Raw genomic sequence first — 249,064 nt, 5'->3', positions numbered from 1 at the left:
ACCCTTTGCCTTGATGACAGCTTTGCACACTCTTGGCATTCTCTCAACCAGCTTCACCTGGAATGCTTTTCCAACAGTCTTGAAGGCGTTCCCACATATGCTGAGCACTTGTTGGCTGCTTTTCCTTCACTCTGCAATCCAATTCATCCCAAACGATCTCAATCAGGTTGAGGTCAGGTGATTGTGGAGGCCAGGTCATCTGATGCAGCACTCTATCACTCTCGTTGTTGGTCAAATAGCTCTTATACAGCTAAGAGTTGTGTTGGGTCATTGTCCTGTTGAAAAACAAATCGTAATCCCACTAACCGCAAACTAGATGGGATCAAATTACATTTTATTGGTCACATACACATGGTTAGCAGTTGTTAATGTGAGTGTAGTGAAATGCTTGTGCTTCTAGTTCTGACCGTGCAGTAATATCTAACAAGTAATCTGACAATTTCACAGAGCGACAATTACAGCCCTACAGGATGCTCTCGATTATGCGTCTGTTAAAGTTTGTGAGTGTTTTCGGTGACAAGCCAAATTTCTTCAGCCTCCTGAGGTTGAAGAGGCGCTATTGCGCCTTCTTCACCACGCTGTCTGTGTGGGTGGACCATTTCAGTTTGTCCACTCCCTCTGCTGTTTCCTGAAGTCCACGATCATCTCCTTTGTTTTGTTGACGTTGAGTGTGAGGTTATTTTCCTGATACCACACTCCGAGGGCTCTCACCTCCTCCCTGTAGGCCGTCTCGTCATTGTTGGTAATCGAGTTGAGTTGGAGGCGTGCATAGCCACGCAGTCATGGGTGAACAGGGAGTACAGGGGAGGGCTGAGAATGCACCCTTTTGGGGCCTCAGTGTTGAGTATCAAACATTGCTCATGTTTCTTGGTTTCCTACCCTTACCACCTAGGGGCGGCCCGTCAGAAAGTCCAAGGCCCAGTTGCACAGGGTGGGGTCGAGACCCAGGGTCTCAAGCTTAATGATGAGTTTGGAGGGTACTACGGTGTTAAATGCTGAGCTGTAATCGATGAACAACATTCTTACATAGGTATTTCTCTTGTCCAGATGGGTTAGGACAGTGTAATGGCTATTGCGTCGTCTGTGAACCTATTGGGGCGGTAAGCAAATTCGAGTGGGTCTAGGGTGTCAGGTAGGGTGGAGGTGATATGATCCTTGACTAGTCTCTCAAAGCCCTTCATGATGACAGAAGTGAGTGCTACAGGGCGATAGTTGTTTAGCTCAGATATCTTAGCTTTCTTGGGAACAGGAACAATGGTGGCCCTCTTGAAGCATGTGGGAATAGCAGACTGGGATAGGGATTGATTGAATATGTTCCTTAAACACACCAGCCAGCTGGTCTGAGCATGCTCTGAGGACGCGGCTAGGGATGCTGTCTGGGCCGGCTGCCTTGCGAGGGTTAACACGTTTAAATGTTTTACTCACGTTGGCTGCGGTGATGGAGAGCCCGCAGGTTTTGGTAGCGGGCCGTGTCAGTGGCACTGTATTGTCCTCAAAGCGAGCAAAGAAGTTGTTAAGTTTGTCTGAGAGCAAGATATCGGTGTCCGCGAGTGGGCTGGTTTTCTTTTTGTAATCCGTGATTGACTGTAGACCCTGTGTAACGGATGTGAAACGGCTAGCTTAGTTAGTGTGGGCGCTAAATAGCGTTTCAATCAGTGACGTCACTTGCTCTGAGACCTTGAAGTAGTAGTTCCCCTTGCTCTGCAAGGGCCGCGGCTTTTGTGGAGCGATGGGTAACGATGCTTCGAGGGTGACTGTTGATGTGTGCAGAAGGTCCCTGGTTCGCGCCCGGGTATGGGCGAGGGGACGGTCTAAACTTATACTGTTACATTGATGCTGTTGACCCGGATTACTGGTTGCTGCGGAAAAAGGAGGAAGGTCAAAAGGGGGGGTGAGTGTAACAGATGTGAAACGGCTAGCTTAGTTAGCGTGGGCGCTAAATAGCGTTTCAATCAGTGACGTCACTTGCTCTGAGACCTTGAAGTAGTAGTTCCCCTTGCTCTGCAAGGGCCGCGGCTTTTGTGGAGCGATGGGTAACGATGCTTCGAGGGTGACTGTTGATGTGTGCAGAAGGTCCCTGGTTCGCGCCCGGGTATGGGCGAGGGGACGGTTTAAAATTATACTGTTACACCTGCCACATACGTCTTGTGTCTGAGCCGTTGAATTACGACTCTACTTTGTCTCTACACTGATGCTTAGCTTGTTTGATTGCCTTACGGAGGGAATAGCTACACTGTTTGTATTCGGTCATGTTTCCGGATGCCTTGCCATGATTAAAAGCAGTGGTTCGCGCTTTCAGATTTGTGCGAATGCTGCCATCAATCCACGGTTTCTGGTTGGGAAATGTTTTAATAGTCACCGTGGGTACAACATCACCAATACACTTGCTAATAAACTCGCTCACCGAATTAGCGTATACATCAATGTTGTTGTCTGAGGCTATCTGGAACATATCCCAGTCCACGTGATCGAAGCAATCTTGAAGCGTGGAATCAGATTGGTCGTACCAGCGTTGAACAGACCTGAGTACGGGCGTTTCCTGTTTTAGTTTCTGTCTATTGGTTGGGAGCAACAAAATGGAGTCGTGGTCAGATTTGCCGAAAGGAGGGCAAGGGAGGAGTAGCAATGATTCAGAATGCTGCCAGCCCGGGTCGCACATTCGATATGCTGATACAATTTAGGGAGCCTTTCAGATGAACTTTATTAAAATCCCCAGCTACAGTAAATGCAGCCTCAGGATATGTGGTTTCCAGTTTACATAGAGTCCAATTAAGTTCTTTCAGGGCCGTCGAGGTGTCTGCTTGGGGGGGTTAAACATGCCTGTGATTATAATCGAAGATAATTATCTCGGTAGGTAATGCGGTCTGCATTTGATTGTAAGGAATTCTAGGTCTGGTGAACAAAAGGACTTTAGTTCCTGTATGTTGCTATGATCACACCACGACTCGTTAGTCATAAGGCATACACCACCATCCTTCTTCTTACCAGAGAGATGTTTGTTTCTATTGAAGCGATGTGTTAAGAAACTGTACGTCTGTACGTCTGTGTGTCTCCCCAGCCTGGTGAGTCCTGTGCCTGTTCCCAGAACCAGGTCTGCTGTGTATCTCCCCAGCCTGGTGAGTCCTGTGCCTGTCACCTGTCCGGAGCTGCCAGTCTCCCTCCTGTCCGGAGCTGCCAGAGTCTCCCTCCTGTCCGGAGCTGCCAGAGTCTCCCTCCTGTCCGGAGCTGCCAGAGTCTCCCTCCTGTCCGGAGCTGCCAGAGTCGCCCTCCTGTCCGAGGCCCGCTGTGAGGGTCCCAGTCCGGGGTTGGCGACGAGGTGCCAACTAAGTGGGCCAAGCCTAAGGGGGAGCGGGGTCCACGTCCCACACCAGAGCCGCCTACCCGGACCCTCCCCTATAGGTTTAGGTTTTGCGGCCGGAGTCCGCACCTTTCGGGGGGGGGTACTATCACGCCCTGACCTTAGAGATCCTTTTTAGGTCTCTATTTTGGTTTGGTCAGGGCGTGAGTTGGGGTGGGCATTCTATGTTTTATGTTCTATGTTTTCTATTTCTGTGTGTTTGGCCGGGTGTGGTTCTCAATCAGAGGCAGCTGTCTATCGTTGTCTAGAATTGAGAACCATACTTAGGTAGCCTTTTCCCACCTGTGTTTTGTGGGTAGTTGTTTTCTGTTTTTGTGTCTGCACCAGACAGAACTGTTTCGGTTTCGTTCGTTCTCATTGTTGTTTTAGTTATTTCAGTGTTCAGTTCAAATAAAAGTATGAACACGTACCACGCTGCACCTTGGTCCTCTCCTTCCAACAGCCGTTACACTTATATCCAATAGTTCTTCCCGACTGTATGTAATAAGACTTAAGATGTCCTGGGGTAACAGTGTAAGAAATAATACGTTAAATACTGCACAGTTTCCTAAGAACGCAAAGCGAGATGACTATGTCTGTCGGCGCCATGTTGCTAACTGATGGTGTATCGCTGCAGAATGCTATGGTAGCCATGCTGGTTAAGTAAGTCTAATGTCCAGTGCTCATGTTTCTTGGCCCAAGCAAGTCTCTTCTTCTTATTGGTGTCCTTTAGTAGTGGTTTCTTTAGAGCAATTTGACCATAAAGGCCTGATTAGGGCTATCTTCTGTATACTGTACCACCCCTACCTTGTCCCAACACAACTGATTGGCTCAAATGCATTAAGAAGGAAAGAAATTCCACAAATTAACTTTTAACAAGGCACCTCATGAAGCTGGTTGAGAGAATGCCAAGAGTGTGCAAAGCTGTCATCAAGGCAAAGGGTAGCTGCATTGAAGAATATGAAATATATTTAGATTTAACATTTTTTTGGTTACTACATGATTCCATATGTGTTATTTCATAGTTTTGATGTCTTAACTGTTATTCTACAATGTAGAAATAGTAGAGTTAAGAAAAACTCTTGAATGAGTAGGTCTGTCCAAACTTTTGACTGGTACTGTATATATACATACGAATTTATTCTTCATTGGTTTATCTTCTCCTTTGTTTTCCCATGAGTTGTTATTGTTTGTTTAATAGTGTCCCATGATGGAATACACAACTCCAAAAGCTCTCATTGAATCATCCTGGAATGGTAAGTCTGTATTTTTCAAAATGTGCAAAGTTCAGCTTTGAAACCTAGAAAGAATGCAAACCCAGTTACAAATGGATGACTCCAACTCTTGGAAACCCCTGCAACTATCCTACGTTTGTTTCCAATTTTGCTCATAAGCGAACAATCACACAGCATGATTGAAGTGAATCTACTTGAAAGTGCTAGTGCTTGAAATACCTCAACTGTGCATACCACACTGTAGCTTCTGACCAAGGGACAAGTCATCCCTTCTGAAACCTCTGTTTTGTGAAGTCACAGTAAGCTCTGGTTTGGTCAATGTTGTCAATGTTGGAAAATGCAGCTTTCTACCTAGTCAGGTAGCAGTCAAAGGTTCAAGCGAGCCTCATGGTAGAAAATGTTATTTAAAGATTTCTGAATCAAGCTCATTACCTTTCTCCATTCCAGACTATCCCCTAGAGTTCCCGATACTGTTGACATTTCACACGTAACAACATTTACTTGAAGCAGACAACATGCAAAAAACATTTTTTCACATAATATCATTGCAGTGGGGGAAGAAATGCTGTGGAATGTTTGCATAGTTCTTTAGATCAAATATATACGTAGAATAATGCACTTTTGCACTTCTTATAATTCTCCGATTTTCAAAGGGAAATGTACAAAGTTCACAACAGTATTGTTGTATTAGAATTGCAAGAGAGGAAATTAGTATTCTTAATCACATGGTTGATTTTTCACCTCGTCTCTCCATTCCTACATTTCATGTCGCATCAAAAAAGTACTTCTGTGTGTGACATATTTTGTGACATATTTTCATTGATGAGAAAAAAAGCTATCTATTGTTGATTATCTACCAGACACGCGCAGTGTGTGACTGTTTGGGACTGTATCACGTTATTTATTACCTTGTAATGGTTACTCCAAAAGGTAACTGTTACAAGGTAATAATGTAAAACAGTCCCAGAGTGAAGAGATACGAGGGAAGAATAAATGCTTTTTGATCCCCGGCTGATAGCAAAGACATGACAAATGTGAAGTTGGAGAGACTTGAGTTGTTCTCTTGTGTCTGGATGGTACTGTAGGGAATATGAGTCATTGTTAAACTGGGGTTATTTTCCTCTCTCACAGCTCAGACATGCACTCCAGGGGCCTAATATGATTATGTGATGTAGGAGTTGAGGGGTCTGTAGGGTCCCTGGGTAATAATCAGATGGAGAATGGCAGTGACCAGGGTATGGATCAGTTCCCATAAGATGCTTGAGGAAGCCTGAAAAGACCTAGAGCTAGAGTTGTTGGGGTGAGAGATGCCTTGTGTTGATTTGAGGGGCACTTTTGGAAATTATTTTTCTGATTCTATGCACTGTAGTGGTTATGAACCAAGTCAGTGGGGTTGCTTTTTATTTAGTCGATCCAGTACTGGTTAAACAATCAATGCAACACTTATAGTAGCACTCTCTTAGCTAATTGATACAGCTCAAGTGTGAAATATCTAGTTTTGTGACTGAGAAAATTATGATGGTTTAGTTTTGCTAATAGGCTGCCCACACCTGGCTTCTATATATATATATTTATATATATATATATATATATATATATATATATATATATATATATATATATATATATATATATAGAGAGAGAGAGAGAGAGAGAGAGAGAGAGAGAGAGAGAGAGAGAGAGAGAGAGAGAGAGAGAGAGAGAGAGAGAGAGAGAGAGAGAGAGAGAGAGAGAGATTCGTTATATTGCAGTCAATACCTTTCAGCAGACTGGAGTCCCTTTGTGTCCTGTTTGTGTTGGAGGAACGGTCTTGTTGTGGCACTTTGTTGACGGCTTCAAAAACATGGGGTGACTGGAGGGTCACCGCGTCTCCAAGTCCACTCGTCTATCGCTCCGTAGAGACATGACCCAACCCCCTTAGTGGTTCGACAGTCACAGTGTGGGACACACACGCACATGTGCACACACACACACTCATGTACACACACACACATACTGTTATCTCTGTCATCCTAAAATATTATGTTTTGGTAGCCTTGTCCTGGGGGTCAGTTCAATTATAGATGTTTGGAAACAACACAAATCAGATGGACATTATGACTTGTTATGCAGCATATCATAGTTGGTTGCAGGATACAGAAAAGGGTTGGATTTTCTTTCAAGATCATATCATTTCATCTTTACCTCATTTGAATCAGTTATCTTTCTCTTTCATGGCTTAATTTTGTATCATGACTAGTTAGTGTAGATTAAGCAAGTGTGAATGTAGAAACATTCTGGCTTCTGTCTGCATAAATCTATCTGAGTGATGTGATGTCATATCGTTGGAGGGAGGGAACCAACCTAGCCAAAATTACAGTGCTGTAGCTGCAGTGCACCATTGTCTGTCGTGCAGGAAGCCAGGATCTGTGTTGGCAGGTTAGCGATGTTCCCCTGCTGTTCCTACAGTTGTACGCAGACAGACATGTAGCAGTGGCAGAGAAAGACTCACACGGACACATGCTGACCTAGGGGAGGCTGGGATCTCTGCTTTGAAGTCTAACCGATGTTGTTCCATTATGCTGCAAGGCTGTTCTGTAGTTATAGAATCTGACAGTGGTGGTGGGCTTTTCTCATATACTGTAGTATGTGATGACAGACAAAATGGGGCTTACGTAAGTGACATCCCTTAAAGGTCCTTGGAAAGATCAACCAGACAGCCTCAAAGGTCCTTGGAAGCAAAAGTGCTGATGATTGTACTCTACTGCCTCTACTGTTGAAGATGACAGGGTAAAGTACATGGTGATCACAGCACTGTATGGCTTATATAGATCTGGTTTGTCTCAATATCAGCCCTGGCATCCCTGGAGGATACACACTCTGACATGATCTCTGCTTCTTTTACAGTGTGTCACTGAAATGACCGAAGTATGTGTGTACTTATATGCAAATTCATCGGGGTTTGTGTGTGTGCGAGCAAGAGTGTGCGTTTGATTTTATGAGTGTGTGCCAAATATTATAACTTCCCTTCTCCTTCTCTCTTGTTTGCCTTCATGGGACAGCTGTCCTTTACTTTGGTGGTTCCTCCTCTACAGTACCATTTCCAGTTGGATTCCATCCAGACAACCCTCAATACTCATAGAAGCATTATGAATGGTGACATGGCCTAAGATATGACAAGTAGCCCAGGCAGAGAGCTAGCAACTCAGATTGAAAGCTCAGATTCAATCTAACCACAATGGCTTTAGCAGCATATTCATGCATAACTTCTTTTTTTTACAATTCGTTTTATGTCTGTTTGATGAGTGTTTGAAAGGTCGAGGAAATAAAAAGTGGAAGACAAAAATGTACAAGGCGGATCAGAGGAGTTATAGTGGATGTTCAGTATTGAAAAGCATGCTGCATATATTTTACTACCATTCCATTTATGAGAAGAATTTGTTCTGTGCTCTGCATTTGAATTACTCATTGTAGAGTTACATTTTATACATACCACTACCAGTGCCATTTATAGAATAACAAATTGTGCCATATTCTAATATCGTATTCTCAATCCTGCCACAGAAAACCATTGGTTCTCTACTGTTGGTTAACCTGAGGCCAGATATTTTTAGGGTAAGCTGCCTACATTTGTTGTACCTGTAAGTATAACAGTGCCAATTTAGTCCATTAGATGGCGCCCAAGTTATTTGTTCAGTTATTAATGTATAATTATTTTAACATGGGATTTATAATATTGTTTCCCCTTGATTTGTTACCCCATATCCTTTCCATGCCCACATATTATTTCCACTGTATGTCCAAATGGGTAACCCTTGCAGAACACACACAACCAGACAGTTCCAGTCATTCAGCTATAACCAGCCAAACAATGCGACCCTGTGTTTTTCCAGTCTTTAATCAAATCAAGTCAAATGTCTATGGGACATAGTGTCAGCTGGTGTGGTTGAGGGTGTAAAATGACTGCTCATTGGGTATGAATTCAGATGGAAACAAAGTCCCTGGTAAATGTGGCATGTAGTTTGTTTTACATTTGATTTTAGTTTCATTCTAATGAAGGCAGCAGAAAAATAACTGCCATATTATTTAAGCAAATGTAGAACACCCACCTACTGTACTTTACCTCTTTCCCCAACATGTTTCATCGGTGACTAGGACCGTTCCTCTTCATCGATGGCCACACGACTTGTTTGGCCTTGTTTTGTCTATCTGCTTAGGAACACTAGTATTTATGAGAGGTCTTTTTCTTGGCAACACAATGTTGGAGAAATGTGGAGAAAACACGACGATTACACACTGATACACCACTTCCTGGATCTCGGAGTGAAATGATAGACAAATTCAAAAGGTAGTTATTTAGCTAAAAACTATTTTCATCTCTTGTATATCATATCTATAGTGAGGATGAATATAATGCCAAATATTATTTATTTGTAAAGAAATATATATAATAAATATATTAATATATGATATATGCCTCATTGAAACCATTTTTGGGGGCTTTTACTTGTGTTTTGTTATCAATTTGTTACTTTGTTCGGGTTATTTTGATAAACTTATGATAGCATGCAAAATAGTGATACTGAATGTATGATTTGTTTATTCATTGTCTTTTTGTATTGACACTTACATTGATATTTGTATTTATTCACCTCTTTAGCAAAGATGCATTTATATATGTTGATATGTTGAAATGCTTACTGATTTTGTCATTGTTCTTTTTTTTAATCTCTGTTATTTTAAACACATCACAACTGAAATTATTTTTTTTACAAACATTTGACAAATTAACACTGAAGATTTTGCCTCTTAAAAGTAGTTTAATCATTGCTGAGATCATCAATTAATTTTTTGATGAAAAACAGGGACTGGGTGGTGTTCCATTATTTGCTTTTCTTCACTCCATTTAAACTAGTAAACAGGCTGTGACAGTGTAATTCACTCATTCACTAATTACTGACCTATATGACAACAATACCTCAAACGTTGTAGATGAGATGCCACCACATGACAGGGATTAATAACGTGATGTTCTCAGGGCCAATAGAAACATAGTAATACACTTGCCTGAGTAGTGTTGACCAATAGGAGAGCAGGGAAACTCATAGGGTGGGACTTCCTGTTTTCTTGCCAGGGCCAATAGAAACACAGTCATATGCTTGCCTGAGTAGTGTTGACCAATAGCAGAGCAGGGAAACTCATAGAGTGGGATTTTCTGTTTTCTTGCTAGCGACCAAATTGATCCCAGTGGCTGCACTACATGGGGGATATGCCATTGCAGATTAGGAGACAGCAGCTGGCAATTAATTATTGGGTCAACCTACAGGGACATGGGGTGTCTCATCCTGCGAAAGGGATTTTACATGCATGCTGGGAACATGAGCGAAGACAGAATACGAGTTTTGGGTGAGTGGGTAAAACCCAGGCGAAGGAGATGGGACTGTATGGAAGGGAGTTTAGTCCAACGGTAGCTATTCCTGTAAATCCACCATGACTACTCCCGCCTCCAGCAGTTGATCTAGAAGTATTGGAGTGACTATAGAAAGATAGGGAGGGTGTTGATCCATCTGAATTGTTTAAGAGATGTCTGGATACTGTGTTTCAGGATTTTGTGGCCATTTACACAGATGGTTCGAAAGATCCAAGGACAGGACGTACTGGGTCAGCATTTGTAGAGCAGGAATGTGGGGTGTCAGTCAGGAAACGTATTACAGATCATCTGGCTGTATATACGGCTGAGATGATGGCCATACTATTGGCCTTGCAGTGGGTGGAGGAAGTCAAGCCACACAGATAAGTTATTTGCTCTGATTCATGTGCAGTGTTAATGAGTCTCCAGTCCTTTAGGTCACGTAGCAGACAAGACCTGCTTTATGAGGTGCTACAAATCCATGGTAGGATTAGACAGATGGGTATACAGATAAGATTTACATGGGTACCAGCACATGTGAGGGTGGAGGGGAACGAGGCTGTTGATGTACTGACTCAACAAGCACTTAGTAGGTGGGTTGTTGATGTAGTTTCAATGAGCAAGGTAGAAGCGAAAAGCCTGATATGGACAGTAATGATGCAGAGATGGCAGGAGCAGTGGAATAGAGATACTAAGGCAGGCATTTATTTCAAGTACAGAGGGAAGTCGTGGAGGTGAGGACGGCAGGAAGGAACAGAGGGAAGCAATTTTTTCAAGATTAAGGGTGGGACACAGCCGGTTGAATAAAACCTTAAATGTGATAGGAAAGCATCCAACAGGAAAGTGTGATTATTACCAGGAAACAGAGACCATGGAGCATGTACTGCTACAGTGTGGGCAGTATCAGAGGGAGAAAAAAAGAGGCTGAGCTCTAGTATGAGGGAGAAGGGGATACATGAAATTAGTTTAAATAGTATATTGAGTAGAACATCATTAGATATAGTCTCAAATATTTTGTTAGATTTTTTAAGAGCAACGGGGCTGACAGGTAGAATTTAGTTTCATCCTGTCTTTGGCCAACACTCTAGTACAGTAGGTGGCGGTAATGCAGCATAACGTTGGATGACAACTGCCGATAAACCCCACCGAAGAAGAAGAAGACCAAATTGATAACAAACCCGTTGCTGATCAGATGGAATATCTTTGATTTCACAGTAGTACACACTGATGTTTGCCAATAATGAACAAATAAGGTAACACATTTTTATGCTTTGTAGGACAAAAAAAATACTGATTGCTACAATGGCGATGACAAGTCATATATGGCGATGACTAGACACAAACAGCCGTTTGTTTTGTGTCAGGACATTCTGTTCTGATACAGTTGAGAAACAGCCTGCAACAATGTTGCAGCAAAGGTATCACAATTGTGCCTGAGTGGAACAATGTTACAGTCAACAATTGTGTACTGTTTCAGATTTTAGTAAACTGGTCTCCTTTTTTCGCTACCATCTAACAACGTATCTAACTGATTTAGCCACGTTGTTGCATTTATCAGATTTCATTTAATTTGACTCACCATGGTCAGACGAGTTTCCTTGGGGGGGAAAAAGGTGCCCGATATCTGTTATCGTCTGTCAAACGAAATAAGATGTGAATTCACTCACTTCTCCCGTCTTGTGCCTCGGTGTTATTTCAAACAGACGGAAGTTAACACACCGACATCACTAATCCTGGGTCAACAATAAATGATCATGTTTTTGGCTACGTATAGAGAGTAATTTTCTAACGCCATCTAGCACATGTTGGCATGTCGTAACTATTTTATGAACATTGACTAATGTGTTTTGGCTTTAATTCCTGTTGCAGGGTGGTTGATGACTAACCCATGAGATCTTGCAGTGATCACAGGGTCACTCAACTGTGAGACCTTCAACAGACAATCCATCCACTCACACAAACCAACATGACCTCCGAGAAGGCCAGCGCCCTGCCGGCATTCAAGGGCCCCGGCGACCCCAGTCCGGGCTACTTCTCCTGGGGCCTTCGCTTCCAGGTCATCGGCCTGGGCTTTGCCTTCTACACCGCTGTGTTCGTCCTCTCCCACCTGGTGTCCATGGCTCTCTCCCAGACCTACCGCTCTCTGCTGGCTAAGGAGAAGGTGTTCTGGAACCTGGCGGCCACACGGGCCGCGTTCGGCCTCCAGAGCACGGTGGCGGGCCTACGGGCGCTGACCGAGGAGTCGGCCGTGTCCAGGGACAGGGTCAGAGGTCAGGAGGACTGGTCTTGGTTCACTGTGCTCACAGCCACAGGCTTCTTTCTGTTTGAGAATGTGGCGCTGCATGCCTCCAGTGTGGTGTTCAGGGCTTTCGACCTTCCCCTGGCCGCCCATCATTTCTTTGCCCTGTCAGGGTTTGCTGGGGCGGTGGTCTGGGACTCACTAGGACATTACCTGCCCATGGTCACTCTACTACTGGAGATGAGCACACCCTTCACCTGCATCTCCTGGATGTTACTAAAGGTAAAGGAGTGTTTGTGTCTGTCTGGTGCCTTTCATCATATTGTCTTTACAGTATGTTACTGTTTTGTTGATTGACTCCATTTGTGACACTGTACTGTAAGCTTATTCATTTTCTTATAGTTCAGTTGTTTTACTGGTGGGCTAGACATAAAAAGCACAGATGGATTTCAATTCCCCTTTTCTGTTTACGTACTCAACACTGAGACCAGCACCTTGACATGATTTGCAATGATGATGAATGTACAGATGGCCATTTGGAGAAAGGGGAATTTCTAGGCAGAAATAGACCCAAGTCGGCCTCCCGAGCGGCGCAGTGGTCTAAGGCTAGCTGTGCCATTAAAGATTCTGGGTTCGAGTCCAGGCTCTGTCGCAGCTGGCCGTGACCTGGAGACTCATGGGGTGGTGCACAATTGGCCCAGCGTCGTCCGGGTTAGGGGAGGGTTTGACCGGCATGGATGTCCTTGTCCCATCGCGCACTAGCGACTCCTGTGGTGGGCCGGGTGCAGTGCACGCTGACACGGTTGTCAGATGTAGCACATTGGTGTGGCTGCCTTCTGGGTTAAGTGAGCATTGTGTCAGGAAGCAGTACGGTTGGGTTGTGTTTCAGAAGCTCTCGACCTTCGCCTCTCCCGAAGTGACATGTGAAATCTCATGTGACTTGGGTCTACTTATTATTATTTTTGCTCCCTTTTCTCCCAAATTTTGTGGTATCCAATTAGTAGTTACAGTCTTGTCTCATCACTGCAACTCCCATAAGGAATTCTCAAAGAAAGTATTCTCAAAGTGGGATTAAAATGGATTTAATTGTAACTTTTGGTCATCGGTCTACACACAATACTCTCTCAGTGGAAGAAAAGTTCTAAGATTTATTAAAAATGTGATCTCAGCAAACAAAGAAACCAGGATCCTGTCATTCAAAGATAATTCGTAAAAATCCAAATAACTTCACAGATCTTCATTGTAAAGGGTTTAACCTCTCTAGGGTACGTGGGTTACGTCCCACCTGACCAACATCCAGTGAAAGTGCAGGGCGCCAAATTCAAACAACAGAAATCTCATAATTAAATGTCCTCAAACATACATGTATTATACACAATTTTAAAGATACATTTGTTGTTAATCCCACCACAGTGTCCGATTTCAAAAAGGCTTTACGACAAAAGCATACCATGCGATTGATTATGTTAGGTATGCACCTAGACACAAAAAAACAGCCATTTTTCCAGCCAAAGAGCGGAGTAACAAAAAGCAGAAATAGAGATACAATTAATCACTAACCTTTGACCTTCATCAGATGGCACTTATAGGACTTCATGCTACACAATACATGTATGTTTTGTTCAATAAAGTTCATATTTATTTCCAGAAATCTCTGTTTACATTGGCGCGTTATGTTTTGCCTCCAAAACATCCGGTGAAAGTGCAGAGAGCTACATCAATTCACAGAAATACTCATCATAAATGTTGATGAAAATACAACTGTTATGCATGGAATAAAATATATTTTCTCCTTAATGCAACCGCTGTGTCAGATTTCAAAAAAGCTTTATGGAAAAAGCACACCATGGAATAATCTGAGTCTCAGACACCAAAACAAGCAATACAGATACCCGCCATGTTATGGAGTCAACAAAAGTCAGATATAGCATTATAAATATTCACTTACCTTTGATAATCTTAATCAGAATGCACTCCCAGGAATCCCAGTTCCACAATAAATGTTAGTTTTGTTCGATAAAGTTCATCATTTATGTCCAAATACCTCCTTTTTGTTTGCGCATTTAGTACAGTAATCCAAATGCGCAGGCACTAGGTCCAGACAAAGTCAAAAAAGTTATATTACAGTTCGTAGAGATATGTCAAACGATGTATATAATCAATCTTTAGGATGTTTTTATCATAAATCTTCAATAATGTTTCAACCAGAGAATTCCTTTGTCGTTAGAAATGAAAGGGAACGGAGCTAACTCTCACAGGCGCCTGACTGAGCACATGGCCTTCTGGCAGACCCATGACTCAATCAGCTCTCATTCTCTCCCAGTTCACAGTAGAAGCCTGAAACAAGGTTCTAAAGACTGTTGACATCTAGTGGAAGCCTTAGTGCAATATGACCCCACAGACACTGTATATTAGATAGGCTAAGACTTGAAAACCTACAAACCTCAGATTTCCCACTTCCTGGTTTGATTTTTTTCAGGTTTTTGCCTGCCATATGAGTTCTGTTATACTCAAAGACATCATTCAAACAGTTTTAGAAACTTCAGTGTTTTCTATCCACATCTACTAATAATATGCATATCCTATCATCTGGGCCTGAGTAGCAGGCAGTTTACTCTGGGCACGCTTTTCTTCCCGACGTGAAAATACTGCCCCCTACCCCAAAGAAGTTAAACACTGTTTTCCATGCTTGTTCAATGAACCATAAACAATTAACTGTGGAACGGTCGTTAAGACACTAACAGCTTACAGACAGTAGGCAATTAAGGTCACAGTTATGAAGACTTAGGACACTAAAGAGGCCTTTCTACTGACTCTGAATAACACCAAAAGAAAGATGCCCAGGGTCCCTGCTCATCTGTGTGAACGTGCCTTAGGCATGCTGCAAGGAGGCATGAGGACAGCAAATGTGGTCAGGGCAATAAATTGCAATGTCCGTATTGTGAGACGCCTAAGGCGCTACAGGACGGACAGCTGCTCTTCCTCGCAGTGGCAGACCACGTGTGACAACACCTGCACAGGATCGGTACATCCGAACATCACACCTGCAGGACAGGTACAGGATGGCAACAACAACTGCCCTAGTTACACCAGGAACACACAATCCCTCTATCAGTGCTCAGACTGTCTGCAATAGGCTGAGAGAGGCTGGACTGAGGGCTTGTAGGCCTGTTGTAAGGCAGGTCCTCACCAGACATCACCGACAACTATGTCGCCTATGGGCACAAACCCGCCGTCGCTGGACCAGACAGGACTGGCAAAAAGTGCTCTTCACTGACGAGTTGCGGTTTTGTCTCAAATTTATCGTTTAAGGAATGAGCGTTACACCGAGGCCTGTACTCTGGAGCTAGATCGATTTGAAGGTGGAGAGTCCGTCATTGTCTGGGGCGGTGTGTCACAGCATCATCGGACTGAGCTTGTTGTCATTGCAGGCAATCTCAACGCTGTGCGTTACAGGGACGACATCCTCCTCCCTCATGTGGAACACTTCCTGCAGGCTCATCCTGACATGACCGTCCAGCATGACAATGCCACCAGCCATACTGCTCGGTCTGTGCATGATTTCCTGCAAGACAGGAATGTCAGTGTTCTGCCATGGCCAGCGAAGAGCCCAGATCTGGGACCTGTCGGATCGGAGGGTGAGGGCTATGGCCATTACCCCCCCAGAAATGTCCGGGAACTTGCAGGTACGTTGGTGGAAGAGTGGGGTAACATCTCACAGTAAGAACCGGCAAATCTGGTGCAGTCCATGAGGAGGAAATACACTGCAGTACTTAATGCAGCTGGTGGCCACACCAGATACTGACTGTTACTTTTGATTTGGCCCCCCCTTTGTTCAGGGACACGTTATTCAATTTCTGTTAGTCACATGTCTGTGGAACTTGTTCAGTTTATGTCTCAGTTGTTGAATCTTATGTTCATACAAATATTTACACGTTAAGTTTGCTGGAAAATAAACGCAGTTGACAGTGAGGACGAAATATTCAATATCATCTTGGTAAGCAACTCCAGTGTAGATTTGGCCTTGTGTTTTAGGTTATTGTCCTGCTGAAAGGTGGATTTGTCTCCCAGTGTCTGTTGGAAAGCAGATTGAACCAGGTTTTCCTCTTAAGATTTTGCCTGTGCTTAGCTGTATTGTTTATTTTTATCAACAAAAAAAACTCCCTAGTCCGTGCCGATGAGAAGCATACCCATAACATGATGCAGCCACCACCATGCTTGAAAATATGAAGAATGGTACTCTGTGATGTGTTGGATTTGCCCCAAACATAACACTTTGTTTTCAGGAGAAAAAGTTTGTTTCTTTGCCACATATTTTGCAGTTTTACTTAAGTGCCTTGTTGCAAACAGGATGCATGTTTTGGAATATTTTTATTCTGTACTGTCTTTCTCTGTCATTTAGATTAGTATTGTGGACTAACTACAATGTTGCTGAGCCATTCTCACTTTTCTCATATCACAACTATTAAACTATGTAACTGTTTTAAAATCCTCATTGGCCACATGGTGAAACTCCTTAGCAGTTTCCTACCTCTCTGGCGACTGAGTTAGGAAGGATGCCTGTATCTTTGTATTCTCTGGGTTTATTGATACACCATCCAAAGCCTGATTTAATAACTTCACCGTGCTCAAATCAATATTACAATTATCTGTGCTTCTTCTCCTTCATTGCTTTCCGTTTTTGGGTAGAAGGCTGGGTTTCTGTATAGCACTTTGATATATCAGCTGATGTAAGAAGGACTATATAAGTACATTTGATTTGATCTGTATGTGTGGGGTACAGAAATGTGGTAGTCATTCCAAAATCATGTTAACAACTATTATTGAACACAGAATGAGTAAATGCTACTTATTATGTTAATTTTTACTCCTGGACTTATTGAGGCTTCCCATAACAAAGGTGTTGAATACTTGTTGACTCAAGACATTTTATATTAATTACTTTCTGAAGGCACTGTACATCGTTATAGATGACGACGACCCCAAACACTGTGACAGTCTTTATCCCCTGCCCAATCAGTGCAAGTATCTGTCTTCTCTCCCCTCCAGGCTGGCTGGGCGAGGACGCTCTTCTGGAAGGCCAACCAGTGGGTGATGATCCACATGTTCCACTGCCGCATGGTGCTCACGTACTACATGTGGTGGGTTAGCTGGAGTCACTGGGGGGAGATGAACATGTACGTGGCTCTGCCCCAGCGCATCCTCTTCTACACCGGCCTGGCCCTGCTCACAGTGATCATCAACCCCATCTGGACGCACAAGAAGACCATGCAGCTCCTCAACCCTGTCGACTGGAACTTCAGCAACAAGCCGCCGCCCAATGGCCCCAGTGGGGAGCAGAAGGAGAAAACTCATGAGAGATAAACAAGCCAAGAACTGTGAACCTGTTTGGAGAGTTATGAGGCTCTTTTACTATGCTTGTAAAGGAGAGGAAGGGTGACTAATTTCTCACAAACTCTTTAGCTTTTAGTGCTTGAGATGTTTTGAAGATTTCAAGTTGAACTAAACGACTGTTTTTTTAAAGGTTCTCAGGTCTGCTGTGTCTCTACAAGATGTGGATGAAAGGACCTCTTGCTCTTAGACTTTAGAACCTAGTTGGGTTCTGAAAGGAGTTGTCACTGACGACAAGAAATCATCTCACAGTATTATTGTCTTTGGTTATAATTTGCTGTTTTGGTTAGTGTTTTATTGCGAAGGAGTGCAGATGAACAGGGAGAAAGGTATATTATTGTTCTGTTTACTTTGTTCAGCTTCCAGCATGAAGGTGTGAATGTGTTAGTTAACCTCTCTGGAATGGGGTGTTGGCTGGTTTGAAGTGGTATTTGCACTTATAGGCACAGTGTGTAGTCACTCAACCACTGAGTACAGACAGGTCCATGAGGCAGCAGATTTACTGGCTGAGAACAAACAGTGACAGACTGGAGACTGGGTCATTGGATCTGGCAGATCGCATGTCATTGGAAGGCAAGCAACTTTGTTCTGTATCGTACAAAACACTTCCTGACTTGCTTGAGATTAGACTGCAATGTATGCCGGTAGTGTTGCATGCTCTAATTGAATCTTTATCAATTCATCTCATCATGTAGAAATGGTTCCTGTGCTCTGTGGCTGTCAGTGTCAGTCTTTGAAAGTAGGGTTGACTTGACGCACGTAGACTGAAATACTAAGGCAGTGGATGGACGCTATGGGAGCTACCAGAAGCATTACTGTTTTCAAAGGAGCAACTGTAGGGAGTAGTCTAATAACAAGCACCACCGTGCCAAACAGACGGTCATGTTGCTTCCCTTTGTAACTAGTCTCTACCACTGATCTGCCTGAAAATGAAGTTAGGGTTTAGTACTTCATGGGTAATCTCTTTAGTCTCCTTATGTTACCTATCTCATTGGACCTTCTGTATGCCTGCAAATTAGTCTTTAGTGGACAATTAAATCAGGTTCATTCAAGAGTCATGTGAGTGTGAGTGAGATGGAGTGAGTAAGACGGAGTAAGTGTGAGACGGAGTGAGTGAGTTTGAACCCTTATCCTGGTCATTTGTGTACAAATATGTATTTCATGAATATTCTCATGGAAAACTCAGTCCTGCAGTCTAGCATTGAGTTCTTTGGAGTAAACTCACCCACATTGAGCTGCTTCCAGACCGCCCTACTTATCTCACAAAGGCTCTTTTGTGTAAAAGTATATCTTTTTTTACAAATCGGTATTACCTTAGTCACAGATCCTAGAACTAAGGCCCCCTATAGGTTATAAATGATAAGGTATGACAAGCAATTGACATGGGAAAACCTCAACAACATCCATGACATTATTTGAAGTCTTATTAGCTGACGTAAGAGACTGATGGCCAAGACGGTAAAGCCCACACTGAGAAAAAGGGGCCATAGGTATTTATTTTATATATTTTTACAAAATATTATTCAAATTGATGCAGGACTGAGGGCCTTTTATAAACATAATTAACCTTAACTTTACTAGTTTGACTAATATTTTGAATTCAGGATTTATTACCGTTATGAATTAAGTCAAATCTAATTTATTTATATAGCCCTTTGTACATCAGCTGATATCTCAAAGTGCTGTACAGAAACCCAGCCTAAAACCCCAAACAGCAAGCAATGTAGGTGTAGAAGCACAGTGGCTAGGAAAAACTCCCTAGAAAGGCCAAAACCTAGGAAGAAACCTAGAGAGGAACCAGGCTATGTGGGGTGGCCAGTCCTCTTCTGGCTGTGCCGGGTGGAGATAACAGAACATGGCCAAGATGTTCAAATGTTCATAAATGACCAGCATGGTCAAATAATAATAGTCACAGGCAGAACAGTTGAAACTGGAGCAGCAGCACGGCCAGGTGGACTGGGGACAGCAAGGAGTCATCATATCAGGTAGTCCTGAGGCATGGTCCTAGGGCTCAGGTCCTCAGAGAGACAGAAAGAAAGAGAGAATTAGAGAGAGCATACTTAAATTCACACAGGACACCGGATAGGACAGGAGAAGTACTCCAGATATAACAAACTACTGCAGCATAAATACTGGAGGCTGAGACGGGAGGGGTCAGGAGACACTATGGCCCCATCCGATGACACCCCCGGACAGGGCCAAACAGGAAGGATATAACCCCACCCACTTTACTAAAGCACAGCCCCCACACCACTAGAGGGATATCTTCAACCACCAACTTACCATCCAGGCCGAGTATAGCCCACAAAGATCTTTGCCACGGCACAACCCAAGGGGTCTTGTTGTTCGGCCAAAACGTTTGACAGTGGCACTCATGACACCATGGTGATGTGGCATTGGTCCTCCTTAATGGGAAGATTACTTGACTTACTTGACTTATCAAGGGTGACAAGTCATTGTGGCACAGTTCCATTTGTTTCACTAGTTCTTTCCTCTAAGTCCTAGCCTATGACCTAGACCTTCGGTGTTCTTTATGGTTTCTAGACCTGATGCAAATATGTATGTTATGTTTTTCCATCCAATTCCTTTTAACTTCAATTTAAGCCATTAAAACTTTTCTGAACTTAAATTGGCACAGTGTTGGATTTCCTTATTTAAGTAGCTGTTACATTTCTCCTAAAGAAAACATTATGTGATGCATACTGACACATTGGTACTGTCAAAGTATTCACTATAACATGAAATGCCAATTAAAACCTTTAACATCAACAGTATCTTGTAGTTTAGTAGAAAATATATATTTCTGCCTGAACTTCTCACCTACAAACACCTAATTATGTCATGCAACATGGCCCATAGTTGGTCCCTCTTATCAGACTAGCTTCCTGAAATAAGGATTTGTATGAAAACTATTGATACCACTGTTCAATTCTGTGCATAACACTTGTTGCAGTATGTTATTCCTCTGCTAGAAATGTCAATATTAAAACATCTAATACACAAGTCAGATGCATTTTACCATGACATTTAACCTTATGCTAATTATCAGTGCTGGTCCCTAGATGAGCATTACACTACACAATAATAAAGAGTTTACAACGTATCACGTTGATCATCTGTTAGTGAATTTTTGCATGTAATTCTCAAACTTTTCCATCAGTTCTGTTAAGTGTCAGATGTAATCTATCTTTATTATGTCATGTCCCAATGTATGGAGTGACATCAGAGTGACCTGCAGCACTCCACGGCTTCTCCTTGAATCCTCTTTGGCCTCTGAAGTCAGACACTCAGATGGAAGTCAGAGAGACCATTCTAGATTCAAGGGGCAAGGTTCCAGAACTATGTGATCCAAACCAGTGGTCAGATGCTGGTAGTTATGTGTGGGAGCTGTATCCAGAGCTTCCAAGAGACAGGGTATCAGATCTGCCATCTCCACTCACTGGGGAACAACAAGGAAACGAACAGTATGTGGTGGTTTGCCTTTTATCAAATCACTGAAACAACAGCTATACCTCAACACAACGATGGTGCCATCTGTGAAAGTTACAAGGGAATCAATGGTGGGTTTTTAGATACAATCTAGTCATATTCTTTTGGAATATAGAATCAAGATATGCTGCGCATTGTTGCATGTTCTTTTTTCTTCCATGCTGGGTTGATGGTGAGGTGGTGGAACATGTAAATCAAACATGGTGTAAGTCAGCGAGAGATGTGCTTTACCAAGGTAGACAGGAATGCTGGAAGGAGCTGTTTATTTGAAACTGTGTATGAGCTAAAGTCTACGATTCCTGTCAAAAGAGGAAAACAGCAAATTAAGGAGAAAAGAAAACAGTCTGTTGTCACCTTGTCTCCTTTTCATAAAAACAGGAAATACTTTAGATTAAAAAACAATATGGTGGAAGCTCATTAAGCTGGCTTTCACTGTCTGATCAGAGAAAGGAAGGAGAGGACACAAGAAGAGGAGATGACTGATTTGTTTAAAAAAATAAATCATGATGTAACACAATTGCTACATTGGTTAATGTTACAAGGTTAATCAGAATAATACTCACTTTCTGGAGGAAGCAACCGATTGCTCCCTGCTCTTCTTATTGGCATTGATCCACTCACTGTGGAACAACACAACAACACCTTCAGGGATACTTTTTTGTAATTAGATCTTTCTTTCACATAATGACCAGTAGAATTGTATGAAAACAATGTTTGGAGAAATCCTTAAGTACATACTGTATAGTTATGAACAAGTTTTAACATTGCATAACATGTCCTATATTCAAACTCTCAATTCGATCATACCTGCCTTCAAAACGAAATCCAATGCAATGGAGAGGAGTTGAGAAGTGGACAGTAGAGAAAGACATGATGTAACACACTTGCTGCAAACATTTCTGTTACAGGATTAACCAGAATAATACTCACTTTCTGGAGGAAACAACTGATTGCTCCCTGTTCTCCTTGTTGCTGCTGGTACTGCCCTCCACCTCTTCTTGAAATTTGAGTACCTGTCCTTTTCATTTGGCTGAAACACTTTTGTGTTTCCTGCCACCACTATCTTCTCCAGCAGTTCTTCCTTGTTCTCATTGTTAAGAACATGATATCTGTTTCCACATTTCTCAACAAGCCACTGGAGGGCTTTCCCTTCACTCTCTTCTTCTGTGTTTCTCAGCAAATGAATCATCGACTCCTATGACCAAGAGAGTGTGGGGTCCTGGAGGACACAAAAAAAAAATAAAAACCGTTATTTAACTAGGCAAGTCATTTAAGAACAAATAATTATTTACAATGACAGCCTACACCGGCCAAACCTGGACGACGCTGGGCCAATTGGGCGTCGCCCTATGGGACTCCCAATCACGTCCGTATGTGATACAGCCTGGATTCAAACCAGGGACTGTAGGGACACCTCTTGCACTGAGATGTAGTGCCTTAGACTGCTGCGCCACTCGGGACACACTGAGCACTATTTCCTGTTTAACCAGCTCAGGCATCTCCTCTACAAATCTGCCTCCCTGCTACTTCTCCCTGTCTCTTGGCGCACTGAGTAGTCGTCGTCAGGTCAAACTCCTCCATGCCCAGGATGGTGTTTCCTGCTGAACTCTTCCCACTATCTATTTCCTAGAACCACTATCCTCAGCTATGAGAGATGGCGAGAGTCACCTGTCAGAGAGAGAGAGAGAGATTTCACTCTAAAGGTGTTTATTATACATAGAATGTCAATGGTAGACATTATGTGTTTGTGTTGTTTGTGATTTTTTAAGTCTCCTGTGTCTTCAAGATCATCTCTACCTAAATGGCATTCTATCGTCTGTACATCTTCCCCTCCCTCTTTTCTTGTGCTGCTTAACATGTTTACCTTCACACAGTCTGCTCTACTGTGTCACACTCAACAAAAAGTTGATTATGCAGCAGTGGTCTACCCGTTATGTAGTGATATGAGGGAGTGTAATTCTGTTCATCTCTAGTTGTGTGTACACAAACAACCAAGTCTGATTTCCTCATTTACACTCAGATCTTGTTTGATAAGTGAGGGCCAATAACAACAAAGATCATCCTGTATTATGACACTCAAGTCTGCTCTCTAAAGAAACCTGCTTTTTGCAAGATTTTGCAGACTCTCAAAAAGCTACTGGTGAGCAGCTTTTAGTTTTACATGCAACTATGCAGGTTAGTGTGTTGCATCACTGTAGCTGATGTGTGCTGCACAGCAACACAGTTGAATAATCCAAATTCGCAAAACAGAGACTGACAGAAACACACCCATTCTGTTTCTGCACCTTCATCAGTTTCTGTTTTGCTCTCCCTTCTATCTTCTCTAGTCTCTTTCTCGTTATCTCATAATTTCCTCCTCTGTTTCCTGAAACCATCTCCTTTATATTCAGCAGTTCTTCCCTGTTCTCATTGTTGAGGACATGATACCTGTTCCCACATTTCTCAACAATCCACTGGAGGGCCTTCCCTTCATTCTCAATGTGCTGCTCAATGGTTGTGTCTCGTAGAGTACAGTATAATACGGTACATTAGTGTACTCCACTTTAGTGTGGTCTACTATGTACTGTACTCTACTCTTCTTTACTGTACTTATTTATTAGGATCCCCATTGGTCGACAGCTAGTTTTGCTGGGGTCCTACAATGAAAAAAGACATTACAGAAACATACTTGTGTGTGTGCATCTATCAGTTACACATACATGTCAGTACATACAACATGTAGGTCACATGAGGAAGAGGAGTTGTGCCGTGAGGTGTTGCTTTATTGGTATTTTGAAACCAGGTTTGCTGTTCACTTGTGCTATATAAGATGGAAGCGAGTTCCATGCACTCATGACTCCGTATAATACTGCACATTTCCATGAATTTGTTCTGGATCTGGGGACTGTGAAAAGACCCCTTGTGACATTTTCTTAATTTTTTATTTAACCAGGAAGGGCTCATTGAGATTTGAAATGTATTTTTCAAGAGCGTCCTGGCCAAGATAGACAGCACCAAGTCATTACACAATTATAGACAGACAACATGAAAAACTACAAGTATTCTAGTAAAAAACATAGAATTCACAAGAGTGTAACAAAATTATAAAACAGCCAATTAATAACATTGACAGGTCAGGGAATCAGCCTCAAAAGTCTTCATCAGTGATTTAAAAACACCAATCGGGACAAGTTCTTCCAGTTTAAAAGTATTTTGTAAGGCGTTCCAAGCCTATGGCGCAGAGTACATAAAAGCCCTTTTATCAAATTCAGTTTGGACATTTGGAACAGTTAGCAGGATAAAGTCCTGCGAACGAATTACCACATTTCTGAAAAATATAAATACCCAAATAAAATGGTAGTAAACCCAAAATGACTTTGTAAATAACAGTATACCAGTGACTGAGCCTACTAGTGACTAGAGAAGGCCAGCCAACCCTAGTATATAAAGTGTAGTGGTGCGTAAGGGTTTTGCAGTTTAAAGTAAATCACAATGTGCCATGGTAAAGGGTGTCAATTGATCTCAAACATTCATATATAAAATATCCCCATAGTCTAGTAAAGGCATAAATGTAGCTGATACTAGCGCCCTTCTGGCTTCAAAAGACAAACAGGCCTTATTCCTAAAATAAAATCCCAACTTCAGCTTCAATTTTTTTGTAAGTTGTTGTCACGACTTCTGCCGAAGTCTGTCCCTCTCCTGGTTCGGGCGGTGTTCGGCAGTTGACGTCGCCGGCCTTCTAGTCATCGCCGATCCACCTTTCATTTTCCATTGGTTTGGTCTTGTCTTCCCTCACACCTGGTTTCAATTCCATGTTGTTAATCCTCTTTTTCTCCCATGTCCTTGTCTGGAATTGTTTCTTGTAGTGCTTGTATATGTTATGCTGGTGGTTACTGGGTTTTGTTTGACCTGGTTTCCGGGTTTTGTTTGACCGATTGTTCTGTTTACGGTGGTTTATGTTTATTAAACAACACCGTTGTAAATCAGTTTTCGTTCTCCTGCGCCTTACTTCTCTGCCCCCAGTACGCACTCCGTTACAGTTGTTGAATATGCAATTTAAGTGAGGCCGTCATCAATTAAAATTCAAAGATATTTATGAGGTTACAGTCTCAATCTCATTGCCCTGACAGGTAGTATTAGGTGAAAGGTTCAGAGATCTATTTCTTGCTTTAGAAAACACCATTAGTTTAGTCAGTATTAAGAATAAGCTTCAATTGACACAAGGTATGTTGAACAGTATAAAAAGCAGTTTGAAAGTTCTGGAAAGCTTTTGTGAGAGACAAGGCACAACAATAAGTAACAGTATCATCAGCATAAAAGTGAAGTTGTGCATTTTGCATATTTTTTGTATAAATTATTTATATAAATAGTTAAGAGGGGACCAAGTACAGAGCCCTGGGGCACACCATTACAGACAGACAATTTAACAGACATGAGCCCATAAAATTGAGTGCACTGAGTTCTATCAGACAGTTAGCAAACCATGCAACTGCATGCTCCGAAAGACCTACACTCGACAATCTCTGCCTCAGTATAGCACGATCAGCTGTATCAAAAGCATTAGAAAGATCAATAAAAAGTGAGACCCAGTGCTGTTTTTTTGTCAAGGGCTTCAGTGATATCATTTAAAATCTTCATGGCTGCTGTAATTGTGCTATGCTTCTTCCTGAAGCACGATTGGTACATTGATAAAATTGTTTTTATATACTATTTTGCTGTTCACTCATAAGGGTTTCAAGTATTTTCACCAGGGGTGACAGCTTTGAGATTGGCCTATAATTATTTAAAAGAGTATGAACTCACCCTTTTAAAAGTGGTAGGACAATGCTGATTTCCAGATGTTTGGAATTTCATTACATTCCAGGGTTAGATTGAACAGATATGTAAGAGGTTCAGCTATGAAATCAGCTGCCAGATGTAAAAAGCAGGGATCAAGAAGATCAGAACCTGCTGGCTTTCTCTGATCTAAGGATTTCAGGGCTTTATGTACCTCCTGCACTGAGAATGGCAAAAAGCTAAAAGTTTGATCAGCTCTCGTTGGTTCATCCACACAGGGTTGTACAGAAACAGAGCACACTGAATCAAACAGCCTACCAGATGATACAAAGTGCTCATTGAAACAATTCAGTTTTGCCATATACAGCAACAAAGTCCTTCAATACACATGACGGTAAATCATTAACATTACCGTTTCCAGACTTAATAGCCTTCCAAAAGTTTAGGGTCATTCAGGTTATCAGTGGTAACAGACATAAAATATTCAGACTTGGCCTTCCTGAGAAGAAAATAACACTTGTTTCGTAACTGCCTAAAAAGAAGCCAATCAGCATCAAAACATGATTTCCTTGCTTTAGCCCAGGCTAGATTATCCCGCCCTTTAACACTGAACCTGTGGAATGGGGCATGTTTGTTTACTATTTGGAAAAAAACATGAAAGAATTTCCAGGCAGTTTCCACATCAGGAATAAGCTCAATCTTGCTCCAGTCAAAATAAAAACAAATCATGAAAGAAAGCCTGCTCATTAAAACTCTTCAAATTTGTCTTACGAATAAACCATGGGTTTGTTTTAGGAACCTTAGTATTTGTAACAGCAACATGGTCACTTAAATCATTACAAAAAACACCAACCTGTCACAGCTGTTGAAGGAAGAGGAACAAGGTGCAGCGTGGTGAGTGTACATATTATTTTATTTAGAAAAGACGCAGAACAAAACAATAAACACTGCAAAACAAACCGTGAAGCTATAGACTATGTGCCATGAACAAAGACAACTTCCCACAAAGAAAGGAGGGAAAAAGGGCTCCCTAAGTATGGTTCCCAATCAGAGACAACGATAGACAGCTGTACCTGATTGAGAACCATACCCGGCCAAAACATAGAAATACAAAATCATAGATAACAAAACATAAAATTCCCACCCCAAATCACACCCTGACCAAACCAAATAGAGACATTAAAAAGATCTCTAAAGATCTCTACAACCACAGAATATTTACGTGGAACATTTGTCAATATCAAATCAATCAGGGTAGATTTCTCTGGAGATTTGAGTGAGTGGGTGAGTTAATCAACTGGGTAAGATTCATAGAATTACAAAACATTTCTAAGTCATCAGACACCGGCTTTAACCAACACGAGTTGAGATCACCAATCAAGATAATTTCACTGTAAAGAAGTTTAGACATAAGGTGCATCAGAGAAGAAAATGCATCACTGAGAGCAGAGGGGGGTCTATAAAAGCCAATCACAGTTATAAAGGGACCCTTGGAAACCTCAAGATTCAAAGCAAGAAATTCCAACTGTTTACAAATAGTTTCAGACTTTGCCACACTTACAAGGAATTTATACTTTACATATATAGCCACACCCCCACCTTTCTTAACTCGATCAGGGCGATACACATTGTAACCAATTATACAAATATCCTTATCAAGAACAGACTTTCTGAGCCAGGTTTCAGAAAACACAATTACATCAGTTGATTTAGCCCAAATCCTAACCCCATCAATTTTTGACATCAGGCTGCGTACATTTAAATGAAAAATACCAAAACCAGATCTAGATTAAAATCAGAGGGGGTTTGGAGACATTGCATATCAGGGCCATGGTTAGGTTGCACGTTACCTGATATCAACAAAAGAAGAATAACTAGGCACCTCTGTTTAATAACCTTGCATGTCTTCTATTTTTTAAGAGACCTACTGCAAGTGAATTCTACAAGTGAGTTTCCAGACAATACATAGCAGTAATTTAAAACCATTAGACTTTGGTAGTGACACAAGTTCGTAATGTTCACATCATGCCGCAAATGCATCGGCACTTGGACGAGTGAACCGAGTGAAAAATAGCACATTGTCAGATGTACTCTCCCAGCGGCAATTGTTTGTTTTCTCCAGAGTTCAGTAAAGTCAGTGCACAAAGCAACACCACAAAAATTGTCATTTTCTCTGAAAGATGTAAGAAATAGAGGCCAAGGAAAGGTAAGGGGAGAGAGGGACAGTGTGTATGTATGAGTCTGTATGTGAGTCTGTATGGGTCGACTGAGAAAACGTGTTGGGGATTGTTGAGCTGCCTCTGAGAGCCAGGCAGAGAACACCAGCAAAACAAAATAGTTTGCACTACAAAACAAGGAAATTGTGGATTTACTCAACCATAAATGAATAGATTATTAGTAGGTTAAAATCTACTAGTCACAGACAAACGACTTGACATGCTGCCATCTTGGCATGTCTGGTGGGGTAAGTGTGTGTGTCAGCGATGTGTGTATTCGCTCTCTGATTACAATGCAGAGCAAGATGTGCGGCTCTGTTCTCTGCCAGCTGCAGCTTAACTAGATCTTTCTTTGCAGAACTTGAACATATGACTGGACAATAATCAAGATAAGATTGTAAGGTTTTTAATCTCAGCATGACCAGAAAGACTAGCCACTTGAAGCTTGATGCTGTGCATCATGAATGTAATTCAATATGTAATGTATCCATGAGATGGTGCTATAGGATTAGATTAATGCTCAAGGCCTCTGGAATGATCTCAGTGATGGGTGCTCACTCATTTTAGGCAACTCTAGGGATACAATATGGATCATGGATTAGTTTGTGGCATTTTTCAAATGTAAGGGGAACTGTCTATGACCTCATTTAATGTATTACAGATTTTGGCTTATGGAGAGGCATGGCACAATCACATTTTTGTCAAGACTAGATGGACATCAGCATGGAGTTCATAGATTGTTGGGCATTGTTTACTGTTTATTAATTCAAACAAGAATAAATACTTTTGACTTCAATGCAATGTTGACTGTGAACTCTCCATAGACCTACAGAATTCACGCATGCGACATGTGTGAAGAAATCAACAAATGAGTGAGTGTGTGTGTAGTACTTCAACAAGTTTGACATGGCATAGTCAGTTTATGATGAGACTGTAAAGTTGCAATACTTCACAACGATATGGACATTAAATAATATACACCAATGGTGGATCATAGTGGATCATTTGAAAGACAGTTTGTAAGTATGAGCTTTTTATGCTTCTCAACATCCACACGGATGAAGAATTGGTGCCCAGCTGTTCCAAGGGAGCTGCCTCACTGATCACGTATGGAGCGCATGTACTTCTGCTGCGTTCATAACCAAGTAGCAAGGTGGTAGAGGTCAGCATGTGGAACAAATCGGAGCTCAGGGATGATAGACGAGTTTCCCACTAGAAATTACGAATTGGAGGGGCATTTAAGTGGATTTTTCCTAGTCGTATATTGTAAATACCACCTTCCCACTTGGTTAACAACGCATTATAAATCCTAGGAGGAGGATCTCAGGAATGTAATTGAGGGCCTTTTGAGCCAATTAAGGCTTCGCACCCGAATCTCCACCAATGACTGAAAAGGAGGCGAGGTCTTGGATGGACTCGGATGGCGTTGGGAAGAACTTGGATAATTTCAGTCGAGGAAAATGGAAAAAGGGACAATTCATTTATAGGAGCAGAAGAAGTTCTTCCTCAGTGTTTGACAGGGATTTGTTTGCACATCTTTAATGTGGAACTAGGAAAAATAACGATATTCATCAGGATTCGAAATATGGTGAGTTCTATGTGTTATGGAAAATATTCCCGAACTTCAAGATTGTTTGAAAGTCATTTTATGATTTATAATACAGTAATATAACCAGTACATTATGTTCAGCTGTATTTGGACGCTATTCTACGAATGGAAGAGATCTAACTTACATGTTTTCTCTGCAAACAAAGTGAGTGATCGTTCGCCCGGGTGCGCTGTTTTAAAACGTGGCGAGTTGTCTTTGCCAACATGTATCGGTTTGTCAATTCAGAGACGGGTGTCTCATAATAATTTGTCCTGTGGGTTCTGTTAGTTCTGCTAATATTGTAAACCGTTATGCTTTGAAACATGCAAGGACAAAACAAATGAATGTATAATTGTATCTTTCTCATGCATACAGTCTTTAGTCTTTCAGAAATGTCAATGTACGAAATTGGCAGGAACGTGGTTGTCACACCAATGACAAAATTGTGATGAATTTCTAGATGTTCTGTACAAACTCAATGCCGAAAGTTATGGTTCCCCTCTGTTCTTTTTTCCCAGGGTACAGGTGCATGATATTAAAATAGATTGCATAGTATCAAGTGCAACCTAAATGTAATTATGATTTATATCCACTCCTTACCAAGACAATTAAGGCCTGACAATATAAACAATACTTTCCATCAGAGTTATTACAGGTTCACTATTTATTTCTGATTAATAAACTAGTCTATAAACTAATAAACCAGGCTACTAATTATAAACTGTTTGTGAATGATAAAGTATTGTCATAACTGAGCAAATTTACTGTAGCAGTACTGTATAATAAATTACCCTTTAGTTTCTGATTAAGTCTAGTTTATATATTTTAGCCTAATCCAAAATAGTATTGGAAACTTATATAGCCAAACGTTGTACTGTGTATCATGAAGTTTGATTCAAACACTTTAGAAGGTGTTCCAGAGCACCCTAACTCCATTTCAACAAATTCACGTAGTCATGTATAGCATTCCTCATTTAAGCAAGTGCATGACTCCACTGAACTGGAACTTTCTTTGGTAACACTTGTATTAATCAGAAAAGTCTAATTTGAATCAGAGTAGCCTATAACCACATCCGATCAAACAGTATTCTAGGAATCTATGCGCCTCGGGCTAGGCTGCTAAAAGATGGTTTAGATACGGTGAGCACTTTGATCTGCTATTGTATTGTCTGGCTCCATGCTTGTCCAGTTCACTTTGCATCAGCACTGGGGGAAGAGTTGAGAGCCTGTGAGATTTGCACACACTATCGGTAATTTGCTTAGCAAATAGCCAGGTCACTTGGCTGCTGTGAGTACAGATGCCTCTACCCCTGGTAAGGACTCCTAAAAAGGGATCTCTGGTATTTGGGGAGTATGAGGACTCTTTGCTGTACCCAGGTCTACTGCAGTCAGTGGTTCTCTAGCTGAGCAGTTAGGTGAAGTGAACCCTGGGCCTTTAGACGGCACGCTCTACAATGCATAAGACTTCCTCCTGTAGAACAAACACCACAGGTACATCACCATCATGCCCTAAACTTCCATCTTTATTTTGGCTCAGCAGCTCTGGTTCCTGGCTTAGCCTTACATGCTAAGAATCAAACCATAACTCCTTCAGCATCCCACCTAGTTTGTCCTTAGCTTCATACCAGAGGGTTGATTTCAGATTGGGGAGCCTCTGTTATTCTATTTCTGGTTGTTATTGTCGATCACAGATGCAGCTGGACAGAATCACTAATTTCCCAAAGTGTGTGTGTCGGGTCTGTAAGTTCATCCAGTGGGTAGAGGCTTATGGGAAAGCCTCAGAGTGTCTGGCAGAGGGTGAGAGTCGGGCCAGAGTGCATAGCAGTCTGCAGAGAGGAGCATACTTTCGATTTTTCAGAGGACTGTTGTGCGATCATGCAGTAAATCCTCCCATTCACCACTGAGGAGCACTGAGATGTAATGTGGATCAGCACATCGCACAGCCATAGCTGGGTGTGAAACTGACTGACTGGGCTTTACTTCCTTCGTTCTGGAGGTGGACATGGGAGATTTGTCACCAAAATGTGTATTTACCAGCTGTGAACATCTGTGTTCAGAATTGGACTCGAGCTGTGAAGCTTCTGGTTCCGTTGTCAATATTTTTGGACACTATGGATCTGTGACTTTCTCCTATAATGTCTTGTCATCTACACTATTCAATTGTCACTATTACATACAAACCACACTGGCCATGTTGCGCGCGCAAGTATCACAAAATAAATGTACATGTCTGCGTAGCCAAGCGCTAAAGTAGAACGTGGTTTTATTTGAGACACTCCACGTGCTGCAAGTCCCCTCCTTATTGGTTATCAGGAAGATAGAAACCCACGTGGATGCTTGAAAGACAAACAAGGATAAATGAATTAAAGATAACTAACTAAAAACTAGGTTTCCCTTTTTAATCTGTGGATTGTTCGTCGGAGCAGAGAAACTCACGATTTTATATGACTCCGGGTCAAAATTCTACAAAGAACCAGCTAAAAAGAGGACCATATGCATGTCAGATAAAATAACAACCCAATGTACATCTCCCTGGACAAACTAGCTAGCAATAACAACTAGCCAGATGTCCATGAATGTTTTATGTGTGTTTCACACATAATTAATGTATTTGAAATTAATATATTTGATTTAAAAGTAGATTTTGGTATTTTAACCTGCATGTCATAATCATGTCTGGTGTGGATGGACAAATCAACATGTGCACAATGGCGCACGGGGAGCGCATGTGTGGCCGATGTAGTCAGTATGTTAGGGTGACTAACGAAACTCCTAAACACTTAAACACTATCTCCAGTACCCACTCTGAAGTCAGCATAATGCATATTACTGTAAATATCAACGTTTTGAACTGGCCTGTTGTCATTTGTCGTAATTTGAGGTTGGGAGAGAATGTTGTTCTACTGACATTAAAATGCTTCCTGGGCAGCTAACAACGACCTATTTGGCTTCTCCCTCTCTACTATTGCCTCACACACTGACATAGTGACATTCTGACATTCTGTGAAAAAATTGTCAAATGAGTAAGATGGCTGGCCTTGCTTAGATCTTATTGGCAGACAACAAAATGAAGCAAAAAGGTATTCTGTATTTTCAGAAAAGGTCTAACTTGAATATTCTGCCAGAGGTACTCTTTCTAAAGGTAAATCACATCATTTTCAAGCACGCTCTGAGGGAGGACAAGATCTTACATGCACCGCAATTTGTCAAAAGCTTGCTGTGTTCTTCAGTGATGGGTGTGTGTTGCCTAGCACTGTTTATGACACCACAGGAATGGATCTCTGCTGTTGTTCTGGACTACACTTCAATTTGGGGATCTCTGATTCATTCTCATATTCTCAGTGTAGACACTCAATAGTGCCTGATCCCTCCACGTGTCCAAATGTCTATACACCAGGGACCCTAAGAAAGCCAGTGCAGCTTTAACCCTAACCCTAGGGCATGCTATTGAAGTGTATTTCCCACACCAGACACCCATATACTGTAATTACAGCTGCTGATGTGAAATGCCATGCTGCTCCTCTGGCTTATATTGATCCCTGTATCTAGGCCAGCTAACATTTCAGGCCTGTCAGAGGCTTTAGAAAGCAGCTATGAACATGATATTTAGCTATGGAATGGTATACATTGAGTTACTGCTAACTCGCTCTGTAGATCTATTTAATTTCTCCTTATGGACTCTAATTTCCCAGTGTATGCAAACTGCTCTGCTATATCAGCTGTTATTGCTAACAAATGAGCATTTCCTAATGTGCGTTGGAACTCTACATTTCTAATGAGAGAAATATCCAATATCCTTTAAGTTCCACTCCTTGAGGTCTGACAGACTGCAGGCTGCTCTCTCAATCTCTCTCTCACTGTGATGTTTCAACTGCTCTTCCTCAGCATGTCATAAAACTGCTCTGCCTGGCCCCTTGTCAACACACACACAGACAGAGAGACAAGGCAAGAAGGGCCTTCTATGCTATCAAAAGGAACCTAAAATTCGACATACCAATTAGGATTTGGCTAAAAATACTTGAATCAGTGATAGAACACATTGCCCTTTATGGTTGGAAGGTCTGGGGTCTGCTCACGACCCAAGAATTCACAAAATGGGACTAACACCAAATTGAGACTCTGCAACAAAAGAGCTGTAAAATATCCTCAGTGTACAACGTAAAATACCAAATAATGCATGCAGAGCAGAATTAGGCCAATACCCGCTAATTATCAAAATCCAGAAAAGAGACGTTATATTCCACAACCACCTAAATGGAAGCGATTCCCAAACCTTCCATAACAAAGCCATCACCTACAGAGAAATGAACCTGGGGAAGAGTCTCCTAAGCAAGTTGGTCCTGGGGCTCTGTTCACAAACAGAGCCCCAAGACAGAAACACAATTAGATCTAACCTAACCAAAAATAATTACTTGACACAATGGAAAGAATTTACAAAAAAACTAGAATGCTATTTGAACGTAAAGAGATTGGTCAGGTATTGTGTATGTACAATCTTTTACTATGTACAGACTGAGCATAGCCTTGCTATTGAGAAAGGCCGCCGAAGGCAGACCTGGTTCTCAAGAGAAGACAGGCTATGTGCACATTGCACACAAAATGAGGTGGAAACTGAGCTGCACTTCCTAACCTCCTGCCAAATGTATGACCATATTAGAGATGCATATTTCCCTCAGATTACACAGACCCACAAAGAATTCGAAAACAAACGCAATTTTGATAAACTCCCATATCTATTGGGTGAAATACCACAGTGTGCCATCACAGCAGCAAGATTTGTGACCTGTTGCCACAAGAAAAGGGCAACCAGAGAAGAACAAACACCGTTGTAAATACAACCTATATTTATGTATTTTCCCTTTTGTACTTTAAGTATTTGAACATCAGTACAACACTGTATATACAGATAATATGACATTTTTAAATGTCTTTATTCTTTTTGAACCTTTGAGTAATGTTTACTGTTAATGTTTTATTGTTTTTTTCTCTCTTGTTTATTATCTATTTCACTTGCTTTGGCATTGTAAACATATGTTTCCCATGCCAATAAAGCCCTATAATTGAAATGTAATTGAATTGAGAGATAACTACAGAGAGGGGAGAAGGACAGAGAGAGAGCCTGGCCATTTTAGTATGCTGCAGAGCACTGTCCTCCCCAGCACAAGTGTTTTTGTCATCCTTGCCCGTCCATTCAGAGAGACCTGTTGTGTATAATGGACCACTGATTACAGTAACGCTGGCAATGGGAGATCATGACACACTGCCAATAACACAGCCATGCAGAGAGCACAGAGAGTCCAAGAAGCAGAATGTGGGTCTGTATGTGGGTCTGTGTGTGAGTCGGTGGGTTTGTATTACTATCCTTGTGTGTACCAGAAGTCACCACAAGGATAGGAAAAATCTCTCAAGTCCCCACAAGGACAGAGGCTATTTTAGGGTTACGATGGGGGTTAGGGAAATAGGATTTTGAATGGAAGTCAATTTTAGGTAGGATAGTAATACTGTGTGCGTGTGTGTGCGGAGAAGGGGAAGGAGAGATGTGCCTAGAGGATTCTCTCTACTGGTGCCAATGTGCACTCCAGAGCAGGCTCTTGGTTTTGTTTGTGACTCTATCATACAATTTCTGGAATGCCATTCTTCAATAAGGGCGCTTGAGATGTTTTTGGCTTAAAACAAGTGTCTGCTTGGTCACCTGGCTGGCTGCAGTCTTGGTTTAAAGTGTCCTAGATTGTGATTTTCATTATGTAGTACTGTACTACTGTATCTATACATGATCATTCCTCACCCTTTGAGAACATGTTTATTATTACTATTGTGACTGGTGTTATTACCAAAGCTAATTGTTGTGACTGCACTGGGAACAAAACGGAGGCATTATCTGCAGGCCCTAGATGACATATTTCCTGTCTGTGCACAGCTAACTACAGTGTTGCTGACATGTAACGACATGCTTGGCCAAGTCTGTCATCAGATGGTTCTCTTTTTTCACCCTCTTGTCTACAGACCAGTGGGGGCCACTGATTGTCTGAATACCCGGGGCGCGAGGTGGTTGGAGTTGTCGACAAAGCATCACGACAGATATAGGATACCAAGTTTTCGAACTACTGGTAGTTTCTTTGAGAATATGTATAAAGCGATCTGTGCACTTGAGCAGCAGCATAAATACAACTATCACTTTTTCATGTCAAAAACTGAATGACCACTGTTGCACATGCTGCTACTGTTTTGAACAGATTAGATTATACTATTTAGAATAAGCAGCCAGCTCATGAATGAATGAGTACACCAGGGAGAACGCAACAAGCATGCAGATGCAATAAGTGAAAGCACATTATCTGGAGATACAGTAACTGGTGATAGCAAGCTAACATAATGTCGCAAAGCATGATGAGTTTGCCAGTTAATTTTCATTTTGAATTAACTTGGCATGGGAGCTAACTAGCTACCAGCTATCTGCTTATTATTTTATTTTTTTTATTTTTTTTATTTCACCTATTTAACCAGGTAGGCTAGTTGAGAACAAGTTCTCATTTACAACTGTGACCTGGCCAAGATAAAGCATAGCAGTGTGAACAGACAACACAGAGTTACACACGGAGTAAACAATAAACAAGTCAATAACACAGTAGAAAAAAAAGAAGGGAAAAAAAGAGTCTATATACATTGTGTGCAAAAGGCATGAGGAGGTAGGCAAATAATTACAATTTTGCAGATTAACACTGGAGTGATAAATGATCAGATGGTCATGTACAGGTAGAGATACTGGTGTGCAAAAGAGCAGAAAAGTAAATAAATATACAGTATGGGGATGAGGTAGGTAAATTGGGTGGGCTATTTACCGATAGACTAAGTACAGCTGCAGCGATCGGTTAGCTGCTCAGATAGCAGATGTTTGAAGTTGGTGAGGGAGATAAAAGTTTCCAACTTCAGCAATTTTTGCAATTCGTTCCAGTCACAGGCAGCAGAGAACTGGAACAAAAGGCGGCCAAATGAGGTGTTGGCTTTAGGGATGATCAGTGAGATACACCTGCTGGAGCGCGTGCTACGGGTGGGTGTTGCCATCGTGACCAGTGAACTGAGATAAGGCAGAGCTTTACCTAGCATGGACTTGTAGATGACCTGGAGCCAATGGGTCTGGCGACGAATATGTAGCGAGGGCCAGCCGACTAGAGCATACAGGTCGCAGTGGTGGGTGGTATAAGGTGCTTTAGTAACAAAACGGATGGCACTGTGATAAACTGCATCCAGTTTGCTGAGTAGAGTATTGGAAGCTATTTTGTAGATGACATCGCCGAAGTCGAGGATCGGTAGGATAGTCAGTTTTACTAGGGTAAGTTTGGCGGCGTGAGTGAAGGAGGCTTTGTTGCAGAATAGAAAGCCGACTCTAGATTTGATTTTAGATTGGAGATGTTTGATATGAGTCTGGAAGGAGAGTTTACAGTCTAGCCAGACACCTAGGTACTTATACATGTCCACATATTCTAGGTCGGAACCATCCAGGGTGGTGATGCTAGTCGGGCATGCGGGTGCAGGCAGCGAACGGTTGAAAAGCATGCATTTGGTTTTACTTGCGTTTTAAGAGCAGTTGGAGGCCACGGAAGGAGTGTTGTATGGCATTGAAGCTCGTTTGGAGGTTAGATAGCACAGTGTCCAAGGAAGGACCGGAAGTATACAGAATGGTGTCGTCTGCGTAGAGGTGGATCAGGAAAACACCCGCAGCAAGAGCAACATCATTGATATATACAGAGAAAAGAGTCGGCCCGAGAATTGAACCCTGTGGCACCCCCATAGGGACTGCCACAGGACTGGACAACATGCCCTCCGATTTGACACAGTGAATTCTGTCTGCAAAGTAGTTGGTGAACCAGGCAAGGCAGTCATTAGAAAAACCGAGGCTACTGAGTCTGCCGATAAGAATATGGGGATTGACAGAGTCGAAAGCCTTGGCCAGGTCGATGAAGACGGCTGCACAGTACTGTCTTTTATCGGTAGATAACTGGTTAATATAACCAAAACATCCAAACTATTTCTCAATGTTTCTCGAAATGATTGTTGTTGGCTAATTCATTTGATCATGCTAATTCATTTGATCACACCTGGTTTTATGCTGTTTTAGTCCACACAACATGTCACCCTGCCACCTACTTAAAAACCTGATGAACAACATAGGGGGGGGAAACAATAAGCCACCCTCCTACCAGGTCCACAATGAGAAGGTTCTAGCAAGTGTATTCCTCTATCCTTCGACTCTTCTTTGACGTAGATGTCCGATTTTAGTGGTGTCCCCGACAAAAAATCTTAAATGTGTATTTTTCTGTGTGTTTGAATAAAATCAACTATATTTAGGCTACTGAGCTTGTCTGATGCTTTAAGCACACTGTGGTTAAATAATTAAGACACACAAATGACTTGAGGGAACCAGAGATCAAGATGACCTAACCAGAAGAAAAAAAACCTGTTCCCAAACCACCTCCTTCCGCTGCTGCTGGCCTTCGCAGATTCTTTAATTATGGCTCCTGAAGTTGTTTCATTTATTTTATAATAAAGTCTTTGTATCTCAAAATCATTGTCATCTAAATTACAATTATACAAATCTAAAAGTACTTTGCCAACTATGTAAAAATCACCAACATGAAGCCAATAAATTACAACATTGCAGCCTGCAGGTAGAAAATATAAAAATGAATCACATTAGCTACGCATGGCCTGTCTGCAAGGAACTTTGAAACATTGTATCGACTATCAACTTGGTCCAGCCCAAAGCTTGTGCCAACAAACTTGCAACATTGTATAAAATATCCTGGACCCTCAGTTTCCCGTGCCCTGAGCTGAGCTCCAGAGAGACACAACTGTAGTCTATTTTCGCAAGGGACAGGAAGTAATCAGGTAGGCCTATGTTATGACATTTCCACCAGATCAGAACATTACAGAGAGCTGGAATGATTTTTCAAGTAGGCTGCATTAAGGAACTATTTTAATTCTCAATGGATGTAAATACAGACTTCTTTTACTTGCTGTTTGAGGTGAATAAAAAATTGCTTTGAGAAGCGCCACAGTTCATTAGTGGTGTTGAGTTAAGACGATTAGAAACACTATCAGATCCCCAAATGGGCACATTTATAAGCCTACATTTGCGCACAGGCCAGGTAGCCTAGGCCTACTTCTTAGCGGAATCAGGTGCGTGTACTTACTCAACATTGACAGGAGCCTAGGTTGTGTGCTCTGCAAACAATGTGTCCCCTCCTACAATGACAACGGTAAGACTGTAGTAATAATATATTGAATGGATTAACAGAAATGATGGTAACCAAACAAACATTGTAGTAGTACATTTATGGTAAATGGTAAAATGTATGGTAAATGTACTTACTACTGGTGCCATCCCAGCCTTCACAATGGATTAGTCCACTCAGACAGCCATCAATCAAGATGTGCCATAACATACTTTTTATTTTTTTGCAACTGCTTGACTAAAAAAAAATATATATATGTGTATACACTACCATTCAAAAGTTTGGGGTCACTTAGAAATGTCCTTGTATTTGAAAGAAAAGCATATTTTTCATCCATTAAAATAACATCAGATTGATCAGAAATACTGTGTAGATATTGTTAATGTTGTAAATGACTACTGTAGCTGGAAATGGCTGATTTTAATGGAATATCTACATAGGCGTACAGAGGCCCATTATCAGCAACCATCACTCCTGTGTTCCAATGACACGCTGTGTTAGGCTTTTAAAATGATAAACTTGGATTAGCTAATTGATCATTAGAAAACCCTTTTGCAATTATGTTAGCACAGCTGAAAACTGTTATTCTGATTTAAAGAAGCAATAAAACTGGCCTTGCCAACTATGTAAAAATCACCTACATGAAGCCAGAGTATCTGGAGCATCAGCATTTGCATTTGCATCAGCATTTGTGGGTTCGATTACTGGGGCGGCAGGGTAGCCTAGTGGTTAGAGTGTTGGACTAGTAACCGGGAGGTTGCAAGTTCAAACCCCCGAGTTCAAACCCCCGAGCTGTCGTTCTGCCCCTGAACAGGCAGTTAGTGTTCCTAGGCCGTCATTGAAAATAAGAATTTGTTCTTAATAACTGACTTGCCTAGTTAAATAAAGGTCAAATAAAAAAATAAAAAAATCTGGCTCAAAATGGCCTGAAACAAAGTACTTTCTTCTGAAACTCGTCAATCTATTCCTGTTGCGAGAAATTGCCAAGAAACTCAAGATCTCGTACAGAATTGCGCAAACTGGCTCTAACAAGAATAGAAAGAGGAGTGGGAGGCCCCGGTGCACAACTGAGCAAGAGGACAAGTATAATAGTGTCTAGTTTGAGAAACAGATGCCTCTCAAGTCCTCAACTGACAGCTTCATTAAATAGTACCCGCAAAGCACCAGTCTCAACGTCAACAGGGAAGAAGCGACTTCGGGATGCTGGCCTTCTAGGCAGAGTTCCTCTGTCCAATGTCTGTGTTCTTTTTATTAGTCAGTCTGAGATATGGATTTTTCTTTGCAACTCTGCCTAGAATGCCAGCATCCCGGAGTCGCCTCTTCAAGGCAAAGGGAGAATCTCAAATATAAAATATTTGATTCCATATGTGTTATTTCATAGTCTTCACTATTATTCTAGAATGTAGAAAATAGTATAAAGAAAGAAAAAACCCTTGAATTAGTAGGTGTCCAAACTTTTGATTGGTACTGTGTATATATATATATATATATATATATATATATGTATATGTGTTAAAATACATCAATATTTGTACTATTTTCTTTGACCAATCACAAGTGGGGTGCCGCCCCTAACGCCCTAATGGGTGGGCCGTCGCTAACTGTTGTCTCAGCTGCCTGCCTACCTGCCATCTAGACCTTCTTTAAAGGAATGTTTGAAGGCCTCCAATAGGCATGATGCTGTGTACTAAGCCTAAGGTGCTGACAGGCAGATAGACAGTGAGTGGTTGTATGTATATGAGAGGACCCCCCTCCCCCAGGGAACATGGACTAGATACCACTAGAGGAAGGGATGTCTTTCTCTTTCCTCTTGAGGAAGCCCAGAGGATGAGAGCACACCTGATTGCTGCGTTTCCTCTTCAACCCCCCGCCCCCCATCTCTCTCTCCCTTCCTTCCTCAGTCACAGCTCGTACAGTACTCCTGAGGATAGCAATGATGAATCATTTTATCAGCTAAGGGTGTAACCCATTCTTTTAGGATTTTTATACATGTCAAGATCTGTCCAGTTAGTCACATCTAGCTCTTAAGTTAGGCCAGTTATATTTTGTCTCCAGGACAAAGATATTCTACCTGACTGTACTCTCCAACATACAGTACAGAAGAAAATGCTGGTATTGTGTTCACATTCACTGTACTGCCCTGTCCCTGTGCTGCTCTGTACTCTGGGTGGAGACAAAAAAACAGAGGAGCTCACATTATTCATAGACAAAACAATCTTTGAGTCGCTTGTAAATGGTTTATCTTTGGAATGGTGCAGTGGAATGGAGCAGTCTTGTTCACAGATGATTGTACTGTATTGTAAGCTTGTCTTATTATGGTGTGAATTGAATTGGAGAGCAGCATGTCTGTTACAGTATGGAACTCACTGGAACTCTACAACAAGAGGCCTCTTATTTTATGGAATGACATCACTGATATATCATCCACCCTTGAGGGGAGTGTGACAGGCTAATTGTATTTGATGGAAGTGGGCTAATGCAGGACTTGTTGACCCACAGAACTTGAAGCTTCTTTTGTTTGGTCTTCCATGTGTCCTGTATCTGTTTGTTAGACAGTGGAAGAATACACTGTCTCATGTCTGTGCACGTCTGTGTGTATCCTGCCTTAGCATGCATGTGACATTTCTCCCCCCCAGATGTAAAATGAGCCCGCTGTTGTTAACCCCACCCTCACTTTGACCTCTGACCTCATATGCCTCTGCAAACCTGTCACTCTACCCAGTACCTCTCAGCCAATAATATGCCTTTTACAGGCTAAAAAGTATTGCTCTGTAATGTGTACGTGTGAACAGTACTGTACATGCAGAAGTTTATTAGAAAATGTTACGCTAGCCTAGAATACCAAACTATATTTCATTCAATTTTACTGAACATCAGATAACAGCTGTTTACAATAAAACATTTGAACTGTTATTGTCTTTGAGTAATTTCTAGCTCTCATCAACAAAAACAGAATCTAATTGACCCCAGGATTATTTGTAAACTAAATGGGCCTAGTGGCGCAGTGGTCTAAGGCACTGCATCTCATTGTTAGAGATGTCACTACAGACACCCTGGTTCAATTCCAGACTGTATCACAACTCAATGACTCAAGCCCAGTTCAGCTAATCCCTACCATTGTGTCACAGAGTTGTCATAATGCTTCAGCAATTGTACAATACACCAGGGCTGTCAGTAGACACAATATAAGTAACCTAATTGATGTCCCTTTAACTGCCCTGAATGCCTCTACTGATCCTACAGCTATTGTATGCAGTAATCATGTGCCTACTGTTCGCACTAAGCCGGTGTGCCCTAGGAGGAAGTCCACTGTGAGCAGCTCACCCTGCACTAACATAAAGAACATCTACTGCTGCTAAGCTTCACAGTAAAGCAATGAAAGCAAGTAAGCATCCCATAAGATAAATGCTCAAAAGAGCCCACGTTAATACAGTTGAAGTCATATGTCTACATACACTTAGGTTGGAGTCATTAAACTCGTTTTTCAACCACTCCACAAATATCTTGTTAACAAACTATAGTTTTGGCAAGTCGGTTGACAGACAAATTATTTAACTTATAATTGACTGTATCACACTTCCAGTGGGTCAGAAGTTTACATACACTACGTTGACTGTGCCTTTAAACAGCTTGGAAAATTCCAGAAAATCATGTCATGGCTTTAGAAGCTTCTGATAGGCTAATTGACATCATTTGAGTCAATTGGAGGTGTACCTGTGGATGTATTTCAAGGCCTACCTTCAAACTCAGTGCCTCTGCTTAACATCATGGGAAAATCTAAAGAAATCAGCCAACACCTCAGAAAAAATATTGTAGACCCTTATCAAGTCTGGTTCTTCCTTGGGAGCAATTTCCAAACGGCTGAAATTACCACGTTCATCTGTACAAATAATAGTACGCAAGTATTAACACCATGGGACCACACAGCCGTCATACTTCTCAGGAAGGAGATAGAGATAGCCTCCTAGAGATGAATGTACTTTGGTGCGAAAAGTGCAAATCAATCCCAGAACAACAGCAAAGGACCTTGTGAAGATGCTGGAGGAAACCGGTTCAAAATTATCTATATCCACAGTAAAATGAGTCTTATATCGACATAACCTGAAAGGCCGCTCAGCAAGGAAGATGCCACTGCTCCAAAACCGTCATAAAAAAGCCAAACTACGGTTTGCAACTGCACATGGGGACAAAGATTGTACTTTTTGGAGAAATGTCCTCTGGTAATAGAACTGTTTGGCCATAATGACCATTGTCATGTTTGGAGAAAAAAGGGTGACGCTTGCAAGCCGAAGAACACCATCCCAACCGTGAAGCATCATGTTGTGGGGATGCTTTGCTGCAGGAGGGATTGGTGCATTTCTCAAATTAGATGTCATCATGAGGGGAGGAAAATTGTGGATCTATTGAAGCAACATCTCAAGACATAAGTCAGGAAGTTAAAGCTTGGTCGCAAATGAGTCTTCCAAATGGACAATGACCCCAAGCATGCTTCCAAAGTTGTGGCAAAATGGCTTAAGGACAACAAAGTCAAGGTATTGGAGTGGCCATCACAAAGCCCTGACCTCAATCCTATATAAAATTTGTGGGCAGAACTGAAAAGGTGTGTACGAGCAAGGAGGCCTACAAACCTGACTCAGTTACACCAGCTCTGTCATGAGGAATGAAATTCACCCAACTTATTGTGGGAAGCTTGATGAAGGCTACCCGAAACGCTTGACCCAAGTTAAACAATTTCAAGGCAATGCTACCAAATACTAATTGAGTGTATGTAAACTTCTGACCCACTGGGAATGTGATGAAATAAATAAATGCTGAAATAAATATTTATCTCAACTATTATTCTGACATTTCACATTATTAAAATACAGTGGCAATCCTAACTGACCCAAGACAGGGGATTTTTACTAGGATTAAATGTCAGGAATTGTGAAAAACTGAGTTGAAATATATTTCCCTAATGTGTATGTAACCTTCCGACTTCAACTGTATATGTAGCTTAAGAAACAAGTTTCATTAATCAATAATTTGCTAGTAACAGATGACATTCATATTCTGAGTATCTCTAAAACTCACTTAGATAATACCTTCGATGATACAGTGGTAGCAACACAAGATTATAACATTTATTGAAAATATAGAAATGCCAATGGTGGAGGTGTAGATGTTTTATATTCAGAACCACATTCCTGCAAACAGACACTGCACTTGACACATTTATGAAGTTGCTAATAAGCATGCACCCATTAAGAAAATGAAAACTGTTAAATCCCTGTAAATTGATGAGGAATTGAAAAATGGTATGGTTGAGAGGGAAGAGGCAAAAGGAATGGCAAATAAGTCTGGCTGCACAACCGATTGGCAAACTTATTGAAAATTGAGAAATCATATGACTAAACTGAAAAAAAGAAGAAGAAACTACACTATTAAACCAAGATAAATTAAATAAAGAATGATAATAAAAAGCTTTGGAGCACCTTAAATGAAATTCTGTGAAAAAAGGAAAACTCAGCTCCATCCTTCATTGAATCAGATGGCTCATTCATCACAAAACCAACTGATATTGCCAACTACTTTAAGGCTCCATGGATTGATGAGGAATTGAAAAACTGTATGGTTGAAAGAGATGGGGCAAAAGGAGTGACTATTAAATATGTCAGCAACTCTGACTGGCTTAAATTATGTTAATAAACTACAAATAAAAAGAAGAAACTGTATTATGAAGTCAAGATCAAAAACCTTTGGAGTACTTTAAATTAATTATGGGCAGAAAGACAAATTCAACTTTCATCGAATCAGATGGCTTAGTTATCACAAAGCCATTTGATGTTGCCAATTATTTTAATGGTTACGCCATTGGCAAAGTAGGCAAATTTAGGTAGAAATGCCAACAATGAACAGTGAGCTATCGTACTCATGCATAAAAATAAAATAAAATAATGAAAGGAAAGGAAAGCATTGCAAGTTTTTAGAATTTTGTAAAGTTAGTGTTCGAGAGGTGGAAAAAATACTGTATGTAGCTCCCTCCAGTAACCACGAGCACAACTGTTCCTTGATTTTAACTGGTGGTTTTATTCTGTATTTATATATATATATATATATATATATATATATATATATATATATATATATATGTGTCAGATTTATCACCTTCCGTGAGAACTATAAAGTACTATAAAGTAAATGAAAATACAGTTAAGAACACTCTTACAACTTTCTTGTCTTATGAGTGACTTATTAGCTTGGTATAACTCTGAAGTGCTTACATACATAAACAGTTTAGCCGGAGCTTTAACAGTATCAGATTAAACACATGAATAAAGGAAAAATACCTAATTGGCTGCTTATTACAGAAGGGAGGAAATCAAAAACTTCACACTTCTTATTCTTGGCATGAATTCACGCTTCCTCCTTAATTATTATAACGTTACCATCCTAACATACATGCTTCAACCTTTACAAACTACACCCGTAGACACAAAAAACCTATCTGACACAGCGTGGGATTGCCTTCACTCCAAAACTGTGTTGCTACGATAATAATCCCTGTTCCAACAGTTCTTAGCCACGTAGTTCCGCTTGTCTTGCCATTTCCCCCGCATAGCGAACACGTAAAGAATTCAAACAAAAAACAACATAGACTGACAGGTTAATTGTCAGTTATCGATCAATAATGACAAACCTCCTGGCATTGACTCTATAGCTGACTCTTTACCCACTCCTATCTGTCATATCTTAAATCTGAGCCTAGAGGAAAGTCTTTGTCCTCATGCCTGGAGGGAAGCCAAACATTCAGCATGCTTATAGAGACAGTCACTCAACATGTACTGCACTGACACAAACGACTGATGATTGGTTGAAAGAAGAATATAAGAATATTGTGGGAGCTTCTCTTTGGTGTACCGCAGGGCAGCTCTCTAAGCCCTCCACTCTTTCCTATTTTTACCTATGACCTGCCACTGGCATTAAACAAAGCATATGTGTCCATGAATACTGATGATTCAACCATCTACGCATCAGCAACCACAGCTAATGAAGTCACTGAAACCCTTAGCAAACAGTTGTATTCTGTTTAGGAATGGGTGGCCAGTAATAAACTTTTCCTGAACATCTCTAAAACTAAGAGCATTGTATTTGGTATAAATCCTTCTGTAAGTTCTAGACCTCAGCTGAATCTGGTAATGAATGGTGTGGCTGTTGAACAAGTTGAGGAGACTAAGTTACTTGGTGTGACAATAGATTGTTAACTGTCATGGTCAAAACATAGATTCAATGGTTGAAATGATGGGGAGAGGTCGGTCCTTAATTAAAAGATGCTCTGCTTGTTTGACACCACACTCCAAAAAGCATGCCCTGCAGTGCTAGTTTAGTCTTATCTTGATTATTGTCCATTTGTGTGGTCGAGTGTTGCAAGGAAAGGCCTAGTTAAGCTGCAGCTGGTCCAGAACAGAGCTGCACGCCTTGCACTTCATTATAATCAGAGGGCTAATATAAATACTATGCATGCCAGTCTCTCTGGGCTAAGAGTTGAGGAGAGACTGTCTGCATCACTTCTTCTTTTTATAAGAAACATGAATGTGTTGAAAATTCCAAATAGTTTGCATAGTCAACTTACACACAGCTGACACACACACTTACCCTACTAGACATGCCACCAGGGGTCTTTTCACAGTCCCCAAATCTAGAACAAATTCAAGAAAACGTACAGTATTATATAGAGCTATTATTCAATGGAACTCCCTTCCATCTCATATTGCTCAAATGAACAGCAAACCTGGTTTCAAAAAACGAATAAAGCAACACCTCACGGTACAACGCCTCTCCTATATTTGACCTAAATTGTTTATTTGTATGTATTGATATATAGTCTACGTGTGCCATTTTTAAATTGATGTTGTTCTGTTCTTGTCAATTTAATGTTCTGTATTATGTAATGTTTCATGTTTTGTGTGGACCCCAGAAAGAGTAGCTGGTGCTTTCGCAACATCTAATGGGGATCCTAATAAAATACCATGGTGTGAACCTGTCAGCCCCACCATGTTTACACACATAGGGTCACTGACCCTAACTATATGTGTTCCCCTAGGGAGTCCCACGCTACCCTCAGTGGATCAAATAACCCTGCTCTGACAAACACACACACACAAATACACCACATTAACTGACTGTTTGTGGGGCGAGAGGAATTTTTTTTTGTTTCTTGATGTTGTTTTTATTTGTCTTTATTAGTTGTGGTTCAGATGTCTGGCGCTCAGACAAAAGAGCCAGGAACATAATGCTCCACTTCTCCACTCCCCTGCTGGTGTGACTTGACTGAGATTGAGTAACTTGGAATAAAGAGCATGTGGTTGGCATTGGTTGCTTGGTTTTCCATTGGTGGGGTGTAATGCATTGGGAAATACCACAGAAATTATGTATGGGAACATTCTTCATGCTATCTAATCTAAAAAGTATATTATATGCCATCTTTTGGCATTCTTCCATGTATTAGTACTTATGCTCATACTTACTTATACTAGTGATGGGGGCAAAAATCAATGCAGTTACTTATTATTATTATTATTATTATTATTATTATCATCATCTTTGGAACAATATTATATCGATATTTGATGGATTTGTAGCGTTAGCTAGCGCTAGTTAGCTCTACCTGCGCTAAAAGTCTGGTATTTTTCATCCTATAGCTTGTTCTCTTTAAATAATGAGCCAACATGTTTTCAGCACTTTTATTTCCATGACTGATCAAAAACACATTTTATATCTCTTGTTTCTCTGCTGCAGACATATAGTAAGCAATATGTTTGGAACATCAAATCGCAGTATCGAATCACAATACATATAGAATTATGAGAATCGTGAGAATCGCAATACATATCATATCATCACCTAAGTATCGTGATATTATCGGATCGTGAGGTCCATGGCAGTTTTAATCCCTAACTTATACCATGTGACCTTACCAGGCAAAACTCTAGTTAGGCTAAAACTTTTCCATGTAGCCCGGAAAAACTCGGGACCTGGTGATGTTTGGGAACATTCTTCTATGCTTGGCTAATTGAATAAGTGTACAGTGAATCACAGCGTGCCACCTCTGACATCCTCCATGTGTGTGTTTCCTCCAGGGTCATGTGTGATTGAAGAGGACCACCACCACCACCACCAGGCTGCTGAGGGAACCTGTATGCCCAGAAAAACAGCAACCAGTATGGACATTGTGGAAGACTTCCCTCCCCCGCCTCCTGAAAGTAAGTAATGCCAACATCCTCCTCTCCTCCCCTCTCTCTCTCTGACTCAATCTCTCCCAGCACTTGTAAATCCCCCCGTAGCCAATGAGAACACATGCTGCTGCTCAGGCCTGTGGACAGCTCTGTTTATGGTTTTCTATGCTGAGATGAGTGAGGCGCTACTTGGTAATGTCATTATGTCATGTCCGTTGGTAGATTTAGCTTGTCGTCCTGAGATGTTATCAGACTGTAGTGACCATCTCTACTTGTCCCTTTGTTACGCCTAGTGCAGTTTGTGTGTTCTTGTTAATGTTTTTGAGTAGTCAGTTAATGTTGCTCAAACTAACAGGTCCTAAAGGCTGTTTTGGCTGATGATGATGGGGATCTATATATCATATTTCTGTTAGCCCTGTTTATGGTAACAGGTTTGAAAGGTCTGTTTCGACTGACACACTGATGGTCAGTCTAGCTCCCTGAGGGCCTTTTCATGATGGGCAGACCGTGTAAACACATTCCTCTCTGGAGCTCGTGGGCTGTGGAACGAAGGAGTAAGGAGAAGGAGGAGGAGAAATGTGCCACAATTGCGAAGGGCAGACAATGTGCCTCAGTATCTGAGCCCTGGCTGAATACTGCAGCATCAGGCACACGCGCACACACACACGCACCACAGGGAATGGAACAGGCCAGAGAAATGCCTCATCTCCAGCTGGGCAGCCACTTGCCTTGTTGCCGTGGCGATGCTGGAGCACATTGTAAGCCAGTGACTCATTGAGCAGAGCAGTGTGGCAGAGAGGAGAGGAGGCACGGGAACAGAATCCATATTGTGGTTATTAATTGACAATGGATGTTGGGGACAGGCCTAGTTTTCTCTGTGTGTGTGTGTGTGTGCTGGCTAGAGAGAGAGTATTGAGCAGACTGCAGGCACACATTCTCACAGCGCCAAATATCCATGGCTTCATCATTTACACTTGATCGTGACCAAATTATTGAATGGGCAATTTAAACGAATAATCTGTTCAAGCTTTTATACAATCTCTGTTCCATCACACCCTGCTCTGCTTTACTTGGACTAGCCTGTGCGTCAGAGAGTAGACACGCACAAGAATGACTATGCATCCCATGTCTCAGCAGTGAAACATCCCTCCAGGCAGTGGCTAGCTGTGCCTGGTCCTTCTAGCTGGTCCGACACAGTTATTCATTATCACAGATGGGAACAGCAGATGTCACCTCTTTCCAGGTTTTCCCTCCTAATGTTCTGCTCTAGCGCCTTCAAAGTTTAGTTTCAGGGTGTACATAGAGGTCACAGTTAGACCCCATAGCAGAGTCACAGACCATTGTCATAACTTCAGACTGAGGGCTAGAACACTTCCTGTCAACCCCTTAGGTAGTCATGATGGGGATTTAGACTAAAGGGCTCATAGTGCTGTAGAGCTTCAAGGACTTTTGGGTCTCTGAGTGATTGATCTGTGTATTGGAACTGGGGATAAGGACTTATTTAAGCCTGAGGGGTTAGTAACTTTTGAGTAATGTATTTGATGGTTAGTGAGCCTAACCTGTAGCCTTACTTACCGTTGTGTATTTATGTTAGACAGTGTTGTTTCTAGTAACAGCTGTCTAAATGTCAGCTTAGAGTTTACTCAGTCAAGCAGGAAGTATTTAGCCAGCACAGGAAACGGAACTGATGTGAATAGGGGTCAAAAGGAAAAAGGTGTAGATCTATACTGAGAAATCTTAGTAGGAAATCTTCTCATATAGATGAGAGGGTTGAATTGTTACCTCTGGTTTGGTCATTCAGGAAATTGTGCCAGAACTTGGAGAAAAGGAGAGAAAAGGGAATTTTACTCAGTTTCTTAGCAGGAACAGTCAGGATATGAGAGTTTACCTTGGTTAACCTAGTCGTGGGGAAACCTGAATCCTGATAGGACAGTCGTGTTTGTACTGGAACTGAGTCGCGTGGGAAATCTGTGGTATGTTTAGGAGCAGAGGTATGCCCGTTTCTGTTAGATATGTCCGCCACGGCCAGGGAGATAAAGTAGCAGTCTCAGATGGGGTTGTGACCTCTTAAACTGAAGCTCCTGCCTCCCATAGGGAAACTGTGTAATAGGAATCTGGATCCAATAGCAAGTCCATGTACTTGGACTCCTGTAGAGAGAAGTGGATGTTTGAATGGGCTGAATACAGAGCATTCCTATTCATCTATACCACCGATGACTTCTGACTGTGTCACCTTCTGTGAACCCTTTGCCAGCATTCAGCAGGGATTCTAATGTCATGGATTTTTCTCTCTCTTTAGGCTACAGACTTTCCTCTCCTCTTTACACCCCTCTCCCTAATTCACCTCCTTTATTCAGTATGTCAGAAAGTACAAGAGAAGTGCTCGCACAACGGCTGTCCATTTGATTTGACAGGCTTTTTCCTACGCCTTACACAATGGTGTCAGTCGGTGTCCTCAACCTGAATAAACCCCCTGTTACTAAACCTACACACGGCCCTCCCAAAGGAACCTCATATAGCGGTGAAAAGAACAATAAACTGGAGAGCAAGACCAGGTTTCCTCTAACCCACCACCATGTCACTTTAAGTCCTCTGAATTAGGTCTGTGGTGACATTTACATTCCATATGCATCCTCAGCACAGTTTAGGTCAGAGAAAGAAAGTGGCTTTCATTCTTCATCTCTATTCCTTCATCTCTATTCCTTCATCAACATTGATCTGAAAGGAGATAAGGAAGGAAAGCCAGTTTGGACTATTGAGATGCAGTCCAGGATTCATAGGACAAACCGTGTTTTTTTCTGGTCATTGGGGGTGTGACGACACTGCTCACCGAACTGCATCGTGTGGAGGATGATGTTAAAAATATTTGTTGGTCTGATGTGATTAATGAGGAGCATCCAGACACTGCATTCCAATTATTGATAAACATGCACCTAATAAGAAACGGACTGTTAGAACTGTTAAGGCTCCATGGATTGATGAGGAATTGAAAATGGTACGGTTGAAAGAGATGGGGCAAAAGGAGTGGCTAATAAATCTGGCTGCACATCTGACTGGCTGACTTACTGCAAAATGAGAAATTATGTGACTAAACTCAACAAATATAAGAAGAAACTGTATTATGAAACCAGTACATTAAATTAAGTTATGGGCAGAAAGACAAATTCAACTCCATCTTTCATCAAATCAGATGGCTTGTTCATCACAAAACTATTTGATATTGCCAATTATTTTAATGATTACTTTCATTGGCAAGTGGGCAAATCTACAGTGGTTGCTCCATTAAAAGTTGTGTGATTATGCTGCGGGACTTAGAAGTAATTTGTGGTTTAGTACGGTACCCTGCGTCACTACTTCATTGCTCCAGACCAGCGCAAGGGGGAGTTAGAGCCCTGATTATGCTTTTGGGTCCTACTGTGTCTCTAACTGACAATGAAGGGCGACATAAACCTAAATAGAAACTGATAATTGTACACAACTTCAGTATTACTTACTAAAACTGTTGTTACACTAAGGTTTTTATTTTGTTAGGATTATTTTGCTCTTACTGTAGTACTGTAGGCCACTGGTCACGTTATACATCGCCTGAGTGGCGCAACGGTCTAAGATACTGCATAGCAGTGCGAGCTGTGTTGCTACATATGCTGGTTCAATGCCTTGACTGGGAGACCCATGATAACTGTCGTTTTTTTGGTTTCTCTCCCTCTAAAAACAGAAATAAATAATTCTAAATAACAAACTGGCTTTATTTACAAATTAGTAACAATGTCTCACCCCATGTTCAAGAATGGCCCTTTTCTCGCTCATTTTACGTTATTTGAAAACTAAATAATCTCCAAAATATTGTTATTTTTTAAACAAAGCGATTATTACTATTAGTATTATTAATTTAGAATGATATAAAAGCCCCTTGGATCACAGATATATTATTACCCTGTTAATAGCAGGACAATATATATTGGTCATATTGGTCATGGCTCCCGAGTGGCACACAATGGTATTGCCTTACAGTTCTCCAGCTGTATCCACTGAAAGCGTGCGAGGTTCAAGGCACGAGGGCAGGGGGCACGGATGGGCCGCAGAGCCGGCAACAGAAGACCGACCTAGCCCATGGGGAAGGGAAGAGGAGGAAAGGGGACGGGGTGGACACCCACCCCTCCACACAGGCAACACTTTAAGGGCCATTGCACTACTAACGGAGCTGACTAGGGAAACGTTTAGTGCCAGTCTGCACGTTCAAACTAAAACAATGTAAATAATAATGGCATCTTTATGTTTTTGTTAATAAAATAATGATAAAAATACTCTTTCAAAATGCCGATTTGTTTATTTAGTTGCGTCATATTTTTCGATATACTATAGGCCGACCGTAGGTGACTTGAGTCTCAATAGTGTTGAGTAATATGCTGTTAAAAGTGGTGTAGGTCTTATTTATTTAAAGAGCATATTGAATTTAGAAGCAATAGGAAATGAAGCGCTGCTCTGAGACAAGCATGGGGACCGGTCTTGATAAATCAATGAGATCTCCGTTTGGGTATTGGTTACACTACAATTATACAATCAGGGTTTAGAAATGTTATGCTCTTAGTCTAATCTTTATATAACTAGGCAAGTCAGTAAAGTACAAATTCTTATTTAAATTATTTGCTAAGAGAGACTGGCATGCATAGTATTTTAGTTTAGCCCTCTGATTACAGTGAAGAGCAGTATGTAAAGCTGCAGCTGGCCCAGAACAGAGCTGAACTAGGTCTTTCTTTGCAGCACAACCATATGACTGGACAATAATCAAGATAACTAGAGCAGGCAGGACTTGCTTTGTGGAGTCAAAAAAGCAGAGCATTTCTTTATTACGGCCAGACCTCTCCCTCTTTGTATAACCACTGAATTGATATGTTTTGACCATGACAATTTACAGTCTTAGGTAACACCAAGTAATTTAGTCTGCTCAACTTGTGTATCAGCCACACCATTCATTACCAGATTCAGTTGAGGTCTAGAACTTAGGGAAGGATTTATACCAAATACAATGCTCTTAGTTTTAGAGATGTTCAGGACCAGTTTATTCCTGGCCACCCATTCCAAACAGACTGCAACTTTTTGCTAAGGGTTTCAGTGACTTCATTAGCTGTGGTTGCTGGTGAGTATATGGTTGATGCCAGTGGCAGGTCATTGGTAAAAATAGAAAAGAGTAGAGGGCCTAGAGAGCTGCCCTGCAGTACACCACACTTTACATGTTTGACATTAGGAGATTAGGTCAGATTAGGAGATTCCATTAACGAAAACCCTCTGAGTTCAATTAGATAGCTCTGGATCCATGATATATCAAAGGTTGAAAAACCATAACACATACGTTTTCTCAACAATAGGTTATGGTCAATAATATCAAAGGCTGCAATGAAACCTAACAGAACAGCTCCCACAATCTTCTTATTATCAATTTCTTTCAACCAATGTCTATTCATAACCACACAGTGGGTGGTGGGTCAAGTTGGGACCCTCTACCAAGTTAAATATGAATGCAGACCCACCCTTTTGCTAATTACAAACCTGCATTCATATTTAACATATTTGGCTTTTCAACCAACCACCCACTGTGTGACTATGAATAGACATTAGTGGGGTCAGGCGTCGGTAACCTCACATTTTTGGAGAGAAGGGAAAATAACTACATTTGAGCTTTTGCCGATCTTTGAGCATAATGATTAAACTTCACTTATTCTACTTGCATATGTCTCATGTTCTCTCGCTCTATCCAATGCCACACAAAGGTAAGCTGTATTTCTCTGACTCCAACTCTCTCTCTCTCCTTTCTGTGATTAGTGTTGGTGGACGAGGTGCCCTATGCCGATGAAGAAGAGGGGGAGCAGTTTGAGTTTGATGACAGTGGGGATGAGTTCCCTGAGGCAGACCGGACACCCCATGCCCCTCCAGCCCCAGACTACGGGGGCAAGGCCCAGATCAATGGTGTGGCCCCTCACCCACAACAGGAAGGACCAGACCCCCGGCCCTCCAACCCGGAGCCCACAGCAGCAGCAGCAGCGGACACAGACACAGTGGCAGCTGAACCACCAGTTCCAGTAGCCATGGCTACAACAGACACAGTGGCATCAGCACCGGATCCTTCGGTAGCCAATGCTCCAACAGAAACAACAGCTCCAGTGGCAGCAGCAGAAGGGGACAAGACTTCATCTGTCCCAGCTGGCGCAGACCGTGACTTACCCCCTCCTCCACCCCCAGAGGACTCCACTCCTGTAGGAACAGACTCCGTGAACACAAGTTAGTGAAAACAAGTGTTCAGTTTTCCTCTTTATCACCTGGATGTCTGAGGATAGATCCTCTGTCTCGTTGTAGCCTAAACATACACAAATAATATACCACCACAACCATATCATTGTTCCACACTGAGTGGGTGCTGTACAGTAGTTGGTGTCATGCAGTCCATTCTTAGTGCATGTTTTGTGCCTACACATGTTGTATTACCTCATTCTGACACATGCGCCATGTCAGGCTGGAAAATACATTAGTGTAGTCCAGCCTGGTATCACTGGCTGCCTGGTTCAGGGTGGCTCTTGGCATTCATCACACACAGCTTGACACCACCAGAACACTACCCCTCTCTCTCTCTCTCTCTCTCTCTCTCTCTCTCTCTCTCTGTCTCTGTCTCTGTCTCTCTGTCTCTCTCTGTCTCTCTCTCTGTGTGTCAGAGGAGAGAGGTCAATCGCCCCAGTTAGACTCACCCCACATTTTTACTAGAGACTCCAACAACCTCTTGCTAACACACATTCCATGCACTTTCCTCTCTCTAGCACTCACCTCCCAAGTTCCTATGTCTCTCCCCCTCTGACGATTACATCCTAGTCCAATTGAGAGTCCAGGCCCCTCTCCTCTCCAGTGTCTGACCAGTACTGTTTGCTTCGCAGCATATGTGTCTGTAGTGTGTTCTAGTGGGTGTATTGTGATTTATCTCTTCTGACCACAGGGCCCGAGACGAGGTGTGTGGTGTAAAACAGTAAACACACTACGGTGTGATCGAAGGCTTAAGAGAAGGAAGGCCCACAGGCTGAGATTTGAAGTAGTGGAAGTTAAATGTTTAAGTCACAGTATTCTTCTTCAGTGTTCTGCAATGATCACAAGTTGGAGTGCTTAGTCACCTAACCAATGATAGACATGATGTGGTCTCATCAAATTGCTCTCATGGAATTTTATGGCAGTACTTTTTAGTATTTTGCAATTGTGCAAAGTAATCTGATAACAAATGAGTTCCAGCACATTTGGAGCCTTTGGAGTGTTACATTTGGAGTGTGTAACTGTAGCTATGTTGATGGGGATCCTTTGGAGCAGTGTGTAATTGTAGCTGTGTTGTATTAATGGGGATCATTTGGAGCAGTGTGTAACTGTAGCTGTGTTGATGGGGATCATTTGGAGCAGTGTGTAACTGTAGCTGTGTTGTATTGGTGGGGATCATTTGGAGCAGTGTGTAGCTGTGTTGTGTTGGTGGGGATCATTTGGAGCAGTGTGTAGCTGTGTTGTGTTGGTGGGGATCATTTGGAGCAGTGTGTAACTGTAGCTGTGTTGTATTGGTGGGGATCATTTGGAGCAGTGTGTAACTGTAGCTGTGTTGTGTTGGTGGGGATCATTTGGAGCCGTGTGTAACTGTAGCTGTGTTGTGTTGGTGGGGATCATTTGGAGCAGTGTGTAACTGTAGCTGTGTTGTATTGGTGGGGATCATTTGGAGCAGTGTGTAACTGTAGCTGTGTTGTGTTGGTGGGGATCATTTGGAGCAGTGTGTAACTGTAGCTGTGTTGTGTTGGTGGGGATCATTTGGAGCAGTGTGTAACTGTAGCTGTGTTGATGGGGATCATTTGGAGCAGTGTGTAGCTGTAGCTGTGTTTTATTGGTGGGGATCATTTGGAGCAGTGTGTAACTGTAGCTGTGTTTTATTGGTGGGGATCATTTGGAGCAGTGTGTAACTAGCTGTGTTGATGGATCATTTGGAGCAGTGTGTAACTGTAGCTGTGTTGATGGGGATCATTTGGAGCAGTGTGTAACTGTAGCTGTGTTGTGTTGATGGGGATCATTTGGAGCAGTGTGTACCTGTAGCTGCGTTGTGTTGGTGGGGATCATTTGGAGCAGTGTGTAACTGTAGCTGTGTTGTATTGGTGGGGATCATTTGGAGCATTGTGTAACTAGCTGTGTTGATGGATCATTTGGAGCAGTGTGTAACTGTAGCTGTGTTGATGGGGATCCTTTGGAGCAGTGTGTAACTGTAGCTGTGTTGTATTAATGGGGATTATTTGGAGCAGTGTGTAACTGTAGCTGTGTTGTGTTGATGGGGATCATTTGGAGCAGTTTGTAGCTGTGTTGTGTTGGTGGGGATCATTTGGAGCCGTGTGTAACTGTAGCTGTGTTGTATTAATGGGGATTATTTGGAGCAGTGTGTAACTGTAGCTGTGTTGTGTTGATGGGGATCATTTGGAGCAGTGTGTAGCTGTGTTGATGGGGATAATTTGGAGCAGTGTGTAGCTGTGTTGTATTAATGGGGATCATTTGGAGCAGTGTGTAACTGTAGCTGTGTTGATGGGGATCATTTGGAGCAGTGTAACTAGCTGTGTTGATGGATCATTTGGAGCAGTGTGTAACTGTAGCTGTGTTGATGGGGATCATTTGGAGCAGTGTGTAACTGTAGCTGTGTTGTGTTGATTTGGATCATTTGGAGCAGTGTGTACCTGTAGCTGCGTTGTGTTGATGGGGATCATTTGGAGCAGTGTGTAACTGTAGCTGTGCTGTATTGGTGGGGATCATTTGGAGCAGTGTGTACCTGTAGCTGCGTTGTGTTGATGGGGATCATTTGGAGCAGTTTGTAGCTGTGTTGTGTTGATGGGGATCATTTGGAGCAGTTTGTAGCTGTGTTGTGTTGATGGGGATCATTTGGAGCAGTGTGTAGCTGTGTTGTGTTGATGGGGATCATTTGGAGTAGTCTGTAACTGTAGCTGTGTTGATGGGGATCATTTGGAGCAGTGTGTAGCTGTGTTGTGTTGATGGGGATCATTTGGAACTAACTGTGTGTTACATTTCCATTGCAGATAAGGAAGTGTCCAGTGATGACCCTCCCCCGGCCGTCCCCAGGACCACCTCCCAGAGGAAAGTCAACCCCTACTCTGTGATTGAAATCACCCCCCTCCAACCTCAGCAACTGGAGCAGCAGCATGGGCCCGTCCCTACCTCTTCCTCACCGGTTGAGAGGGTAGGAGGAGAGGGGGAGAGGGAGGGGAAGGGCCAGGATGTTCCCCCCGCCAGCCCCCTCTGTGTCCCACCGGGCTACTCTGTGCCCGTGCCCTGTGGGTACGCCACCCCCTCTGGTGTGCCCCTCATTACGCCAGCCTACACCACGCCCGTCATCATCCGACACTTCTCCGTGGACGAGGAGGGTAAAGGAAGAACACATCCATGGTGGAAACATGTAGAATTAGAAGGATTTGAACAGCCATTCCTACTATTCCTTCTACTCTGTTCTGCATTCATATTGAAAACCTCATATTGAAATACTCCGATATAGTGTTCCTACAATGAACAGAGCACTGAAAAGTAGGAACAGAGCACTGAAAAGTAGGAACAGAGCACTGAAAAAATGTGGTGGGAACTGTTCAAACTTCTTCTCATTCATTCTCCTTAGTGGAATTCCCCCATCCTCTCCCCCTTCTTCACCACTGACTTTGGGATGAGAGGCCATGACACATGCATGCTCTGTACTCCCAGCAAATATTTCCTCTCCTTTCTTCTTCGCATTTATTTTTCCTAAAACCTTGCCTCAAGGAAGTGGGGACTAAATTTAGCCGCTTGCTAAACTCTGTGTTGGCTGTTAGGATTTTCCTGTTTTCTCTTTAATGTTACAGTAGTAGTTAAATGTGTGCCTTGGCCAGTCTGAGGGGAAATTGCAGTGTAATTAAGCTACCCAACACATCACAGAAGGTTACTCCTGTTTTAAAGTATTTTGAAAGGTATATTCTGTAGTTGTAATCTTAACACGTTGACTGATTGTTCCAATATACTGTCAGGTTTATCGGTTGGAAATGTTATGTGGCATGCAAGGCTATCATAGCAGAAAATATGTGAACATGTATTAGTTATCAGATTATCATTGCCGTTTTTTGAATGAGCAATCTAATTTGAGGTCCTTATCAATCAATTTCAGGTCGTATTTTTTTATCTCTTTGATGCTAATTTAGTTTCAGTGATGGCTGCCCCCTGGTGGCAGTAGCTAAGGTTTAGTGCAAACTGCATGCAACGTTAGGGAAGGAGTCATCGTTGTAGATTTTTGTTCTCTCTCTCTCCCTCCAGATACTGTGGTGGGGACAGGCAACGTTTCTGTTGATATGTGAGTGACTCGCTTGCCAGGCTCTTTCTTCACTGATCTGTTTTATTTCATCCAGACTGGACTTGATCTGCCAGAATTTGTGATGATGTGGATACTTGTTTATTTGTGTTGGAATAGCAGATGGTTATTATTTCTCTATTTTATTAAAATGTCTGCAGTGAAGAGTATCCTGCCATCAGAGAGGAGGATGCTTTGTCTAAATGGGTGTCGGACCCTGCAAACACAGCCTGGATGGAAAGTAAGTACTCCTCTTTTCATTTTCCAATGAGAAATATGTCATTTTCCACAATGATCTGTTTATTTTACTTTTCTATTTCCATTTGTATTTACCTAGTTTATACTTTTTGCTTGGAACACAACAGGACAGGGATTGTAAAGTTCTGAGTCCAGCCTGAATTTTTCCCGTGCACAATGCATAACTACGCTTTGGTGTTTTCTTTGGGAATTCACTTGAGTAAAAAATAGACACTTCCTTCCTCTTGGTCCTTTTGAGGAACCAGGCTCTTGTGGGTCTCTCCTCTTGCCTTCCCTGAGATTGTATCCTGTCCGTTGTGTGAAGCTTAATTTCACATTGAGACCTTGTTAATTCAAACACTGTTGCTTTGTCATTTAGATCCAGATGAAGTCATTTATGATGACGTGCCCAGAGAGAACTCCGACTCCACTACAGGTCAGTGCTGTATCCTTTTTTCTCTTTCTATTCTGTCGGTCTTTCTTTCTGTTTTTCATTGTACTGTCGTTCCTCTTTTCCACAGCATTTTGTGACTCTTTTGCATTTCTAAAACATCATGTGCTGGAATTATTCAGCAGAAACATTTGATGTGCCCTTAAGCAAACTGTGTTATGCTGTACAATGTTCAGTTGATGCACTAGAACTGACAGGCTAACTTATGGTCAGGCTAACTTGAATGATGAATACAAATTGCACCATTGCAGTTAAAACGGTATTTCACCCTGATTGTAATGCTGTTCCCATTGATTTGAACCCTTTCTCCTCGTCCCTCAGAGCCAGACGAGATGATCTATGATGATGTGGAGTTTGGGGAGGAGGGCTGTGGCAGCTCCCTGGACAACGGTTGGAGTTCCAGCGAGTTTGAGAGCTATGATGAGCAGAGTGACGGGGAGGGCCGCGGGGAGAATGGCCTGCCTGACGCCTTCATGAGAGGGAAGCCCCCACAAAGGAAGACCCATGTGTGTAAACTTAACACCTTACCCTCTGTCTCTCTGGGTAGGGAGAAGAAGGGTGAAGAGATTGGGGACTAGAGATTGAGGAGAAGAGGGGGAATTTGCTAGAGGAAGGGGATTATATATACTATGGGGAGTAGAAGTTTGAGAGAGGATATGAATGTGTCTCACCAGGAGATGCACAAAGCTGCAGATGGACGCCACAGATCAACAGACGCTAAAGAAGGATACACTCTTAGAACAACAACAAAAAAGGTTATATCTAGAACAGTGGAGGCTGGTGGGAGGAGCTATAGGAGGATGGGCTCATTGTAATGGCTGGAATGGAATACATTGAACGATATCAAACCGATTAAGCATATGGAAACCACATGTTTGGCTCTGTTCCATTTATTCCATTCCAGCCATTACAATGAGCCCATCCTCCTATAGCTCCTCCCACCAGCAACCATTGATCTAGAACCTAAAGTGGCTCTTCAGCTGTCCCCATAGGAGAACCCTTTTGGAACCCTTTTTTTCCCGAAGAGTGTCATTTATGTCAGCGTCTTGAACATATGAGGAAGCAGAAGCAGTGGCACACAGTGAATGTCTAATCAAATGCAATATCCAGTTAAACAGAAGATTCATGAATATTTGACATCCTCATATTTGAAATGAAAAATCATTCAGCAAATGTCAATACACATTTTTATACACTAGGCTTATTCTTGTCTTCCTGCTGCACATGTTAATACTATGCTCTCGATAATATACAGTTAATTTGTATATTTGGTTTTGAATTGAATGGCCTGCTTGTTCATTCAGCCCAGAGGTCTTGCCAGGGAGGTCTCAGTGTTATAACTCAGCTGGCTGCACAAAGTGACTGCTTGGCTTCTGTAGCAGAGATTGGCCCAGTTAAAGGTAGACTCAGTGAAATGCAGCACGGTAGATATTACGATGTGATGAGATCGATGAGATGCAGAACATTCTCAGAGTCACGCAGAGTATCTACGCATGTGAATGGTTCGCGTCACGCTGTTAGAGTGTAGTAGATACAGGACCAAAACACTGGAGAAGTTTAGTCTCGCTCTTCAACGCTCTTAGTTGTTTGCTGAAATTGACCCACTACGCTCTGCGCATCTACATCATATCACTGAGTCTACCTTTAAGATTTCTATGTGGGTCGGGAGACAAAATATGGGTGAGGAGGCAAGGCCTTAGCTGTGGTGAGGGTGGGTGGATTGGAGTGAGGGGCTGACCACCTTCTGAGGATCTGTCTGGTAATGCTTCAAATGCTCTGCTTTTGTTTAGCTTTCTCAAGATCTGACACGCTTGAAAGAACACTATGAGAAAAAGATGAAAGATCTTATGGCAAATACAGTGGGAACGGTAGAGCTGCAGCAGATTAAACAGAAACACGAGCAGAAGGTAAATGTCATCATCATGGTCGGTGTGTGTTGTCACCCTCCGCTAGACAAAGTAGATCCTCCTTAACCCCGACCTCCCTCACGGTGTCCCTCACTGACTGACTCAGACCTAGTCCCTTCATCCTGAGCTTATGTCTGGTGGTGAGTTTGTCTCTACTGCATTGACCTGTGCCACTAACAGTGTGGGTGTTGAGGCAACTGCATCTCCTAAGTGACATGCCTTTAGGTCTACGGCGTACTGAGACACCAGAGCAGCTGAGTTGTGTGTAGGCCTAGACAGGAGGTCCGTACAGGATCATCCCAGTCCACGCCTACAGAACATTTTCAAACAAATCTATAATAAAAGATAGTTATGAAGTTCTACTTTTCAGCAGAGGGTTGTAGCAGTCTAGGTAAATCTTCTGAGACTCTACCCTGGCTAATGAAAGAGCTTCTAAACTACTGATATTCCCTATTTACAGGTCTCACATAGAGAGATAGAAGTTAAGTACACATCACTTAAGCCCTTATGCATCTGTGAGAATATTTGAGTTTAGATTGACTCAGTTCAGCTGCTGTCACAGTTGCTGTCTTCCTCTGGTCCACCCTGCTCTCCCTGAGGTCCTGCTCCTGTATTTACATGATCTGCCATCTTCCCTTCTCTTCTAACACAGTTCCTATCTCCTCCCTAAGTGCTTCAGTAGCATGCTGTTCTCTCTGTCTGCTCTGAGTGCTATTTACTGTTGTTGACGTTACATGAAGATGCAAAAGCTGGTGAAGGCAGCGAGAGATGGGACCAAAGACGGCCTGGAGAAAACCAAAGCAGCAGTGAGAAGGGGAAGGTCGTATATCAAGACCCACTGTCACGGTAAGATTAAGAACAGAACATGGACTATGGTCCTTAGTTCACACTAGTCAGTTAATTACACTGATGTATCTGGGATAAAAATGCAAGCACTTTACATTGTAACAGGGGACTCATCCACTAACAATGTGTATTAACCTCCTGGGTGATGCTCATCTGATTTAAGCTGACCTCGTCTCTCCTGTTTATCTCAGAGAGGAAGTCAACCTGTTTTGAGGATGAGGAGTCAGAGCTATTCATCGAAGTGGAATGCTTCAACATGGAGCCAGTGCTCAGTCCCGTCCCTGAGGGTCTCTCACAACAACAGGTGGTGAGGAGGTGTATACTGGGCTCCATATTAGAGAGTGAGAAGAACTATCTGGATGCACTAAAGCGGATTTTAGAGGTATGTTATTTTACAGTTAATACATTTCGTATAACATTTCTCTAATTTCCTCAAGGAAAACATTTCCTACCACATCCTTATCTTCTTTATCCTCTCTTATCAGCAATATGAAAAGCCACTTTTGGAGATTGAGCCCAGGTTGCTAAGCGATAGGAAGCTGAAGGTGACATTCTATCGTATCCGGGAGATTCTCCAGTGCCACGCCCTGTTCCAGATCGCCCTGGCGTGCCGCGTGGCCGAGTGGGACAGTCTGGAGATGATCGGGGACGTCTTTGTAGCCTCGGTGGGTTGGTGGACAAGTGTAGGAAGGATTCCGTGCTGGGGAACCCACTGTAGGAAGGATTCAGTTCCACTTTTAAGATGGGTGGAAGAGTAAACCATTTGACAGTGGTCATGTGGTCAAAACTAGTGGACAGAAACATTCCTTTACTCACACCATGTCCTGTACTGTGCTTCACCATTGAACACAACACTGACTGAAGCGATAGTGCAAGTTTACCATGACTCGTTCTATAGGAATTAGTCCCTTGATTACACACACACACATGACACACACACATGACACACACACACACGACACACACAGCTGCACTGGGTTCTTGGAGGAAGTGCTCCACCCTGGTGTCTCTGCTGCCTAGCAACCCGGTCAGGGGTCTTCAAACAAAGTCTCACCCAGTAACCCCAGTTCTCCCTCTTCCTGAGGTTCGTTCTGTTTGAAGCATGACCACAACACAGGAGCAGGACATAGCATTTGTGACCCATGTGCTGTGTGCCTTCTTCCTTACTGTCCTCTCTCTCTTATCCCTGGCCAGAAACAACCATCATAATACACTGTCCAACTAACAGCTTATTTTGGCCCTAGGAAGCCCCATTCCTTTGTCTAGTACCAAGTTAATTCCATCCCTGACTGTAATTGTATCGGACTCGTATGAGGTGTTGATGGCTTGCTCTCTCCCCTTTCTGTCCCACCCTCTCTCTATATCTGGGTCCCAGTTCTCCAAGTCCATGGTGCTGGATGCCTACTGTGAGTATGTGAACAACTTCAGCACAGCCATGGCGGTGGTCAGGAAGACATGTGCCTCCAAACCCAGCTTCCTAGACTTCCTCAAGGTCAGTCAGAGCACCACTGTAAATATATATATTTTTTAAGTATGCTCCTGTGAAAATACAGAGATACAGCTATGCAGAATATGCATCGCTGGCTCTATCCTAAACCTAACTCCGCATAGGGACCTGGGGTTGATTTCAGACTGAACCAAAACACTTTGTGGTTCTGTATTGGATTGCCCTGCACTGCAGCAATCAGCAATCATTGATTGTCCTCTTCTCTCTCCTCAGCAACGTCAGGACACCAGCAGTGACCGGGTCACTCTCTACGGACTCATGATGAAGCCCATCCAGAGATTCCCTCAGTTCATTCTACTGCTGCAGGTATCTATTTCACTGTAACGTCCACACTTAGCGCCTAGAGTACATATTACACATCTACCAGCAGAGGGCGTCACATATTCACTACCAAAGAGCTCTGCTGTTAAGAATGCACTATGCAGAGAGAGTGCTGTGTAGTGTGCATACTCTTGGGAAATAATTTCTGCTTCAGGTGCTTCAAATTTGATCCTCACTCATAATTATTATGACTGAGGATAACATTTTAGACTGCCCATTGGGCTTCTGAAAGAATCTGAATAGTTTTAAACTGATGTTATGCCAGTGTAGAGATGTTCTGGATGTGATCGGTGCTCTGTTATATTCTGAATGTGTTATCTCTCCATGCTGTATGGCAGGACATGTTGAAGAACACACCAGTAGGCCACAGTGACAGGCTGCCCCTACAGATGTTATGTCATGTTACAGTATGTTATGCTATTCTGTGGTGTTCTGACTGTGATACAATGTGATACAGGACATGTTGAAGAACGCACCAGCAGGCCACAGTGACAGGCTGCCCCTACAGATGTTATGTCATGTTACAGTATGTTATGCTATTCTGTGGTGTTCTGACTGTGATACAATGTGATACAGGACATGTTGAAGAACGCACCAGCAGGCCACAGTGACAGACTGCCCCTACAGATGTTATGTCATGTTACAGTATGTTATGCTATTCTGTGGTGTTCTGACTGTGATATAATGTGATACAGGACATGTTGAAGAACACACCAGCAGGCCACAGTGACAGACTGCCCCTACAGATGGCCCTGACAGAACTGGAGACCCTGGCTGAAAAGCTCAATGAGAAGAAGCGGGAGGCTGACCAGCGCTGTGAGATCAGACACATAGCCAAGGCCATGAACGAACGCTACCTCAACAAGGTATTGCTCGAACACATACACACACACACACACACACACACACACACACACACACACACACACACACACACACACACACACACACACACACACAGTCTTGTATAACTAACCTTTTGGGGGGACACAATTCAGTCCCATTATTTAAAAAATCCTATACCCTAACCTTAACCCCAAAACCTAACCTTAACCCTAAACCTAACCCTAGCTCCCAACACTAAAACTAACAGTAGCTTCTGACCCTAAACTTAATTCTAACACTAATTCTAACCTTAACCCTAAACCCCCTAGAAATAGTATTTGACCTTGTGGGGATTCACAAAATGTCCCCAGTTGGTCAAATGTTTGTTTGTTTACTATTCTTGTGGGGACTTCTGGTCCCCATAAGTATAGTTTGACATGTCCACACACACCATTGATCTTCTTCAGACCATAGGGGCTCAGTGTTTGTCCTCTATAACTAGATGCTATTTGAATGTTTAAACAGATTGTTTCTTCCATTGTGTGGGCATTGAGGCCTTGACTGTAGATGTTTCACATTCTTCACTGAGAATCCATCTATACACAAATCTGGCAATATACAGGAGATGGCTCTGAGCGTGATACAGAGGCATCAATATTCCCTACTGTCTAATTATTTGTCTGTTTATCTGCCCACAAGAGCAAACAACCGCCCCATGGAATCTACAGTATATTTTATGGATGTGTGCATGCTGCAAAGTGCCTTAACTGTAACTAAAAGCACACTGATCTGTAAACTGCATGTCCTTATACTAGTATGTGTATATTCTACACTAACTAAATGGTATCTTCATATTCATTTCACCCTTGACACGGACCAGACTAAAAAGCTACAGTAAGATTGGACAAACTGCTTCCATGCAATATCTACAGAATGTATTTATATATTTTGGGGAGTACCTTAAATGTACATTCAAATCAAATGTATTTATAAAACTCCCTAGAAAGGCCAAAACCTAGAGAGGAACCAGGCTATGAGGGGTGGCCAGTCCTTTTCTGGCTGTGCCGGGTGGAGATTATAACAGAAACTGGCCAAGATGTTCAAATGTTCATAAATGACCAGCATGGTCAAATAATAGTAATCATAGTGGTTGTCGAGGGTGCAGCAAGTCAGCACCTCAGAAGTAACTGTCAGTTGGCTTTTCATAGCCGATCATTAAGAGTATCTCTACCACTCCTGCTGTCTCTAGAGAGTTGAAAACAGCAGGTCTGGGACAGGTAGCACGTCCGGTGAACAGGTCAGGGTTCCATAGCCGCAGGCAGAACAGTTGAAACTGGATCAGCAGCACAGCTAGGTGGACTGGGGACAGCAAGGAGTCATCATGCCAGGTAGTCTTGAGGCATGGTCCTAGGGCTCAGGTCCTCCGAGAGAGAGAAAGAAAGAGAGAATTAGAGAGAGCATACTTAAATTCACACAGGACACCGGATAAGACAGGAGAAGTACTCCAGATATAACAGACTGACCATAGCCCACCGACACAAACTACTGCAGCATAAATACTGGAGGCTGAGACAGGAGGGGTCAGGAGACACTGTGGCCCCATCCGATGATACCCCCGGACAGAGCCAAACAGGAAGGATATAACCCCACCCACTTTGCCAAAGCACATTGACATAAATCATAAATGAACCTAGGGGAAGACCGTTCGAGACCATATATTGTATCTGACCTCTTGGTCTCTCTCCTTTACCCATCAGCTTCTGAGTAATGGCAGCCGCTACCTGATTCGCTCTGATGACATAGTGGAGACGGTCTACAACGACCACGGAGAGGTGATCAAGACCAAGGAGCGACGCCTTTTCCTGCTCAACGACGTGCTCATGTGTGCCACGCCCAACGTCCGGTAAGACCCAAAGCACCAGCACCAGACACGGTACTCACCCTGGTCAGGGTTTCTACCCACAGTTGGAGGGAGCATCCTCTCTGGGTATGATTCTGATCAGCTCCCAGTGGAGGAGCCTGTGTCCTGTAATTATACTGTACCTCACCACACTAGCTACTGGCCACTGGCTCTGACATGAGGATCTATACGCTTTATAAAGTAGTAGTAATAGTTTATTACATTTTTACAAGTAGTCAATACTTGGAAGCTAAAAGCTGATTTGCAGTACACAGTACATACAGGTAAACAAATCTCAAGGTGCTTAAAAAGCAAAACAACATCAATAAAAAATGTCAATGACATGAGCAACAAATGGAGTGACAGTCAATAAATAGCTTGAGCAGGGCGAGGTGCAGGTACAGGTGGTGAACAGTGGTAGCTGAGCAGTTTCTTTTCTCCCCATGCACTCACTCAGCATACAGAACACTCATAACTTTGGAGGAATGTTCTGGAGTGATGAATTCCTCACTGAAAGCTCGCCACCGTCGGCCCCCCGTAGGAGACTGTAGAAACATCCCAATATAGGCCGACGTAGTCAAATTAAAACGGCTAGCTAGCTAGCATTGTTAGCTAGCCATCTTGAAATGCTGTTTTGCCATTAATTCTTAGGCATCAAACAAAATGTAATCCAGAGTAAATCTATACTTGTTTGGCTATTCATAAACAAAAAGTGAAATGATTCATACAAAAAACACAATGATTCAATATTTACAACATTTACAGGAGCTCTCTGCCCAGGCTGTTAAGTGCCAATAGGGCGACATGATAACTGTAGAACCAGTCATGCATGAAGTACAGTCTAAGTCTGACAATACAGTCATGCCATTTTCAAAAGCATTTGCCCCACTTTGATGTGACATACCATATACAGTACATACCATAGCACATACCTTACGATGGTGAATCAGTTAACTTCCTGAACTTTTGTTTACAATCCCCTCTGTATCAGTGAGGAATACACTCGATAAATGTAATATTGGTTGAAGAAACCTTTATTGGTCCCTGTGAGGAAATTCATTAGTCCTCTGCCTGTCCTTCTCCTCTGTATCCAGGTGCAGTGTTGATGGCAGTGGTAGTGGCAACGCCGCCCTGGGTCAGAAGTTCCTGCTGAAGTGGAGTGTCCCTCTGAGCTTTGTGGACGTAGTAGAGTTTGGCTCCAGTGAAGACATGGGTGACAACAGCCGCTTCACCCCACAACCCCACTCTGGAGAGAAGGTGATCATCAATGCCAAACCAAGTACGTCCCAATGATTCGCAACCACAGAGATCTGTCACCTGCTTAGTATTGGAAAAAGAGTAAGATGTGGATAAGATGTAGTTTAGAGCCCCCCCAAAGGCACAAACCCTGATTTGTGACATCGTTTCATCATGACCCCACAATTAATCATAAATAGAAGAATGTGAGGCCTGTGGTCTACGACACTGCATCCCAGTGCTAGGGGCGTCACTACAGACACTGGTTCGATTCCGGGCTGTATCACAACCCATAGGGCAGCGCACAATTGGCCCAGCGTTGTCCGGGTTAGGGTTTGGCCGGGATAGGCCGGAGTTTGGCCGGGGTAGTCCGTCATTGTAAATACGAATTTGTTCTTAACTGACCTGCCTAGTTAAATAAAGGTTCAATAAAAAAAGTAATAATGCAGGAGGAGACGAAGACGAGGGCCTGCAAACCGTGCCAATATATCCTCCAAACACCGGCTTCAAGGGCACTATCACTTTTATTCCATGGGTTATCAACATATTCAAATAATGATTGACATATTTTCATAAAAAATTTTATTTTGATGAATTTATTCATACTATTTCATCCTTCCACAAGATATAGTCCCGACACAAATCTAGGGTTGCTACCCAAGCCGGCTGGTCGTTCGTTCTATCGGTTTGGTTGCCAGAGACGCAACCCAGTCGTTCAGTCTTTTTGTTCTGTATCTATGGTCGTTCTTTATAAATGTTCCATTGCCATACTGGCTGACAACCTTCTTATCCCTTGCTAGCTAGCCAGCCAACTACGGCTAACTTACAGTCACATCAAACAGCGCTGCCAGAATAACAACAGTAGCTGCATTTGCATTTGTTTAAGCTGATTTCCAGAGACATTCATTTGGATACATCCATAACAATGATCTAATGAGGCGCGATTTCACCTGGCATAGAAAATGTGCTCACCATTCAGGACACTGTTTGTTCAGAGGACTTAGCCAACAACACAGCTACAGTAACACAATCACTTCAAACTGAAGCTGGAAAGACTGCAAACTAGCTGCACTTCGTTTTGTTTGACCTTTTTTCATTTGAAATTTCTTTGTATATATCCATAAAAATGATGCCAGCTGATTTATGATTTCGACTGGTTGAAAAACGCTGCCTGCCTGTCTCGTCCCGACTCTCGACACGTTCATTACTATGGGACAGCTGGAGATCGAATATGAATATTGAAATAATGTTGCAAATGTCGGAGAGACAGACAACTAGGTTTATATAAGTCTCCGCTGTTGAAAACTACACGTTAGTCTAAAAGAAATGTGAGATAATGTCTATATGCTTTTTATAGTGGAGATCAAGTTTATAAAGTGCCTGGCTGGGCTGAAGAGACAGTGGATTGCACAGTCAGATGGAACAGAGTAAATAGGCATTTTAACGTCATAGATTTAGCCAGTGGTAAATTGTGGAACAGACATTGGCTGGAATATGGTTTTAACCAATCAACATTCAGGATTAGACCCACCCGTTGTATACATTGAAATAATATGCATTACTCTGCACAGTGGCTGTACAATGCATATACAGTACAGTACAAGCAGCAATACCTTCTGCTGTGTGTAAAATCAAAACAATTTCCTCTTAGTGCTGATTAGGTTTCAACACCCCCCTCCCTGAAATATTAATGAGTTCTAGATGATTACTGTAATTATTTAGCAGACTGCCTGGCCAGTTCCCAGTGGGCTCAGATCAACACTACAGCACAAGCACTACATGACTAACTGATGTTACTGTTGGATGAAACATGGGGGGGCTCTCCTTCTCAGATTATAGTGTTGCAGGACCACACTCAATAACAAGGAGTAAAAGTTGCTCATTAATTCATTTGACACACCAACAACAAATGTTTAGCCATCATTTTCTGTGTGCCAGGCTTTCCATCTCGAACCACTGAGAGACGTTTGAAAATTGTTCCAGAGAGACTGTGGTGAGTCTTTAAGCAGCCAGCTCCACTCTCTGCTGCAGTGTCACTGACTTCACTCTTTCCCCTGGCCTGCTCTGGCAGCTGCTCGTCATGGGCGCTCCTTTAAACTCCTTATTGGAAACCATGCTACCATCATAATCAGACTGTATGGTTTGTGATCATAACCAGGCAGTTGCTTTTTTTTAGTAAAGAACATTCACCCTGACTACAAACCAGGCGTCGGTAATGGGGAATGCAACGGTACATTAGTGTGCTTTTCATTTAGCTGGTGTTCAGGTGGTGACAGCAGTACACCCACTGGGCAAGGCATGGTGGATGCTGTAATAGCTATGGAGTAACTATGTTGATATTTGATATTTTTTGCTAGAGGTTATGAACAGAGGTGACAGTCGTTTCCTGTGCATGGCAGGCTTTGACGTGGCAGGCTTTTTCCCTTACACCAAGCCCTCTGATGCAGGCTTCTGTTCGTCAGTCCCATCTGTGGTGCAAGTGTGATCTACTCCAGTCGTGTGTATATAAAGCCAGAGAAACTCATTCCATATATATATATATATATATATATATATATATATACATATACACTACCGTTCAAAAGTTTGGGGTCACTTAGACATTTCCTTGTTTTTGAAAGAAAAGCAAAAAAAAATTGTCCATTAAAATAACATCAAATTGATCAGAAATACAGTGTAGACATTGTTAATGTTGTAAATTACTATTGTAGATTTGTAGATTGTAGATTTTTTTTAATGGAATATCTACATAGGCGTAGATTATCGGCAACCATCACTCCTGTGTTCCAATGGCACGTTGTGGTAGCTAATCCAAGTTTATAATTGTAAAAGGTGTGTGTGTGTGTGTGTGTGTGTGTGTGTGTGTGTGTGTGTGTGTGTGTGTGTGTGTGTGTGTGTGTGTGTGTGTGTGTGTGTGTGTGTGTGTGTGTGTGTGTGTGTGTGTGTGTGTGTGTGTATTTATTACCGAGGGTATGGCCTACTGTACAGAGACGTTGAGCCTCTGATTACAAATGGCTTTATAGTGTAATAGCCATGCCTTTTGATCCACATGCTGAGAAGAGGATGACCGTCTAGCCTGTAAATGGATGTCGTTGTGCGTAAGCCTGTGTTATTTAAGAGTCCATTAGTGATCTACTGTACAGTACTACTCTCCATCCATATTGTTAAGGACCCGGAGTGAAGTTGAACATATGGGCCATTTCTTGTTTTCCTCTCATCCTCTTACTCATTGAAATGCCAGGGGATAAGCAACCTTTCCTCTCTTCCCTCTCCTCCACTGCCCAACTGCCAACCCCCGTCCCCTCTCCTTCCCAAAGCCTCTTACCCACTCACCCACCCGTCAGCTCTCCATCTGCCCTCTATTCCCATCCACAAATGGCCTGATGGGGGCTAAAGACAGTCAACTAAAGCATCTGGACCCTGGGCTGACAGTCAGGCAGGCATATTCCTAGCCAGCTGTCTAGTCCTGAGCTAGGTTAGACCCCTATATATACATCCAGTAACCTATTGCTCTTGGGAGATCCATATGAACTGGACTGCAGTCTGGTTCAGCTCAGTAATGTTAGCTAATTAAATTGGGACATGGAGCTAGAATGGAAAACATTACATTAGGGTATGGCCATTTTTACCTGACAGAAATGGATCAGGCCATGTCACTCCCCCATATTTTGTCTATGACCCATATCATTTCTTCAATACTGATGACATTTTCCTCCTAGTCAGTCCTCTCTGTGTGTCTGTTCTGGCCAGGCATTTTAAGTGGGAAAAACCCTCTCTCAGCTTCTCTCCCTCCCTCCGTAGTCCAGTATGTTCTGTCAAAGCAACTGGTGACCTGCCTACTGGAGGCAATGAAAAGACAGTCCAGCGTATGATGTCACAGTTTCCTGTGCTCTGCTCTGGATGTCTGTTTGCTTGCCTCATGTCAGTTGTACTTAGCATAGCTAATTGGGACCACCAGAAGAGATGACTGCTCAACAGGTCAGGTTCAGCTTGTCCATGGCGCTCAGTCTCATTGTGGAATATTGGCATTGTTTGTCAGAACATATATCTATAGTCATAGAGATGAATGATGGCCTGCAGAATTACCATGGATGACAAGCTAATGAGCGTGACTGAAGCTTATTCAGTGATTCTGCCTTGACCGGGTTCCAACCACACAAAGACAGCATAGGGCTCCTGAGTGGCACAGGGGTCTAAGGCACTGCATCTCAGTGCCAGAGGCATCACTACAGACCCTGGTTTGATCCCGGGCTGTATTACAACCGGTCGTGATCGGGAGTCCCATAGTGCGGCGTACAATTGGCCCAGCGTCGTCCGGGTTAGGGGAGGGTTTGGCCGGGGTAGGCCGTCATTGTAAAATAAGAATTCTTTCTTAACTGATTTGCCTAGTTAAATAAAATAAAAATTAAGACCAATGAGGCGGGAATATTTTAACTTCATTAGACAAGACAATTAGCTCAATAGAACATACATTTTTAACATGCTTCTGAAGCTAGGACAAATTGTTATTGTCAACCATAAACTTTTCAAATTGCTTTCAACCCAACACACTGGGTTAACACCCAACACACTGGGTTAACAGTAAAACTGTTCAATGATACTCTGTGACCTGGACATATTCAGAAGTGGAATGATATCTTGGTACATGATGAAGAGAACGTCTCTGAATTAGCTTCTGCATGTAAACTTACAATCTGAAGTATCCTTTTCTGAATGACTCTTTCTGTCTCCAGTGTGACCACCACCTACGTGAAGTACTTAGTGCATGTCAAACGGGGTGGAAGTTTCTCTGAGTGTCCTCTCTCGGCAGCCCTGGGGAAGAATGGAGCGGTTGCCATGGAGCTGGAACACTACGGCAGTGTGAAGGGCCATTATAGACCCCACAGAAAGTAGACAAAACCAGAGGGAGCTCCAGAAATCCTGGCGCCAGAGATTCCCGTTCACATTAACCCCCTCCCAGTTCCAATGTGCTGCCTAATGAGTGGTAGACCACGTTTAACTTGAAAAGTCATATGGTGAACTCATATTTAAGAGCTTGCCTTCTTACTTGTTAGCTGACAGTACCATATGCTGCAAATCCTACCGTACGATGACTTGTTGGCAGGCATGTCTGAAAGATGAGGAGGGTCCTCTCTGTGCTGCAGGTTTAATTCGAGTTACAGCCTTGAGAGAAGGCTATGTGCTGGCAGAACCTACAGCCTCTCCTCTTTCTCTCCCTTTCTCTCTCTGAGGAGTCTGGCTCTCTGTCTGTGTCTCTTCCTGATATACAGGCTGAGCGCTGACAACAAAGCAGCCCATTGTCCCGAGCTGGACACACAGAAACACAATAATCCCTTACTTCACTGGCCTGTTGGTTCGGTTAGGCAGGGCACATCTACAAAGAAACACACACACGCTAGCGCAATAGAGGGAAGTTTAACACCAGGAAACTGCCGTTGGGTAACGGTACTCATTTCCAACGCACACACACACACACACACGGTTCAGAGCCATGCCAAGTTGGGAAACAGACTGACTTTGTCTGGCAGTGTGTCTTATTTTACCTCCTGCTTTCAATGCACAATAATTGCCTTTGAGATTTGTATGGCTCATATTGTTGGGTCAGTGGGTTCAGATGGGATATGGGCTCAGCTTTGTGAATCAGAACTTACTACTACTACCAACTTTATTTGGTAATAATGTAGTTCTCAGTTGACAATGACATGATAGTTTATTGACTTGTCATTGTCTCTCCTCTCAGATAAGCTGTACATGGGTCCAGGCCAGCTGTACCAGGACCTGCAGAACCTCATCCACGACCTCAGCCTGGTCAACCAGATCTCCAGCATGATCGGAAGCCTCAAGGGAAACTACCAGGTGAGCCGCATATATAAATGTGTGGGTGGGGTGGGGGGCTGCTGAGTCGTGCTGGGCTGTGAGACTCAACTAGCCAGTGTTAGTGATGTTTCTGTCTGAGAGTGGTGGGGGAGCAGAGAACAGGCCAGAGGCACACAGAGAGACATGTTTCTGTCTGTCTGAAAGTGGTGGGGTGCAGAGAACAGGCCAGAGGCACACAGAGACATGTTTCTGTCTGAGAATGGTGGGGAGCAGAGAACAGGCCAGAGGCACACAGAGAGACATGTTTCTGTCTGAGAGTGGTGGGGAGCAGAGAACAGGCCAGAGGCACACAGAGAGACGTGTGTGTCTCACACACACACACAAGACAGAGGGGGGCTTTTGTGGTCAATTTGGAAGAGCTGGTGTGTGGAGTCAATCTCTTCTTGCCCAATGGCATGATTGAAGGCTGTTATAGATCTCGTTGACATTATGGGGCTGTGGTTTAAGCAGTGTCTTGTGTTAATACTTTATGTCTCTCTCTGGCTCTTTCCCATCCCTCCATCCCTCTCTCCTCTAGAACGTTAACCCTGCTGTGGCCCATGATTGGGTGTCAGGTCTGCAGCGTCTCATCCTGAAGAAGGAGGAAGAGATCCGGGCTGCAGACCGCTGTAGGATCCAGCTGCAGCTGCCTGGCAAACCGGACAAGTCAGTGTCTTACACACCACACTGCTGTCTCTCTCTCACACATAGACCTCACTCCCACCACACTGCTGTCTCTCTCACACATAGACCTCACTCCCACCACACTGCTGTCTCTCTCTCACACATAGACCTCACTCCCACCACACTGCTGTCTCTCTCACACATAGACCTCACTCCCACCACACCGCTGTCTCTCTCTCACACATAGACCTCACTCCCACCACACTGCTGTCTCTCTCACACATAGACCTCACTCCCACCACACTGCTGTCTCTCTCTCACACATAGACCTCACTCCCACCACACTGCTGTCTCTCTCACACATAGACCTCACTCCCACCACACTGCTGTCTCTCTCTCACACATAGACCTCACTCCCACCACACTGCTGTCTCTCTCTCACACATAGACATCACTCCCACCACACTGCTGTCTCTCTCTCACACATAGACATCACTCACACCACACTGCTGTCTCTCTCTCACACATAGACCTCACTCACACCACACTGCTGTCTCTCTCTCACACATAGACCTCACTCACACCACACTGCTGTCTCTCTCTCACACATAGACCTCACTCACACCACACTGCTGTCTCTCTCTCACACATAGACCTCACTCACACCACACTGCTGTCTCTCTCTCACACATAGACCTCACTCACACCACACTGCTGTCTCTCTCTCACACATAGACCTCACTCACACCACACTGCTGTCTCTCTCTCACACATAGACCTCACTCACACCACACTGCTGTCTCTCTCTCACACATAGACCTCACTCACACCACGCTGCTGTCTCTCTCTCACACATAGACCTCACTCACACCACACTGCTGTCTCTCTCTCACACATAGACCTCACTCACACCACACTGCTGTCTCTCTCACACACATAGACCTCACTCACACCACACTGCTGTCTCTCTCTCACACATAGACCTCACTCACACCACACTGCTGTCTCTCTCTCACACACTAGGTTAGGCCCCTATGTCTTCACTCCCTCACTGTCTCCTCTCACCATTCAGGAATGAGCACAGTGTGTTACTGTCACGGTGGTAACAACTTTAACTTTGTCCTAGTCTGATCTCAGGGGTATGATTTAGTCTGTTAGAGCTCTGTGCTTTCTGCTGTGGAGCAGTGTGTTTATCTCCTCAGAGAAGACAGTGCAGCTGTTTCATCAACATGGTCCCTTCTGGACCTAACCAGCACCTTGTTTACTCACACTGACCCCTGAGACCGCAGGGCATCACGTTTAGCGATACAACTCTGCTGCTCTCATTCCTCTCTGATCGCCCACATCTAAAAACAACACTCCAGAGAGAGAGAGAGAGACAGATGGAGAGAGGGAGTGAACAGGAAGTTGCATGCCAGAGAGATCCTTCTGTGATGTGGTATTTATGTTGGCTGTTCTTAGCTGTTGTAATCATTGTTGTCTTGAAATATTCACAGCCCTGTCTGCTGTCAGAGAGCAGGATCACATGTCCCTTCAGCTCTTAAGTTCCTCTGACAGCACTGTGTTGTTCCTCTGTGTCATCTGGGGATGTGGGAGATATGTGGGCTGTATTCAAAATCAGGATCACTGAGCAGTTGCATAAATCTTTGAAAATAGTGCAGAAAAGTAGTGCACTGACTTAAAATCAGCATTATTTACTCATGTTCATTCACTCCTACCATACCAACATGTTGGAATACACCCCAGTGTTACATTTCAATGCACTGATTGGGCTCTGAGCAACACACTGTATAATGGATCCTGTCACTGTATCAACACATTCTCTCTCTCTCGCTCTCTCTCTACGCCTCCCCTCTCTCTCGCTCTCGCTCTCTCTCTATGCCCCCCCCCTCTCTCTCTCTCTATGCCCCCCCCTCTCTCTCTCTATGCCCCCCCCCTCTCTCTCTATGCCCCCCCCTCTCTCTCTCTATGCCCCCCCCTCTCTCTCTATGCCCCCCCCTCTCTCTCTATGCCCCCTCTCTCTCTCTCTATATGCCCCCCCCTCTCTCTCTCTCTATGCCCCCCCCCCCTCTCTCTCTATGCCCCCCCCCCTCTCTCTCTCTCTATGCCCCCCCCCTCCCTCTCTCTCTCTCTCTGCCCCCCCCCCCTCCCTCTCTCTCTCTCTCTATGCCCCCCCCTCCCTCTCTCTCTCTCTCTGCCCCCCCCCCCCCCTCCCTCTCTCTCTCTCTCTCTCTGCCCCCCCCCCTCCCTCTCTCTCTCTCTATGCCCCCCCCCCCCCTCCCTCTCTCTCTCTCTCTCTGCCCCCCCCCCCTCTCTCTCTCTATGCCCCCCCCCTCTCTCTCTATGCCCCCCCTCTCTCTCTCTCTATGCCCCCCCCCTCCCTCTCTCTCTCTCTATGCCCCCCCCCCCCCCTCCCTCTCTCTCTCTCTCTCTGCCCCCCCCTCCCTCTCTCTCTCTCTCTGCCCCCCCCCCTCCCTCTCTCTCTCTCTCTGCCCCCCCCCTCCCTTCCTATCTCTCTCTCCTCTGGGCAGATCTGGCAGGCCCACATACTTCAGTGCAGTGTTCAATACGTTCTCTCCTGCCATCAAACAGTCATGGATCAGTAACCTGCAGATGGCCAAGCTTGCTCTGGGTATGTCTAACCTGGCCTCAGTCACAATCACAGACCCAATGCTCTGTCTGTGGACGTTGGATACCTTGTGTTCCCTATTGCTTGTCTCCACTGTCTCTGTCACTTTGTAGTTCCTACTGTCGTAGGTGTATGCAGAGGGACAGCCTCTCTGCCCTTTTTCCACTTGAAAATGTTCAAACTGCCCCTGGCTTCGTGGCTCACTTCCAAAATCCAGGTTCAGTTGCATAGCAATGGCTATTTAAAAATCCATGTTTAGTGAGTGAATATCATTAGTTCAAATTCACTTTTCCAGTTCTGTGGTCCCCTCTGTAAAATGGATCATTCAATTATAAAGCCTGGATCTGGTGTATAGATTATAGAATCAGGTGTTCTGTAACATATTTGGAAAAATTTACCGGTTAGAATTTAGGATCGCTCCACACTGGACATAGTGTTCTTCTTTAAAAATGAAATTATGGTATGGACTTGTCATTCAAACTGTGTGTGTGTGTGTGTGTGTGTTAACAGAGGAGGACAACCTGCAGGGCTGGTTCTTTGCAGAGGATGATGGTAACCAGATCAAGAAGCAGAAACATCCTCTCCTGCTCAGGCAGATGCCTGTGGTCATGTCCAAACTACAGGAGTTCAAGGTGGGCCTCCGCTCCCCCACACGGCCTCCTTCTCTCTGAGCCGTGGGCAAAGTTAATGGCTCCATGTACAGAGTCCACATCCCATGGCTGCATGAATCATTTGTTACAATGCCATGTAGGAAATTACTACAAACTCCATACACATGTGATGTGAAAACTGTGTCTGTTCCCTCTGTCTGTGTCAGGTGGAGTGTGCGGTCCATAACCCCGAGCCCCACATCAACATAGAGAGCACAGCAGACACCCCTGCTCTGGGACACGGCTGTGTGTGGGTAAGGACACCTGGAGGTTTAATTTTCTAAAACATATACCTTTGTGCAGTATGGACACCCATGTGCTTCATTGTATTTTACCTTTATTTAACTAGGCAAGTCAGTTAAGAAAAATTCTTATTTTCAATGACGGCCTACTGGGGAACAGTGGGTTAACTGCCTTGTTCAGGGGCAGAACAACATATTTTTACCTTGTCAGCTCGGGGATTTGATCTTGAAACCTTTCGGTTACTAGTCCAACGCTCTAACCACTAGGCTACCCTGCCATATAACAATCGATACATACTGTCGCTTATGCGTCTAGCCAGAGCCAAGTGTTGAGAGTAGACATCTTACTCATCATCAGCTATAAAAAAGCTTTCTTCCACTCACACTGAGATTTATATGAATAATTGAACAGAGGCCCTTTCATTCATGAGCTGTAATTCTGAACCAGTGATATGTTTACTGTATGAATCAGTTTAGTGCCTCTTAGCTGTGTGTATTTACTTCAGACAGTGATAAAACATTCACAATACTTTGACTCCCAATGTCCTCCAGTGATGGACTGTTCCCATTCTCAATGAAAGCTCACACTTTTCCATTGTAAATGACTCACTGTTGGCCTGGATTGAGAGGGCCATTCTGTCCCGCTTTAAGCTCCTACTGGTCAGTCAGCTGTGCGGCTTTCTGCTGGAGTGGTTAGAAGCATTGTAACAGTTTGTTGTTGTGATTGTTGCTCTGTAAAAGGCTTTTATTTCCTAGCTAGGGCATGGAATCTTTCCTGGTCAGGTCATGTGGTAAGGAAAAACTCCTAAATGTTACTACTCCTATCCCTGTTCAGGTGGCGAGCTGCACCAACCAGATGGGTCAGATAGCCATCGTAGCCATGCAAAACTCCAGCCCCAAAGTGACAGAGTGCTTCAATGTTGAGTCACGGATCCTTTGTATGGCGTACGTACCCATGGAGCAGAGGACCAAGGAGAACGGGGAGGGGAACCCCGAAAATAATCACTCCTCAGCAGGGAAGACCAGTGATGCCCCCACGGTCTGTCTGGGCATGGAGGAGGGCAGGTATGTGTGGGTTTACATCCACAAGCCTAATTAACAAACTTACTGTAAGCCTACAACTGGTCTTCACCTCAACTGCAATACACAGGTATCAAAATAAATCAACTGATTTGATTGTATTATAATTTCCTCATGCGGTGCAATCGGAAAGTATTCAGACCCCTTGAATTTTTCCAAATGTTGTTACGTTACAGCCTTATTCTAAAATGGATAAAGTGTTAAATAAAATGTTTTTCCTCAACAATCTACACAAAATAATACCCAATAATTTCAAAGCTAAAACAGGTTTTTTGATTTTTTTTAATGCAAATGTATAAAAATAAATAAAAAAACAGCTACCTTATTTACATAAGTATTCAGACCTTTTGCTATGAGACTCGTAATTGAGCTCAGGTGCATCCTGTTTCCATTGATCATCATTGAGATGTTTCTACAACTTAACTGGGGTCCACCTGTGGTAAATTCAATTGACTGGACATGATTTGGAAAGGCACACACCGGACTATATAAGGTCCCACAGTTGACAGTGCATGTCAGTGCAAAAACCAAGCCATGAGGTTGAAGGAATTGTCTGTAGTGCTCTGAGACAGGCTTGTATCGAGGCACAGATCTGGGAAGGGTACCAAAACATTTATGCTGCATTGAAGGTCCCCAAGAACACAGTGGCCTCCATCATTCTTAAATGGAAGAAGTTTGGAACCACCAAGACTTTTCCTAGAGCTGACCACCCGGCCAAACTGAGCAATCGGGGGACTTTCCACCGATTGGTCAGGGAGGTGGCCTTGGTCAGGGAGGTGACCAAGAACCCGATGGTCACTCTGACAGAGCTCCAGAGTTCCTCTTTGGAGATGGGAGAACCTTCCAGAAGGACAACCATCTCTGCAACACTCCACCAATCAGGCCTTTATGGTAGAGTGGCCAGACGGAAGCCACTCCTCAGTAAATGGCATGACAGCTCGCTTAGAGTTTGCCAAGAGGCACCTAAAGGTGGTCTGGTCTGATGAAACCAAGGTTGAACTCTTTGATCTGAATGCCAAGCGTCACACCTGGCAGCATCATGCTGTGTGAATGTTTTCAGCAGCAAGGACTGGGAGGCTAGTCAGGTTTGAGGGAAAGATGAACGGAGCAAAGTACAGAGAGATCGAAAATCTCTGGAGAGACCTGCTACCTGAGAGACCAGAAAACCAGAGACCAGAGAAACTCCCCAACCAACCTTACAACGCTTGAGAGGACCTACAGAGAAACTCCCCAAATACAGGTGTGCCAAGCTTGTAGCGTCATACCCAAGAAGACTCAAGGCTGTAATCGCTGCCAAAGGTACTTCAACAATGTACTGATTAAAGGGTCTGAATACTTTTCTAAACATTTCTAAAAACAATTTAATCCGTTTTAGAATAAGGCTGTAACGTAAAAAGAGAACATGATCATATTTAATTTTCCTGTCGCTTGTCTTCCTCTGTAGCATCATAGTCTATAAGAGCAGCCAGAGATCCAAGAAGGTCCGTCTACAACACTTCTTCACCCCAGACAAGTCTACCGTGACCAGCCTGGTACACAAGAAGCAGTGTTTATACACTGGCCTAGTGAACGGCTCAGTCACCATCTACTCCAGAGCACAAGGTGACTGTTCTGAAGACTGTCTGTCTGTCTCAACAGTTTATTTTTGTTACGTTAAATTTAAATAGGTATACTATACAATGGTACTAGCTAAATTGGCTTAACTGAACACAAAATATGAATTTATTTGAATTAATAGGTGCGTTTGTTTTATATCCAGGTAGGCGTTCTGTGTTTATTTGAAATGGTCAGAAAAAGAGAACTTTGCTTGCTACTGTGCATTCAGTCCAACCAATACACTTGAAAAGAGGAACAGATTCAGCCATTCAGCCTCTCCTGACCTTTTCTCAGTTGAGGGGAAATGGTGTGTTATTAGGTTGCTGGGCAGACAGAGAGGCTGTTAAGTGTGTGTGTTGACCCAGTCCCTGTGGCTTCCAGGTTGAATCACCAGTGTGTCCAGTGTATTAACTCTGCTCCAAGGCCTGGGCCTCCCTCTCTCTCTGAGGCTGGCTGGCTGTACGAGGTCTCACAACGGTCTGTTGCCATTGAGCCTGGCCTGGTTGCCTGGGAGATGTCGCTAATCTACTAGTTAGTGCTGACCTATTTAATATCCTAACAGAGCTAGCACACTGTCAGACACACAGTACTAGCTCTCTCCCCTGCTCTTTTGTTCCCTTTCTCTCTCTCTGCCAGTGCTTGTCTGAGTCTCTTTCTCTCTCATAGTATGAACACACTTGTTTTTGAAGGAGTAAAGTGCATTTAGTGACCGCAACATGACCACATTTAAGACATGATGGTGAGAGGCTACCATTGCCACGGGCTAGCTATGTTGTTAATTAATTACACCATCTGCATCGGTATGACACGCAGCTCTCCGAGTCTCATCATGACTCATCGCTCTAGGAAAGTTATTGATGTTTTAAAACCAGAATCAGAGAAAAAATGAGGATACACTGTAGTTATCCATTTTCTCAGTGCCTTGAAGATCTGTCTGTCTCCATGTTGGTGTTGGTGCCTGCTCGGCATCACACTGGTTCTCTGTGGTCCCAGTTGGTCATTTCCAGCTGTTCAGTTCAGAGATAATTAAATGCCTGGTGGTTTTATTCTTACATTTGCCAGCTAAGTCACCATCAGAGTATTAATTTACATATCTGGATGTTGTAAGATGGAAAAGTGTAGAAAATCCCTGTTCCAAATCCAGGTTGAGGTAATCTGCATTCCGTCCAACAACCGGGCAGGCAGTATCATATCATGCTCTGTGAGAGAGGGGTAGAGGATAGAGGGATAGAAGATATACCTGTATCTGCTAGATGGAAAAGTAAGAAGGGAAAGTATTCTCCTGATCCTCAACCAGCTCAGTAAAGCCTGGAAGGGGATGTTGCAATGCTGAAGGAATGTCCACTTTGGTTCTGTCTCTGTTTAACAGAATGGCACTGTTTTCATGTAACTTCTTTACGCTAAACATCAGATGCTGATTCCTTTGTTCTCCATGCAGCAGATTATTGTGCAATTCAATGGACTTGTCGGGATATATCAGGAATATTGCCTTTGGTTTGACTGAATGGATAGTCCGAGTTGGTGACAGCCCTGTCCTCAGCTATTTTTAGTCTCCCTTAATGCTGTCGCTGAGAGAAGAGATGGAGATACACTGTAGTTATGAATGCCCATTTAAAGTGTGTGTGTGACAGAAAAGTGTTTGTGTCCCAGCTCAAGCTTGAAATGATGAATCATCCTAGCTTCAGTGGTGAAACCTGTGCATCTACGTCCTAGCTATTGCTCTTCCAGTGCTTTTGTCAGATTGAGTGGGCTCACAGACGCTATAAGCATTTACACTGAGTGTAAAAAACATTAGGAACACTTTCCTAATATTTAGTTGCACCCCCTTTTGTCCTCAGAACAGCCTCAATTTGTCAGGGCATGGACTCTACAGGGTGTTGAAAGCGTTCCACAGGGATGCTGCCCCATGTTGATTCCAATGCTTCCCACAGTTGTGTCATGTTGGCTGGATGTCCTTTGGGTGGTGGACCATGGTGAACACTGCATTGCAGTTCTTGACACACTCAAACCTGGGCGCCAGGCACCTACTACCATACCCCGTTCAAAGGCTCTTAAATCTTTTGTCTTGCCTATTCACCCTCTGAATGGCACACATACACAACCAATGTCTCAAATGTCTCACTGGTTTAAAAATCCTTCTTTAACCTTTCTCCTCCCCTTCATCTACACTGATTTGAAGTTGATTTAACAGGTGACATCACCTGGATTTACCTGGTCAGTCTATGTCATGGAAATATTTGTTTCTAAGGTTTTGTACACTGTGTATATTAGGATCCCATTTCCATTTTAAAAGAACAGCAGCAGAGCAGAACCAGAAGAAGAAGAAGAAGAAGAAGAACCAGAAGTAACCCCCGAGTAAAAGCCTACATATAAAACTGTCATTTCAGTAATGAAATGTGTTTTGAAAAATAAATCCTTTCACATTGATAATGCCATCATCATTAGGTCAGTGGAAAGACATATTAATACAGCAAAATGACACCGCATGGTCGAGTTACAAAGCTGCAGACTCATATAGTACAGATGAAGTCGAAGTTTACATACACTTAGGTTGGAGTCATTAAAACTTGTTTTTCAACCACTCCACACATTTCTTGTTATTAACTATAGTTTTGGCAAGTTTGGCAAGGACCTCTACTTTGTGCATGACACAAGTCATTTTTCCAACAATTGTTTACAGACAGATTATTTCACTTATAATTCACTGTATCACAATTCCAGTGGGTCAGATGTTTACATACATTAAGTTGACTGTGCCTTTAAACAGCTTGGAAAATTCACAAAAATTATGTCATGACTTTAGAAGCTTCTGATAGGCTAACTAACATAATTTGAGTCAATTGGAGGTGTAACTGTGGATGTATTTCAAGGCCTACCTTCAAACTCAGTGCCTCTTCGCTTGACATCATGGGAAAATCTAAAGAAATCAGCCAGAACCAGAAATCAGTGAAATGTCCTCTGGTCTGATGAAACAAAAATAGAACTGTTTGGCCATAATGACCATCGTTTTGTTTGGAGGAAAAAGGGGGAGGCTTGCAAGCTGAAGAACACCATCCCAGCCGTGAAGGGCAGGGGTGGCAGCATCATGTTGTGGGGATGCTTTGCTGCAGGAGGGACTGGTGCACTTCACAAAATAGATGGCATCATGAGGTAGGAATATTATGTGGATGTATTGAAGCAACATCTCAAGACATCAGTCAGGAAGTTAAAGCTTGGTTCGCAAATGGGTCTTCCAAATGGACAATGACCCCAAGCATACTTCCAAAGTTGTGGAAAAATGGCTTAAGGACAACAAAGTCAAGGTATTGAAGTGGCCATCACAAAGCCCTGACCTCAATCCTATAGAAAATTTGCTGGCAGAACTGAAAAAGTGTGTGCGAGCAAGGAGGCCTACAAACCTGACTCAGTTACACCAGCTCTGTCAGGAGGAATGGGCCAAAATTCACCCAACTTATTGTGGGAAGCTTGTGGAAGGCTACCTGAAACATTTGACCCAAGTTAAACAATTTAAAGGCAATGCTACCAAATACTAATTGAGTGTATGTAAACTTCTGACCCACTGGGAATGTGATGAAAGAAATAAAAGCCTAAATAAATAATTATTCTGACATTTCACATTCTTAAAATAAAGTGGTGATCCTAACTGACCTAAGACAGGGAATTTGTACTAGGATTAAATGTCAGGAATTGTGAAAAACTGAGTTGAAATGTACTTGGCTAAGGTGTATGTAAACTTCTGACTTCAACTGTATATGGCACTATCTGTATTGCCACAGTTCCACAGCTTGAGTTCCACATGTTTAGCCCTGCTGGGACTGTACCCTGCCTGCCTGTGGCAGAGTGATTGTGGTAGGTGTTGTCACACTGCAGTAGGCACAGCCCTATCTGAACCCCCAGCCAGCCCTATTCTGCAGTAGGCACAGCCCTATCCGAACCCCCAGCCAGCCCTATTCTGCAGTAGGCACAGCCCTATCTGAACCCCCAGCCAGCCCTATTCTGCACACTTGTTCTTCTCATTGTATATGTGTGTGAATGGCTCAGTATAGACTGCACTGCATGCCACCACCATCCAGTCAGGGAATAAGGACATGGCATGAAACATCTTTGCCTACTGTATATTATGTTGACATTGTTGTTATCATAGTGCAAGGTTTCATGTTATCATAGTGCAAGGTTTCATGTTATCATAGTGCAAGGTTTCATGTTATCGTAGTGCGAGGTTTCATGTTATCGTAGTGCGAGGTTTCATGTTATCGTAGTGTGAGGTTTCGTGTTACCGTGGTGCGAGGTTTCGTGTTACCGTGGTGCGAGGTTTCGTGTTATCGTAGTGCAAGGTTTCGTGTTACCGTAGTGCAAGGTTTCGTGTTATCGTAGTGCGAGGTTTCGTGCCTTAAACTCTGTCTTTTTGTTATCTTTTTGGCAGCATGTCTTTCAGTATGAGATGTGTGTGTGTGTGTGTGTGTGTGTGTGTGTGTGTGCCAGAATATATATACACACACACACACACACACATACTGCAGTCTGATTGGATGTTCCTAAGAAGTCATATTGACATAATGGAATGTGAAAGAATTGGTTTTGTTGACACGCTGCAGCCGAGGAGAGGAAGATTACGTAAGGCTGGCTGGGAGGGAGAAGGATGTTTAAACACATGCAGTTTCAGTCCTGTACACTTTAGCATTTCTCTCTCAATTGCTCTGTCCTCGTGCGCGCACACACACACACACACACAGGGATTATTACACAAAGTAGTATCTTTAATCCACCCTAGCCCCTTACTTCCCTAGTAATTACTATACCCCAGAATGAGTCTCCCCACTCCTCCCTGTATGGCTCCGCACCTTTCAATAGCTGCCTTTGTCAGTTCCCTTAAACAAACACAATTGGTGAGTCCTCTGATGTTTCCTGTAGTAGATTGGATCTGGAGGAAATTAACTCCTTATTTAGAGTACTTCAGAGCTCCTTGAATATGGTTTAAGGATTTAATCCTACAATTTCTCCCTACACTTGTATGTGTTTCTAACAGTATAGCTTCTGTCCCTCTCCTCGCCTCGAACCAGGGACCCTCTGCACACATCTACAACTGCCTCCCACAAAGCATTGTTACCCATCGCTCCACAAAAGCCGCCTCCCTTGCAGAGCAAGGGGAACAACTACTTCAAGGTCCCAGAGCGAGTGACGTCACCGATTGAAACGCTATTAGCACACACCCCGCTAACTAGCTAGCCATTTCACATCGGTTACATGTTCTTGATCTGTTGCAATCGGGTTCTAAACTTAGGGAGAAAGATGAACGTTGCAGAGACATGTGTTGGCTGTATTTATAATGTACCCAGTGTGGGTTGTTCAGTTCCCAGTGTTGGGTTTTCAGAGGTGTCTCCTGGGCTCTGTAGCAGTAAGCAGGCAGCAGTATGTAGGAGGTGTGTGGGTTGGCTCTACAGACGACTAACGACTCTCAGTCCATCTATATTAATTGTGAAACCTGTGAAATCATCAATGGTCTCTCCAGCATTATTATGAGGATCAAAAATGCAGAGGACATTTTAGAGGGGTTTTCTGCAGCTAATGCATGCATAATCTGAATGACCATATCTAACAAATACATTAATATTCTTGCATAGTGATAGTTGATTCACTTTAGTTTTTGGTTCTTCCAGATTCGTAGTGATCTGCCACTGTATAGCGCTTGTAGTAGATGTGTATGAAATGTATGCGTATGCTTGTGTTTCAGATGGCTCGTGGAATCCAGACTCTCCTAAGGTGTTGAAGCTGGGGGTTCTGCCAGTGAAGGCCATGCTAGCTGTGGAGGAACATGTCTGGGCTTCCTCTGGAGGACAAGTCTTCATCATCAGCACTACCACACACACTGTGGAGGTATCTAACCCATCTCTAGCTCATCTCTTTATTCCACTTACTGTATGGATCCCTGCCCTCCTCTTTGTCTCATAACCTTTGATCTGGAAGATGGGTCCCATGAATATATATATATATACACACACACACACACGTCAGAGGTACTATATCTTTCCCATCTATAATATCTTATAAATGGCCAATTTCACAGTCAAACGGATTTAGCTAATTCGATCACTCATCTACAGAATTTGTTGGTTTTTTCCCCTGCACGCTTGCGTTCAGTTTGTTCAGTTTCCCAAATATGTCTGTTACATAGGCAAGGAGACACTTGTTTTTCATTACACAGAAAGTCAACCAAGTCAGTTTTTTTTTTACATCCATTGGGAATGACAACAATTCCTCTCTCAATTTGAATAATCTTTCCGACACTTCCCCTCTAACCACCAAGCCTCAGTGTGAAATAGAACATTGTCATGCTCTGATCCCATATCTCTACCTACATTGCATTCGGAAAGTATTCAGACCCCTTGACTTTTTCCACATTTTGTTACGTTACAGGCCTATTCTAAAATGGATTCAATTGTTTTCCCCCTCATCAATCTACACACAATATCCTATAATGACAAAGCTAAAACAGGTTTTTAGACATTTTTGAAAATGTGCTAAAAATGAAAAACAGATATCATATTTACATACTGTAAGTATTCATACCCTTTACTCAGTACTTTGTTGAAGCACCTTTGGCAGCGATTACAGCCGCAAGTCTTCTTGGGTATGATGCTACAAGCTTGGCACACCTGTATTTGGGGAGTTTCTCCCATTCTTCTCTGCAGATCCTCTCAAGCTCTGTCAGGTTGGATGGGGAGCGTCGCTGCACAGCTATTTTCAGGTCTCTCCAGAGATGTTAGATCGGGTTCAAGTCTGCTCCTGCTGGGCAATTCAAGAACATTCAGAGACTTGTCCCGAAGCCACTCCTGTGTTGTCTTGGCTGTGTGCTTAGGGTCGTTGTCCTGTTGGACAAGATCCTGAGATCCTGAGCAGGTTTTCATCAAGGATCTCTGTACTTTGCACTGTTATTATTTTCCTCGATCCTGATTAGTCTCCCATTCCCTGCCTCTAAACAACATCCCCACCACCATGCTTCACCGTAGGGATTCAGGCCAAAGAGTTCAATCTTGGTTTCATCAGAGAATCATGTTTATCTTGGTCTCCAAGCGGGCTGTCATGTGCCTTTAACTGAGGAGTGGCTTCTGTCTGGCCACTCTACCATAAAGGCCTGATGGTGGAGTGCTGCAGAGAGGGTTCTCCCACTTACTTTTTACATTTATTTAACCTTTTATTTGACTAGGCAAGTCAGGTAAGAACATGGGTGGGCGTATAACGCAAATGTTTAGCAACCCAAAGGCTGCGAGTTCAAACCTCATCACGGACAACTTCAGCATTTTAGCTAATTAGCAACTTCTCAACTACTTAGCATGTTAGCTAACCATTCCCTAACACTAACCTTAACCCTTTAACCTAACTCCTAAACCTACCCCTAAAATTAAACCCTAACCCCTAGCCTAGCTAACGTTAGCCAGCTAACTAACGTTAACCACTTGGCTAGAATTCATAACATATCATATGTTTTGCAAATTCGTAACATATAGAACGTTTTTCAAATTTGTATCATATTGTAATGCGTAAAATATCATACGAAATGGGTGATGGACATCCACAAATTAATACATACCATACGAAACATAACAAATCATACTACTGTTGAAGTCAAAAGTTAACATACACCTTAGCCAAATACAATTAAACTCAGTTTTTCACAATTCCTGACATTTAATCCTTGTAAAAATGTCCTGTCTTAGGAGAAATGAAAGCTGGATCGCCACTTTATTTTAAGAATGTGAAATGTCAGAATAATAGTAGAGAGAGTGATTTATTTCAGCTTTTCTTTCTTTCAACACATTCCCAGTGGGTCAGAAGTTTACAGACACTCAATTAGTATTTGGTAGCATTGCCTTTAAATTGTTTAACTTGGGTTAAACGTTTCGGGTAGCCTTCATCAAGCTTCCCACAATAAGTTGGGTGAATTTTGGCCCATTTCTTCTGACAGAGCTGGTGTAACTGAGTCAGGTTTATAGGCCTCCTTGCTCACACACGCTTTTTCAGTTCTGCCAACCAATAGGATTGAGGTCAGGGCTTTGTGATGGCCACTTCAATACCTTGACTTTGTTGTCCTTAAGCTATTTTGCCACAACTTTGGAAGTATGCTTGGGGTCATTGTCCATTTGGAAGACCCATTTGCGACCGAGCTTTAACTTCCTGACTGATGTCTTGATGTTGCTTCAATATATCCACATAATTTTCCTATCTCATGATGCCATCTATTTTGTGAAGTGTACCAGTCCCTCCTGCAGCAAAGCAACCCCACAACATGATGCTACCACCCCGTTATTCACAGTTGGAATGGTGTTCTTCGGCTTGCAAGCCTCCCCCTTTTTCCTCCAAACATAATGATGGTCATTATGGCCAAACAGTTCTATTTTTGTTTCATCAGACCAGAGGACATTTCTCCAAAAAGTACGATGTTTGTCCCCATGTGCAGTTGCAAACTGTAGTCTGGCTTTTTTTATGGTGGTTTTGGAGTAGTGTCTTCTTCCTTGCTGAGCGACCTTTATTATGTCGATATAGGACTCGTTTTACTGTGGATATAGAAACTTTTGTACCCGTTTCCTCCAGCATCTTCACAAGGTCCTTTGCTGTTGTTCTGGGATTGATTTGCACTTTTCACACCAAAGTACGTTCATCTCTAGGAGACAGAATGCATCTCCTTCCTGAGGGGTATGACAGCTGCGTGGTCCCATGGTGTTTATAGTTGCGTACTATTGTTTGTACAGATGAACGTGGTACCTTCAGGAATTTGGAAATTGCTCCCAAGGATGAACCAGACTTGTGAAGGTCTACCATTTTTTTTCTGAGGTCTTGGCTTACTTCTTGATTTTCCCATGATGTCAAGCAAATAGGCACTGATTTTGAAGGTTGGCCTTGAAATACATCCACAGGTACACCTCCAATTGACTCAAATTATGTCAATTAACCTATCAGAAGCTTCTAAAGTCCTGACACAATTTCTGTGGATTTTCCAAAGCTGTTTAAAGGCACAGTCAACTTAATCTATGTAAACTTCTGACCAACTGGAATTGTGATGCAGTGAATTAGATGTGAAATACTCTGTCTGTAAACAATCACCCACAAACACACAGTGAAACCCAGGCTACCTAAGTATGATTCTCAATCAGAGGCAGGTGTCATTAGTTGTCTCTGATTGAGAATCATACTTAGGTAGCCTGGGTTTCACTGTGTGTTTGTGGGTGATTGTTCCTGTCTTTGTGTAGTGTTCACCACATAGGCTGTATTAGGTTTCACGTTCCGTTTGTTGTTTTCGTATTCATTTAGTTATTTCATGTATCGTCATTTATTTCATTAAAGAACATGAGTAACCACCACGCTGCATTTTGGTCCTCTCTTTCAACAAACGAAGAACGCCGTTACAATTGGTCTCATTTTCTGCACAATTCTTTTTTTTTTACATCTCTGTTAGTAAATATTTCTTACGCCAAGATAATCCATCAACCTGACAGGTGTGGCATATCAAGAAGCTGATTAAACAGCATAATCATTACACAGGTGCACCTAAAAGGCCACTTCAAAATGTGCAGTTTTGTCACACAACACAATGTCACAGATGTCTCAAGTTTGGCGGAAGCATGCAATTGGCATGCTGACTGCAGGAATGTCCACCAGAGCAGTTGCAAGAGAATTGAATGTTCATTTCTCTACCATAAGCTGCCTCCAACGTTGTTTTAGACAATTTGACAGTACGACCAACCGGCCACACAGCTTCGGGCCACAGGTAACCACGCCAGCCCAGGATCTTCACATCCGGCTTCTTCACCTGCGGGATCGTCTGAGTGGGGGTGGGGGGCAGGGGGTGCTGAGAAGTATTCCTGTCTGTAATAAAGCCCTTTTGTGGGGGAAAACTCATTCTGATTGGCTGGGCCTGGCTCCCCAGTGGGTAGTCCTGGCTGCCAAGTGTGTTATGTCCTTATTTGAACTGTGACTCAGTAAAAACTTAGAAATTGTTGCATGTTGCGTTTATATTTTTGTTCAGTATAAATACAGAATAATACGAAATGCTCTGAGACGAGGTTGAGTTTTCTGTGTTTCTAGGTTACTAATTGTGTTTGGCCCAATATCTGTGATGTCACCTGCACTTGGCTTGGCTCTTGTTAATTATGTTAGAGAGGTATAGTGGAACCTGCGAGGGGTCTCTCTTGCTCCTTGTCCCCCTCGCTCCCTCTCCCCAGGACCGGAGTGTTTGTGGGGATCCCTGTCTGTCCCACCACAGTCCGGTTCACCAGCACCTGCTGTCCATCCTGTAATAGCAACGCTCCACTTTCCCTCCAGCATGCAGTGACTCATAATCCCGTTAGCATCATTAACCTCATTACGGGATTAACTGCCTGTCTTTCCCCAAGGCTTACACCCTGGAACCTACATGGGAAAAGAGTGGTGGATAGAGAGAGAGTGGTGGATAGAGAGAAAGAGTGGTGGATAGAGAGAAAGAGTGGTGGATAGAGAGGGAGTGATGGATAGAGAGAGAGTGGTGGATAGAGAGAGAGTGGTGGATAGAGAGAGAGTGGTGGATAGAGAGGGAGTGGTGGATAGAGAGAAAGAGTGGTGGATAGAGAGGGAGTGGTGGAGAGAGAGGGAGTGATGTAGAGAGAGAAAGAGTGGTGGATAGAGAGAAAGAGTGGTGGATAGAGAGGGAGTGGTGGAGAGAGAGAGCGTGGTGGATAGAGAGGGAGTGATGGAGAGTGGTGGATAGAGAGGTAGTGATGGAGAGAGAGAAAGAGAGGTGGATAGAGAGGGAGTGATGGAGAGAGAGAGAGAGTGGTGGATAGAGAGGGAGTGATGGAGAGAGAGAAAGAGTGGTGGATAGAGAGGGAGTGATGGAGAGAGAGAAAGAGTGGTGGATAGAGAGGGAGTGATGGAGAGAGAAAGAGTGGTGGATAGAGAGAGAGTGGTGGATAGAGAGGGAGTGATGGAGAGAGAGTGGTGGATAGAGAGGAAGTGAGAGAGAGAAAGTGGTGGATAGAGAGGGAGTGATGGAGAGAGAAAAAGAGTGGTGGATAGAGAGGGAGTGATGGAGAGAGAGAGAGTGGTGGATAGAGAGGGAGTGATGGAGAGAGAAAGAGTGGTGGATAGAGAGGGAGTGATGGAGAGAGAGAGAGTGGTGGATAGAGAGGGAGTGATGGAGAGAGAGTGGTGGATAGAGAGGAAGTGAGAGAGAGAAAGTGGTGGATAGAGAGGGAGTGATGGAGAGAGAAAAAGAGTGGTGGATAGAGAGGGAGTGATGGAGAGAGAGAGAGTGGTGGATAGAGAGGGAGTGATAGAGAGAGTAAGAGGGGCAGACAAAAAGGGAAAGAGTGGGAGAGACTAAGGTGAAGAGGAAGAAGACAGATGGGTAGAGAGGCAGGAGGGATGGAGAGACTAAGGTGAAGAGGAAGAAGACAGATGGGTAGAGAGGCAGGAGGGATGGAGAGACTAAGGTGAAGAGGAAGAAGACAGATGGGTAGAGAGGCAGGAGGGACGGAGAGACTAAGGTGAAGAGGAAGAAGACAGATGGGTAGAGAGGCAGGAGGGACGGAGAGACAAACAAAGAAAGGGGGCAGATGTCGGAGAAGGTTAAAGGTCACCTGGAAGGTTCAAGTTTACGTAGGTTCATTCACACCCTACCTGAACTTGTTGTTGTCACTACTGTAACCTTGCTGTGAGGCCATGAATGGACTGACTTCTTGGCCAAGTAGAGTTTCTCTTCATTAACAGGGTTGAGGAGGGAGATCCCATGCCACACAGCTGATGCCTGTAGTAAAAGTCCCTCTCAGGTACTGGGCTGAGAAAATCACAGTGAAATGACTTAAAACAACAATATCCACGATATATATTCTTTCTGACTGATACCATTAGAACAGAGACAGGGAATGTTGACCTAAAATGCCCTCAGTCATATTTGGCTTCGTAATAAGGAAAACAAAGGAGAGGCAAGTCAAACTGTGGATCTGTGAGAAGCAGACACCACTTTCCTCAGAGTTCATGTTTTGACTAAGGCTGATGTCGCTATTGTGCCCAACAATCCTGCAAATCAAAACATTATTTCCACCTCTCTGACATTTACGATTATGACACTTGGAGTAACATGGTAGATCATTCAAAACATTCCCTACATAAGAGTCAGTAATGAGGTGGATGTTAACGTACAGTACATGGCTCAGCCTCTTAGCAGGCGTACTGTCAGTGTGTCAGTGTGTTGTCACAGCTCAGACCGAACAGTGCAGATGATCTCCTGTCTGTTCCCCACCCTCTGTAACCACTGAGAACGTTGTATAGTACCTTATGGCCGCTCCTTAGTGATGTGTACATATACTGTCACGTAAAAAGGCATTTCCTGATCATAAGCTCACTGCGATAAACCCTTTGATTTGAGATTGTTACAGAACATGTTTCTGATTGGTGGCTCAGTAGGGTTTGTTTCCTACTACTCTAAAGACAAAGTGGTGTACATGCTAATGTTTACTCTCAAAGCAATTGAAGAACTGAGCGATTCAGTATATAATATCCCCTCTTCCTGTCTTCCTCTTTCCCCCTGTCAGAGGCAGCTGGAGGCCCACCAGGAGGAGGGCATGGTGGTATCCCACATGGTGGTGGCTGGGGTGGGTATCTGGATAGCCTTCAGCTCTGGGTCCACCCTCAGACTGTTCCACACGGAGACGCTGGAGGATCTACAGGACATCAACATCGCTACACCTGTACACAACATACTGGCTGGTAAGATACATGACAACATTACCATACCTGTACACAACATACTGGCTGTATAGATACATGACAACATTACCACACCTGTACACAACATACTGGCTGTATAGATGCATGACAACATTACCATACCTGTACACAACATACTGGCTGGTAAGATACATGACAACATTACCATACCTGTACACAACATACTGGCTGGTAAGATACATGATAACATTACCATACCTGTACACAACACACTGGCTGGTAAGATACATGATAACATTATCACACCTGTACACAACACACTGGCTGTATAGATGCATGACAACATTACCATACCTGTACACAACATACTGGCTGGTAAGATACATGATAACATTACCACACCTGTACACAACACACTGGCTGGTAAGATACATGACAACATTACCATACCTGTACACAACATACTGGCTGTATAGATGCATGATAACATTACCACACCTGTACACAACACACTGGCTGTATAGATACATGATAACATTATCACACCTGTACACAACATACTGGCTGGTAAGATACATGATAACATTATCACACCTGTACACAACATACTGGCTGGTAAGATACATGATAACATTACCATACCTGTACACAACACACTGGCTGGTAAGATACATGACAACATTACCATACCTGTACACAACATACTGGCTGTATAGATACATGATAACATTATCACACCTGTACACAACATACTGGCTGGTAAGATACATGATAACATTACCATACCTGTACACAACATACTGGCTGGTAAGACATCATTATCATGTCACACTTGTATGTATCTTACAGCACTGTCAACACGGTATGAACAAGGTATGAACAAGTTCACTGCTTTACACAATATAGTCTAGTATGAGAGACATTTTTGCCAGCTCTGAAAACACATTTTCTCTAACATAGTAGATCATAGCATCCTAAAAAATACCCACTCTACACCACCCACCACACACTCAAAGGTGAACCTCACCTTCAGGATATCAGTATACAGCAGCACTGTTTCCATCCTCCAGTACTGTGATTTATAATACAGACGCAGTCTTTTCAACTCTGTTTGCACAAACCACCAGTACCCATGTCATTTTGTTCTCTTTGTGTCCTCCAAAGTCATTGATTGGATCCTTATGGTGGACTGGCAATGAACAGGTAATTTTTTTGCAAGAACAGAGCAGTCCTCTGAAAGTAGAAATGGATCACATTTGACAGTCAGTCGTCAGGTCGTCATGTACTTGAGTGTGTTTTTCTCCAAATATCAAAGGGCTGCCTGGCTCAGTGACTATCTGTAATAAGATCACAGTCACGGTGTGTGCATAGATACAGTGCATTCAGAAAGTATTCAGACCCCTTGACTTTTTACACATTTTGTTATGTTACAGCCTTATTCTAAAATTGATTAAATAAATAAAAATTCTCATCAATCTACACACAATACCCCATAATGACAAAGTGAAAACAGGTTTTTCGAAAATGTTGCTAATTTATTGCAAATAAAATACAGAAATACCTTATTGACATAAGTATTCAGACCCTTTGCTATGTGTCTCAAAATTGAGCTCGGGTGCATCCTGTTTCCATTGATCATCCTTGAGATGTTTCAACAACTTGATTGGAGTCCACCTTTGGTCAATTCAATTAATTGGAGATCATTTGGAAAGGCACACACCTGTCTATATAAGGTCCCACAGTTGACAGTGCATGTCGGAGCAAAAACCAAGCCATGAGGTCAAAGGAATTGTCCAATTAGCTCTGAGACAGGATTGTGTCGAGGCACAGATCTGGGGCAGGGTATCAAAAAATGTCTGCAGCATTGAAGGTCCCCAAGAACACAGTGGCCTCCATCATTCTTAAAATGGAAGAAATCCTTCTTAGACCTGGCTGCCTGGCCAAACTGAGCAATCGGGGGAAAGGGCCTTGGTCAGGGAGGTGACCAAGTACCCGATGGTCACTCTGACAGAGCTCCAGAGTTCCTCTGTGGAGATGGGAGAACCGTCCAGAAGGACAACCATCTCTACAGCACTCCACCAATAAGGCATTTATGGTAGAGTGGCCAGACGGAAGCCACTCCTCAGTAAAAGGTACATGACAGCTCGCTTGGAGTTTTCCAAATGCACCTAAAGGACTCTGACCATGAAACAAGATTCTCTGGTCTGATGAACCCAAGATTGAACTCTTTGGCCTGAATGCCAAGCATCATGTCTGGAGGAAACCTGGCATCATCGCTACGGTGAAGCATTGTGGTGGCAGCATCATGCTGTGTGCATGTTTTTTATCGGCAGGGACTGGGAGACTAGTCAGGATCGAGGGAAAGATGAATGGAGCAAAGTACAGAGAGATCCTTGATGAAAACCTGCTCCAGAGCGCTCAGGACCTCAGACTGGGGTGACGATTCATCTTACAACAGGACAACGACCCTAAGCACACAGCCAAGACAATGCAGGAGTGGCTTTGGGACAAGTCTCTGGATGTCTTTGAGTGGCCCAACCAGAGCCCTGACTTGAATCCAATCGAACATCTCTGGAGAGAACTGAAAATAGCTGTGCAGCGATGCTCCACATACAACCTGACAGAGCTTGAGATGATATGCAGAGAAGAATGGGTGAATGCTATGCAGAGAAGAATTGGGGAAACTCCCCAAATACATGTGTGCCAAGCTTGTAGCATCCTTCCCAACAAGACTCGAGGCTGTAATCACTACCAAAACTTCAACAAAGTACCGAGTAAAGGGTCTGAATAATCCAGTTATTTTTATTTTTTATATATATACATTTGCAAAAATGTCTAAAAACCTGTTTTTGCTTTGTCATTATGGGGTATTGTGTGTAGATTGATGAGGGGAAAAAAACATTTAATGCATTTTAGAATAAGGCTGTAACGTAACAAAATGTGGAAAAAGTCTAGGGTTTTTCTCGTTCCGACTAGCAAATGAACGCAGCAAAATGTTAAGCAATCTGTGTGACAACTTCTGTTTGACGTCATTGGTAGTAAAGCTCGCCTCAATCACCACGACGGGTCAAATAGTTGGGAATGTAATAATCAAACCGACCAGAGTCTGAGGATCTTCATCATAGACAGCTGTGTTGTGAATAGTGAGTGTTCTATAGAGGACTAGTCATGATCTCTCTTCTATCTGTAGCTGGTCTTTAATATTACTACAACAGCTCGATTTTTTAAATGAGACTTTTGGGGGTTGATCCTGTATATTGTCAGTTGCAGCTGTTAGCCTCCTATAATCAGTTCTACTGTAGTAAATGGAATACTGTACAGCCAGCCTTGTTGTTTTAAGGTTTTGGGAGGTTTGTCCTGTGATGTTGTCATGAAGGGTTTATATCCAGCTAGTTACAGTTGTCCACTTTTCCTCTCTGACCCTGTACAGTATTTTGAAGATACCGTCCAGTCGACTGTTTAGATTTCAATTTGAATTATTTCAAGCTGGACTCTGCCATGGAGTAATTGTTTTTACATTGTGTGTGTGTGTGTGTGTGTTTTTTTGTGGTCACCAGTAATGACTAGCCTACAGGAACACATCACAGTCTCCTTTTAAAAGTGTAATAAACAGTGCTATCATTATCTGAGTTCTGCCCATTGTTTATAAGCCCTAGACTGTGTGTACATAGTTGAGTATTTTAGTGGCCTCATCCATTATTACCATAAGGTTTTGTACTTTGCTCTCTCCAGATGCACCCCTACATACTGTGGGAACAAACTACAGGAACACAGACAGACAGACTGACTACTATTTGTGTATTTAGAGGGTTTCAGAAGTCCGACAGAGAGCTGTGAGACTGTGTGTTTAAGTTAACTAGTTTTCTCAGCAGTCTTTAGTGTCTATTGCAGACCTCCTGCAATCTGGCTTGTTTCAGGAACCCTATAAAATACTTACTAGCCACAACAAAGTACAACACATGGGAGTTCCATAATATTTGATAACTAATTTAAGCAGTCTAATGTATTGCATTACAGCAAGGGACATCATCATTTGCCTGACAACTCAAACTGAATTCTTCCTCTGATCTATCGTTCGCTACATACTTCAGTCTGAGACTGCCATCATTTAAGTTGTTTGTGTTGATGTCAAAATGAAGGGGTGTTGTACAGAACAAAGTCATCAGCGATTGGATAATCTCTAACCAATCAGAGTATCACAGCAAATAAATAATTTTTGAAACGCTGCTTTACCCACATGTGTTCTGGCTCTGGCCCAACCCATTGGTTTATGGGACCAATCGGACAGTCTAGAATGGATTTTCATTCTAGAAATCGCCGGGGAGTTACTCGGATCCAGACTCATTGCGGAGAAGAAAATAACTTCCGTGGGCGTAGCGTTTGGCTAGAGCAATGAGTTTGGGTAGCCAGGCAACAACATTGTATCATGGCTTCGTTGCACAGTAAACCTTACTAAATCTTGGCATATGTCCCATCATGCATGCTTTAGTTGCATATTCAATAGTGCTTCAAAATTTGAATAAGGTTTATTCAAGACTTGACTAAATTGCCATGGGATCACTTTGCGGTTGTTTGTGGAAAAGCAAGAGTACACTTTCATTCAGCACAGCATGCTTTGAATGTCCAGTCAGTAACTTACCCTACACCTAGCCTTCTGAGAAACTAAGCCCAACCAGTTCTGAGGTTGAGCAGTAGAATGGCTTTTAACAGAGATGTGAATGATAAGCCTGTCTGGATGACTTATTTACTTAATAAGAGGCATCAACCACAGAGGAAGTTTCTCTGAACGAGAGACCTTGGACCAGCGACTTGAAATACTTCCTCCTCTAGGCCAAGGCTGTGTGCACATCACATTACGGTCTGACTTCCTCTGATAACAGCGATGGGTTAATGTCCTATCTACAGTATCTCTCTGTCATGGGACTCTGTTTTCCTTCTATCATCTCTTCCAGTGGACCATTCAACTGATCCAACCCCCGCTGTATCACCCTCACCTGGTTCTCTTCAACCACGGTCTAAACTGGCGGTCTAAACTGGCGGCCTGCACTGGCTAAACATGTGCATGTGATTTGTCAGGGCAAGTTCAGATTTCTCTCCGTGGAGGGAGTTGTATTGTTTGCCCCTGCAAGCCTGGGTTTGGCTTTCCACAATGTTCCACCTTGGCACTTATTTAGTTGTTGGCAGCTGCTGTCAGATTGATTGACTAGGCCAGAGAATGTGCTGTTTCTGCAGAGCCTGCTGACTGTAGTGCCATTCAAGCTGTTTGGCTGAAAGAAGATGGGACGATCAATACCTGTTTAGAGTGGAGGGTGATGGATGCAGTGACTTTATATTCTCTGCATTGCTACATTATTGAGATACTTGAGTAGTATTGTTCAGGCTAAAGAGGTGACTCCAGATGTACCCCGACATACTGTGGCAACAAACTACAGGAACACAGACAGACAGACTACATACTATTTGTGTATTTAGGGGGTTTCAGGGATCCAGCAGAGAGCTGTGAGAATGTGTTAATTAGTTTTGTCTGAGACCCTATTGCAGACCTCAGGAAACACAGGTTCAGACAGGGGGTTCACAGTTGCCGGAGGGGGTTCACAGTGGCCGGAGGGGGTTCACAGTTGATGGCATAGAATTGAGAGTGATTGAGTGTGAAATGTTCTCAGTGTTCAAGGTGGGGTTGTTCTTCTACTCATGCTAGCTCATGTTGGAACGATTCCTTGTAAATCCTTTGATTGCACTGAGGAATTTCTCACAGATATTTTGCAAAACTGTGGTCTCTTTGGCTGTAATTCGGTTTTAGTTATGTCCAATTGAATTTCACAGTGATTATTCAAACACATGCTTTGGTGATTACTTACAGTACCTCCTCTGCCCTTCCTTAACCCTTTACCGAGTTGGGTTTGGTTGATTTTAATTTGGAAAAACGTTCTGAAAACCTTCCAAAAACCACCCTCCAAATACAGTTTGTTCTCACACTGTGTCTGTGATGTTCTCTAGACCAGTGTTTCCCAACTCTGGTCCTCAAGAACCCCTGGCCCCAACAGCACACATTTTTGCTGTGGCCCCGGACAAAAATACCTGATTCAACTTGTCAAGGGCTTGACGATTAGTTGCCAAGTAGAATCGGGTGTGCTTGTCCGGGGCCACAACAACAAAATATGTACTGTTGGGGGTACTTTAGGACCGGAGTTTGCGAGCACTGCCCAACACTCTTCAAAAAAAAAAGTGTTCCAAAAGGGTTCTTCGGCTTCCCCCATAGGATAACCCTTTTTGGTTCCAGGCAGAGCCCTTTTGGGTTCCATATAGAACCCTCTGTAGAAAGGAACCCAAAAGCGTTCTACCTGGAACCAAAAAGGGTTCTTCAAATGGTTCTCCAATTGGGACAGCCGAAGAACCCTTATAGGTTCTACATAAGAGTGTAGAAGATGTGAGTGCAGGAGAGGAGTGTCCAAATCGGCGGCTTTGTCTGGCCTGACCTAAATACCCAGCCATGTGGACACTAATGGGGATAAACATGCAGAGCCAGGAAACAACACCTCCAGCCCCTTCATCACCACGTTGGCCCTGGGACTGCCTGGAGACAGAGGCCTGGAGACAGAGGCCTGGAGACAGAGGCCTGGAGACAGAGGCCTGGAGACAGAGGCCTGGAGACAGAGAGAGACTGTAGTGCTGTAGCCTCTCTGTCTCTGGTTCCAGACTTTGGCCTGATATGAACCATCTCTTAGTGAGATAGGATCAGCGTTTTATATCTAACCCACCCTACTGCTAGTGTAATATCAGTGTAGTGTACTGTAGGTTGTATGTTTTTTATCTGAACCCCCTGCTGTAATTCAACTTGCTAGTTGTGGGGGATAATTGCAGATCAAAGCAGACCTCTGGTGTGGGATCTGGAACAGGCCCGGGCCGTGTTGATGCTGGTTCAGGTTTATTTTGGTTTGGCCTATGGGTGGAAACTTCAAATATTATGAAAGGAGAATGTTGAGAAATGCACCCCAGTGTGTGTGTTTCTGGTAACCGGGGGGCCTCATTACAAGCACATGTGCGGCGATGGGTTATGCTGCTCTGTTCTCTGCTGGGTGAGTAGCACTGTAGACTCAGGACCGATGTTCCTCAGAGGGGTGATCTCTGGAGGAGCTAGGGGTCGGACAGAGAGATCAGCGGCTGATTTGGCCAAAGCCCTGGGGGATTATGGGAGGGAGAGGATTTAGCTGCGCAGCTCTTACTGCAGTGTATGATGGGTAATGCCACTCACAACTGGAGTCTTGACAGACTTTCTCAAGCAGTCATACCATACTCCGGCCGTTATCACGGTTTTGTCAAAATGCATTTGCATTAACAATTATTGGCATTTAACATGTTAAGGGTATTCTGGACATTTTCTGTTCACTCTTTGCAATGCTGCTTGTTGCCATAGTAATGCTTATTGAGGATGATGTTAACAAGTACCAAGTTCCACACAAGTCACTAAACGTTCACTAGACAACACAATTTATCACGTCCTCTAAAGGGTGCTGTTAGCGTAACAATTACTGCGTTTACAGTATCAAGTGATATTTCATACTGAATTTATTTGTGACGAGGAAGACCGGACACACACAGCCCTTTCTGTCCCAGCCTGCATCAGGCTTTCTGAATAGAACCACAGTTGCTTGCTTAATTACGACATTACGGTTCACTCATTCTCGATTTACATAACACTTTTGTGTTTGTTTGTTTGACCCAAAGCGGACTATAATGGTGGTCTTTTTGGTGAAAAGAGCTGTTATTATTTTTGCTCCTCTTTCGGTTGCCCTGGAGACCATTGGCTGTTAAGTGTTATTGCTGTAGTAACCTCCCCACACACTAAGCAGAAATACCTCCCTCCCTGTTACTGTCCCTCGGCTCGCTGGAAGGGGCACATTAACTGTGTTCATTCTCATTTATAGGAGACTTCTGAATGTAAATACCTACTTATCTCCTACTGTGAATGTAAATAACTACTTATCTCCTACTGTGTTTGTAACTACCTACTTATCTCCTACTGTGAATGTAAATGCCTACCCTACTCCTACTGTGTTAAGCTTGACCCCAGAAATCATTAAGGTCAACCATTAACTATCAACCTTTTTTTCATAACTTGAAAAAGCCCACTGTTCAAAACGTTTTGTGCAATACTGTAGCCCCCTGGATTACTGCTCCAAACTGCTCTCTACAACAGAATTTAACACAAACTCTGCAGAATCAGTATTGATGTGTTGGTTCTATTCTGTCCATAGGGAACCAGAGGGTCTCAGTCAGCAGTCTGCTGGTGTGCCATGGTCTGCTGCTGGTGGGGACCAACCTGGGGGTGACAGTGGCCCTCTCTGTCCCCAGACTACAGGGAATCCCCAAGGTCACAGGTGGGTGCATCTTCCCTGAAGATTATTCCAGATTATCTAAAAATCCCAATGAGGAATTGTATGGCAAACCATCCATTTGGTGTCATAGTTTTGGGGTAAAGGAAGGGATTTGGGTACCAAGTGCATTAAGGACTTTATCAATGTAACTGGAGCACAACATGGGTTAATGGGCCTCAGTGATTATCATTCAGGTCCCAGCTGCCTTGATATTTTAGTGGCGCCTTTCTCACAATGACACTGTCTTTTAATTGATATGACTCAAAGCTAGTTTCCATGTGCTTCTGGTCTACGGAATTCTTAGTCTCTGGAGGCTACTGCCAAAAGTGGGCAATTTGAAACACATATGTAGTTACTAACACTATTTTCCAATAAATTTATACTGTAAATGGAGTAATGTGTGTCTGGATATTTGGCTGTCGTAGGACGGGGCATGGTATCCTTCCATGCCCACCATGGCCCAGTGAAGTTCCTCACCATGGCAGCCGCGGTGTGCAACCGGCCCTCTGGCAACCCAGGCAGCCCAGGCAGCAGCCTACCTAGCCAGCCAGGAGGCACCAAGGACGGGGAGAAGGCCCAGGCCTCCCCACCTCCAACCCCAGGCTCCACACCCACTCTAGCTCCCACCCGGGGCCGGGGAGTGTGGCTGGGGGAGGCAGGCTGCACTTCCATGGCCCTCCAGGACTCCCTGTCCTCCTCCTGTGGCTCCCTGGCTCAGTCCCAGGGCTCTCTGGAGCACGGGCTCGAGGACGGGGCCATCTATGACCTGGTCAATGATCCGGCCCACCACCAGAGGGGCAGGAAGGTCCAGAAGGTGGACGTCAGCTCTCTGCTGGTGGTTTCAGGGGGGCTGGGTCACCACAGGGTCAACAGGAAGACCAAACAGTCCCGTCAGGAGGAGACGGTGTCCAACATCATGGTGTGGCAGATCCCTCTACTCAACATGTGAGAGAGACCAGAGAGTAGAGACTAACTAGTACAGTGTAATAAGGTGAGTGGGGCCATAGTCACTGTAGTATTCAATAGTGTTAATGGTTTAATAACCATAATCCTGTCATGTCTCCCCATAATCCTCCTCATTCTCTTATTCTCTCACCTTCTCCCCAAAGACTGAGGATGCTGCAGTTCCTACTTGATATCAGTGACACTTGACTCAGTGACACTCCAAAGGATATCTATTCATTCCTATGGTTGTCTGGACTTTGGGATCAATCAACTCAACTATGTGTCTTATAAAGAGAAATACTCCAGAGGGCATCACATGAATAATAGCAAGAGTTTCTGATATCTCCTACCCAGTGACCTTCTGTTCATGTGGGACATTCCTATTGGGTAATGGGTACAAATGGATCAATACACTTTAACCACTTAATAATGGCACCTGACTTGAATCCAATGAAGAGAACCTGAATATGTAGAAAAACCACTGAAATGTCCCTAATGTCATTCATATTATGTCATTTTGAGAGAGGACCGATGAAATGTTCTTAGTATAACATGGCTAATATTTTGTGTGACTGAGACGTGCCTGATCACCAGAGTGTTGATGGCACAATAATTGTATCCGAGCTAATCACATAGATAGACATCAGACATTCCCATTTTCCTACGTAGACATAATTTGAGGAAAGCCAGGCAACAATGTCTACTCCGACACTTCCACTGTTAGGAACAGGCATTATTTGGGGCCAAAGCCTTCTCATGATCATATCCATTGGCCGGGCTATGTTCTATGAATTGGGTCTGTTAATAGATATGTTTACTTGTTTGTTATTGGGTCAGGGAGAGATCATATGTCCGCAATGGTGCCCATATTTCATTGGTACACTGAAGCTTAAAGTGTGCTTATGTTGTCATCACGTGGCTATGGAGGGTGAGTGGTTGCTGATATGAGGTATGATGGGACTTCCTGGCTGGCCAGGTTTCCAGTAGATCCTAAATGGAGGGAGAGTCTCTAACTGTTACCAGATGAAAAGAAGGGGTTGTTACTTGCTCAAATACATTTATTGTCACTAAAGGATATTTAAAACATGTATCTAAAGCTTTATACTTTTGTGCCATTTTGTATGTACTTCTGTTGTGTATATTAACACTATACATGTTTTATTCAGCAGCTTTGTGTATGATTTATTTCATGTATGCATGCTCAGCCTGCTCACTTTATTTCAACCAAAACGTTGCACTAGTTCAAATATGCTACCAGTAATGTATAGCCTCTGGTATTTGGTCCAATACCAATCTCTAAGAACAACTCTCCACACTTACCAACAAGCACTACACAGCTGATTCAAATAACCAACTCATCAAGCTTTGATTATTTGAATCCGCTGTATGTCAAGCTAGGGCAAAGAATTGGAATGCCAACTGCGAGCTAGGTGCAATCGCTCAACATCAGTGCCCAACCTCACTAAGGCGTTAATGGTTGAAGGGAAGCAAGTCCCCGCAGCAATGTTCCAACATCTAGTGGAAAGCCTTCCCAGAAGAGTGGAGGCTGTTATAGCAGCAAAGGGGGACCAACTCTATATTAATGTCCATGATTTTAGAATGAGATGTTCGACAAGCAGGTGTCCACATACTTCTGGTCATGTAGTGTACGTACAGTGCCTTCATAAAGTATTCACACCCCTTGACTTTTTCCACATTTTGTTGTGTTACAGCCTGACTTTAAATTCGATTTAGTGTCATTGTCCTACACACAATAACCCATAATGTCAATGCGGAATATTGTTTTTAGTCATTTTTACAAATTCATAAAAAATGTAAAGCTGAAATGTCTTAAGTCAATAAGTATTCAACCTCTTTGTTATGGCAAGCCTAAATAAATTCAGGAGTAAAACTCTTGAATATCCTTTTGAGCATGGTGAAGTTATAAATTACACTTTGGATGATGTATCAATACACCCAGTCACTACAAAGATACGGGCGTCCTTCCTGACTCAGTTGCCGTAGAGGAAAGAAAAAACACTCAGGGATTTCACCAGGAGGCCAATGGTGACTTTAAAACAGTTACAGAGTTTAATGGCTGTGATAGGAGACAACTGAGGATGGATCAACAACATTGTAGTTACTCCACAATACTAAAGTTAAGAAATTCACTTTTTGTCCTGAATACAAAGTATTATGTTTTGGGCAAATCCAACACAACACATCCTTGGGTACCACTCTTTGTATTTTCAAGAATGGGGGTGGGTGCATCATGTCATGGGTATACTTGTCCATGCTTTCCAACAGACACTGGGAGACATTCACCATTCAGCAAGACAATACCTCATAGACCAGTTAATTCATTGTTCCCTGGGCGCCGAAGACGTGGATGTCGATTAAGGCAACCGCCTGCACCTCTGAGGGGTTGGGTTAAATGCGGAAGACACATTTAATTTGAATGCATTCAGTTGTACAACTGACTAGGTATCCCCCTTTCCTTTCCCAAATATACACTGAGTGCACTAAACATTAGGAACAGACTCCAAATATTGAGTTGCACCCCTTTTGCCCTCAGAACAGCCTCAATTCGTCAGGGCATGGACGACAAGGTGTTGAAAGCGTTCCACAGGGATGCTGGCCCATGGTGACTCCAATGCTTCCCACAGTTGTGTCAAGTTGGCTGGATGTACTTTGGGTGGTGGACCATACTTGATACACTTGGGAAACTGTTGAGCATGAAAAACCCAGCAGTGTTGCAGTTCTTGACACACTCAAACTGGTGCGCCTGGCAACTTCTACCATACCCTGTTCAAAGGCAATTCAATCTTTTGTCTTGCTCATTCACCCTCTGAATGTTACACGTTCACATTCTGTCTCAATTGTCTCAAGGCTTAAATTCCTTCCTTTAACATTTCCTCCCCTTCATCTACACTGATCAGTCACATCAATTAGGGATCATAGCTTTCACCTGGATTCACCTGGTCAGGCATGGAAAGAGCAGGTGTTCCAAATTTTTAGTACACTGGAGTTGCTTACCGAGACGAGTGGCCTAGCTATAGTTTTGACTTAAATTGGCTTGAAAATGAGCTTGAAGAATTTAAAAAATAATAATTTGCAAAATTCTAACATGTACTGACTAAGGGGTGTGAATACTTATGTAAATTAGATATTTCATTTTCAATACATTTGAAAAATCTTTTAAAAACACATTTTCATTTTGTCATTATGGGGTATTGTGTGTAGATGGGTGAGATATTTTTAAAATCCATTTTGAATTCAGGTTGTAAAACAACATGTGGAATAAGTAGGGGTATGAATTGGTTGTTTTGCTGGTTTTAACTATTTAAAAAGTCAGGTTTGCAATCATTTGAAAGACTGGCCTGAGGGGAGAGATGCTTAATAAGCAACAAGGTGTGGTATATGGCTACGGGATGTTCTTAAGCAAGACGCAATGTGGAGTGCCTGGATACAGCCCTATACCACATACCACAAACCTCTGAGGTGCCTTATATACTGGTTACCTACTTAATTAGAGCAGTAAAAATACATGTTTTGTCATACCTGTGGTATACAAGGTCTGATATACCACAACTGTCGTCAGCCAATCAACATTCAGGGCTCGAAAACAGTATTTTATTATGTATATAGCCCATGGTTTACAGGGGAAGTTGAAGCAATGCTCTTCCTTTCAGACTGAACTATTATGGGATGTTGTAGCATACCAAGCAGAAGGCAGTAGCCTAGTACATTTTAATCTGGACACATGGGTCTTTAGAATTACAGTACCCCACTAGGGGAAACACAAACGTGTCCGTTGTATAGTGAACAGCAGACTCGTTGCCCGTTGGGTTTGCTTTTGAAGTACTAGGATTTATACAGAGGCATGGAATTAAAATCGGGGCGTTTGTATAAGAGGCTGTAGTAGGGTCTTACCAATGACAGGCTTATAACGCACGCAGGGGCTCAGATCGCTGGGTTTCCCTCATGGTAAATCGCGCACAAGGCGTGTGAAGGAATGCCGCATTTTCACCTCCGGTTGCCTCCAGCTCGTGCAGGGTGCAAACCCGGCAGATGGGGATAGCCATGTCAATGTATGTGGGGTGAATACTGAGAGGGGGTGTGGTCTACTCTAGATCAATAACCATCGGTCGGTAGTCTACTGAAAAAGGCAAAACAGAGTAGTGGCAGCAGAGACGGAGATCCCTGGTCCATGCTGGATTGATTTTTGATGCTCTATCTATGCTTAGCTCAGACGCACTGTAGAGCTGCAGGAGGATATTGGCGACATATTTGTTGTGGATCGGTACTCAGAAAGACTAAGTCCTGTAATAACTGTTTGCGTTTGGTTTCAGACAAGACGTAGCTACAGTGGATTTTCTCTTATGAGTTGTGAAGGAATAACAATGATCCATTTACCCGGAGACTATTTGTCCTGGAGCTCAATTAACAAGTGATATGTTAAATATCTTATATATACGAGGGAAAAGACAGCCGTATTGCATTTGTGAGGTTCTCCTATTTTCAAGATTGGGGCTACCTCCCATAACTGGGCTTTGTGTGAGAGACTGACGAGAGCAGTCCATTGAATTGCGCTGCCTGCATCTAAACACGTAAGTCTGCTACCCTATAATAATATTCATGCTATTTTGGCCAATGTTTTATATTAGTCGAGATGCATTACCATTTCCATCTTTAATGATTTAGCCAAACTGTAAAATTAGCCTGCAATAATTGCATGCGTTGCAATTAGGCTATATTGCGCACAAGGTTCCCAATTTATATTTCTTAACATTTCATTGTGATGAATGAATGAATGTATTAATCAATTTCTATTAACCTATGACACAATTTGACTGCGTAATGTGCGCTTGGACGGATTTCCTTATCCTCCTCCCCTATCGTATTCAACATGAATCTATCTATCTATCTATCAGTCAGCAGTTGCCACTAAAACTGTTGTGAATCAGGCAAGAATAACTAAGTACTTCCGGGTCACGGATTTTTGGAATTCTTCAGAATAAGAGTTCCCTTCGGTATACTTTTTAAAATGTTAACCTATACTCTCCCCCCCTTTTAACCTATACCCCCCCCCCCCCCCCCTTTTTACTACAGGTTAGGGGCACCTTAATTGGAGAGGATGGGCTTGTGGTAATGGCTGGAGCGAATGAGTGGAATGGTATCAAACACATGGTTTGATGCCATTCCAGTTTGATACCATTCCATCCGCTCCGTTCCAGCCATTATTATGAGCCGCCCTCCCCTCAGCAGCCTCCATTGACTTCTACTGCTACTTACATCTATTTCGCTCACATCTACAGTACCTGTAGTTAAATAATTATACATATATTCCTAATTTTCTCTTTCTACAAGTGCTGGATTTTCACCCACAGAGGCCAATCCACTATTCATTCTGATGTGAACTCCAACCTTCTAATGTGCACAGATGAACCCACCAGTTTAACGCCATTTTGGAATACTTCCCTTCATTTTACTATTATGTCTAACGAGGGTCCTGAACCTCCCTATTTGTAAGATTTCTACCATATTGCCCTAAATATAAATACTTTACCCAAGAGTATAATGATATTTACCATTGACTGATAGTGTTTTTTCAGATTCCCTAACAATACAGTTTGCAGGTCAATCTGAACCCTGATATTATGACATAACAACCATTCCTGGTCCTGACTCCAAAAGCGAGAGCCACCAATAGCCAGTACCAGAAAATATATTCTATTGATTCTGTTTCCTCGTGGCAGAGTCTGCCGAAGTCAGACTGTTCAATGCCCCATATATTGAGCTCTCTTTTTGTAGAAAGTATTTTATATAATAGCTTAAACTGAAACAAACGGATTGATGTGTCAATTGTTGTTTCAAATGTCAATTCATAGACCCGATGCCAAGGTATTGGTACATCAACCTATTCACAACTGACTTTAATGTTATACATTATTGCTGTCAAACATTTTAAGTTTAAATAAACTTATATATTTTTTGATTTATACTAATCATTTATGATTTTTTATGGGTGGCAGAGAGACTAATTCTTTAATTTCTTCTTTAAGTAATTGTCTCTTCCAATTTTGTGGCAGAGTCACGATGAGTTGGTTATAATTTTGTGTTGGGCATAGACCTCCGTACACTGTTGATAATTTTATCGTTCTTGTTTACAATGTGCGTCATAAATATTATACACTTCTTGTAAAACAAATTTTTCTCTATCAGTACGTTGAAGTTTAGCCATATTATTTGTTGTAATATTAGATCTGCCTTTTCAGGAGGATGACATTTAAATTGTAGCCAACTAGGAGGATAGTTTAAATAGGGATCCATTGTCAGTCCACTGAAAATGTCAGTTTATAAATTGCAAAAAGGCAAAGAGCCCACTTTTAAAGATAGAAAATTGTGTACAATGCAATATGTATGTCCATTGTGCAAAAATGATTGGATTTAAGCCGGTTGGCCACTCTAAGGACCGTAAAATAAGCAACAACGCTCCTCTGGGTGTAAACAGGTTCGATGGACCCGCCTCTCAGAAAATTGTGTAAGGTGCAATATGTCTGTCCAATATTAAAAACTTACTGAACATCGTGGAATAGGAATGGGCTAATTAATAATGGGATTAGTTTTTCTAAAGTTGATTATTATAATAATTATTATACTATTAATATTAATAGTTGCATTATAAATCATGTTTTGTTATTTGTATTACTGTTGTACATGATAACTATCTAGTAATCATACATTTTAATGCTGTAAACAATAATGTCAGTGCTATAATATTATTTGTGATATATAAAAATTCTGCAAAAATGTCCTCATAAAATGTTACAAATTTCAACTCTTTTTGTATTTTTTCTTACCATCTTCATTGCAGAACTTATATTTTGAAGGGAAATCTCGGCGGTCACGGCCTTATTCATGCTAGGTCTTGCTTATGGTGGAATGGAGGTGCCACCGAGCATGCGCCCTATGTGCGATTCTCCAGCGAGGGTCGCGATTAATTTAAATACTTGATTAGTATGATCACCCAGTACGTCATGTGTGTTAGCTGTTAATATCTACAATAATTCACTTACTACTCAATTCACACTGTCTAATATCTTTATAATAGGCCTAGAATTAATATTTTCCTGCACAACAAGTGTCAAATGTGCAATTAGACCATATAATAATATCTGTATCATTTTAAAAGTATGTGTTCTCTTAGTGTCTTTTACAGTAGAGTTTAGTGCATTTGGAGAAAACATAAAAGCTACTCCATAAATCTCTGTAGATATGCCAAAGTATGCTCCATTTGTTTCTTGTGGAGTAAGGGCGCCCCTCCGAGTTTTCAAGTATCATTGTCATCATCATCAACAATTTACATGTTTTAGTTCTTTGAAACTTTCATATTTCAATATATATTTCTCTTCTCCCCTAAAGTGTCAAAGAGTTTCACGAGACAAGACCTGCCAAGATCTGTAGGAGTGATTCCAGAAGACTGTGTTGGATCCTCCTCATTATGAACACTGAGGAGCTGAACTGCCACTAGCTCTGATCAGACAGGATGAATGACAGACAGAGAAGAGGGGTGCACACGGTGGAGGCAGATGTCATCTTCCACCACCCCGTCTGCTCGGACCTCCTCTCCTCCCCCTCGGATGAGGATGGGGGTGTCTGTTCCCTCCCAAGGAAGCAGGAGGCGAGCACTAATGTTCCAGACCTGGGATTCGTACTGGGCGACCAGGGACTCTGTCGACAGAGCACACCAGTTACAAAGGAGTACTTGTTGGATGGTGGTACGGTGATTGGGCATCATCACTTTGACCGTCCACAGGGTGATGGATCACACATCTCAAATACAGATCAGTTTCACATTACGGATCCTTCTCATCAAGCACATACATCTCACATACCCAAGCTTGATGCTGGTAGAGACCAGAACTGTACTCATGGCAGAAACGGTATCAGTGAGGATATGAATGGAGCGAGTGCCAAAGTGCCCTGCAGTGTGGGTCCCTCTCTATGCTTCAAGGGAGAGGCCAGAGAGGAAGCGGAAGGGTCTCTGTCCCTCTGTAGAGAGAGCATAGTGAGGAGTCAGTGTCACATCACAAACGTCACTGACTCCCGGGAGCAGGGGACCGCTGCGCCTGACACTCATTGTATCACCATGGGCAACCAGCCAACCATACAAGAGCTGGGGTGCTTGTTCAGCCACAGCTCTCCCACAGAATATGACACATTGCATGGACAGTCAGGGCTTGAGTCGAACCAAGAACACAGGGGCAGTAGTGGCCATGGTAGGGTCAGTAACACAACGCCTAAAGAGGAGCCAGATTTAGTGATTGAAGTCGGTGGCCAGAAAATAAGTGTTCACAAGTCTGTTCTGGCAGGGAAGAGTGACTATTTCAAGGCTCGTCAGTCAAGAGACATCCTAAAAGTGAAAGGGCTGAACTACAAGACCCTGACCATCCTGATAGACTATATCTACACCTCTCAGATGAATGTGCACAAGGACAATGTGGTAGAGGTGATCACAGGAGCTAAGATCTTACAGATCCCATGTGCTGTCCAGGCTGCTATGGATACCATCTCAGAGCAGGTCACAGCAGAGAACTGTTATGAGATTCTAACTATCGCCAAGAAGCAACGACTCAACGAACTGAAAGAGACGGCCTATCGCTTCATGAGTGACAACTTCCTCCAGATCTTGCAGGACCCAGCGGTGTACGGGCGTCTGACGGGGTCGGAGAGGGATCTGGTCCTGAAGAAGAGAATGGAGGGGAAGAGGTCCCTGATGGTCGCTGAGATCAACGATGTGTTTGACCGTGTCGGGAGCCGACCTCCGAGTCGGTGTAACAGTCGACCACAGAGCCCACTGTCCGTGGCATCCTTCGAGGAGAACCACATGATTTACTACTTCAACGAGGCAGCCAATGACTGGAGACCTCTGACTCTGATGCCGGAGGACATTAACACTAAGGGCTGTGGGATCTGCACCATGTACAACTACCTGTTTGTGGCCGGTGGGATAAAGGGATATGGGGATAAGGGCAAGGTCTCAGACAAGGTGTTCTGTTACAACCCCATCACTAACCGCTGGAGCCAGGTTCGGCCGCTCAACCAGGCGCGGTCGCAGCTCAAGCTAGTGTCTATGGAGGGTAACTTGTATGCCATAGGAGGGGAGTGTTTGTTCACAGTAGAAAAATACGACCCTCGGACTGATAGATGGACCACAGTGGCTCCCTTACCCAAAGGGGCGTTCGCTGTGGCCCATGAAGCCACCACCTGTAATGGAGAGCTCTACGTCTCTGGAGGGTCTCTGTTCTACCGTCTTCTAAAATATGACCCCAAGAGGGACGAGTGGCAGGAGTGCCCCTACAACAACAGCAGGAAAAAGTCAACCGACATGGTGGCTCTGAAAAGCTTCATCTACAGGTTTGACGTCAACCGTGACCAGGGGGTCACTGTGTTCAAGTACGACACCATAGTGAAAATGTGGCATGACTGCGCATCGCAGCGGCAGGGCAGCCCTATGCCGTTCAGGTGTGCCGTCATCGGAAGCTGCATCTATTGTGTGAACAAGACTCAGACTCTGCAGTTTGTGGTGGAGGAGGACGGCTCTTACTTTGTAGATGAACCACTCAAGCCACCACTGGAAGCTAAGGGCATACTGTTCCCTTTCATCCTCAGTCTGCCTGAGAAGACTGACAGATTGATGTGATGTGACCATGGATCACTGATGCTACGTTACAGACGCCCATCAATGTAATATAGTGGGCCTTAAAATAAGATGAACATATTTCACCTTTATTTTCCCCTGTCCAGTGTTCCTGCTCGTAATGGAATGTGTTTCTTTGCATGGCGAGTTAACAGGACAAGCCTTAACAAGGACTACTTTTACATGTTGAATGAGAGCAACCAGAAATGCATCTGACTCTACATAATGAGATAATGACACACATAGTAGTTTTTGTTTGTTGTTGCATTTCCCTGTGTTCAGTTTTGTATTGTGTACTTTTGCAATTGCAGATAGTTAGAATAGATATTGTTTTGAATATTGTTTGCTGGCTGGTGGCTTTTAGCCAAAAATCGAACCGCAGAGATGGAATAGTCTGAATGAGGGGACAGTTGAGGGGACAAGTGACTGACACAGCTGGCACGCACAGGTCCTATATGCAAATTACACAAGCGAACCCATAAACAACACAAGGCCTGCTACGGCAGTGATGTCTGCTCTATGAAGGAACAGTGGGAGGGCTATAACATTCACACAGCCCCCAGGCCTGATACCAGAACTGCCCTTGACATTACTTCACAAGGCCATTGACCAGCAGGAGCACAATAAGCCACATGTATCTTCTACAATAATTATATTCTACTATTATAGATCATCAATGAATAATGTTGAAGAGCACAATGCAATTACATATTAATGCATTACTACTGGCCACACACTGGTTGAATCAACGTTGTTTCTACGTAATTTCAATTAAATTACATTGAACCAACGTGAAATAGACGTTGAATTGACGTCTGTGCCCAGTGGGTTAGGTTCAAAACCAGTACCCACCTATTTATTCAAAACTACTACCCAACTATTCATTCAGAACCATTAACCAGCCTTCCAGGTTGTGTCAAAGACAACACTCTACCCGCACATACAATTGAGTTGAGTTTCAACACACTAGATACAAGGTGAATTATTGCAGCATAAGAATGGTTCTGATTCTGTGGATCGGGTTAGGTTCCTGAGTTTGATTGAAACAGGCCCTAGGTGTGCACTGATGTTTACAGAATGCCGGATTGAGTCAGCATACTGTAGATATGAGGGATGGTGGTCACTGCTTACTGCTCATTCTTACGCTTCAATTACACCGACAGCGTCATTGCATTTTGGTACACCAGAATTACATTCATTTCCAATGGAACCCTGCGTTTGCCTTGCAACATTGCGTTGCAGAGGCAGTTGCAGTGCGTTCGGTGTGATGTATATGTTGGATTTATCGAACGTATGCGTCAAATCGTATGTGTAGGCGGTTTGACAGAAATGATAGCAGAAGGTGAATTGTTGGTCATATCCAGATGATGCTGCGTAGCATTTTGCACAACGACACTGTAGGTTTGATCGAGACAATAGGCCTCACATTTACCAAAGACAAAATAGTCTGGTTTGATACGACATATCAAAACCCTTTCCGATATTTCACTAAATAAATAAATAGTAAATATATTTGGGTGATAATATCCTAGTTCAAAAACACTCTTATGATCTCTCTAACATCCACACGCAACACTAGTATTAGCAACACTGTATCAATGTTGCTGTGAAAACAAGGGCACCACACTCACTGCTACTTTGGTATTTTATTAGGATCCCCATTAGCTGTTGCAAAAGCAGCAGCTACTCTTCCTGGGGTCCACACAGAACATGACACATAATACAGAATGACATAATACAGAACATCAATAGACAAGAACAGCTGAAGGACAGAACTACACATCATTTTCTTTTTAAAGGCACACGTAGCTACTCTGTTCTTTAACATTCTTCAGAGAAGTGAGGAGTCATTTCTCGTATGCAGGCCAGGGGAATTTGCCATAGTCCTACCGATAATGAAAATGCTATTATGTTGTCATCTCCCACAAGTATTTGATGAGCCAGCCAGAAAGACTGTGACCGTCATACACAGTATGTCATTTCAGATGCTGTTGAACTGTCTCTCAAGTATTTGACTATTTCAGTATAATTTCCGATGATGAAGACGTTTGCCCATATTAGATGATGTATATCTCCTTTGGTGTGTAGCCTGTCCCTTTATAATGCATTTAATCATCTCGTCCACACAGCAATTAGTCAGAAGAATATTTTGCATCAACTTCAGCTCAGTGTTCATCTGTTCTGTTAAAATATGCCTAATCCCTTTTACATTTACAATATTGGAAATGGGTCCAATAGCACTCCATCTCCTTGCGCTTTCTTAGGAATTTGACATATTTCTTTGCTTTTAGCAATAATACACCAATTGGGAGTTTTGTTAATACGTTGGATTGATTCAGTGGAATTTATTTGGTGAACAAAATGCTACTACTACTTTTGGTAACAGTATCCTTGAGAGGCTGTTGTAACTGTGATGACTGAGTAGATGTGGACTTATTCGTCTGGTATTTTGCTGGCTGCCGTCAGTGTGTAGTGAAGCTTTTACGGACTGTTGGTTTTGGATGATAAATGCTTGAAAGTACAGTGTTGGTTGAAGGCTTTCTTACTGCTAATTAGCATATTAAATAACAGCTAACAAACTAACTGTTGGATGATGTATTTCAGTCAAAACTAAGTGCTGCAAATAAAATATTTAGTGTTTGAAAAAAGTTTCAGTATCATTTTATATAGTGTGTTTTGCAGTATGGATGGAGAGGTCCTTATCACTGACAAATTATTATCCTTATAATAATGAGATTTTCTTGGTACAGAAGCGCCAACTACTGGACAGTGATTGTAAGTAACACTGTCACAATGCCCTGTGCTTGTCATTTCTCTCTTGAATGAAAACAGATGAATTGACGAATAATATCAGCCATAACTGAGTTCTGTATTAATACATTATTGTATTTGCTACATTTCTTCTCTCCCATACAGTGCTGAGGCAGAACGTTGGTGGTGTTGTAGCTACTAAAGCTGGGTGACTTCAGCAGGTCCTGCTGTCTCGGCATCATCTCCACTGTACACCTCAGGTCTACTGTCAAAACGTAGTCTTAGAGAAGTAATTCACGTATGTGGACACTGTTGGCTCCTCCTATTTGACAATTGATATTGAAATATTATGAGTAAATGTACATTTTATCATTAGGACTAGTAGTTTTTCCTGACCATAACCTTTTTCTTGGTTGAGTCACGTGGTCAGGAAAAACTTGCGCCATCTATAATGTATGATGAAACAAAATATGTTGTTAGATATATTCTTAACCCTCATATGGAAGAACTACAGGTACCAGTGTGCTCCCTCAGAGAAAGGAGTCAGGATATCGGCCCACTGCATGATTTCCTGCGTGGAGCGGTCGATGGTGACGTTCATGATGCTCGTACATGTCTGTCTAGTTGAGCGCTTGGCCAGGGGGATGAAGGTCAGAACAAAACAGGCTGCCACGTTCAATGCCCCCGCAACCACAAAGCCCAGGTTGTAGCTTCCTGTCATGTCATTCATCCTACCTGACCGGGACAACAACAAATGTATGACTGAGACTTCAAACAACAAGGGTATGACTGAGACTTCAAACAACAAGGGTATGACTGAGACTTCAAACAACAAGGGTATGACTGAGACTTCAAACAACAAGGGTATGACTGAGACTTCAAACAACAAGGGTATGACTGAGACTTCAAACAACAAGGGTATGACTGAGACTTCAAACAACAAGGGTATGACTGAGACTTCAAACAGCAAGGGTATGACTGAGACTTCAAACAGCAAGGGTATGACTGAGACTTCAAACAACAAGGGTATGACTGAGACTTCAAACAACAAGGGTATGACTGAGACTTCAAACAGCAAGGGTATGACTGAGACTTCAAACAACAAGGGTATGACTGAGACTTCAAACAACAAGGGTATGACTACTGTGACTTCAAACAACAAGGGTATGACTGAGTTTTCAAACAACAAGGGTATGACTGTGACGTTTATCATCACACTACTTTTATGATTTTCTTTCATGCAAAGACAGTGATGCAACCTCTCTGTCTGCCAAAAAGATGGCTTTGACATTTTGATCCAATTCAGTCATTCTTTGGTTGTACTGACATGGCTAATACTCCTCCAACTTAAGAATACCTGTTCGCCCAGGACTGCGTGGCCGCACATGACTCCAATACCATCATTACGTTTGCCAATGATACAACAGTGGTAGACCTGATCACCGGCGACGATGAGGCAGCCTATAGGGAGGAGGTCAGAGACCTGGTAGTATAGTGCCAGGACAACAACCTCTCCCTCAATGTCAGTAAGACAAAGGAGCTGATCGTGGACTACAGGAAATTAGGTCCGAGAACACCCTCATTCACATCGACAGTTAAGTTCCTCGGTGTTCACATCATTAAGTATCTATCATGGTTGAAACACACCAACACAGTCGTGAAGAGGGCACGACAACGTCTCTCTCCCCCCAGGAGGCTGAAAATGTTTCTCATGGGCCATCAGATCCTCCAGGTTCTACAGCTGCAACATTGAGAGCATTTTGACTGGCTTTTTCACTGCTTGGCATGGCAACTGCTTGGCATTCGACCGCAGAGTACAACAGAGAGTGGTGCGAACGGCCCAGTACATCACTGGGGCCAAGCTCCCTGCCATCCAGGACCTCTATACCAGGCGGTATCAGAAGGTGGCCCTAAAAATTGTCAAACACTCCATTCCTCCGAAACCATAATACTGCTAAATAGTTAACCAAATAGTTATCTGCATTGACCCTTTTTGCACAAACTTTTTTGACTCATTACATACGCTGCTGCTACTGTTAATTATCTGTCACTTTATTCCTAGTTATACAGTGCATTCAGAAAGTATTCAGACCCATTGACTTTTCCCACATGTTGTTACGTTACAGCCTTATTCTAAAATGGATTAAATAATAATAAAATAGTTTTTTTTCAGCAATCTACACACAATACCCCATAATGACAAGGCAAAAAACGTTTTTTAGAAATGTTTGCAAATGTATTAAACATAAAAACCAACTTAATTACATAAGTATTCAGACCCTTCGCTATGAGACTCGAAATTGAGCTCAGGTGCATCCTGTTTCCATTGATCATCCTTGAAATGTTTCAACAACTTGATTGGAGTCCACCAGTGGTAAATTCAATTGATTGGACATGATTTGGAAAGGCACACACCTGTCCATATTAAGTTCCTGTTGACGGAATTTATAGCTTTAAAGGAATGATTAGAATACTCCACTCAGAAACCATATAATTGTAGAAATTGACTAGAATCATAAAGTTATAATTAATGATGTGTGTAGTTTTAGTCAGTCAAACAATATGTCTATTATAGTGTCTTGAGCACAGACTGTCTAAGCAATATTCGATGCCGACCTGACTAGAGATTTGGGAGAGAACGGGACGTCTCAAGGACAAGGTCTCTCTAATCTCTGTCGGCTGGGTAGTGAGACAGTTTGCGCGTCGGATACCTTCTGTTTTGTGTGGAAGTATGTGTGGAAGTATGTTTGTGTGAAGGTGTGCGTGAGAAGCCAGTATAAAATGAATTGTTTTGTACAACAGGCTAGCGCGCTCTCGTAAATACATTTTCTGACTATTGTAACTGGGCCTCCGTCTGATTCATTAATTACGTAAGTAATTAATTCAATTGGGTTTATGAACATTGAGAACATAATTCTCGTGACAATTTGGTCCTTCGAGCAGGATTTCAATACCTGCCTCTGTCCTCCCAAGGAACTGCTGAAAACCGTGCACGGGCGGATCCAGGATCCGTAGGACAAAGACCTGACCTCTGAATTGAGGGTTTATTTCAGACCAGTGGTGAACTGGTACACGACAGAGTTGGTGACGAGATCCAACCTAAATTGCTTTTCCCAGTCTTCAAGACAAGGTCAGTAATCTTTATTCACGAATTTGGGGGAATGATTTAAGATATCACCAAGCGTCACCTTGTGTACATCGATAGTTAACTAATTGTGCAGGTCAGCAATGACCTGAGGTACATGTGCACTACCATGAAATAAAACTAGCTTAATAGATCTGGCCACCTTTGTGACGGCCTGCAAGGTTTGTTAAAGCCGGATTTAAATAGGTGTTGTGAGATAGGACAGGGATTTCTGTACAAATAGGATAACTTAAATGGTTAATTAACATGTAGTATTAGCCATAGATCAAATTCAAAAGAAATACCTAAATAAAGTCCTCATGAAAACTGGTTGATATACAGCGAGGATATAAACTGGGTTTTGTCTTTGTGAAATAGACGGTAATTCTATGCGAACAGGATAACCCAACCAATTCAATAACCAATACTGAAATAGATTCTAGAAATTGCAGGGAAGCCTAATATAACGGAGTAAGCTACGAGATATTAACTTTAAAAGTCCTTTGACACAACAGAAAATAGGTTGTGAACTGGGACTTTACGACCCCTGGGAAATAGCTTATAGTTGTACGGGTAAGATTTAATGTCCAATAACTTCACCTCTATAGATAAGGATTCCAGAAAGGAGAAACACACATCGAGATAGCAAAATACCCATAGATTGTGAGCATAAGAGATTAAAGAGACACACACAGTCAGGCAGTAGTATAGTAACTAGGTAACGGTAAACAGCACATACATATATCTTAGATATCCATACACCTAGATTGAGAGAATATACTGTAGAACAACTATAATGATTGGATAATGGTAAAAAGAGCATATACATAGATCATAGAAATACATACACATAGATTGTGAGAATATCATAGTAACTACAAGGTTTTATTAAACATGGGTAGTAAATCCTCAAAGGAGGTCCCCGGAATTAACGGGAGGTGAGAAATATATGCAGGGAAAAGATAAGAGGAACACCTATTTTCTTCTAAATAATAACGGAGAGATAATTACGATGGAGTTGTGCCCATCGAAATGTTTTTTTATTATGGATTGACTGACATACGTTATAAACTAAGCGAAGTACATGGTACTTTTACATTTTGGAGTAGAGAATGTTGGAAAGTTTGGTTTTACTCTTACAATATAATTAAAGCAGTACTCAGTTTGAGTAGGGGGTATATTTTTGCCTACAGGCAGGAGGCATTGAGAACCATACCAGCCCAAACGCAAAACACAACATAGAAAAAAGAACATAGACAACCCACCCAACTCACACCCTGACCATACTAAAACAAAGACAGAACAAAAATAACTAAGGTCAGAACGTGACAGTTGCCTACTAATTTTCAGGGTAAGTTGCTGGAGGCAGGTTGATTTGTTGCAAAATGACGTTGTGATATCATTGCGTGATAACGTAAAACTGCTTCATTACGTAGAATACACAATAACGTTACTCAAATTGATTTGACAGTTGTTCAGGTACAGACTCGCACTCTTTTCTGTACTTCTGGCAGTACAATTTTGAGTTTCCGGTTATTGATTCTTGGTTTGATTGTTTGGAATTTTAGAAGTTTTATTTTCTGAGTTTTAATTAAACATTATTTTGATAAAGAATGTACTGGGAACCTGGGATACAACATGTAGAAAATGTTTGAGGGTTTGTCTTTAATTTGTCTAATATTTTTATTTATTTATTTTACTAGGCAAGTCAGTTAAGAACAAATTCTTATTTTCAATGACCTAGGAACAGTGGGTTAACTGCCTGTTCAGGGGCAGAACGACAGATGTCAGCTCGGGGATTCGAACTTGCAACTTTTCGGTTACTAGTCCAACGCTGTAACCACTAGGCTACCCTGCCGCCCCATATAGTATGGAACCCGACTGTAAAAGGGTGGTATAACCTTTGACCTCTATCATGGCTTTCCGTTGTGGTCTGATCAGCCTCATGGGAGTGCCATTTGAATGATTAATTTGAGGTCATTTGTGATACTGATTTTAAGGTAATTGATAATTATGAACGAGTTTATAGTTCTTTGACAGAGTTGTAATTTGAACCACTGAGAAGAAAGAAATGGCATAGCCTTGGATTAATGCTAGATTTATGTTAATAAGTATTTAGAACCTAATCCAGGCCAACAGGACAGGGATATATGACGTCTGTGGTGATTCAGGATAGGACCTTAATCAACCTATGTAATTACTTTAGAGATTGCCACCATAGACATGTTTTTTCTAAAAACCATGAGTTCAGATAATGCCAAACAGCGAGACACTTAGTCAAGATTTGGAAACAACCCATATTTGATACTGATTGTTGTGAGAAAGAACAACAGACAGATAGGAGAAAGGGCAGACGGAGGAGCCCTCCCCGCATTGCGGAGACATTGAAGGTTTGGGACCAGAGAGGAGAAGGTGGGGAAGGGAGGCCAGGAAATCAGCAAGATAGGAGTGACACAGAATGGGTAGATAACAGTTACTGAGTGGAGACAAAAGGGGAATAAAAGCTTAGTTGGTTTCAGGAACTATGGTGTTAAACACGGAAACATTTCCCAGAAATTCTGCACAAACAGGCCGAAATAGTAGCATTGACTAGTGCCCTAGACAAGCACATAGACATCTAAGACCATACAGAGCAGCACGGATAACTCTTAAAGTAGATAAGACACTTGACAGAGAATGGTTACATGATGACCATGACGGAACGCCCCGGGGAGAATTGGACATGTAGAGAATGAAAGGAGCGCTCCTACAAGGATGTCTGACTCCTTGGCAGTCTAGGACTATGAGCCTTTATGGAAGATATCTGTGCAGGTCCCCGTGTAGTTCATGGAAGCAGGTCATAGCCCACACAGAGAGAGAGGGCTATATGAATCCGCTTAGTTCAGTTCCACAGTTGACAGTGCATATCAGAGCAAAAATCAAGCCAGGAGGAAATGTGTCTGTAGAGCTCCTAGACTGGATTGTGTTGAGGCACAGATCTGGGGCATTCTACCAAGAAATGTCTGCAGCATTAAAGGACTCCAAGAACACACTGGACTCCATCATTCTTAAATGGAAGAAGTTTGGAACCACCAATACTCTTCCTAGAGCTGGCCGCCCTGCCAAACTGAGCAATCAGGGGAGAAGGACCTTGGTCAGGGAGGTGACCAAGAATCTGATTGTCACTCTGACAGAGCTCTAGAGTTCCTCTGTGGAGATTTGTGAACCTTCCAGAAGGACAACCATCTCTGCAACACTTCACCAATTAGGCCTTCATGGTAGGGTGGCCAGACGGAAGCCACCCCTCAGTAAAAGGCACATGACAGCCCGCTTGGAATTTGCCAAAAGGCACCTAAAGACTCTCAGACCATGAGAAACAAGATTCTCTGGTCTGATGAAACCAGGATTGAACTCTTTGGCCTGATTGCCATGCGGCACGTCTGGAGGAAACCTGGCACCATCCCTACGGTGAAGCATGGTGGTGGCAGCATCATGCTGTGGGGATATTTTTTAGGGGCAGGTAGACTAGTCAGGATCGAGGCAAAGATGAACGGAGCAAAGTACAGAGAGATCCATGATGAGGGCCTGCTCCAGAGCGCTCAGGACCTCAGGACCTCAGACTGGGATGAAGGTTCACCTTCCAACAGGAAGGAGGATTGGCTTCGGCAGGATTGGCTTCGGGACAAGTCTCTGAATATCCTTGAGTGGCCCAGCCAGAGACCGGACTTGAACCAGATCGAACATCTCTGGAGAGACCTGGTAATAGCTGTTCAGCAACGCTTCCCATCCAACCTGACAGAGCTTGAGAGGATCTGCAGAGAGAAATGGGAGAAACTCCCCAAATACAGGTGTAACAAGCTTGTAGCGTCATACCCAAGAAAACTCAAGGCTGTAATCACTGCCAAAGGTGCTTCAACAAAGTACTGAGTAAAGGGTCTGAATACTTATGTAAATGTGATATTTCAGTTTTTAAATTTGTATAGATTAACTTATTTTTTTTTAAACGCTGTCATTATGAGATATTGTTTGTAGATTGATGAAGGAAAAAAAACAATTTAATATATTTTAGAATAAGGTTGTAATGTAACAAAATGTGGAAAAAGTTAAGGTGTCTGATTAATTCGTACCCCTGCACATCGACTAGGTACTAGTATATAGCCAAGTTATCGTTACTTATTGTGTAGATATTATTACTCTCTGCATTGTTGGGAAGGACAAGTAAGTAAGTATTTCACTGTTAGTCCCCACACCTGTTGTTTACTAAGCATGTGACGAATAACTTTTGATTTGGTTTGGTACAATAACATCAGCTGCAGTGAACCTACCAGGGAAGGGCGGCCCCAAGCAGCTGACAGCGTTCACCGTGAGCATGAACCCCCGGGCCATGGGCATTTTTTCGGCCCCATCAGATCAAAGGTCAGGACAGGGAGTAGGATGTAGTTGCCAGCATTAGCAATCCCCAGGAACAAGCCAAATCAACCAGAGAGCCGTAGGATTTGAGTAGTGGGATCAACATGTACAGCAGACCTGGCACAGCAGGAGGACACACAGGAGGAAATATTGAAATGTAACAATATTGAAATGTAGTATTGGTGTCAGGTGTCATGTTGTGTACGGTCTGTACATTTGACTGCAGCACAGTTGTGACAATAAACGCCATAACACACACTCTCTTGTGTCGTATTGCCTTACTAACGGTCACAGTGACTGAGGTATAGGAGTAAGGGCAACCCACCAACACCAAAGACAGAGGCCTGGTTGAAGTACAGCCTGTTGATTCTCTCTGAGTCACAGATCCTGCCAAAGATGATCCGGCTGACCATGCTAGTCAAGCCCAGGAACAGTATGATGTTAGTGGCACTATGGACTGGGATGCCCAGCTGAACAGCATGCTTCACCTAGAGCAGGACACACAAGCACACACACAAACATGTTTGTTTTACTATCCTTGTGGGCACCAAATAATTGATTTCCATTCAAAATCCTATATTGCGTAACCCTAACTTCTAACCCTAACGTTAAACCTACCCCTCTAAATGTCCCTGAATTCTCCTTGTTTTACTATCCTTGTGAGGACTTCTCGTCCCCAGTAAAACCAAAAACACACACATACAGGTATCTATCTATTTACTATATGTATCCTGTACAGGTAGTACTAAGGGTATTTGTTATCAGATTGTTACATTTCAATAGCATTTCAATATTGTTACATTTCAATATTTCTTCCCTAAAAGAATGAGTCAAATTACAGAATGTTTCCAAACTATAACGTCGTACCGTTGCAGCTGAGCCTTCCGTTGTTTACATCAGTATGTAACTTACCAAGTGGACATATTGAATGAAGAATCCAAATTTACACAGTCCATTGGCTGCAACCCAGATTAGAAAGACTGTCTTTCCACTGGCCAAGGACCACAATACACTTCTTCAAGGGAGAGTTCTTTAAATTATCCACCACACTTCTAGTAACACCTTTCAAAGACATTTGAAATTTAAATCCCTCATAGCCCATCAGAAACACATACTGTAGCTTTTGAATATATCACATTTCTGTTTGAAAGGGTACACAAGGTGTGCTCAGTCATGATGGGGTAAATGGTCCCATTACTGTATGCTCAATAAATTAAAACTGTTATGTGTTTGAATACCCTGCAATACCTTTGGGGTTGAGTGGCAGATAGCTGAAGCCGGTGCTGACACAGATAATCATGAGGCTTGAGAACACTCGGAGACTCTGCCTCCAGCCCAGGGTGTCATTAAGGTACAGATGGAGCCGGGTCTGGACCAGGGCCCCTGCTGCTCCCCCTGACATCACTATCCCTGTGGCCAGGGAACGCTTGGAGTTGAAGTACTGGCTCACCATGATCATACCTGCTCCACAGGAGGGGTGGGAGATGGAGGTGAGATAATGTGTTAGCTGTCGTGGCCTTGAGAATACAACAATGTAGCTTACCCTCTAACAAGATACAATATGAACTAGAAAAGTTATGGATGGAAGTGTCAGTGAATCCATAGTGTAACTAACTGCTAGCTAATTTCCTCCCTCCCCTGTACCAACCTGGGGTGAAGGCAAAGCTGGAGTCCACTCCACTGAGGAAGCCATGTGTGAAGAACAGCATTCCTAGATTGGGTGCATATGATGAGCACACTATGGAGATCATGATGATGAGGGATCCTAGAATGGAGAACTCTCTGGCCTCGTACCTGACTGTCAGCTTCCCAGACAGGGGCACACAGATCATGATGAAGCCGTAGCTGATGGAGCCAACCCATGCTACAGACCAGCAGAGAGTGGGTCTTAAGGTTAGGTAGCTAGCAGGTTTCCATGTATAACATGTAGGTACAGCAGCAGGTAATTTGTGCAGTTTGGTAACTACTTGTTAATTACAGGTGTATCACCATTTACACATATGATCACACAATCCCTTTTGTAATACAAAATAGTTGTTGTAATGTGTAGTTACAACAGTTGAGTTTACAGTGTAATGTGAAATTGTTTCAGTCTGTTGACAAACATTATGTTATTAACGGTATGTGAGCTTAGTGTAATTTGCCTGTTTTAGAACTTATCTCCCCAAACTCATTGAGGAGACTGATGAGGTACACTCCGAAGAGGTTGTGGTATCCCAGTACCAGGACATTATAGAGGAACAATAATATAGAAGACAATCACCCATCCTCCGTCAGGGGGGGGGGGGGGTCTGCGATGCTCCGGCGGAATAAATTCGGGTTGCTCGGAGTAAAACCTCCTGAAGGGAATGGCAGTCCGGAAGATGTGCACTAAATACACGGACCTAGGGTGCTGTCCAGCTTGCCCGGTTGGAAGAGCCCTCAGGGGGCTAAATAAAGGTGGATAGGCCTACATGCCTAGGAACATTTATGTTCTTAGCTACATGCAAGTTTCACCCAGTTCTGTCTGACATCACAATTGCCATAAAGGTGTTTCCCAGGTAACTGGCGAGCTAAAGGCCACTGGTCCATTCATTCTACATTTCTAATTCTATGCCATAGAATTCTATGCCATTTCTAATTATATGCAATTCTAATTCTATGCCATAGAGATAATTCTATGTTCTTTGCACTGGCCAGTACCCAGTCAACTTTTGTTTGAACTTCATATCCATTGACTAAAATACCAATAGGAAGCACTGTAATACATTTGGATATGGTTAGGAATTGATTTCATTTTTTAAAATCAATTGCAAATGGTTTTTTTTATAAATAGATTTTTCAGACATAGAAGCTGTTTAGTTTCGATTTTATTTTAGCAATTTGTATTTTATTGTAGCTTTTTTTTTACGCTTATTGCTGTACAGATGATGATGATCCAAACTGTATCACATACGGCGGTGATTGGGAGATCCATAGGGCGGCGCACAATTGGCCCAGCGTCGACAAGGTTTGGTCGGGTAGGCCGTCATAGTTAAGAACCTATTCTTATTTACAGACTTGCCTAGTTAAATAAAGGTTACATAAAAAAATGTGTGTTCAGGAATGTATTTGTTCTCCAGTCCCTTTAACCTGACGCTATTTTGAATACCGTAGCGGCAGATGTCGTCGCACATAGGCTGGATCACATGGTACGCATAGTGTGTGACGTAGTAGGTTATTGGATAGAAGAGGGAGAGAAGATGTCTACTGCCATCCTAATATAGCAGAAAATAAAAACATCGACCCAATTCATTCTAAACTCATCATTTAGCGGTCTAGGCTACAACCACTGCATGGTATTGTTGCATAACGGTCTCAATGGCTGTGGCACATGCGAAACAAACGGTCCTAAATCCGGTAAGAGGCTTTTTACTAGACTACCTCTAGTATACTCATATATTTACAGCGAGACTAACGTTATCTCCCTTTCTCTATTAACGTTGTAGGAATAAAAACATAGTATACCGCATGCATGTTGTTGTCTTCAATAGGTCTATGTGCAGCTATCGCCTTTAACGTCTGTTGTTTTGCAGTCATTTTATTGTATAATTGTTGGGCCGAAAAGCTGTTGGCATGTTTAACGATTTTATATGATTTGGTGTTTCAACAATGGGATGGAAGATATTGATAAATAATGCTATAGGCCACACACACACACAGCGAATATGATTTGATTATGTTTGCCTAGATGGTTTGTCTTTATTAAGCCCATCTGACCCCTCCATCTAGGTGATTCCATTCACTGGGGCCATACCTGGGGGACTACACCCCGGGGAGATAGTCCTTATCCAGGGTACTGTTCACAATGATGCTGACAGGTATGTAATAATGTTATTGTTGTTTTTAACCCTAACTTAATGTCCACATCCCAGTTTAATCCTAACCCTCAACCAAACCTAACCCTAGTTTAATGTCCACATCTCAGTTCAAACCTAACCCTAGCTTAATGTCCACATCCCGGTTCAACCCTAACCCTCAACCCTAGCTTCACATAAGAATATGCTTAACTAGAAATAAAACGTTTAGGTAACAAACTAAAAATACATCAGTTCAACCCACTCAAATCATTTTACCCAGCACACTGTTTAGCTAACAAAAAATATAAGTTCATCCATTTTTTTTTTTGTGAATCCCTGACTAAAGTCCCAGCCTTAGCTTTAAGACATTTAGAAACTCTTCTCTAATACGTACCAATGTGGTAACTGCAGGTTCCAGATGGACCTATCCTGTGGCACCAGCACTAAACCTCGTGCGGACATCGCCCTCCACTTCAACCCCCGTTTTAAGGGCTCCCCGTGCGTGGTGTGTAACTCCCTGGTGCAGGAGAGTTGGGGCTGGGAGGAGACCCTTCAGCAGCTGCCCTACAGACAGGGAGCAGCCTTCGAGACGATCATCCTGGTCCATGATGATGTCTTTAAGGCAAGTAGACCAATGTCTGGGACTTTACTTGCGGTTAACAAGGTGTCTTTAATTAGGCTACATACAGGAAAAACTCACTAACCTACATTTGCTTTCACATTCACTACTGTTAAGTCAAAAGAAGCTAGTATAGTCATGCAAATACAGTGTAATGGATTTTTGTGATCCCTGTGTGAATGCTGTTCACCTTTGTACCTGCAGGTGGCAGTAAATGGTTCTCATTTGTTAGAATACAAGCACAGAATCCCACTGGACAGGATTGACACATTTTCTATATCTGGGAAAGTCAAGGTGCGCTCCATTGGCTTTATACCAAACTCAGTAAGTACCCCCTCCAATACTATTTTTATAGGTCAATAGAATAGATGTTTTCAACTAGCTCTATAACGAACGTCTTCATTATTATTTTCTCCTGTAGGCAATATACTCAATCTCAGGTGACCTGGTGAGTTGTGTGTTATATTTTCCATAAAGGATAGATCTATATTAGGCAACATGACCAATTGCATCAATATGTTAAGTGTACAGACATGGCCTATATCTTCTGCATTTCCAGAGTCTCCCTTACAAAGGCAGTCTACTGAAAGGGGTGAGTCCAGGACAGCACATCACAATCAAGGGGCACGTCAGCATGTACCCACACAGGTAAGCAATAGGACACCACTGATTATTTAAACCATGTTCTAAGAAAATAGACAGTGTATCTTTTGAGGGAGTGTATAATGGCAAGATAGGGACTGCCCACTATCCATGACATCACAGGAGGCAGCTGAGGGGAGGACGGCTCATAAATGACTGGAAAGGAGCAAATGGAATAGCATCAAACACATGTTTGATGTATCTGATACCATTCCACAAATTTGCTCCAGTCATTACCACAAGCCTGTCCTTCCCAATTAAGGTGCCACCAACCTCCTGTGCGTGACAATGTAGTTTATTCTACATCATTGTTTTTCTGATGAACCTCGTGTCTGGCAGCTTCACTGTGAACCTCCGCAACAACGGCAGTGAGAACATCGCTCTGCACCTGAACCCCCGGATGAAGTCGGCCATGTTCATCAGGAACTCCTACCTGAGTGAGTCCTGGGGACCAGAGGAGAGGGAGCTTCCCGTCTTCCCCTTCTCGCCTGGGGAGTACTTTGAGGTATGCTACCTCTAACTATCAGTATTAAGTATTTTCTTTGTTCAGGTGGATGCTGTTTCTAAATGAGCAGTTCTCACATGTTACTTGTATTATTGGAATTCTTACTAGTCTCTTTCACTATAAGTACTCTCTGCCCCAGATGCTGATCCTCTGCCAGCCCCACCAGTTCAAGCTGGCGGTGAATGGCTCTCACCTGCTGGAATACAGGCACCGGGTGCAGGACCTGAGCACCATCAACCAGCTGGAGATCATGGGAGACCTGGAGCTGATGGACATCAAGCTGTGGTGACCCATGACAGAGGCAAGCTAGGCCACAATGGGCTAAGCCCTATTCTGGACGACAGGCCCGTTCACAACTCCCCCACCCTGGGCAGTGAGCAGTGCTTGAGCCAGCCTGATTATGGGTTTCAATGTCTGAGCCATGAGGTTTACAGCTGAGGTAGCCTTGGATCTGTTTGAGTGGGTCTACAGGATTTGACAGTGATACTTGTATGCACTATCTGGTGCAAGGGAGGCTGGAATAATGTGTAATGACAGGAGTATTATAGAAACAGCCCCATTTACACCTTGCGCTAACCTGTGGGTTTTGTGATCTGATCAAGGTTTGTTGCGTCTATACATAGTATTAAAATATCTTATCCATCCGCATTGACTGGATTTCCTAGTCCCTCCCTTACATTTGAAATAATTTATTTATTTAAAGACAATTATTAATGCCACCTGTCAATGATTTAGAGGCTGGTATGATGATTATTTAAATGGTTTGACCCTCCAGATCTGTTTACAATGGCTTGTATGACTATCTCTGGAGGTGGTCAGGAAGATATGACTACAATGTATTTTAATCCACTACACCGGTCTAAAAATATGGTCACAATCAAGACAGAGGACACTTGTTAGCACCAGGTATAAACTCACTGGAAGGCCATAATGTCCATTGACAGGGACCGTGATTTGGAAGTGCTCGACTAAAATATCTCTTGGAGCTGCACTGTTTCATCATTCTAAAATGAAATACTTAACCCTAATCACTAAAATATCTCTTGGAGCTGCACTGTTTCATCATTCTAAAATGAAATACTTAACCCTAATCACTAAAATATCTCTTGGAGCTGCACTATGTTTCATCATTCTAAAATGAAATACTTAACCCTAATCACTAAAATAGTCCATTCTCATTCATCCATCTCAGGTTCTTCAGTGCTGAAACAAATTATAGGATGGTTACAGGTGCTGCTTGACAACTCAGAATATGAAAATCCTGAATATATTTAATGTTCTGTACCTGAGGGAACATGTGGCTATTTATTTACCCTCTGTAGGATGTTCTTCAAATAGAATCCAATAGCTGTTTAAGTTCATACATTAAAGGCAATATGGCCTGAAAAGGTTGTGTCACAAGGTCAAACTCTTTCATGTGAAATGGCCAAATCTAGTTGACTAAGCTCACCGACCATATGACCTAGGGCTGGGTTCAATCCGTATCGCCTGAAAACCAGCATTATAGCTTGATTGAAATGTAAAGGCAACATGTGGAGACTGCATAGGAAATTACCTTCGCATTTTAACGCGGCTCTTCCGCGATAGGGGTTAAACCCAGCCCCTAATCTAGTGCACTTCAATTCAAGCACAACTACAATACAGGGTCAAACCAATTGCACTGGGTGGTGATGGTTAATGAAAACAAGGGCTGGATTCAATCCGTATTGCAGAAAGATCCGCGTTAAAATGTAAAGGTAAATTCTGATTGAGCTGACATATGCAGCGTTTACCGTGAATATTGCCTTTAAATGTCAAATCGAGCTATAACGTGGATCGAATGTATGACTGCATGGCCACTATTTTCATGCTTGGCCAAAAGTCCAGCGCTATAGCACGCTTAAAATGTAAAGGTAATTCCCAATTGAGCAGACTTGCGTTTACCGTGAATGTAGTCTCCGCAAACGTGGGAACATTGCAAGTTCTTTCAGTCACATTATTTAATCAATTCTGTTGATGTCATGTGATGCCTACTGTTTCCTTCTGCTGTAACCTACATAATATGAAGAATCTACTGTATGTAATGTCTTATCATTAGTCTGCTTTTAAATCAACTATGATTGGGGTCATTTTTACATTTTCTAATCCATCCAGCAGGTCCTCAATTACCTGTGATATCTATGCACATTTATCACCGCTACAGAGGTGCATTTCTCCTCTTCAACCAGCCAGATGGGGCTATAAGTTAAGCGGTACAAACAGCGGTCGACTGGCCCATTTTTCTAAATCAAAACATGCAGCGGAAAAGGCCCTACTATAAACAGAGGCCGAAGCAAGAAATATCGCTCCTTTCCCATCCAAAAGACGGCACCCTACACAGGAAAATGTAATCAAGGTTTGAAATGATTGTTTTTGTTAAATATCTGTTTAGGCTTCTTAAGGTCAATTTGCAGTCAAATTATATTTGTATTATCTTCCGACCATCCAATCAAGGGGAAATTGGTGTAAGATGATGGTTAAGAGAAAAATTGAGAATCCATGTGGCTTGAGGAAATTAAATTCCGTTTGAAGTAAGCCTAGCCCAAACAAGTCTCTTCTTGACTGTCTCCTGGTGACAGAGGGCCCTTGTTTTCCACTCTCTCTGATGCTGGAGGTCCCGAGGCCTTAGACCCCTGATGAATGGACCATTACAGGAGCCTAGAGCAGGACTTACCCTCAATACATCATGTAGAATGATTTTAAACTGTTGAATCGTTTGTGTTATTCTCATTTAGCTACAGTTATCAAAGGCACTCGTCACAAGGCTACCATTAAATACCTACTGAAGGATGTGTGACGTCAGAGGTGATAACACATGACTTTCAACAGGTCACCTTGAGGCTTGGCGTCAACAGAATCTAGTTCCTTAAAAATGTGATTTTATTAATATATCCACAGGAAAAAGAACTTGAGGAAAAGAAATGACCTTGGTATGGCACAATACAGAATCTTAACATGTAACTTAAAAACATGTATGAATTAAATGATATACATCATGATGACATCAACTCTTGTTTGGTGATTGACTGTAAACCAGAATCAGATAGAAAGGCAAAGACACTGTCCATCAGATCAACAAGTAGGCCATAGTCCGTTGTACAAAAAAATAAATGGCAGACCTGTGATTCACGACAGAAATAAAGCAGCTTTTCTTTAACATGTTTAGGAATAACTCACAACGCCACCTCTTTCTGCTTTAAATAGCTGACAGACAGCCCTCTTTTGTCTGTCCCCCTCCCAGGACAGTGGACTACGCTTCAGTAGAAGAGAGGAGCACAGGACAAGCACAAGTCCCCTGGGCCCTTCACCAGCAACAACCCCCTGTATGATGCAGTGGTTTGGCAAGTCGTTGGCTTAGGAGGGAAGGTCCTAGTTCAATTCTGCTCTCAGTTGCCAAATAGTATCACAGTCTTTTAGAGAAGTCCTGTGATTGTAGAGGACGGAGAGGATATTGGTTACAGGCATTCAGGGTTGGGAAGACCCACTGTTTGGCACAGGTGTGGAATGAGAGCCTGGGGGGAGTGTTTTAGGGGATGGACAGATATTTGAGTGAACCCCCTGTCAGACAGAGCTGAGTTTGACCAGGCCTCTGACAGAGTCCTCATGTAGAGAGTCCTGGCTGGCTGGGTTGTAGAAGCCCTGAAGGGTGTGGCTGTGTCCCAGGGGGCTGCCGCAGGGGAGCATGCCCGGTGGCGAGGGGGCTTCCTCAGGCGTGAGGAAGTGGTGGTGGACCCCGTCCGTGTGGTGGTGGTGGTGCGCTTCGCTGTGGTCATTCCGGGTGGGCAGCATGCCATTGTCACAGCTGAGGTTGGGGGTGGAGGTGGGGGGTGTAGGCTGGCCCCCTAGCGGCAGGGCTCCAGAGCAGGGACCGCCTAACGACGTCCTGCCCGGTAGAGAGGCCTCGTCTGTGAGGATGACCGGCTCACTCTGCATCAGGGGCGTGGCGGCAGCCTGCAAAACGAATTTGGTGCTCTGAATGCACTGGTCTTGAACACACTGAGACAGGAGAAATGGAGAAGGGTAGGAAAGGAGAGATAGGGAGAGTAATAAGACATGTTGAGACAGAGGGAAATGTGGGGATAGGAGGAGTGTAGTGAATTAATGAAGATAGATGAGGTTAACATGTGTAGTGAATGAACGAAGAGATGAGAAAAGAGAGAAAAGATATTGTTAGTAACCTTGTTAGAATGCACATTAAACCACCAGAGAAAAACACTAGGGCTGACCCCATTTAGTCCACTGTCGATAGGCTGTTGGTTGACAGATGTCTTTAGTCGAGCAGTAGTAACAGAACTTTTCAGTCAGAAATGACTGTAATTATGTTGCAGCTTCAGCAACACGGACAGCGTGATAAACACGGTTGATGTTCTAAGGTGGTCGCTGGAGCAGGGATGAGAGAGGCAAAGGTTGCTAGTCATACAGGCACTCGTTCTGAGCCCGGCCCGGCACAATCAAATCAACTGCGGTCGGACTCACTCTAGAGTCACTTGTGTCTTGATTATTTCATCAAACAGTGTGCTTAAAGCATCAGACAAGCTCAGTGCATATACTTTTTTTTATTAAAACACATAGGCCAGGGTTCCCCAACTATATTGTTGAATATAACACCAGTAAATTGTCTTCAAGTATTCCCACGCATAATAGAGAGATCATATACAAGGTCTGAAATTAGGTCTGAATAATATGTAAATATTATATCTGTTTGGGCTTGTGGTAAATTTGCAGTCTAACATGCCCGTCTGTATATGGAAAAATACACGTTAAAACATTTAGACCAATCGATTGGTCGAAAGAACAGATGACTCTCGGTCGACCAAGATTTTTGTTGTTGTCGGGGACAGCCCTAAAATACACAGTATTCAATGTGACTCAAATGCATAGTGAAGTCAATACATGGAGTTGAAACAGCATTAAGCCAGATAATGATTTAGCTCTGTATCTCTGTAACCTAAATAGTGTCCATGTAAATCAAACATCTAAATGGACTGGGAATGAGCCAGCAGTGCACTGTTTTAGCCTTTGAACTAAATGAGTCCTTGTCTAGCCTATTTAATAATAAGCTAAGGACTCCCTCTGCAACTGGATCCGGGACATCCTGACGGGCCGCCCCCCAGGTGGTAAGGGAAGGCAACAAAACACAATCTCATCAATCCTCGGGCCAACTCTCTTCTCTGTATACATCAATGATGTCGCTCTTGCTGCTGTTGATTCTCTGATACACCTCTACGCAGACGACACCATTCTGTATACTTCTGGCCCCTCTTTGGACACTGTGCTAACTAACCTCTAGACGAGCTTCAATGCCATACAACTCTCATTCCGTGGCCTCCAACTGCTCTTAAATGCAAGTAAAACAAAATGCATGCTATTCAACCGATCACTGCCCGCACCTTCTCGCCCGTCCAGCATCACTACTCTGGACGGTTCTGACTACAACTACAAATACCTAGGTGTCTGGTTAGACTGTAAACTCTCCTTCCAGACTCACATTAAGCATCTCCAATCCAAAATTAAATGTAGAATCGGCTTCCTATATCGCAACAAAGCATCCTTCACTCATGCTGCCAAACATACCCTGGTAAAACTGACGATCCTTGACTTCGGTGATGTCATCTATAAAATAGCCTCCAACACTCTACTCAACAAACTGGATGTAGTCTATCACAGTGCCATCCGTTATGTCACCAAAGCCCCATACACTACCCACCATGCGACCTGTACGCTCTCGTTGGTTGGCCCTCGCTTCATACTTGTCGCCAAACCCACTGGCTACAGGTTATCTACAAGTCTCTGCTAGGTAAAGCCCTGCCTTATCTCAGCTCACTGGTCACCATAGCAGCACCCACTCGTAGCACGCGCTCCAGCAGGTATATCTCACTGGTCACCACCAAAGCCAATTCCTCCTTTGGTCATCTTTCCTTCCAGTTCTCTGCTCCCAATGACTGGAACGAACTGCATAAATCTCTGAAGCTGGAGACTCATATCTCCCTCACTAGCTTTAAGCACCAGCTGTCAGAGCAGCTCACAGATCACTGCACCTGTACATAGTCCATCTGTAAACAGCCCATCCATCTACCTACCTCATCCCCATACTGTATTTATCTTGCTCCTTTGCACCCCAGTATCTCTACTTGCACATTCATCTTCTGCACATCTACCATTCCAGTGTTTAATTGCTATATTGTAATTACTTCGCCACCATGACCTATTTATTGCCTTAACTCCCTTATTTGACCTTATTTGCACTCACTGTATATAGACATTTTGTTTTCTTTTGTTCTACTGTATTATTGACTATGTTTTGTTTATTCCATGTGTAACTCTGTGTTGTTGTATGTGTCCAATTGCTATGCTTTATCTTGGCCAGGGCGCAGTTGCAAATGAGAACTTGTTCTCAACTAGCCTACATGGTTAAATAAAGGTTAAATAATTTATTTATGCATTTATATAAAAAAAATAATCTGCCACACCCCTCAACACAGGGGTGCGTGCTTAGTCCCCTCCTGTACTCCCTGTTCACCCACGACTGCGTGGCCAGGCAAGACTCCAACACCATCATTAAGTTTGCCAACACAACAGTGGCAGGCCTGATCACCGACAACAATGAGACAGCCTATAGATCTTTCATCATGATTAGTTTAGCCCCAATGTCAGCTAGTCAAGATCGAAAGCTTCTCTTTGACAGGTGCGCTCCACAATCCCATCACATCTCCAAATCTAATAATAAGGGCCAGCTTTGGCAAAGTTGCACTCCTTAGGTTACTTTATAAATGTTTTTCAAATTATTTTAGCTCCATACTGTCCTTTGGAAAAATAGGCATTATTTACTAATGAGCTTTGACTATCTCCTTGGCTGTAATTCCTTTAGAAGGCTGGGGAGGGTGAGTTGCTGGTTGGGTCTGGGACTGCTGCCCCCTGTTCTGCCCAGGGGGAGAAGAGACAGATATTTTCCAAAGCACTGGCTGTCATTACCCATGTTGGCGTGCTGCTCTGTGCTAGGAGCCTGTGAGGTAGTGAAGTTGACTTCTGATAAGTTTAGCCCTGGTCATAAACCGGTCATCAGCCCAGCAAACTACAGGAAGAGCAGCTGGAACAGAGCTAAGAGAAGGAGAGAAGGAATACAACTAACCAAACCTGGTCTAGCCTAGCCTGAACAAAACCATGTCTGCTCTTGATCTGCCTGCCTGGCTGACTGACTGCATGATGATCTGTATGCCTGCCTGGCTGACGATCTGTCTTCCTGCCTGGATGACTGCATGACAATCTGTCTTCCTGCCTGGATGACTGCATGACAATCTGTCTGCCTGCCTGGATGACTGCATGACAATCTGTCTGCCTGCCTGGATGACTGCATGACAATCTGTCTGCCTGCCTGGCTGACTGCATAATGATCTGCCTGCCTGGCTGACTGACTGCATAATGATCTGCCTGCCTGGCTGACTGACTGCATAACGATCTGCCTGCCTGGCTGACTGACTGCATAACGATCTGCCTGCCTGGCTGACTGACTGCATAACGATCTGTGACTGACTGCATAACGATCTGCCTGCCTGGTTGACTGCATGACGATCTGCCTGCCTGGCTGTCTGCATGACGATCTGCCTGCCTGGCTGACTGCATGACGATCTGCCTGCCTGGCTGACTGCATGACGATCTGCCTGCCTGGCTGACTGCATGACGATCTGCCTGCCTGGCTGACTGCATGACGATCTGCCTGCCTGGCTGACTGCATGACGATCTGCCTGCCTGGCTGACTGCATGACGATCTGCCTGCCTGGCTGACTGCATGACGATCTGCCTGCCTGGCTGACTGCATGACGATCTGCCTGCCTGGCTGACTGCATGACGATCTGCCTGCCTGGCTGACTGCATGACGATCTGCCTGCCTGGCTGACTGCATGACGATCTGCCTGCCTGCATGATGATCTGCCTGCCTGCCTGGCTGACTGCATGATGATCTGATGCACATTCAAATGATGTCAGCTGTCTAAACATTGGTTCATTCTAGGGTTGTTCAAGCTAGATTATTAGTTTGACATAGGTGAGAAGCATTCTATTAGTCATTTGTCTAATGAATGAACAAATCACACGTCAGGTAGACACCACAAAGATACTGAGAGTCTAAAATGAGTTGTGTGGATCATTATCCAGTACTCAAGTTGAAACAGGAGTCCATCAAATTCCGGAGTCTACATGTGTCCCGCTCGGCCATCTAAAAATAGCTGCCAGCTACAACAGAAAATGACAAAAAACAAAAGCTGATTGTGTTTTAACTAGAGGCCATGGCCACTGTTCTAGATGTCACGTCGCCCACACATACTGTCCTTCCACGGTTCTCTCTGTCACTTCCTGACTGGGGCCTAATGTAACGGATGGTGTAATGACATGACGGCATCCTTGTAATCTGTTGCCATGGTGACACAGCTTCTCTAGATCAGCCTACAATGGCTTTACAAAACAGATACATGGAAAAAACAGCAATAGTCTACTCCAAACTTGACGATTATTAGTTACCAATTTGTCTTTCGTACATTGACAGACTGCCTTTCACTATTACAAATCAAAGTGTATTGGTCACGTACACAGTTTAGCAGATGTTATAATAGCGGGAGCAGTGTAATGCTTGTGTTACTAGCTCAGTGCAGTAACGAATCCAATTAACAACCCAATTAACAGTAATCCAAATGAACTCTATGCATATATACACCAAAAAGTTCAAGTGAGAATGATATGTACAGCAGTATATATTACAGTGAGCTCTCAATAATCCAGTATATAAATACGCTGTGTGCAGTGTAACAGTAATGCAATGTAGAGTAGTAGATATATTAGAATGAGCGATGTTGAGAATACAGTATGTGGAAAAACTATGAAAGAAACATGAAGTGTCCATTGTTTATTGTCTCTATATACATGGGACAGCAGAGTTGGCTGTGTGTGAATGTATTTGTGAGTACAGGATTCTTGAGTGTGTATGAGGTGTGTGTTTTGTCTCGTACTGCAGGACACTGTGTGATGGCTGTTCAGCAGTCTGATGGCCCGGAGACAGACGCTGTTTTTCAGTATTTACATGACGACCAGCTATGATTCAACGGCGCTATATTTCAATGGAAATTCTTTCTCTTGTTAAGTCAAACACATGCCACATTCTCTTAAGTTGGTGACTAAATATAGATTTCGTTAGTGGCGACATTTCAAATGGTTCCCTGTGAAAAGTAATAAAATGTAGTATGTTACTCCTAACAATAACAACTGGTCCTAACAGACTCTACATGTGATTAAGCGATGGAATGCCAAACACGTCTCCCAGCCAGCACAACTGTTCCAGATGGCCATGACCCACTCAATAAGACCAGAGCTGCCATCCAGGACACTGGATTATTCTAACAGCCTATTGGATTCAAGTTCAGGAGTATAACAAGTAGTGACCGTTCATTAGAATGTAGGAGAAGGGAAACAACGGCTTGTTCACTAAGGGCCACCAGAAGCCGTCCTCTTTCTTTCATTCCCTGCAGGACTGGTGGGGGTGAGGTTGACATTTACAGTTCCTCTCCCTTTGTTCTAAAACACTCCAACACCAATTACACTGTCTGCTGACAGTGCCTTGTTAACTCAGACTCACTCCACCTGGGTACTGTAGGACCTTTCGCTCTAAAACACAATTTCTTCTCATTTCCTCTCCCTATGTATGTTATTGTCTGTCATCCCTTTCTTGCCATCTATCTGTTTTTGCCATGCCAAAACCTCCCAGCACAAGAGTTAGATTGTCCAGTCAGTCTGCATGATAAGCTTGTGGGAAGCAGAGGGGGAGAGTGTGTGCACTGCACATGAGCACAACACATGTCCCTACCTAGGGATTTCTGAGATGTCAGAGAGGGGGAGAGTGTGATGAGGGGGGGAGCCAAGAAGTCACACAGCACGAGCACTGTCCATAATGACATTGCCTGTCGCTCACACACACGCACTGACCTATTTCCCAGCCATAATGCCAGATCACTGAGCATCATGGGTAAAATCTGTGTGAATATTAACAGAAACAATCCACTATTTGGAATCCCAGCAGTTGACTTGTTCCAATCTGTTGACCAGATATGGAAATGAGATTGGCAAAATAGATTTGGCTTTCTAGATTTGGATTGAGAGGAGCTGGAGGGAAAGAGGGAGAGAGGTGAGATCAACAGCCTTGTCAGTTGGCTTGCTAGCGTGGTATGAGGAGAGCAGCGGTATTTATTCATCAACCCTGAGGGAGGGAGGGACGCTCTAACCCTACTCTGCCCTTGACCCCCATCGCGTGGAAACAGGGCCCTGGTCCAACTCTAAACCAATTACCAATGCTGATGATTGCAATAATACACCATGATGCCGCTGGTCATCATAATTCCCGGGAGATTGATTGGGATAGTTTATCTATCTAGATGGCAAGGTGGACAGTAGAGCCATTGTTTACAGATAAAAAAACAAGCAGGATATAAGACAACAGCTGGACAATCAGGCTACTATGAGAGCTGAAGAAGCTGGCACTGCTACGCAATCAGGGCCTGGCACAGCAACATCTGGACAATCAGGCTACTATGAGAGCTGAAGAAGCTGGCACTGCCACGCAATCAGGGCCTGGCACAGCAACAGCTGCCATTCGTTTTCCAGGTTGAGTCAGCCAATGATGGGTCACTGTGCGGCCACCCTCCATTCAAGGCCCGGAATGGTTGAATCAATGATATCACTGTTCACCATGCTTGACCTTTTATAAGGAACCTATAGCTAACTAATCTTCAAGAGGCCAGGTGATATATGGTAAGCCATATTAAGATGGCAAGGGTGTGGTTTGGTTTGCACTGATGGCCATAAGTAGGTTTGGAAAAGACACAGAGTGGAGAATGCCTCACCATGTGGCTCTGTGATTGGGTGGATCCATACATGGTGATGCCATTGGTTGGCGGGGTGGGCTGTGGCGTGTCTGATTGGACAAAGCCTCTTCTGTCGATGAGACTGAGGAGAGAAAGAGAAATATCTGAGAAAACCATTCAATGATATAATATTTTAGATCCCTTCCTTGACAAGTGAATAAGGCAAGTCCCAAGTCTATTTCAATACTGTACTTTGAGGCAAGGCTGACACTGTACATTTATTTTGCATTTGTGAATGAAATGCTTTACTTTCTTTGAATACTCTAATTTCAATCATTGGCAGATATCCTTACACAATGTAAATCGATGTTAAGAGGATACAGAATGCAGATGAAATGAGATGACAGAGTTAATACTGTGAAAGAATAAGAGGGCCAGAAGAAGCACACTACAGGAGCGTTGTATTTAATGTTTCATTCCGTATGCAGGCTCTCCTCTTAGTATTCAGTCAATGAGGTCATACAACGATCAGTGGAGTGAATCATTATCGCTGTTCTATCATTACCATTGCTGGGCTGACACATGGCTGAGTAGACAGGAACCTGCTGAGGTTAAGCAACATGATTGAATTATAGTGTGTGTCTTTTTTTTGTGTGTGTGAGAGCTTGTATGTGTGTCTAAGGATGCATGTGTGTCTGTATAAAGGGGGTGTGTGAGTATGTGTAAGTGCATAGAGAGACTAAGTCATGGGCTAACCAACATCCATTCACCACCATGGAGGGGCTGTGTGTTGATATGAAACAGTGACACAGGTCAGCTCTAACGGAATGTGTGAGTGCACAGGGTAATCAGTAACAGAGAGCCTGTTGACTCAGAGCTAGCTAGTCTCTTACAGGAATTCACCAGACAGGCAGGCGGAGGTGGACTTGTGAAAACTGAAGACATATAGAATGTACACACACACACACACACCCTTCTTGCCCACCACCTGCCCAGTGAGTACTGTCCCTTGCTACCCAGTAGAGTTATTACCAGTGAGTACAGTCCCTTGCTCCCCAGTAGAGTTATTACCAGTGAGTACTGTCCCTAGCTACCCAGTAGAGTTATTACCAGTGAGTACTGTCCCTTGCTACCCAGTAGAGTTATTACCAGTGAGTAATGATGTGGGCAGTGGAGGCTGGGTTGGGACCGTTACACAGAGTGCAGCCAAACACACTGAAAGGCCCAGAGCTAAAAGCATTTTTAATTTCTCTCCCCTGTTTATTCACCGGTACCCCCTGGCCCTGTACATGTGTTTTACCTCACTGTTAATAACATGCTACTGTTGCACTGTAGCATGCCTTTATACATGTCCCAAATGGCACCCTATTCACTATAGAGCCCTAGTCAAAAGTAGTGCACTACAGTACATAGGGAATAGGATACTATTTGGCACTGAGCTTAGAGTTAAACCACAGAAGAGGTGCTGCGTCTCCAGTTGTCAAGTCAGCGAGGGAAACCTGGGCTGTAAAGATAAGAGAAGATAGAGGCTATCTAGGCTGAGTGAGTGTGAAGAACCAGCGCTTTCACCACAGAGTGTGTGTGTAGAACGTGAGGGGAGGCACGTAGGGTGTTGGGAGAAAGACAGGAGGCCATAGGTCATAACAGTCCTGGAACCGTAAAAGCCCTGGTTTCATGCATGTTAACATCAGAAGCCTCCTCCCTAAATGTGTTTTATTCACTGCTTTAGTACACTCCGCCAACCCTGATGTCCTAGCCGTGTCTGAGTCCTGGCTTAGGAAGGCCACCAAAAATGTAGACATTTCCATCCCTAACTACAACATTTTCCGTCAAGATAGAACTGCCAAAGGGGGCGGGTTGAAATCTACTGCAGAGATAGCCTGCAGAGTTCTCTCATACTATCCAGGTCTGTTCCCAAACAGTTTGAGCTTCTACTTCTAAAAATCCACCTTTCCATAAATAAGACTCTCACTGTTGCCGCTTGTTATAGACCCCCCTCAGCTGTGCCCTGGACACCATATGTGAATTGATTGCCCCCCATCTATCTTCAGAGTTGGTACTGTTAGGTGACTTAAACTGGGATATGCTTAGCACCCCAGGCGTCCTACAATCTAAGCTAGATGCCCTCAATCTCACACAAATTATCAAGGAACCTACCAGGTACAACCCTAAATCCGTAAACATGGGCACCCTCATAGATATCATCCTGACCAACTTGCCCTCCAAATACACCTCTGCTATCTTCAACCAGGATCTCAGTGATCACTGCCTCATTGCCTTCATCCGGAATGGGCCCGCTATCAAACGACCACCCCTCATCACTGTCAAACGCTCCTTAAAATACTTCAGCAAGCAGGCCTTTCTAATCGACCTGGCCCGGGTATCCTGGAAGGATATTGATCTCATCCCGTCAGTAGAGGATGCCTGGTTGTTCTTTAAAAGTGCTTTCCTCACCATCTTAAATAAGCATGCCCCATTCAAAAAAATTAGAAGTAAGAACAGATATAGCCCTTGGTTACCTCCAGACTTGACTGCCCTTGACCAGCACAAAAACATCCTGTGGCATACTGCATTAGGATCAAAATGCCCCCGTGATATGCAACTTTTCAGGGAAGTCAGGAACCAATATACACAGTCAGTTAGGAAAGCTAAGGCTAGCTTTTTCAAACAGAAATTTGCATCCTGAAGAACTAATTCTAAAAAGTTTTGGGGCACCGTAAAGTCCATGGAGAATAAGAGCACCTCTTCCCAGCTGCCCACTGCTCTGAGGCTAGGAAACACTGTCACCACCGATAAATCTAAGATAATCGAGAATTTCAATAAGCATTTTTCTACGGCCGGCCATGCTTTCCACCTGGCTACCCCTACCCCCCAACAGCCCTGCACCCCCCGCAGCAACTTGCCCAAGCCCCCCCCCCCCCCCCGCTTCTCCTTCACCCAAATCCAGATAGCTGATGTTTTGTAAGAGGTGCAAAATCTGGATCCCTACAAATCAACTGGGCTAGACAATCTGGACCCTCTCTTTCTTATCCCCTATTACTAGCCTGTTCAACCTCTCTTTTGTATCCTCTGAGAACCCTGAAGATTGGAATGCTGCCGCGGTCATCCCCCTCTTCAAAAGGGGAGACACTCTAGACCCAAACTGTTACAGACCTATATCCATCCTGCCCTGCCTCTCTAAAGTCTTTGAAAGCCAAGTTAACAAACAGATCACAGACTATCTCGAATCCCACCGTACCTCCTCCACTATACAATCTGGTTTCTGAGCTGGTCATGGCTGCACCTCAGCCACGCTAAAAAACAGTACTGTGCAGCCGTTTTCATCGACCTGGACTAGGCTTTCGACTCTGTCTATCACCGCACTCTTATCGGCAGACTCAACAGCCTTGGTTTCTCAAATGACTGCCTCGCCTGGTTCTCCAACTACTTATCAGATAGAGTTCAGTGTGTCAAATCAGAGGGCCTGTTGACAGGACCTCTGGCAGTCTCTATGGGGGTGCCACAGGGTTCAATTTGCGGGCAGACTCTTCTCTGTATACATCAATGATGACGCTCTTGCTGCTGGTGATTCCCTGATCCACCTCTACGCAGACGACACCATTCTGTATACATCTGGCCACTGTTAACAAACCTCCAAACTAGTTTCAATGCCATACAACACTCCTTCCGTGGCCTCCAACTGCTCTGAAATGCTAGTAAAACTAAATGCATGCTCTTTAACCGATTGCTGCCCGCCCGCCTAGCATCAGTACTCTGGACGGTTCCGACTTAGAATATGTGGACAACTACAAATACCTAGGTGTCTGGTTAGACTGTAAACTCTCCTTCCAGAGTCACATTAAGTATCTCCAATCCAAAATGAAATATAGAATTGGCATACTATTTCACAAAGCCTCCTTCACTCATGCTGCCAAATATACCCTGGTAAAACTGACTATCCTACGATCCTTGACTTTGGCGATGTCATTTACAAAATAGCCTTCAACACTCCACTTAGCAAATTGGATGTAGTCTATCACAGTGCCATCCATTTTGTCACCAAAGCCCCATATATTACTCACCACTGCAACCTGTACGCTCTCGTTGGCTGGCCCTTGCTACATATTCATCGCCAAACCCACTATCTATAAGTCTTTGCTAGGTAAAGCCCTGCGTTATCTTAGCTCACTGGTCACCATAGCAACACCCACCCGTAGCTCCAGCAGGTATATTTCACTGTTCATCCCCATTTCATTTTTTGCACCCCAGTATCTCTACCTGCACATCATCATCTGCACATATGTCACTCCAGTGTTAATGCTAAATTGTAATTATTTTGCCTCTATGGCCTATTTAAATAAAGGTGAAATAAATAATGGGGTTTCAACTATGAGTTATACACAGTGAGGCAATCCAAATGAAAGGGTTATATTGATGATGTGTCTGAATGCAAATTCTGTAGAGAAGGAAGTGTTGGATAAGACAAGCTAATAAGCAATCAATGGCTATGAGTCTATAGATACAATGACTACTACATCTAGCACTTCTATGTGCATAGTTTGATCTCACTGGGAGGTGCTGGAATCCGTTGTACTATCAGAGGTCTGAATGAGGAATAGCTGCAGGCAGATGATTTCACAGCAGCAGCTCTCTAGCGAGATCAAGGTGAGACCTATTTTAGCTTTCTGACAATGTAGTAAATTACAGTGACAGGAAAAACTGATTTCTCCTAGAATGAGAAGAACTATTGGATTTGAGATTTCTCTAAGACAGAGGATGATAGTGTGCCATATGTTACATTCTGGGTAAATCCAAATATACAGAGCCAGATAGTGTCAGATCCGCACGCAAACACAGGACTGTCCTTACCTGGGTGGCAGGGGTCCACACAGCGCTGCACAGCAGTTGGTGAATATGTTTCCGTGGCTGTAAGGGTTATAATTGTCTTTCCCTCTTTTAGACGACCACGACCCTTTGATCTGAAACAGAAAAAGCCACAATCAGAGCAATAAACCAGGGGTTAAAAACGTAGTAATGTCCCAGGCAGCTCTACAGTCGTGAGCGATGAGGCAAACTCAGATCTGGTTCTTCCCCCAAACTCAACCATCCACTAGAGGAAAAAAAACTGCTGCCTGGGTTTAGTAGTGTCTGTGTAATCTGGTAGGAGACAGGAGAAGGAGGGGGTTTAGTAGTGTCTGTAACAGGTAGGAGACAGGAGAAGGAGGGGGTTAGTAGTGTCTGTGTAATCTGGTAGGAGACAGGAGAAGGAGGGGGTTAGTAGTGTCTGTAATCAGGTAGGAGACAGGAGAAGGAGGGGGTTAGTAGTGTCTGTGTAATCTGGTAGGAGACAGGAGAAGGAGGGGGTTTAGTAGTGTCTGTAATCAGGTAGGAGACATGAGGAGGGGGTTTAGTAGTGTCTGTGTAATCTGGTAGGAGACAGGAGAAGGAGGGGGTTTAGTAGTGTCTGTAACAGGTAGGAGACAGGAGAAGGATGTGGGTTTAGTAGTGTCTGTAATCAGGTAGGAGACAGTAGAAGGAGGGGGTTAGTAGTGTCTGTGTAATCTGGTAGGAGACAGGAGAAGGAAGGGGTTAGTAGTGTCTGTGTAATCAGGTAGGAGAAAGAGGGGTTTAGTAGTGTCTGTGTAATCTGGTAGGAGACAGGAGAAGGAGGGGGTTTAGTAGTGTCTGTAATCAGGTAGGAGACAGGAGGAGGGGGTTTAGTAGGGTCTGTGTAATCTGGTAGGAGACAGGAAAGGGCTGGGGGTTTAGTAGTGTCTGTGTAATCCGGTAGGAGACAGGAGAAGGAGGGGGGTTTGGTAGTGTCTGTGTAATCAGGTAGGACACAGGAGAAGGAGGGGGTTTAGTAGTGTCTGTGTAATCAGGTAGGAGACAGGAGAAGAAGGGGGTTTAGTAGTGTCTGTGTAATCAGGTAGGAGACAGGAGAAGGAGGGGGTTTAATAGTGTCTGTAATCAGATAGGAGACAGGATGAGGGGGTTTAGTAGTGTGTGTAATCAGGTAGGAGACAGGAGAAGGAGGGGGTTTAGTAGTGTCTGTGTAATCAGGTAGGTGACAGAATAAGGGGGTTTAGTAGTGTCTGTTTAATCAGGTAGGAGACAGGAGAAGGGGGTTTAGTAGTGTCTGTGTAATCTGGTAGGAGACAGGAGAATGAGGGGTTTTAGTAGTGTGTCTAATCAGGTAGGAGACATGAGGAGGGGGTTTAGTAGTGTCTGTGTAATCAGGTAGGAGACAGGAGAAGGCTGGGGGTTAAGTAGTGTCTGTTTAATCAGGTAGGAGACAGGAGATGGCTGGGGGTTTAGTAGTGTCTAATCTGGTAGGAGACAGGAGGAAGGGGTTTAGTAGTGTGTGTAATCAGGTAGGAGGCAGGAGAAGGAGGGGGTTTAGTAGTGTCTGTAATCAGGTAGAAGACAGGAGAAGGAGGGGTTGAGTAGTGTCTGTGTAATCTGGTAGGAGACAAGAGATGGCTGGGGGTTTAGTAGTGTCTGTGTAATCTGGTAGGAGACAGGAGATGGCTGGGGGTTTAGTAGTGTCTGTGTAATCAGGTAGGAGACAGGAGAAGGAGGGGGTTTAATAGTGTCTGTAATCAGATAGGAGACAGGATGAGGGGATTTAGTAGTGTGTGTAATCAGGTAGGAGACAGGAGAAAGAGGGGGTTTAGTAGTGTCTGTGTAATCAGGTAGGAGACAGAATAAGGGGGTTTAGTAGTGTCTGTTTAATCAGGTAGGAGACAGGAGAAGGGGGTTTAGTAGTGTCTGTGTAATCTGGTAGGAGACAGGAGAATGAGGGGTTTTAGTAGTGTGTCTAATCAGGTAGGAGACATGAGGAGGGGGTTTAGTAGTGTCTGTGTAATCAGGTAGGAGACAGGAGAAGGCTGGGGGTTAAGTAGTGTCTGTTTAATCAGGTAGGAGACAGGAGATGGCTGGGGGTTTAGTAGTGTCTAATCTGGTAGGAGACAGGAGGAAGGGGTTTAGTAGTGTGTGTAATCAGGTAGGAGGCAGGAGAAGGAGGGGGTTTAGCAGTGTCTGTAATCAGGTAGAAGACAGGAGAAGGAGGGGTTGAGTAGTGTCTGTGTAATCTGGTAGGAGACAAGAGATGGCTGGGGGTTTAGTAGTGTCTGTGTAATCTGGTAGGAGACAGGAGATGGCTGGGGGTTTAGTAGTGTCTGTGTAATCAGGTAGGAGACAGGAGAAGGAGGGGGTTTAATAGTGTATGTAATCAGATAGGAGACAGGATGAGGGGGTTTAGTAGTGTGTGTAATCAGGTAGGAGACAGGAGAAGGAGGGGGTTTAGTAGTGTCTGTGTAATCAGGTAGGAGACAGAATAAGGGGGTTTAGTAGTGTCTGTTTAATCAGGTAGGAGACAGGAGAAGGGGGTTTAGTAGTGTCTGTGTAATCTGGTAGGAGACAGGAGAATGAGGGGTTTTAGTAGTGTGTCTAATCAGGTAGGAGACATGAGGAGGGGGTTTAGTAGTGTCTGTGTAATCAGGTAGGAGACAGGAGAAGGCTGGGGGTTAAGTAGTGTCTGTTTAATCAGGTAGGAGACAGGAGATGGCTGGGGGTTTAGTAGTGTCTAATCTGGTAGGAGACAGGAGGAAGGGGTTTAGTAGTGTGTGTAATCAGGTAGGAGGCAGGAGAAGGAGGGGGTTTAGCAGTGTCTGTAATCAGGTAGAAGACAGGAGAAGGAGGGGTTGAGTAGTGTCTGTGTAATCTGGTAGGAGACAAGAGATGGCTGGGGGTTTAGTAGTGTCTGTGTAATCAGGTAGGAGACAGGAGAAGGAGGGGGTTTAATAGTGTCTGTAATCAGATAGGAGACAGGATGAGGGGGTTTAGTAGTGTGTGTAATCAGGTAGGAGACAGGAGAAGGAGGGGGTTTAGTAGTGTCTGTGTAATCAGGTAGGAGACAGAAGAAGGGGGTTTAGTAGTGTCTGTTTAATCAGGTAGGAGACAGGAGAAGAAGGGGGTTTAGTAGTGTCTGTGTAATCTGGTAGGAGACAGGAGATGGCTGGGGGTTTAGTAGTGCCTGTGTAATCTGGTAGGAGACAGGAGAAGAAGGGGTTTAGTAGTGTCTGTGTAATCAGGTAGGAGGCAGGAGAAGGAGGGGGTTTAGTAGTGTCTGTAATCAGGTAGAAGACAGGAGAAGGAGGGGTTGAGTAGTGTCTGTGTAATCTGGTAGGAGACAGGAGAAGAAGGGGGTTTAGTAGTGTCTGTTTAATCAGGTAGGAGACAGGAGAAGAAGGGGTTTTAGTAGTATCTGTGTAATCTGGTAGGAGACAGGAGGAGGGTGTTTAGTAGTGTGTGTCATCAGGTAGGAGACAGGAGGAGGGGGTTTAGTAGTGTCTGTGTAATCAGGTAGGAGACAGGAGAAGGAGGGGGTTTAGTAGTGTCTGTAATCTGGTAGGAGACAGGAGAAGGAGGGGGTTTAGTAGTGTAATCAGGTAGGAGACAGGAGGAGGGGGTTTAGTAGTGTCTGTGTAATCAGGTAGGAGACAGGAGAAGGCTGGGGGTTAAGTAGTGTCTGTTTAATCAGGTAGGAGACAGGAGAAGGCTGGGGGTTAAGTAGTGTCTGTATAATCAGGTAGGAGACAGGAGAAGAAGGGGGTTTAGTCGTGTCTGTTTAATCAGGTAGGAGACAGGAGAAGAAGGGGGTTTAGTCGTGTCTGTGTAATCTGGTAGGAGACAAGAGATGGCTGGGGGTTTAGTAGTGTCTGTGTAATCTGGTAGGAGACAAGAGATGGCTGGGGGTTTAGTAGTGTCTAATCTGGTAGGAGACAGGAGGAAGGGGTTTAGTAGTGTCTGTGTAATCTGGTAGGAGACAAGAGATGGCTGGGGGTTTAGTAGTGTCTGTGTAATCTGGTAGGAGACAGGAGATGGCTGGGGGTTTAGTAGTGTCTGTGTAATCCGGTAGGAGACAGGAGATGGCTGGGGGTTTAGTAGTGCCTGTGTAATCTGGTAGGAGACAGGAGATGGCTGGGGGTATGGATGAACCTTGCAGGTACTGATGTCTTACACATGAGAACTTCAGCAATTTAAGAGAAATCCAGTTAAACACTTACCAATCCTCTTAACTTGTGAAGCAGAGAGAGAGTGAGTGTGTGTGTCCATGTACTCACATCTTCATTTGTGGTCTGGTTGGAGCTGATCAGGTATGTGTGGAATCCAGACAGCCCCACTATGGACCAGACAGAGAAGAAACACACCACCACCTCCAGCACAGTGACCAAAGGGTTAAGGAAAACCTGACACATACACTGTCCTATGCTACAGCTCAGTAACAGGTGCATGCTCCTGAAACAGGTCTGCTTCAATCCCTCTCCTTGCCCCAACCTGGGCTCGAACTAGGGACCCTCTGAACACAACAACTGCCTCCCACGAAACATTGTTACCTATCACTAATGCAAGGGGGAAAATACTTCAAGGTCTCAGAGCGAGTGATATCACCGATTGAAAAGCTATTTCACACCAGGTACCCTCTCTTACTCACAGACAGAGACACACATCTGCTCTCTTTCCCTCACATACATACAAACACACAGAGTTGAGGAAAGGAAAGGGCAGTATTGACCTGCTGCCAATGCGTGTCCTTACTCAAGCTAGCCTGCCTGGGCCTCTGTTCACTTGACTGGAAACAGCATGGTAGTACAGTGGAACAGTGTTCTCAAAGATCAGGAGCAGCAGCATCAGGATTAGAATCAGGAGCAGCAGGATCAGGATCAGAACCAGGAGCAGAACCAGGAGCAGCAGCATCAGGATTAGAACTAGGAGCAGCAGAATCACGATCAGAACTAGGAGCAGCAGAACCAGGAGTAGCAGAATCAGGATCAGAACCAGCAGAATCAGGAGCAGCAGAACCAGGAGCAGCAGAATCAGAGTTAGAGCGGTATGATGGTATTTGATCATTTCCAGGGCTGCGCAATATGAGCAAAAAAATCTATGCCTTATTTTGATTTATTATTATTTTAATTGTTTTTATTTTTTACCCCCTTTTTCGATCTTGTCTTATCACTGCAACTCAGGAGTCGAAGGTCAAGCCACACGTCCTCCAAACCGCGCTTCTTAACACCCGCCCGCTTAACCCAGAAGCCAGCCGCACCAAAGTGTTGGAGGAAACACCGTTCAACTGACGACATGGGCAGCCTACAGGCGCCCGGCCCGCCACAAGGAGTCGCTAGAGCGCGATGAGCCATGTATATGCATCAATACCAGTATATTGTAAAATACAGTATACTGCCAAACCCTAATCCCAGTGAGAGGAGTTATGTAAAAGTGCTTCCCCTGGGCTGCTACTACTACTACTGTCATTATGTCCTGACTCCTGTGCCAGCCTTGCACACACAGCCACATTTATTTTACCTTTATTTAACTAGGCAAGTCAGTTAAGAACAAATTCCTATTTACAATGACGGCCTAGGACCAGTGGGTTAACTGCCTTGTTCAGGGGCAGAACAACAGATTTTTACCTTGCCAGCACAGGGATTTGGGTTAACTGCCTTGTTCAGGGGCAGAACAACACATTTTTACCTTGCCAGCACAGGGATTTGATCCAGCAACCTTTTGGTTACTAGTCCAACGCTCTAACCACTAGGCTACCTGCCACCCATACATACACTAAAAGAAAAGAGAACACACACGGGCAGGTTAGAGTTAATCCAACTACCATCTCCTCCATGATGACTTTCTGCCCGCTCCTCCCTCAAGGACAAGCAAAGGATGTCATCGTTCACATACAGGAGACTGGTGAGATAGATGTTGTCAGGCCTCATCCCCTGCATGCCTTTTTAAAGCACTGTGCTGCTGTACAACATTGGGCTGCTGTGTTATCAGCTGAGCCTGCCACACGGTTCCTCACCAGAGGGCCTGACATGCTTCTTATCTCCCTGAGAGAGGAGAGAGCAGCAGCATGCCTACAGACAAATGAAGCCCGACAGACAGACACACTCACACATCAAGCAGCCCGGCTGGCAGATTATAGATTACCTGGGGGCCGGGCCGCTGAAATGGAGAATACAGTCTACAGTTGTCTGGGAGGTGAGAGGCACAGAGAAGTGACACTAGTACACAGGGAAATCATAGAACAGTTCCATGCTGAGGATTTGCATTTTTGTTTGGCTTAAAACTGAAAAGCATTCCAATAAATAAAAAATATATATATTGTAATAACTATTTGATCTGGGCAGAAAAAATGCCTGGCCCTAACATCAAAGCAAAACTACTGTTCCTCTGCAGTTGTGCAGACTATGGGATGGCTAGCAGCTAGCTTCTAGTAGTATTTTGAACAGTAGTGGCCACAGGGTCAGCCACAGGGTCATCCTCTCCACCCCAGGCGGCTGTCAACCTCTCGGAAGACACAAGACAAATCCTGCTGTTAGGAACGCAACACAGAGATGGAGGGAGGGAGGATGGAGAGGGAGTGAGATCGAGACAATTTAGATGAGAGGGAGGGAACCACAGAGGCACCAGTTGGGACAGCAGTCATGCACAGCAAAGCTGAAGAACAGGACAGATCACAGCATGGAAGAGGCAGGGACTGGCAGGAGAAGGCAGAAGAGGAGAGAGAAAACATACACAACACCATTGTGAGAAAGGATATCTAGCAGGAGTGTCTTTGAGTGCGTTGAGGAACCCTTGTCGATGGGATCCTGCAGTGAGAGACGAGAGTTTAATAACGGGTAAACATTCTAAACAATCTAAAAAAAACTACTTTAGACTGAGTAAGGTGAAAGGTCAGCCGCAGAGCTCGGCTTTGAATGGAGCGAAGCCCGATGTACTGTAGGCTACTAGGGGATAGAGCACAATACCCTCTCAAAGCTGACAACATGTAACAACACCAGTTAGAAGGTCAAAATACCATGGCACCTACAATATATCTGACACTATGTTAGGGAGTGAGAGCCCCTCTCAAAAAGGGACAATATCATTAGTCTACAGTGAAGCGTTTTGACTAATAGGCTAGGATTATGAGATCAGCAGAAGACAACCCGTCTGTACTGGCACACAAGATACTGATAGTGATAAGCCTTCAGAGTATAAAGTGGCGTACAGCGCTCCCTGTGCTGTGTGTACACATAATGATGCAGGGCGGATTGGTTATAATACGCCATAAACACTTAGTTAAACATTTAAAAATTAAAAATTCAGTCAGCAAGTTTATGCTGAGGCTGAGCAAGACAGAGCACACCCACTTTAATTGCCATTACATTTGATCTGCTATCTGGGATACAGGATAGAGAGGGGAGGAGAAGGAGCACAATCAAATACGGCCATCTAGCCTAATTCGGTCACCAGAGACATATTGATCTCTGTGCTGCTGGTCTCATCCATAACAGTGGCAGGTGTTTCTAGCTAGGTGCCCTCCACAGCTACTCTGAGAGGACTACTATAATTATATGGGCTGTACAGGAGAGGGGCTTGGTAACCTTGTTATAGTGACGTGGGCAATATAACAATTTGTAAACAGAGCAGACTTCTCTTCAGAAGGAGACTAGCATTTCTATTTTGCCCACAGTCAAAATCAAGAGAAGGATACAAAAGAAAGATCAACTGAAGAGAGAATTCTCTGTTGGTTAATTTGTGACTTCCATTCTTTTCTCCAGTTGTTTTCTCAGCCGTCATCCTCACCCACTCTCCCTCACCCACTCTCCCTCACCCACTCGCCCTCACCCACTCGCCCTCACCCACTCGCCCTCACCCACTCTCCCTCACCCACTCGCCCTCACCCACTCGCCCTCACCCACTCGCCCTCACCCACTCACCCTCACCCACACACAGACTCTACTATCTGCTCACTCTGGGGGGGATGGTAAGGAGCCAGAATACTGCTGGGCTTCACAACGCCCGCCCACTTACAGCCTGCTGGTTCACTGCTCTGACACAACCAGAACCAGGAGGAAGACGTGTGTGTGTGTGTGTGTGTGTGTGTGTGTACAATCTTTGTCAATTACTTACGTAAAATGACATGTGTGATGACAAAGGCGAAGATGAAGATTGTGAGGAAGGAGAGGGAGAGGATGAACATGTAGAAGAAACGATAGTTCCTCTTCCCAACACAGTTCCCCACCCAGGGACAGTGGTGGTCAAAACGCTCTGCGGAGAAAGAGAAGAGAGAAACTCACATTAAAGACACATTAAGCAAGTGCAATGATGCTTGGGAGAGAGATACACAGCGAGAAAGGGGGAGGGTGCAGAGAGAGCGAATGACAGAGAAAGAGACACAGAGACAGAGAATAAGGTGTAGATGGAATATTTATATTAAGTGTACTAGAGCTTTGAGACACTGCCTACCTGCCAGCGAGAGGAAGCTGGCTACAGCCAGATACAAAAGGTAGGTAGAGGTATGCCTCTGAAAAACAGCAGTATATTCAAAGCACCAGACTCACAGTATGTAACCCACATACAGTTCACCATTTCCACCTTGATGGCAAATTAAATGTTGCTATTTACAGTTAAAGTGCCTGTCCCTGGGGTGCACACACACACCGCAGTGGGCCTTCTTGGCACCTTAACCACACTCCTACCTAAACCTCCCTGGCAGAATGTGAACTGTGATTATAATGGAAATTATCCACATCCCACATTACATCCAAATTACAGGAAGTGAGCCTTCCCTTTGAGCCCTGGCATGATTAGCTACTGTTTCAGACTGCTGCTGCCATTTCAAACAGGAGCTATTACACAGAGAGGAGGGAGGCTGTGTATCCACAGCCCAAATCTGCTGCAGAGTTAAGTGGGTCTGTGAATGAGTGGTACTGTGGGCACATGGATAATAACATCCTGAGAGACCTCCATTAGGGACTTGTCTGACTGTGTGAGGACTTGAAGCTGACAGGAGGCAAAGGACCATTATAGTAGAATCCAGTGTGCCAGTACTGTTACCATATAGATTGCTTCAGACACCACTCAGTACTGTTACCAGGCAGATTGCTTCAGACACCACTCAGTACTGTTACCAGGCAGATTGCTTCAGACACCACTCAGTACTGTTCTCAGGCAGATTGCTTCAAACACCACTCTTTCAATAGAAATAAAAGACAAAGTCTGGTGATGACGCGGTTTGTGTGTGTTTGTACGCACGTCCGTGTGTGTGTGTTATTAATCTCACAAAGCCAGAATCCAGTCTCAGAGAACCACTGTCAGGATTCAGTTCTGGCAACGTGCCTCCAAAATATGCCTGGGCATACATGAATACAATAGAATAAAAGGTGCATTTCTACGCTTAGCTTAGACATTTTGTGTAAACAATCTATATTTGGAACACTATCTAAATACACAGCTTTTGGATATTTGCCATTTAAATCTCAATGCTTCGAGCTATGTAAAGATAATCAGGAATGTGCATGCTGTGAGGGAGCTGGGAGAGGAGCTTAAGGAAGAGAAAAGTAAACAGAGAATGTGATGAGCAGGGCTCACCGTTCTGGAATTTTGGATGATGGTTATTTTTCACCATTGTAATCGTTTGAACAGCAAAAAAACTTGCAAATGTTCCTCTCCTCAGCTCTTCTCTGCTCCTAACTACATGTGCTGTTGCAGGGAGGTGTGTTACCTAGGCAACCGAAGGCACCTTGCTGAAACAAGGAGCAACAAAGGTGTATGTTACCCTCCTCCCACGTTTCATGATTAACAACTCATTGTGTGATTGTGGTAAGAACAAGAACTCAAATCCTTTTGCTCTCCCGATTTGGAATGCATTACCTCCCGAGAAAATACTCTTTGGGCATTGTCACGGTCGTGCATATTCCCCCTCAAGCAGACACCACGACGGCTCTAAAGAAACCACACTGGATTTTGTCCAAACTGGAAACTGCATATCCCGAGGCTGCATTTAATCTAGTTGGGGACTTTATTAACGCAAATCTGAGGGAAAAACGACCAAAGTTTTATCAACACATTGCCTACGCTACATGTTCATCGAGGACTCTTGACCATTGCTACTCCCCCTTCTGGGACTACAAGGCCCACCCCGTCCTCCCTTCGGCAAATCAGATCACGCCTCCATTCTGCTCATCCCTTCCTATAAGCAGAAACATAAACAGGACGTTCCCGTGGTAAGGAAATCCAATCAATCATTATTGTAATTAGCTCCGGTTCTCCATGACTGACGTCAGAAAGACATTTAAGTGTGTTAAACCTCGCAAGGTTGCTGGCCCAGACAGCATCCCTAGCCACGTCCTTAGAGCATGTGCAGACCAGCTGGCTGTAGTGTTTACAGTCATATTCAATCTCCCTATCCCAGTCTGTTGGACCTTACTTTCTTCAAAATGTCCACCAGGTGAAGCTGGTTGAGAGGATGCCAAGAGTGTGCAAAGCTGTCATCAAGGCAAAGGGTGGCTATTTGACAAATCTCTCAATATATTTTGATTTGTTTAACACTTTTTTGGTTACTATGTGATTTCATTGTTTTGATGTCTTCACTATTATTCTACAATGTAGAAAATAGTAAAAATAAAGAAAAACACTTGAATGAGTAGGTGTTCTAAACCTTTTGACCGGTAGTGTATGCAAGAATGCTATTCATTGACTACAGCTCAGCCTTCAACACCATAATGCCCTCTAAGCTCAACACTAGGCTCAGGGCCCTGGATCTGAACCCTGCCCTGTACAACTGGGTCCTGGACTTCCTGACGGGCCGTCCCCATGTAGTGAAGGTAGGCAACTCCACCTCCGCTACACTGATCTACACAGCCTAACAGTTTTAGGCTGTGCTAATATAATTGCAAAATGTTTTTTAGCCTTTGAAAATGATCAACTTGGATTAGCTAACGTAACGTGCCATTGGAACACAGTAGTGATAGTTGCTGATAAATGTAGATATTCCATTAAAAATCAGCCGTTTCCAGCTACAATAGTCATTTACAACATTAACAATGTCTACACTACATTTCTGATCAATTTGATGTTATTTTCATGGACAAATATTTTGAACGGTAGTGTATATTCCAGACTAGAACTAGGAACATAAGCATTTCGCAACACCCGCGATAACATCTGCTAAGTACATTTGCTAAGTATATGTACGTGACCAATACCATTTTATTTGATTCGTTTCGAAGAGGTTGAGAAAAGCCCTAGGTTAGTCACAGAATCTCAGACAAGCCAGTCAGTGAGAAGCCTAGAGACAGCATGCTCACTGCTTGTGTGGAAGAGAGAAGCAAATCCTCCTGCTTCTTCCTCTACTGCTTCAGGTAGTGGCCTGCTTTTCCACTACAAAAAGATATGGGTGGAGAAAGGGAGATGGAGGAGGATTGGAGAAAGTTGTTCAGTGAATACAATGTCCCTCAGAGTGTTGTAAAAGCCCCAATCTCCCCACAACAGAACAGGCCTGGGGGAGGTGGGGTGATTCAGAGTAAGTTATGAAACAAGGGGGGCTACAGATTTCATAATGACAGTTGTGTCATCCATCTTTCTCTGCTCAGTGTTAATGAGCCCATAAATCCCTAGCCAAATGGGGTATCTGGGAAAAGAACAGGAGAACACCACAAGAGGGAGGCTGTGGCTCTGTGGAGGCTGAGCAGTGATCACTGAGTCTCAGGTGGGCCTGGAGAGAAGGCTCGAAGACCAATGCTTCATCTGTCGAACACCATAGAAGTCGATAGTCTTAACATTCCTAAGGACGAATGTTACTCCCTGTGACGTGATATGACATAGCTTTTAGCTACATGTATATACAGAGCACAAACACAAACATGCAGAAAACAAACACAAATTGAGACATAGAAAAATATCTGCACACATAGGCAAACACATTTGCACACACACACACACATTTGCACACACACACATTTGCACACACACACACTTCACCTTCAGTCCACCCACCCACCCAGCATGTGTGGCCCACACAGTGACTCACCGACACAGTTGTCACAAAGGCTGCAGTGAGAGGCACGTGGTGGTCTGAAGATCTTACAGGTAAAGCAGTATTTGAGCTTGACCGTCTGCCCATTGATGACCACCTCTTTCGTCCTGGGGGGCGGCCGGTACCCCGAACTGGAGCCGTTGGCTACATCTGTCAGGGAGAATCAGACTTAAATCACTGGGAAATTAAATTGCAGTCTGCTACTTTTGGCAAACAATACACTTCAATCCTAGCCTCATTCATTGTCATGCTATTGAAGAGTTGGCTAGTTCCAACACGTTGTGTATGGGAGGAGGGTACTACAATCCTGCACAAAGCTGGCACTGTAGAGCAGAACAGGGTCTCTGTCCATACAAGCCTCTACAGGAACCAAAGTGAAGTAAAAATGGAACGGTCACAATAACTAGACCTATTTGTTAGTAGTGTATTGGTCATGTGAACAGTAGAGTGAAAAGCCTTTTAAAAATGTTGGTTCATTACTACATTTATATCTGGCTCTGAATGCAGAAAGAGAATCAGCCAGAGAACTGTTCAGCACCTGCTGTCCTGACGTCACACGGTGACTGATCTATTCTGACCTGCTCAGAACAACATGCCCTTCACTCTGCACTCAGCTCACAATAAATGTCTCAGCTGGAGGAAACACAACTTGGCAAGTCAAACAGGTTATTTTCTCAACAGAATGAAATGCTTTACTAAAATCCCTCACAGTGGTAAATGTAGTAAAACGGCTTGGCAGCAGGGAGGATGACCACAATAAGAGAAATGACTGTGTGGATGATTACCTAAAAAATATGATGTAGGGTTTTCACCCATAAAATGATGATTTCATTCAAATTTAGAGAAATATGTTCATTCAATAGAGTTGCGTCAGGAAAACAATAATCCAAACCCCATGCATCTACACTATATGGTTCACCGTGGCGCTGCTCCGTGGCAGAACGGCGCTTACTTCGAATGGCAACTGACAAGCTAACTTGTGGCTGCAGGTTTCTGAGTGAAAACATGGGCTTTTACTATTAGGAAATCTGCAGAATTATGTATATATATTTATTTACAAATGTCAATATCCACCCTCCGAGAAGACAATCTCTTTCTATTTTTCATTGTGTATTTTGAGTCTTTCCCTTTAAATCGCCATAGAAAACAGCCCCTCAACGTGGATTGATCGCCAATATAGCCAATGAAAGCCAAGGATCTGGAGATGAAAATGACAGATCAATCAAAAATCTATTTGATATCCACAACATGCGTAAAGCTTGTACTGTACCACATTCCAAAGCCAAATATGGAAGAAATACAACCAAGAGAGGCGTGGCCTAAACTAGCAATGGTCACAGCAAATTAACGTTGTCATTTCATCAACACAACCACTATATTAAGGTTATAATACTGTAGAGAACAATGTAATGATTCATTGTATGTGATATATAATGACATGCGGCAAAGAAAATGTTTTGACATTCATTTCGTAGCACCCTCTTGAATTGCCCCGTTTTCTCTACATTCTAGAGTCGTGAGTGAACGCCCTGTATGAACATAGGAAAAGCACACAAGGTATAACTGCCAAGCTCGTTTCTGAAGCCCACTCTCGTGTGGTAGAGTGTGTGGGAAAGAGTGTGTGTGGGTGGATCATTGCGTGCCTCTAAAACACAGTGGCCAAGCTGGAGTGGTGTGTGTGCACAACTCAACAGGAGCCCTCTTTTCAGCCCATGTTCAGAGTGATCATTGCACTCCCTCCATCCTCTCCTCCTGCATACATAATGAGGGAGAGTCAACCAGGAGGTAAGTGAATGAGTGGGAGGAGAATTAACAACTCTACATCCGTCAGAGCTTCCAACAGAGAGTAGAAAGGTCAGGTGATGTTGCTGAACTGAACTGCATGCTATTCAGACTGTATAATGTACTGGGCTCAATAGAGGGACCCCTCATCATCGTTTATTTTTATTGTGTTGACGTCTATGGAAACATGTCCATAAATGCCAATCAAGGACATCAAGCTGCCTCTAAAATGAGAAGCGTCACAGCATAATGACTGTATAAAAATCACATCTAGCCTCACATACATTTTACAGCTCCCTAGCTCTCGATGATGTGCACTTCAAGCCCCTGTCTGTGATGAACAGCGAATTAAATGTTCATGGACTGACGGGCATGGAGCCTAGACTACTGCTGCTGCTTCTTCTTCCAAACATAAGTCACTCATTTCACTCAGCTAGACCACCAGCAGTGATGGGGGAAAAATCTATACAGTTAAATATCGCAATATTATAGCGATATTTGACTCCAAGTACATATATATAATTTTGCTACTGTAGATAGCGTTAGCTAGCGCGAGTCAGCTGTACCTGCGCCAAAATTCCAGTATTTTCATCCTATAGCTTGTTCTCCATCTTCTTTTGAAATAGTGAACCAATATGTTTTCAGCGTTTTTATTTCCCTGATCAAAACTCATTTTCTCAATCCTTGGGCAGTCTGCCTAAGCACTTTTTCACGTTGAAACGGCAACATTTTCTCTCAGCTGCATGGCAAAATGTGTGCAATTGAAGGAAATTAGCTTTAAAACCGATGGCCGACCACAATTATTGCCACGCCCACCACCCAAGCCCCCTTTTGAGCCAGAAAATAACCCTGGTTTGGAACTTCAAATTGCAATAAAAATCGCAGTATCGAATCGAAATACATATAGAATTGTGAGAATCACAATACATATCGTTTCGGCACGTAAGTGTCGCGATAATATCATATCATGAGGTCCCTGGCAATTCCCAAGCCTAACCACCAGCATCAACTGTAAAACACTGTCTGGCTACAACTGTATCAAGGAGGAATAACATTGAGTGTAGCCTAATCCTTTTATATTGTACTATTGACTGTGAAATAAACATTCACCTGCTTCTCTCATCTAAAAGATCACATCTAAAAACACAAACACACCCAGGCAAATACTGAAGGCTCTAAATAGATGGATCTCAATAGCTAGTGAGGTTAAAGGTCATGACCAGGGCCCGTATCCACTAAGTGTCTCAGAGTAGGAGTGCTGATCTATGATCAGTTTTGTCTTTTACATAGGTCATAATAAATATGATTATGGACAGATCCTAGATCCGCACTCCTACTCTGAAATGCTTTGTGGATACAGGCCCAGGGCACCTGTATCCTCAGGCATCACATACAGACAGATCTGCTGACAGCAGGTAGGCTAAACAAGTTGAACCACCTTTATAAAGGAAAGAATCACAACTAATTTCTCTCAACTTCTGTGAAAACAAGCCTCTAAATCACCCAATGATATGCTCCTTCTCCACTCTCAGTCACAACTATGAGTTTATGTTCAACACTTCAGACACCTCTAAGAGGAAAGCTTTTTCTGCTGACTGGTGGGAGTTGGAACGAAGAGAGTAGTGATAAAGGGGTTGTTTAGGGAGGGCAGTGGTACAGATTAACCAGCACACAGAGGCAGAGCAGAGACTGAAGGCCAAAGCATCCAGCCAGCCCCATCTCGACAGGGTAGAAAGAAAATGTCCTTGCTATCCTGCAGGGATGGGGAGAGGATGGGGAGAGGATGAGAACAGGGCATTAGCAGATGGAACTTCACTCACAGACAACAAAAAAACACTGACCGCAGATTTAATAAGACATTGGCTGAGCCAACACTCGAGAGAGACGCTGGACTTAACTATGAACAAAGAGAAGGGTAGCCTGTACAGACGAGTGCTTACTTCTGATTTCTGAAAGTCAAGTCGACATCACAAGTAATGGGATAATAATAATAATATTTGTGACCTCGATTTTCCCGCATTACTTTCACACCCCTGGGGAGCAAAATATGAATAACCAGCAAAACATTCCAGGCCCTATCTTATCTTGACCAGCCATCCTCCATCTTTCAGACTGTGTGTGTCAGCCACACACAGGTCAGACTGTTCTCTCTTCAGGGGGCTCCAGGACACCACACCACTCAGGCTTCCCTGTCACCATGGCAACTGTCAGTCTTGATGAGTGTGTTAGTTTGGAGTTGTGTGCCCTTAGCAGTTGGCATCGACTTAAATCCTCACAATAGAGACTACTTTAAAGGAGACTCTGCATGAATGCACCATTTATATCACTGCAGATATGGGAAAGGGGACAAGGAGAAGAAGCCCTGTAATTTATGACTATTGAGGAGCATCCATTCTCTGTACAGGACTTCCCAAGCAGATGCTGTTGGTTCCTGTACGTCTGCATGATGAGAGGTAATGAGTCCCACAGGGAGACTAGAAGAGCACATCCAGACACACTATCCCTGAGTAAGTACTCACTCTGCCTCTCAGATACAGGCGTACTGTACAGTGGTCTGTGAGTGTGTGTCCCCAGTACGCAGAGGCATACAGTAGACAGGGGCCGTCGGTAACAGCAGAGGCCTACCCAGGCCACTAATTGCTCGACAACTTATGGCTTCCGTTCTCTCTTTGTCTGGTACCATTTGGTAAATTCAACTGGCTGCAATTACTATCCCAGCAGCAGCATCTCTATTCATGGGCCACGAGGCCCCATCCAAAAGGCCTCATCTGAGCTCTTTTATCGCCCAGTCAGGATTGATCATAATCCTCAAGACAGGCCAACAAAAAAATTAGAAAGACCAGAGAGACAGGAAACCATCTTCCAGAGGAAGCCTTTGCTGGCTGAACATTAAAATGCAGAAATAGGCAATCAAAAGAGAGAAAAATATTATGTAAGGTGGGTTTTATTAAAATGTGTGTGTGGTATGTTTTCTGGTTGCATAACATAACTCCTGTCCTGGATATCGAGGCTTTGGCAGTTATTTATTTAGTTGAAGGAAACTTTCCTCTTCAGTGGGTAACAAAGAGCAGGTTTCCTAATGATAACACTGAGCATGCACTATGACATCACAAACACACTTCCTATTGCCGCAGGCACACACCCTTGCTACTTCCTCTCGTACCTCTGGGCCACAGAATGCCGTGTGTGCGCGTGCGTGTCAACCACTGTAATAGCCAACCGCCATTGTAAAATTAAAAGGATAAGATGTGCTTTTTTCCCCCCACATGACGGGATTACAAGGTGAAAAGGAATTCAATTAAACAAGATGAACTTTACTGAAGTGGAAATACAGCTCTGTAAAGTAGGGCTGAGTTATTTTTGTGCCAAAGGCTTTGTTTCTGGACTGTTTTAAAATCATTATTCAGCCCTAAGATGACAGCGTGCCCTAAAGGGTTCAGAGAGCTTTCTGCTCCTGGCTGACTATGATGAAAACATCCTGAGATTCCATTCAACCCTGTTTTGCTTAGTTTTACCAATGAAAAGGGCTGTTTCAGTTCATTTCTGAAGAACTGGTTTCTATTTGTTCCCAGAGAAGAGCATCAGGTTTAAGGATGTGACGAGGGTTAAGGGAAAGGGAGTGTCTAGCCCACAGAGACCATCAATCTAGGCTTTAGCCAGAAGAATACCTCGCTTCTCTTCCAACAGAGGACATGACTTTTAGGCCTATATTCCTACTCCTTCCCTTTCTCAACATTATAGGCCTGCAGCCTAACTGATATCAAGTTACAGGATTGGAGAAAGTATATTGGTGGAGACCTATCCAAGTCTGTCAGATTAAATAAATCCTTAAACAGAGGTTAGGGAAATTATGTGAACCCTTTAGAATAACCTGGATTTCTGCATAAATTGGTCATAATTGTATCATCACCTAAGTCACAACAATAGACAAACAGTCTGCTTAAACTAATAACACACACACAATGATAATTGTTCATGTCTTTATTGAACACATCGTGTAACATTCACAGTGCAGGTTGGAATAAGTATGTAAACCCTTGGATTTAATAACAAGTTGACCCTCCTTTGGCAGCAATAACCTCAACCAAACGTTTTCTGTGGTTGCGGATCAAACCTGCACAATGGTCAGGAGGAATTTTGGTCCATTCCTCTTTAAAAGACTGTTTCAGTTCCACAATATTCTTGGGATGTCTGGTGTGAACCACTCTCGAGGTCATGCCACAGCATCTCAAATTGGGTTGAGGACAGGACTGACTGGGCCACTCCAGAAGGTGTATTTTCTTCTGCCATTCTGTTGTTGATTTACTTCTGTCTTTTGGGTTGTTGTCCTGTTGCATAACCTAACTTCTGTTGAGGTTCAATTGGACATATAGTCTTACATTTGCCTGCAAAATGTCTTGATAAACTTGGGAATTCCTTTTTCCGGTGATGACAGCAAGCTCTCCAGGTCCTGAGGCAGCAAAACAGCCCCAAACCATGATGCTCCCTCCACCATACATTACAGTTGGGATGAGGTTTTGATGTTGGTGTGCTGTGCCTTTTTTTCTCCATACATAGTGTTGTGTGTTCCTTCCAAACAACACAACTTTAGTTTCATCTGTCCACAGAATATTTTGCCAGTATCGCTGTGGAACATCCAGGTGCTCTTTTGCGAACTTCAGACGTGCAGCAATGTTTTTTTGGGGACAGCAGTGGCATCTTCCGTGGTGTCCTCCCATGAACACCATTCTTGTTTAGTGCTTTACGTATTGTAGACCCTTCAACAGAGATGTTAGCATGTTCCAGAGATTTCTGTAAGTCTTTAGCTGACACACTAGGATTCTTCTTAACATCATTGAGCATTCTGCACTGTGCTCTTGCAGTCATCTTTGCAGGACGGCCACTCCTAGGGAGAGTAGCAACAGTGCTGAAATTTCTCCATTTATAGACTATTTGTCTTACCGTGGACTGATGAACAGCAAGGCTTTTAGAGATACTTTTGTAACCCTTTCCAGCTTCATGCAAGGAAACAATTATTCATCTTAGGTCTTCTGAGATCTTTTGTTCGAGGCATGGTTCACATCAGGCAATGCTTCTTGTAAATAGCAAACTCAAATTTTGTGAGTTTATTTTAAATGGCTGTAGCTCTAACCAAAATCTCCAATCTCATCTTATTGATTCAACTCCAGGTTAGTCGACTCCTGACTCGCTTTTGGAGAAGTCATTAGCCTTGGGGTTCACATACTTTTCCCAACCTACTAATAAATTAAATGTAAAACTTTTTTTTTATTTATTTTTTTTTATTATTATTTTTTTTTTTTAAATTGTCCGATTAATCGGTATCGGCTTTTTTTGGTCCTCTAATAAATCGGTATTGGCGTTGAAAAATAATTTGTTCGACCTCTACTCCCAAGGATCCCAAATTGCAGAGACCAGTCTGTCTTGTAAGACGTGGAACTCATCTAAAAATTGTTTTATAATAATTGCGTATTCTCCTAACACTTCTGATAATTTCTCCACTCTCGGTAGCTATGACGCATTGGCTGCTATGGCAAACCATGCTGGATCACTTGAGCAAACTTGCTCCAACCAACACCCTATTGCAAGCTTGTGTGAATGGCCATATGGTAGCTAGTTTGCCAGGTTGTTGATGAAGTTGTACGGAACCAAGGTTATGAGACGGTTCTCAGATATCAGCATGTATCTGACTGACAGATTTCATTAAAACTAATTTGTGCATAAGCTAGAACTTCACTACAATAGCTAGCTAGCTAGAGGGAGAATTCTGTATGGCATGTGTGAACTGACAATGTTACCATTCCTGCCTTTCATTTCATATGGATGGATTTGAGACTGGTTCAGCCAGCATGCAGACATTTACGTGCACATTTTGAATTCAAAAAAAATACCGATTCTACCACCACAAAGCACCTTAGCTAGATGTAGAATTAGGCAGTGAAGACTTGCCCATGAAAAAAATATCAATATAAGCAAAAGGTTTATGGTTTTTGGTAAGATTAACTCTGACTGGAGGATGAAAGGGGGTTCTCAGTGGTCTGTCACCTTGGTAACAGTTTCGAATGTTAAGAAAGCATATTGTTGCCCAACTTCTTTTTAGCTATCTCATGACTGTTTGCGAGTTAGACAGATCAGTGCAGTTGGCCGTCGCTTTCTGATGTGAGACAAATGGTGGAATTGTGTTAAAGACCACATTAACACTGGAAGAATAGACCTGTAGGTCCATTGAAATTGTGCATGGGATTTCATTACATCCCAGAGATGCTTTGTGAAACCAGAACAGAACATTACTTCCTATCTAAAACAGTCAAACTTCTCCTTCCAAGGACATCATGAACATACTGTTTGATGTTAGCACATATAGAGATGTACAGACAATGTATGAAGACATCAAGTGTGAAGCCACACGATGCACAGAACACATGGTAACCCCTGGCAACGGAACCTTGGAGAATTCTGACAGTGAATTAAGAAGAAATCCTGGTTGAATTCTGAATCCACATTTCACCATGGGGGAAGTCAGTCGGTGGATATTCTGACACACTGCTATATCCTACCCCTGCACTGACGCTGAGAGAAAAGAGACTGCTGTGGATGACAGAGAGCTCCTACCACACACACACACACACACACTTATCAGCACATCTCACTCTCTCCATCTCTCTTCCCTGTTCTCCCAGAGCATCTCTCCCCTCACTCTCTCCCTGTCAGTTAATAACCACCTCCGAGTGCTTTAGAGAGGAGCTACAATGGATTAATGGAGGGTGGCTGTAAAGAACTCCACAAGCCCACTTACACAGATCAGATCAAGTGGAGGTCTTCAGAACCTCCTTTATTCTCCAACCGTCCATTGTTCAGGTTCAAACAATGGGGCCAATGTAGCAATTAGTGTTGGGGGGGGGAAAGAGTTACATACAGTGCTATTATTTTGGATGATATAATATCAATACTTTGACTCCAAGTATCGGTAGCGTAACTTGTTCTCCATCTTTTTAAATAGTGAGCCAACATGTTTTCAGCCATTTTATTTCCATGACTGATCAAAACTCATTGTCATGCTCTCTCTTATCCCTCTACAGCAGACAAATAGTGAGCAATGTTTAGAACATAAAATCGCAATAAAATCCCAGTATTGAATAGCAATATCTACCTATATCTATATATAAAATCGTGAGATACGCAATACATAATCGGCACATAAATTTCGTGGTGCCTGCCAACACAAAGATTCCTTGATGTCCTTCCAGATTCCCTCTGTCTACCCAAGGACGCCAGAGGACAAAAATCAGTTAACCACCTAACTGAGGAACTCAACTTACCCTAGATGCAGTTGCACCCCTAAAAACTAAAAACATTTCTCATAAGAAACTAGCTCCCTGGTACACAGAAAATACCCGAGCTCTGAAGCAAGCTTCCAGAAAATTGGAACGGAAATGGCGCCACACCAAACTGGAAGTCTTCCGACTAGCTTGGAAAGACAGTACTGTGCAGTACCGAAGAGCCCTTACTGCTGCTCGATCATCCTATTTTTCTAACTTAATTGAGGAAAATAAGAACAATCCGAAATTCCTTTTTGATACTGTCGCAAAGCTAACTAAAAAGCAGCATTCCCCAAGAAAGGATGACTTTCACTTTAGCAGTGATAAATTCATGAACTTCTTTGAGGAAAATATTATGATTATTAGAAAGCAAATTACGGACTCCTCCTTCAATCTGCGTATTCCTTCAAAGCTCAGTTGTCCTGAGTCTGCACAACTCTGCCAGGACCTAGGATCAAGAGAGACGCTCAAGTGTTTTAGTACTATATCTCTTGACACAATGATGAAAATAATCATGGCCTCTAAACCTTCAATCTGCATACTGGACCCTATTCCAACTAAACTACTGAAAGAGCTGCTTCCTGTGCTTGGCCCTCCTATGTTGAACATAATAAACGGCTCTCTATCCACCGGATGTGTACCAAACTCACTAAAAGTGGCAGTAACAAAGCCTCTCTTGAAAAAGCCAAACCTCGACCCAGAAAATATAAAAAACTAATCGGCCTATATCGAATCTTCCATTCCTCTCAAAAATTTTAGAAAAGGCTGTTGCGCAACAACTCACTGCCTTCCTGAAGACAAACAATGTATACGAAATGCTTCAGTCTGGTTTTAGACCCCATCATAGCACTGAGACGGCACTTGTGAAGGTGGTAAATTATATTTTAATGGCATCGGACCGAGGCTCTGCATCTGTCCTCGTGCTCCTAGACCTTAGTGCTGCTTTTGATACCATCGATCACCACATTCTTTTGGAGAGATTGGAAACCCAAATTGGTCTACACGGACAAGTTCTGGCCTGGTTTAGATCTTATCTGTCGGAAAGATATCAGTTTGTCTCTGTGAATGGTTTGTCCTCTGACAAATCAACTGTAAATTTCGGTGTTCCTCAAGGTTCCGTTTTAGGACCACTATTGTTTTCACTATATATTTTACCTCTTGGGGATGTTATTCGAAAACATAATGTTAACTTTCACTGCTATGCGGATGACACACAGCTGTACATTTCAATTAAACATGGTGAAGCCCCAAAATTGCCCTTGCTAGAAGAATGTGTTTCAGACATAAGGAAGTGGATGGCTGCAAACTTTCTACTTTTAAACTCGGACAAAACAGAGATGCTTGTTCTAGGTCCCAAGAAACAAAGAGATCTTCTGTTGAATCTGACAATTAATCTTAATGGTTGTACAGTCGTCTCAAATAAAACTGTGAAGGACCTCGGCGTTACTCTGGACCCTGATCTCTCTTTTGAAGAACATATCAAGACCATTTCAAGGACAGCTTTTTTCCATCTACGTAACATTGCAAAAATCAGAAACTTTCTGTCCAAAAATGATGCAGAAAAATTAATCCATGCTTTTGTCACTTCCAGGTTAGACTACTGCAATGCTCTACTTTCCGGCTACCCGGATAAAGCACTAAATAAACTTTGGTTAGTGCTAAATACGGCTGCTAGAATCCTGACTAGAACCAAAAAATTTGATCATATTACTCCAGTGCTAGCCTCTCTACACTGGCTTCCTGTCAAAGCAAGGGCTGATTTCAAGGTTTTACTGCTAACCTACAAAGCATTACATGGGCTTGCTCCTACCTATCTCTCTGATTTGGTCCTGCCGTACATACCTACACGTACGCTACGATCACAAGACGCAGGCCTCCTAATTGTCCCTACAATTTTTAAGCAAACAGCTGGAGGCAGGGCTTTCTCCTATAGAGCTCCATTTTTATGGAACGGTCTGCCTACCCATGTCAGAGACGCAAACTCGGTCTCAACCTTTAAGTCTCTACTGAAGACTCATCTCTTCAGTGGGTCATATGATTGAGTGTAGTCTGGCCCAGGAGTGGGAGGGTGAACGGAAAGGCTCTGGAGCAACGAACCGCCCTTGCGGTCTCTGCCTGGCCGGTTCCCCTCTTTCCACTGGGATTCTCTGCCTCTAACCCTATTACAGGGGCTGAGTCACTGGCTTTACTGGGGCTCTCTCATGCCGTCCCTGGAGGGGGTGCGTCACCTGAGTGGGTTGAGTCACTGATGTGGTCATCCTGTCTGGGTTGGCGCCCCCCCCCCCCCTTTGGGTTGTGCCGTGGCGGAGGTCTTTGTGGGCTATACTCAGCCTTGTCTCAGGATGGTACGTTGGTGGTTGAAGATATCCCTCTAGTGGTGTGGGGGCTGTGCTTTGGCAAAGTGGGTGGGGTTATATCCTTCCTGTTTGGCCCTGTCCGGGGGTGTCCTCGGAGTAGGCCACAGTGTCTCCTGACCCCTCCTGTCTCAACCTCCAGTATTTATGCTGCAGTAGTTTATGTGTCGGGGGGCTAGGGTCAGTTTGTTATATCTGGAGTACTTCTCCTGTCCTATTCGGTGTCCTGTGTGAATCTAAGTGTGCGTTCTCTAATTCTCTCCTTCTCTCTTTCTCTCGCTTGGAGGACCTGAGCCCTAGGACCATGCCCCAGGACTACCTGACATGATGACTCCTTGCTGTCCCCAGTCCACCTGGCTGTGCTGCTGCTCCAGTTTCAACTGTTCTGCCTTATTATTATTATTCGACCATGCTGGTCATTTATGAACATTTGAACATCTTGGCCATGTTCTGTTATAATCTCCACCCGGCACAGCCAGAAGAGGACTGGCCATCCCACATATGCTCTCTCTAATTCTCTCTTTCCTTCTCTCTCTCGGAGGACCTGAGCCCTAGGACCATGCCCCAGGAATACCTGACATGATGACTCCTTGCTGTCCCCAGTCCACCTGACTGTGCTGCTGCTCCAGTTTCAACTATTCTGCCTTATTATTATTCGACCATGCTGGTCATCTATGAACATTTGAACATCTTGACCATGTTTTGTTATAATCTCCACCCGGCACAGCCAGAAGAGGACTGGCCACCCCACATAGCCTGGTTCCTCTCTAGGTTTCTTCCTAGGTTTTGGCCTTTCTAGGGAGTTTTTCCTAGCCACCGTGCTTCTACACCTGCATTGCTTGCTGTTTGGGGTTTTAGGCTGGGTTTCTGTACAGCACTTTGAGATATCAGCTGATGTACGAAGGGCTATATAAATAAATTTGATTTGATTTGAATTCCCAGCATCAATGTGACAGTAGTGTAGCAGAACACAGTAACGTAGGCTGTGTTTTAAAGCCTTACTGATCAGATGTTTTAAGTGAGATTACCACTCATTTGGTAAGGACTTGAGGCCGTCTCTGTTGAGAAAGTTGTATCGAGTCCGTGTGTGGGGCAAGCAGTTCCTCACTCTGGTTCAGCGAGACCGGTTCCACGTCCTCACTCTGGTTCAGCGAGACCGGTTCCACGTCCTCACTCTGGTTCAGCGAGACCGGTTCCACGTCCTCACTCTGGTTCAGCGAGACCGGTTCCACGTCCTCACTCTGGTTCAGCGAGACCGGTTCCACGTCCTCACTCTGGTTCAGCGAGACCAGTTCCACGTCCTCACTGAGGCAGTCACTCAACCCTCTCCTCCTCTACCAGAGCAGCTATCAGTCAGTCAGACTCTAGAACCGTATCTAGCCACAAAATACTAACTCAAATGTTGCCAATATTATGCAGGAGCAAAGAGACAAGGTTCATCATTGTGAGTTTTATCTTGATAGAAAACTGTGTCAGTCAATCTACTTTGTGATGTTCTGTATAAGACAGTGATGCATGCCCAGTCACACCATGTGACTGAGGAGGAAACAGTTTGGAGCACATCCTCTGAGGGCTAAAGACATGTCTGACAGGCAGACAAGAGTACTGTGGTGAGTCTATAACCCCGGTTCCACTGCTGTGCCTCTCCTCTGCTCCGCCTGTAACAGGATGGTCTGTCTGCCAGTGTGGGCAGGAGGAGAATAGAGGGATAGAAGGGTGGGAGGATGGAGAACGATGGAGAGGAGAGCTGTTAACTATAAGTAAAGCCCTCCTGATTGAATGCATTTGTCGACAACACACAGCATGCACTCACACGTACAAACACACAAACATGGATTGTTTGATTTCTCAGCAGCATTGACTGAAACGCTCAAAATAATCATATAGGGTCCAGTTGCAGCCAATAAGAACCTTAAATGTCAGTGAATCCTCATTATATTCCTCTCCATCATACACACACTGGGATATGAGCAGGAGTTTAGCATGGCCACTGGCTTTAGAAACATCCTCTGACATTTACTGGCTAGCCTATCACTAGGTCTCTGGCACGCACAGCAGAAGAGACATATCCTGCCTGGTTCCGGTAATGAAAGCCTTTGAAGTTGGCATGCTTCCGCCTGGAGGATGCCAGTCTCTCAGTCTCTGCAGCAATGCCACGTCTGACCAGGGCCTGCACTGCTAAATATGGCAGACAGACAGACATGATGCATGGAAAGACGAGCTGCAGTAACAGTGGTGATCGATATACTAATCCTCAGTTCACAGTCACACTCAGAGCAGGGACAGGTGCTCATTGACTTACACAGCAGGCTTTATCCACTGAGCCCTTTCCTCAAAAGAAAGTTGAGGACAGGACCGAGCAGGACTGAAAACACAACACTCCCCATAATTGGACACAAACACTGCATCCCAGACATTGGGAAACATTGAAGAGGCACCTTGTCCTGTCCCATTCAGTATGTAGTTTCACAACAGATCAATACCAGAGGTGAACTTGAGCCCTGTACCACTTTGAATAGAAGACAACAGCATTACTTATTAATGAGGGTGCTGGGAATAAAGGAACCAGCAGTTCAGTTGCAGTCAAACATTACTTCACCATGTGAAGAGCTCACAGCACACGCTCTGACAACATAAGCTGAACAACGTAACACAAGCACTTGATCACTTCGCTACATAGCTGATGCCTGCTGGACTGTCCATTAATCACGGTACTCCATTCTGTTTATTTTTTTTTTTTTATCTGTCGGCCCCAGCCGCGAACTCAGGCTCTGTGTGTAGTTAATCCGACCCTCTCTGCCTAGTCATCGCCATTTTACCTGCTGTTGTTGTGCTAGCTGATTAGCTGTTGTTGTCTCACCTGTTGATTTGGAGAGCTTGCTAAAACAAGACCTGCGATTACTTTATGCCTCGCTGTATGTCTCTCTCAAATGTCAATATGCCTTGTATAATGTTGTTCAGGTTAGTTATCATTGTTTTAGTTTACAATGGAGCCCCTAGTTTCACTCTTCATACCTCTGATACCTCCTTTGTACCACCTCCCACACATGTGGTGACCTCACCCATTACAACTAGCATGTCCAGAGATACAACCTCTCTGATCATCACCCAGTGCCTGGGTTTACCTCCGCTGTACCCGCACCCCACCATACCCATCTGCACATTATGCCCTGAATATATTCTACCACACCCAGAAATCTGCTCCTTTTATTCTTTGTCCCCAACGCTCTAGGCGACCAGTTTTGATAGCCTTTAGCCGCACCCTCATACTACTCCTCCTTTGTTCCGCGGGTGATGTGGAGGTAAACCCAGGCCCTGCATGTCCCCAGGCACCCTCATTTGTTGACTTCTGTGATCGAAAAAGCCTTGGTTTCATGCATGTCAACATCAGAAGCCTCCTCCCTAAGTTTGTTTTACTCACTGCGTTAGCACACTCTGCCAACCCTGATGTCCTTGCCGTGTCTGAATCCTGGCTTAGGAAGGCCACCAAAAATTCTGAGATTTCCATACCCAAATATAACATTTTCCGTCAAGATAGAACTGCCAAAGGGGGCGGAGTTGCAGTCTACTGCAGAGATAGCCTGCAAAGTAATGTTATACTTTCCAGGTCCATACCCAAACAGTTCGAACTACTAATTTTAAAAATTACTCTCTCCAGAAATAAGTCTCTCACTGTTGCAGCCTGCTACCAACCCCCCTCAGCTCCCAGCTGTGCCCTGGACACCATTTGTGAATTGATCGCCCCCCCATCTATCTTCAGAGTTTGTTCTGTTACGTGACCTAAACTGGGATGTGCTTAACACCCCGGCAGTCCTACAATCTAAGCTGGATGCCCTCAATCTCTCACAAATCATCAAGGAACCCACCAGGTACAACCCTAAATCTGTAAACAAGGGCACCCTCATAGACGTTATCCTGACCAACTGGCCCTCCAAATACACCTCCGCTGTCTTCAATCAGGATCTCAGCGATCACTGCCTCATTGCCTGTATCCGCTACGGGTCCGCAGTCAAACGACCACCCCTCATCACTGTCAAACACTCGCTAAAACACTTCTGCGAGCAGGCCTTTCTAATTGACCTGGCCCGGGTATCCTGGAAAGATATTGACATCATCCCGTCAGTTGAGGATGCCTGGTCATTCTTTAAAAGTAACTTCCTCACCATCTTAGATAAGCATGCTCCGTTCAAAAAATGCAGAACTATAGCCCTTGGTTCACTCCAGACCTGACTGCCCTCGACCAGCACAAAAACATCCTGTGGCGGACTACAATAGCGTTGAATAGTCCCCGCGATATGCAACTGTTCAGGGAAGTCAGAAACCAATACACGCAGTCAGTCAGGAAAGCAAAGGCCAGCTTTTTCAAGGAGAAATTTGCATCCCGTAGCTCTAACTCCAAAAAGTTCTGGGACACTAAAGTCCATGGAGAACAAGAGTACCTCCTCCCAGCTGCCCACTGCACTGAGGCTAGGTAACACGGTCATCACTGATAAATCCATGATAATCGAAAACTTCAACAAGCATTTCTCAACGGCTGGCCATGCCTTCCACCTGGCTAATCCAAACTCGGCCAACAGCTCCACCCCCCCCCCCCCCCCAGCTACTCGCCCAAGCCTCCCCAGCTTCTCCTTTACCCAAATCCAGATAGCAGATGTTCTGAAAGAGCTGCAAAACCTGGACCCGTACAAATCAGCTGGTCTTGACTATCTGGACCCTCTATTCTGAAACTATCCGCCGCCACCCCTATTACCAGCCTATTCAACCTCTCATATCGTCTGAGATCCCCAAGGATTGGAAAGCTGCTGCAGTCATCCCCCTCTTCAAAGGGGGAGACACCCTGGACCCAAACTGTTACAGACCTATAACAATCCTGCCCTGCCTATCTAAGGTCTTCGAAAGCCTAGTCAACAAACAGATCACTGACCATCTCAAATCCCACCTTACCTTCTCCGCTGTGCAATCTGGTTTCCGAGCCGGTCACGGGTGCACCTAAGCCACGCTCAAGGTACTAAACGATATCATAACCGCCATCGATAAAAGACAGTACTGTGCAGCCATCTTCATCGACCTTGCCAAGGCTTTCGACTCTGTCAATCACCATATTCTTATCGACAGACTCAGTAGCCTCGGTTTTTCTAATGACTGCCTTGCCTGGTTCACCAACTACTTTGCAGACAGAGTTCAGTGTGTCAAATCGTAGGGCATGTTGTCCGGTCCTCTGGCAGTCTCTATGGGGGTGCCACAGGGTTAAATTCTCAGGCCGACTCTTTTCTCTGTATATATCAATGATGTTGCTCTTGCTGCGGGCGATTCCCTGATCCACCTCTACGCAGACGACACCATTCTGTATACTACTGGCCCTTCCTTGGACACTGTGCTATCTAACCTCTAAACAAGCTTCAATGCCATACAACACTCCTTCCGTGGCCTCCAACTGCTCTTAAACGCTAGTAAAACCAAATGCATGCTTTTCAACCGTTCACCCGCTCGCTGCACACGCACGCCCGAATAGCATCACCACCCTGGATGATTCCCACCTAGAATATGTGGACATCTATAAGTACCTAGGTGTCTGGCTAGACTGTAAACTCTCCTTCCAGACTCATATCAAACATCTCCAATCTAAAATTCAATCTAGAGTCGGCTTTCTATTCCGCAACAAAGCCTCCTTCACTCACGCCGACAAACTTACCATCCTACCAATCCTCGGCTTCGGCGATGTCATCTACAAAACAGCTTCCAATACTCTACTCAGCAAACTGGATGCAGTTATCACAGTGCCATCCGTTTTGTTACTAAAGCACCTTATACCACCCACCACTGCGACCTGTATGCTCTAGTCGCCTGGTCCTCGCTACATATTCGTCGCCAGACCCACTGGCTCCAGGTCATCTACAAGTCCATGCTAGGTAAAGCTCCGCCTTTTCTCAGTTCACTGGTCACAATGGCAACACCCACCCGTAGCACGCGCTCCAGCAGGTGTATCTCACTGATCATTCCTAAAGCCAACACCTAAGTTGGCCGCCTTTCCTTCCAGTTCTCTGCTGCCTGTGACTGTGACGAATTGCAAAACTTGCTGAACTCACCAACTTCAAACATCTGCTATCTGAGCAGCTAACCGATCGCTGCAGCTGTACATAGTCCATCGGTAAATAGCCTACCCAATTTACCTACCTCATCCCCATACTGTTTTTATTTATTTACTTTTCTGCTCTTTTGCACACCAGTATCTCTACCTGCACATGACCATCTGATCATTTATCACTCCAGTGTTAATCTGCTAAATTGTAATTATTCGCCTCATGCCTTTTGCACACAATGTATATAGACTCTTTTTTTTTTCTACTGTGTTATTGACTTGTTTATTGCTTACTCCATGTGTAACTGTGTTGTTGTCTGTTCACACTGCTATGCTTTATCTTGGCCAGGTCGCAGTTGTAAATGAGAACTTGTTCTCAACTAGCCTACCTGGTTAAATAAAGGTGAAAAATATATATATATAAAAAAACTTGGGCCGGAGACTAACTGGAGATTGTGCACACCATGACGCCAATCATCAGTAGCAGTCGGTATCCTTTTGAGGACCACACAGGTACACTAAGATAGTAGTACCCAAACTGGGGTATTGTACTCCAAGTGGTACTTGGGTTATCTCGACAGGGTACTCGGGAAGACTGGTAAAATGCACACGAGGAAGTACTTTGTGGCTGCTCCGGACAAAGCTAAATGTGATTCGGGGTACAGAAACCAAAAGATTAGGAATCGTAAGGTTCAATGTCCATTCTAAAACCTGATTCTATGGTTTTAAAGGTCCACACAGTCAATCCAGGTCACATAGGGTCACTACAGTATACCAATACTGCTGTAGTATCATTATACACTGAACAAAAATATAAACGCAACATGTAAAGTGTTGGTCCCATGTTTCATGAGCTGAAACAAAAGATCCCAGAAATGTTCCATAATCACAAAAAGCTTATTTCTCTCAAATGTTGTGCACAAATCTCTTCACATTCCTGTTAGTCAGCATTTCTCCTTTGCCAAGATAGTCCATCCACCTGACAGGTGTAGCATATCAAGAAGCTGATTAAACAGCATGGTCTTTACACAGGTGCACCTTGTGTTGGGGACAATAAAAGGCCACACAAAATGTACAGTTTTGTCACAACATGCCATTGATGTCTCAAGATGAGGGAGTGTGCAATTGGCATGCTGACTTAAGAAATGTCTGCAGTCAGCGCTATTGACAGAGAATTCAATGTTAATTTTTCAACCATAAGCTGCCTCCGTCGCTTTAGAGAATTTGGCAGCTTGTCCAACATGGCACACAACCGCAGACCATGTGTAACCACACCAGCCCAGGACCTCCACATCTGGCTTCTTCACCTGCGGGATCATGAAAGACCAGCCACCCAGACAGCTGATGAAACTGTGGGTTTGCACAACCAAAGATCATCTAGGAAGCTCATCTGTGTGTTCATCGTCCTCACCAGGGTCGTAACCAAATGCAGTGGGAAAATGTTCACCTTCGATGGCCACTGGCATGCGGGAGAAGTAAGCTCTTCACGGAATCCCAGTTTCAGCTGTACCGGGCATTAAGCAGACATTGTGTGGGCGAGTGGTTTGCTGATGGCAACAATGTGAACAGAGTGCCCCATGGTGGAGGTGGGGTTATGTATGGGCAGGCAATAGCTACGGACAATGAACACAATTGCATCTTATTGATGGCAATTTGAATGCACAGAGATACCCTGACGAGATCCTGAGGCCCATTGTCGTGCCATTCCTCCACCTCCATCACCTTATGTTTCAGTATGATAATGCACTGCCCCATGTCATAAGGATCTGTAAACAATTCCTGGAAGCTGAAAATGTCCCAGTTCTTCCATGGCCTGCATACTCACCAGACAGGTTACCCATTGAGCATGTGTGGGATGCTCTGGGTCGACATGTATGATAGCGTGTTCCAGTTCCCACCAATTTCCAGCAATTTCGCACAGCCGTTGAAGAGTGGAACAACATTCCACAGGCCACAATCAACAGCCTGATCAACTATATGCGAAGATGTGCCGTGCTGCATGAGGTGGTCACACCACTGGTTTTCTGATCCAAGCCCCTACTACCCCAATATATGTTTTAATTTTTTTAAGGTGACCAATAGATGCATATTTTTTTGTGACTAACAGATGCAATCCATAGATTAGAGGCTAATGAATTTATTTAAATCGACTGATTTCCGTATATGAACTGTAACTCAGTAAAATGTTTGAATGTTGCATTTATAGTTTTGTTTAGTGTATTTATCATGCTTGTTTATTTGTATTGCTATTGAGGTCTGATTCTTAAATTACTGGCATGGTTAAATAAATTAAATACATAGATGTTTATATTAGAGGTCGACCGATTATGATTTTTAACGCCGATACCAACTATTGGGGGACCAAAAAAAAAGCTGATACGAATTAAATCGGACGATTTTATATATATATTTGTAATAATGACAATTACAACAATACTGAATGAACAATGAACACTTTTATTTTAACTTAATATAATACATCAATAAAATCTATTTAGTCTCAAATAAATTAAGAAACATGTTCAATTTGGTTTAAATAATGCAACAACAGTGTTGGAGAAGAAAGTAAAAGTGCAATATGTGCCATGTAAAAAAGCTAACGTTTAAGTTCCTTGCTCAGAACATGAGAACATATGAGAGGTGGTGGTTCCTTTTAACATGAGTCTTCAATATTCCCAGGTAAGAAGTTTTAGGTTGTAGTTATTATTGGACTATTTCTCTCTATACAATTTGCATTTCATATACCTTTGACTATTGGATGTTCTAATAGGTACTTTATTATTGCCAGCCTAATCTCGGGAGTTGATAGGCTTGAAGTCATAAACAGCGCAATGCTTGAAGCACAGCGAAGAGCTGCTGGCAAAACGCACTAAAGTGCTGTTTGAATGAATGCTTACGAGCCTGCTGCTGCCTACCACCGCTCAGTCAGACTGCTCTATCAAATCATAGACTTCAATCTAATATAATAACACACAGAAATACGAGCGTTAGGTCATTAATATGGACAAATCCGGAAACTATCATTTCGAAAACAAAACGTTTATTCTTTCAGTGAAATTCGGAACCGTCCTATATTTTATCTAACAGGTGGCATCTATAAGCCTAAATATTGCTGTTACATTGCACAACCTTCAATGTAATGTCATAATGAACGCAAGAGAAGTGACACAATTTGCCTAGTTAATATTGCCTGCTAACATAGATTGCTTTTAACTAAATATGCAGGTTTAAAAATATATACTTCTGTGTATTGATTTTAAGAAAGGCATTGATGTTTATGGTTAGGTACATTCGTGCAACGATTGTGCTTTTTTCACAAATTAGCTTTTGTTAAATCATCCCCCGTTGGGTGAAGTTGGCTGTCTTTGTTAGGAAGAAATGGTCTTCACACAGTTCGCAACGAGCCAGGCAGCCCAAACTGCTGCATATACCCATATACTTCTGTGTATTGATTTTAAGAAAGTCATTGATGTTTATGGTTAGGTACACATTGGTGCAACGACAGCGCTTTTTTCACGAATGCGCTTGTTAAATCACCCGTTTGATGAAGTAGGCTGTGATTCAATGATAAATGAACAGGCACCTCATCGATTAAATGCAACACAAGACAAGCTAGATAATCCCTAGTTAACTACATTACTAATTTATGTTAAAATTGATTGTTTTTTACAAGATAAGTTTAATGCTAGCTAGCACCTTGCCTAGGCTCCTTGTTGCACTCGCATAACAGGTACTCAGCCTGCCACGCAGTCTCCTCGTGGAGTGCAATGTAATCGGCCATAATCGGTGTCCAAAAATGACGATTACCGATTGTTATGAAAACTTGAAATTGGCCCTAATTAAATCGGCCGTTCCGATTAGTCGGTCGCCCTCTAGTTTATATCACATTACCTTGAACAGGTTAAACTGATCACATTTAGTTTTCCTCTTTTATTCTATTTCACCTTTTTCATTTTGCTTTCACCCCTGGCTCATTCAATAGCCCGGTGGATACACACTTTGTGTGTGTGTGTGTGTGTGTGTGAGAGAGAGTGAGTGAGTGAGCGAGCGAGAGAATGAGTGAGAGACTGCAGACAGCCTGTCTCCCAGCATTGCTGTTCCCCCGTGGAGGGTGTGTATGGTTCTTGACAGAGCAGAGTGTAATGTGTGATAGATCGCACTTCAGGGACCTGATAATCACATCACCCTCTATCGCCTATCAGCTGGCCACCACAGGACACCTTTCACACGGACACAGGGAGCCCTCACACTCCCCTCCTGTCCCTCCACTCTCTCCCTCGTTCCAAGCCCCCACTATCTGTCTTTCTTTCTTTGTCGTGTTTTTGTCTGCAAATTGCGACTGACCACAGAGCTGTAGCATAAACAAAGTGGAACACAGCATGCAGAAACTATAAGCTAAATTCCTTCCTCCTCTCACACCATGAAGGGCGCTGAGGCAGGGAGAGCCACCGCTTTCAATTCAATTCAAAAAGGCTTTATTGGAATATGAAACATTGACATCCATTGTCAAAGCAAATGGAATAAACAAAGGGAAATAAACAACATTAAACTCAAGTTTTAAAATACTATAGACATTTCAAATATTATTATTGGCCATGTACAGTGTTGTAACAACGTGCAAATAGTTGAAGTATGTGAAAGGGTAAATAAATCAACAGATAAACCACATCTTGCTGCTGTGATTGCACGTTGCAGTATTTCACCTAACCGATATGGAAGTTTATCCATGTTTGATTTGTTTTCAAATTCTTTGTGGGTCTGTGTGAAATATGTTTCTCTGTGGTTATACATTTGCCAGGAGGTTAGGTGTAGCTCAGTGAGCACATAGCTCGTCCTCTCGTGAGAGCCAGGTCTGCTGTGGCAGAGTGTGTGCATAGTGGTCAGGTATTTTGCCACTGTGTACTCTCTGTTTAGGGCCAGATAACATTCCAATTTGCTTTGTTTTTTTGGTTGATTATTTTTAGTGTATCAAATAGTTATCTTTTCAGAATTTGGTTGTGTCTAAATATGTTTTGGTCCTGGGGCCCTGTTTGTGAACCAGCCCCAGAACCAGCTGGCTGAGTTCATCTCTCTGTAGAGTGGGCTTTGTGGTGGCATCACTTCCTTTAGGTGGTTGTACAATTTAACTGCTCTTTTCTGGATTGTTGATAACTAGTGGGCATGGTCCTAATTCTGCTCTGTATGCATTGTTTGAGGTTTTGCGTTGTACGCTAAGTATATTTCTGCATTAAGTCTCAATTGGATGTTTATTCCATTTTGTGAATTCTTGGTTAGTGAGTGGACCCCAGAACTCACAACCAGAGGGTTCTGACTGAATTATTTTTAGCCAGATCCTAATTGTGATGTTGAGTTTTATGTTCCCTTTTGATGGCATAGAAGGCCCTTCTTGCCTTGTCTCAGATCATTCACAGCCTTGTGGAGGTTACCTGTGTTTTCCCACCGTGCTTCTACATCTGCGTTGCTTGCTGTTTAGTGTTTTAGGCTGGGATTCTGTATATAACTTTGTAACATCTGCTGATGTAAAAAGGGCTTTATAAATACATTTGATTGATTGATGTTAGGCCAAGGTACGTATAGTTTTCGTGTGCTCTAGGACAACGGTGTCTAGAAGGAATTTGTAATTCTGGTCCTGGTGACTGGACCTTTTTTGGACCTTTATTTTTGTCTTACTGAGATTCACTGTCAAGGCCAGGTCTGACAGAATCTGTGCAGAAGATCTAGGTGCTAAGCACCAGACTTTGGTGAAAGTCATGTTCTTCACATTACCCTCTCTGGTAAAGACAGTGTATTTGTCACGTGCACAGGATACAAAAAGATGTTCTTCACATTACCCTCTCTGGTAAAGACAGTGTATTTGTCACGTGCACAGGATACAAAAATATGTTCTTCACATTACCCTCTCTGGTAAAGACAGTGTATTTGACACATGCACAGGATACAAAAAGATGTAAACAGTATAGTGAAATGGTTACTTGCATATTTGCATAATAGAATGATCAAAGACAGAAAATGACCAGATAAAAGTATTTTAAATAACACTTGCCCAGACACACTTTTCTAAATTCATGGGTCATGTGAAGGAAATACTATAACCACCTCCCAGCCACATCTGTCTAAGTGGATTGGTCACTGTTGTCTAGACATGTACCGTTCATGAAATACAAAAGACGACCATAATCACCCCCATACACACCTGTCTAACTTGATGGGTCATGTAATCATCTAGCGAAATGGTGTCTTTTGTTTAGACATGTAGCTAAACAATGAATCCCAACTCATTCTACCACCAATTAAAATCCTTCACATAGAGATGATCAAGCTGGTGATTGTGGCCTATGGAATGGTGTCCCACTCCTCTTCAATGGCTGTGCGTAGTTGTTGGATATTGGTGGAAACTGGAACATGCTATTGTCTACGTCGATCCAGAGCTTCTCAAAACATGCTCAATGAGTGATATGTCGGAGTATGCAGGCCATGGAAGAACATACATTTTTCAGCTTCCAGGAATTGTGTACAGATCCTTGTGACCGTGCATTATCATGCTGAAACATGAGGTGATGGCGGTGGAGGAATGGCACAACAATGGGCCTCGGGGTCTCGTCACGTTCTCTGTGCATTCAAACTGCCATCGATAAAATGCAATTGTGTTCGTTCTCCATAGCTATTGCCTGCCTATACCATAACTCCACCACCATGGGGCACTGTTCACAACATTGACATCAGCAATCCACTCGCCCACGTCTGCCATATGCCCGGTACAGTTGAAACCGGGATTCATCCGTGAAGAGCACACTTCTCCCGCATGCCAGTGGCCATCGAAGGTGAACATTTTCCCACTGAAGTTTGTCAGGACACAAAACTGCTGTCAGGTCAAGACCCTGGTGAGGATGATGAACACGCAGATGAGCTTCCCATGATCTTTGGTCGTGCAAACCCAGTTTCATCAGCTGTCCAGGTGGCTGGTCTTTCATGATCCAGCAGGTGAAGAAGCCGGATGTGGAGGTCCGCCCACACAAAGCCATACACATGGTCTGCGGTTGTGAGGCCGGTTGGACGTACTGAAAATGTTTCTAAAACGAAGTTGAAGGCGGCTTATGGTAGAGAAATAATCACTCAATTCTCAGTCAACAGCTCTGGTGGACATTGCTGAGGTCAGCATGCCAACTGCACGCTCCCTCAACTTGAGATAACAGTGAAGAGGCGACTCCGGGATGCTGGCCTTCTAGACAGAGAAAAAGCCATATTGACTGGCCAATAAAAACAAAATATTAAGATGGGCAAAAGAACACAGACACTGGACAGAGGAACTCTGCTTAGAAGGCCAGCATCCCGGAATCACCTCATCCCTGTTGATGTTGAGACTGGTGTTTTGCGTAACTATTTAATGAAGCTGCCAGTTGAGGACTTGTGAGGTGTCTGTTTCTCTAACTAGACACTCTAATGTACGTGTCCTCTTGCTCAGTTGTGCACCGGGGCCTTCCACTCCTCTTTCTATTCTGGTTAGAGCCAGGTTGCGCTTTTCTGTGAAGAGAGTAGTCCACAGTGTTGTATGAGATCTTCAGTTTCTTGGCAATTTCTCGCATGGAATAGCCTTCATTTCTCCGAACAAGAATAGACTGACGAGTTACAGAAGAAAGTACTTTGTTTCTGGCCATTTTGAGCCTGTAATCAAACCCACAAATGCTGATGCTCCAGATACTCAACTAGTCTAAAGGCGGCCAGTTTTACTGCTTCTTTAAATCAGAAAAACTGTTTTCAGCTGTGCTAGCATAACTGCAAAAGGGTTTTCTAATGATCAATTAGCCTTTTAACTTCTCTACGGTAGTGTAGATTTTGCTGTGATCTGATAGGGGTGTCAGTGGGCTGACTGAACGCTCTGAGAGACTGGGTTGAGGTCAGTAATAAAGTAGTCTACAGTAAGGCCTACTACTGCCAAGGGATGATCTATAGGTGTACCTAGAGTAGGAGTCCCCTCAAAGCCTACCATGGACTATGTACATACCCAGCGTGTTTTTTATTTTATTTAAACTTTATTTAACCAGGTAGGCAAGTGGAGAACAAGTTCTCATTTACAATTGCGACCTGGCCAAGATAAAGCAAAGCAGTTCGACACATACAACGACACAGACTTACACATGGAGTAAAACAAACATACAGTCAATAATACAGTATAAACAAGTCTATATACGACGTGAGCACATGGAGGTGAGATAAGAGAAGTAAAGGCAAAAAAAGGCCATGGTGGCAAAGTAAATACAATATAGCAAGTAAAACACTGGAATGGTAGATTTGCATTGGTAGAATGTGCAAAGTAGAAATACAAATAATGGGGTGCAAAGGAGCAAAATAAATAAATAAATAAAATAAATACAGTAGGGAAAGAGGTAGTTGTTTGGGCTAAATTATAGGTGGGCTATGTACAGGTGCAGTAATCTGTGACAGAGCTGCAGGAGATGTGACCCATTTCTGTTGGTTATGTTCCCGTAGTGGTGTCTAGAGGGCTATATCTCTCTCCCTCTGTGACCCAGTCCCTCCACTATTCCAGAAGAACCAGATCCATGACTCAATGTGCCTATATTTAGTCATTCACTCACCAAACATCAGACCTGGTCCTGTGAACCCACGGCTCGTTACCTTCAACACTGTCTTTCAAATGGAATCAAACTAATTAAAAACAACCAAGAAACAGAACCAAAATACAGTTAACAATAAATACTTTTGGATGAGATACAATGTTCTCTCATCTCTCATAGGCCCAGGAGTCTGTTTCAAACATAAACACTGCTAGACAATGTGGGCTTGTAAAAATAAAAACAGAAATTTGAGTTGAAGTGGTGGCTCTATCAGCCCATTTACAGACGGGCTGCCAGACTCTGGTATTTCCCCACAACATATTAACCCAGGCAGGCAGGGAGATGATGACACGAAGCCGAGTTGCCAGTGAGTTTCTAGTCTGTGTCGGCACAGTTACAACTCTGTTAACACTGACAGTTAAAACCCATCATCAGCTTCATGACACCATACGCTGTAAAGGAAGCAACTATTTCATACCAGCAGCAGAGTGGGCTGTGGAATGCTAATCCAGCGAAAAAGAGCAGACAACAAACCATGTTATGTCAACACTGCATACTCACACGTTCTCCTAATGCTGTGAAGCACACAGAGAGAGAGCACCACTAACAAGAGAAAACAAGGATTGCTCCTCTGCAGACAAGGCCAGTCTTCTCCTCAGAGACTTGCTGTTAGTGTGTGTGTGTGTTCGTGCGTGCGTGCTTGTGTGTATAGTTATATAAGGATGCTGCACTACTAGAGGAGAGGAAAGCATGGCTGTCTGGGCTGGTCTGAGGAGGAATGGGAACAGTACAACAGTCAGCCTGAGAAATACAGTCTGGAAATGTGAGGAATGAGCCCTGACGTACGTGTGTGTGTTTGATGGAAAGGGAGATGGAAAAGTTGGTGACAGAGAGCAGGCCAGAGAGATTAATGCAATATAGTGAAAGAAAGAGAAAGAGGGGAAAGATGGATCCAGGAATGTGAAGATGTAGTGAAGACAGAGATAAAAAAAGAAACAGAGTGAGTGAGCGTCCAGAGCAGAGGATGCCAACTCCTTGTAGGAGCTGGATCAGGGTAAGTGCTAACAGATTTGCTCTAATGCATCTGCATATCATCCAGCCACACCATGAATAGAGCATTACAGTGGGCAATGGTTGGGGGGAGGGGGGCAGAGAGTCGGCATTTAGAAGGGTCAATCAGCAGTTGCGACATCCATTTCTGGACTTGTAAATTCATTATATTTACTCAAGAATATAAACTTATAAATTCTTCATGATCTTAGTTGAACTGTTCTACCCCATCAAAACCCAAAACATAAGATTGTTTTACTCCAATATTTGTAAACAAAGTAAATGTTAAAAACTGAAAAGCCTCAAAACATGGTTAAAGCTATCATTTTGATATCATCGATGGTCAGTCCTTGCATCCATAGCAGCTTATGAATTTGAGAATGATTACATTTCTCCAGCCCCATTCTTCAGCTTTTTACCAAAACACTGGCAGTGAGTGTGCTTTGTTGTTGTTTAAATAGCTGATTGGACCTTTAACATGGCTTTTTCCTCTCTCCTCACTATCAGAACTACCAGGGATCTTTCTGTCAGTGGGTTGAACCTGGGATTCCTGAAAAAAGAGCTATAGCCTGAGGTGGTTGTATGGGTAGCATTAGTCAGGACTGCAGCTTTCACAAACTGGAGGAATGCTATGTACTTGGCCTGGATGGGTGCCCCAACATTCTCCTAAAATCATCAGTGTGTAATAGCTGGATTCAGAGGTTTCTATCAAGAAGAGGTAAATATACAGTTATGGCTGGATCTAGGTAGCAGCAAATCAATGCTTGGTACACCACTACAGATATACCCTTGGACCTGGGCAAGAGGCAATTTGTTTGGACGCTGACAATGACAAACATGGGCATGGTAGTGGTAGGTCCTCCTGGGATGGACTCCAGAGCTACTGCACTGTAAGAACATGGGAGACGTAGTTTTGAAGAGGTGTAATGGGCTCAAGTTCCCACAGCAGATGCAGGGCAGAGTTCATTCAGAGTGCATTCTCTGATGACACACACGTTGACATTAACTGAAGGGGGGGGGGGGGGGGGGGGGGGGGGGGGGGGGGGGGGGCAGAGCGAGTGCTACCATGCCTCCGCTCCCTCCCAAAGCTTCGAGTCCTTTCTGTGCTACCATGCCTCCGCTCCCTCCCAAAGCTTAAGTCTCCAAACAAGATGAATAAAAACACCACTCTGCTGTTTTTTTTAACGAGGGCCTGAAGAACAACTCCTGATTCAGACTCCTGACACAGATAAGAGCATAATACACTGTGTATACAAAACATTAACAACACCTTCCTAATCATGAGTGGCACACCCTTTCTCCCTCAGAACAGCCTCAATTCGTTGGGGCATGGACTCTACAAGGTGTTGAAAGCGTTGCACAGGGATGCTGGCATATGTTGACTCCAATGCTTCCTACAGTTGTGTCAAGTTGGATGGATGTCCTTTGGATGTCCATCCTTGATTGACACAGCAAACTGTTTTCAACTGTTCTAGAAAAACCCAGGGGCATTGCAGTTCTTGACACAAACTGGTGCGCCTGGCACCTACTACCATAACCAATTCGAAAGACACTTAAATATTTTGTCACCTTCTGAATGGCACACATACACAATCCATGTCACAATTGTTTCAAGGTTTCAAAATCCTACTTTAACCGGTGTCCTCCCCTTCATCTACACTGACTGAAGTGTAGATGAAGTGTATTTAACAAGTGACATCAATAAGGGATCATAGATTTCACCTTGTCAGTCTAATGGAAAGAGCAGCTGTTCTTAATGTTTTGTACACTCAGTATCTCAAAGGAGTTAATGTATATAGATTATCATATAAGAGATTCACAGTGGGAAAGTACAGTAGCTAGGTTTCACCAAAAGCTGCTTAACAGGAGTCTATCAAAAGTGAGAGAAACGATATAGGCCTATACTTCCAAATGTATTTATTGGTCTTAAAGTTGATCACGTCTCGTATCAAATGTGAGGTCTCAATGAAAGAGGAAAAAACAGATTGCCGCCAGACAGAGAGACACTTGAACAAACACCAACCAACAATACCATTTCTATATTTCATCATCAGCATCATCATCATTATCATCCAGGGAAGCTCCAGACTTGGCAGCTTCTATAGCTAAGCAAAGCTTCATTCCACAGAGCAGCTCAGAACGGCTCTTCTGGTTTAGGCTCTTCTCGAGAGGCTTACAGGAGACCGAAAAGAGCAAAGCTAGGTTTGACAGTGTTTGCTCTCAGTTCTCTCTCTCACACAGTTGTGACTCTGGAGATGTCAGAGGAGTAGGACAGTTCCTCCTGGCTCAGCCCACATCAGCAGAAAAGACTGTCAGAAGCTTGCTCCATAATGAGACTAGATGACCTTTGACCTGCCAGGGGACAACTGGCACACCACTGCCCGAGGGGGAGAGGCATCAGTCACAGCTAACAACATGACCACTGGTCTGGGCATAGCAGGTGGAGGTCAGGGAGAGAGACAGTGAAAGATAAGGTGAGGACATGAGAAGGAGACAGGGAAAGGAGGAGAGGAAAAGGAGGATGTGTGTGACGTGTGGGATTGAGTGACATGACGAATAGAAAATAAACTGGTTCTGTTAAAACATTAAGAAAAATTCAGAAAATTCCACATTTGCGTCTCAAGGCGAGTCCATTTCAGATGGTTAATAAGCATTGCACCTGTACTACCATTACTGTACCTTAATTACACCTCGCAATGTTTGCATTTCCTCGTTTAACTTCTAAAAGTATTGCCATATAGGACTTTGCTGCTGTCGCTTGCCTTTCTCTGCAATTTTTTCAACTGTTAATGACGATGACGTAGTGGTGTAGGGTTGACTCCAAAATAACAGATTCCTCAACTCCTTGCACATCGACTCACGATGTCGACTCCCATTTCTGAGTGTCAAAGTTGGATTCCCCTAAGAATCGACTCCTGAGATTCAGTATTTTTAGGACGGAGGAGACCGATTAGTTTGCCACGTTCCGGGAACACAAACATCTTTCAAAGCGAGGAACGAAGAGAGAGGAGAGGGGCACAGTATAGGCAGGTAGGTCACCTGGCATACAGAATCAGAACTGTGCACTAGGCCCATCTATCTTCAATCAACAGCAATGGATGCAAAATCACTCAACAAGGCCTATCATCAGTGATTAGGCTTTAAAGATGAGCGAGATGCAACAGTTTGCTCTCACAGTACCTGCGAACGTGCATGAGTTTGTTCACAGTGTGGTAGCCAGGGCACTAAAACAGAGGAGAAGTTAGTCTCACGCTTCAACGCTCTTAGTTGTTGCTGAAATTGACCCACTATGCCAGGGCTATTCAACTCTTGCCCTACGAGGTCCAGAGCCTGCTGGTTTTCTGTTCAACCTGATAGTAATTAATTGCAAGCACCTGGTGTCCCAGGTCTAAATCAGTCCCTGATTAGAGGGGGAAAATGATCAAATGCAGTGGAACTGGCTTCGAGGTCCAGAGTTGCATTTGAGGGCACTATGCTGTTTACTTTCTGCAACAACAAAAAAAGGTTAGGGATTTCTCTTAATGTTAAGGATCCCAATTTGGTTTAAATGTTTTAATGTTCGCATCCCTAGGAGGGAGTGTTTGTGGACAGGGATGATTGAGAAGGAGGGATAAATACAGTACATAAAACTAATAGAAGTCTTCTTACCGATCTGTCTCTCCAGGTCTGCAGCCTCGTCAGGTGTAGCTCGGGGCAGGACCCCCGGGTCACTGAAGCTCGTCCTGAAGAGAGTCCCCAGCACAAAGACAAATAGCACCCCCCCTATCACTGGGATGGCTGGGGTGAGCTGCACCGACAGGAAGGGACAGCTAAGGGAAAGAAAGATGAGAGAGAGAGGCAGAGTTAGACTCACAGATCCTCAGTGTGTGCAAGTCCTGAAGTATTCAGAGTAGGCTGCACTAAGTCAAACATACGACTATCATGAGAATCGTCGGCACGTGTTTGCTGGCCAAGGAAGTGTCGTTTCGGGAAGTGGATATAATTATTCTCCACGCCCAGCCCCATTTTAAAGCAGAGCGTAGATATTAGATATGGAGACTCATGACCTCCGTTTACAGACAATTATCCGGACGCCTGTCTCTATCCCACCCCCTCAGCACCCTCCTCCCCCTGGGCCAGGGCTTCCCCAGTGTCTGCCCTGTAATCTGCTCTAATGACAGATCATTGAGTTTTATCCCGTTAGTTAGGTCTGATCTTGCAGGTACTTATTACTGTAATCGCTTTATCATTAGAGCTGATATGGCCAGGCCATGCACTTTCACTTCCGATTTCATTACTGACGAGGAGCCGGGGGGGCCGATGTGAGGCATTCCTTAAGGGGGATATTAATGAATGTGTGATGTGGAGTCCTTATGGTTTATCAAACAAACAAAATGTAATTCTGTTACTTTAAGTCGGACACTTACTATGAAAAACTGTACTATAGAGTTGAGCCTTGCTCAAAAAGTCCTGTACCACATTAGCCCATCTGAATGATGACACCACTGTAGCCCAGGAATAGAAGGACGAGGAACACTGTCCCCAAATTCACAACATAGAAGGAGAGGTGATCCTAAACATGCTTTAGTCTCTCAGAGAGGATGGATTGTTATCAGGCAAGATGACATGGAACAGGGCACAGAGAGGTGAGAGGGGGGGGGATTATTATTATTATTCCATTAGTATGATGTTCAACAGCAGGAGGGAAGATGCCTGCAGCGGGAGGACAGCAGTTCTTCCGTTCACAGAGTACTTACGCTCTCATTCATTGACTGCGGTTTGAAAGTCAATGCCAAGCAAAATCACATTTGATCTAAAAGGAAGTGATAGGTTGCTGAGAGTGATAAGTGGGAGAAAGGTAGCATACATCCCTGTATGTGTAGACAGAGGCGAGAGGGGAAATTATCTATAGTCATGTTTACATCAGTGTTAGTTGGCACTATGTGAGAACCTGAAAACATGGCATGCTAGGAAATACTAGGTAATAGGGGTGTGCCGAGTAATCGGACAAAACGAGTATTGTAACAGATATGGGCAATTTTCTGGATACAATTATGATCAGAGTATTTTTTGTAATTAGCTGTGATCGAAGAAAAAGCATACACCTTTCTCATGTCAGTCATGTGCGAGGTTCTACGTGGTCTAAAGAACTCATCTGGTTACTTTGCCTGTCTGTAAAGAACAGGGCGGGCTCTACGTTCATCCTGCTTACCCATATCCGTTACGATACTCGGAAAGGCACTGGAGCAACGAACCGCCCTTGCTGTCTCTGCCTGGCAGGTTCCCCTCTCTCCACTGGGATTCTCTGCCTCTAACCCTATTACAGTCACTGGCTTACTGGTGCTCTTCCATGCCGTCCCTAGGAGGGGTGTGTCACTGACGTGATCTTCCTGTCCGGGTTGGCGCTCCCCCCTTGGGTTGTGGCGTGGCGGAAATCTTTGTGGGCTATACTCGGCCTTGTCTCAGGATGGTGATTGAAGATATCCCTCTAGTGGTGTGGGGGCTGTGCTTTGGAAAATTGGGTGGGGTTATATCCTGCCTGTTTGGCCCTGTCCGGGGGTATCATCGGACGGGGCCACAGAGTCTCCCGACCCTTCCCGTCTCAGCCTGCAGTATTTATGCGGCAGTAGTTTGTGTGTCAGGGGGCTAGGGTCAGTCTGTTATATCTGGAGTATCTCTCCTGTCTTATCTGGTGTCCTTTGTGAATTTAAGTATGCCCTCTCTCCCTTTCTTACTCTTGGAGGACCTGAGCCCTAGGACCATGCCTCAGGACTACCTGGCCTGATGACTCCTTGCTGTCCACAGTCCACCTGTTATAATCTCCACCCGGCACAGCCAGAGGAGGACTGGCCACCCCTCATAGCCTGGTTCCTCTCTTTCTTTCTGGGTTCATTGTTTGCTGTTTGGAGTTTTAGTCTGGGTTTCTGTACAGCATTTTGACATCAGCTGATGTAAGAAGGGCTTTATAAATAAATTTGCTTGATTGCCCTGATTGGAGAGTGAAGTTGAATTCCTCCATAATTTCACCCGATTACTTTTCCTCCATGTTTTTGGTCTGATAATATAGATTGCTGCTGCCTGCTACTATGATAAATCCCACAGAAAGGACGTTTGCTATCAAGCTATAAATGTGTCAAATATCTTACAAGCGGGGCAAAAAATAAAAAATAAAAAATGAAGTAAAAATAATGAAAACGCTGAGTGACAGAAAACTTGTCTGCCTGCTGCAAGTTGAGGGATACAGACACACACCTAATTTGCAGTGAGAACATGCAGGGAGGTATTTTGCCCACATCTACTTAGGCATATTAAAAAACGTTTCATTTTTTTCTTCTCCGATCACCATTATCATCTGATCCGACTATAAACTGTACATATACAGATACAATTACGAGTATGGCCAAACCCTACTGGGTATGCAAAGATATTGCAAATATATTGTGAATTAGGGAGCATTGGTGGTTGACTATCCAGCAGAGTTATGGCAGAGGCCTGTTCCATCACCATTCTCCAGGTGGCAACACCTTGGGAGCCTGGCCATATCCACGGTGCTACAGAACCAGGGTCGCAGCCAGGGTCAGAAGGTGGGAGCCAGCATTCCCACCAACCTGGCCACACTATTATAAGCCTACCATTCTTTGGTGCTTGAGTGGAGGATGGGAGTCCAAAGCTGAAGCTAAGGAACCAACAATGTTCAAACACTGGCTGGTAAAAAAGTAACCATCTCAGCTTTCAGATGATCTCACGTCGACTAGCATAAATTTATGCAGCCAAAACTTCAAGAATTTTGGCCAAGATGTGAGAGGTGGGTATTGATGGCCAGATTGGGGGTGTGACTGACAGAGTCTTCCAATCCACTGGCTGTCTTTTCTGGGTGACTGCATGTGCCTGGCTTGCTGGCCTCCCCCCAGGGCACACCCTGGTCAATGCCCATCCCAAGTTCCCATCCCTCAGTAAGGCTGCTGCCAGGCAAGCTGGAGGACACTACATCCTGTAAGCCTTATTAATACCACGACTGGGCAGCAGCTGCTGTCGCCAGCTGGCTAACACACCAAATCTGGACCTGCTATAAAAAGTGATCAAGTAACAGTGAAACAGCAAAAGTAGCTCCTGTTTCACCAAGTTCCCAGAGCAGCAGAGAAAAGTTCCCACAGAAAGAGTTCCCAAAGAAAGTGAGGGTAAAAGTAGAGCCGTGTGGATGAAACATGGTGGTAGTGTCCTCTGTCCTGTTGTCTGGGACATCAGCTAGGGTCTACTCTGCACAATGATGGGATAATAGCAGCGCTGGCTGGACTAATATCCACGTTTCCCATTCTGCCAGAGATGGACTAAATGTGATCTGCTGTGTGCCTGGAAATTGTCTGTGTCTGTGTGTGTGTCTGAGCACTGACTCTTCCACAGTCACATGCTGGTAGAGCAGAGGGTATAGCAGACTTACAGACCAGAGGCAGGTCATAGTGAGCCTCTTTCTACAGCTCAACCAAGGGTGAGCATACATACCAACTCACTGACATCATCACCCTCTCTGACATAGTCTGGGAGAGAGGGACAGGGAGACACACGATTAAGTGCACGGGAGATGGTGTAGCAACGGAGTTGCAAAGGCTGACTATGAATGCATACAACCCACTCCATGGTGAAGCTCTCATTCCCATGAGGTAGTACAGACCCAGTGGATCCCCTTCCACCTCTGTATGTTGAGAGATCATGTCGTTCTGAGCATAGCTGTCCCTGTGAGGAGAGATTACAGTGAGGAAGATGTACTCCAGAGGCCTGCTCCTGCCCTGCCTGACGATGTAATCCATTACCAGGCCAAATCCTCAGAGCCAAGTTGAGCCCTGCTAGAGCTGGAGCTTGATATATATAGCCCATCACCACCATGACCCTGCAGTATAGAAGGCCAGAGTGGAGCTAAGAGTCATTCATTCTGACCATAGCAGTCCAATAGTGTGTCCATCAATCCAGAGCCATTGTCTGCTATTAATGATGGAAACCGCTAAGCAAGATGGAATAAAACTACAGTTTGAATGTCTTTCTGCTGTCATCATATGGATGGTACACAGATACCACACAGATACCTGTGGACGCTAACCTGCCCCCTCTGTGGGAGGGTTAACCCAGGCGAGGATGAGCAGAGTGATTGTTCCTTTCTGCTCTTGTGATGCATCCTGGGCTTGTTAACCTCTCTTGGGTAGGGGGCAGTATTTTGATGTTTGGATGACAAACGTTCCCAAAGTAAACTGCCTGTTACTCAGGCCCAGAAGCTAGGATATACATATGCATGGTAGTATTGAATAGAAAACACTAAAGTTTCCAACACTGTTAAAATAATGTCTGTGAGTATAACAGAAGTGATAAAACCTGAGGAAAATCCATCCAGGAAGTGGGAGTTTTTGATGTGGGTAGTTTTCAATTGAATGCCTAGAGATGATCTAAATGGTTAGGACACAAATTGCAGTTCCTATGGCTTCCACTAGATGTCAACAGTATTTAGACATTGTTTCAGGCTTGTTTTCTGAAAAATTAAGAAGAATGAGACCATTTTGTAAGTGGACTGTAGAATCAAGCAGAGCACCCCCCCCCCCCCCCAAAAAAAAAACAGACAACCAGAGGCCACACTAAGCTTACACTGTTGTTGTTTTGGGATAGGCTATTATCACTACTGATGTAGGATTTTAATTTGATCACTCTTTTGCTGCTGATAAATTTTATGCACCTCAGGAAATGCAGATGAGCTTCATGATTTACACAATTCACCGAACACTCACTAACACAAGGTCTTTTTAAATTATTTTTTTACCTTTATTTAACTAGGCAAGTCAATTAAGAACAAATACTTATTTTCAATGATGGCCTAGGAACAGTGGGTTAACTGCCTTGTTCAGGGGCAGAACGACAGATTTTTACCTTGTCAGCTCGGGGATACGATCTTGCAACCTTTTGGTTACTAAGCCTAGTGGTTAGAGCGTTGGACATCTGCCGCCCTGGTTATTAATAACAGTACTGCACTTTTCATGTTGCCAAATTTTGGCCAGCTAATAGTCTAACCACCAATCCAGCAACTGTTGCTGCACGATTATTTTGCTGCGACAATATTGGTCATTTTGATTCTACATCTGTAGTAGTACACCACAGTGGGCAGATGAATAAATCTCACAGATGACCTGAATCTCTGGTCCCTACCGCTCGCATTTCTCCTTGCTCTGGAGAGCTCACACAGTAATGGAGGGTGATTCTGAGCATTCTGAGCCCTAAGCACTCATGTGTTTATCCCTTTGCTCCAGCTAAAGTGAAGGGAAACCCACAGGACCTACTGTGACATGAAATCCATTCAAGGTGAGCTGGTCTCATCTGTAGGGAATGGACAAGGTTTAACAGTTCAATGCCTTAGAAAGAGATAGGATCCTGAAAATGTAAGACATGAAGAGCAAAGCGTATCACGACGAGGAGTAAAAACAAGGTAGACCTAATTGTTTGAAAAGCACTAGGCTACACTACTGGCCGAAGCGGTTTGACACAAGAAAGAGATCTAAATGCAAGGTTTCAGGGGCAGTCTCTCAAGCCCTACACTGCAAGTCCATTTAGACAGAAAGCAAGCAGACAGAGACATGTCAAATCTCTAGGAAACAAAAATGAATGTCCAAAATTGTTACTGGAGCTCTTTTCATCTATCCATTCAATCTGGCTTCCATTCAGTCTGATTGGTCACACATATCGTATTGAGGAATCCAGCAATTACCAGAGCTAATGCGAAATCACTAGGGATGTGAAGCACTTTACAAGGCTCATGTGAGGCCATATCTCCACAGCCCATCACTGCGAAGCAAGGTCGGCGTAGCTTTCAAGACTTTCTTGGAAATTTGAAAGCATTTCTGCTCTGTGCTTTTCTTGTCAAACTGTTCATGATAATCTGACCCAAGGACAGCCAAAGGGGGTAATTAGTCAAGCTTTTACAGACTGTAGGCTATGTTGGCCAGGGAAACCACCGCATACAACCCTTGGACAGTTTGTTCACTTGACGACCTACATTAAATTCCAAACCTGTCACGTTACAGTGCCTTGCAAAAGTATTCGCCCCTTGGAATTTTCCTTATTTTGTTGCATTACAATCTTTAATTTAAAATTGATTTTTTATTTGTATTTTATGTAATGGTCATACAAGTAGTCCAAATTGGTGAAGTGAAATGAAAAAAATAACTTGTTTCAAAACATTATAAAAATATTTAAACGGAAAAGTGTTGCGTGCATATGTATTCACCCACTTTACTATGAAGCCCCTAAATAACATCTGGAGCAACCAATTACCTTCAGAAGTCACATAATTAGTTAAATAAAGGCCACATGTGCGCAATCTAAGTGTCACATGATCCGTCACATGATGTCAGTATATACACACACACACACACACACACACACACACACACACACACACACACACACACACACACACACACACACACACACACACACCTGTTCTGAAAGAGTCTGCAACACCACTAAGCAAGGGGTACCACCAAGCAAGCGGCACCATGAAGACCAAGGAGCTCTCAAAACAGGTCAGGGACAAAGTTGTGGAGAAGTACAGATCAGGGTTAGGTGATAAAATATCCAAAACTTTGAACATCCCACAGAGCACAATTAAATACATTATTAAGAAATGGAAAGAATATGGCACCACAACAAACCTGCCAAGAGAGGGCCGCCCACCAAAACTCACAGACCAGGCAAGGAGGGCATTAAATCAGAGGAAACAATCAGACCAAAGATAACCCTGAAGGAGCTGCAAAGCTCCACAGCGGAGATTGGAGTATCTGTCCATAGGACCACTTTAAGCCGTACACTCCACAGAGCTGGGCTTTACGAAAGAGTGGGCAGAAAAAAGCATGTTTGGTTTTCACCAAAAGGCATGTGGGAGACTCCCCAAACATCTGGAAGAAGGTACTCTGGTTAGATGAGACTAAAATTGAGATTTTTGGCCATCAAGGAAAACACTATGTCTGGTGCAAACCCAACACCTCATCACCCCGAGAACATCATCCCCACAGTGAAGCATGGTGGTGGCAGCATCATGCGGGTGGGGATGTTTTTCCATCGGCAAAGACTGGGAAACTGGTCAGAATTGAAGGAATGATGGCACTGAATACAGGAAAATTCTTGAGGGAAACCTGTATCAGTCTTCCAGAGATTTGAGACTGGGACAGAGGCTCACCTTCCAGCAGGACAATGACCCCAAGCATACTGCTAAAGCAACACACTCGAGTGGTTTAAGGGGAAACGTTTAAATGTTTTGGAATGGCCTAGTCAAAGCTCAGACCTCAATCCAATTGAGAATCTGTGGTATGACTTAGATTGCTGTACACCAGCGGAACCCATCCAACTTGAAGGAGCTGGAGAAGTGTTGCATTGAAGAAATGGGAAAAAATCCCAGTGGCTAGATGTGCCAAGCTTATAGAGACATACCCCAAGAGACTTGCAGCTGTAACTTCTCCAGAAGGTGACTCTACAAAGTATTGACTTTTTTTTGGGGGGGGGGATGAATAGTTATGCATGCTCAACTTTAGTTTATTTTGTCTTATTTCTTGTTTGTTTCACAATAAAACATATTTTGCATCTTCAAAGTGGTAGGCATGTTGTGTAAATCAAATGAAACAAACCCCCCTCCATGTTAATTCCAGGTTGTATGGCAACAAAATAGGAAAAATGCCAAGGAGGGCAAATACTTTCGCAAGCACCTGTATCCTAAAATATAACTCATTAAAATCACAGCAAGGTTGAGGGAGGGAGGCAAGCCTTCTTTGGCTTGACTGTCGTCGAGGTAACAATTAATTCCAAATACTTGAAAATAATTGTATCTTCTTTTCCTTAGCCTATAGGCTGGTTAGGTGTTGTAATTACTTGTGGATGGAGTGATCAAACATTGACTTTGTATTTTAAAGTTGTCAAGCTGTCATGAAAGTCCACTGAAGAAAATGTTTAAACTCAACATGAAATAATTTCAAAGATTTTATTTGAGTTAGTTCATAAGGAAATAATTCAGTTGAAATAAACAAAATAGGCCCTAATCTATGGATTTCACATGACTGGGAATACAGACATGCATCTGTTGTCACAGATACCATAAAAAAAGGTAGAGGCGTGGATCAGAAAACCAGTTCGTATCTGGTGTGACCACCATTTGCCTCATGCAGCGCAATACATCTCCTTCGCATAGAGTTGATCAGGCTGTTGATTGTGGCCTGTGGAATGTTGTCCCGCTCCTCTTCAATGGCTGTGCGAAGTTGCTGGATATTGGCGGGAACCTGAACATGTTGTCATACACGTTTGGGATGCTCTGGATCAACATTACTTTCTCTCCACAGAACACGTTATCTGGTTGCTAAGCAACAGTTTGTCTAGACGAAACCAGTCTCATGCTAGCTCATTTAAATTGTTCAAACTAAATACATACTGCAATATCAACCACAAAACCTATTTTCTTTGATTTTAAGGCTCAAAATACAACATGCCTTTTTTTGCATTTCTGGTAACAACATTTATGCCGGTATGGTACAGAAAACAGTATGACAGTCTGGATACCGTCCAACCCTAGCACAAAATACATTATCCAATATCTCAACCCATGAACGCCCTCCTGACTGTGTAGACTAAATGCAAAGTTTACTGACAGACACTAAAGGAGTGTGCTTCCCAAATGCGCCGATAACTACTGCCTCTGTCATCAGCTCTGACGCTGGGAGACAAGCCATATGTAATGGAGAAAGAGTCAGGTCACAGTGTGTTACCCTAGAGAGGTTATGTCGTCCCACCTGGCCAACATCCAGTGAGATTGCAGAGCGCCAAATTCAAATACAGAAATACTCATTATAAAAATTCAGAAAAGACAACTATTTTACATTGGTTTAAAGATTAACTTCTTGTGAATCCAACCACGGTATCAGATTTTTAAAAAATGCTTTAAGGCGAAAGCATACCTTACAATTATTTGAGAACATAGCCCAGCAGACAAATCATTAGAAACAGTAACCAGCCAAATAGAAGAGTTACACAAGTCAGAAATAAAGATAAAATAATTTACCTTTGATGATCTTCATATGTTTGCACTCAGAAGACATTAATTTATTCAATAAATGTTCCTTTTGTTCGATAAAGTCTCTTTATATCCGAAAACCTCCGTTTTGTTTGCGAGTTTTCTTCAGTAATCCACAGGCTCAAACGCAGTCACAACAGGCAGACAAAAAAATACAAATTGTATCCATAAAGTTCATAGAAACATGTCAAACAATGTTTATATTCAATCCTCAGGTTGATTTTAGCCTAAATAATCTATAATATTTCAACCGGACAATAACGTTGTCAATATAAAAGGTAAACAAGAAAGGCACTCTCTCTGGTCGTGCGCATGAAAAAGCTCTGTGACACGGCAGGGTCCACTCATTCAGACTGCTCTTACTCACTCATTTTTCAGAATACAAGCCTGAAACAATTTCTAAAGACTGTTGACATCTAGTGGAAGGCATAGGAACTGAGTCCTAAGTCAATAGATACTGTAATGGCATTGAATAGAAAACTACAACAACAACAAACAATTCCTACTTCCTGAATGGATTTTTCTCAGGTTTTCACCTGACAAATCAGTTCTGTTATACCCACAAACATTATTTTAACAGTTTTGGAAACTTTAGAGTGTTTTCTATCCAGATCTACTAATTATATGCATATCCTATCTTCTGGGCATGAGGCAGTTTAATTTGGGCATGCTTTTTATCCAAAATTCCAAATGCTGCCCCTACCCTAGAGAAGTTAAGGGGTGACAGGATGATGGAGATGGACAGATTTCAAGCTGCGTCCATTAAGGAGGGCAGACCCTGCTACATCAGGCCTTTATTTTCCCCACAGACATGGATCTACATCTACTGCACCAATTTCAAGACTCAATACTTTCAATCCATTCCTTATATTTCAGTTCAGTGCCAAACTCTGAAAATAAACCAGAGCTTTGAAAGGGTTAGCCTATAGTTGTCATGGAGACGGACACTATTCATTGTCAGTCATGGGGAAAGTGGTTACTGTGGAAACAACCCCACAAGTGAACAGAGTAAACTGACAGCAACAAAGACGAGAAAGATGGGTAAAAAGGAGGTATGATGGAGAGTGTATGATGAAATACATTCAAATCCTTTTCATTCCAACAAACCATCAAGTTATAAAGGAGTCTGAATTCAGCTTTCGCTTTGATATCGAAATTGTGGCAGCAAACAAGATGGAAGTCATTACAGCGTAGGGAGACAATTTGGCTTGATATGTGGGTGGGGGGGGGGGGGGATGTCTTTTATAACTTCTGTTGTCTCTTGGCATAACTTTCCTCTTCTCAGTTGAAGACATGTTTTTTTCTGTGGTTTAGCACAAAGGGAATTGAGTTACTTTTCCCCTGCCACATGTCATTACACAGTACACAGAAATCTGATAAACATTACTGCAGTCTGACGATCATCGACTGAGTTGTTTTGTGTATTTGTGCATGAGTTAATGTATGATGTAGCATAAGGGTAATATGCCAGAATCCCACCCAGCTTACGTTCCTTAAAGTCAGGTTCTAAGAGCAGGCTGAATTAGCCCATGTTGAAAGGTTTAGACTGAAATCTAAACATGTCTCTATAACTCTCTCACTGTGCTGCTTCTAATATCATTCTAGGTCTACACTGGTCCAGGACATTTCAAGCAAGAACAATGATCGTGATAAAGGTCCACTGTCTCACGCAAACTAGGCCTACTTAATTTGGATTCTCATACCAAGAATAAAGAACATAATATTCAAAGTTATTGGATATCTCCAAAGTTCCTGTATTTCTCTACATGAGCGCTCTGGGAATAGAAATTTTAAAAATCCAACCGTGGGAAAATGTTCTGATCTGCATGAAGTTATGACTGACAAATCAAAACAGAGAATACAAAATAAACAAACTGGGTCACTTTCTGTGCAGGAAAGGGTTAACTTGTTTCTTGGCCTATGTGATCAGTGTGCACAGAGGTCAGCGATAGCAAAGACCTTGAGTGAAGCAGTTGGTCCATTTTGACCAAAGCAGCAAAACTACCTCTTCTAGGGCTTGTGTTCAAATCACATGTGTGATGTGCGTGCGTGTAACATCTCCAAAAGGAGATGTAGAGTCCTGCATCAAGTTAGATACCCACGGTTCCCTGTGGTTGACCACCCCCCCAAAAAAATGTAACAAATCAAATCAGCTGGCGGGTGGCTTGCGGTTCAGAACAATTATTTTTAAATATTTGTTTGACAAACCCAGAAGCTAGTAGTGTTGAATTGTGTTGCGAATTCCATTAGGCTGTGAGCAGTGAGGCAGACACAGCCTAGGCTCCCAGACACGCAGCTTGGAACAGTTCCCTGTTACTTTTTCTTGCTGCGTGGCTGGGAGCCTAGGCTGTGTCCATTGGTAGGTCTATTTGTGTGGAGCTGAAACGTTTAAATTTGTCCATTTGCAGGGAAAAATTCCCTTCGCCACGTGACAATGTGTTGCCAAGTTTATTTTCCTTGACTCCTAGCTTTCTAACAGAAGAAAGAAAAAAGGTTATGACGGTGAAACACACCATTGTGGAAACAGATGCTGCGCAAGTCAAATCCCCAGTTTAGAAGGATTTGAGTCAGCGTGGACAAGGAGGACAACAACCTGGTAGATGGATACACAGCCTGTAGAAGTGCAAGCAGGTATTAGTTTACTGAATTATCAGTTATTACATTAATTCAGGCTTTCATTCATTTAGACTATACAGCGGTCATATAAAGTTTAAACCCATGCGGCTGGTAAACCTTTGAGCTATTAGCATACTAAAGAAACGTTAGCTATTTTTGCAGCCTATAGACTATTTGATTTTGAAAATGTATTTAAGTTTCAATTAAATATTTTACCATCTAAACAACATTGAATGTCAAATCAAATCAAAGTTTATTTGTCACGGGCAACAAATACAACAGGTAGACCTTACAGTGAAATGCTTACTTACAGGCTCTAACCAATAGTACAAAAAAGGTATAAGGTGAACAATAGGTAAGTAAATAAATAAACAGTAAAAAGATAGTGAAAATTAACAGTAGCGAGGCTATATACAGACACCGGTTAGTCAGGCTGGTTGAGGTAGTATGTACATGTAGATATGGTTAAAGTGACCATGCATACATGATGAACAGAGAGTAGCAGTTGTGTAAAAGAGGGGTTGGCAGTTGGTGGGACACAATGCAGATAGCCCGGTAAGCCAACATGCGGGAGCACTGGTTGATCGGGCCAATTGAGGTAGTATGTACATGAATGTATAATTAAAGTGACTATACATGTATGATAAACAGAGAGTAGCAGCAGCGTAAAAGAGGGGATGGGTGGGGGGAGGCACACAATGCAAATAGTCCGGGTTGCCATTTGATTACGTGTTCAGGGGTCTTATGGCTTGGGGGTAAAAACTGTTGAGAAGCCTTTTTGTCCTAGACTTGGCACTCCGGTACCGCTTGCCATGCGGTAGTAGAGAGAACAGTCTATGACTGGGGTGACAATTTTTAGGGCCTTCCTCTGACACCGCCTGGTATAGATGTCCTGGATGGCAGGCAGCTTAGCCACAGTGATGTACTGGGCCGTACGCACTACCCTCTGTAGTGCCTCGCGGTCGGAGGCCGAGCAATTGCCGTACCAGGCAGTGATGCAGCTGTAGAACCTTTTGAGGATCTCAGGACCCATGCCAAATATTTTAGTTTCCTGAGGGGGTATAGGCTTTGTCGTGCCCTCTTCACAACTGTCTTGGTGTGTTTGGAACATTCTACTTTGTGGGTGATGTGGACGCCAAGGAACTTGAAGCTCTCAACCTGTTCCACTACAGCCCCGTCGATGAGAATGGGGGCATGCTCGGTCCTCCTTTTCCTGTAGTCCACAATCATCTCCTTAGTCTTGGTTACGTTGAGGGATAGTTTGTTATTCTGGCACCACCCGGCCAGGTCTCTGACCTCCTATAGGCTGTGTCGTCGTTGATCAGGCCTACCACTGTTGTGTCGTTTGCAAACTTGATGGTGTTGGAGTCGTGCCTGGCCATGCAGTCGTGGGTGAACAGGGAGTACAAGACTGAGCACGCACCCCTGGGGAGCTCCAGTGTTGAGGATCAGCGTGGCAGATGTGTTGCTACCTACCCTCACCACCTGGGGCGGCCCGTCAGGAAGTCCAGGATCCAGTTGCAGAGGGAGGTGTTTAGTCCCAGGATCCTTAGCTTAGTGATGAGCTTTGGAGGGTACTATGGTGTTGAACGCTGAGCTGTAGTCGATGAATAGCATTCTCAGATAAGTGCTTGTTTGTCCAGGTGGGAAAGGGCAGTGTGGAGTGCAATTGAGATTGTGGATATGTTTGGGCAGTATGCAAATTGGAGTGGGTCTAGGGTTTCTGGGATAATGGTGTTGATGTGAGCCATTACCAGCCTTTCAAAGCACTTCATGGCTACGGACGTGAGTACTACGGGTCTGTAGTCATTTAGGCAGGTTGCCTTTGTGTTCTTGGGCACAGGGACTATGGTGGTCTGCTTGAAACATGTTGGCATTACAGACTCAATCAGGGACATGTTGAAAATGTCAGTGAAGACACCTGCGAGTTAGTCAGCATATGCCCAGAGCACACGTCCTGGTAATCGGTCTGGCCCCGCAGCCTTGTGTATTTTGACCTGTTTAAAAGTCTTACTCACATTGACTACGGAGAGCGTGATCACACAGTCGTCCGGAACAGCTGATGCTCTCATGAATGCCTCAGTGTTGCTTGCCTCGAAGCGAGCACAGAAGTGATTTAGCTCGTCTGGTAGGTTCATGTAAAGGTATTGTTTTGTTATGTCGGCTATAGGCTTTCATTAGGTAACGAGGCTTTTTTTCCAAAGCAATTTGAGTTTTCAATGTGCCGAATCGTGAAAATAAGACAGGCCTATTGTTCTTCATTCATGGCATGGTTTCCTCTCATCCAAATGTTGAATAGACATGCAGACAAATTAATTAATGCAGGGAATGGGATAAGCCTAATAGCCTACAGTCGTGGCCAAAAGTTGAAAATTACACAAATATTAATTTTCACAAACTCTGATGCCTCAGTTTGTATGATGGCAATTTGCATATACTCCAGAATGTTATGAAGAGTGATCAGATGAATTGCAAATAAATTGCAAAGTCCCTCTTTGCCATGCAAATGAACTGAATCCCCCCAAAACATTTCCACTGCATTTCAGCCCTGCCACAAAAGGACCAGCTGACATGTCAGTCATTCTCTCGTTAACACAGGTGTGAGTGTTGACGAGGACAAGGCTGGAGATCACTCTGTCATGCTGATTAAGGAAACACGTGCCATCATCATTGCTTTGCACAAAAAGGGCTTCACAGGCAAGGATACTGCTGCCAGTAAGATTGCACCTAAATCAACCATTTATCGGATCATCAAGAACTTCAAGGAGAGCGGTTCAATTGTTGTGAAGAAGGCTTCAGGGCATCCAAGAAAGTTCAGCAAGCGCCAGGACCATCTCCTAAAGTTGATTCAGCTGCGGGATCGGGGCACCACCAGTACAGAGCTTGCTCAGGAATGGCAGCAGGCAGGTGTGAGTGCATCTGCACGCACAGTGAGGCAAAGACTTTTGGAGGATAGCCTGATGTCAAGAAGGGCAGCAAAGAAGCCACTTCTCTCCAGGAAAAACATCAGGGACTGACATTCTGCAAAGGTACAGGGATTGGACAGCTGAGGACTGGGGTAATGTAATTTTCTCTGATAAGTCCCCTTTCCGATTGTTTGGGGCATCCGGAAAAAGCTTGTCCGGAGAAGACAAGGTGAGCGCTACCATCAGTCTTGTGTCATGCCAACAGTAAAGCATCCTGAGACCATTCATGTGTGGGGTTGCTTCTCAGCCAAGGGAGTGGGCTCACTCACAATTTTGAACACAGCCAAAGAACACAGCCATGAATAAAGAATGGTACCAACACATCCTCCGAGAGCAACTTCTCCCAACCATCCAGGAACAGTTTTGTGACGAACAATGCCTTTTCCAGCATGATGGAGCACCTTGCCATAAGGCAAAAGTGATAACTAAGTGGCTCGGCGAACAAAACATTGATATTTGGGGTCCATGGCCAGGAAACTCCCCAGACCTTAATCCCATTGAGAACTTGTGGTCAATCCTCAAGAGGCGGGTGGACAAACAAAAACCCATAAATTCTGACAAACTCCAAGCATTGATTATGCAAGAATGGTCTGCCATCAGTCAGGATGTGGCCCAGAAGTTAATTGACAACATGGCTAGATTGCAGAGGTCTTGAAAAAGGTCAACTTTTAGCCACGACTGTACTACTCTGGAGTCATAAAAACAATTGATATTAGAGGTCGACCGATTAATCGGAGGAGCCTGCCTGTTACACGAATGCAGTAAGCCAAGGTAAGTTGCTAGCTAGCATTAAACTTATCTTATAAAAAACAAATCAATCAATGACTGTCGTTGTACTTAAACATAAACCAATGCCTTTCTTAAAACCAATACACAAGTATATATTTTTAAACACTGCATATTTAGCTAAAATAAATCCAGGTTAGCAGGCAATATTAACCAGGTGAAATTGTCTCACTTCTCTTGCGTTCATTGCACGCAGAGTCAGGGTATATGCAACAGTTTGGGCCGCCTGGCTCTTTGCGAACTAATTAGCCAGAATTTTACGTAATTATGACATAACATTGAAGGTTGTGCAATGTAACAGGAATATTTAGACTTAGGGATGCCACCCGTTAGATAAAATAAGGGAACGGAATAAACGTTTTGTTTTCGAGGTGAAAAGTTTCCGGATTTGACCTAAGGCTCGTATTTCTGTGTGTTTATTATAGTTAAGTCTATGATTTGATATAGCAAAAAGGCCGATTACTGATTGTTATGAAAACGAATTAAATCGCCCATGCTGATTAAAAATCGGTCGACCTCTAATCTATATGCCCTCGAATAGCAAATGGATGCTGCGCTTTCTCGCAGGTCTGTTTTTAAAAAAAATAATGCCTGGCAGGCTCCTTTGGTTTTATAGAAGACCATGTGCTTAATTTGAACAGCTGACAAATGAATATAAAAACACTTATTTCACTCCAGGCATTAACCACTGTTTGAGGAGCATGCTTTCGCTGCGCAACAGGTGATATTCCGGGCAAACTCTAAATACCATGGGCTCTCCAACCTTGTTCCTGCAGCTACCCAGTGCTTAATTTGGGAAACCAAGTGAAATCCGTTCGGGAACATCAATAGTAATCTTCTTTTTTTTTCTCGCAATGAAACCTATTTCACTAAACTGTCGACAGCCCCTCTGCACGCTCGAGAGAGGAATAAAAGAGAGCGAGGAGGAGATGGAAACAGATGGTGGTGAGATGTTCTGTATAGCTAAAGTTAATGTCACCCAATTAATTATGAAAATATTTAACATCCCTATTACTAGGCCATTCAAAATCGCTCTGCATAATCAATGAACCAAATGCATCGCCTAGGGCTATAAGTTCTCTCCCAGACTCGTGGATAGACATTTTGGAGCATAGCATAAGTCCATCCAGTATGCATAATAATACAGTACACACAAAGGTGATAACTAAAAACTATTTGGATTATAGGTTAGATCAAGTATGTACCAAAGACATCTTAAATCAGTTTTGGTTGATGTTTTGCTGCCATGCTTAATAAGTGAAAGACTATGTATTGTATAGCAGCATTCATTTTAATTCATTTTTTTTTTGGGGGGGGGGGGGGGGGTTGGGCTTATAAGCGTATGCATAAGCTCAAATATGTATATGGATTTCAAAGAAATCTCCACAACAACCATGTTTTACACTCAGTTTCAACCTACTGTTGAACTTCTCTCTTCAAATTGATCATGACAGTGAGGTGAGTTTTAAAAGCATGATACTGTTTTGATGATAAGTGTTTGATGTGATTTTCGATTTCATTTGCATTGATGTTAGAGTGGTTAGAGAGACAATAGAACCCTGAGTACCAGGCCATTAGGACCTGATGGAGGGACAATAGAACCCTGAGTACCAGGCCATTAGGACCTGATGGTAGTTAGCGAGTTGGGTACTACCAGCGCATGTCCAGACTACATAACAGGAGATTACCGTGACTCAACGGTCATGTGGAATTTTGCTGCAGTCATGACTGCCGGTGTGTCGGTAATACAGTCACTGCAACAGCCCTATCCGGGACTGCAATTACAGCATAGCTAGGCCACCCCGTCACCCAAAATAACAAAGAGTTCAGTCTAAACCTGCAATCTCATTGCCCAGCGTAGCTCAAGGCAGTGTCACTAAATCCTTTGCCCCCCCCCTCCCAAGTTCTTAACCTTTTTGGGATGGGGGCAGCATTTTCACTTTTGGATGAATAGCATGCCCAGAGTGAACTGCCTCCTACTCTGTCCCAGATGCTAATATATGCATATTATTATTAGTATTGGATAGAAAACACTGAAGTTTCTAAAACTGTTGATGTCTGAATGATGTCTGTGAGTATAACAGAACTCATATGGCAGGCGAAAACCTGAGACAAATCCAACCAGGAAGTGGGACATCTGAGGTTTATAGTTTTTCAAAGCTTGGCCTACCGAATACACATTGAGATATGGATAAAGTTGCACTTCCTACAGCTTCCACTAGATGTCAACCGTCTTTAGAAACTTGAAGGAGGATTCTACTATAAAGGAGGGGCTCATGAGACCTCTGAGTCAGTGGTCTGGCAGAGTGCCTTGGTCTCATGACGCGCACTCCCGACAGAGTTACCTCTTGTTCCAGTACTTTTCTTCAGACAAAGGAATTATCCGGTTGGAATATTATTGATGTTTTATGTTAAACACATCCTAAAGATTGATTCCATACATTGTTTGACATGTTTCTAAAGGACTGTAACATAACTTTTCGAGTTTGTCTGGACAAAGTGCCTGTGCCTCTTGAAGATGGATTACTGGGCTGAACACGCTAACAACAAGTGGCTATTTGGACATAAATTATGGACTTTATGGAACAAAGCAGTAATTTATTGTCGAACTGGGATTCCTGGGAGTGCCTTCTGATGATGATCAAAGGTAAGTGAATATTTAATGTGAAATTTCTCATTTCTGTTGACTCCAAAATGGCAGATATTCCTCTGGCTGTTTTGGGTTCTGAGCTCCGTTCTCAGATTATGCTTTTTCCGTCAAGTAAAAAAATAAATAATCTGACACAGAGGTTGCATTAAGGAGAAGTCTATCTTTAATTCTGTGAATAACAGTTGTATTGTTATCAATGTTTATTATGAGTATTTCTGCAAAATCTCCAGATATTTTGGAATCAAAACATTACTGCATGTAACGCGCCAATGTACACTGAGATTTTTGGATATAAATATGCACATTATCGAACAAAACATACATGTATGTATTGTGTAACATTATGTCCTATGAGTGTCATCTGATGAAAATTAACAAAGGTTAGTGATTCATTTTATCTATATTTCTGCTTTTTGTGACTCCTATCTTTGGCTGGAAAAATGGCTGTGTGTTTTTTGGACTTGGCTATGATCTAACATAATCATATGTTGTGCTTTCGCTGTAAAGCATTTTTTAAATCGGACACAATGGGTAGATTAACAAGATTTGCTGTATTGGACTTGTTAATGTGTGAAAGTTACATATTTCAAAAAAATATAAAAATACGCCTTTTCAGCGGAATGTTGTCGAGTGGTTCCGCTATCGGAATGCCTGCGCTAGAAAGGTTAAGTGTTCTCACAAATAAAATAAAACAGTGATTTCAGGCATCATTAAATCAGGTTTCATGAGATCTGATGGCAAACTGCAGCGGGGTCAGACCCGGTCTTCTGACATTCTTTGGACGGGTTGTTAACGGAGTCAGATTCCGGGGTACGATGTTCCACATCTCCCTCCAAGCATGGTGCACCAAGCCTCAGCTATGTCTCGTCAATTTCCCCTGCCCTGCCACAGCAGCTCTTTTTCCTTGTTTTATAACTGGTTTTCCACCTCTCTCGGCTTAAGGGTCAAACTGCCGTCTTCCCCCCTCCCCTCAGTTGATCCATTGGGTATTATAGCACTGACCTACTTTATCAGGAGGGAAATATTCCATCCCTGAAACGATTCGTCTCAAATGAACAGCGTACCACTGGAAAAATTACACCCACAGAGCCCTCTCAGCTTGCACGTTCTCCAGCTCTTTCTCTGATCGCGCCGCTCTCCTCCCTCAGAGCCCACTGCGAGTACTGGTAGCTGGTGAGGCGAACCAATGCTCAATCTGGAAGTTTGGCCTAATTGTTATGGAGGCCTTTCTCTTTTCTCTTTTAAAAATGCATGAGGATGACAACCAAAAAAGGCTATCCAGAATTAACTAGATAGGGCAGATGATATGGGCTTGTCAATTCACTACAACTGTGGTTTGAATTATAGCTGTGGGCTGTGAAATTAGTGAAAGGGGGTAGAGGGTTTTAACGACAACAGTGTGGGAACACATTGGCTTTTGAGAAATGTTTTATCCATAACAAAAAATAACATTTAAATCACGAACCAACTGAGGGGTCCCGAAAACTGACATCACCTAACCTGACCATGGCACAGAGGCAATTGGCTGCTTTTAATAGCAAAGATAGTCAATTAAAAGTTTGTGACAGTTCACTGTAGGAATGCAGGAAGGGAGTACATCATGAGACTAACTTCCTAACATGATAGATGACAACAACAAAAAATGTGCCTGTATGCAACTCCATTATCTGACCATAAAAAATAAAAATAGTCTTAAATGTTTGAACCAAGTTCACAGGTAACTTATTAGATACTTTGTAGTCATGTTGGGCGAGTTGGAACCGGTTTATTTTCTGAATCAAACGCGCCAAATAAAATGTACATTTTGGGGATATAAAGAAGGAATTTATCGAACAAAAGGACCATTTGTGATTTTTCTGGGACATTTGAGTGCCAACAGAAGATCTTCAAAAGGTAAGGCATGAATTATATTATAATTTCTGACTGGTTGAAATATGATTTTCATGTGTTGGTATGCGGGGCACTGTCCTCAGATAATCAGATAATGGTCTGCTTTTGCCGTAAAGCCTTTTTGAAATCTGACACTGCGGCTGGATTAACAAAAAGATAAACTTTATTTTGATGTATTACACATGCATGTTTTGTCAATTTTTTTTTTTTTTTTTGTATTTCTGTTTTCGAATTTGGCGCGCTGCAATTTCACTGGATGTTGTCAAATCAATCCCGTTACCAGGATTCGAGCGGGAAGGGATCACTAAGAAGTTAAAGCAGACTGTACAAATCCATGGAGGATGATGTGGGTTTATGCACTGCTGCGTACCATATGGGGAGTTTATTTGGGTTTCGGAGCTTACCATCACTTTCAATTTTAAAAAGTTTCAATTGCGTCTCTCAGACATAAACATGCATTTACATTCCATGTGTGACATCTTGACTCCATCGTATGTTTACCACAAGCAGACTGTTTCCTGCATTTCACTAGAGGAACCTCCACATGTGGTACCTTTATGTTGAAGCACTGAAGTTCTACAGAAGTGACATCAGCCCATCAGTCAAAAACACCAACACTGCTTCAGATCATCCTATGGCCTAGATGGACAGTTCAACACTCCTTGTCTAGGCAAATGGTATACCTAACACTAAATCGCCAATATTCCAGTTAACTCACTGTCATCACCACATAAACACAGATGAGACTATAGGAACACACCACCCCTCTGCAATTTAAACAAATAGTTTGGTAATGAATCAAAGGACAAACAACATTTATGAACTTTCTCCTCATTACTAAAACTAAAAAATTTAACACAGTGATTTGAGCTTCGCGTTTTGAGCCAAGAGGTCAAAGGCCAACAAAACACTAGAGATGCTTGAATCTGAGCCAAGCCCATTTCCCCTCCTACAACCTACACCACAGTCTAGGGACATTTAAAATGAATCTGTGCTGTTTTCAGTAGGAAGCAATACCGTTCTGAAACAGGAAGAGGAAGCAAATTAACAGTCAATCAGGATTCTGTCTGAGCAGTCTCTTGGAAATACTCTGAACATGAGTCAGAAGTGTCAGATCCATGTCCTGTTGAGCCGGGTTCAAAAGCAATAGACTCAAGAGAGTAAGTTGATCATCACCGGTGGCATCTCACACAATATTTTTTTACCCCAGTGAGGTGCCTGAAGGTCTTCCCACTAATTTTGTCTCCAGCAGAGAAGATTAATCGCAACAATAATCAGACACAGGTTATAGTTATCACATCCCCTATACATTATTTACCACTTCTCACAGATCTTAATGGAAGGCCCCCATTTTACCAGAGTACCTAGATTGTCCAGCAGGCTAATGACAATTATCGCCTACGCTGCGAAGTCATTCATTGTCAATGGAGCAGTCCGCAACGCTGCGTTGGGGATGCCACACTAGACTTTGGTGTGTTCTGTGTACTGCATGCATTCAATATTTTCAACTCATGCGTTGCTTTACCGTGCGGTGGTACAAGCAGAAGTTCATAAACAGTCAAGCTAACTACAAAGCTAACCACTTTGCTGTATAGCTTATCCCCCAAAAAATGAACAGCACCTAGCTCCCACTTTCCAGCTAATTATTTCCCATTCAACTGACCAGGTAATCCAATCGTATTGGCAATGTGTCTCCCTGCAGCATTTTTAGCATGGTGTAAACCATTCTGCAGGCTTGCGAAGCACATGTGCGTCATGTATGGAAAATGCAGACTAAACATCTGGCAAAAACAACATTCGGCAAACTCATGCGCATCTGGTGGACATACGGCGTAAGGCCCGTATAGGTTAAAAAATAAAGTGTTCCAGTACTCTGTCCCCCTCTACTTGGAACGAGCTACAAAAAAAGGACTTAAAGTACAGGAAATCGTCTCCTTACAATTATTTTTGTTCGATTTTACCTTATGGTGAAAAATGATTTAGGGGGTTGTCAATCTTTTGACCCCTACCTTAGTAACTGAAAGGTTGCTGGTTTGAATACTTGAGCAGACAAGGTGAAACATCTGTAGATGTGCTCGAGCAAGACACTTAACCCTAATATGGTCCAGGTGAGCTGTACTACAGCATACCCTGTAAAACAACCCATTTCACTTGACAATACATACAGGTGTTGAACCACTCCTCCATAAACTAATATGCCTGTTCAATGTGTGTAAACCGAGGTTTTAAAACTGGAGTGCTTTGTGTTTTAGGTTGTAAATGTTTGAAACTTTGTGTGCAACTATTTTGGCCAGGTCTCTCTTGCTAAATAGATTATACTAATCTTCCCAGCAGCTTGTTGTGAGATGTGGCAACACTCTTTCACAGTTGCCTAGTGCCTACGTTTCAAGTCATTAGAACCCCCAGAACTAGAGTACTAGGCTGTAAAAGGCTTTAGAGACGATCAATACCCTCTGATCTACTACAAACAGCCTGGGGGGGACAAAATGTGCATAAGTTGGAAGCTATGTATAACTGTTTGCATGAGAAGTTTCCCTATAGATGGGTTTGTTTTGTGAGAGCTGAAGGCAGACGATGTAGTGCAAGAGAAGAAGCTGCTATGTGAAAGATAAAGCACTTATCTAATGCTGCATTTGCAGGACAGAATGAAAATGATTAAGCAGGCTAGTTAGCCATTAAGCACGTTGATAAAAAACATTGCTGAAAGGTCCATTAATTTCTCTGAGCGTAGACCATTAAAACAGCAGCTTTAGTGGCCTTTAGCAAAGAGTATTCATTACTTTTTAATCTATAGCCTATGGATTCAGAGCTTTGTCAGCATTATGTTTAATTGCATTCTCATTGCACTTAATTGCATCTACACAAGGGCAGGGCATGAACCTACCCTGGAAGAAATTATTTGTCCGTCAAGCACAGTGAAAGCTGTTATGAATTAGTCGTCATGTCCTCTGGTAGCATGATGTGCTACCAGCAGAGCAACAATCAAAGCTCTGCAGAGCAGAAGTATGTGTGTGTGTGTGTGTGTGTGTGTGTGTGACAATCCTTCCAAATGTGTTAGTATAAGCCGCCAACATATGCAATGCACTCAATTACCCCCACCCAAGTGAACGGACATGGGTAGAATGAGTAGGCTGTGTGGCACATATTGGGGACCAGAAGTCAGTGACAGCCTGGGGGAGTTGGGATGAGAAGGAACACAACTTGATTTCTGCCTGGTTGGACTAAGTCTAGCTGACAGAGTTAGCCTCTCGCCATCCACAGGAAAGAGACGGAAACAGGAAAGGAAAGTGCGTGACAAGGTGACCTGCGAGAAGCGATGTCATGTCCAAAAAAGGGAAATGTTTGGTAAACACACAGATGTGACTGGACAAATCTTTAACATATTTAATGTTAGTATTCTACCTTTCATCCTGGTTCAATGACCAGTTATGCAATGCAGGTAAGTGTGTCAATAAAGTTCAGCTTATGAAATGTACAGTAATGAAAAGCAATTTGAACACTGTGGTTGGGGATTTAGTGAAAGGCAGGTTATTGTGTATGTTGTTCAAAAAATGGCAGGTGTGGTTTCTTGCTGACTCCATGTAGGCCTAGAACAAACCCCCTTCTTCAGAAAAGCTTTCAACAAGGTCTTAGTCTCAGAAAAGCGTGTGCTTTATCCTCAGGGAAGTGTGTGTGTAATGCAGGTGTAATGGCTGTTCTGCTCCAAGCTGCTGCCTTCAGAGGTTCAGCCGAATGTTTTCCACAATTCATCATCATTAAGCTGCCCCCGATGACTGACTTAACGGTTACAGGAGTTATGCCTTTGCATAGTCCTCCAAAACAGATGACCTTCTCTCTGAGCACTGGGCAGAACTAATAAAGATACATAAAGAGGATGTATCCTATGTAATACTGTAATAAAAAAAATGGTAAAACAGTCCAACATTCTTTCCTGGGGGAATTCTGACCTGCTGTATTCTTTGAAGGAGGCAGTTACACTAATTTGCTACTAATGCTTTGCCTGGGGTGTTCAATTAGGTATAGCCAATCTGCAAACAGTCTCTGAAAAGGAGAAGTTCACAGTTTTAGCTTTGAACAAAGAGCTATATCACAGAAATGCAGAAAAAGTTAATAATAATAATAATAATAACAATAATTGAAAGGCTATATCAAATGAAAGTCGAATCCCATTCCATACCCCACTGAGTTACCATGCCATCCCATCATAGCTACATGACTGCTACCTGCTCAGTCACAGGCAGGCCATGCAAATGAGAGAGTATGATGACTCACCACAGGGTTACATAGCTGCAACAGCTGCTCTACGGGATCATATTCATAATGACAGAGCACTTCAGCATGATGAGAAAACAAATGAGCATGCCCTGGCATTAATGTGGATGTGGGGGTGGAGAGTAGAGTTTTGATCAGCAGCTCCACTGGTGGTGTGATCATGTAGACGTTATTTGCGTTGGTTTCTAATGCCCTGCAATGATGGGGACTGAAGAATTATCTAGACCCACGTGTTATGTGAGCTCACACTGTAATGGAAGTTGTGAAGGTGGTATAAGCAGATAAGGCCCTTATTTGTGGATGGCACCTTAAAACCACATTTGTAGTGGCACTGCCTGACATTGAAAAAGTCTCGTCAAGAGGGAGCTATGATGAAGAGCATTTAGTTGTCCTTAACTCTCCTTTCCTCAAGGCAATGTTTCTGTTCCACTCTCCTCTATCAGGAGACTCAAAGAACTTTGTGCTGATGGCAAAATCTCTTTCTCGTTGCCTCCCCTACTTAATAGCAAAGCTTACTCACTATTCAAAAACTGCTGAGCTTTTAGTCAATCCTAATCGCATGCTTTAAAGAGGTTTATGAAGGCCAGTCAACGAGGTAGGCTCTGAGGCACACCCTCTGCGAATGTTCCCCCCTCCCCTATGTGGATTCACTCCTCAGACACAGCCAGGCCAGCAGAGAGCTGCAGCCGCTAGGAGCCAGGATGCAGAGATGGATTAGACTATGGAAAGGAGAGCTTGGGGGTGTGTGAATGGACAACAAGATCCTGCGTTCCAACACCCACGCTGCACACCCTCACCATAACACACTTGGTTAAACATCTCCCTTACATTTATACTGAACAAAAATATAAAAAACGCAACATGCAACAATTACAATGATTTTACTGAGTTACAGTTCATAGAAGGAAATCTCAAGACGATCCCACAGCTGAAGAAGCCTGATGTGGAGGTCCTGGTTGCAATCTTGCAACCTTACAGTTAACTAGTCCAACGCAATAACAACCTGCCTCTGGCAAAAGGAGAAATGCTCAACAGGGATGTAAACAAATTTGTGCACAAAATTAGAGAAATAAGCTTTTTGTGATTATGGAACATTTCTGGGATCTTTTATTTCAGCTCATGAAACATGGAACCGACACTTTACATGTTGTGTTTATATTTTAGTTCAGTATAATTTTTATTGTCAATAAGTGATAAGCAGTAATGGGCAATCACTAGGGCTGGACAGTATAAGGCGGCAGATAGCCTAGTGGTTAGAGCGTTGGACTAGTAACCGAAAGGTTGCAAGATCAAATCCCCGAGCTGACAAGGTAAAAATCTGTCGTTCTGCCCCTTAACTGTTCCTAGGCCATCATTGAAAATAAGAATTTGTTCTTAACTGACTTGCCTAGTTAAATAAAATACTGTATTTTAGCTATATACACCGGTATTGATGCATGGACCGGTTTAGGTTTTTACTCTATAAACAGGGGTCTCTCTCTCCCCCTCTTCATTTGTACTTACTCAACCACGAGACACTTGCGTTTAGTCTGCATGGACAATACAGCACATGTTGATGATGCAGTTTTCACTTTGCTTCTTAATATAAATCCACTAGTGTTCTATAATTACACTATTAGTTTGTTTCTCTTACATCTGAAAACGGAGTCTTTTCTTAACAAGTTGGGGCTAAAGCATGTTAGCAACTAATGCTAATCACTAGTTAGCTAATACAGTTACTGAGTCAGAGCAAACATAACTAGCTAGAGCCTAATACCAGTGATTGTGTAGACCTAAATCAGCATGATGTTTGTGCAACAGTATCGTCTAAATCAAAGAGGAATATGCAAAGCATGAATATGTTAGCTACATGTAGTAGCTAAGATAAGAGCTGATAAGTGTTGTCCCTAGGAAACACACTTATCAACACTTTAGTTCCTACCCTGTCACAATAACTCCTCCCTGGCATTTTCATTCGTTGTCAAACACTGTATTCAAAGTGCACACTATTATATTCTAAATATACAATTAGAATAATAATTATATTCCCTTGACTCCAACAGTTGACCCAAGTGTTTTACTAAAATCGCATTTGGTTAAAAATATGGCACCGTGGAAATAATCTCAAATGAGTGCACGAAATACAGAAATTATTCATGCTGAAAATTATTTTTGGTTTAAGTTTAGTTGAACAATATAAAACAGTCAATGTAGAAAGACCCATTTAAAATCACAAAAATAGACAAAACATGAAACAATTTCAAAAGATTTTACTGAGTTACAGTACATATAAGGAAAGCAGTCAATTGAAATAAATTCATAAGGCCCTAAATCTATGGATTTCATATGACTGTGCAGGGGTGCAGCCATGGGTGGGCATAGGCCCACCCACTTGGCAGTCAGGTTCACCCAATCAAAATGTGTTTTTCCCACAAAAGGGCTTTAGTACAGACAGAAATAAATCCTCAGACGATCCCGCAGGTGAAGAAGCCAGATGTGGAGGTCCTGGGTTGGCGTGTTACACGTGGTCTGCGGTTGGGAGGCCGGTTGGACAGGGATGTAAAGAAATTTGTGCACACAATTTTATTGGTGCATATGGAACATTTTAGAATTTTTATTTCATCTCATGAAATATGGGACCCACACTTAACATGTTGCGTTTATATTTTTGATCAGTGTATGTGTTGCCACCCTAGGGTTACGACTACTCAAAGTCAATTTAGAACTGTTATTATTGAAAAACATAAAATACTGTCAGAAGTTTTACTGTGATATGATATTTTGGCCATATCCCCCCAGCCCTAGCAGTCACTACAATCATAGGCCTTTAATTAATTATTTTATTCTGTGTTACAGCATTCAACCAAAATAATTGAAAACAATTTTTTTATCAATTGAACATACCTCAAAAAGCACTAATCGCGCCACTACCACCCACTAACCCTAAATGAGTCAACGTACAAACATCCCCATTAAATTAAACATTCATCCCTACACACAGGGACTTGCACGCCAAATGTGGTAGATCATATGTTAGACCAAGATGTCGATTTTATTCTGGAGAACAATGTGGAAAACAAACAAAGGGGGAACTGCATCACTGTGTCTTGCACGATTCACAGAGAGAAACAAAGCATCCTTTCTAATAGCAACCATACCTGTCTGAGCAGCATAAACTACGCATATACTACGCAATGTTCCTGGTGTTCTCCAGTCACTGAATATCGCCTGCCGTCTCTGCTGATTTGCTACACCTCCAGACACAATCTGCCTCGAAACTTGCAGCACCTTTTTCTTTTGTCCACATTTCTTAGCTCCAAAGACGACTTAACAAAGCAAGCTTCAAGCCACCATCCATCAACACAGGCACACAACTCCAACTCATTTGTGCAGTGCTACGGCCTTGCTGCCGTTTAATAACTAAGCCGAAATTTCAGTGTAGAATAGACAAATATCATAGGTCTTAGGTCTTTTTCTGAGTTCAGACCATCTCCTTGCACAACAGAAAATGCTAGGCCTATAGTAGTTTAAAGAACATGAACTATAGTTGCTCAAAAGTACTACTGAAAACCTTTTTCTAGATAAAAACTATAACAAAACAAGAGGAAAAGGTTGACATGTACAAGTTGCAACAACAGGACACATGGGTGTCTGGGAGAGAGCAACAACAGAATAATAAACAGCTCAGTCTGGCATTCACTAAGAGGGTTCACCATATATACACACACACATAGCTGAGCATCTCTCTGAGATGGGGACATTAAAGAGGGATGAGGAAGATATCTGCTTTTCCTGCTGCCCTGTATCTGTCTCGCTCCCAGGCTTTACTGCTTCATAAGTACATCTCTGATTTCTCTCCCCAGCTCTCCACATGAGACCAAGTGAAAGAAAGTCTGGAGAAAGCAGAGGCACAATGGCAGATCTCACCAGGACCTCTCATCAGAGTTCAAGGACATTGACTGACAGTCAAGTCCCTGCTGTTGGGCAAGAAGAGGAATTCCTGGTTATTACACTTCTGTCCAGCTCTGATCATTAAAGAAGTCCTGTGAGGGACAACACACCATCTTGATACAGTGTTTATGAAGGAGACGTTGACAGCCAGGCAGGCATCAATAGGGATTAGGCTAGACGTTTACCATGATGCCTTGGGCTCAGCTGAGACTGGCAGATGGTAAAAGGTAGGAAATGCAGTGCAAATCTAGAAATGCTTTAGAGGACAGCAGTTGAGGACTGGACTGACTAGGACCCTGTCTGATAGATAGCTGGTTCCTCTCAGCTGAACAGAGGACAGTCAGGAGGACTCCGATGGCCTGAGGAGCTGGAGACAACAGTACGGAACTCTCTGTATATGAGCTCTGTTATCCTCCAGAGTTCCTGTGAACTGAAACCTGCAGCCATAACAAAACAGAGGCAGCAGGCGACACAGAGAGGGGGATGTGGTTCCACTGGGAACACAGGCAGGCAGGAAAGGAAAAATTGAGGGGTGTCGATCACCAAGAAGCAGCTGGTATCCTCCAGGTGTGTGGATGGTGGTCCTTGTGTGGGGACCAGGCTCTGCCGCTTGCATCTACAGTATACTGAACAAAAATATAAACGCAAAATGTAAAGTGTTGGTCCCATGTTTCATGAGCTGAAATAAAAGATCCCAGAAATGTTCCATATGCACAAAAAGCTTATTTCTCTCAAATGTTGTGCACAAATTTGTTTACATCCCTCTTGGTCAGCATTTTTCCTTCGCGAAGATAATCCATCCACCTCACAGGTGTAACATATCAAGGAGATGTTGAAGCAGCATGATCATTACACAGGTACACCTTGTGCTGGGGGCAATAAAAGCCACTCAAATGTGCAGTTGTGTCACAACATTATGCCACAGATGTCTCAAGTTGAAGGAGCGTGCAAGTGGCATAGTGACTTCAGGAATGTCCACCAGAGCTGTTGCCAGAGAATGGAATGTTAATTTCTCTACCATAATCCGCCACTGTTGTTTCAAAGAATTTAGCAGAACGTCCAACCAGCCTCCCAACCGCAGACCACATGTATGGCGTGGTGTGGGCGAGCGGTTTGCTGATGTCAATATTGTGAACAGAGGACCTCCCGGGTGGCGCAGAGACTCAGGGTTCACGCCCAGGCTCTGTCGCAGCCGGCCGCGACCGGGTGGTCCGTGGGGCGACGCACAACTGGCCTAGCGTCGTCCGGGTTAGGGAGGGTTTGGCCGGTAGGGATATCCTTGTCTCATCGCGCACTAGCGACTCCTGTGGCGAGCCGGGCGCAGTGCACGCTAGCCAGGTCGCCAGGTGCACGGTGTTTCCTCCGACACATTGGTGCGGCTGGCTTCCGGGTTGGATGCGCGCTGTGTTAAGAAACAGTGCGACTTGGTTGTGTTTCGGAGGACGCATGGCTTTCGACCTTCGTCTCTCCCGAGCCCGTACGGGAGTTGTAGCGATGAGACAAGATAGTAACTACTAACAATTGGATACAACAAAATTGCGGAGAAAAGGGGGTAAATTAAAAAATATATATATTGTGAACAAAGTTCAAAAGCAAATTGATAAAAAAACAAAAAAAGAGATACCTTATTTACATTAGTATTCAGACACATTGCTATGAGACTCAATTGAGCTCAGGTGCATCCTGTTCACATTAATCATCCTTGAGATGTTTCTACAACTTGGAGTCCACCTGTGGTAAAAATCAATTGATTGGACATAATTTGGAAAGACACACACCTGTCTATGTAAGGTCCCACAGTTGACAGTGCATATCAGAGCAAAAACCAAGCCATGAGGTTGAAGGAATTATCCGTAGAGCTGCAGGATTGAAGGTCCCCAATAACACAGTGGCCTCCATCTTAAATGGAAGAAGTTTGGAACCGTCCAAGACTCTTCCTAGAGCTGGTCGCCCAGCTAAACTGAGCTATCAGGGGAGAAAAGCCTTGGTCAGGGAGGTGACCAAGAACCTGATGGTCACTCTGACAGAGTTCCAGAGTTCATCTGTGGAGATGGGAGCAACTTCCAGAAGGACAACCATCTCTGGTTGCACTCCACCAATCAGGCCTTCATGGTAGAGAGGCCAGACGGAAGCCACTCCACAGTAAAAGGCATATGACAGCCCAGTTGGAGTTTGCCAAAAGGCAGCTGAAAGACTCTCAGACCATGAGAAACAAGATTATTGGGTCTGAAGAAACCATGATTGAACGCTTTGGCCTGAATGCCAAGCGTCACATCTGTCGGAAACCTGGCACCATCCCTACGGTGAAGCATGATGGTGGCAGCATCATGCTGTGGGGATGTTTTTCAGCAGCAGAGACAGACACTAGTCAGGATTGAGGGAAAGGTGAACAGGGCAAAGAACAGAGAGATCCTTGATGAAAACCTGCTCCAGAGCACACAGGACCTCAGACTGGGGCGAAGGTTCACCTTCCAACAGGACAACGGCCCTAAGCAACACAGCCAAGACAACGCAGGAGTGGCTTCGGGACAATTCTCTGGATGTCTTTGAGTGGGCCAGCCAGAGCCCGGACTTGAACCCAATCAAACATCTCTGGAGAGAACTGAAAATAGCTGTGCAGCACCACTCCCCATCCAACCTGACAAAGCTTGAGATTATCTGCAGAAAAGAATGGGAGAAACGCCCCAAATACAGGTGTGCCATGCCTTATACCCAAGAAGACTCTAGGCTGTAATAGCTGAAAGGTTCTTCAACAAAGTACTGAGTAAAGGGTCTGAATACTTATGTAAATATGAAATGTGCAAACATTCCTAAAAACCTGTTTTTGCTTTGTCATTATGGGGCATTATGTATAGTAGATTGATGAGGACAAAAAATATATATATATTTAATCCATTTAAAATAAGGCTGTAATGTAACAAAATGTGGAAAAGGTCAAAGGGTCTGAACACTTTACGAATGCACTGTACAGAATACACCCAGGGCTTGATCATACATACGGAACACAGTGAGAAAAGCTACCGGTCTAATTGAACAAATAACATCCATGGTAGGAGTTAGAAACAGACTTATCTTCCTTAGCACCAAAGGAGGTTGGGTGGCACCTTAATTGTGGTGGACGGGCTCATATTAATGACTGGAACGGAAGACATGAATGGTATTGAACTCATCAAACATGGTTTCAATGTGTCTGATACCATTCCAGTCACTCCATTCCAGCCATTACTATGAGCCGTCCTCCCCTCAGCAGCCTCTTGTGCTAAGCACTGTCTGGCTCCTGGACCACAATGAGTGATTAGTCAGGACAAGCAGGGAAAAGAGTGACTGACTGGTCCAGTGCTGTGGAGACATCCCTCATGCTAATAGCACTCAGTGTCTAAATATATGCTCTCCCCGTTGTACTCCATGGGACCTGGAAGTCACTGAGGGCCAATTTACAACCTCCTGAAAATGGATGAGCGGGACACAGGTTGTTGTGCTGCTGAGATCAACCAGGCAGCAGGCACGCTTATTAAACCAAGGACAGACAGTGGGAGAGGAGAAGTGGTGTCTGTGGGTATAACAGCCTGCTGCTCAGGTTTTACAGGCTCCACATTTCACCACATTAAATATAGTAATAAACAACATGTCACAAAGAGCTCGTCTGAGAACTGGAGACATTTTAGAAGAAGAGGGTAAACCAGTCTAGGCATGGGGAAATCTAGAACAAGAGAGGAAGCAATGAAGAAAGAGCGAGAGGGAGAGAGAGAAAAAAAAGAGAGCAAATGGTCGAGACAGAAAGATGCACGCCTACATCAGAAACCTCAGTTGTTAAGCATCTAGTAATAAACAACATGTCACAAAGAGCTCGTATGAGAACTGGAGACATTTTAGAAGAGGGTAAACCAGTCTAGGCATGGGGAAATCTAGAACAAGAGAGGAAGCAATGAAGAAAGAGCTGGTAAGTGTGATCAGTAACAATGAGAGAGAGGTTGTCTATAGCAAATATTTTAACTAAACTAAAATGTATTTATTTATTTGGAAGGATGACCTCCTCAGGTTTATTCAATCTACATGAATGGACATGCATCGTATGATAGATTCATTCAAACACAGATCCTGTGATGACAGAAACTAGAACAGCCACACCTTTTCAAAGGAAACCAGACAGGTGTTACCATGATGAGTAACTCAGTAGACAAAGGACATCAAGTGGGCTGTCCCTGTCAGTAAGAATGATGCATGAGAGTTAAGACAAGTCTTCTATGCTATCTACACCATATTGATTGCTGAGACTTCCAGAAAAAGGTCTGAGACTAAACATTAAAGCTGAGCTAACAGAATTACAAGGCTTTATACAACTCTGCCAACTCATAGACAAGATGCTGCTCAATGTGACAGCTCAAGGTGAAAGAGCACCTTGAGAAAGAGTGAGAGGGAGCCTGTCTCATCCGCATACTGGCTTATCAACAGTGACAGGTTGGGCCATAAACCCTGGCTCTTTGTTAGCTACAGCCCCAATGCCCTGTTCATAGGCAATGTGGGCCAAAGGATGGCAAAATCATAGGGAACAACCTTTAGCTACTTACTCAAAAGTGAAGAAGAGTCCGCTTGTGATGAGAATGAGGACGAGGGTGAGGTAGAAGACCCCTGTCTGTCTGGCCATCATGATCCTCCCATTGCAGTAAAATTTATTCCGCCCCGGGAAGGCTTGCCACTTCCTCTTCTTGGGGGTCCTCTTCTTGTATGGAGTTTCCATTGGGGTTGAGCTGCGAGTGCTGATCTGGCTGTATTCGCACTCTCGCATAGGCTCAGCCACCCCGAGTTGCAGCATCAATGGTCACTCAGTGAGATCCCCTCCACAGTTGAAGCAGTCCAGGGCCAGGAGCACCGCTGAAATGAAAGCAACAGAACTGTGATGTTAATCTACTGGAAAAATAGTTGTCTGATTATAGCCTGGTCCCAGATCTGTGTGTGGAGTATACAGTCAACTACTATGTTGTCATGCCAGACGGACAATTAATAGTTGTTGGCAAAACAATATAAACAGATCTGGGATCAGTCTGATTATAGGATCACATTCAATGTTTTGCAGATTATGTTGAAAGGAGCTAGTATAGGGTTTAGCTTGCTACCATTTTAGAGTTCATGTTTTATCAGCTAGCTATGGTTTTATTCGTTTGTGGGCTATAGTTTCCAGCATGACATCCAGACCTATCCATCTTACTAGGCTACATAACTAACTAGCTTAGTAACGTTAGTTAGCTACCAGTGACAGCTTCTCACATGCTTGAAACTTTTCACTAGCTAGCAACTAGCACGCTTGCAACTAATGGTTTAATCAAATATACTTAGCTAATAAGTCTTGGCCCTAGCTAGCTAACTGAACTAGCTAACTACCTACCTACCATGACCAAATAAACAAACGTTAACTATCTTACGCTAGTTAGGTAATATTATCTGAATCACCCAGCAACATGACTTTACTATTGACTAGATATAGACAGCTAACGTCAGCTAGCTAGCAAAAAGAAAAATGCAGCCAAGTAACTAGATCTAGTTAGCTAGGCTAACGTTAACTCGTGGGCAAACTTCTGAGTGTTCTGTCGTTTCCTGTGAGCCAACACCCGTTTTCATTCACCAAGCATTACGGGCACATCCCGGACCGCATACCATCACAGAAACCCTCCAGTTTTGACAGCCCTCTGGACAGCTCACCAAAGAAAGTCGAGACTGCTGGTACGCCACTTTTTTCTGGTCTCCTTATCCGTGTTTGTTGCAAACTGCAGTCGAAAACAATATCATAATTTCTCTCGGAATTACAATAATTACAAAAGGCTTACGACTGATTTGAAAATATCAAACACTTCAATCATGGAAAAATCAGAGGATAGTCTGGGTAGGTCCCCCACGCCACACCATTTCAAACTCAACCACAGTGGAAAGACGCGCGAGTGATTCTCAGACAAGTTTGCGTGTGATACAAAAATCAGAACGCGCTTGCAGGTCCAATTTCCATCTACAGTTGCTACATTTGGGGATATTCACATAATTATTTCACGTACTCGTTCGCTTGCGTAGTGAAAAGATGCACCATTCCCAGCAAGGCTGCTGAAACATCGGGATATCCCACTGTGTTTGTTCGGAAAGCATTCACACTGTTATCTCCATCACGTTGCACTGCTCATCGCAACTAACAAACAACAACATACCGAGCACACATCCCGCCCTCCTCGAAACACATTCTTCTTCGTGTGAATTTCTGGCAAACCAGACACTGTGTTGAGTATTGCTGCCTTTCAGAGGTCGGAGTGCATATTGCACATTTATCACAAAAAAAGGAAAGGGGATCATTATAAATTGCTCAACCATCTAACCCTGCAACGGTCTGTCCCCAAAACCCATCCCACTACTTTGGCCCTAAACGATCTTACACCAGGCCATCAGCCTTGGAGGATGGAACCCCTTCTCTCAAAACTCCCTGTAGATCTTCTGCACTAAAATCACTCAGACCCAAATATTTCTCTGCTGCTGTAACTACCACGCCTATCTTCTGTGATGTCCACTCCATCCATGCAGTTCAGTTAATCACCATGGCTATAATAAAGCACTGCTCTGTTTTCTTGACATAGCTATCAATAAAACAAGTCCTACAGGCTCTAGTTGTGTTGCACCGGGACAACTGCCAGTCACATGGTCAAGTGCCACAAAGAGGGACATACTGTACCAGTCAAAAGTTTGGACACACCTACTCATTATTTTTTTTACTATTTTCTACATTGTAGAATAATAGTGAAGACATCAACTATGAAATAACACACATGGAATCTTGTAGTAACCAAAAAGTGTTAAACAAATCAAAGTATATTTTATATTCTTCAAAGTAGCCACCCTTTGACTTGATGACGGCTTTGCACACTCTTGGCATTCTCTCAACCAGCATCATGATGAATGCTTTTTCAACAGTCTTGAAGGAGTTCCCATATATGCAGAGCACTTTTTGGCAGTTTTTCCTTCACTCTGCGGTCCAACTCATCCCAAACCATCTCAATTGGGTTGAGGTCAGGTGATTGTGGAGGCCAGGTCATCAGATGCAGCACTCCATCACTCTCCTTTTTGATCAAATAACCCTTACACAGCCTGGAGATGTGTTTTGGGTCATTGTCCTGTTGAAAAACAAATGATAGTCCCACTAAGCACAAACCAGATGGGATGGCGTATCGCTGCAGAATGCTGTGGTAGCCATGCTGGTTAAGTGTGTCTTGGATTCTAAATAAATCCCAGACAGGGGTAAAAAAATATATATATTGTATCAATTTTAGAATAAGGCTGTAACGTATCAAAAGGTGGAAAAGGGGAAGGGATCAGAATACTTTCCGAATGCACTGTATGGGTTGGATAGATCCACTTTTTCCAAAAAAGCATGGATCCACTTTTCCATATCTCGTAGGATTCTCAGGGTAAACATTAGAAATCTCTACCGCCAAACCTGTCGCCACAGGTAGACCTTCATCCTGGTCAGGTTCATTTTCAAAGGACTCATTACTGCCGACTGACTCCATCTCATGATCCTCAGACCAATGGGATCCAACATCCTCAAGATGCTCAAGCGATAAAGTGGATTTCATTTTACTTGTCTTTTATTCAGGGAAAGAAGGTTTGTACTTAGCACCATGGTTTTTAATTTTTCACATCTTCACACTTCTCTCCTGCTGTGACACATCCCCTCTCCGCTTCATCTTGGTCAGTGGATAGCAAATGCATGAATTGGTGGATAGCTGTGCAACAGGAATTATGGGGAATGTAATAGCCCATTGATCTCATTGATTGCACATCTGGAAAGAAAATAAACACAAATGTCCAATGCCTGAATAATACAAAAAAGAACATTCATATATTATCTACAGCTTCACTAATAGAACAAATATAATCAATTTATCATGAAAATGATGCCCTTTTAGATCCTGAATTCTAGTCTACCATGTTTACATCAACAGGGGAGTCATTGTCAAGTGTGCTCCCTCTTCGGCCTCTAGATCACCAGGCTGCTTGTTATGGCGCACACCTGTCACCATCGTTATGCGCATCAGTTCATAATGACACTCACCTGGACACCATCATCTCCTTGATTGCCTGCCCTATATATGTCACTCCCTTTGGTTCCTTCCCCCAGGCCTCATTGTTTCTGTTTCATGTCTGTGTGTTGGTTGTGTTTCTTGGTTTGTACTATGAGTCATGCATGTGTTCATTAAATTATTCACTCACTTCCTGAACTTGCTTCCTGACTCCCAGTGCACATGTTACTGTCATATGTGTACCCATAAGGTAATCCAAACCAGCTGTCATACAGACATGCCCTCTAATGCCAGCCTCGTCATGTGATGCTGCAAGTTCCTGAGGTCCTGCTTTGGTCATGGTCATTTTCTGGGTTCTTCACTCCCCCATACCACCTACACACCACAGAAATCCTTAACATCTCCTAGTCTGAACAATGCCTCTGGCTTCCAGCTTGATTCACTCGATCACTCCCACAGCCCTCCTACACATCTCCAAGTCTGAACAATGCCTCTGCCTTCCAGCTTGATTCACTCAATCACTCCCACTGTCCTACAAACATGTCCTTGTTCAGTCAATGCTCCTCTTTCACAGGCAGGCTTAGAGAACTCTGTCTGAGTCATTGGGCATACATATGTATTATCAACAGGTCTCTCAGCGGTGAGAAATAGACTCAGAGAGAGGACACAACGTTGTTTTCCTGTACTGTATGAGACGCTGAGTAGGCTTAGATCACTACTTTGCACTATTGAGTAGAAATGAGAATGGAGAAGGAGCTCAATATGCTCATTAGTCTCTCAGAGTAGTGGTAGACATAGCCTATACATCATTCTTCATCACATCTCCACAGGTTTTTTCATATCCAATACATTGGAAATACAATTTTATGTTCATAGTAAAATGTGGATATAGTGCCTTCAGAAAGTATTCATACCTCTTGACTTATTTCACATTTTGTTGTGTTACAGCCTGAATTCAAAATTGATTCAATTGTTTTTTTCTCATCTGTTTCTCATAATAACAAAGTGAAAGCATGTTTTTAGAAATGTTAGCTAATTTATTATCTACAATGTTGTTGATCCATCCTCAGTTCTCTCCTATCACAGCCATTACATTTTGTAACTGTTTCACTATTGGCCTCAAAGAGAAATCCCTGAGCGGTTTCCTTCCTCTCCAGCAACTGAGTTAGGAAGAACACCTGTATCTTTGTAGTGACTGGGTGTATTGATACACCATCCAAAGTGTAATTAATAACTTCACCATGCTCAAAGGAATATTCAATGTCTGTTTTTTTTTAATCTACCAATAGGTGCCCTTCTTTGCGAGGCATTGGAAAACCTCCCTGGTCTTTGTGGTTGAATCTGTGTTTGAAATTCACTGCTCAACTGATAATTGTATGTGTGGGGTACAGCGATGAAGTAGTCATTCAAAAATCACGTTAAACACTATTATTGCAACTTATTATGTGAGTTGTTAAGCACATTTTTATTCCTGAACTCATTTAGGCTTGCCATAATAAAGAGGTTGAATACTTATTGACTCCAGAAACATTTCATTTCAGCATTTCCACCTTGACATTATGGGGTATTGTGTGTGTAGGCCAGTGACACAACATCTAAATATAATCTATTTAAAATGCAGGCGGTAACACAACAAAATGTGGGAAATGTCTAGGGATGTGAATACTTTCTGAAGGTGGTTGTAACATTTACTGTACATGTAGATTGATCCGCAGTCTCAGGATGTATTGCCATGAAACACATTTCCAATCAAACAGCATTTGGATGTTATAATCCAAAACACTTTCATACTAGTGGATTACATCATATGAAACGTATATACAGTATAATGAGGCTGACATAGTGGATAAAGCTGTTGTATTCATTCTCAAAAATCTGTGACAAGTCATGGACGTTTTCAATGCTTTTCACTGACCCTTAATCCACAGGGTCAGAATTTAAATCCTGGACTGGTAGCATGTTTGACCAAAGTGCTGACATATGATTAGGCTTTATTTGCCTAAGAAAATGACTGGATATGATATCCCTTTCCTCCAATTTAAGAACCACATGGGGTTGATTCAGAATCTATCTGGGCCTTTGTCCAGGGATATATTCTAATACATAATGGAAGGATGGTCAGTGCTGTGACCAAGTCCATTCAGTATCAGAGTTGTCAAATATAATCAATACCCACTGGGCACACATTGGTTAAATCAACATTACATTGAATTACATTGAACCAATGTGGATTAGATGTTGAATTGACGTCTGTGCCCATTGGCTAGTCTTTGCATGAGGATGTGATGATAGAATTACCATTTACATGAAATGGGGTGAACACACACATTTGTTCAACTAAATACACCAGCGTTTTCCAAATTCGGTCCTTGGAACCCCACGTTTTGGTTTTTGCCCTAACGCTACACAGCTAATTCAAATTATCAAAGCTTGATGACTAGTTGATCATTTGAATCAGCTGTGTAGTGCTAGGGCAAAAAACAAAATGTGCACCCCTTGGGGTCCGAAGACCGAGTTCGGGAAAACCTGAAATATACAAAGAATCCCCATTTTTACAGACTGATTTCCCCCAAAAGATATTCAAAAACTACACACATGCAAACACTCTCTCACACACGCTCACACACGCTCTGGCACAACTTCCAGCCTTGCTGTCAGAGCTATGACTCAGCCACTCAGAAGCAGCGCTGTGTGGGAGGCCTACTCCTGTGGTGGTGGTGGGCCCTGAGTGAAAATCAGCCACCAACGCTAAAATCCAATACATTTACAGTACAACTACCCACGTTCTGACACAATCTGTGCCATGTTCTACATTCTGAACTAAGGTATCTTAAGTGGTGCTCTGAATCATAGTATTTCATTCGAACATGACAATCTGCTTACAAACAACCAACACAGACTGCCAAAGTACAGGTACAATAGTTTGAGAATTGTAAGGAAAGACGTTTTAGGTATACGAAGTACCTCACAGGCACTATTATAGAAAAATATATACTGTGGGTTCTTATCTGCTTCCCCAGTTTTGCACAAGAAGCCTTATAATCGTCCCTTTAAAATCAAACCTGAAATGAGATGATGACATCTAATGAGACCCTCCATGTCAGTAACTGGAATGGTGTTCTTAAGGCAGTTCCAAATAAGATCAAAAATAAGTGCTTTATTTGAGCAATAAATAACCACAGAGGGTAAGCTTGAAAAACAGTTTTTTCTCTGTCCGATTGAAGCTCTATCAGACTGATCAACTCCAAAGTACAGACAGTTTTTCTTACCTGACCCCCACACTTATCAGTGATGTTGTGGACAAGGAATGATTGAGGTGAAGTCAAGTGTCTTTTCCTCATTCACTCTAGGTAGAGGGGGCATGCTGCACATACAGAGAACGTGGCCTAAATCACATAGAGCAGTCAGCACCATGTCATTTCATCCAATTTCATCATGCTTGTGATTGTGGTTGGTGAGTGTTCAGGTCAGGAAAATGCAACCTGGTCTCAGTGCATTTCGCATTATACTGTATGTAAATCAGAGACACTCCATTTAGTATGATATGTTACATTTCGTATAGTATGCATTAATTAGTGGATGTCCATCACCCCTAGGCTAGGGGTTTAAGAGTTAGGCTAAAGGGGTTAAGGCTAGGGTTAGGGTTAGCTAACATGCTAAGTTGTTGAAAAGCAGCTAAAAAGTAGTAAGTAGTTGAAAAGTTGCTAATTAGCTCAAATGCTAAAGTTGTCCATGATGACTATGCACACTCTTGGATTGCATCCTACCTGGAAGGCCGCTCCTACCAGGTGACGTGGAGAGGATCTGTGTCTGCACCACTTACTGTCACTACTGTTGTCCCCCAGGGCTCGGTTCTAGGCCCTCTCCTCTTCTTCCTCTTCTATACACCGAGTCACTCGGCTCCATCATAATCTCACATGGTCTCTCCTGTCATTGCTATGCGGATGACACTCAACTACTTTTCTCCTTTCCCCCTTCTGACACCCAGGTGGCGACAGGCATCTCTGCGTGCCAGGATGATATCTCAGCTTGGACGTCGGCCCACCATCTCAAGCTCAACCTCGACAAGACAGAACTGCTCTTCCACCCGGGGAAGGCCTGCCCGCTCAAAGACCTCTACATCATGGTTGACAACTCCACAGTGTCACCCTCCCAGTGCAAAGAACCTTGGTGCGACCCTGGACAACACCCAGTCGTTCTCTGCAAATATAAAAAAAGTGACCCGCTCCTGCAGGTTCATGCTCTACAACATCCATAGAGTACGACCCTGCCTTACACAGGAAGCGGTGCAGGTCCTAATTCAGGCACTTGTTCTGTCCCGCCTGGACTACTGCAACTCGCTGTTAGCTGGGCTCCCCACTTGTGCCATCAAACCCCTGCAACTTATCCAGAACGTTGCGGCCCGCCTGGTTTTCAACCATGTCACCCCTCTCCTCCGCACATTCCACTTAATGCCCTTTAAGTGTAAGAACTGTTTGAAAAGACTGCCTGAAATTTCAGACTGTTTTGGTGGGATGGAGTTTTGGCCTGCCTGGTGAAAATCACCAGGCGGTTAATTAATTAATAGACCAATAAGAGAGATAGTTCCCAACCTCTCTGCCAATTACAGGTAGTTTTCAGTTTTCCTCTCCACACTCAAACCACCTCCAGACAGTCCTAGCAGAGTTCTTGCTTGAGAAATTGCTCTTTGCTAAGAAGCTATTTTTGTTTATTTTTGACCATTTTAATTGAAAACAATCACATTAAGGTACTTAATTGTTACCCAGAAATGATTTGATATTGAGATAAAAAAAAATGGCTGCATTGGGCCTTTAACAATATGAGAGCTTGGGACTATAAAGTTCTATCTCCAATTGGATCAACATATTGTTCTGTTCAATGTTCTCTATCTATACAGGGTGCGTTTGTAAATTCACTCTGGCTATCTACTCTGATTTCAGAGTGTGCCAGGGCACAGAATAACTGGTGAATTTACCAACACCCGTTGAATAGGGCCGTTGTCATTAAACGTTGGCAAAAAAACGTAATTCAATTGTTGCTAGCAGCACAGTTACAGTCACCAGTGTGCGCTCTTTTTGCAGATAGAACATTACAGTCCCAAGCTCTCAAATAGTCAATGTACATTTTATTCATAACATGCTGGAACACAGAGTAGAAATATGTATATCAAGTCAAAGACAGTCAATGAGTCAGAAGAAAAAAGGCAGATTTACAATGAGTTGTCATATTTTGTGTGTGTTGTGGGTTCTTTTCTGAGGTTTATTTTTGAACTACATTGTCTTGGCTCAAAAATATACCCATTTACATGAATGGAGGACATCCAATAAAATAAATATATTCACAAGTTCTGTAACCTCAGCGAGTTATCCCTGACCCTGGCACTTTCACGTTTCATGACCAAATATTGTTTTGATCAGCTTGAAGCTATAGTACAATGCGTAGAGGAACGTTATACATACAGAGACCTACACAACCTCCAGGTTCAAATATCTGACCCCAATAACAAAATAACAATAACAAATCTCACCAATAATAAAAAGTAGTTGTAATAATCTGAAACTGTTTTTGATAGTGAATGTAAAGTGAAAGTGGTTCCAATGTACAACAGTCTATATACAGTACATAGTGCCAACTTGAGATAAAAAAGGAAATAACACAAATGCAACACAAGTGCTTAAGATACTGTTCTTTTGTGAAAGTTGACTCCCGGATGCAATGATTGACAACAATGAAGCAAGTCAAACATTTGACACTGTTAAAAAACAATCTAATTGGCTGATGCAACACTGCCTACCCATGGTCAAAATTACATATTGCAAGTGCCATGAACAGACAACTCCCACTTGGCCTATCGCACATTTTTCTCCAGCAATTGAAACATTTACATGTTTGTTTAAAATCAGTGTTCTCTTTTTCTGAAAGTTTGGCAAGTTAAGTTTTATCTACAGTATTTTTCACCATTTAAATAAATATGATCTTTGTAAACAAAACAAACCACATATGGTCAATACAGATATGAACATTTATACAATTCCAAAACATTTCAAAAGAGAAAAATGAAATGAAAGAATCCTCTCCAAAATCTGGCACCAGCTTTGGTTAAAGAAAAGAAAACAAAGAAAACATAATATTTACACTTAAACAACAGCAGGTAGTAAATATCTGTATTAAAATCATCTTTCAAATCCCAAAACCAAAGTGTTAATGGGGGCAGAGGAGCTATATATATATTTATATATTAAAAAAAAACTTCTTCCATTTCATTTAAATAAAAATATAAAACCACAGAATAACGTGTTCCTCTCATCGTCTCTCTGTCTGTCTCTTGGCTCAGGTCCGTCTATCCTGCTGTCATAATTTTTTTACAAACTGAAAAAGTACTTCACATATGATGCTGGTCACCCCCTGGTTGAGCACAGAGGATATGGAGATGTCCAGGATTCGTCCCTCATACAGGACAAACTCTGGCCTGTTCTCCTCCACCTTGGCCATAGCCAGCAGAGCTTTGGCAGCCCGACACATCATGTTAATGCTGGGGGGCTCCATGGGGGGGTGGTGGGCCATGTGCAGCATGCTGTGGGGGTTCTGCTGGTACTGGGCCATGCTCACTCCATCCTCCAGGAAGCCCATCAGGTTACCCACACTATTCTTCTGTATGGCGATGGCGCGTGCTGCCGTAGAGTCTCCTTGAGCCAGGTTGGATAGGGTGGCCACGGCCATCTCGCGGTACACCTGGTTCTTACGCTGGCCCACGTAACGCACCAGGGTAGCGTACAGCTTCTCCTGGCGGCTGAAGGGCGGCGTGGCCAGCAGCAGGTCCACGTTGTTGTCCTGAATGCTCAGCTTGCAAAGGCACTCCAGCACCAGTCTCTGGGGGGTGAGGGGCGAGTGGGGGGTGCCTGAGGGGAAGGGGTCCTGGGCCTCGGCAGAGGGACACACCATCCAGTGGAGCAGGCCGTTCAGGATGGGCAGGCAGATGGTCTCTGGGTAGAGGGACAGGTCCAGCTGGCCAGAGATGTTAGCCAGAGTGACCAAGGTGTTCTCCCTGAGTGTAGCGAGACAGTTCCACCACCACTCATCTTTACTGCAGGCCAGGCCCCGCTCCTGCACATCCTCTCTCTGGTAGCTAGGGGGTGTCCTCTTCCTCTCTGGGTGCTGGTGGTGGAGCAGCAGCAGTCTGCCCAGGATCAGCACCAGGCCTGGGTGACGGGACATGTCTGAGTCGTTCCCAGGGATGAAGGAGAGGCTGCGGATGATGTTGGACACACAGAGGCAGCGTTTGGCCAGGGAGTCCTGCCAGGGGGAGGACGTGGAGAGGGGAGCCTCGTCCAGACAGCGGGGCTCGTCCTCTAGCAGGGTGATGTGCTGGTGGCCCCCTCCCTGGTGCAGCCTAAAGGGGTAGGTGGGGGCAGAGTGGGTAGGGTGGCCCTCTGACAAAGCCCCTAACCGGGCACACAGTATATCATCGATGGTGGCAGTGATACCCATCTCTGTCTGCTTTCCCCCCTCTGTGTCCGGTTCTTTATTGAGACTGGCACATTCCTCTCTCTCTCCATCCATCCTGTCAGGGTGCTCTCCCCTGCGCTCAAAGTGGGCCTGGATGTGGGCGGTGGAATCACCCCCGCCTGCCTGCCAGTGGAGCAGTCCGCTAGTGAACTCTGTCACGTGACCCAGCTGCTCTGTCATGTCCTCAATCAGGTCCTCTTTGTGCAGGATCTTGACGGGGAATTTGTCGTACTTGCTGGCCTGTTGTGGCCTTGGCTCGTGCTCTGAAGGAGCCTGATAAGGAGAGATTTCCTTACTTTCAGCTAAGGCTTCCTTACTCTCGGTTGGCTTTTCACTCTCCTCATTCTCTTTCCCCTTTTCTTTCTCCCCCTCCTCTTCTTTCTCCCCCTCCTCTTCTTTCTCCCCCTCCTCTTCTTTCTCCCCCTCTTCCTTCTTTACCTTCATCTCGGCTTCAGATTCCTCCTTCGTTCCCTCAGGGGCTGGTTCCGTTGCACTGGGGGGTGACATCCCTTCCTCTGTCATTTTCTCTGTGATGTCAACAGGTTTCTCTTCCCCCTTTTCTACTTCCCCCTTCTCCGTCTTCCCCCTCTCCACCTCCTGCTCCTGCTCAGGCTCTGGTGGGCTGGCCTCACAGTCCATCTCAGGTTCAGAGGTCAGCTCCTCCCCCTGGTCACAGGCTTCAGCCCCAAGGAGGGTATTCTGGCCGATGGTCCCTATCTCATACTCCTCCAGGATGCCAAAGATCTCCATCACACAGCGTCTGAAGTACTCCACTATCAGCTCCAGGAAGCCAGGCAACTGCAGACAAACAAAATAACAAATGGCATTAGGGCACTTTAGCGTCCCTTATTATCTACAGAGTATTCTGATAAAGATGTGTTGCTTTGTGTTGGGGTGGAGAAATGTCAAGCATGACTAAATGTAAATAATTTCAGAGTGACGTCAAGACTCAATCCCGGTATGGTTAAGAACGATAGTAAGAGAAGAGTGTGTAGAGTGTCTCCAGTTACCTGTGTGAGGGTGAAGGAGGCCACAGATCTGTCATCATACAGAAGAATGTTGATGGTGTCCAGGGCCCACGTACTCTCACCCAGCAGACCTGACTTCAGAGACATCATCACTCGCCACGCCTCTGGGGTTCCTGTGGAGAACACAGGGGTTAGAGGAGGTTTGTAATTAATACCTGTCACATATATCAAGATGATCACCATAATCCCAGTGCTAGTTTGACTTTACAGGGCATTAGAAAGACATTAGAAAGATCTCTTACCAGTGTCTTTTGAGGTAATTTTGCGACGTGGCTTGAAAACGGGCATGGTGGCCTCTACAGATCCTAGAGGGTAGTTGAGATCTCTCAGCAGGTTAGGTGCGACTTGGCCTGGGTGCCCATTACCCTGCCCTGGCATGGTTATCCCTGGTTTGCCTGGCATCTTCATGGAGCCCATAAAGACAGCTTTGTTGGGGGACATGCGTGCCTCCATGGAGCGCTGGAAGGAGCCGGGGCTGGGGGCTCGGGGCAGGTGGTTGGCCATGGAGGGGGAGGTCTGGTATGCAGAGGGGGGCTGGCGGGAGGACATGGGGGTCATACCACCTGACATGTAGGAGGACTGGCGATGGCCTCCGTGCCCAAGCCACTGACCATCCTGGATAGGTCGGCCCTCCAAATCATCTCCTCTCCCCATAGGACCATATGGCGGTACCTGGGAGGGTGCCCCCTGTCTGTTGGGGTAGGGATAACCCATGTCTGTCCTGGAGGGCCACATGTTGGGCCCCTGGGGTCCTTCCACTCCGTTGTTAGAGGGTGGCCCCCCGGACATCATCTGGGGGCCCATGGGGTGCTGCCCCTGGCCAGAGGCCTGCATGCGCTCTCGGCTATAGGGGGAAGGGTAGGGGAACTGGCCCTGCATGGGCCTCCTCTCAGGTCCAGAGTAACCAGTGGTGTAGTGGTTGTACATGTCAGGCTGCTGGCCCCTATACTGCATGGCATACATCTCCCCCTCATGTCTCTTTGCTGGGGGGCCATACATCTCCCCCTCATGTCTCTTTGCTGGGGGGCCATACATCTCCCCCTCATGTCTCTTTGCTGGAGGGCCGTACATTTCCCCCTCATGTCTCTTTGCTGGGGGGCCGTACATTTCCCCCTCATGTCTCTTTGCTGGGGGGCCGTACATCTCCCCCTCATGTCTCTTTGCTGGGGGGCCGTACATCTCCCCCTCATGTCTCTTTGCTGGGGACCCGTACATGCTCTCCATGGGGCGCTTGTAGCCATGTGGAGAAGCAAAAGATTCCAAGGTGATTATTTTATTACAATCACATTCAATACTAAACCAATCATTAATTTAAACTCTGCTGTGCCTGCATCACGAGGCCTGCTCAATGAGCTCCTTAGTGTGTCTGTCTCTCACCTGTTGTTGAGGGTACATCCCTGAGGGGTGCATTCCATATGACATGCCAGGGTACTGCTGCGCGTAGCCTTCGTGTCTGCAGAGGAGGAAATCAATTAGTCGCTGAGGAACAGAAAGGAAGTTTCTAGACATCAACACAAACACTATTATGGTGGATGGTGGTGCTCCTCACCTCTGCTGGGAGGGGTATCTGTTGGGAGAGTAAATGCTGCCCTCGCTGTTGGAAGGTCCCATGTTGCTCTGGTTCCCGGGGGGGCCCATGCTCCCCTCCATCCCCATCAGATGGTCTGGTCTGAAAGACAGACAGTCAAGCCTTCAGATTGCATGAATACATGTTAACAAGGCAGAATTGGTTTCTAAACTGCTTACCTCCTGTCGTAGCCTGGTCCATATGGGTAGGGGGAGCGCTGGCCCATGCCTGATGTAGACCTGCCATACATATCCTGTATGCCACCACTGGTCATCTGGCCTGGCATGTAGGGCTCCCCTCCTGCCACTGTGGAGAATGACCAGAGGAACACAGTATGAATGGACATTATGCTGGAAACACAGTGTATATTTCTAGTGTTGTTGATGTAATGGTTTATTCTCTAGGTGGCAATAGTCTCCTACTAATAATCATCTCTTTCAGCATGATCAGGAGATCCTGCAATGTCCTGACAACCCAGCTATGTTATTCACTAAGAGACAACATTTCTCAGAACCCAGCATCCAAACTCCAATCATCCTCTGCTCTCAGAGGTGAACCAGTCCAAATGAACAGTCAGTCAAATCAGGTGTTGCCCAAAAGACAGGGGAAAAAAACAGCATAGGTAAAAAAGGGAAAATGGAAAGATGAAGTTAGGACGAGAGACAATGACATCAGAGTGACTAATACATGCAAACAGCGTTGACGTTCCAGTCATAACAGTACAACACAGGTTTTGCTCTGCACACCACCAGCCAGCCTGCCCGGCACGGACATGTGCTCAGACAGGCAACTAACAACCCTAGTAGAGGACACAAAGTGCCCATCGCACTGCTGGACCTCTAGTTGTAAGTTTCTGTAAAACATTACAATAATGTTTAAAAAAATATATATATTGTTGTCACACGCAATTTAGTCTGGTGTGATGTTCTTAAAAAGTTCTGAGCAAGTCGCAGTAGGACTATGCTCTGCATTGGTCATGTTTGTACAACTCATCAGCTTATTGCTGTGTACTGTATGGTGGTACGTCTGTGCCAGTGCCTGGGTCCATGTTCTACTCACCCTTTCTCATGCCAACGAAGGGGTCCTTCTCGTACTGCATCCTCATCATCATGTTAGGGGGCATGTTGACCCCCTGCTGGTACACACCCCCAGAGCCCACCAGGGGGAGAGAGTTACGTTTCTGGAAGGCCGGGTCGCTCACCTCAGAGAACGGGTCCTGCACACTCACAACACTGCTCCTAGAGATAGAGGGAGAGGGGTAAAAGGTGAGGATCTAGACCAGGGCTGTCAAATTCAATTTCCCCCGGGGGGCGCATTCGGTCTTCAACGAGGTCTGTAGGGCCACATTGAAAAGGTGCTATATTTCCTTGTTGTCATAATTTGCTAAAAATAGTCCATTGTTCTTGGAATTTATTTAGGGTGATTATTGAGCTGGACACGGTCAAGAAACTGTATGAATAAAGGTCCTTTATTATTTCTACACACTTTTCATTAGGTTTTAGTCCATTTAAAGATTATTGAGTTTGTTTCCCCCACAAATCACATTTGATCATACATTTTTTTACTCAAGCCACCCGCGGGCCGGATTGGACCCCCTCGTTGCCCAGATTCGACCCGTGGGCCATATGTTTGACACACCTGATCTAGACACTTTAATATACAGTGCTTCGGAAAGTATTCAGACCCATTGACTTTTCCCACATTGTTACGTTACAGCTTTATTCTAAAATGGATTATATATCAAAAACTCCTCAGCAATCTACACACAATACCACATAATGACAAAGCGAAAACAGTTTATTTTAAATTTTTATGTTTGAACATTTATTAAATGTCATGGTAGTGTGGCCAGACGGAAGCCACTCCACAGTAAAAGGCATATGCTTGGAGTTTGCCAAAAGGCACTTAAAGACTCTCAGACCATTAGAAACAAGGTTCTCTGGTCTGATGAAACCTTGATTGAACTCTTTGGCCTGAATTCCAAGCGTCACGTCTGGAAGAAACCTGGCACCATCCCTACAGTGAAGCATGGTGGTGGCAGCATCATGCTGTGGGGATGTTTTTCAGCGTCAGGGACTAGGAGACTACTCAGGATTGATGCAAAGATGAATGGAGCAAAGTACAGAGAGTTCCTTGATAAAAACCTGCTACAGAGCACTCAGGACCTCAGACTGCGGCAAAGGTTCACCTTCCAACAGGACAACCCTAAGCACACAGCCAAAGACAATGCAGGAGTGGCTTCAGGACAAGTCTCTGAATGTCCTTGAGTGGCCCAGCCAGAGCATGGACTTGAACCCGATCTAACATCTCTGGGAAGACCTGAAAATAGCTGTGCAGTTACCCTTCCCATCCAAAATGACAGAGCTTGAGAAGCTCTGCAGAGAAGAATGGGAGAAACTACCCAAATACAGGTGTTCCAAGCTTATAGCATCATACCCAAGAAGACTTTAATCGCTGCCAAAGGTGCTTCAACAAAGTACTGAGTAAAGGGTCTGAATACTTATGTAAATGTGATATTTCCGTCTTCTTTTTATAAATTAGCAAATCTTTTGAAAAACCTATTTTTGCTTTGTCATTATGGAGTATTGTGTGTAGATTGATGAGGAAAAAAACAATTTAATTAATTTTTAAATAAAGTTGTAACCTAACAAAATATGGAAAAAGTCAAGGGGTCTGAATACTTTCTGAAGGCACTGTACGTACAGTGATACTAACTGAGGTAAAGAGGATATATATGGTATGTATACATACAAACACAGTCACATACACTCTCAGCAGTGAGAGTGCTTGAATGAGAGGGGATCATGGTATACCTGCTGGCTGGGATGGGGGTGACCTGTCCCTGGGGGGTGGTGGCTGGGGTGGGAGGCTTCAGGTCACCTGACATCTCTGCCATGGAGCTGCTGCCTGATGACTGGGGGGTCTGGGGGCCCTGAACTGACCCTGAGTTAGCTGTTAGAAAGCATGTAAGATAAAGGGAGAGAAAGAGAGAGATAGGAAGGGAGCAGAGTGGGGGAACATTTTAAAATCACCTTTATTGGGTCAAAACCCTACAGTACATAAACATTCAACCCTCAGTTGTCATGTGCCGTTGTCATGCGCCGTGCTCATGTGTAGCAGCCTGTAATAAAAATTTGAGAGAGAGAGAAATTGAGAGAGAGAAATGAAGAGAGGAGAGAGAGATACAAGGAAAGAGAGAACATTTGAGAGAGAGATAGAACACACAGTTGGTTACAAATTAATAGGAAATGTCCAATTTAGTGTATAGAGAGAGACCAGGCAGATTTAGCGTGGGGGAGGCTGAGGAGCGGGGGTTAGGGGGTTGAGAGGGGTTTCCCAGGCCAAAACCTCTTAGTCATTTCATGTGACCCTGAAATTCCTTGTTTCCAGCATTTCCCTTATGTAAATGTAACAACCATGCCACCACCATGGCCAAGGACAGGGGTGACATACAGTGCCTTCGGAAAGTATTCAGACCCCTTGACTTTTTCCACATTTTGTTAGGTTACAGCCTTATTCTCAAATGTATTAAATTGTCCCCCCCCCCCCATCTATCTACACACAATACCCCCATAATGACAAATCAAAAACAGGTTTTTAGAAATGTTTGCTAATTTATAAAAAAAATACAAAATAGAAATATTGCATTTACATAAGTATTCAGACCCTTGGCCTCCCGGGTGGCGCAGTGGTTAAGGGCGCTGCAGCGCCAGCTGTGCCATCAGAGTCCTGGGTTCGCGCCCAGGCTCTGTCGTAACCGGCCGCGACCGGGAGGTCCGTGGGGCGACGCACAATTGGCCTAGCGTCGCCCGGGTTAGGGAGGGCTTGGTCGGTAGGGGTGTCCTTGTCTCATCGCGCACCAGCGACTACTGTGGCGGGCTGGGCGCAGTGTACGCTAGCCAAGGTGGCCAGGTGCACGGTGTTTCCTCCGGCTGGCTTCCGGGTTGGATGTGCGCTGTGTTAAAGAAGCAGCGGCTTGGTTGGTTGTGTATCGGAGGACGCATGACTTTCAACCTTCGTCTCTCCCGAGCCCGTACGGGAGTTGTAGCGATGAGACAAGATAGTAGCTACTACAACAATTGGATACTACGAAAATTGGGGAGAAAAAGGGGGAAAAATTCAAAAAAAAACAAAAAAAACAAAACAAATTGTATTCTAGCTGGGGCAGTCAAGGACATTCAAAAACTTGTCCCGAAGCCACTCCTGGCTTGTCCCGAAGCCATCTCTCTGTACTTTGCTGTGTTCATCTTTCCCTCGATCCTGAGTAGTCTCCCAGTCCCTGCTACTGAAAAACACCCCCACAGCATTATGCTGCCACCAACATGCTTCACTGTAGGGATGGTGCCAGGTTTCCTCCAAAAGTGACACTTGGCATTCATCAAACCAGGGAATCTTTTTGGTACCTTTCCCCAGATCTGTGCCTCAACACAATCCTTTGACCTCATGGCTTGGTTTTTCCGTTGACATGCTCTGTCAACTGTGGGACCTTATATAGACAGGTGTGTGCCTTTCCAAATCATGTCCAATCAATATCATTTACCACAGCTGGACCTCAAGTTGTAGAAACATCTCAAGGATGATCAATGGAGGTGCAGCGGTATAAGGCACTGCTTTGCAGTGCTTGAGGCGTCACTACAGACCCGGGTTCAATCACAGGCTGTGTCACAGCCGGCCGTGACCGGGAGACCTATTGTCCCAGTGTTTGGCCAGCCAGGATTTCCCTGTCCCATCGCGCTTTAGCAACTCCTTGTAGCGGGCTGGGCTCCTGCGACATCGGTTGCCAGCTGGACGGTGTTTCCTCCAAGACATTGGTGTGGCTGGGTTTAGTGAGCAGTGTGCCAAGAAGCAGTGCGGTTTGGCAGGGCCGTGTTTCGGAGGATGCACGGCGTCTCGACCTTCACCTCTCGCGAGTCCATAGGGGAGTTGCAGTGATGGGACTAGACTGTAAATATCAATTTGTTACAAAAAAAAGGATGATCAACGGAAACAGGATGCACCTGAGCTCAATTTCAAGTCTCATAGCAAATGGTCTGAATACTTATGTAAATAAGGTTTTTCTGTTTTTTATTTTTAATACATTTGCTATAAATTATTTGAAAAATTGTTTTTGCTTTGTCATTATGGAGTGTTGTGTGTAGATTCCTGAGGATGGTTTTTATTTAATCCATCTTAAAACAAGGCTGTAACATAACAAAATGTGGAAAAAGTCAGGCGGACTGAATACTTTCCGAAGGCACTGTATGTGAGGCCCCAAATCCTTTTAGCTTATCAGAGGGCCCGCTGGGGCCTATCTCACTAACAGGGTTGGGTAGGTTACTTTCTAAATGTATTCCGCTACAGTTACTAGTTACCTGTCCAAAACTGTAATCAGTAATGTAACTTTTGGATTTCCCAAACTCAGTAACGTAATCTGATTACATTCAGTTACTTTTAGATTACTTTCCCCTTAAGAGCCATTAGAAGAAGACAAAAATGTATGTTACCATTTGAACGACATCTATTGCAGGATAAATCGATGTTGAAGTTTACATAGCTGGCCATATATGGATATTAAATTTGACTTTATGGGTTGGTTATGTAGGCTTCTTCTAACCCCTTGCTTACTACTGCATATAATACTATGATAAATGTATATCTTTACATTAATATCTATAATTTATACGTCCAAAAGTGTATGTACCAACTACAGATTGCCCCTTTAAGTCTATCAAAAGTGTGCAAGTTTGAGCATGTGTCCATTAGGTCTGTGGATTATTATTATTTTACAGCATGAATTAGTCCCACTTTTATTCCATAGGCTGGGATCTGCATTATGCAGCTGTTGCAAGAGTGCATTTTTCACTGGCTGTCCACTGGTTTCAAAAACAATGATTGATAGGCAGCTTAAACTTCTTGAATTCAACCATTATTGGGTTCAAATACACATTTAGATTTCTGAACAGCCATCCACAACAACCACAATCTATAAGGCGCAAATAGCTAAATGAGAGAGCAGCAGTGTGATTCACATCAATGCGGTGTGTAGATATTAATAATCAGTAATATCCAGATCGGCGTAAATTACACCACTGCTGTCATCCTTACCTCCAAGAGTTATTTCAAGTTGGATAATCTGTGGATGCCAACAGCAGTCGCACCATTGGAAGACATAGCTTGGACTGTAGCCTACAAAAGCCTATTCATGCGATCCATCAAACACAGTTGTTGTGCCATCATAGTGGTCTCTGAGTTGTGGTCAGAAATGCCTAGGTGTTACAAACTTACACTTGCGCCTTTTTTCAATACTGATTTGAATGTTATTAAGAAAACATTGAAGTGTCAAACATTTTTTTTCCGCAAACATCCTTTCCAAATGTAAAAGTAATCCTTGAAGAAATCATCTAGTTTTTCAAAAGTGTCTGTCATCTGATTACAATATTTTTGCTGGTAACGTGACAGATTACAGTTACCATTTTTTGTAATCCCTTACATGTCATTTATCACATGTAATCCAATACTCCCCAACCCTGCTCACTAACCACCACTCATTAACACGAGCCTCAGCACCTGCCTGCCGAGAGTAGAGGGGGAATGCAGGGACTGCTAAGAAGGAGCAGGAGAAGAGGAGGAAGAGAAGAAGAAGGGGGAGGGGGAGGAAGAGAGGGAAACAGGAGGAAGAGAAGGCCTCTCTGTGGGAATAGCTCATTGGAGAGCGCCAAATTTGCCGCAGTCTCTGTGGAGAGTTTTATTTTGCAGCTTTTTGAAGATCGTTTTCCATTTTTGGCAGGGTGAACTCAGTGAGGGGTTCATGTGGAGGTTATGCCTGAGGGCTCAACTGTAGTTAAAACACAAAGGGGGGAGGGTGTCTGTAAGGGCGAGGCTCACCCACATGCAGGCTGTACTGTACTATACTGTATTCTGCACTCCCTACAGTATATCAGAGAGAGTAACAGACTACTGTACCAGAGACCCGGCCATGCTACACTTCACTCAGGGGTAAGGTAGCTAGAATGATATGAAGCAAGTATCAGACCATATGATGCATACATTGTATGATGCCATGGCTATGAATTTTTCAGCGCATAGGAATATTCAATTATTGAAGGTCTGTAACAACACAGGAAATGATGTAATGCCACGCCGCATTACACATGAAGACCCTACAAAGCGAAAGAGGAAAAAGGCATGTATGCAGTAGGAATGAAGGAAAACATGATCGCTAGTTTTAGAAGATAAGAGATGCTGGATATGTGAATGAGCGTTTAGTGTAGCAGCTCCTCTCTGCACCGCACGCCTCTAACAGGAATAAAGAATGGCTTAAAAAATTCATACTACTTCTGAATTATTCAACAATACCCCCTGCCGCCACAACAGTTAGAGGGTAGAGGGAGGCAGGGAAGGGAGGGAGGAAGGGAGGGGGGGGGGGGGGGGGGGGGGGGGGGAGGTAGGGAGGGAGGGAGGGAGGAAAAGGGGATACCTAGTCAGTTGCACAACTGACTGCATTCAACCAAAATGTGTCTTCTGCATTTAACCCAATCCCTCTGAATCAGAGAGGTGCGGGGGGCTGCCTTAATCCACGTCATCATGTCTGTATGTCTGTTTCATATCAAATCAAATGTATTTATAAAGCCACTTTTACATCAGCAGATGTCGCAAAGTGCTATACAGAAAAAACTCCAAACAGCATGTCTGTCTTCCTGCCTATTTGTCTGTCTAGCTGCCTGCCTATTTGTCTGTCTGCCTATTTTTCTGCCTGCCGCATCTGAGGGATGGGAGCAGTTGTTGTCGGGGGTTAACTTCCTTGCTCAAAGGCAGAACTGTAGATTTTCCAACTTTGCCGGCTTGGGGATTTGAACCTTCGGTTACTGGTCCAGCGCTCTTAACCTATAGGCTACCTGCCTCCCAGAGAGAGAGAGGGATAGAGAGAAAGAGGGAGAGAGGGAGAGAGGGCGAGAGACTGATGCAGGCAGACAAACAGGCAGGCAGACAGACATGCTGTTCGGAGTTTTAGGCTGGGTTTCTGTATAGCACTATGTGACATCTGCCGATGTAAAAATGGCTTTATAAATACATTTGATTTGATTTGAAACAGGCATACAGACAGACAAGCATATAAACAGACAGGCAGGCAGACAGACAACACTGGGTTGGAGGCAGACAGAAAGTAAGGCAGACAGGCAGGCAGACAGACAGACTGGGATACAGATAGGCACACAGGCAGGCACACTGACAACACTGGGAAGGAGGCAGGCAGAAAGACAGGTAGACAGGCAGGCAACACTAGGAGGGAGGGGACATTTACACAGCGTGAACTCAAGTGCCCTTTATTCTACGTTCAGAGAGAGAGAGAAATGAGGGAGCGAGAGGAAGAGAGAAAGGTGTGTGTGAGTGTAAAGGTTGATGATATAAGACAGAAAGCGCTGGATCACAGGTGTGCGTGAGTGTAAAGGTTGATGACATAAGGCAGAAAGCAGTGGCTCACAGGTGTGTGTCAGAGTGAATAGAGGTTGACTGGAGGTCAGCATTGTTTATATTCATTACTCCAGCCTCATGAATCAATCTCAGGGGGATCCCCCTCCCCTCCTCCGACTCCTCCCTCCCAACAACTCCTCTTTGCTGCTCAACAGCTTTCTCTACTCTGTGACATCATCACCTAGCTGTCAGCTATACATGGAGCCTGCTTCATTGACATGGTCAGTGAAGCAGGCAGCCAGGCAGGCACCTGGGAGCAGGATGGATGGCTGGATAGATAGAGGGATAGTTAGTAGATGTTAGAGATAGATTGACAGATAGACAAATCGGGCCAACATGAGGTCTCATCTGTATTAAGAGCACAGTGGTTCTCTCTCCACTTCAATCAATCACACAGCACTATGTCATCTACTGTAAGTGAAGGTAATAGCGACTGCTCTGGATCTTAAATGTACACAAATTTCATTCTGTTTCAGCTTACGGTAATTTCTATTTTAGCGTATGTTCCAGTAAATAGACGCACTGACCTGGCTCAACATGAAGGTGAATATTCATATCAGAAGGTTATGTCTCCATCAACAGTCTAAGAGGCTGGGATGCAGACATATGCCTGAGTAGGTGTGTGTCTACATGTGTGTGTGTGTGTGTGTGTGTGTGTGTGTGTGTGTGTGTGTGTGTGTGTGTGTGTGTGTGTGTGTGTGTGTGTGTGTGTGTGTGTGTGTGTGTGTGTGTGTGTGTGTGTGTGTGTGTGTGTGTGCTGAAGGTAGGTACTCCTCTCCAGCCCTTTAGTAAAAGCAATCTGGTGTGACTCAGGCAGCTGAGGTATTGGTGTTCTATTTAAAAAGCAGGGTAGGTCACTCTTCTCATCACCACTCTGAATTAGAGATGTGACCTTCACACTCCAGCTCTCTCTCCTTAGCTGGGCACCGTAATTGTGCTTAGAAACACCGTCAGGGACAACATGCAGATCAAAAACTTAGTCTTATAAATAGCATACCAGCGTAACCCAGAATTACATGACTCAACATTTTTAACACAGCAATCACATCAAGCCATATCTCTGCTTAGAGGTGCTGTCACTTGATTATTTTTAATAATGTTCAAAATGCTATTCCAAGACACCATACTAGTCCGAGAAAAGGCACACATTCTCCCATCTAGTAAGACTGTCTTGCTGGTGCATTGATGTCAGCATACAGTACAGTTTCACCTGATACAGTGTAAAATCATTACTATCATCACCACCATCCTCATCACAATCATCATCATCATCAGTGTCAGTGCCGGTCCTTACCAGGAGAGGGCGGCTGCACCTTGGCCTGCTTCCTGTTTTCCCCCCCAGTCCCAGTATTGCTGTCGGCCGGCTGGTCCTCTCCTCGCTCCACCTTACACTCATAGGCAAACAGGTACTGGATGTACTGCTTCTTCAGACAGCTGGCGGAGCTACTGGAGGTACCAACACTCAGATTGGTGGACAGCTCACGCCACTTTTTGTTCTTGTTCACCTTTGAGGGGAGGGGAGAGGATGTATAGAGGAGAGGAACGATGGGAAGGGTGACAGGAAAGCATTAATACAATGGCATGTTAGTCCACTGTATGTATCCTGGCTTGAAACTACTAAACATTTGCTTTGCCCCACTTCAAAGCTACTACCAAATAAGTGATATTGACAAGTCTAATAAACCACATCGATAGTGTATAGCACTACGGTATTTCAGTCCAGCAATACATGAGAAAAACACTGATATTTCAGTCCTGTAAGACATAAAGCAGTATATTTCAGTCCTGTAAGACATAATGAAATGAAATCAGTGGTTGTCTCTCACCAGGGCTAGGCCCCCTATCTCCCTGACAGCCATGTAGAGTCTGCAGAGGTCCAGGGGCTTCTTGCCCACAGCGGGAAGGTGGGGGACAGGTGTACCCCTCTCCTCCATGAAGGACAGGTACCGGTCCACCCAGCCACGCCTCTCCGGCTCCCCACCCATATCATACAGGCGCGTGATTCGTTCGTTAGTCATGGTGGACGAGTTGAGCTTCTGAGTCGGAAGAGATGGAGAGAGATATGGAATTAGCTCCAACCTTGCAAACTTACACAACTACTGAAATCAGTCATCGTACTGGAAAAAAACAACAAGAAATAAAACATTGGAAGATATTGGTTAAAATATAAGGAGGCGTGTCATACAGGGCTGGAGGGAGTCTTTGGCCAGACGGGGCTGCTGATGCTGTCACTGTCATCCCCATGGTAGGAGGACAGGCTGGCTGGGCTGGGGGACAGGGGAGAGGGGACAAGCATGGCACCAGGGGTGGTGGGCTGGGAGACACACTGGGATCCACTGTGCCCATCCTGAAACAGAGAGAGAGATAAACAGAGAGAGAGACAGAGGGAGAGAGACAGAGGGAGAGAGAGACAGAGGGAGAGAGAGACAGAGGGAGAGAGGGAGAGAGAGAGAGAGACAGAGAGAGAGAGACAGAGGGAGAGAGAGATAGAGGGAGAGAGAGACAGAGGGAGAGAGAGAGAGGGAGAGAGAGCCAGAGAGAGCGATATATATATATTTATATTTATATATATATATATATATAGAGAGAGAGAGAGAGAGAGAGCGAGAGCGAGAGCGAGAAAAGGAGGACAAAAACCAAGGGTGAGCACTTGTTGAGTCTTATGTTGGGTTTCCACCACTTCCAAATTCGCCAGACAAAGATCCGCCCCCATTCATTTTCAACAGGAGCACGAGGAGCAAAGCACAGGGGATTGTGGGAAGGTGAGAGGTGGGAGCCCTGCTAGCGGAGAGGTAGAACAAGTTCAGCTCTGCTCTACTTTATACAAATTGAACATGGCCACCGCTGCAATTAACCAATCAAGTGAGGAGCAGATGTTTGCTTGAAAATCTTCGTTCATGAAACGTAGTTCTGCGTGTCATTAGTTCCCAGGCATGCACAACCAAAAGAGATGGAGGAAAGCCGATCATCGCTGTGTATGGTTTTCCAATTCGGTATGATTTTGCTTTGATACACTCTTAGAAAAAAGGGTTCCAAAAGGGTTCTTCGACTGTCCTCATAGGATAACCCTGTTTGGTTCCAGATCAAATCCTTTTTGGTTCCATGTAGAACTTTATGTGGTTCTACCTGGGACAAAAAAGGGTTCTTCAAAGGGTTCTCCTATGGGGACAGCCGAAGAACACTTTTAGGTTCTAGATCACACAAGCGTGTAGAATACATAGACAAAATCATAAGGTCAAGAGGATTGCAGAGACTGTTGGTGTTGATGGTGAGTGAAGAGAGATTTGCACAACAATGTTTGCTTATGCTGCTAGCTAGTTATAAACCTCAATCAACCTAAACCTCAAAACTGTGATCAAACCCAACATTTGTGAATGTGTTGAGTAAATTAAATTGTAAAATTTGCCCAGAAATAACCAGTAACACATATTATAACAGTGCTAATGATTCATGTATCATAACAATAAAATGTTAATGTATTATAGTTTATGGCTCTTTCATTATACTTGTGTCATGACATTGATGATGATAGCTCACTTCCTGTAAAATACATTGGCCTACCTACACATGACTGGGTACTTTGTGTAAAGGAAATTGTGGCTTTGAAATGCAAACATTGTTGTGCAAATCTCTCTTTAACCACCATCAACAACAACATCTCTACAATGCCATTGACCTTCTGATTTTGTCTGTGTATTCTGAAATCATTCTCAGCAAATAAACAAGGTATAATTACAATGCTCCCCATGCCCCATTATTTTCCTTTTTGACATTTTAATTACCCTACAAATTGTCAGCTCCTTATTTTCATGTACAGTGCTGTACCTAGGGTTGCATTTGCACTAAACAATTTCATGTCAGAAAAATAATGTAGAAAATCTGGCTTATGGTTAGCCTCATATACATTATCTACTGGTATAATTTTTAAATTGAGAACATATAGCTAGCTCAACAATATACAATTGATGTGTGAGTTTAGCTTTTCTCTGCTTCAGATATACAATGACAAACACACATTGATTGCACATGTTCATTAGGTCAGTTATGCCATCCTACTGTAGGCCTATGGCTGCATTGGTGATGCATGACATTATGATAAACTGCAAAATGGGTTCACATGGCTGATATCCTGAGACAGAGTGACAATCAAATAAAACCGATTGGAGAGCTCACATCTGGACAAAAATGTAATGTTAGTTTGAGAAAGCAACAAAGTAACACAGCAAATCCCCTTCACACCTTTTTATTGCAAAATGAATGAACGTTGACACAAGTTCTTCTTGAAAATTGTTTTTAAGTTAACAATTAAAACAAGTTTAAAAACTTCACTTCAATTAATCAACATAAATTAATCTAAATATAATTTTAAAATGTACAAATAATCGAACTTGTTTATAAATGTTAGACATCTTAGTAAGTAAGCTACTATTACTAAAGCATAATTTCTAGGTGAACAAAAAAGTCCTGTCATGATTTTCCTTCCAGGGTGAGGATAAAAGAGAGCCCCCCCCCCCTCTCCCACTAGAGAGGAAGGGGGGAAGTGGGCCAGTTTTATAACTTTAAAGACCAGTCGTAAACTTTCTCTCTCTGGCCCGGCAGCATTGAACAAAGGAATATGATGTGTGTAGAGAGAGATTCGGATGCTAAAACTCCAACATCCAACAGTGCATAATGAAACAATATTTGTAACATAAAAAATATGGGAAATGGTTTGTGGGGATCCAAACAATAATTATGGCAAAAGTATATTGTTTTGTAAGGTCATTAAGGATGGTATTACAAGATAATGGTAACTCTACAAATGTATACGTCCCAGTTATCAGATTTACATCTAAATGTTGTAATTTTACATGATTAAATTTGAAACCATTTGTGAGAAGATTAAATGTAATTTTAGCCTTCTGAATTAGATAACTGTTTTTCATTTCAATTTTTGCCAAGTCAGTAACCACGGCAACGCAAGCACAGACATTGTGGCAACGTGATGGAACCGCCCTCCAAGGCGAGTGCATAAAAGGACTCGCTGAATAATTAACATATTAGACCTTATATACGTGCAGCGCGAGCTGAATACGCTGAAATGGTTGCAATTTCAATACAGACCAGCGTGACCGACAGCGTGAGCTGAATGTCACAAAATTGGTAGAAACTCTCTAGACTACACAGGAACATTCAGTCTGCAGCTGTTTATGTACTTTAGTCTAGTAAATTCGACCAAAGACCACCTCTGAAGGATCTTGTCTAATGAACACTCCGAGACAAAGAAGCCTACTACTACAACTACAAAGGACATAGTGACCTCTGGTGGACAAATCAGAGACCTCTGTCAAACTGACTCCCCATAGACGGACCGGGCGATTTCAAAAGAGACAACAAAGACATACAAGTGTACATATGTGTTGCATTTCTAAATCCATCCGAATGAGTGGTTGTTAGGGTGCTAAATATACATATTTACGATGAGCGTATTTTCCACATGTATGTACAATAAGCCCACTCTCTGTCTCTCCCGCTCTTTCTCCTCCCCCTTTCATTGTGTAACAAGCCATCATATCGGGTTATTCCACTAGAGACTTTTCATTGCATTATGTTAGTAATCAATTCAACCTATACTGTGTGTGCTTATGTATTTCTGTGTGATTCTTTAGTTAGTTAGTAAATAAATAATTAAGCCAATTTGTGTATCGGTGAATCATCATTTAGACTAGGGTTTGTGCAGATTTTTGAAGTCAACGACTTTCAGAATGAAACTGATATGAGGTAATAATGATTAATGGATGACTGGTATGAAAACGATATATTCTGATATATTCTTGAGTTAATTCGGGAAACGCTAACTCATTAAACTAACTTTTCCCGTGGTGCCCCAAGATTGCTAATGAGTTAATTGTTACCTGATTAATTTAATAATGTCTAATAATTAAACATAGTTAATTGATTTAATAAAATAACAGTCGTCACATCAATGATAGCCACGTCACGACAGTCCCTACCAGAGGTGGCCAACCTTGTTCCACTTCCTGATCTACTAAGTGAGCAGACTTCTATTCCAGCACAGCAATAATACACATTATTATCAACTCATTAGGTTTGATAAGTTGAATCAGGAGTGTTAGTGCTGAGCTGGAACAGAAGCCTGCACACCCAGCAGACCTCTAGGAGAAGGATTGGCCTGCTACAGTTGTAATACGTTTGTAGCCTACATTATGTGTGACTTTTAACTGTAATGTTGTATAAAACATTTACTAACATAAGTACACATACAACTCATGGCATATAAGGATATGCCAGCAGTCTCTTGGGACATTCACTGGGACCTCTTCATCTACAGACAGGCTTTTGCAGCTCTCCATATCTGAGGACAGACATCACAAAGAAACAGGCTTCATTGTATTACAATTAGACAGCACGGACTAATATCTCTCTGTCTGTCTCCATAGTTTTCCTCTCTAGGGACTAGAACTGGAGAATATTTCCCTAATGTCATCCCACAATCTGCCTAATGTCATCCCACAATCTAACTAGTACACCTACTCCTTTTTCTGACAACTGGAGCAGAAAATCCTTTCACCCTCTTCCATTGCTGTTATCTTTAAATTCATTTGGGGCATGAGATTTTAATTTACAATGATAAATAGGCTTACATCAAGATAGCAAGATAGATATGAAGTTAACTAGCTGATGATATTTCACTTAGCTATAATATGTAAAGTTGGCAAGCTAGATAGCTAATAAGCAGTTCATTAGCCTACACACAGTGGCCTGCTGTAGCTAACTAGCTAGCTAGCTAATAATGCATCGTTTTTTTACATTTTCAAAATGTATTTACTTACTTACTTACTCTCTATAGGTTCACGCCTACGCCCACAAAGCGGACAACCTTTAGCAGTGAAGAGTTGTCAAGCGGAGGCACCGCTTCTGGTCGAAACGGAATGTATTCCGGAATGTAGAGGAATGTATTTGTATATTGCTCTGTTCTTTCCTCACCCATACTTTTACTCCAACCCTGACTGTGTGTGAACAGAAAGCAAACTGCTGTGTGCATCAGAAACACTCAGCAAACCAGAAAGAGTGAGAGAGAGAGACATCGAGAGTGAGAGAGACAGCGACAGTGGGAGCGATAGAGCGACAGCAAGAGTGAGAGACAGCGAGAGTGTGTGTGTGTGAGAGAGAAAGAGAGAGAGAGAGAGGGAGAAAGAGAGGTCATGAGCACATGAGCTCCCACATTTTTCAGCATGTTTTTACAAAAAGATAGATTTAGAGTTAGATAAAAGGGTTAGATAAACTTGGATTTTTCTAGTTTATTATCTACTTCACTTGCTTTGGCAATGTTAATATACAGTATGTTTCCCATGCCAATGAAGCCCTTAAAATTAAATGATTTAAAATGAATTGAGAGAGAGAATTAAATAAAGAAAGAAAAAGAGAGTCCTGACTACTCAGAATACATGGAACAAGTGCTCCAGGTCGGTGTACAGGTTTGTGTTTGAGAGTTTCAGTGACA

General features: G+C 43.4%; 6 protein-coding genes and 1 pseudogene across 15 annotated transcripts in view; 4 read left to right on the top strand and 3 right to left on the bottom strand.

Annotated features, from left to right (window-relative positions):
* Positions 1-9,801: 9,801 nt before the first annotated feature.
* On the top strand, positions 9,802-20,220 carry LOC139375327 (protein CLN8-like). 2 transcript variants are annotated; one of them, XM_071117006.1, is made up of 3 exons: positions 9,802-9,957; positions 11,831-12,482; positions 17,250-20,220. In XM_071117006.1, the coding sequence occupies exons 2-3, from the start codon at positions 11,928-11,930 to the stop codon at positions 17,562-17,564; spliced, it is 870 nt and encodes a 289-aa protein (XP_070973107.1). In that variant the 5' UTR covers positions 9,802-9,957; positions 11,831-11,927; the 3' UTR covers positions 17,565-20,220. The 2 variants fall into 2 exon arrangements, with proteins under 2 accessions (XP_070973107.1, XP_070973106.1); XM_071117005.1 differs by lacking the exon at positions 9,802-9,957 and adding an exon at positions 11,097-11,214.
* A 9,234-nt stretch (positions 20,221-29,454) lies between these two features.
* Positions 29,455-104,069, top strand: LOC139375326 (rho guanine nucleotide exchange factor 10-like). Of its 2 annotated transcripts, XM_071117003.1 has the most exons (29): positions 29,455-29,639; positions 47,993-48,115; positions 53,909-54,364; positions 57,172-57,516; positions 58,427-58,463; positions 58,622-58,701; positions 59,077-59,133; positions 59,470-59,654; positions 60,939-61,055; positions 61,796-61,901; positions 62,093-62,283; positions 62,387-62,566; positions 63,277-63,393; positions 63,622-63,714; positions 64,425-64,595; positions 66,312-66,457; positions 67,549-67,733; positions 73,431-73,546; positions 74,085-74,212; positions 76,702-76,802; positions 77,310-77,431; positions 77,617-77,703; positions 78,527-78,756; positions 80,216-80,373; positions 86,099-86,241; positions 92,931-93,105; positions 101,322-101,444; positions 101,867-102,432; positions 102,551-103,552. In XM_071117003.1, exons 2-28 carry the CDS (start codon positions 48,052-48,054, stop codon positions 102,388-102,390), a joined length of 4,437 nt encoding a protein of 1,478 aa, XP_070973104.1. In that variant the 5' UTR covers positions 29,455-29,639; positions 47,993-48,051; the 3' UTR covers positions 102,391-102,432; positions 102,551-103,552. The 2 variants fall into 2 exon arrangements, with proteins under 2 accessions (XP_070973104.1, XP_070973105.1); XM_071117004.1 differs by lacking the exon at positions 60,939-61,055 and having other exon boundaries at positions 29,464-29,639; positions 102,551-104,069.
* Positions 104,070-106,252: 2,183 nt separating this feature from the next.
* LOC139375325 (kelch repeat and BTB domain-containing protein 11) lies at positions 106,253-113,686 on the top strand. The gene is made up of 2 exons (XM_071117002.1): positions 106,253-106,975; positions 109,791-113,686. Exon 2 carries the CDS (start codon positions 109,915-109,917, stop codon positions 112,069-112,071), a length of 2,157 nt encoding a protein of 718 aa, XP_070973103.1. The 5' UTR covers positions 106,253-106,975; positions 109,791-109,914; the 3' UTR covers positions 112,072-113,686.
* Positions 113,687-115,017: 1,331 nt separating this feature from the next.
* On the bottom strand, positions 115,018-124,164 carry LOC139375323 (monocarboxylate transporter 10-like; annotated as a pseudogene).
* A 1,172-nt stretch (positions 124,165-125,336) lies between these two features.
* LOC139375324 (galectin-8-like) lies at positions 125,337-132,088 on the top strand. Of its 3 annotated transcripts, none has more exons than XM_071116999.1 (9): positions 125,337-125,710; positions 126,083-126,171; positions 126,562-126,772; positions 126,974-127,093; positions 127,191-127,217; positions 127,329-127,417; positions 127,751-127,916; positions 128,056-128,217; positions 130,053-132,088. In XM_071116999.1, the coding sequence occupies exons 1-8, from the start codon at positions 125,672-125,674 to the stop codon at positions 128,203-128,205; spliced, it is 891 nt and encodes a 296-aa protein (XP_070973100.1). In that variant the 5' UTR covers positions 125,337-125,671; the 3' UTR covers positions 128,206-128,217; positions 130,053-132,088. The 3 variants fall into 3 exon arrangements, with proteins under 3 accessions (XP_070973100.1, XP_070973101.1, XP_070973099.1); XM_071117000.1 differs by having other exon boundaries at positions 131,176-131,293; XM_071116998.1 differs by lacking the exon at positions 130,053-132,088 and having other exon boundaries at positions 128,056-128,416.
* On the bottom strand, positions 130,797-221,178 carry LOC139375322 (palmitoyltransferase ZDHHC14-like). 6 transcript variants are annotated; one of them, XM_071116994.1, is made up of 11 exons: positions 220,999-221,109; positions 220,607-220,716; positions 219,523-219,826; positions 186,427-186,587; positions 155,619-155,774; positions 151,718-151,855; positions 150,363-150,411; positions 147,886-147,988; positions 143,627-143,736; positions 138,818-138,920; positions 130,797-131,930 (listed from the first exon to the last, which is right to left on the bottom strand). In XM_071116994.1, the coding sequence occupies exons 3-11, from the start codon at positions 219,765-219,767 to the stop codon at positions 131,496-131,498; spliced, it is 1,500 nt and encodes a 499-aa protein (XP_070973095.1). In that variant the 5' UTR covers positions 219,768-219,826; positions 220,607-220,716; positions 220,999-221,109; the 3' UTR covers positions 130,797-131,495. The 6 variants fall into 6 exon arrangements, with proteins under 6 accessions (XP_070973095.1, XP_070973094.1, XP_070973097.1 ...); XM_071116993.1 differs by having other exon boundaries at positions 220,652-220,716; XM_071116996.1 differs by lacking the exon at positions 220,607-220,716 and having other exon boundaries at positions 130,797-131,885; positions 220,999-221,178.
* Positions 221,179-228,261: 7,083 nt separating this feature from the next.
* The window catches only part of LOC139375321 (AT-rich interactive domain-containing protein 1B-like), a 311,071-nt gene continuing 290,268 nt past the window's right edge, over positions 228,262-249,064 (bottom strand). The window contains exons 11-21 of the mRNA XM_071116990.1: positions 243,746-243,907; positions 243,387-243,596; positions 242,855-243,065; positions 235,923-236,061; positions 234,169-234,347; positions 233,289-233,415; positions 233,092-233,211; positions 232,920-232,995; positions 231,785-232,772; positions 231,525-231,655; positions 228,262-231,312 (exon numbers count right to left, since the gene is read on the bottom strand). Of these exons, the coding sequence (XP_070973091.1) occupies positions 229,360-231,312; positions 231,525-231,655; positions 231,785-232,772; positions 232,920-232,995; positions 233,092-233,211; positions 233,289-233,415; positions 234,169-234,347; positions 235,923-236,061; positions 242,855-243,065; positions 243,387-243,596; positions 243,746-243,907 (4,296 nt within the window). The 3' untranslated portion in view covers positions 228,262-229,359. The remainder of the gene's footprint in view (positions 231,313-231,524; positions 231,656-231,784; positions 232,773-232,919; positions 232,996-233,091; positions 233,212-233,288; positions 233,416-234,168; positions 234,348-235,922; positions 236,062-242,854; positions 243,066-243,386; positions 243,597-243,745; positions 243,908-249,064) is intronic.

This window comes from Oncorhynchus clarkii, chromosome 19, assembly GCF_045791955.1.
Source record: "Oncorhynchus clarkii lewisi isolate Uvic-CL-2024 chromosome 19, UVic_Ocla_1.0, whole genome shotgun sequence".
Taxonomy (NCBI): Eukaryota; Metazoa; Chordata; class Actinopteri; order Salmoniformes; family Salmonidae; genus Oncorhynchus; species Oncorhynchus clarkii.
The sequence above is the reverse complement of the archived record's forward strand: the minus strand, read 5'-3'. Positions and strand labels throughout refer to the sequence as shown.

What these genes read in the sequence shown, in the direction of transcription:
- LOC139375326 (XM_071117003.1), top strand. Translation starts at nt 48,052, where the DNA reads ATGCCCAGAAAAACAGCAACCAGTATGGACATTGTGGAAGACTTCCCT. An exon ending in GATCATCAATGCCAAACCAA is followed by an intron (nt 67,734 to 73,430) that starts GTACGTCCCAAT and finishes CTCTCCTCTCAG; the next exon opens with ATAAGCTGTACATGGGTCCA. An exon ending in CATCTACTCCAGAGCACAAG is followed by an intron (nt 80,374 to 86,098) that starts GTGACTGTTCTG and finishes CTTGTGTTTCAG; the next exon opens with ATGGCTCGTGGAATCCAGAC.
- LOC139375324 (XM_071116999.1), top strand. Translation starts at nt 125,672, where the DNA reads ATGGCTGTGGCACATGCGAAACAAACGGTCCTAAATCCG. An exon ending in GTTCACAATGATGCTGACAG is followed by an intron (nt 126,172 to 126,561) that starts GTATGTAATAAT and finishes TGGTAACTGCAG; the next exon opens with GTTCCAGATGGACCTATCCT. An exon ending in TCCATGATGATGTCTTTAAG is followed by an intron (nt 126,773 to 126,973) that starts GCAAGTAGACCA and finishes TTGTACCTGCAG; the next exon opens with GTGGCAGTAAATGGTTCTCA.
- LOC139375327 (XM_071117006.1), top strand. Translation starts at nt 11,928, where the DNA reads ATGACCTCCGAGAAGGCCAGCGCCCTGCCGGCATTCAAGGGCCCCGGC. An exon ending in TCTCCTGGATGTTACTAAAG is followed by an intron (nt 12,483 to 17,249) that starts GTAAAGGAGTGT and finishes TCTCCCCTCCAG; the next exon opens with GCTGGCTGGGCGAGGACGCT.
- LOC139375325 (XM_071117002.1), top strand. Translation starts at nt 109,915, where the DNA reads ATGAATGACAGACAGAGAAGAGGGGTGCACACGGTGGAGGCAGATGTC.
- LOC139375322 (XM_071116991.1), bottom strand. Translation starts at nt 219,767, where the DNA reads ATGCTGCAACTCGGGGTGGCTGAGCCTATGCGAGAGTGCGAATACAGC. An exon ending in CCTTTGTGACAACTGTGTCG is followed by an intron (nt 151,856 to 155,618) that starts GTGAGTCACTGT and finishes CTTTCTCCGCAG; the next exon opens with AGCGTTTTGACCACCACTGT. An exon ending in CCCAATCACAGAGCCACATG is followed by an intron (nt 131,931 to 138,817) that starts GTGAGGCATTCT and finishes CTCCTGTCTCAG; the next exon opens with TGTGTTCAAGACCAGTGCAT.